Consider the following 209,192-nt stretch of genomic DNA (forward strand, 5'->3'; position numbering starts at 1 on the left):
TGAATTAAAAATAAAATGGGCAAGATCGGGCACTACAATCTCACACTGCTTTGGGATGTAAACTGAAAACCAAAACTGGCCAAAAATCTCTAGCCTGGAACTGGGCAACTTGGGATCGGGTGTGACCTTGTCCTCCAAACCACCATCCCCAAGTGCTACCAGAGCAGCTTCTGAGAGACGAGGTAAAAGACGCATGCGCCGAATTTCCCCAACGCGGTCCCAACTGGTAACCAAGGAAACCCCGAAAGATAATTTATCCGCAACAGAAAAGTCGTGCTGGGCGCAGGCGCGCTTTCCCGTCGACGCCCCCTTCGCAGGCCGCCTCCAAATTCTCGCGCCCTCTCGGGGGGACGCCGCGCGCGCGCGCTTTCTTTTCGGCGGCCTCCGATTGGTGGCGAGCGAGCGCCGGCGTCCGTCCCCGGATGTTGCCTCTGCGGGTGCATGCGCAGTCGAGGCGTACCGGACGGCGGCGCGGGTTGAAAGTGGCCGCTCAAAGTTAAGCGGGAGAAACGAGGAGAAACCAGCTCGGGGAAACGGGGAAGGGGCGCCGGACCGACCTACCTTCGAGCCGGGAAGCAGACCCACCGGGGCCGGCTTGTCGTTCCCCAGCCGCTGGCGGCGGACGCATCCTGCGCTGAAGGAGAGGGGACGCAGGCCTGAGGCGGCGCGCGCGAGAATGGCTAATAAAGAAAGTAAGCGCGCGAGGCGATCTGCGCCTGCTGCCACGGGCTGGGGGGGGGGGGGGGGGATGGCTGGGCGTGGCCAGGACCGCGCGCCCTCGCTCACCCGCCCGTCACTGTCATTGTGCTTATTTCCTAGTCCACCGCGCTCGTGGCAGGAGGGAGTGGGGGAAGGGGCGCTTGGGCCCTTTCCTGACCTGTCACGCGCGAAGAAAAGGTTAAATGTGTAAAAATCTGCTTTTTCCTCCTCTTTCCCTCCCCCACTCCGTTCTTTTAGTCTACAAAAGCTGTGAGAGGGAGATGCAGAGGTTGGCCTGACAGTGTAAAGCTTAAAGTTTCAACTTAAAATAAATACAAACGTGTGTTGTAATCTTAGTTAATTTTTTTAAACATGTATGTGTTGCCAAAATGCGAGCTGGGTACTTGGATGGTGATGGAGACAACCTATTCAGAAATGTCCACTTATCTTATTTGTTATCGAATTCACAATTTCTCCTGGAAATATCCAGCTTTCTTATCTCATTTGTAACAAAAAATTGTAACTATCCTGGAAATGTCCAGTTAGCTCTTTTGTAATCCACCTAGAATTGCAAGGTACAGGCGGAATAGAAGTCACTAATGTAATGTAAATAGTCCAATCCTGGCTACCTGTTCTCGGGCCCTTGGTAAATCAACAAGAACAATTTATTATTTCTATAACGCTGTACATTGTACATGCACGAGACGGTCCCTGCTCAGAAGAGCTTACAATCTAATTATGACAGACACACAGAGGGGGCTAAAAAGTGGTAGGGGACTATTATGAGACTGCAGGAGTGTTGATTGGGTCAGTGTTTTAAATGCAGCTTCAAATACAGTCGACTCCGCTTAAGTGCACGCCCGGGTCTCCACATGTGCTTAAAATGGAGTGTGCGCTTAATAGGAGGAGAGGGGGAGGCTGAAGTTAAGCTGGCTCAGTTTAAATATGGCGCGTGGGCTGCTGGAGCCTAAAGTACAAGAAAGCTATGCCCTACAGCTTGAGTGGAAGCGGAGCACTCGCTTTCCCAGCTGTCCCAGCACTTAAGCTGCTGTGTGAAGCCTAGCCATTCCCAGTCAGAACGTGATTGCATTTAACCGGACTGAACGTAATGTGAAAGAATAGAGGTTGGACCTATGACATCAGTGCATAAGTGGATTATGTTCTTATTCGAATTGCACGTATCCGGAGTTTAAGTCCATTGACTTTAATGTTAAAAAAACGAGACCATAGTGGTAAGCTGTGGATAACCGAAGCGTGTGCTTAACCGACATGCACAGGTGGAGTCGACTGTAAGTAAGTTATCAGTCCGGCTTTGAATACCGCCAGAGAGTGAGCTTGACATAGCGAGCCAGGCAGGTTGTTCCAAGCATGGGGCGCAGCAAGATAGAAGGGATGGAGACTGGAGTTGGCAGTAGAAGAGAAGGGTACAGAGAGAAGGGATTTGTCTTGACGAGCAGAGCTGCGTTACTGTGATCCAAGTTGAAGAAATCGTACAACATTTAGAATAAGACTTAATCTCCTAGGCACAAAATGAAGAAGACTTGTTAATGCTAGATCCTTATGGTTTTGTGATGTTGGTGTCTGGACTAGTGTCATTTTGATAGCAGTGACCAAAACAGCAAGAGCCAAATAACCACCAGTGAGGAGAAAGAGGAAGACTTGAGCTCTGGAAAGTTTAGGGAGACCAGGTGGCCTTGGTAAAAATTGTATGAGGTGGGATTGTGATTGTCTGGGAGAAGGGTAGGGGACAGAATTGGACTTGGGTTTCATTACGTACTTTTCCAAATCCAACTTAGATACAGTGAGTAATTCCCTGCCCAGAGGGCCTATAATCTTTCATCTGTGCCATTGGAAAGGATGTGATTTTAACCCAGGATTACAAGGGAACATCAGTGGGAGAAATGGGATTTGAACCCTGGCTTACCTGCTGCTCGCTCAAACCACTAGGCTTTTCCAAAATATTATACACAATATCAACCTTGGCAAAAATGCCAAATAATCATTTAAAAAACTAATTTGTTAAATATTGAAGAAAATGAGGCAAACATAAGTAAAGCTCTATGATGATCTTGTGTTGTTTTATTACACTTAAAAACATGAAATAATGAAATTATCCTAAAACTTAAGTCTAAAGTGCTTTCTTGACATGGTCTTTAATGCTCTGCAGTAGTTTCTGTCTTTCAGGTTTTCTTTCTCTAAGAATTCAGCAGGAGAAAAAAGTAGCAAAATAAGCTTAGCCCCCTTTCAGGAGGAGACAAGGGAGTTGTAGTTAGGGGGTTCACAGGAAAGAAAATGCTGGAGAAAAGGAGACAGGAGAAAGTTGAATGGAGAAGTGCTCTGGCTTCTGTGATGCTTCCTGTCTAGTGAATGCAGCTTGCAGAGGGAGAAAAAAGGAAACTGATCCTTAAAGCTAGAAGCCAAAACTTTTTTTTTTTTCATGCTTCCTTTCCAGGAGAAACTCAGTCTTACTCCTTAACTTGAGACCTCAGAATAGGGAAGAGCTGAGGAAATATCCCACTGTCCAAGGTCCTGTAAAAAGTATAGTAAAGCCAATCAAATTACTTAAAAAAAAATACACACACAAGCAAAACCACAATGAAAAGCAGTAGGGATGGGCTGTCATTAGAAACAAATGTCATTGATTATTGGGAAACAGTGTTCATTTTTTTCCTGATGCACACACATTTGATGGTTCACTTGTACATACAAGGGCTGATTGCCTCTGTTTTTCTTTCTAAGAAGTAGACGTGGTAACGCTGTGCTGGTTCTTGTGAAGCTTATACATCAATGTTTCTAAACCTGCAGTTGGACTGCCATAGGCTTCATTATTGGGTCACAGTGAGAGGAAGAACTTCGTACATTTTTGCCTTGGCAGACGAGGAAGACGTGTCTGTGAGCGTACGCCAGAGGTTTGCGATTGAGTTTTGTGTTAAACTTGGAAACTGCTAATGAAACTCTTGAAATGTTACGGCAAATATATGGTGGTGAAACAATTAGCCATGCTGCGTATTCTCACAGATATGTCTTCCTCATCTGTTATGACAAAACATATAAAGTTCTTCCTCTTGCTGTGACGCAGTCCAACTGCAGCTTCAAAAACGTCTATATATGAGCTTCACAAGAATCAGCACATCAATGCTACTTCTGCTTCTTGGAAAGAAAAACAGGCAGTCTCAATGCTTTTCAGTCAGTCCTCATACATTTTCAGAAAAGATTTAACACTATGACTTCTGTTTTAAAATGAGAAAAATTTCTGATTGCTCTTATCTAAAAAGCAGTACTTATAGATTTGAAATAGTTTGAACAACTGTACCATATGTAAAAATAAAGTACTGGAGATTTTTTTGAGTTTGTGGTTGTCAGAACTTGACAGCTTTAGTATGTATTGTACAAATTCTTTTCATGTGGTAGTTAGTGTCTATTCTCTAATCTAATCTGGTATTTGTGTGTCGTGCATATCTGTACAGGCTCAAGGCTACTTGAAATGAGAAAAAAAGGATACATAAGATGTGGGGGAATAGGGGAAGAAGGGGAGAAAACAAAGGAAGCAGAGAGGTAGAAGTTTGGTCAGTATCAAGAGAATACTGAGTATTCATGTAGATTTAATTTGTTGACGAGAATTAAGTTATCAAATAGAAGTGTCTTCAATTTCTTTTGAAATGAGGTGTGGTTGGGCTTCATTCTGATTGTCTCTGCGAGGTTATTCCAGGTTTTGACTTCTAGGAAGGTGAGCATAGAGTGGAATTATGCCGATATTTGAGGGTTTTTGTTGAGGGAAGGTTTAGTTGTATCTTGTTGAGAATTCTGCGAGAAGCAGACCATGCCTCAGAGAAGAACTGGATAAGAGGAGTGGCTGAGTTTCCGTAGAGTATATGGTGTGTGATACAAGATATTTTTAATTTTATCCGAGATGAGATGGGCAGCCAGTGAAGTTGCTTAAGGTAGGCGGAAATAGAGTCGTAATGACCCTGTTGCTTTGATTGGAGAGGTATTATCAAAATGACATCTGAGTTGTAGGTATTTTTAATTACCAAGGGATCCCTTTACTAATCTCAGCTAAAAATGGAGTACCACAGGATGCACTTAAGTGTTCTGAGGTAACATTGTAGACATTTCTGTGCTAACCGGTTAGTGTGTATCTATGTTACCTTGTTAGTTCTTAGAAGGAAATTCTATAAATGGAACCCTACTGGTGTCTAAATTATTAATTGGGTAATGCGAAGCAACATCAAATTTAAAGCGCCTACCAGTGGCTAACGCCGGAAGTTATATTAGGTGCCATAAAATGCCTACTTGGGCACGATTCATGGCAAATATAGGCACCGGAAATGTAGGCCTTGAAAACCCTGGACTACATTTCTAGCGCCTATCTTTCCCGGAGACGCATTTCTCTAAATGCATTGTCACAAAATTGACATGCGATTAGTGGCTGCTAATTGAACTTGAGAGGTTTTTGATTGATGAAAGAAGTTACAAATGGATGGTAGGGATAATTTAGTAAAGAGATCTAGGTTTTAGTAGCAGGCTAGGATGTGGATTTTGTATCTTGATTTCTTTGAATTTTTTTTATTTTTCTCTTAAATTCTCCATTGATGTGGTTTGTATTTTTTATATATATTCATTTGGAATGTTTGTTTTTAAGATGCTTTTCAAATTGTTTATTCTTATGTAGGTATCTCAATCAGTTTCCTGTACATATTTGGGAGCTATCAGTGTCTCTTTCCTTTGTAATTTTTCTTACTTCTGGGGGACTTTTGTGTTACTGTGCCAAACAGATTTCTTCACAGAGTATGTGGTGGAGGGAGGAGGTGAATGGCTATGCTTTACGCCGGGGTGCCCACACTTTTTTGACTCGCAAGCTACTTTTAAAATGACCAAGTCAAAATGATCTACCAACAATAAAATTTTTAAAAAACACAACGCACACTGTACGCATAGAATTGTTAATTATCATTCCTATTCCAGGGTTTTTTCAAAGAGGTCAAAGCAGATGACTCTATGCACTGTCACCTCAGTAACAACCATAAATAATAAAAATAGACAAATACCCACCCCCCTCCCTTTTTACTAAACCACAATAGCAGTTTTTAGCACAGGGAGCTGCACTGAATGCCCAGTGCTGCTCTCGACGCTCATAGGCTCCCTGCGCTAAAAATGACTATTGCGGTTTAGTAAAAGGGGATCATATTGTAAAATATAGACAGCAGATATAAATTCAGACACATTTTGATCACTAAATTTAAAATAAAATCATTTTTCCTACCTTGTCTGGTGATTTCATGAGTCTCTGGTTGCACTTTCTTCTTCTGACTGTGCATCCAATCTTTCTTTCCTGTATGCTTTCTCTCCTCCACACCTCATTCCCTCCCCCAACTTTTTCTTCCTCTCTCCCTGACCTTTCTTTCTTTCTCTCTTCATGCCCCCTTTCTTTTTTTCTGTTTTTCTTCTTTCCTTCTGTCTCCCTGCCTGCCCCCTTTCTTTCTTTCTCCCTGCCCTTCCCCAAGCCACTGCCGCTGCCATCGGGGAACAGGACCCAAACCGCCACCAATGAATAACAGGCCCCAAAGCCGCCGCCGCCGTCGCCCCATGCTCTCCCTGCTTCGGGCCGACCAGCATTCCTCTCCCCGACGTCAATTCTGCCGTCGGAGAGGAAGTTCTGCCCAGCCAGGCAGCAATTGGCTGGCCCGAACTTCCTCTCCGACGGCAGAATTGACGTCGGGGAGAGGAAGACTGATCGGCCCGATAGATCGCCAAGGCAAAGTGAGTCCTAGGTGATCGACTCACTTTGCCTTGGCAAGCTACCCGTCGATTGCGATCGACCTATTGGGCACCCCTGCTTTACGCCATGTCCTGCTTCTTTTTTTTGTCCTAGGCCCCCCCACTGTTCATTCGAATTAGGCTGCTGTATTGAGATAGTTTACTGTACCTATTTGATTTGTATTTCTTCAGTATGGTCAGCGAGTGCTTTTGTGGGATCTGGTGACTTGGCATGTTCTTCTGGATTCTGTCATTTTGTGTTCCTTTTCCCCATTGCAGTTAAACTAGTTTCCAAAGGTCCCAGTCAGTGACATAGCAGAAAACCACCATTTGCTACAAATGCCCAGTGAGCCATCATGTTGATGTTGCCTTCTGAATTATGCTTTTGTTTTAAGCCTGGTGGGATTATCAGTGCAGGACCCAGGAAGCAATTTTTATTTGATCTATACCATATGTCTATACATTTCCTGAAATTTAAAATAACTTTTCTGTGCTAAATTCTGTATCTAGTTCTTGATCCTCCTATGTAAAATAATAAACATGAATTCAGTTATAAATGGTCAAATTGTAATAGCAACGTGAATGGCACAATGGAGAGAACTTGTTCAGCTCCTTTCTGTCCACCAATCATCTTAAACTATTATAGTAGTTTTTCTTTGATATGAAAAAAAAGGACCAGTTTAAGTAAAATAAACTTTGAAAATCAAAACTGCTGCATTATTTGTTATGGATGGACTAGGATCCCAAGTAAGTGAAGGTGTAGCCTGGCTAGAGAATGTGCATAAATTATAAAATCTAAGTGAATGTGGTGTTTGTTTTCGCTCAGTGTTTGAAGATACTGTCGAAGAGCGTGTCATCAATGAGGAATATAAGATTTGGAAAAAGAACACTCCTTTCCTTTATGATCTGGTTATGACACATGCTCTTGAATGGCCCAGTCTTACTGTACAGTGGCTTCCTGATGTTACTAGGTAAGGAGGTGTATCAAATATTTGTTTTGTTTCAGTTAATGAAACAGAAAAATCTGAAAATTGACCTTGGTTTTGTTACATTTGACATGTTCAGTGCTAGAGATTTATTTTTCTGACATGTGATATCAGATTTAGCTTGTAAGTGGTATAGCAGTGCTGTTTTAGTTTTTCTTCATGGGCTGGGTCTGCCAAAGAACTTGAATATAATCCCTTCTCATTATCCACTGCTTTTTGCCTGTTGTTGCAAAGATGTGTGTTAATACATCAGCAACAGAACTGATGCTCTTGAGATGATCAGTAGCTCAAAGAATTACTGAATACATGGACTTGTTTAATGACTTGACATGTTTACACTTTTATGCATTGGGATTTATTAACTGTAATTCAGTAAAGCTGAGCACATGAATATAGAGTCCATATGGATGGAAAGAAGAGATTAATCTAACACCTGTTGACTTGATTTGATGCTCTGACCATTAGACCACTTGTCTTTTCTGACAACTGAGCCTCATACATTCATGTGGATGGACTTTACCATACTCTTTTCCCTTTATACTACTTCAGAGCTGATCACATAGGTGTGAACTGAGATGGTGTTAGTACATTAGCACACTTGTAATTTGCTCAAGGTTTGAGATCTGACTTTGTGTTTGTCTTGCAGGCCTGAAGGAAAGGATTATGCTCTTCACTGGCTGGTGCTAGGGACTCACACCTCTGATGAGCAGAACCATTTGGTGGTTGCTCGTGTCCAGATTCCTAATGATGATGCTCAGTTTGATGCGTCTCACTATGATAGTGAGAAAGGAGGTGAGTGCTTTGCGTAAATTCCTTCAACATTTGAGAGTCCCAAGTTGAAAGTTTATTTGCACTTTAATACTGGTTTAAAAAAAAAAATTTATACTGAAAATCCTAGATATGATTAGAAGGTTGATATACATCAGTGTTCTCCCCAGAAATTTTTTCCAGACGGATGGCATGAAAAAGTAGCCGGGTGGGGCAGGATGGTGAAATTTGGTGGTGGGGAAAATTAAGGGCTCCTTTTACGAAGCCGCGTTAGCGACTTTAGCGCGCACGACTTTTCATCACGCGCTAACCCCTGTGCTAGCCGAAAAACTACAGCCTGCTCAAGAGGAGGCGGTAGTGGCTAGCATGGCCGGCGGTTTAGCGCACGTTAAACTGCTAACGTGCCTTTGTAAATGGAGCCCTAAATGTGTACTATTTTTATTAGTTAATTATTATTGTTTTCCAGTGCTTTTTTTAAGGTTTGACACTTGTGCCAGAATATTTTTACTAAATTTAAGAAGTATCCAATTCTAGAAGCAAATAATTAGATATGTGCCCTCTTTCAAATGGTATAGAGGTTTACAAAGGGAAATGCATTATAGAAGTCATTAGGTTCAATCTAGCCATTTATTTCTGCATGAATTTAAACAACTAAAAAAAAAAAAAAAGATAAATATAGCTCATCCAGTCATACAAGAAACGGCTCTACAGCACCTATAATAATGTTTTGGTCACTAGGTTCCTTCTTGAGGTCTCACTGAAGATATGAAATAGATGCGATCCCCATTTCTAGATCTCTTCCGCATAATTTATGGAGAGGTGTTACTGAGCCTTGAAGGAGACCTGTGTGATTGCACTACAGCAAAGTAAAAAAATAGTAGCTAAAGATCAAAGTGAGAGCTAGGGAAAAACAGTTTAGGTTAAGATGCAGATAATTAGCAATGTATGAAAAATATTTTTATTTGCTCATAATGTCATTTGGAAAGCTGCTTGATGTTAATACAACTTTAATTCTTTAAAGTGTGTGTGTGTGTGGGGGGGGGGGAGACAACACCTACGTCAACAGTAAAGTTAGAATAGGTCATTAAATCCAGTGGCGTACCTAGTATATATGACAGCCAATGCTGATCATTTTTTAACAACCCCCTCTTCTATATAAAAAAGTTATTTTTAGTAATAATCCACGAGTCACACAACAAGGGTGCACCTAGGAAAAGGCAGCATCTTAAACACTGCAGTGGGCACTAGACAACCAACACACGCATTGTAAAACTAAACAAGCCAGATCCTGCACTGTCAGTTGAGTCAATTGATCCTGTGCAGTCGATTCTAACAGAAAACCATGTCCTTTTTCATGCACACAGAACAGATACATCCTCGCCCAATATGGAATAATCACAAACTAAAAATAGAAATATGTAGATGAAAGTTAAACTGAACCACCAAGAAACCAGACTCTGCATACAATGCAACACCACAGAAACAGTGACACATGTCCCCTAATACTGTGCAAAATATAAAGACAGTAGATGTAAATTTGAAAAACCTGATTATGACAACATATCATCAGTAATTGGAAAAATTACAATAATCTTAGCTATACATTCTGGTGGAATTCGTTGTGCCACATTTACAAAATGGAAAGAATAATTGCTATACAGAAAGGGAATTATAATAATTTTAAAAAGATTTGGGGGCCATTGACAAATTATTGTAATGATTAGACATCATTTTCCACGACAGTATATTTATACATAGGGGGAGGGGGGATGGTATAAAGTTCTATTTAAAGGTTTAATCAATAGATAAGAATACAATATTTATATGATATTTTTGATTGAAGTATTTGTGGGAAGGGTGGGTGGGGAGGGAATAAATTTATGTATTTACGATGACAATAGAAAGAATTTCAAGTGAGGTGTAAAAGTTTTAGATGATGTAATATTGTGTACTTGTAAGATGAAAAAATGAATAAAGAATTTGAAAAAAAAAAATTTTTTTTTTTCCCATTATTTTTTATTTTCAAATTTTACATAAAGTGTACAAAATATTAAAATACAATTGATAAATACATAGTATCACTTTTATATCTAATACATTATATATCTAAATTTAAAAATAAAAAAAAAATTAAAAAACTGATACATAACAATCACCACTTTACAAATTAACAAATAGAAATAAAACAAATAATGAGAAATAAGAAAATACCATTTTATTGGACTAATCCATTTTTCAGTTAACTTTCAGAGGCCAAATCTTTCTTCAAGACAGAACAGTATACCTTTGTTATGATATCCTGTCCTGACCTGAGAAAAGGGGTTTAGTTCAAAAAATTGCCTTATTTCCATTTCCTATTTATAAACTTTTATCAATACAGTTACAAAGCTACTTGATTCTACATAAAGCAACAAAAAAAATTTATTTCTACATTTTGTCATTTCTGCTTTAATCATCTTCTCTTCGCTCTCTTCTTTCTATTCAGCGTTTGTCCTCTTTCCCTTCTATGCCACATCTGCCCTCTCTCTTTGCCGTTCCACCCAGCCTCTGCCCTCTCTCTCTCCCCCCTTCTATCTACTGTCCACCCTCTCTGCCTTTTCCATCCAATGTCTGCCTTCTCTCTTCCATATGGCATCTTCCCTCTTTCTATGTTCCTTCAAATAAACTGTATATCCTGTGCAGTTTCTCTCCTTTGTACATATTCATTTCAGCTTCATTTTTTTGTCTCCACCCTCTCCCCTTTACTCTGGCATCTCTCTCTTCTCCTTTCCTTCCTTCCTTCCCACTCCATCCCATAGTATGGCATCTCTAGCGCCTTCCCTTCTCTCCCCCCATGCCATGGCATCTCTCTCCTCTCTCTCCCTCTCCCTCATTGCTCTGGTACCTCCTCTCCTTCCTTTTCCTCTAGTCTGGCATTTGTATCCTTAGTTTCCCTTCCCTCCCCCATGCCTTGGCATCTTTCTCCTCTCCTTCCATCGCCCCCTCCATTATCTGGCATCTCCTCTACTTACTTCCTTTTCCCAGGTCTGGCATCTGTCTCCTCCCCCTCATATTTCCTTACATCTCTCCCTCTCCCTCCATGGTCTGGTATCTCCTTTCCTTTCCCTCCCTTCCTCCCATGGTCTTGGCATCTCTTTCCTCTCCTCTCCCTTCCCTGGTCTTCCTTACCTCTCTCTCCCCAATTAGGGCAGCAGCATTTTTCTTCCCCCTTCCCAATTGGGTACATCATCTCTCTCTCCCCCCCATTGGGTACAGCAGCAGCAGCAGCATTCCCAGCATCCCCCCCCTGGCAGATTAGCTATAGGTTAAGGTGAGAGAAAGGGCAGCGACGGAGGGAAGCTTACAACTTGCTGTTCTTTCTTGCTTTGGGCTTTCCTCGCTGCCGGTTCCTGCCTTCGCGGAAACATAAAGTAGGCGGGACCCAGCAGTGAGAAAGGCCCGAAGCAAACAAGAACACCAAGTTGTAAACTTCCCTCCCTGCCCTATCTCCCACCTTAGCCTGTAGCAAATCAAACCCATGCTCTGGGGCTTCCCTTCCCTTCTCTTTCCTTCCCTCCCCCCCCCAGAACGTAACTTTCGGTTTCGGAGGAGAACTAAGGGAAGCTGGCACGCAGAGTGTTACCGTTAAAGCCCCAGAGCATGGGTTCAAGTCGCTTGCTAGCGCTTTAAAAAAACAAAAAAAAGGTCAGGCTGAGGCGAATTCGCAACCCTACCTATGCCCTTGTCCTGCATAGGCACTTCTGGCTAAATATTTTATAATGGCACATAAGTGGCCCTGGAAGCAGATGTTCATGCATAACTTTATACCTGTTCTGAGGTAAATGTAAACACCTCAGAACAGGTATAAAGTTATGCATGAACATCTGCTTCCAGGGTCACTTATGTGCCTTTATAAAATATTTAGCCAGAAGTACCTATGCAGGGCAAGTTCAAGGCTATTAGACTCTCTAAGTGACCTCTTGGTCTTGGACCTTTGCCCGTTTCCTCTGCCCTTGGCAGTCCAGCATTTTGGTGCTTTCTGTCTTCTTCTCATAGTTCAGTATCTCCTTGTTCTCCTCTGTTCTCATTCCTCTTCCTTGGCAGACCAGCATCTTGTCTCTCCCCTGCTTAGTGGTCCAGTATCTCCCCTTTCTCCTTGACCTGTTCCTTTCTGTTTGGCCAGATCTGAGCAGACAAATCTGCAGCTGAAAATTGAAGTGCAGGGCCTCCTATGTGTTCAAGACTATAACAGGAAGTCATGAAGTAGGAACACAGTGGGCGTCCAGCATACATATACTAAAGTGAAAGCCCCACTTTCTTGATTATCTGGCAGTCTGACTGCTAGCTCCATCTATTCTACTCATTGCTGACAGAAAGGGAGAAATGCCTAGGTTGCCATCTGCCATTTATCACTCCCGAATCTCAGCACTCTAGCTGACACCTAATGGAAATATCAATCTTATGCCTATATAAAATAAGCACGAATAACAGTTCACTGTTCACATATTTTTGGTGGCCAGATCAGCTGGCAGCCACATCAGCTACAAGTTTCTCGCTCTACAAATGAAAGCTTTTAAAACATAGGTGCCCAGAGTCCCCAAAGGACCTTAATCTATAACCGCTACAATCCCTTCCCCCTCTACTTCTTGGGCCTGCTTTATTCCTTTAACGCATCTTCTCCTTCCTTTTCCATGTGCCAACAGCAGTTACTTAAGTACGCAACTGCTAGCTTCTGCTTCTCGTTCCGATTGGTTCTCCTACACAAAGCGAAACCAATGTCCTGCAGAAACAGATCTGCAAGCAGCGGCCAGCCTGTCTTGCGGGATCAGCGGCAGAACAAAAGCAAACAGGACATCGGGGTTCTTCCGGTTTCGCGCACTCGGTCTTAATGAGCCTGCAGTCTCCGCCTCCAACTGCGACCGTAAAAACCGACCAGCAGTAGGAAAATAAAAAACCCGTTTCCTGGCGCTTTAAAAAAAAAAAAAAAAAGTCAGGTTGAGGCGAATCTGTGACTGAGATGACAGCCGGGCGCTCACCTAAATTAGCCAGGCGGAGCGCCCGGCTAAAAGGTGCTAGGGAGAACACTGTACATAATCTTATTTTGAAGCAGCATAACGCAATTGTTTACATGCAAATTCTTGTTAACTCCTTGCGTAAAAAGAATGTATACAGTTGCTTCTGAATTGGAAAAGGTGAGCTAGTGTGGGTCAGAAAGATGAGTAGAATTTATGAGGAATCCTACACAAAGCACATACTGACATAGTCAGTATTGAGGCTTATGAAATTAATTCAATCAAAAACAGGTTATAAAAGTTAGAGCATTGGCAATTTGGATTCTGTATGCTTTTCTTCCCTTGTTCTAAAATTGTATAATACTTATTTGGGAGCTGTCTGTGCTCCTTTCATTTGTACAGCTAGTGTAGTGGAGTTTTTTTCCTCATACCTGAGGATTTTGCACATTTTCTTGAAGCTTCTGACGGTAATATTACTATTATGATAGAACATTTAACATCGTATTTCATCTTACAACAAGTGCGTCAGAAAATAACATTTGAATACATACAATATCACTTGATTATCTATCAATCAATTTATATTAATAATATTTAAACCCTCCCATCCCTATTACTTCATATGTAATTCTATATATCATGTAATATATTATATATAGCCTGTTCTAAACTAACTAAACTAAACCTTAAGTTTATATACCGCATCATCTCCACGGATGTGGAGCTCGGCACGGTTTACAAGAATTTAAAATATAGGAAGAGAAGGAAAAAAAAAAGGTTTACATGAACTTATATATAGAAGAGAAGAGTAAGGGGGGATAAAATTACATTTTAGTGAAAAGCCAGGTTTTCAGTTGCTTGTGGAATAATTGGAGGGAGCCCAGGTTCCGCAGCGGGGTAGTAAGGTCGTTCCAAAGACCTGTGATTCTGAAGAGAAGGGATTTTCCCAGTTTGCCGGCATAGCGAATACTGTGTAGAGAGGGGAAGGATAGTTTATACCTTTTGGGCGGATCCGGTGGAGTCAGGACTCAAGGAGTTATAAGATAGTGGGATTAAGGGAGGAAGGATGCCGTGAATGATCTTAAAAGCCAGGCAGGAGCATTGGAAATGGATTCTGGAAATCACTGGGAGCCAGTGAAGTTTGGCTAGGAGTGGGGAGACATGGTCAGACTTGCGTTTTGCAAAGATCAACTTGGCTGCAGTATAATGGATTAGTTGGAGTCTTTGAAGACTTTTTTTTGATAGGCTTAAGTAGATGGCATTGCAGTAGTCTAGTTTGGAGAGGATGATGGATTGGACAAGGATGGCGAAATGTTGTTGGCGAAAATAGGATCTTACTTTCCTCAGCATGTGGAGGCTGAAAAAGCATGATTTAGCCAAGGAGTTGAGGTGGTTATTGAGGGAGAGAGAAGAATCGATAATGATGCCAAGGACCTTGCTTGAGAACTCAAGCTGCATTGCAGCTCCAGAGGGTAGTGCGAAGAGGGTGGGCAGGTGTTCTAATTTTGGGTCGAGCCAGAATAATTTTATTTTTAATTCATTCAATTTCATCTGTACCGAGAAGGACCAGGAATGGAGTCTCATTATGCAAGCTGTAATGTTCTCGTGGAGGTTGGTGAGGTTCTGGGCTGTCTCAAGGAGGACAAGGATGTCATCAGCTGTTCTATTAAACTAAACATTTAATATAAGATTTAAAAAAATCCCTCCCCCCACCCCACACTTTGTAATTATACCAATAAGGGAAAAATGAAATTTACTCATTACAATAAACTGTTAATGGTCCCCAAACCTCCTGAAATTTATTAAAATTTCCTTTCTGTATGGCTAACATTCTTTCCATCTTATATATATGACACAGAGAATTCCACCAGAAACTGTAATTTAATCTACTCCAGTTTTTCCAATTAAATGTAATCTGCTGAATAGTGACGCCTGTCATAATAAGTAAGAGCTTATTATTTTTTGATGAAATTTGACTTTTCTTACTCATTGACATTCCAAATAATATAGTATCATATGATAAAGCCACAGGATTTTCTAATAAACAATTTATTTGGCTCCATATCGATTTCCAAAAAGCCATAACAAAAGAACAATAAAATAATAAATGATCTAAAGTCCCTGCTTCAAGACTACAATGCCAACATCTATTAGACTTAGAGCTCTCTATCAGACTTTTAAAATAGCCATTCAGGTCCAGATTCTCTACATGCCTCTGATATCGGCAGCCGCCAATTGCATTTCAATCACCCGATAGTGCCATATGGAGAATTGTGCCTCCGGGAAAGATTAGCGGAGGAAACGTAGGCCAGGGTTTTCCAAGCCTACATTTCTGGCGCCTACATAGGCAGTTTATGGTGCCTAACGCCACTTCTGGTGTTAACCACGCCCATAGTGGTGTTATGTGCAATTCTGGTGCCTTTTCTTTGGGCACTGATAGGCGCTTTAAATTTAAAGTTATTTACTGTTTCAGATGGCACTTGCTAATTAACTTAAGGTTAGGCGCCAGTTAGAGAATTTCTCCCTCCCTATTACTACAGGGGTTCTTTTTGTTGCTTAATATTTAGAGTTCGGAGGCTTTGGATCTGTTACTGGCAAAATTGAAACTGAAATCAAAATCAACCATGAAGGAGAAGTAAACCGTGCTCGCTACATGCCACAGAACCCTTGTATCATTGCAACAAAAACGCCGTCTTCTGATGTGCTGGTGTTTGACTACACCAAACATCCATCCAAGCCAGGTGTGTAGTACTATTTCATTTCCTGTCACATTCTGATATATTTCTGGAAATTTGGTAAATATATACTGTATTAGCTTGTAAATTGAGAAATCTCCTTTTATTAGTTAAATTGCATGGCTCTGGCATAGCTTTTATGCTTCTATAATATTTGATTTTATGGACTTTTTAAGGTTTTGCTTCTGCTTAATCTTAGGTACATTTTGTTTTGCAATTATTACTGTAAGTCATATATGATTCAGTAGCTTTGTACAGGGCTAGAGCTGTGCTTTTGATATGACTCTTGATTGCTTGACCTGTACACTGGTTCAACATTTAACACCAGATAGATCTTGGATACTTTTTACAACCCCCTTGATTTTGGGCATAAGCTGCATTGGTATGGTAAGTAACTAAACCATTGGAATATGCTATAATCAAGCCCATGCACAAAGATGTCAAAGTTGCAGGTACAATCTGTTTGAAATCCTTTTTTTAATTACAGATTGCAATTATAGTTCTATAGTGTACATTCAAAAGAATACTAAAAGATTATGAATGACTGATCTTTGCTCTCTCTCCAGATCCAAGTGGAGAATGTAACCCTGATCTTAGGTTAAGAGGTCACCAGAAAGAAGGTTATGGTTTATCATGGAACTCCAATCTGAGTGGACATCTCCTCAGTGCATCCGATGACCATGTGAGACATTTTCCTTTTGAAAAGCCAAGTTGGAATAATTGCAGTTGAGGCCATGCTCCTTCAGAATTTTGCTGACTTAAGGACCTCTTGATGCTGTTCTTAGAATGTTAATCTAGAAAGCTAAAATGTTCACTTTTGAGATCGATACCTTTTATCTGACTACCTAGAGACCTGACTTACCGCATTTCACTTCCTGCTTGGGGGTTCAGAAACTCTGTAAATATTTGCCAATAAAAAGGCGAGTTAGGTCTCCAGACTAGATCTGTGTTTTTGAAGCTGCATTGATTTGGAATATGATTATACTCTTTCCTCCATATTCGCGGGGGTTAGGGACAAAGCCAACCAGCCAGCAAATAACTTTAGGGCCGACCCTGATCCACCTTTACCTCCCCCACCTCCCAGACCCCTCCACAACTTACTTTTTAAAGTCTGGTGGTCTAGCAATGAAGCGGGGCAGGAGCGATCTTCCTATGCTCCTGCCAGGTGCTTGAACATAAAAGGCTGCTGTACTTGGAGCAGTGGAGGGTTAAGTGACTTGCCCAGATCATAAGGAGCTGTAGTGGAAATTTAAACCAGTTCTCAAGCCACTGCACAAATCACCATACTATTCCTCTATAAGACAACAAAAAAGAGAGAGAAGCATGCTAAGGAATACTTGGGGGATTCTTTAAATCCCATTCCTCTAGCTCTTTTTCCTCTTGTGGATTTTTTTTCTTGAAGTTAAGATAAGCCTCAACACCTGGGACACCAGGCCGCTCAGTGGTATAAATTAATATCTGGATTTTTGATTAAAAAATCATTGACTGGTCTTCGTGACATTTGGAGCATTGAGATTAAGCATCAAATTACTGCATCTCAGTGGCCACGAATTTGGGCTTGGAGGATGAGATGTACAGTGTTGGCATCTATGAGACAAACTTGGTTTTTCTTGTTACATAGAGCATTTTGGACCGTATTTCATTTACAGAAGTTAGATAGCTCTAAGTCTAATAGATGTTGGCACTGTCATCTTGAAGCGGGGACATTAGATCATTTACTATTCTATTGTCCATTGATATTTGCTTTTTGGAAATCAGTTTGGGGTCAAATAAACAATTTATTGGAAAATCTGTGGCATTATCTTATGATACTGTGTTATTTGGTACATCAATGAGAGCTAAGAGACAAATATTTTTTAATAATAATAAACTTTTGCTCATTATGACAGGGGTTGCCATACAGCATATTATGAAAAACTGGAAAAATTGGGATCGGCTGAATTATAGTTTTTGGTGGAATTCTTTATGCCACATCTTTTTTTTTTTCCAAATTCTTTATTCATTTTTTCATCTTACATCAAGTACACAATATTACATCATTTAAAACTTTTACACATCACTTGAATTTCTTTCTATTGTCATCGTTTATTCATATAGATTGATTTGTTGATTTATTTATTGAGTTAGGTGTTAAATTACTAACATATCACAATGTTTTCCATGTATCCATCAATATTCTGTTTTCTTTATATTTCCTAGGCATCTTTAAAATGGAGAGGGTAATAGCCATACAGCAGGGAAATTTTAAGAAATTTCAAGATGTTTGGGACCCATTAACAAAATATTGTAATGAATGAATATTATTTTTTCCCTTTTAAACATACACATCCATCGTGGGGGAGGGGTTTTTATTGTTTTGTTTTCTTATGATTATGGGTAATTGTCGGGAGGGGATATTTTATGTTTTCTTATGTTTAATGACAGTGGATGGGTATTTGGGAGGGTGGGATATTTGATCTGAATTTGACTTTGATAGACTATTAAGTGATGTCAAAGTGTAAAATGATTTTATATTTTTGTTGCACTTATTGTAAGTTTTAAAAATGAATAAAGAATTTAAAAAAAGAGATAAGCCTCAACAAATTTTCATTAAATCTAGGAGCCAGCAGCTGAGACCTCTGTCACTTCTCTTTCCCCACCCTTCTAACTTTGTCCGCAGTGATATATATTTTTTTTCTTGGGAGGGGGGGGGGTAGGTGGAATCTTTCCCAGATTAGCAGCAGCTCTTGTTTTACAAGCTGATTTACTGAGGTTCATTTGCATCATCACTGCACTCTTCTTAAAGTATAATCATCAGACCAATAAGATTTAAAACAAAATAGAACCTCTTTTGTATAATTCTTTCTGATTTTCTTTTGGTTTGAAAAGGATAAAAAGCCTGTTTTTGGGTGACTGTGTGAGCTTTACAGAACACTGTTTACATGTAGAAGAATCTTGTGTGAGTAATTTCAGCTCTTGTATATTAGGGATGAGTTATGTTTTTTTGTCTTAGCCAGTTTTTATGGCTTTAAACAGTTCTGGTTCAATACTTGGCCACTTGCTTGGTAACTAGTTATGACAACATAAATGCAGATTTTCAAATACAAGAATGGAGGGAGTTTGCTTTGTTCGTTGGTAAATGTAAGACTTGAGATCCCCTTTTTTGTCTACAGACTGTTTGCTTATGGGACATAAGTGCTGGTCCAAAGGAAGGCAAGATCATTGATGCCAAAGCAATCTTCACTGGCCACTCTGCTGTTGTCGAGGATGTGGCCTGGCATTTGCTTCATGAATCGTTATTTGGATCTGTTGCTGATGATCAGAAACTTATGATGTAAGCTATTTTTAAATTTCTTAGGTAGCTTCTCATATTTCTAACTCTAAAGTTTTTGTGTTTAGCAATGATATACTAGGCAATGGCAGAACTGTAGATGAAATAATTGGCTTACACAGGTATCATAATTCTAGGCAATGGCAGAACTGTAGATGAAATAATTGGCTTACACAGGTATCATACCTAGATAAAGTATTTCTTCACAGAGAGAGTGGTTGATCATTGGAACAAGCTTTATCCCAGGACAAGCAGGCAGCATATTCTTAACGTATGGGTGACGTCACCGACGGAGCCCCGGTACGGACCTTTTTAACTAGAAAGTTCTAGTTGGCCGCACCGCGCATGCGCGAGTGCCTTCCCGCCCGACGGAGGAGTGCGTGGTCTCCAGTTTCTTCGTTTCCGCGGAGCGAAGAAGACGCATGTGGTATTCAACGGCTGTTGAACACTCCTTTTTTGCCTTCCCGCTCGCGTTATTCTGATTTTTTCTGCTTTTTTCCTTCGGGTTTTTCTGTTTTCTTTCTAATCTAAAAAAAAAAACAAAAAAAAAACTTTATTTTTTCCTTTATTTTTCAACAGGCCCCGGCGGGGCCTGTTGCCATCATACAAGCCTCCGGCTTTGATTTCGCTGAGGCCGTATTCCCCTTCATGCCCCCTCAGCCGGGTTTTAAGAAGTGCCAGCGGTGTGCACGCCCGATTTCCCTTTCGGACCCACACAACTGGTGCCTACAGTGCTTGGGTCCGGAACATCGGGCTGACACCTGCACCCGCTGCGCGACTCTTCAAAAACGCACACTTAAAAATAGACAAATTCAGCAGAATCTCCTCTTCGGCACCGGTTCTGCTATGGATCCGACCCCGACGTCGACGGCACCGCCGAAATCGGCACCGTCAACATCGACACCACCTGATCCTTCTGCGGGGTCGATGGCGCCAGGTAAGCCGGCTAAGAAGCCTTCCACTTCCCTCGAGCGCCCTCCAGCCACGGCGGTGACACCGGTCCTTCCGACGTCCCGCAAGTCCCGTAAGCGCTCCGCTCCGATAACGGTGAGTGCCTCTTCATCGGCCTCCTCATCACCGGAGCGTAGAGCGGCACCTATGGTACCGAAGAAAAGTAAAACGGTACCGGTGCCCCCATTGGAGGACCGTATCTCGGCCATCCTCCAAACTAAATTACAGGAACAACTCGAGCACCAGCTTCAGGAACTGCTTCCAACCCTGCTGGCACCACTCCTTCCGGTACCGGTCCGGCCCGAGCCTCGCACCACTACGCCAGTGGCCACCCCCTCGGTACCGATGAACACTTCGATGCCGGTCTTATCGGCACAGCCTACACTACAGACCTGCACGGCGGAGGACCCATCCCGAACCCAAGATCGACATCGATCGTCTCGGGACCGGGATCGACACCACTCCTCCCGGGACAGAGATCGGCACCGGTCTTCATCCCCCGGCACCGTATCCATGAGATCTGGCAAGTCCCTTTCTAAAACCCGCCATGCTGAGCCGGCCATCAGGGACCCTGACTTATGGGAGCAATCCCCACTCGGTACCGAGGAGGATGCCTCTTCCACTGATGAGGAACCCTCCATGGCTGAATCCACCTCCAAACCCGAGCAGTCCTCATTTACAAAATTCCTTCGGGAGATGTCTGGGGCTCTTTCCATCCCACTTGAGTCCGACTCCAAGAAGTCCCAGGCCTTTCTAGAAGCCTTGGATTTCGACCAACCCCCCAAGGAATTTCTCAAACTCCCCGTCCATGATATTCTGCGGGAGACGTTTTATAAAAACTTGGAGAACCCCCTTACTGTTCCAGGTGCCCCTAAGAAACTGGACAGTTTATACCGGGTCATCCCTATCCCGGGATTTGATAAACCCCAGTTGCCACATGAGAGCCTCCTGGTAGAATCCACTCTCAAAAAATCTCATGGTTCCAGTGTCTATGCCTCCACCCCTCCTGGCAGAGAGGGTAAAACAATGGATAAATTTGGAAAGCGCCTGTACCAGAATGCCATGCTGGCTAGCAAAGCCAACAATTACTCATTTCATTTTTCTTTTTATATGAAATATCTGGTACAACAACTTTCGGCTCTGCAAAAGTACATCCCTGAACGCAAGGTCCCATTGTTTCAGCAACAAATTTCCACCCTCCTTCAGCTTAGGAAGTTCATGGTACGCTCAATCTATGACTCCTTCGAGCTCTCCTCCCGTGCCTCTGCTCTGGCAATTGCCATGCGACGCCTTGCCTGGCTGAGAGTATCTGACCTGGATGTGAACCACCAAGACCGCCTTGCCAACGCGCCCTGTCTTGGTGATGAACTTTTTGGGGAGTCTCTAGATACCACCACACAAAAACTTTCGGCTCATGAGACGAGATGGGACACCCTCATTAAGCCTAAAAAGAAGACTCCGCCGACACGTCCATACAGACCTCAGTCTTCTTACCAGCGTCGCTTTTCTGCTAGGCCACTGAATCCTCCTCAACAGCAATCTCGTCGGCCTCGCCAACAACAACAACAACACTCTCAGGCTCGCTCGCAATCTCACCAGACAGCTAAGCCTCTCCCTCAAACTAAGCCTCCCCAGCCCTTTTGACTCCTTTCTCCAGGGCATAGCCAGTCTCCAACCCTCGCTGCCTCTGCCTCAACCTATCGGGGGCCGACTCACCATCTTTCTACGACGCTGGGAGGCCATCACATCAGACCTGTGGGTTCTAAACATCATCCGTCACGGATACTCACTAAGGTTTCAGACTCTTCCTCCAGACCATCCTCCCGTAGAGTCTGCTTCTCACTCCTCCCAAACTCCTCTCCTCCTCAGGGAGGTCCAATCCCTCCTCCTTCTCAATGCCATCGAAGAAGTTCCGCCAGACCAAAGAGGTCAGGGATTTTACTCCCGCTACTTCTTGGTACCCAAGAAAACAGGGGATCTTCGTCCTATCCTCGATCTCAGGAACCTCAACAAGTGTTTGGTCAGGGAAAAATTCAGGATGCTCTCCCTTGCCACACTTTATCCTCTTCTGTCTCAACACGACTGGCTATGTTCCCTGGACCTCAAGGAGGCCTACACTCACATCCCAATCCATCAGGCTTCACGTCGTTACCTCCGATTCCAGATACTGAATCACCACTATCAGTACAAAGTGCTACCCTTTGGTCTCGCATCATCACCCAGGGTGTTCACCAAGTGCCTGATTGTGGTAGCAGCCTGTCTCAGGTCCCACAACCTTCAAGTGTTCCCCTACTTGGACGATTGGTTGGTGAAAGCAACAACCTCACCACTTGTGCTGCAATCAACTCACCACACCATCTCTTTCCTCCATCTCTTGGGGTTCGAGATCAATTATCCCAAGTCGCATCTGCTTCCCACGCAGCGCCTCCAGTTCATCGGAGCACTTCTCGATACCAACCTCATGAGAGCGTTCCTTCCTGCCGACCGGCACCGGACCCTACTTCACCTCTGTCGACAGGTGCTCCTACAACCATCCATCCCTGCTCGCCAGATGATGATTCTTCTGGGTCACATGGCCTCGACAGTCCATGTAGTTCCTCTGGCGCGACTCCATCTGAGGATACCGCAATGGACCCTCGCCAACCAATGGTCACAGACCAGGGATCCTCTTTCTCATCCCATCTCTGTGACATCGTCTCTTCAGCGATCTCTTCAATGGTGGTTGAACTCCTCAAATCTTTCCAGGGGCCTCCTTTTGCATCCACCCCCTCATTCCATGATCATCACCACAGATGCCTCCCCCTATGCATGGGGAGCTCACATAGGGGATTTACGCACCCAGGGACTCTGGACCCCTCAGGAGCGTCAACATCATATCAATTTCCTGGAACTCAGAGCCATGTTTTATGCTCTCAAAGCCTTCCAGCACCTTCTCTATCCTCAGGTTCTTCTCCTGTGCACGGACAACCAGGTCGCCATGTACTACATCAACAAGCAGGGCGGCACCGGATCTCGTCCCCTTTGTCAGGAGGCCCTCCGAATTTGGACCTGGGCCACAGACCACAATCTTTACCTCAAAGCGGTCTATATCCAGGGCGAACAGAACTCCCTGGCCGACCATCTCAGCCGCATCCTTCAGCCTCACGAGTGGACCCTGGATCCTCCCACTCTCCACTCCATCTTTGCTCGCTGGGGCACCCCGCAGGTGGACCTCTTTGCAGCTCCTCACAACCATCAGCTGCCCCAGTTCTGCTCCAGACTCTTCTCTCCACATCGTCTGGCCCCGGATGCATTCCTACTCGACTGGACGGATCGGTTCCTCTATGCCTTCCCTCCACTTCCTCTGATGTTGCGGACCCTGTTCAAACTCCGCAAGGACAGAGCCACCATGATTCTCATCGCCCCTCGGTGGCCCAGGCAACACTGGTTCTCCCTCCTACTCCAACTCAGCTCCAGGGAGCCCATTCCTCTTCCTGTATTTCCATCTCTGCTTACGCAGCAACGTCAGTCTCTGCTACATCCCAATCTGTCTTCCCTCCACCTGACAGCTTGGTTTCTCTCGGGCTGACCTCTCCAGGAAACCTGTCTCAGCCTGTCCGTCGCATTTTGGAGGCCTCCAGGAAACCCTCCACACTCCAATGTTACCATCAGAAATGGACCCGATTCTCCTCTTGGTGCCTCCTACATCATCACAATCCCACCTCATTGGCCGTGGAGACTGTACTAGACTATTTGCTCTCTCTGTCTAACGCTGGTCTCAAGTCTACCTCGATCAGAGTCCACCTCAGCGCTATCACTGCTTTTCACGAGCCTATCCTTGGAAAACCCCTCACGGCTCATCCTCTGGTTTCCCGGTTCATGAGAGGCCTCTTCAATATCAAACCACCTCTTCAGCCTCCCCCGGTCGTCTGGGACCTCAATGTGGTTTTGTCAGCCCTCATGAAACCCCCCTTTGAGCCTCTGGCTACTACCTCGCTCAAACTTCTCACATGGAAGGTGCTTTTCCTCATTGCCATCACCTCTGCCAGGAGGGTTAGTGAGCTACATGCACTGGTCGCCGATCCACCGTTCACTGTCTTTCACCACGACAAGGTGGTTCTGCGTACCCATCCAAAATTCCTTCCTAAGGTGGTTTCAGCCTTTCACCTCAACCAGTCCATCGTGTTACCTGTCTTCTTCCCAAAACCACATTCTCATCCTGGGGAACAGGCTCTGCACACGCTGGATTGTAAGCGTGCCCTGGCGTACTACCTTGACCGTACCAGGGCTCACTGCTCCTCTCCTCAACTTTTTCTGACCTTCGATCCTAACCGTCGGGGTCACCCTGTATCTAAACGAACGCTGTCCAATTGGCTTGCTGCCTGTATTGCGTTCTGTTATGCTCGGGCCGGCCTGTCACTGGAAGGAGCTGTCACGGCCCATAAAGTCAGGGCTATGGCTGCCTCTGTGGCTTTCCTCCGTTCCACGCCCATTGAGGAAATCTGCAGGGCGGCCACTTGGTCTTCAGTTCACACATTCACTACTCACTACTGTCTGGATGCCTTCTCCAGACGGGATGGGCACTTTGGTCAATCTGTGTTACAAAATTTATTTTCCTAATGGCCAACCATCCCTCCTCCCTCTCTGTTAGCTTAGAGGTCACCCATACGTTAAGAATATGCTGCCTGCTTGTCCTGGGATAAAGCACAGTTACTTACCGTAACAGGTGTTATCCAGGGACAGCAGGCAGATATTCTTACGACCCACCCACCTCCCCGGGTTGGCTTCTTAGCTGGCTTATCCTAACTGGAGACCACGCACTCCTCCGTCGGGCGGGAAGGCACTCGCGCATGCGCGGTGCGGCCAACTAGAACTTTCTAGTTAAAAAGGTCCGTACCGGGGCTCCGTCGGTGACGTCACCCATACGTTAAGAATATCTGCCTGCTGTCCCTGGATAACACCTGTTACGGTAAGTAACTGTGCTTCCAGTGCAGGTGATCGAGGCAGACAGCGTACCAGACTTTAAGAATAAATGGGATACCCATGTGGGATCCCTACGAGGGTCAAGATAAGGAAATTGGGTCATTAGGGCATAGACAGGGGGTGGGTAAGCAGAGTGGGCAGACTTGATGGGCTGTAGCTCTTTTCTGCCATCATCTTCTATATTTCTATGTTTCTAGATGTAGCTCATTGAGGAACAAACTTGCTTTTGTTTGGTGGTGGGGGGGGGGGTGCGGGGTGCGGACAGGAGTTGGAGAAGTTTCTCCTGTCTATCTGCAGTGATATCCTTTGGCTGGGAACAATGGGCCCTAAATCCAACCAAGAAGTGTTGATTTTGTGCGAGTGCTGTCTTCATAGGACCTCCCATTCCTAGCCCCAGCTGGCTTGGGGATTAAACCACCTACTTTCCATTTAAATATGCACAAAAGAGATACCATTCTGGCTTTTGTTCTTAAAACTATACCTCTGAGTAATTAGGTGCCAAAAATCCAATATTTTTATGTAAAAGTAAAACCAATAATTTTATAGAATGTATAAGGAAAGCCCCGTCAATCTCCCCTTCCCTCCTCTGCATCCAATTAAGCTATTCATGAGGCTTTATTTCGGGAAGGGGAACAGCTGGACTTCATTTTTGAAGTGCTGGCTGAAGACTGAATCATCCTGCTGTTCTCTGAGATTCTGCCATGGCCCAGACAAGAACATAAAAATTGCTGCTGCTGGGTCAGACCGGTAGTCCATCATGCCTAGCAGTCTGCTCACATGGCGGCCTTTAGGTAATTGGAAGAATTATAGTAACCTAAATTATACATTTTGGTGGAATACAATATGTCATATATTCAAAATGGAAAGAGCAATAGCAATACAAAGAGGGACATATACTAAATTTATAAAAATATGGGGGCCATTGACAAAATATTGCAATGAATAAATAGTAGGATTTTTCTTCTTCTTTTCTTCTTTTCAATATCTTCTTTGTGATACACATAGAGGGGGGGTAGTGAAAATAATTTTTACATAATATGATATAATATAATATACAATATGTAATGTATGATTGAAAAGTAATAGAAGGGTGGGGGGAGGGAGAGGGGATAAAAATATATTTAGAATATGATGTATTAGATATAAAAGTGATATTGTGTATTCATCAATTGTATTTTAATATTTTGTACACTTTATGTAAAACTTGAAAATAAAAAAATAATAACCAAAGGTCAAAGACCATTGCCCTGAGACTAGCCTTACCTGTGTAAGTTCTGGTTCAGCAGGAACTTGTCTAACTTTGTCTTGAATCCCTGGAGGGTGTTTTCCCCTATAACAGTCTCCGGAAGAGCATTCCAGTTTTCTACCACTCTCTGGGTGAAGAACTTCCTTACATTTGTATGGAATCTATCCCCTTTTAAGTTTAGAGTGTGCCCTCTCGTTCTCTCTACCTTGGAGAGGGTGAACAACCTGTCTTTATCTACTAAGTCTATTCCCTTCATTATCTTGAATGTTTCGATCATGTCCCCTCTCAGTCTCTAATCTTTCACTGTATGGCAACTCCTCCAGTCCCTTAATCATTTTAGTCGCTCTTCTCTGGACCCTTTCTAGTAGTACTGTGTCCTTTATGTACGGCAGCGGTCTCCGCATGCGGCTCTCGAGGTGTTATTTTGTGGCTCGCGGTCTGGACGCGATGATCAACTGCTCCCTTGCTGCAGTTGATTGTTCCGGTCAAAGCTGCGGCCGGCGGCGGCTCCTGGCGCCATCCACACCAGCATTTCTCTTCCCCCTTCCCTTCCTTGTGGAGCAGCAGCGTGTCTGGCTGGCTCAGTCGATCGTTCCATTCAAAGCCGCGGGTGGCAGCTCCTCACGCTATCCACTCCTGCATCGGAAGCCTCTCTGACGTCACAACATCAGAGAGGCTTCAGATGCAGGCGCGGATCTCGCGAGGAGCCGCCACCCGCGGCTTTCAATGGAATGATCGACTGAGCAAGGGAGCCTGCCAGACACGCTGCTGCTCCACAAGGAAGGGAACGGAAGGGGAGGGGAAAGAGAAATGCTTCTGCTGCTTAGGAAAGGGGGACCCTAGGGAAATGCTGTTGCTGCTGCTGCTGCACAGGGAGAGGGAGGGAAGGGGGAAGGGAAATGCTGATGCTGCTGCTGCACAGGGAAAGGGAGGGGGGAGGGAAAGGGGAAGAGAAATGCTTCTGCTGCACAGGAAAGGGAGAAGGGACATGCTGCTTCTGTTGCTGCTGCACCCAACTGGGGAAAGAGAGGGAAGGAAGGAGAAGGAAGACAAGGGAGAGGAGATGAACAAGAGATGCTAAGTTCATGGGAGGGAGGAAAGAAAAGGAGATACCAGACCATGGAGGGGAGGGAGAGATGCCAGGGCATGGGGGGAGGGAAGGATACAGATACCAGACCAGGGGAAAGGAAGGAAAGAGATGTCAGACCATGGAAATAGGATGGAAGAAGAGAGATGGGAAGGGAAGACATGGAAACGTAGATTTTGAAAAGACAGCAGAAAAATTGAATATTAAGTTAATGCCAAAGATGGATGCAAGGCAGAAAGTGAAGACGGAGAGAAAAACAGTTAAAGGACAAGAAGGCCCTGGAAACATAGTTGAAAGTACAGAAAAATAAAGTCACCAGCCAACAAAGGTAGGGAAAATGATTTTATTTTCAATATAGTGATTGAAATGTGTCAGTTTTGAGAAAGAAAAGATATTAAACTTTAAATGTGAGGGCTGTAGAAAAAATAGAGTACTTGGAGGGCCGCAGAAAAAATAGTTAATGTCTTATTAAAGAAATGACAATTTTGCATAAGGTAAAACTCTTTATAGTTTATATATTTTTCCTTTTAACTGTTAAAGGAAAGTTTTATAAACTATAAAGAGTTTTTACCTCATGCAAAATTGTCATTTCTTTAATAAGACATTAACTATTTTTTCTGCGGCCCTCCCAAGTACCTACAAATCCAAAATGTGGCCCCGCAAAGGGTTTGAGTTTGAGACCACTGATGTACGGCGACCAGTGTTGGACGCAGTATTCCAGGTGAGGGCGTACCATGGCTTTGTACAGCGGCATGATAACCTCCGATCTATTCGTGATCCTCTTCTTAATCATTCCTAGCATTCTGTTCGCCCTTTTCGCCACCGCCGCACATTGCGTGGCCGGTTTCATTGACTTCTTGACCAGTACTCCCAAGTCTCTGAGAGGAGAAGCACATTGACCCTATCCCCAGCCAACTTCTTAACACTGATGGGCAACTGTTCCCTTTGAGAGAATGCAACCTCAGATCCCTACTACTTTCTTCACCCCCTTGGTCTATGAGGCAGGGTTGATTAAGGGAGGAGAAGCAAGTGTGGACTGATGTAATGTCATGCTATCCTTTAAGACAAATGCCTCATTGCTTGTATGTGAACTGATAGTTGTGAAATTTGTGTTTGTTTTTTTTGCTAATTTTCTAATTGGGAAAATTTTGTAGCTGCAGAATTGCAAAATTTTCTATTTATAAAATACAAACAGTAGGTTATGGGACTTTATTTCAAACTCTTGCTCTTATAGACCCCAACTGGGCTATCACTGCAGCTATAACTCAAGCTAGTTGTAAAACTGTTTTATCACTTTCATAGTGGTTCTGGGTGACTAACTGAATGTATTTATTTTTAGTTGGGACACCAGGTCTAATACAACATCCAAGCCTAGTCATTCTGTAGATGCCCACACTGCTGAAGTCAACTGTCTCTCATTTAATCCATACAGTGAATTTATATTAGCCACAGGCTCTGCTGATAAGGTAATTCCTGCTTGACAAACTTTTGAACTTTGAATGGTTAGTTTTTGGTATAATTTTGGCTATATTTTTAAGACTAAGTTATGACTACTTTTTCTATGATTGGCATGAAAATGATCACTGATGAGCATTAAACACTGTTCATTCCTCAGACTGTGGCTCTGTGGGATCTACGGAACTTGAAGCTGAAACTCCATTCCTTTGAGTCTCATAAGGATGAAATTTTCCAGGTGGGTCACTAGAAATCTGCTTCTGTGTTACTTCTCTTTGGCAGTGGCAGAATCCTAAGCAGAAGGCATCTTTTCTTTCCTGAAGCAGGGAAGACTTGTGGGTTCAGGTTTGATCCTCTCCTTATCCTTTAAATATTTTTTTTGCCAATATCTAGTTTAATTTTTTAAATGATCAGTGATACCTCAAGCTCCTCTCATAATAGAAATATGAATTTGAAGGTTTCACCAGCAGTATCCAGTGGGGCGAATACAAAGTTGTCAATATTTGGTACCTTTCGCAGGATCTTTTATAAAGCAAAGTGATCTAGTTTAACAAAAAGTTCCAAGTTGCTCTAAGCTGTAAACTTCGATCCAGAATCTGAGTATACAGCTATGAGTTTCTTAACGTTGCTTATGGATTACAAAAGGAATTTTGTTTTTCACTCAAAAATATGCATTCCGCCACATTATCTAGTGCCTTGTACACCAACCTCCCCCCCCCAAAAAAAATAAATTGCTGTAGACTGTATTTTCCATATTTAAGGGCTTCAAGGTGATTTAACCAGCCAGAAACGGCTCCTGGGTGATTAAATAGCTTCTAAAGAGCTATCTGCTAATATTCAGCAGCACTTACCAATGAATATAATAAATGAAATGACGGTAGATAAAGACCTGAACAGTCCATCCAGTTTGCCCATTAGTTATATCCATTAAAAATGCATGATTAAATTAATTTGTCTCTTCTTTGATATTTCTGGGTCATAGACTGTAAAGTCCACCTGGTCTTTTTTTTTTAAATTTTTATTTATAAATTTTCCATTCTTACAATATTTAATTCATACAATATATATTAATTATTACATATCTGAAATATTATCATTATTAATTCATAGTATTTAAAATATAATATGATAAAGATTATTCAATAACATATACAATATAATACCCTCTCCCTTTTTATATAAATACTTCCATTAATTATTCAAATCCCACCCCATTCATATACTCTTTTTATCATTGTGCTAAGAAACTAATCATTAGAATAATTTGTCAATGGTTTCCATATTTTCATGAAATTAAGAAGATTTCCCTGTTGTATCGCTATTATTTTTTCCATTTTATAAATATGACAAACAGAGTTCCACCAGAATGTATAATTCAATTTGGTATAGTCTTTCCAGTTTTGAGTAATTTGTTGCATGGCGACTCCTGTTAGTATTAATAATAGCTTATTATTGTTTGCTGATATCGGACTCTTAGTTCTCATTGCAGTTCCAAATAATATGGTGTCATATGAGAGTCCTACGTGATTTTTTAGTAATTTATTAATTTGGGGCCAAATTGAATTCCAAAATGCGTTTACACAGGGACAGAAAAAGATTAAATGATCTAACGTCCCTATTTCCAATTTACAATGCCAGCATCTATTAGATCTAGTACTATCTATTTTTTGCAGGCGCGTTGGGGTCCAGAACACTCTATGTAATAAAAACAACCATGTTTGATTCATAGATGCTGACCTTGTAGATCTTAATCTCCAGGACCAAAATCGTGGCCATTGAGATTCAGAAATTGTCTGACCAATCTCAATACTCCAAATATCCCTAAGACCTGTTTTCTTTTTTTTATTTAAAAATCCGTATATCAATTTGTACCATTTTGCGGCTTGGTGACCCAAAAAATCCGTCTGGAAACATAGAATCTGTAAACTATATTGATTATTTAGTTTTTTCCATTCAGGGAACCCTACCTGAATGGCCTGCTTCAATTGCATCCATTTAAAATATTGTGTTTTATTTAGTCCAAATTTATTTTGCAATTGTGAAAAACTAAGCAGTGATCCTTCTGATATGACATCTTTCAATGTTCTTATTCCTGCATTTATCCATTGTTTCCAGACGATTTTAAATCCGCCAATCTTGATCCTGGAGTTTATCCATATTGATTGATTTAGAGATTTAGCAATAGGTTCTGATGATAAATTACTGATATATCTCAATGTTTTCCAAGTGTCAAATAAAATTCTGTGATCTTTGTATCTTTTAGGCATTGTTATAGTTATTAACTGTTCTGGATATATAGGGAACAGGAGCCGCCATTCTAAATATAGCCAATCTGGTACATTTTCTAAAAGGTCTGGGAGGATCCAATACATACCCTGTCTTAAGATATAGGCTTGATGATACCTATAAAAATTTGGAAAATTTACCCCCCCTTCCACAATTGGTCTTTGTAATGATACTAAAGCGATTCTTGGTCTTTTCCCACACCAAACAAATTTTGTAAGAACATTGTTAAGTTTTTTATAAAATGACCCCTGAAAAAATATTGGAATCATACTCATTTGGTAACAAACCACAGGCAATATCATCATTTTAACTGTTTGAATTCTTCCCCACCAAGAAAGATGTAGTGGATTCCATTGCTCACACATTTCTGTTATTTTTTTTAATAAAAGTTTTTCATTCTCTTTGACTGTATCTTCAATTGTGTTTTTGATCATAATTCCTAAGTATTTTATTCCATCTTCTTTCCAAATAAATGAATATGGATCAAATAATCCCTTGGTACAATGAACATTTATTGGGAGAATTTCAGATTTGTTCCAATTAATTTTATATCCAGAAAAAGTACCATATTTTTCTATTAAATTAAGTATACATGGAATAGTAGTTTCCGGTTCTCTTAAATATAATAATATATCATCTGCATATGCTGATAATTTAAATTCAAAATCGGTAAATGATATTCCCCTTATCTCCTTAGTTTTGTTTATTGCAATTAATAAAGGTTCTAGGACAATATCAAAAAGTAAAGGAGACAAAGGGCATCCTTGTCTAACTCCCCTATGCAAGTTAAATCTGTTTGATAAATTATTATTAATATATAGTCTTGCACCAGGAGAGCTATACAATGTCTGAATCATTTTAATAAAACCGGATCCTATGCCAAACCATTGTAAAGCTTGGTATATAAAATTCCATTCCACTCTGTCAAAGGCTTTTTCTGCATCTAAAGATATTAAAAAAACTGGATCATTTATATTTTTTGCTAAATTTAATGAGTGGAATGCTAATCTAGTATTATTTGATGAATGTCTTTTAGCAATAAATCCTGTTTGATGTACATCAATAATGAAAGGGAGAGCTTTTGCCAATCTTAATGCTAATACTTTAGCCATTAATTTGTTATCCACATTTAATAATGAAATAGGCCTGTAATTTGAAACCAGAGTAGGATCTTTGTTTGGTTTTGGTAAGACTATAATTATCGATTCTGCCATAGTACCAGAAATATTTTCATTCTTTATTTGATATTGATATAAATTTAACAGATGTGGTAATATGATATTTTGGAAAAATTTATAAAATTCAACCGTATAACCATCTCCACCTGGAGCGGATCCAGCTCTAAGAGATTTCAATGCTGTTTCTAATTCTTTTAAAGATATAGGTTCTTCTAAACTTCCTTTTATATGATCTGGAATATTTGGTCCAATATATGAATTTAAAAAAGTTAATCCGTCTTGTTCTTTATTTTTATAAGAATTGGAAGTATATAATTCTTTATAAAAATCAAGAAATTGTGTTATAATATCTTTTGTGTTGGTATGTGTGTTACCTTGTGTATCTTTAATTGCAATAATCTTAGATTTTCTTTTCTTTGCTTTTAGAAAGTTTGCTAATAATTTCCCCGCTTTATTTGAATTTCCATAATATTGTACTTGTTTGTTGAAAATGTCTTTCCTCACAATTTGAGAAGAAATCTCATTATATTTAACTTTTAATTTTAATAATTCTTGTAGTGTATTATTTTCCCATTTTTCAATTAATTTATTTTCTAATAATTTAATTTGCTTTCCCATCTCAATAAATTGTTTTTTTTTTTGTTTATTAATAAATGTTGAATATGAAATAATATTTCCTCTCATAGTTGCTTTAAAAGCATCCCATAAGATCTCAGCATTAATATCATCTGATTCATTAAATTGAAAGAATTCTTGCATTTTTATTTTAAAGTCTTCAAGAAATTTTGAATCCGCTAATAAATCATTATTAAATCTCCAAATTAAATCAAAATTTTCAACATCATTATTTTGAAGATTAATCCACACACCAGCATGATCTGAAATTATAATAGAATCAATTGCTGCTTTTAAGACACGCTGCGCTATATTATTAGAAACAAATATATAATCAATTCGTGAAAAAGATTTATGAACCTGAGAACAAAAAGAAAATTCCTGATCATTAAAATGAAGAATTCGCCATATATCTACTAAATCACAAGATGTTATCAAATTATCTAAGCCTAATGATTTCATAACTTTACTTGGTTTTTTATCCAAAATCGGATCCATTACAGCATTGAAATCCCCTGCTACTATTAAATTAGATGTAGCCAGTGGTAAGAGCAATTGTTGAATTTGTTTAAAAAACTCCATTTGATTCGTATTAGGAGCATACAAATTGAATAAGTTCAGGGTTGTATTTCCCAGGACCATCTCGATATGTACCCATCTACCTAAGGGATCATAATTAATTAATTTAAAATCTGCATTACATTTTTTGTTTATTAGAACAGCCACTCCAGCTTTTTTCTTTAAAGCCGGTGCAAATAAACATTTAGAAATCCAACCTCCAGATAATTTTTTTGATTCAATTTCCGAAAGATGGGTTTCTTGAATGAAGTAAATGTCCGCATTTTGATTTTTAAGGAACGATAATAATTTCTTCTTCTTAATAGGATGATTTAAACCATTGACATTTAGCGAATACATTTTTATATCCATCTGATTAATAATTATATTTTAACCAATATTCTATAATAATTTACACGATTATCTCCTAGCACATTCATTAATAATTCATGTTCTATCCCACCCATTATTTTCCCTCCCCTCCCACCCATTATCATATTCTGATTTGGAACACGCATTGGTCATGCAAAACCTACATCTCCATCTCCAGGCAACTAATAATTCATTATATTATTACTAAAAAAAAAAAAACACATTTCTAAATTCAATATTTTCTTTATACTTCCACCCTTATATAATTGGAATTTATATCCATTTAATCTATAATATTTTATAAATTTACTAAGAATTATATATATCTAATTTATAAAATTAAAATCAATATCATGCATACATGTAATATTATACTCTTCATAAATAAACATATTACAATATAGCTCTATTTTTCAATATATATCTATATAGATCTTCATATAAATTATATATATTCATTTTTATATAAATATATATATATTAATTTTAATAAAATTTCAAATCAATCATTTTCATAGATCATCTTCATAATAAATTAATTTGAATAATTAGTTGAATAAAATATACATTCTATATCAATAGATAAGTTTTATAATAAATTCATATTTTATTAATTATCAAACAATCAGTTACTTATTTTCTTATTTTTCATTATCATTTAATATGTCTGAATAATTGATTCAAATAAAAATTTTATTTTCGATATCTATTTTATTAATTAATCTTGTCAATAATCAAATTATTTCCTTGTATATATTTCATAAACTTATAATTTTCTTATATAAATTTGAAATATTGTTTTTATAATAAATTAATATATTTCATTTTTTATTCTTATTTTCAATATATCAATAATAAAATTTTCCTATAAATATTTTTAATGATAATTTCTTTGTAAATCATTTCATTATTCCTTAATCATAATAAGTTAATATGCTATATGATTGAATAAATTTTCTATTTTGTTTAAAACATGTAATTTATATAAATTTTAAATTTTTTTAAAATTTTTTTTTTTTTTATATATATATATTTTTTTTTTATTTATTTATTTATTTATTATTTTTTTTTTTTTTTTTATTAATATTAATATTAATGATTGTGGATGCTAATATTTTATTAATAATTAATTTAATAAAATAATATTATATTATTGCATCCACTATATCAATAAATATGAATTATTTTTCCAGTTAATACCTTTTATTATATCTTAATTTTTATTTTTATTTATTTTATTTTTTTTTTTTTATTAATACTCTTCTTTATTTTCCCTTTTTTCCATCTTCTTTCTTCTTTCTTCTTTCTTCTTTCTTCTTTCTTCAACTGAATTGTTCTGTTTTTTATGTAAACTTAGGTTCTTTTTGTGTCAGAAATTCTTTCAGTTTTTCCGGGTCTTGAAAGTATATGGATTTGTTTCCACTGGATATTCTCATAGTGGATGGATAATATAATCCATATATGTATCCTTTTTCTTTCAGCTGCTGTCTGTATGTAAGGAATTGTTTTCTTATGTTTGCTGTATATTTAGCAAAATCTGGTACTAAAATCAGTTTTGATCCTTTATAATTCAAGTTTTTATTTGCTTTTGCCATTTTTAATATTTCTTGAGCTTGTTGATATCTTAATACCTTGAATATCAAAGGTCTTGGAGCAGTCTGATTTACTGGCTTTCTTGTTGGAATTCTGTGGGCTCTTTCAATTTCTAACGGCCATTTTGAATTGAGCTGAAGCAGTTTAGGTAAAAGATTTTCCAGGAATAACACAGGATCTTCCCCTTCAATATTTTCAGCCAGCCCCAAAATTCTGATGTTCTTTCTTTTTCCTCGGTTTTCCATGTCCACCATTTGATTTTTTAAAGCTGTTACTTCTTTTTTATCTTTGTTATATTCCTGTGTGAAGGAATCAAACCTCTCCATTTTTTCTTCCAGCACTGTCATTCTCAGTCTCTCAGTTTGGATCTCTTGTTTCATTATAAGAAGTTCTTCTTTGACTTCAGATATTTTGTTGGCGTTTTCAGTCAGCATTAATTTTATTTTGAACAATTCTGTCATAATGTCTGACTTTTCAGTGAGTTCTTCAGTCTCCATCGGGAACGGCACACTCGATGGTGACAGAGGAGTAACTTTTGTTCTTTTTGCAGAGATACCCGATGTCGAAGGTTTTTCAGCTTTCCCCTGCTTCATATTCGCTATCTCCGACTTTGTTTTATGTATTTTTAATCGCGATTCAAAAAATTAGAAGTTTTATTTTATTCCGTTTGTTGCCTGGATACGGGAGCGCTGCAGTTAGGCTGCCATATCGTGCGCGCTCCAAGCCACGCCCCCAAGTCCACCTGGTCTTGTCCTAGGTTCCAACTGCTGAAATTGCTCACTCCAGCCTATCCAACCATCCCTTTGTTTGCAGGATATCTACTGTAAATTCTGGCCAGTAACGTCCTCATGTTCCAAGTTAACGGAGTTCCCACTGATGCCCACTCCTAAACCAAATCACCACAAATGGGACACAGACAGTGCTAGTCTGTCCAGTACCGGCCTTAGCTCTTTAATTTACATTCTTTGTTTTCTAATTAGAGATCCTCTATGTTTATCCAACGCTTTTTTAAATTCCATCACCGTTTTCCCTCCCACCACTGACTGTTAAGCTCAAAGCTGGTGAATATTAACACTGGCGAATATTAACACTTAACAACCTAAATTATGTGGCCAAATAGGACTGACTTTATGCGGTCCAGTCTTTATGCGTTATTGCTTAGGTGGTTAAGAGCTGAATGTTGCACTTAGCCGCTCACATAAACCTGGATATTCGGTGCCAAGCTATGACCAGGCGCTGGCATTGAATATCTGGGAATAACGTTTGCTCCCTTGCTCACTGGCTGAATATCAACCCCTATGCTTCCCCTCCCCCCCGTCCTGTAAACAGAATGAGAGAAAAACAAACTGTAAATCGAGCCTTTAATCCAGGGCAAATAAAGAGATAGATACCTTGGGGATCTGTTTGTGGGTTCAATGTTGAAAGATTTAGAAGACAGAGGAGTGAAAAGGATCAGATTCGAATGGCACATTAGTCAATGTAAGTTAGTTAAAATCTGTCACTAGGAGACTGGGTATTTAAATGACCAACAAAGTTTCATGCGCAAAGTATTGCATTTAGGAAAATATGATTCTAACTCTCTGTGTGGTACAGGGAGCCACACTGAGGGTTTTTTCTAGCCAGGAAAAGAGCCTTGATGGACAACATGTTGGAATTCTGAGCTCTGCAGTAGTCCAAAAAACTAAATAAATAGAATTATTTGGAAAGAGGATAAAACTACTGTGTGAATTAGAGATGTGTGTTTTTTGGGGTTTTTTTTTAATTTTTATTTATTCATTTTTGAATTCTTACAACAAGTGAATTAAACATATTATAATCAATTATCATATGGCACTTGTATTTACAAACAAATCCTCTTATAATTTTTTGTTGTGCTGTTTTGTTTAGCATACACTTGATAGAGTAGTGCAAGCTAACAATGAAATAGCATATGTGAAAACAAATTGGGAGGGGGGGCAGACTTTCAGCCTCCTGCAACATAAACTGGAGCTTGCAAGGGTGCATTAAAGGCAGGGCTTAAGTTAGAAACATGATGGCAGATAAAGGCCAAATGGCCCATCCGCAGCAACCATTATCTCTGCGGATGGGAGAATGATCTGTAACACAGTTCCACCATTTATTTTCAGACTCCAGTGCAGCAGGGACATTCTATTATATTTTCTCTCTTCTAAGCAGTCTGCAGGAAAGAAGAAAGGAGGTGGTGAACCTGGAGCAGAGCAGACAATAGTTATTACTCCTAATCCTGGCCCACTCAAGGCTTTCCCAGTTTCATTTCCTTTTCATTTTCAAATTAAGCCCTGATTAAAGGGCAACCAGTGTCATAAAGGAAAGGAGATATGCAACATTCCTCTTAAAGGAGTTACAGATTAAGTTGGTTGGTTTGTATGGGGATGTGATGAAGATCTATTGAGTGGGGTGAATATAACAGTATGGAACAGTTGTTTACCCCTCCTTTCTTGGAGGGACTCCTAGTCTTATTACTAGTTTTAAACTAACCTGGTATTATAAGTTCAAACTTCTGAACACCCCCCCCCCCCACACACACACATATATAATTTACACTGTGGAATTGCCAGAAAATATGATCATCTGTAGTAGAGCTGAGCTTGAAGAGGATTTGGGCTGGTTTTCTGAGGCGATGCCTACTAAAAATTATAAGCTAGGTAGATAAGACCAGACCAGAAAATGACTCTTCCTATTAGGATCTGCCAGTACTCCAAGACTGGAACAGCTTGCTGTCTAAGCAGCCTTGGCACTTTGTTCTTAAGGTTATTAGATGTATGAATAAATATTTGCAATGTTTTTCAAAACAGGTTCACTGGTCTCCTCACAATGAAACCATTCTTGCTTCAAGTGGTACAGACCGTAGGCTTAACGTATGGGATTTAAGGTGAGAGCAAGTTTACATACTTCACAGGTGTCCTAAAGAGCTGGCTGCTCTTTAGGACTTTACCATGGTCTTTTCAGGCTGGAATATTTAAAACTGTTCGTGATAAAGTTGATAAGCTATGTAATCTTAATTTTTTTATTTGTGGTTAAATTCAAATAAATGTTAATTTTCACATTATGTATCCAGACTCAAAATGTTATTACCTTTTTCTTTACTGCTTCTAGTAAAATTGGGGAAGAACAGTCTGCAGAAGATGCTGAAGATGGGCCTCCAGAACTTCTGGTATGTTAGCGTACCACTAGCTTAGGCAGAGCTGTGTTTCTGTGTTATAAATTCCTGAGAAGTTCTGTGCAAAATCTTTTGAAAATTCTACACACACTATTCTAAAATTCAGCATGATTTTGTTATTTTTGCTATATCTCCCCCTATCAGAAAGCTTGGCTTCTCCTTGCATTTGACCTGAGCCAGCTTTCTTTCACCTCAATCTTGACCCTCCCAGCTTTCTCTACAACTTCGCATGACCTTTCCTCCCTACATTTGATCTCCCTTCCTCCTGACAATTCAATTCCAGTGCACTCCCATCCTCATTCTTTCTATTCCTTTACCCCCGCGTTTTCCCTCTCTGCTAGACTGTTCTCTTCCTGACTCCTTGCAACATCCCAGTTCTCTGTCCCAAAGCTCTTTCTCCAACCCTCTGACTCTCCCCAACCTGCTCCATTCTGCTCATTTTTACCACCTTCACCAACAAATCCCTTGATCCTGCCCTTCTCTTTCCTATCCACTCCAGTCTTTGTAGTCAGCGAAAAGAGCGGTGTTCATTGGCTGTGTCGTCTTCACTGGCTGCACATTCATCTTATTGACATAAGAATTGCCGCTGCTGTGTCAGACCAATGATTCATCCTGCCCAGCAGTCCGCTCATGCGGCGGCCTCAAGGTCAAAGACCCAGTGCTCCAAATGAGTCCAGTCTCGCCAGTTTAGCATGAACTTGTCCAACTTTGTCTTGAAACCCTGGATGGTGTTTTCCCCTATAACAGACTCCGGAAGAGCGTTCCAGTTTTCTACCACTCTTTGGGTGAAGAAGAATTTCCTTATGTTTGTATGGAATCTATCCCCTTTCAGCTTTAGAGAGTGCCATTTTATCCCTTCCATCCACCCAATAACTTACAAGAAAAACACAAATACATGGATTCTTTCAATAAACTTTTCCAATTTAAAATAGTAATGCATTCCCACCCTCCTCCCACCCACCCTGGATGTGTATACTCAATGGTTCCCAAACATCCATAAATTTTCTATAATATCTCTGTTGTATGGCCATCATACGTTCCAGTTTAAATAGTGTGGCATAGAGATTCCCACCAGAAATTATAATTTAACTGGTCCCAATTTTTCCAGTTCTTCAAAATAAGTTGTATGGCAACCCCTGTCATTATAAAGAGAAGTTTGTTATTATGAAAAGATATTGGGCTTTTAGCCCTCATTAACATGCCAAATAGCACGGTATTGTACGTCAATGCCACTGGATTTTCCAGTACTTCATTCACTTGACCCCAAATGGATCGCCAAAACTTAAGTATCAAGGGACAATAGTACAGTAGATGATCCAATGTCCCTATATCGAGATGACAGTGCCAGCATCTATTAGACTTGGAACTATCCAATTTCTGTAATCGAACAGGGGTTCAAAAAGATCTATGTAACAAGAAAAACCATGTTTGTCTCATAGATGCAGACGCCGTACATCTCATCCTCCAAGTCCAAATTTGTGGCCATTGAGACGCAGAAATCTGTTGGTTTATCTCAATGCTCTAAATGTTACAAAGACCAGTCTTTGGTTTCTTATTCAAAAATTCAGATATTAATTTGTACCACTGGGTGGCCTGATGCCCTAGGAAATCTGTCTGGAAGCATAGGATCGGCAAACTGTACTGATTTTTAAGATTTCGCCAATCAAGGAACTCCTTCTGAATGGCCTGCTTCAACTGCAACCACCTATAATTTTGAGACTTAGCAATATCAAATGTTTGTTGTAGTCGTGAAAAGTCAAGCAGCTTTCCATCTGATAACACATAATGTAATGTACGTATACTTGCCTGCATCCAATGCTTCCAGAGGATTTTAAACCCGCCAATTTGAATCTTGGAATTCAGCCAAAGGGACTGACAGGTGGATTTATGAATCGGAATAGGTGTTAAATTATTAATAAATTTTAATGTCTGCCAAGTGTCTAATAAAATTCTATTGTCCTTATACATCCTAGGTAACTTGATACTTAAAATGTGGCACAATCTTAATGGAGACAGGAGTTGCCATTCCAACCATAACCAATCTGGAAGATTTTCCATGAGCTCGGGGAGGATCCAATACATACCCTGACGCATTATATAGGCTTGATGGTACCTATAAAAATTGGGAACATTTACCCCTCTCCCCTGTCGCAATTGGTTTTTGTAAAGATACTAAAGCAATTCTCTCAGCTTTACCCAGCCTAATGTAGTGTTTACTATTTCTTAAGCATGAAGGAAATATTAAAAATTAAAATAAAAGTGTGCAACATGAAAATCTACTTATTTCATACCAAAAGCACAAGTTTCTGATACAAACTTTCCAGTCATTTGACACACAAGAAGTTCCTTTTGTAAGACTTCCGAGTGGGGGATCTGCCAGAACAATCCCGAATAAGATTCCAACAATAGTCTGTCATCATGTGTGCATCCCATCTTCCTTGGTATCTGGCTTCCATGTCTTGGTGAAATCTTTCACCTTGCTCTTCGCTTAAGTCACCGAGGTTCTCTGGAAAGCGATCTAAGTGACTGTGTGGATAATGGACTTTAACACTCATGTTACAGCCAAGCCTCTACTAATTGTGTGTAGTTGTCTGACTGAACTGGTCACTGGACAAAGAAAGAACTCAAAGCTGAAACTGTGGCAGATACAGCAGCAATAAAGATGGTGAAGGCAGCAAATATCTGTCTTATCATGAGAGGGAATAGATTGTGAATCCTTGGTAGCAGAGAAAGAGGATGCAGCCAGTGAGCAGCCTCCTTCTCGCTGTACTTTGCTAAATAGTTTGCTGAGGTCATGTAGAGCTAAACTTATCACAGAGTAAGGAATGAGATTTGGAGAGAGTATTCTAGGGGTTTGCCATGAAAAGGATGCTACAGAGAGCACTCTTGAGACAAGTTTACCATGAGGGGGAGGGGAAGAAGGAGAGAACCATGAGCTGGAGCTCATGCCTAGATTGCATTTTGCTATGGGCAGGAGAATTCTGTACAACCTCTGCATTGTACAGTTGTACAGAATTTCCTGAGGTGTAGTTATATTTTTAAACTTATTCCAGTGCATTTTACACAAGTGGCAAGACTTCTAGAAATACCATGTAGTCAATATTGAACCAACAGCAGTCAGCGTTTCTGTGAACAGTGACAACCTCTGGCCAACTTAGACCCTGTCTGGGCACTTTCACTGAATGTTCAGGTCTTTGGCAGTGCCCGGATGTTATGCAGATACAGCCGTTATTTAAGCAGTAACCAATGTAGCGGTCTTACAGTCCCGGATAGCAATGCAGGCAGTTGCACTGAGTATCGGCCAGGACCTGCTTAACTGCTGACTCCTCCCTCACTCTACCCCCCAGCCCGGATTATCCTGGCACTAACTGGTGAGCGTTGATGCAATTAGAATGGATGTTCAGTTAAAGTGCCCTCCCCCCTCCTCAAGTGTGACTGAATATGCTCCTGGGCCACCCAGAGTAATTCAACTGAGCAAGAACCTCTTTTGCTGGTTAAATTATTTTGAATATCAAATCCTTTATTTCTACTAGGAAGGCATATGTTGCAGTTTGCCAAATTGCTGGGTTTTTTTGAAGGGGGGAATGATCTGAATTTATAGATCTATCCTATTTGAGTTCCTGAATGTAAGTAAACCACTTAGGCTATAAGCAGGTAATAGATAAATTGTACCCAAACTACTGTATGTAGAAGAATTTCAATAGACAGCCCTTTAATAACTTTTTCTTTTTTTTCCCCTGTAAGCGACAGGGGCATTTCCTAGACTTGAACAGAACTGAGATTTTGATGGGCTTGTGTTCAGAATTAAGGACAGGGTTTGCAGTCCATAAACTTCTTGTATGTGATGAAAAAACAGTTCTAGGCAGGAACATTCACTTGACTTCTGTTGTTCATTGACAGTTTATTCATGGGGGACATACTGCCAAGATTTCCGATTTCAGTTGGAATCCTAATGAACCTTGGGTTATTTGCTCTGTGTCAGAAGACAATATTATGCAAATATGGCAGATGGTAAGTAACATTTAATTTCAAACCATACCTGACGAAATGATTCTGTCGTCCACCTTTTATTCTTTGGCTTTTCTTTCATGGAACAAGTTTTGGTTTTTATTGACTGAATATGTTGCATTACGTTGAACCAAGCACTGTAATGGAGTGTGACCCAGTTCTGATGGTCAGTAAATCTGCTTTACATTTGATTGCTTTCTACCCTCTGCTTCATGGTTTTTCTTTCAGTTTGCTTTAGGTCTTTTTATTTAAATTGCTTGCTTAGTTCATGTTGTAGAAATTGAGCTGGGTAGACCACTCAGTTTTGACACAAGAAAAATTTTGGGAATTCAGCTAACCAGTCAAACAAGAACACATCATTTCACTAGAATAAAACTGACTAGGTAGTTTTGGCTTTTGTTGGCTTATTATTTCCTGATTTTTATATAGATATGATCTTTGTTCAAGATAAACATTTTTGTCACAAAAAGAAGCTAGCATTTTTTTCTCAACCCATTTCAATATAACAGGTTTGTAACAAACTGGGTACTGTTTTTAGGAAAAAATGTAACTTTTATGTAATCTACTTTTTGAATCTTAAGGTGTAGAAAGCCTTTGAAAAGTCTTCACTCCTTACACATTGTCTCATTCTGCTCTATAAGATTGCAATTCAGAAGGCATTGATTGGTATGTTTGGATAATTTCCTAAAAGAAGTGTCTTGTTGCTAGTATTAACGTAGAATAAAATCTTTTCCAGAGAAAGGAAAATGGTAAAACCAGAGGACATAATTTGAGGTTGAGGGGTGGTAGATTCAGGGGCAATGTTAGGAAATTCTACTTTACGGAGAGGGTGGTGGATGCCTGGAATGCGCTCCCGGGAGAGGTGGTGGAGAGTAAAACTGTGACTGAGTTCAAAGAAGCGTGGGATGAACACAGAAGGTTTAGAATCAGAAAATAATATTAAAGATTGAACTAGGCCAGTTACTGGGCAGACTTGTACGGTCTGTGTCTGTGTATGGCCGTTTGGAGGAGGATGGGCAGGGGAGGGCTTCAATGGCTGGGAGGGTGTAGATGGGCTGGAGTAAGTCTTAACAGAGATTTCGGCAGTTGGAACCCAAGCACAGTACCGGGTAAAGCTTTGGATTCTCGCCCAGAAATAGCTAAGAAGAAAAAAAAAAAAAAAAATTTTTAAATTGAATCAGGTTGGGCAGACTGGATGGACCATTCGGGTCTTTATCTGCCGTCATCTACTATGTTACTATGTTACTATGTTACTATGTTGCTGTTATTAAGATGGACTTGGGCCAATCCAGTGCTTATTCCTAGGATAAGCAGCATAAAATCTGTTTTATTCTTTTGGGATACTGGGGATGATGGACCTTTGGTCTGTCTTGGTTTAGCTGTGCTTATGGTTTCACTGATCTTCAGAGTGTACATATACTCCATTGTGGGGAAACTAAACTGTGTGGTACCCTATTTTCGGTTCAGTATTTGATGGAAGCCTTTCTTGTAGCAATAAGTATCTGCCAGCTGTGCATTGTGGAATGGAGTGGTTTTGCCCGAATAGTTCAAACTTTTTGATGGCAGATGGATCTGCGCTCTTCAGGTCTCGCCACAGACTTTCTTTTGGATTCAGATCAGGGCTTTGACTTGCTGAGCATCTATCATTTTGTTGCTTTTGCTTTTGCATTCTGCTCTGCTGAAAGTAATTTTCTCTGCGCACACTGGAACATGTTTGTATCATTCATCTTTTCCCTTAATCTTTACAAGCCTCCTCAGCCCTTCTGTTGCTACTGTCTAAAGCACCCTCATAAAATAATGCTGCCATCACCTTGCTTTACTGTTAGGGCAGGGGTGCTCAAGCTAGCCAGTCAAGTTTTCAGGAATATTTGCATGCTGTACCTCCATTGTAAAGAGACCCGCAAAAAGGTCAAAGGTTCCCAAGAGTGGTAGTGCAACAGTGTCCCCAACAAAGGTTAAATCAATAACCAATAAAATAATATTAATAGGTGTCAGGATTTTACAAGACTTGGGTACCCTCAGTGCAAAGGGACAGCGACGGGAGCAAGACTCCAACGCTTCACGCATCAAGGTGGCGCCGGGAAGGCGTACACCTACACACCATCATAGGATACCAGAGTGTGTGTTTTTAAATCAAAATAGCACTATCACCAAAAAGCAGTGAAAAATAAACAACAACAACCAAACAGGGAACCCCTCAGCCAACTCCCAAAAAATAAAAGAGCAAAACTTAGCTTCAAAAGATTTTCATCCAATGTCCAAGGGAAGTGAGACAGGGCAGATGGAACGCCAGAAGACCAGGTTCAACCAGCCTGGTTTCGGGAACAAGTCCCTTCCTCAGGAACCCATAACTGAACAAATCAATCAATGACAGTCCTGCAGGAGAGCTGGGTTTCTTCCCAGCTCTCCTGGAGGATTGCCATTGTAAAATCCTGACACCTATTAATATTATTTTATTGGTTATTGATTTAACCTTTGTTGGGGACACTGTTGCACTACCACTCTTGGGAACATTTGGCCTTTTTGTGGGTCTCTTTGTAAGGTTCTCTGGCAATTTTTGTTTTAGGAATTTGTTGTACCTCCATTGTATGCAGATTAATCTCATGCATGTTAATTATGGCTATCCTGAAATCTTGACTGACATGTCCACTGGGTTTTATATACATAGAGAGGGGTTGCTTAAGATTTTTAAATGCCGGCTTTTCCTAATTATGACCGGGGTAGCCTTGCAAATGGTGACTCATAATTGGAAAAATTGTGATCGCCTTAGTTACACTTTTTGGTGGGAGAACTTAAGTTTATGTCACAAGTATGAGAAGATGAATGCTGACATGCTGGGGCATAATAAGTTATTTAAATTAGTTTGGGGTCCATTGACATCTTTTGTGGCTTTGTTATAGTTGTGTTTTTTATTTTCCGGTGTTTTAGTATACACACATCCAGGGGTGGGAGGGGGGTATTTCTTTTGTCTGGTTTTATTTCTTGATGGATGGGAGAGGGGTTTTATTTTTTCTGTATTACTATTGATTGTTTATAAGTGCTTATTATGATTATTAATATATGTATGTATATTGTTGTGCACTGTTAGTTTGGAAAACTTAAGATTTATTTTAATAAAAGCCCCAAAAACCAAACCCAAAACTCCAGTATCATCAAACTACAAATTTCTCCCACATGCTTAGCAGTGGTTTCCTTCTTCCATTCTCCCACATAGGTCATTTTTTAATGCAATAATCTTTTGAAATTGTTAAACAGTCAGTATTTGTTTCCTTAGTTCTATTAATCTTAGGCCTTAAGTGATGATCTCTTCAGTAGTTTCCTTAACCCATGGCTGCTAATTTGGAGGGACAGCCTGCTGCACTTTATACCTGACAGCACCCAAAGAGGTATTCAGATATGTTGAAATGTCTTAGCCTTTCCCCATTCTCTACCTATCAAATAACTTTTGCCTTTTAGTTCCTTTTAGATCTTTGATTCAAATTTATTTCATTGAGCTGAAAGCACTGACAACAGCTTTGTTCTTCACCCAGAAATATTCAGATTAGAGAATGACAACGGTGACAAAATTCATCACCGTTCCCGTCCCCGCGGATAACCGCGGAAAACCATCTTCATGTCATTCTTTAAGGAGAGAGGGAAGAATCAGAGTATGAATGGCCACAACCACTGACCCTCAAGCTTTGCTTTGAAGAATGCTGGTGTAGAAGGACTGAGGTTGAAATAGACACTAGAAAATGACATGGGATTATTTCCCGCGGTTATCCGCGGGGGCGGGGACGGTGATGAATTTTGTCACCATGTCATTCTCTAATTCAGATCATCTCAGCCACTGTTGTAAAACACAGGTGGGCTGTATTTAATTTAAGGGCCTTGTTAAGGAAAAGTTTTAGATAGCAGAATGTGAAGATTCTATATAAATCTATTTTTCAAGAAGCATTATGAGTTCAAGATTTGACCCCTGTTCAGCAGAAGCTTTAAAACAGGCATTTAATTCAGCTGTAGATAGCATTCAGTTGATATGTGCTATTTGTGTCAGATGGTCTTCTACATCATAAGGCATATTGGGACACAGTTAAAGATCTCAATATGTATACTTTGGAGGAAAGGTGGGAGAGGGTAGATATGATAGAGAAGTTTAAATACCTATGCGGCATAAATACACATGAGGCAAATCTCTTTCATTTGAAAGGAATCTCCAGAGTGGGAGGGCATAGAATGAGGTTAAGAGATGAATAATCTGAGGAAAGACTTTTTTACCGAAAGGGTGTTAGATGCGTGGATTAGTCTCCCAATGGAGATGATAGAGGAGATTTGTGTCTGAATTTTAAAAAAGCATAGGACAGGCATGGTTTTTTAGGGAGAGGAAGAGATAGTGGATGGTGCAGAAGGACAGACTGAATGGGCCATTTGACCTTTTTCTGCTGCCATGTTTCTCTGTTTACAGAGATACATTTCAGTGCACAAACTAGTGATGGTTGCTGTTTGTCTTCATTTTAAATATGGAAGTAAAGATCAACAACTTTTTTAAAGTATCAAATTTTTCACTCCATAATATGTACTTTTTTCCCACCCAAAAGTGGGTGGAAATCTCAGTGCGTCTTATGAAGTGAAGGTACAAATTTTATTACCCTCCACCACCACCCGTACCATTGTAACCCCCCACCCTTCCTGTCTGGTTGTCGTCGTTCCCCCTTTTTTACCTGGTGGTCCAGCACCCTTGTTTTATTTCCCAGCCAGCGGCGCAACAGATCAGTAGTGCGGACATTGGGAGCAAGCTTTACGCTCCCCCACTCGGCCCCGCGCTATTTTCCGAATGGCTGCTGCAATTTCTCACGAGAACCTACGGCAGCCATTCGGAAAGCAGCATGGGGCCAAGTGGGGGAATGTAATGCTTACTCCTGATGTCCACGCTGATGATTTGTTTCACCGCAGTGAGGGAGAGAAGCCAGCTGGAGCTGTTGGGCAGAATTAAAAAAGGTACGGGGGGAGGGGGGCTTGCCTGGGGCTGGCTACCAGCCTACCACTAGACCACCAGAGGGGGGACAGGGCACACCATTTGGTTCAGAATTCTTTTTTCTTGGTTTTTCCTCTAGAGGTGGGTGAGTCTTATGGCGCGAAAAATACAGTATGCATTCCTTTTGACTATCTTTTGGGAACTGCTAGCCTATTTTGAGACAAACCTGGTGTATCTGAAGCATTTCACATTAAAAACTTGGAAGGAAAGTGGAAATCTTGCCAATTGAATAAGGTGCAGGTTTGGAAATCTCTTGTATGCAAAAGCTACTTTTAAACCTTTCTATTAGTCATGTTAAGAAATTTTAAGGTGGCTTATTAATGTAAATCCTTTCAATTTTAGGCTGAAAACATATACAATGATGAAGAACCAGACATACCTCCATCGGAACTGGAAGCTCAAGGATCATAAACCTTTGTTTAATGTGTACAAGAGCAAAACCTACTGGGTATTGTGAATTGGTAAAACTGCTTTTAAATTATCTACATTCACATTCTTTTGTTGAATGTATTGCTTTGGGTGGATGCTTGGTTTCTCAAGCACAGACAGACAGAAACTTGTCTAGTTGTTGGAATGGTGATCTCAGCACTTTTAAGTAAGCTATTATATTGTACAGCATTTATCCATTTGAGGGAAATAAGAGTAAATTTGAGATGAGCAATGTCTAATGTGTTATCCCTGCAAATGGCTGTGAAATGTCCAAATGTTTTCCTAAAACCCAAGTGCTCATAAATGGTTTTCCATTGGGCTTAAGAGCTTTCACGTTTTTCAGAACACCTTGTTGACTGGCTTTGCAAAAATAAAACTTTTTTTTGGAAAGAAAGATTTGTTGGTTAGTTTTTTGTAGAATAGTGAAATGTTAATCGAAGGCAATGGGGTACAGTAAATATTTAGTGTGTGACACTCTTTGGAAGAGTAAGCATGTGCTGGATTTCCAACTCGAAAACAGAGTTGGACTCTGCACTATGCCATAGGGCAGGGGTGTCAAAGTCCCTCCTCGAGGGCCGCAATCCAGTCGGGCTTTCATTGTACACTAATAGATCTCATGCATATTCATTAGGGAAATCCTGAAAACCCAAGTGGATTGCGGCCCTTGAGGAGGGATTTTGACACCCCTGCCATAGGGGAAAGAAATTCACTTCTCGCTATACAGTTATTGGCTATAATATACAACATTATTCTTGATTCTGTTTGCTGGCTTATAGACTCCAAAAGCATCTAAGAATCGCTACCTGTATTTGAACATCTTAGCTTTGGTTACAGCAACTCTCAGCCACCTCAGACAGGGGCTCATTTTCAAAAAGGAAAGACTACCAAAAGATGGCATAAACCAGCACTTGAACACTCTAATTGCCAGGATGCCCATTTGTCGATTTTTTTTTTTTTTTTTTAAACTGAGTTTTGGAATGTTGGAAGCGTGTTATGGGTAGGCTTTGGGTGTGCTTAATACTTGGGCATCTTGTGGTGATAATTGAACATTTCCCGAGACATCTAGTATAGAACTTAGACATCCTGAAATATACCTGTTTTTTAAAAGCATATAAGTGCCAAAAAGGAACCCAAATTGACCAAACAACCACTGGAGGGATTAAGTAATGACCCCTCTGCACTCCTCCAGTGGTCATTGAACCCCTCCCACCCCATAACGATCGGAATGAAACAGTACATGCTTGTCTCTAGAACAACAGGAAGTCGATCAAAACTTATCGCTTTGATAAATTTCAATAACCCTGCTCCTGCCTTGATGTACTTTTAGACCACCTCCAGATAAATTTGACCAATGTTAACATACTAATGCATCTTAACGTACTAATGTAACTTTGAAAACTTTCTGTTATATGTTTGTATACAGTCTCTTCATCTGTAAACCGCTTTGAACTATTTGTAATATAGTGGTATATAAAAATAAAGTTATAATTATTATTAGCATGGGAAAGCATAGTAGAATAGAGCAGGACACAGGTGTCTGGTGATGTAGTGAACCATAGAGACAGACCCGAGCCCATATCCTACTCTAACCACTACATTTATGGTGGAAAATGAGAGGCCACTAAAACTCTACTATACTGCCTTATAGGTGTCGCCGGCAGGTGAATATAGTAGGTTTTGGTGGCATTGTATAGGTCTCACTATACATTATAAGGAAGTTGGTGAGATGTATATCTAGTGCCCTTTATGTGAAGATCACAGCAATGCCTTCTAAGGTGCCCCACTGCTCTGTTGGAATGACTGTGTGTGGCCAGTCCGTTACAAAGCTGGCTCCTCCCACATCCAAATGGTCTGGATTTGGACATTTTAAAGTTGAATGTTTTTGTGGTCAAAAATACCTAAAAAAGTTAGACATCTTGCCACTAGGATGTCCCTTAGGACATCTAAGTAGGTGACTTAAAAAAAAAAAATGGATATTTCTCCACCCTGACATTTGGATGTCTTGTGGGAAATGTCCAAAGTTGGACTTAAGACGTCCTATTGAAAATGGCCCTCATACTGTGTGATTGCATCATTTGTGCTTGAGCTCTGTAATTTAGGAAGTAGTGGCCTGGTGCTGGCTTTGGCTATATCAGGCAGCAGACTCAACCTCAAAGGTTCACCTCAGCAAGCTGCTCTTTAAGGCCCATCTGTTTGATGAGGACCTGGAAAAAGATGGTCAACTACATGTCAACTAAACTTTCTCCTTATGTAGCGAACAGTTTTTGTGAAACAGGGAGCTCCTGTCAGGAAAGTCAAACTCTGACCAGCTACATGAAAAATGAACATTGTTTGCTCGCCCAGATAAGTTGAATTGTAATTTATATGTATTTTTGTGCTAATTATTTAGAACATAGAAAAGGATGCAGAAAACTTACCCCCTCCTTTACTAACGCATAGCACAGGTTTTAGCGCCAGCAGCAGCGGTAACTGCTCCTACAGAGGAGATTTACAAGAAAGAAGATTAGCAGAGGTAAGAAACCTAATCTTTTGTTCTTGTACAATCCCGCTGTAGGGACGTATCAGAGCAGTCCCAGAACAGCAGGGGAGAGGGGGGCCCCGATGAGCCAGCCACCAGGACTGAAGCCTGAAAAGCCGCATCGTGCTTGGCCGCCATATCAAGCTGGTAGAACTTTGTGGAAGTATGGAGAGAGACCCAAGTGAAAGCCATTTCTTTAGTAGAATGAGCCTCCACCCCAAGAGGAGGCTTCTTTCCCACTGACACATAAGCAGCAGAAATTGCAGCACGGATCCATCTAGAGATGGTAGCCTTAGAAGCAGGCCTACCCCTCCGTGCAGGACCCGCTAGCACCAAAAAAATGGTCCGAACGTCATTCATGGCCTCTAGGTACCTCAGAAGGAGACGCCTCATGTCCAGGACTGCAAACTACAGTCCTTGGACTTGGAGCCCGATGGAACAAAGGCAGGTAGCCAAACTTCCTGATTTACATGGAATGCTGAAACCACCTTCGGAAGAAAGGAAGGCACGGTCCTCAAGAGGACTGTAGAATCTGTGATGCGGAGAAAAGGATCTCTGCATGAGAGAGCTTGAAGCTCCGATACCCTACGTGCAGAAGTGATTGCCACAAGGAAAACGGTCTTGATGGTGAGATCTTTCAGAGAGATCTGATCCAGGGGTTCATAGGGCGGACGAGCCAACGAGTGGAGAACCAGGTTCAATTTCCACATTGGACAAGGCAGTTGCAAAGAAAGCTGCAGCCTCCCCATCCCCCACAAGAAGTGGGCAACGTTCGGGTGAGACGCCAGAGAACCCTGCAATCTGAACACACAGTAAAGAAACCGCAAGTCCCTTCCTGATACCATCTTGCAAGAAGTCCAAGACCTCTGCCACGGAAGGGGCCGAAGGATGCACCTGAACCTTCTCACACCAAGCCTGAAAACACCTTCAAGCTTTTGCTTACTCGCCGAGCGTAGCGATGACTGCAGACAGAGCCCCTGGCTGTCAATGTCACGCAGTTAAGAGCAGGGCAAAGTGGTCCGGATCTTGGAGCACTATGGGACCCTGCGTGAGAAGTCACGGATGGCAGGGAAGGTTCAGACCCCTCTCTATGCTCAACCGCACCAGGTCTGCGTACCACAGCCTTGGCCAGTCGGGACCACCAGGATCACCTGGTCCACGTGAGAAGCCACCAGGCACAGAATGTGCTTTATCATGGGCCACAGGGTAAAGACAGAGAAGCTCCCCCTAAAGCCAAGGCTCTACCAGGGCATCCAACCCTTCACTGCCAACCTCTCTGCGGCAGCTGAAGAATCTGGCTGCCTTGTGGTTCCCGGTGGACGCCATCAGATCGAAGGTTGGACAACCCAACTGCCGGACTATGGACTCAAACGCTTTCTGGGACAGGGACCATTATCCCCAGTCCAGGGTCTGCCACCTTAGAAAGTCTGCATGAACGTTGTCTACGCCTGCCACCAGATGCTTTTCTGCCCAGGAAAAGAGCATCCGAGCTTCCAGCCTGAGCAGAGGACTCTTCGTGTCACCCTGTCGATTGACATAAGCTACTGCTGTCACATTGTCTGAGAACACTCGGACAGCTTGATGATGGAGACACCCCTGAAAGTGCAACAAGGCCAGCCGGATCACCTGCAGTTCCCCTGAATTTATTGACCACCTGCTCTCCAGGGTAGACCACCTGCCCTGTAGCTGTAAAGACTCGCGTCCGTAGTTAGTCACCGGATTCAACCACTTCAGCATGCAGCTGCCGTCCAAGGAAGTGGTACACTTGGAGAATCCCACTAGGGATCACATCTATGGATGCCACCATGAGGCCCAGGACATGCAGATATTGCCAGGCTGTAGGAGCGGAGCCTCTAACATGACCCAGATTGAAACTCTGCAACTTGATCTTCCTCGGTTCTGGAAGAAACATCTGGTTCATGGCCGTGTGAAACCGGACTCCCAGGTACTCCAATTCCTGTGTCAGCTTGAGGTGGCTCTTTTTCAGGTTGATCACTCAGCCAAGATGCTCCAGCAGTTGCACCATTTGACGAACTGCCCTGTGCCCCATCAGTGAGGGGGCTCTAATCAGCCAGTCGTCCAGGTATGGATGAACCAGGACACCCTGCGAGCAGAGATGCACAGAGGCCAGACTGAAAGGCAGTGCCGCCCCAGCACGTGGAACCGCAAAAACCTCCTGTATTCACAGGAGGTATGCTTCTGTGAGATCCAGGAAAGCCAAGAATTCACCAGGGGCTATTGCCATGACTAAGCGCACCGTTTCCATCCTGAAACATAGAACTCGCAAGAATGAATCACTGCCTTTAGATCTAGAATAGGTCTTCAGTCTTCTGAGCCTTTCTTTGGAACGATGAAGTATATTGAGTATCTCCCTAAACCAAGTAGTCCTATGGAACAGGTTCAATTGCTGCCAGATCTAGCAGCTTGCGAACAGTTGCCCGCATGTGCAGGGCTCTCTCTGGCTAGCCTGTGGGCGAAGCCAGGAAGAAATCCGACAGAGGTCAGTAAAAATCCAGTCTGCAGCCTTCTTTGAGGACTTCTAGGACCCACTGGTCCTAGGTCACCTTCTGCCACTCTGTCAAGAAGGCTGAGAGTCACCCCCTGACCCGAAGGAGAGGTGCCAGAGGCCTGGTGTCACTGCTTTATAGAGGGAACAGGAGGACATTTGTTGACAGATTGCTACTGGGTCAGACCCTCAAAGCGCGAGGTCTGGAGGATGCTCTGATGTAGGGATTGAACACAGCACACACACATACACACAGGATTAGAGTCAGGCAGAAGCGTCGCTGTGGCAAGCTCCGAGCTCTTTTATTAAGCTTCTATGCTAATGACATCTTAGTAACTCCCTCGATTACATGTCTAATGATTGGTGGATACAAAGTCACATGCATTTACATCGTGTCACCCTCAACTCAGCACTTAGGCAATGCCCGAATAACACGTAGATAAAACCTGAGTCTTTGCACGTATTCAATGCCTGTCAGCTGATGTCCTATTCCAAATAAGGACTGCTTAAATAAGATAAGGGTTAATTTGTGACAGGTAAGGGGGAAGAGAGAGAATGATTCAGCATTCGTTTATAGGGGGCTTAGAAATCAGTGTGCTGACTTCGCCCTGTTTTTAGAATGGCATCCCTTCATTCTGAATCTTTGGCCTGAAGCCAGGGGCCCAGCATACTGGTGAGGGTGCCGGTAGGGATGAAAATTCAGCTGCCCTGGGCAGGGCGAGGCTTGGAGCCTGGTAGGACCTTCAGCTTACGGTCCTGAACACTGGCCAAATACTAGCATACCTTTAAAGGGTAACCTGTTCATCATGGCCTTGGAAGAAGAATCACCAGACCACTGACAAATCTAAAGCACCAGTCTAGCTCACACTGAATAAGCACCTAGCTTAGCAAAGACCTTCATCATGTCATAGAGCAGTGATTCCCAACCCTGTCCTGGAGGAACACCAGGCCAATCGGGTTTTCAGGCTAGCCCTAATGAATATGCATGAGAGAGATTTGCATATGATGGAAGTCATAGGCATGCAAATTTGCTTCATGCATATTCATTAGGGCTAGCCTGAAAACCCAATTGGCCTGGTGTTCCTCCAGGACAGGGTTGGGAACCACTGCCATAGAGAATGTCCACCAAGTAGTTCACTCCGGAGACCAGGAAATCCAGGTCCCGGAGGACTACATCCTCAGGATCACGGCAGAGCTTAGAGTGACATGCATGGGCGACAAAGGAGGTGGATACTGTCGCCCTCTCCCCAGCCACTGCGGAATCAAAGAGGTGCTTGAGGATAAAATCCACTCACCTGTCCTGAAAATCTTTTAGGACTACCCCTCTATCAGAGGGTAAGGAAGTGGGCTTAGTGACCTGTGCCCCCTTAGTGACCTGTGCCCCGGCTGAATCCACTGTCGCCAGGGTCAGCCTTTTGGTGAACTCTGGGGCCTCCCAGACTTCTGAAAGAATCCTAGCCAAGTCCGGATTGTCTGGAAAGGAAGTGGACAGTAGGCGCTGATCACTCATTATGGAGCATTCTGCCTGTTTTGGTTAGTCTGAATTCAGGTTCAATGCTCTGAGGGATGCAAAAATAATATGTGTCAGGCGACTAGTCTTAAATAGCCTGTGCACTGCCGGGTCATCTCCAAGAGCCTGAGACCCACTCTTATGAGGATCACGAAGATCTGAGAGATTAGCCACATCGGCTGATGCTGCCAAGGAGACCAAAGCAGAAGCGATGGCAGGCACTGCCTGCCTGTTGTCCGGTATCCCTGAGAAAGAACATAGAGACATGCTGGAATCCAGAGAATGGGAATTCCCCATCTGCTTAGCTGGATTCTGAGGTGAAGAGACAGGCATGGCCTTTTTAACCAGAAAAGTCCGATACATCATATTCACAAATTCTGGGGGGAAGAAGTCACCTATGGCAAGAGCTACTCTGCACACACCTAACTCCCAAGAAAATGGCAATTTTTTATTTTACTGGTGGAGGGGGGGGGGGCATACAGGGAAACCACCCCCAAACCCCTTTCTAAGACCCCCTAAAATCACCAATCCAGTGTGCACCCAGATACAGTGGCATGTGCTGCATAGAAAAGAATGCCAGGCAAGCTTTACATGGAGCATGCAAGATTAGTACTTCAGGAGCTGAGAAAATTGGATTTCAGGTCTTTTGACTGCCTCACCTTCCCTATAACCCCAGTCATTGACTACCAGGACCTCTCAATACAATCAGGGAAGGTATGCAGTCTGCACTCTACTCCTTAGTGGATGAACCCGGGGTGAGTTGGCTCCTGATCCCTAATCTGACCTGCAGGCTGTCCAGGGGGTTTACTGCAGCAGCAGGGAACTCCCCCTAGATCAGGACTGTCCAAGTTTGGTCCTCAACATCTACTGCCAGGCCAGGTTTTCGGGATATCCACAATGAACATGCATGAGAGAGATTTGCAAGAAGGCAGTGGAGGCAAATCTCTCTCTTGCATATTCATTGCAGATATCCTGAAAACCTGGCCTACCAGATCTCGAAGACTAGACTTGGGCAGCCCTGTTCTAGATACAGACAATTTTATATACAAAAGTCTGCAATCTCCTGCCGAAGGATGTCCCCCACAGGGTAAATCTGCAGCACTAGAGCAAGACCTGTGCCAAATATCAAATTAATTTACTAGAAATTATAAAATAAAAACTAGCAGAAGAGAAGGGCCCCTAGAGCAAGGCTATAGGAAACAAAACTGATATTCTAGGGGAGTGTCACTGGAGGGGTTAAACTTTGGTTTTGAGTTCCCTACTGTTCAGTCTACAGGGGGGATTGTACAAGAACGCAGTTCCACCATTTCAGACTCTAAAGCCAGGGCAGCATGAAGGTTGTGCTCCTTGAAGACAGCCAGAAAAGATGTGCTTGGAATGGAGCAGATAACAGCCCCCCTTTGCCTGTTGCTTCCTTTTTGTCTGCAAATTAAACCCTGCTATTGCTTATACCAAAGCTCCACAGTTGTACAATTTCTTAGATGTTCTGACAGAAGTTATAGAAAACACAGAGCCTGAGGTTAAGCATATGACTTTACTTAATCGATAGATAACTGAGTAGATAAAATTTCAGATTCACATTTATGAAAAAATCTCTACAAAATGTTTCTGAAATGCAAAACAAGACAGCCCATTTACCAGTTCAGTTTGATTACTCATGAGAACAAAAGGTTGTAAAAATAAAGCCATGTTTAGCACAAACTAGATTTCTGCATCGCCTTTCTTTTATTTCACAGTTACTCATTTACAGGCTAGAGGTAGATTTTTCTGTAACACCTGAGAACCAAACTGTAACACAACCAGGTGTAAAAACATAGCAAGGAAAGACAGAACAGCTTAGCCCTATTTCAAAAGTCCTTGATGCATTCTGACATGGGCCAGAGGTCACCTAAAGGACCCGCTCAGACAGGAGAGCCGTGGGTCAAAAGTCAGACATTCCCATGCACAAAGCACCGAATGTCCCTTGATCTCACCCAACAGGTTTATGGAGAACATGTTGCTACCTCTTCATCTGTTTCAGAAAGTAACATGGTGGAAAGCAAAGTTGCTTACTTGTAACAGGTGTTCTCCGTAGACAGCAGGGGAATGCAGCCACACTTGATGGTGAAGTCTCCGACTGAACCTAATAACGTCAGCACGCTCTCCTAGCTATAGTAAGCTTTTGAGCTTTCTGAGCATGTGCAGGATTGTCCTACTACTCAAGCCCCTCCCCTCTGCCTGTCAGTTTTGTTCCTAGCAATAGATGAGGGGATGGAGGGTAGGCAGGCAAGTGTGGCTGCATTCCCCTGCTGTCTACGAAGAACACCTGTTACAGGTAAGCAACTTTACTTTCTTCGGAGACAGGCAGGGGATATGCAGCCCCACTTGATGGTGAGTCCCAAGCTGAAAACGCATATGGGAGGTAGAAAACAATCTATGTCAAAGAGATTATGTAAAACTGATTGTCAAAAGTGAATATCTGGAGCTAAAGTGTGGTCCAAGCAGCACTGCTTTGTAAAAATATGCACAGAAGATGAGGTTGCTGGTTTGGAAATATCCTAGATTGGGGCGGATTTCAAGTTGGCTATTGGAGCCACTGTAGCTTGTAGTTAATGCCCCGCCAGGGGGTTGAATATGAGCTCTTGCGCAGCAAAAATGGATGCACTGAGGACGTCGAGGCAGAAAGACTCAGTCGACGTCGAGGCACAAAACCTCAGACGACGTCGAGGCACAAAGCCTCAGACGACGTCGAGGCACAAAGCCTCAGACGATGTCGAGGCACAAAGCCTCAGTCGACGTCGAGGCACAAAACCTCAGCCGACGTTGAGGCAAAAAGCCTCAGCCGACGTCGAGGCACAAAGCCTCAGCCGACGTCGAGGCACATAGCCTCCGTCGACGTCCAGGCACAAAGCCTCCGTCGACGTCCAGGCACAAAGCCTCCGTCGACGTCCAGGCACAAAGCCTCCGTCGACGTCCAGGCACAAAGCCTCAGTCGACGTCCAGGCACAAAGCCTCAGTCGACGTCGAGGCACAAAGCCTCAGTCGACGTCGAGGCACAAAGCCTCAGTCGACGTCGAGACACAAAGCCTCAGTCGACGTCGAGGCACAAAACCTCCGTCGACGTCGAGGCACAAAGCCTCCGTCGACGTCGAGGCACAAAGCCTCCGTCGACGTCGAGGCACAAAGCCTCCGTCGACGTCGAGGCACAAAGCCTCCGTCGACGTCGAGGCACAAAGCCTCCGTCGACGTCGAGGCACAAAGCCTCCGTCGACGTACGCAGCCTCAGTCGACGTCGAGGCACGAAGCCCCAGTCGACGTCGAGGCACACCGAAGTCCGTCGAGGTTCAGAAGTCGGCACCGTACCAATGGAACTGGCAAGAAAGGTGCAGCAGTACGCTCCATAAGGGCAACCTCGTGAAGAGTATTCCCATGAAAGGAGGCACGCATCGAAGGTCTCGTAGAGGCGGGCACGATTGCACTCGTGCATGGAATGCCTGAGACTCAGCCGGTGGCGTTACCAAGGTAACGCACCTAGAAGAAAGAAAGAAAGAAAAACTTACCGGGGATCAAAGCTACACAGTCCGATGCCAACGAAGGAAAGAGGGTCCCGGCCATTCTGCTCACACGAGGTGAGCCCAGAGAGAGGCCAGGGAAGAAGAAAATACAGCTGCAGCCAAATGAGGCCTAGCCGCATGGCTGAGGCCCAAGAAGGGCCTGCCTGTGGAAAAACACAATAAAAAGTCCTTTTTTTTTTTTTTTTTTTTTTGAAACAAAGAAATACACGATCAATTAACAAACGCACAGCAACTCCCTAACAAAATAAAGAAGCCGCGGTGCCAGAAAGGCACTTAGAAGAACGCAGAGAAGAGAGACAAGGTCTTTCTGGCTCAGTGGAAAACTAAGAACTTAGGACCATGTGGAGGGTATGCGCCCTCTAGTGGATCAGGAAGGCACACGCATGCGTGGTGCAGCACTAGCAAACTTGAAATCTTCAATCAAGTTTGCTTGAAAAGCTGTCCGCGTCGGGGCTCCGTGGATGACGTCACCCACATGTGAGAATATGCTGCCTGCTTGTCCTGGGATAATGTAGCTTCAGAAACATCCTGAATAGGAATTAAGATGAAAATTCACCATGCAGAAGCTGTAGGTTGCTATGATCCACAATTGACACAGGAGGGAATCAGGTGTGCTCTGGGGTAGCACGAATTAATACAATGTGCTATCAGAGAGAAGAGAGAGTTCTTTCTCTGTTCTATCATATTGCATTTTATTGTTTTTCTCAGTAGCTGATGTAGAGGAAACGAGCTGATTTGGTTGGCAAACTGAGTAGTTGCCTAGAGGTAGAAACAATGTTCCTCTGCAGTGGATAGCATGGAGACCTTGGTCTGCTGGAGAGGAATGCAAAGGAAGAAACAACGATGATAAAGTAATAGATTGGTGTAGATGAAAATGCCTACGAAGTGTAGGAAAGAATCTGGGACGAGTTGGGAAAAAAATCAAAACACTCTAGTAGGAAAAAATGTTTGAGATAAATAGAATAAGTAAGGCATGCTTGAAGTTCACTACATCCTCAAGTGACGTCAAAAGCAGCGAGACAAAACTAATGTCCCAGAAAAGAACAGAATGGAAGCAGATTCCAATGGTTTAGACAGGAATTGGACTAAGAGATCTACCCCTAACGGTAGGTCCCACACTGGAGGAGAGTTGATTAGAGACCATTATCTGAGAGATGCAGAAGGCATAAGAGAATGAAGTCAAGTGGACAATGAAGATGAAAAACTGTTGGTGAACTTGCACCTGGATGGAATAAATGTACCCATGTAAACTGAGAGGACTTGTCAGTATGTTTAACAGACTGCGGAGATTGAAATGTAAGAAATGGCTGTTCTGAAAAAGAAGAAAGTATTGGTCATCTAAGGGAAATAGCGGAGCATCCTGAAGGTTCTGCAGGCAAATTTTTCTTTTTTTTAGCACTGGATGTTCTTAGAATATCAGATTAGATAGACAGCGTAGAAGAACTGGCTCTGTTACTAAAGTAGTTTACCAGCTAATCATCATGGAGATCTCCCCAATGAGATGAGAGAGAGAGCCAGTGCCACTCATGAATTAGAACTTTGTCTAATATGCCGCTACCGAAATGAAAAAAAAAAAAGCAATCCAGCAGCAGGAGCTTCTGGGAACTTAGTTAATAATTATCATGTTATAAGTATTAATAATATATAGATTTCCCCCTTTTTTTTTTCTACTTGCTGTGACAGCAGCAATAGGTTTCCCTCCCCTTACAGAGTCAAAATAGGGCCCTGAGGGAAGGGAACAAGTGAAGAAGAACACGGCCCAATAAAATCTTCTCAACGGTGCGGTCTGCAGAGTCTCTGCGCAGGAACCACCGTCCCAGTGCAACTTTCCTATTAGCCACTGAAAGCACCCACGGTGCCAACACTTACCTTGGCGCTCCTGGGAGATCCGGGAGCAGCCTCATATTATTGATTGCCGCCAATGCTGGGGTGCAGCCAGTTGAGGTGGAATGGTACTTCCCTCCCCCGCTGGACCGAATCAGAGCCCTAACGGGAGGGAGCCAAAGGAATCTTCTGCTGCCGCACCAGTGCTGAAACTTTTTTGTCAGCCTTTGCGGATGAATGCTTCCCTCCCCCGCCGGAACCGAAGCAGGGCCCTGAGGGGAGGGAGCCAAAGTACCTGCTGTTTTGTCTCTATTCACTCCCTGCAGGCGCAAAACTTTTTATTTTTTCCTTTTTGTAATAGATGAGTCGCCGCCAGTGCTAGGGTGTTGTTATCGGCCCAGTTAAGGCGGAACAGTACTTCCCTCCCCCGCCGGACCGAAGCAGAGCCCTGAGGAGAGGGAACCAAAAATACCTTTTGCTTTGCTGGTGTGCTCTCCATTCTGGCGCGAAGCTTCTTCTTCATGAGTTGCTACCAGTGCTGGGACCTTGTTATCAGCCCAGCTGAGGCGGAACGGCATTTCCCTCCCCCGCTGGACTAAGTCAGAGCCCTGAGGGGAGGGAGCCAAAGGAATCTTCTGCTGCCTCGCCGGTGCTAAAACTTTTTTTGTCAGCATTGGCGGATGTACGCTGCCCTCCCCTGCCTGACCAAAGCAGGGCCCAGGGGTGAGGGAGCAATAAAAATCAGCTGTTTCTTTGCCGGCATTTTCTCCGTGCCAGTTTGTAGCAACATCGGAGGCATAGGCATCTTAACTGCCAAAGTCTCCGCGGTCCTAGTGGCCGCTATGCGAGACAGTGGGGCTGGCAAGTCTGGAAGGGCAACAGGCCCGCGCTTGTTCTGAAGAACGGCTTGTTAGGTTTTCGTTCTTTTTTTTTTTTTGCGATTGGTGCTATAGCCAAAAATATTTGCGATTAGTTGTCACAGTCAAAAAACTGGCGGTTGAAGAAATCAGTTTCCTTGTCACTTCCGAACTGTGAGAAACAGGTCGGAATTTCACACTTTAAAAAAAAAAAAAATTAGTGCCCTAAAGGTTTGAAAGCCAAGGCTTTCCTGACTAAAAACTACTTTTTCTTTTTCCTATTAATATTTTTCTCTGAGAAAGGGGAGAGCGTGATTGTTCAAGAACAGGTCAGAAAAAAACCTGACAGGCAGAGGGGAGGGGCTTGAGTAGTAGGGCAATCCTGCACATGCTCAGTAAGCTCAAAAGCTTACTATAGCTAGGGGAAGAGTACCGAGGTCATTAGGCTCAGTCAGAGACTTCACCATCAAGTGGGGCTGCATATCCACTGCCTGTCTGTGGAGGAAAGTAGGTTCCCTTGGACTAAATTAAGATTTTAGCTGTATCCTAAATTGAAGCTTCTGGGTTTGAGTGTAAGCCCGAGCCATGCACACTAACTGTCCAATAATTTGAGCACTATGAAAATGGTCATGTGCAAACACTACAACTACATTGATGTCTTTTTTTAATGCAGTGGCTTGAAGACAGTCAAGAACTGTGCTTTCCAGTTTTCCTGCCAAATGGCTCTCTTATGTAAGCCTGCTGGGAACCCCTTTCCCCAGCTCTCTGAAATATGATTTTAATCAAATCAATGGTTGATTTTATTTACTCAGCTGAGAGAGACTAGCCGATTCTCCTCTGCAATAAAGTCAGTAATTAAATGAACCATGTTTACACATGCTGGAACTGAACACAAGAGGTACTGGAACATTTAATTTTATATAAACAGATGCAAAATGTTTTGAAATACTGAACCTAACCCTGGCTTGCTATTGCTCTAGCCCAGGGGTGTCCAACATGCGGCCCCCTGAAGTATTTTGTGTGGCCCCGATCGAGGGCGATGCAGTGTTTTCCTCTGCTGTCCCCTGGTGTTTGCCGTCTTGCCGGCTCCCTCCTCTGTCTTGCTTCAGCGTTTGCGCATTTGTGTGACCCCAGAAACATTTTTTCGGCTAATGCAGCCCAGGGAAGCCAAAAGGTTGGACACCCCTGCTCTAGCCTTTCTCTTGATGTAGCCGGGCCCTAGCGGCATTTACACAAACATCATACAGTTTTTAAAAAAAATCTGATTAGTGGCCAATATCCAGTTGGACTCACCTGGGTTGCAACACACCAAAAATATCAGTTTGATACATTCAATAGAACAAGAAGCCTCAGTACCTCCATGTGATTTAGGCCCAAATTTCTTTGTTGCAACATCTTCATTATATGAACATATATAGAAGCATGTACAGGGAATGGCAGTGATGAACCTTTTGCAGCCCAGCTGGAATATTCAAGTAATTTGGCAACTAACCTGTCTGCAGAGGAAAAATAAACCCTTTACGAAGAGTTAAAGCTTAATGTGCATGGATTGTATAAAGAACAGTTCTTTCTATAAAGTTGAACCTCAAGCTATGTCATAATTTCTGAATGCAAGTCACTCAAGTATGGAACAGTGCCATATTTCTGCTCTTGTTTGAATGCTGTGGAGAACTAATCTTAAAATTGGGAGGGGGGTACTCTTTACACCCTCACAGTAAATAATGAAGAAAGTGCAACTAAGTGAAAGTCCTAGCCTGATGCACATGAAGAAATTTGTTTATATACCGTATTTTTCGCTCAAGACACACTTTTTCCCCCTCAGAAGTGGGTGGAAATGTCTGTGCGTCTTATGGAGCGAATATAACAATTTTTTTGCACCCACCCCCAGCACCTTTTTAAATTATGGTGGTCCAACAGTGTTTTGGCAGGAGCAAGCTTTCCACGCTCCTGCCCCTCCCTCACTGGATGGCTGCCTCATACCTTGCGGCCAGCGGCACAGGCAGGAGCAAGCTTTTCGCGCTCCAGCCTAGCCGCCGTCAGTTCTCGTGAGTCCCATGAGAACTGACGGCAGCCATTCAGGGAGCGGCATGGGGCCAGGATGGAGTGGGAAAAGCTCGCTCCTGCCTTGTGTGCCGCTGACCGCAAGATATGATGAGGCAGCTGTCCAGCGAGAAAGGAGCAGGAGTGCAGAAAGTTTGCTCTTGCCGATACTTCTGGACCACCATAATTTTTAAAACAAGGTACCAAGGCAGTGTAAAAAATTGTTAGACGGCTGGGGCCGGATCTCTCCTGTCCCGGCCTACCATTAGAGGGGGGGGGGGGGGCTGGGTGCAGAGCCTGGTATATTTTATTAAATATATTAGTACACAATTTGGTTCAGAATGTTCTTTTTCTTGGTTTTTCTCCTCCAAACCTATGGTGCAAAAAATATGGTAGTTCATGCACTAGTTTGTAGCCATGCCCTTTGCTGCCCTCTCCTCGTTCTATGGCCAATTTGATGAAGTATTTGCTCTTGCTTGAAGGGATCTTTTCTCTACTGTTGTGTCCCCTAAGCCCTAACATACTTGCTATTGCTCAAGGAAGTCGATCAGTAATACCCTCTGATGGGCCTTTATAGTACTAGTCCCAATCCTTTGGAATTCTCCCAATAGTTTTTCCCCTCCCAGGACAATCTTCATTTCAGGAAACTGGCTTTTAAACTGCCTAGCAAGATCTGGGGGTGGGGGGGATTGGAAGATAAGATGTAGCGAAATTGAAAGTTTGAAGGAATATGATAGTTTTAATGATTGTATAGAAAGATGGGAGGGGGAAGGGTTTTTAATTAATTTACATATTAAGAATATAATGTATGATGTTCAAGTGTTATATGATAGTATTTCATGTTGTTCTTTTTGTGCACTTGATGTAAGTTTGAAAAAGAATAAAAAAAAAAAAAAAGATCTAATAGACCCCAACTCTTAACATATAAATCTAGATAAACCAATTTTGGAATTCAGATTACCATCGTTCTTTCCCCCCCTCCTAATGTACTTCCTTCTTATGAACTTTTCTGTAAAAAAATTGTATTTCTTCCCCCCTTTCCTAATGTTTCCCTTATTTAATTTACCTCTGTTGGTCTAATTATAAAGTTTATGTATTAGTGATTTTTTTTTTTTTTAAATTTTCATTTTATTTCTGTAAAACACTTTGTAATTAGAAAAACGTTTAATCAAATTATTTGAATAAACTTGATTACTTGTTTGGTCCAATTTCCCGTTACTGTGCTATGATTATTTAGCTCTGTATTATTTTATTCCTTGCGGATGTCGTTATCACACATGCTGGATGCTGCTGGGGAGGGATGCAAATTTCTTTTAATTAAGCTAGATACAATGCAATAATCAAAAGGCATTCAATTTCTTGGACACAAAGGGAAATTCTATAAATGGCGCCTAGGTTAGGCGCTGTAATTGGGGATGCCTAATCAAATTCTTTGCTCAACTCCAAATTAGTTAATTGATTTTAATTGGCATTTTAATTTAAAACACATTAAACATTAATTGAGGTTGCACGCAGCATTCAGTGTGGCACCTAACGATGCCTCCCCGAAAAGTGGGTGTGCTTCGGGGGCGGAGAATAGGCATCGGTGGTAGGTGCCAGTAGACACAGTTCTGTAAACGGTACCTAGCGGTTGATTGACCGTGCCGCGCGGCGCCGTTTATAAAAATCAGGCGTAAAAATGTCCCCCCTCCCCCCCGATATCACTGTTTTTCCCGTGTCATAAGTGTCTTTATTTGTACTTTGAAACTTTAGTTCTGGGCACAAAATTTGTTTTACAAATGTATGTTCATAAATTTGAAAACTACATTTTGCAAACCTGATCTTCTTGAACCAATCTGGAAGTATTGGTGATTAATACTAGGGGCAGGTACATGCATTGATATATAGAACATGGCTGAGGTAATCTGATCTTTTGAATTTCAACAGTACTTTGACGACTCACCCGTTTTTATTCTTTTTATCATCAGACCCATCCAAACTGCACCTGATTGAAGTTTATGTTCATATATACAGTAGTATATACAGTCATGTGAAAAAATTAGGACACCCCATGAAATATTCAGTTCTTTCTTAAGAAATGTTCACATAGCGATGTCAAAACTTTTTTTTATGTATCTCTGGAAAAGAAAGTGATGTAATTGCAGGTAATCCACAAATATTTTCCTTGATTTACTCATGAAACAAAAGATATCCACAAAAATATGTATTCTAACTGAGGAATAAATTAGGACACCCCCCACATATCCTTCCACTTAAAGTGGCTCAAATCACACACAGGTGTATCACATCAGGTGCACATGATTAGAACATCGTTACTCAGCATTTTGAAGGAGGTTTGCCCTACTTAAACCTCAGACATTTAGTTTGGTGTGCTCATGACTGCAGTGGTGAAAGTGAACACCATGGTGAGATCAAAAGAGCTGTCTGAGAGCTTCAGAAAGAAGATTGTAGTGGCTTATAAGTCTGGTAAGGGATTTAAAAAGATCTCAAAATAATTTAACAATAGCCATTCCACAGTCCGGAAAATAGTGTATAAGTGGAGGACATTCCAACCAACTACCTACATGTCCAGGTCTGGCCGTCCAAGCAAGTTGACCCCTAAAGCAGACCACAAGATGCTAAACCATAACAGGTTCATCCCCAATCTACCTGTCGCACCATTTTGAATGTCAAGGCACCACCTGCACACATAATGCCTATCTGTTTGCCTTCCCATCCTTGAAGGGTTGTATCTACAAAAGATTCCTTGATAGATCACTGTCATTCCAAGCAGGCAAATGGAATAAATGTCTACCCACCCTCATCTCAAATTCACCCTCCTACCAAACCTTCAGGAAATCAATTAAAATTTCTCAGACTCCTTTCTTGCCTTGTTGTATCTCTGAAATACTTCGGAATATACCTGACTACTCTTGGCTGCTAATGTAATTTGAAAGTCTCTTTCTGTAACATCGCTGTCTGTGTACAGTCTCTTCCTCTGTAAACTACTCTGAACTGTTTTTGGTATTGCGGTATACAAAAATATTATTATTATTAAAAAGAAGTCTCCAAAAACCCTAAAATGTCATCAAGGGACCTACAGCAGGCTCTTGCTACTGTTGATGTGAAAGTGAATGCCTCTACAATCAGAAAGAGATTGCACAAATTTAACTTGCACTTGAGGTGTGCTCTGTAAGAGAAATGTCAAGGTCAGACTGAAGTTTGCCAGAGAGAACGTAGACAAACACCAGGACAGATGAGTCCAAATTTGAATTATTTGGACACCAGAAACAAGGACACGTTTGGTGTACACCAAATACAGCATTCCAGAAAAAGAACCTCATGCCAACTGTGAAGCATGGAGGTGGAAGTGTCATAGTTTGGGGTTGCATTGCTGCAGCAGGTCCTGGTCAGTTCACCATCAGAATCCACCATGAATTCTTCCGTATATCAGAGGGTGCTTGAGGAATATGAGACCATCTGTAAGAAAATTAGTGGGATTAGGTGGGGGGAGGGGGTGGTGTGGCATCTTCGGGGCTCATAAGAGTCCAGTGCCTCGAAGTGCCTTTCCGCCCTCATTAATCTCGCTCGCCCTATGTAGAGTAGAATGGGGGGGGGGAGGGAGTTTGGTTGATGTTACTCTTTTGTACAAGCTTGTTATATTATTGTATATGATGCATCATTATTTGTACTGTGCACCCTTGGGGGTGCCCTGGCGTTTTATTTGCTGTTTGCATCAATAAAAAATTGAACCTAAAGCTGAAGCGGAACTGGACCCTGTAACACAGCAATGGCCCAAAACATACCACCAGTAAATCTACCAAGGACTGGCTGAAAACTAAGAAACGGAGAGTCCTGGAGTGGCCAAGTCAAAGCCCTGATCTTAATCCCATTGAGATGCTGTGGGGTGATTTGAAACAGGCTGTAGATTCAAGAAACCCCTCAAACATCTCACAACTGAAAGAATTCTGCACTGAGTGGGCCAAACTTTCCTCAGATCAATGTCAGACTGCTAGATGGCTACAAGAAGCGTCTCACTGCAGTTATTTCTACCAAAGGGGGGTAACACTAGCTATTAGGGTGTATACTATACTAGAAATTCCATTTTCTTAGTAGTTGCTCCCTCGCTTTGGAATGCAATGCCATATTATCTTCGCAATGAAAATTCATTAAGTAAATTTAAAACAAATCTCAAAACATTTCTCTTCAAGGATGCCTACCAATAAGTGTGTGTGTGTGTGTGGGGGGGGGGGAGAAACTTTTAAGAAGCGACATCCCTGTTTCCCTCTTGTTACTTCCCTCCCCCTCCCCTTCCTTTTATTTATCATTGTAATTAAAACTTCCTTATCCCCCAAAACCTCTCGTTTCCAATCAGTCCTAATTCGTCATAGTTTTAGGTTTACCCTCTTTTTATTTTACCCCACCTAAATCAAAAATTATATTAGACCTTTCTAATTTTTAATATTGTAAACCTGCCCTGATACATGTGATGGTCGGTAAATCAAGCCATGAATAAACTTGAAACTAGGATGTCCTAATTTATTCCTGTTAGAATACAGTTTTGTGGATATCTTTTGTTTCATGAGTAAATCAAGGAAAACCTTTTGTTGTTTTACATCATATTTGTGATGTTTGGCATGTGGTTCTTGAGGCAGCTGATATAGAAACATGGAAGTTGCAGCCTGGGTTGGGTCACAGCTGTGTGACTGGGCTCAAGGGCTTTCTGACCACTCCTAAATTCGGTGCTGCTTTGACCGACTGTGATGTCTTATTTTGAGAATTGATTACCCTCCCTTTCTACTCCCTCCCTGCAGAATATATACTGTGGGGCTTGGAATGCTATATGGATGCTGCTGTCTAGGTCCGTGCCTGCACATACTGTAGACAGGACTGATTTTTTTTTTTTCTTAGCTAATGGACACCAGATAACTGAGCAGCTTGCATTGAGAGGGCTTACAACCGCCATCCCATTCCTGCTCTAGTCTAAGGGTCCTTGCAGCTGCGACTTGCTCTCCAGTCTGAGGCTGCTGGAGCCAAGCGGTGCTTCTCCTTCTGTGCTCCAGTCCCTCCCTCTCAAAAGGTAGGCCTATGTCCTAACACGACTCAACCAGTACAGTGGTGCTAAGACTAAGGCCAGTTTGCATGTGAAACTTAGCAAGGGCTGCATTAAAGAGAAGGTAAACCATACTGCGAATACGCTCTGCACATTAAGCTTTCCCTCACTAACCATCCCAGTGAAAGAGGCGCAGACAGATTAAGTCTCTAAGCTTCCCCCCAATTCCTTCTTCTCACAATATGTTGGCGCTTCTGGTCCCATTATCTCATCCCAAAATAAAATCTGACCTCTTAGCCCCCAAAACCCTCTCACCGGGTTTAAATGTTGGTGTTTTGTGCGATAATTTTATAACAGGGCACCTGCATCCAATCGGTTATAAATTTAAACCTCCTCTAAAAGAAATGCAAATAGGTGCATGTTTTACAAATCTGCTCATATTATACCGCTGGAAATGCCTACATACAAGCAGACATGATCTTGGCGTGTCTGATTCTACAGGGCTATACCCACAAACAATGTTGTTAAGAGTCATTTGTCCATATGTAAAATAAGTTATACATATGGATGATGCCTTATAAAATCACTCTTTCAGAATACCTGCTTTACAGGTAGACAGCTAGGACACACTAAACCCCAGAGGCAAGAGCCTATTTCATACTCCCACCTTTAAAAATTGAAGATGAAGCGCACTACAGCTTAAAATTTGCTTTTTACAGTGTTAAGTGCTGTAACATGGATAAGACAATCTAACACACTCCATCAGACATAAAAAAAATAAGCTTTTCCAAGCTCGAGCAGAATGGAGTATGAATCCTGTCAGCTAGCCTCTCCCTCCAGTTACATTCATGGCACACTGCACCCCTACTCGTGATCACGGTAAGATGCATGGTGGAGGCACTGGTTTGTTGTGAAGAGGGCTACATCTGACAAGAACTCAAAATACAGTTGTAATTTTCACACACAATTACAACCCTGAGAAATATGCATGTCTCATTGTACACCCTGTTTTCCTTCTCCAAAATAAAATGCATGGATTTCAAAGCTGCAATTTTTTTTCAAACATCAAAAGACAAAAGACTTCAAACCCTGTTAAGTGTCCTTTTTGACAGGCTTCTGGACTTTTACCGAAGGTCAGTTTTAGTGGAGATTTTCAGCTTCCTACTGGCCATCAGCTGATATAATAAAGTACATTATTTCCGGAATCTTCAGGTAACTAAAACAAAAAAAGTTAATTCACAGAAACAAGTGACAGTATACTGAGCAAAACTGTCCTGGTTTACATTTGATTCCAGTCATGAGTCACTGAAACATTAAATGTGCATGACATGCCTTATCCGACATGGGAAAAAAAAATGCAGGGGGGGAGAGAGAGACGTAGTCTCTTCTGAAAAAAAAGACTGGTATAAGAACAGTTGGGGGGGAGGGAAAGAGAGAATATAGACCTGACTATCCCAAGCTACAAGGAAGCTTCCAGTACCACACTAGTCCAGTAGTTCTAAGAAAATACAGATATGGTAGAAAAAGTAAGAAATATTTCACCACAAAAATCAATAATTACCACCGACAGGGAGAAAATTTACACAAATATATATATCTCTATCTTTTCTCATACTGTTGCACTTCAGTGAAGAGAATCAGCGGCAGTGAGGATGGGCCCTGTCGAATTTGTCTCCGGGACGCTGCTGCCACGGCCCATAATAGCTTCAGTGTTACACGGCAGCTCCAGCTGTCTGTCTGCCACAGGGATCCCCAGCTCTTCCGGGCAATTGGGGCCAGCGAGCGACAACAGCACACCTGCTCCCGCCACGGGATCCTCCTCCCCTTCTCTTAACAATTTCTGATCCTTCAGCCCCTCCACTTTCTTGTTCAGCTCGTTCCTCTCGGTCTGAAGAGCCCGGCAAAGTTTCTCCAGACGCTCCAGTTTTACCTGTAGTGCTTTGTGTTCTTTATCACGGAGAGTTTTCTAGTTATGGGAGAAGAGGAGGAAGAAAACCAGACAACCAGAGAAGACATTGTTAACGTTCTAACAGAAATAACTTGCCATCTTCAGGAGCTGCATATTTAGTGGAGAGAATTTGAAAGGATTTCATTCCAAAATGTCTTAAAAGTGGACAAATTATCCCAGAGAGCCACCTGCATGGTTATTGTTCACCACTCTCCAGAGTATTCAAAACTGCTAAAATATTCTCCTTTTGACTATGTTTCCAATATATAGGGTGCCCACAAAAACACTCCTTGATTTTAAATGGTTACAAAATCAATTGGAATATGTTTATAAATAAGATAACAGCAAATACAAGTCCCAAAAAGCACAGTTAGCAAGATCTTACACAATTGCTTGCACTTTCACTCTTATAAGCTGCAATTGGTGCAGTTACAACCTTCAGACAATGCAATGCGACAAAATGACCAGGTGTTCCTCCAGTGGCCCCCGAGATCACCAGACATTATTGTTTGTGGCTTTTTCCTTTAGGGGTACATGAAAGACAAAGTATACATACCTCCACTACCTGCAACTATGGATGATCTGCAGGAACGAATCACTGAAGTTGTAAACGCGATCATGCCGAACTCGATTATCGCATCAATGTTTGCTGAGTAACAGGTGGGGTGCACATCGAGTGTATGTAATCAACAGATACCAAAGGCAGCGGAACAGCCCAAACTCCGCCCCTGACTCCACCCCCACAATAATAATACTAATTGTAATGCAATTTTTTTCCATCCATTTTTCATATACACACAATATAATCTTAGTAATACATAATGGTAATCACAAAATTTAAAAAACAAAAAGCACACTGTACACAGAGAAAATGTTAATTATCACTTATATTCGGGGGGTTTTCAGAGATGTCAAGGCAAAGGACTTTAAAATATGCAATGTCATCTCAGTAATAACTATAGAAAAATAGATAAATATAGTGCAAAATAGACAGCACATATAAATTCTCAAAACTGACACATTTTGATCACTAAACTGAACAAAAAATAATTTTTCCTACCTTTGTTCTCTGGTGATTTCATGAGTCTCCAGTTGCACTTCCTTCTGATTGTGCATCCAATATTTCTTTCTTTCTTTCAAATCCAACATTTCTTTCACAATCCAACCCCATCCCCTTTGGATCCAGGTCTTTCTCTCTTTTCCCTCTGCTTACCCTCCCCAGATCCAGTGTCAGTTCTCTTTTGTACCAGGTCTCCCTCTCACTCCCTCTTCTGTTATGATCTTCCATCTCTGTTCTTCCTCAGGGTCTCTCCCCCTCTGTCTGCACCTCCCATAGTCCAGCATCTACCTCCTGTCTTTCCTCTTTAGTCCAGGCCTCTCTCTCTTTCTTCTGCTTACAAGCATTCCTCCCCCACCCCCCGGTCTTTCTCTGCCTCTCTCTCCTTCCTTGCTCCCTCCCTCCTATGTCCCCCCTCACTGCCTTCCAGCCTTTGTCCCACCCTCCTCTCCCGAAGCCAGCCTGCCTGCCTCGCTGCCGTGCTGAAGCCTGGCCTACCCACCACCGCAAAGGCGGGGGGCTAGCCATAATCTTTCTTAAAAACCTAATTAAACTTCAGGACCAATCAGTTATCAATTCCACTATTGAATATCTTCACTTCAAAGCAAACTCTATAAACAACACTGACTTTCTTTTACTATATATCCCCCCTCCAATTGACTATGCAAAACTATCTCTACTTCATAATCTACTCTTTGATTTTTGTTCAACAGCTAACTGTCCAACCATTCTGGGCGACTTTAATATCCATTTTGACAATTATAATAACCCTCAAACCGTGGAAACCATCAATTTGTTCAAAGACCTTGACTTGCAAATACTGATACATGAACCCACTCATCAAGCCAAACACACATTAGATATGATCCTTATCCCTGCTTCTCAATCCTTATCCCACTCGATTCCGAATATTCTTGCCATCCCCTGGTCTGATCATTACTTAATCTCTTTAAATCTTTATTTCCCCAATCAAAAATCATTAAACCACTCTTTTCAAACTAAAACAGCCTCATATAGGGATTTTTCCCATTTAGAAAGCTCTGACATATCTTCTATATTCAGTCCCTCTATCACTATTCCATCATTTGAAACTATTGAAGATCAACTCCATTATTGGAACTCTAACCTAGAATCTATATTAAATATTAAAACACCAATAATAACGAAAACAATAGTCAATAGAAAAATAAAAAATCCATGGTACTCTAAAAAGCTATCTTTAATAAAAAAACAACTTCGGGCTGCAGAAAGGAAATGGCGTTCTGCCAAAACTTCTTTCAATCTTCAAAAATTTAGGGACACCTCTCTGTATTATAAAAGCGAAATCAATCAAGAAAAAAAGTCTTACTATAATAATAAAATTCAAAAGGCTAAAAATTCTTCTGTCCTCTTTAACATTCTAAAATCTGTTAATCCGGAACAAAGAAATAAAAAAACATCAATGCAAAAATCAATACTAACATCACAAGAACTTGCAGACCATTTCTGCCAAAAGATATTGAAAATAAGACAAACATTCTCGACTAACATATCATCCTTTGCTAATTGTGAAAACTTATCTACAGAAAATCTCATTCCAACATCCAAATGCTTAAATTTCAGAACTCCAACCATAAACGATATAGAAAGACATCTTAAGTCAATTAACCTAAAAGGTTCTCCTATGGAATTAATCCCTCCATTTTACTTAAAAAAATTTTTTTCTAATTTTGGTCCATTTATCCTATCACTTATACTAAAAAGTTTTTCTACTGCAACTGTACCCAGTACTTGGAAATCCTCTACTGTTTCACCAATTGTTAAGGACTTTAAATCTAGTCTAGATGACCCATCGAACTACCGTCCCATATCAAATCTACCATTTCTAATGAAATTGACGGAAAAACTAGTTTTTGAACAGCTTTCAGAATTCATCGAATCCACTAACGCATTACACCCCAACCAAACAGGTTTTCGAAAATATCATAACACCGAATATTCCATGATTGGCCTTGTTACAAATATTCACTACTTTCTGGACCATCACAAATCCGTAACACTCTTTTCCTTGGACTTATCTGCAGCATTCGACACCATTGATCACGAAATTCTTCTCTACCGTCTGCATTCATTAGGGATTGACGGCCAAATCTTACAATGGCTAACATCCTTCCTTTCAAACCGAACCATGAGAGTTAAATTTAATGAGTCCTACTCCGATAATTTTTCCTTATCTTCTGGTGTTCCACAAGGATCTATATTATCCCCTCTGCTATTTAATATCTTCTTATCCCCATTTATCACCATGTCTCAGTCATTAGGATTTACAACCTTTTCATATGCAGACGATATTCAACTACTGCATCCTCTTAACCCAGAAAACATTGAAGAAATAAATACGATTACTAACAAATTAGAAAAAATGAAAACATGGTTAAACAATAACAAATTAGCTTTAAACACTCAAAAAACAAAAACCATGCTTTTTTCTTGGAAGGGAGACATACTCCAAAGAATACCATTCAAACTTGACAATATTCCATTAGAATCAGTATCCAAATTGAAAATCCTCGGTGTAATAATCGATGTTGATTTATCCTTTCATGACCATATCAGCGCAATAGTTAAAACCTGTTTTTACAGATTACGGCTTCTACGCTCGATCTCTACTTTCTTGGAAACTAAATCTCTCAATATCTTAATTCACTCTCTCATCATTTCTAAACTGGACTATTGTAACGCGCTTCTTATTAACATAACCCAAAAAGAAAATAGACGTCTCCAAATTATCCAAAATACAGCAGTTAAATTAATATTTAATGCAAAGAAATTTGACCACGTTTCACCTTTACTAATTAAATTACACTGGCTGCCCATAACCCATCGAATTACCTTTAAAATATTATTTTTAGTCTATAAAACATTAAGCACCAATGAACCTCAATTTATCTCAAAAATGATTGTCCCACATAATTCTGCTCGTTCGCTAAGATCTTCTTCATCTAATTTGCTTTCAGTCCCATCGCTAAGAATCATAGGTACTAGACGCAATGACATTTTTTCAGTAAAAGCTCCCACACTATGGAATGCCCTCCCAAATTTTATTAAAAATGAAACCGACCTTGTAGTATTTAAGAAAAACTTGAAAACATATTTATTCCAGGACGCTTTTGACCTATAAAACACTGTCCTTCTAGATTTCTGTATTTTTCTTTCTTCTTTCTCTTAACCCATTATTACCTAATTTGTTTTTATCCTTTGATGTCAAACTATAACAAATAATAAGATTGTAATTTCTCCCCTCCCTTCCCACCCTTTCTTGTTTGTCAATCTTCGTTTGTCCTAAAAATGAATTTAGTAAATTAAATGTATGTCTGTCTTTTAAGTGACCTTGTAACCTAAATTGTATTACCATACTCTGATGGTTTTTTAACTGTACATCGCTTAGATATCTTGATAAGCGATTCATCAAATAAAGGTAAACTTGAAACTTGAAACTTGATTCTTCCTCCCCCCCATGGTCTGCCGCTACTCGCTGCCCGCTGCTGTAGCAAATCCAAGAAGGGAAGAGCCAGGCGCATTCAGTGGTGCTGCTCGCCACCATAACTGAAGAAAGGGAAGGGCCAGGCGCATGCAGCAAATGCATGCTGCCGGCCCATAAGCCTTCACCCAATTTTTGGGGAGGCTCAAAGGTGAAAGAATATTCTAATACATTTTGGTTTTGTAACCATTTAAAATCAAGGAGTGTTTTTGTGGGCACCCTGTATATAAGCACTTAGAAAATTACTTATGCTCAGAAGAGGTAGTGGAGACAGAGACTGTGTCTGAATTCAAAAGGGCCTGGGAAAGGCACGTGGGATCTCTCAAAGAGAGAAAGACATAATGGTTACTGCGGATGGGCAGACAAGATGGGCCATTTGGCCTTTATCTGCCATCATGTTTCTATGCTGAAACAATCCTAGAGTCAATATGCTACACTGGGCCAGTTCCAGGTATCACCCACTAAGAGCTCTCCAGTGCTAAAGCACACAATTTTTGCTGAAATGATCCAAACTAAAACTGTGCATGGGGATATAATCTGGTCCAGACTAACTAAGGATAGGGACAAAAACAATCACCATTTACCTCAAAAGACGCCCTAAATTGAACATTCAAGGGTCTTATGGGACACTGCAAGGTCACCCACACATCATACACCCACAGTCTGCCAGTATTGCATTGATTGTAAAATCTGTGAAGGATTTGCATGGAGGGTCGTGGTGGATTGCCTTTGATGCAGGAAGTTTTTCACCCCTGACGCAGCAAGAGTGAAACGGAGATTTCCCCGTCGGGTGGGCTGTTCACCCACGAGGCCCGGGTAGTAGGCTTGGGAGTAAGCCTGATTGGAGATAGCTGGAACTTCATGGACAGTTCAAGTTGCAATATTTCTGACTGTGCCCCTGGACTGCAATCTTTTTTCACACAATGTTTGTATGTGAGATTTTGGTGTGCTGGATGTGAGGTGTTTTTTGGGGGGCTGCTACTGTGTCTCATTTTTTCACCACTGTTTTTGATATAGTGAAGACACATAAGTGGAGTTTTTTTAGCCATATGAAGCTTAACTGAGGCTTTTTCTCTACTTTTTTTCTGTGTCTTCTTTTTTTCAGACTGTGAGTGGCCTTGCAGTGTCCCATAAGACCCTTGAATGTTCAATTTAGGGCGCATTTTGAGGTAAATGGTGATATAATCTGGTCCCCAGTCAATTCTTTTCCATACCTAACCTGTTCTCACAGTTTTCTTTCCCATCCACATTTAAAAGATCTTGTAAAGTCAAACCAAACCAAAAATGCATCTTACAACATGTTAAATTTTAAACACAATAGGCATTATTTTGTTAAATATGCAAAGTTATTTTTAGCTGATGAGTTGGTGTTTCAAGTTTTTGGTAGATGGTGAAATGGCTGTAACTTGATGCTGAACGAGAGCAACAGAGATTAGAGATGCAGATTAGAGAATGACACGGGGAAAAAAATCTGTCCCTGTCACTGCCCCATCACTGGACCACCGTCCCCTTCACCGCCACATCCCCACAGCATCCACTCTTCCCTCTCGGCACCTCACTGCCCTTTGGCACCCCTCACGCGATCCATGCATCTCCCTCCCTCTCCCTTACCTTCGGGGCGCATTTTAAGGTTTCAGTCTTGTTGAAAGCCACCGGAGTGTTCGTGCAGTCGCGTGCGTGTGTGGGCGGAAGCTTCTCCTCTGATGCAACCAGATGTTGCATCAGAGGAGAAGCTTCCGCCCACACACGCGCAACTTCATGTACGCTCCAGCGGCTTTCAACAAGACTAAAACCTTAAAACGCACCACGAAGGTAAGGGGGAGGGAGGGAGATAGATTCGGTTGGGTAGGTAGGAAGGAGGGAGGGGGCTGTGTGCAATCAGTGATTGCGTGCGTTCCCTCCCTTAACTGCGGGGACAAGGCCATTCACCACTCCACGGGGCGGTGGATGGCCTTATCCCCGTACCTGCGGTGAGCACCTTTCCCCCCTCCACCGTTTTGGCGGGTTACCTGCGGCTACTCGCGGGTAAAATCCGCCGTGTCATTCTCTAATGCAGATCTCCCATAAGAGCCACAGACGACACATGTTGCTTTTAAGTTACAATGCCAAATAAAAGGTTAAGATGAGGTGTGCACAGGGACATAATCTGATCCCCACTCACTTTGGATCTCTTCCCCCCCATTCCTGTATTAATGACTGTTTTGATACCCACGGATTTCTCTATCTGTACCTCTAGTCCAAATGGCAAATGGGATAGACAGGGATCCATGAGTTCTTGTTGCAATTGAACCTCAAATTATGGATTGCAAAGAACTTTTAAAAACTGTTTTTTAAAAGCTGGACGAGTGCATACATACTGTATTTTACCAACATCCACCTTTGGGAAGCATCTCAGCATAGTTACCATTAAAGCTAGTTACACCGAGGTTTGGCTTTAGCTGCCTAATAGTAACACTCTCAGAATTCCTGTTCCTTATATACAGATATATTGTTCATGGGGTTCCCCTTTTTTACACTCTTGGAGAGGTCAACTTCTGAGCTCAGAGACAGGAATCACCTTCAGGTTACCCGATAAACACATTCATGTGCTTACCTTAAATTAGGACTGTAATGACACTTGTGCAAACCAAAAATCATTGCAAAATTCTCAACATGATATTTTATTTATTTATAACTTGCTTTTATGCAAGGTGGGGAACAAATCAGCACACATAATTAAAACATGCACATCAAAAAAGAACAGCTACAGTATCCATCCAAGCAATAATAAAGTCAAAGCGAGTCACAGGCTTGACCAAGTAGAAAGATGCTGAGCAAATGAATTTAGAATATTGTGTGCAATTCTGGAGACTGCACCTTCAAAATGATATAAAAAGGATGGAGTCGGTCCAGAGGAAGGCTACTAAAATGGTGCGTGGTCTTTGTCACATGGTGTATGGGGACAGACTTAAAGATCTCAATATGTATACTTTAGAGGAAAGACAGTAGAGATGTTTAAATACCTACGTGGTGTAAATGTGCATGAGTTGAGTCTCTTTCATTTGAAAAGAAGCTCTGGAATGAGAGGGCTACGGAGTAATTTAAAGGAAATACTTTTTTACAGAAAGGGTGGTAGATGTGTGGCACAGTCTCCTGGAAGAGGTGGTAGAGACAGAGACTGCGTCTGATTTCAAGAAAGCAAGGGATAGGCACATGGGATCTCTTAGAGAGAGGAAGAGATAATGGTTACTGCAGATGGGCAGACTGGATGGGCCATGTGGCCTTTAACTGTCATCATGTTACTATGAATAACATTAACCATCCAAGCAGATTATTTGAGTTTTTGTGGATTGATTTGACGGTGGTTGCCCAATGGACTCTTCAGAAGTAGAGACATCCTGGATTCCCTGCAGGCAAAATCATTCTGGCAACTAGTAATGGAACCCACCACATAGGGGAACGATACTGGACCCGGTTCTTACAATCAGGAGTGTTTCTGGCATTGTACTGGGTGATCATCAAGGATTCAGTTATCACAGGATGGTGTGGTTTGGTATCAGAGTACAAGCAAGGGCTGTAGATGTCAGGAAATCTGCAAGATGGGGCAGTACCTCTAGGGGTTATTTACTGGATGGGAACTAGTCGGGGTGAGCAGAAGAGCAGGAAACAAAACTGAAAGGATTACAGCTTTATTTACTAACAAAAAACAAGGTTGGGGTCATTATGGTTTGTTATCATAGAAAGGGGAAGACAGGTAATATCTAGAAAATTTATGAGAACTGGGAAAGTAGTAAAGCAAAGATGCAAACAGTAGGACAAAATATCTGAAATGGTAAAATGAAGGGCTAAAACAACTTTTTTTTTTAAAGATTTTTGACGATGGCAAAAGTGAAAAAGCTGTAGTCCTAGGCTAAAAGGTTGAGGGGAGGAATATGCAGAGGCTGCTGAAGAAAAAGCAGACAGCTCAACAAATATATTTGCTCAGCATTCAGAGGAAGGATCAGAAGCAGAACAGGAAGTGGACATAAATAGCAATGGAAGTGAGGAAGACCTCAAATGTGTTCAGGTAAACAAAGGGAAATTCTAACTACCTCATGGACTTTTTCAACACATCTTTAGAATCAGAAGAGGTCCTAGAGGCCTGGAGAAATAGGCAAATGTTGTTCCCTCTTCAAAAGGAAGAGGGGATGGGCACAGTTTCTGGAATCCAAGGAATTTATAGGATCTACAGGAATCCAATGGATTACAGGGTCTGCAGGACCTATTAGAATTAGGTTTAATATAGTCAATTTTCATAACTCTGTGACCAGAGATTTCAATCAGAGAAATACACTACATGTAGTGTACTTGGACACAGATGGCTTATAAATAAGCTGAGCGCACTTGGTATGAGTCTTAAAGAGTCTGACAAACTGGTTCATTGAAAGGCACTGAATGGAGCTCGCGTTGAGGAAAGGGGTGTTACGGTTCATAGACAACGGTGCGAAAGACAAAGGCGTGCCCAGACAATTGAGCGCAGCGCGGAGGTGCGCGCCGCTCAAAATGACTGTTTTTAGGGCTCCGACGCGGGGTTTTGCTGGGGAATCCCCCCCACTTTACTTAATAGACATCGCGCCGGCGTTATGGGGGGTTGTAACCCTCCACATTTTACTGTAAACTTAACTTTTTCCCTAAAAACAGGGAAAAAGTTAAGTTTTCAGTAAAATGTGGAAGGTTAGAACCCCCCACAACGTGGCGCGATGTCTATTAAGTAAAGTGGGGGGGGGTTCCCCCCACACACCCCCGTCGGAGCCCTAAAAACAGTAATTTTGAGCGGTGCGCGCCTCCATGCTGCGCTCAATTGTCTGGGCGCGCCTTTGTCCTGGCGCGCTTTTGACCTGACACCGGGTGTTACAGATGGTGTAGATCTGGTTCTTTACCATTTCTGGAAGCCTCTTTCAACAGGAAAGCAGTTTTGGAATGAAGGTCGCAGGAAGAGGATTAAAGAGGGCAGAAACTCAGGAGTAATGTAAGGAAGTACTTATTTATGGAAACCATGGTGAATGTGTGGAAGAGTATCCCAGTTGAATGTCTGAATTGAGGAAAGGGACAGAACAAGCACAGATGATTTTTGAGGAAGAAGGAACTGGAGAGGTCTTTTCTCTGCTTCTATGTGTTCTAATGTGTAAGTATGACTGTGACCTACCTCTTCAGCCATCTGTAGAAGGGCTTTGTTGTTGTTTTCCCACTTTGTACGCCAGACTATAGTCTCTTTTTCCAGTTTCTTTATTTTCTTGGTCATCTGAAAAGAATTTCAAGATGGAGTCATATTGCGCTGAGGATTAGAATTTAGTGCAAAGCCAACCTTGCCAATGTATGTGCAAAAATAAAGGAGCTCATCGTCAAAGCACTTAGACTTAGGTGCTTTGAAAATGAGCCCCAAAAGGTCAGAAGTGCCAGTGTACTTAAATAATCCCCAAACCCACTGCCTTACAAAAGCTGAAATGATTTTAAGTGCGTAGAAAGTGTGCGCGGGGGAGAAAGGAGGGAGGTGTGGATTTAGGATTTCTTAGGAAACATTCTACAATGTGGTGGTTCTCAAAACCATTTGTTAGCCCCCACTGTCAATCGGCCAGCCTGATTTTCAGAATATTGCTAAATATGCAAATTTCTCATGTACACATTTGTGGATATCAGTGGGGTTAGAGCAACTCCGGTCCTCGAGGGTTTGAATCCAATCAGGTTTTCAGGATTTCCCCAATGGATATGCAAGTGCATGCAAATAGATCTCGTACACATTCATTGGGGGAATCCTGAAAACCCGATTGGATTCCGGCCCTTGAGGCAGGAGATGCCCATGTCTGGGTTAGGGTAAGACCCTTAAGACAGGTTTAAAAAGTAACTGCTCTCACTTTGGTGCAGTTCTAGTGTCGGTAGCTTGCCTCTGTGGGAGGTGATAATTCTTGGACAGAGCAAGTGAGATCCATAAGCTTTTGAGACCTCTTTTGCCCATCTGTCTAATATAAAGGTATTGAAATCTGGAAAGAACCCATTCTGAAATATTAAAACATTCTTAGTACAGAAAAGCATATTTGATCAGTGTTTGACAATATTTCCAGAACTTGTATGAAACATAGGAGAACCCACTAAGTTTTTCTCAAAATTTTTAAAAATAACTTCTATAATTATGTGACAGACTAGTAATACATTACATTACATTAGTGATTTCTATTCCGCCATTACCTTGCGGTTCAAGGCGGATTACATCCAAACTAAAACAAGAATTACATTTCAACTTTGAAGTAATAGATTAAACGATGAGATAAAATACCTTTTCCATTTCTTGTCTGAAAGTTGTAAAAAGTTCATTGCTCTTTGCCATCGTGGTCTGAAATTCTTCAAACTTATCCATGTACAGGGAGAGCTTAAGGGAAATAAATAACAGGTTCTGTAAGATTACTGCAATTCACATTCTCAGAAATTGGTTTCTGCCCCTGGCAACAATGCCTTTCATACAAGACATGTACGTGAACCTTGAGATGCATCAAATATGCCTTAGGGACACACATGGTGATACCGTCATAAACAGAACAACCACCTATTCTTGTACTAAAAGATTTTTTAGCTTCAGTTCAATTTCTTGGGGGAGAAGGGTGAAGAGAAAGATGTCTAATTTGTAAAGGCAGACATTTTTTCCTATGTGCACAAGTTCCCTTGTTGGAGGTGAGGATTGTAATTATGGCCCTTTTGGGGTGATTACCAATAAGTGCACACTCCAGGTTTTTAGTCCATAACACTGGACAGCAAATTTTTCCAAATTTGCATTTGTATTTATTTATACCCCACCTTTCCTAAGGCGGATCACAATAGAGTACATAAACAAACAGAATCACATACAGTACAATAAATAAAACATGAAAAAAAACATAATAGTGATAATGTAAAGCCTCCTAAAATTACAAAGAGGCTACCAGCGCCTCGCATCAAAAAACTATAAATCAAGTCCCATATTTCATCTTACAGAAGAGGTATTTCTTCAACATTTTCTAAAAACTACTCAAACACGTTTGCTGTCGTAAATATCCCGGAAGCTTATTCCACTCCCGTGGATCCACACAGCCGTTTCCCTGTCGGAATATGTAGGTCATCATGAGTCACCGAGCGCAACATGCGCTGTGGTTCGTATGACAGAATGCTAACCATCAAGTGCTTCAGTGCCTTATTGTGAATACAAAGATGCACCATGACCAGTAATTTATAAAGGACTCAATGTTCTAATTTTAACCAATACAAAGATATATAGCATTCTGTCACATGATCACTCTTTCTTAATTGAAACAGATCAAACAATCGCGTTCTTTAAAAAAAACCTGGTGATTATGATAGACCCCTTCAAAATATACACAAATATAATTTCCCACTCAGTTTCAATGCCAAAAAATGCAAAGTCATGCACCTGGGGAGCCGAAATCCATGCAAGGTTTATACCCTAAATGGCGAGATCCTGACAAGAACTGAAGCGGAAAGAGACTTAGGGGTGATTGTCAGGGAAGACATGAAGTCTGCAAACCAAGTGGAGCAAGCTTCATCCAAAGCAAGGCAAATCATAGGTTGCATACGCAGGAGTTTCGTCAGCCACAAACCGGAAGTCATTATGCCACTGTATAGATCCATGGTGAGACCGCACCTGGAGTACTGTGTGCAATTCTGGAGGCCGCATTACCGCAAGGATGTGCTGAGACTGGAATCGGTCCAGAGAATGGCCACCAGGATGGTCTCGGGACTCAAGGAGCTCCCGTACGAGGAGCGGTTAGGGAAGTTGCAGCTCTACTCACTCGAGGAACGTAGAGAGAGGGGAGATATGATCGAGACATTCAAGTATCTCACGGGCCGCATCGAGGTAGAAGAAGATATCTTCTTTTTCAAGGGTCCCGCGGCAACAAGGGGGCATCCGTGGAAAATCAGGGGCGGGAAACTGCACGGGGACACTAGGAAGTTCTTCTTCACTGAAAGGGTGGTTGATCGCTGGAATAGTCTTCCACTCCAGGTTATTGAGGCCAGCAGCGTGCCAGATAGGATAGACATGTGGGATCTATCCGCAAAGATAAATAGGGAGGGTCATTAGAGTGGGCAGACTTGATGGGCCGTGGCCCTTATCTGCCGTTTATTTCTAGGTTTCTATGTTTATATCATGTAGGAATTTTGAGAAATACGATAGTATCTTTAATTGACTATAACATGTTTTAATGCACAAAGGGCTCCTTTTACAAAGGTGCGTTAGGGCCTTAACGCGCGGAATAGTGCATGCTAAAATGCCGCACGCGCTAGCCGCTCCTCTTGAGCAGGCGGTAGTTTTTCAGGTGGTGCGTGCGCTAAAAACGCTAGCGCACCTTTGTAAAAGGAGCCCAAAGTTTCTGATAACGCTGCGATTGTTCGCCGTGGCTGCTGATTTTAATTTCTACTCAATGTCCGGTGCATCTCGTTGCAGTGTCCAACAATAGTCAGCCAGCACTGATGGATTCCAGTTGCCCTGATATCTTTTTCCCATAGTGGCAATGTCCTGGTGAAACCTTTCGCCATGTTCATTGCTGACTGCACCAAGATTTGCGGAGAAGAAGTCCAAGTGTGACTGCAGAAAGTGCATCTTCAGTGACATGTTGCACTTCATGGTTTTGTATGCTCTAAGACAGGGGTAGGCAATTCCGGTCCTCGAGAGCCGGAGCCAGGTCAGGTTTTCAGGATATCCACAATGAATATGCATGAGATAGATTTGCATCTCAAGGAGGCAGTGCATGCAAATCCATCTAACACAATACAAAAAAGGAGATTAGACGACTACAGATCGTCCAAAATACCGCTATTAAGATCATTAGCGGGGCAAAGAAATACGATCACGTCTCCCCTCTCTTAATCAACGCTCATTGGCTGCCAATTGAACACAGGATTAGTTATAAAATTTTACTTTTAACATTTACAACCAGAATGAATAACCAACCCGATTTTATTAGTCTTTTAATCCCGTATGGCACATCAAAATCCCTTCGCTCAACCTCCCAAAATCTTTTAGTCATACCTTCATTAAAATCAATCAATACTCTACGCTCCAACAACTTTGCTGTTACTGCCCCTTCTCTGTGGAACTCATTGCCCACTTATCTCCGTTACGAATCTGATATAAAACAATTTAAAACAAAATTAAAAACATTTCTATTCCAAGATGCTTTTGGTTAAAATGCCCTTTTAAGGACTAAGTTTATAATCAATTTTTAACCTTTTGTTATTTTTTATCCAACCTATCGTTTTACCCATCTATGTTTTACCTATTCTATATCAATTGTAGTTCTTCCCTATCATCCCATAATGTTGCTGTATGTCTGTGTAAGTCACCTGTTTTCCTTGTTTTTCACACGTCTCAATGTAATTTTATAATTTGTTTTTATGTAATTTTATTTTGTTAACCGCTTAGAAATTAGAATAAGCGGTCAAAAATTTTTTTTAATAAACTTGAAACTTGATACTGAAAACCTGACCTGGCTCCGGCTCTCAAGGACCGGAATTGCCTACCCCTGCTCTAAGAAGTTTGTCAACCAGTTTAATATAGTGTGGTGCTCTGTAACTTCCAAGAAAATTCTCAACGACATCCTTGAATGCTTTCCAGGTGATTTTCTCTGACTTGACTCGAGTTCTCATGCAAGGTCCTTGGTATCACTATCGATTCCTCTCTCTCCCTCAATGACCACCTCAACTCCTTGGCAAAATCATGCTTTTTCAGCCTTTTTCAGCTAGATCCTACTTCAGCCAACAACACTTTGCCATCCTTGTCCAATCCATCATCCTCTCCAAACTAGATTACTGCAACGCCATCTACTTAAATCTATCAAAAAAAAGTATTCTAAGACTCCAGCTAATCCAGAATACTGCAGCCAAACTGATCTTCTCAAAACGCAAGTCTGACCATGCCTCCCCACTCCTTGCCAAACTTCATTGGCTCCCAATAATCTCCAGAATCCATTTCAAATGTTCCTGCCTGGCTTTCAAGATCATTCACGGAATCCTGCCTCCTCTTATCCCACTGTCTTTCAACTCCTCCAGTCCCGACTCCTCCAGAACTGCCCAAAGGCTTAAACTAGCCTTCCCCTCTCCACGCGGCATCCACTATTCAGGCAAACTGGGAAAATCCCTTCTCTTCAAAATCACAGGTCTTTGGAACGACCTCACCACCCCGCTGCGGAACCTGAGCTCCCTTCAGTTATTCCGCAAACAACTGAAAACCTGGCTTTTCAGCAAATTGTAGCTCTATCCTTCCCCCCTTTCTCTCCCCCCTTCTACACATAAGTTCATGTAATCCTTTTTCTTCTTCTCTACCCACTATTTTAAGTTCTTGTAAACTGTGTCGAGCTCCATTCTCATGGAGATGATGCGGTATATAAACTTAAGGTTTAGATTAGATTAGATTAGATTGACTAACAGATCTTCAAATCTCTCGTCATTGATAACGTGTCTGATCTGTGGACCGACAAGAATGCCTTCCTTAATCTTGGCGTCAGTTACTAATGACATTAGCCTGAAAGTATAACAAGAAATTGTAAAAATTTTTTGTTAAAACGGTATGTGATAAGTAATTTTAAATGCGATGCCTTATTTAAAAACTGGGACTCTCCACTCTCTGTCCCAGTGGCTCCATGCAAACTGGTCACTCTTTACAGAATACAATCTTGTTCAGGGTTTGACAGACCATAATTACAACACCAATCTTTGGTCACAGAGTCTGCCTTAAAAAAAGCAAACAGTACCAGAACTTACACCAGTACTCCACAGGACAAAGAAGACCGAACCTTAGATAAGATTTGGAAAGAGCATTCCAAAGTTCCATGCTTGCTAATAGAATCTTGAATTACAATTTCTACATGACATTCTATATGAAATCACTTTTACAAACAATTTCATCTTTTGAGCAATATATTCCATCAGAGCATCTTAATTCTTACCAACATTTGATCAGTGATCTCCTAGAAGCCAGAAAATACACGACACTGTCTACATGTGAAGCCTTTGACATCATCCTTCGCACTTCAGCAGTGTCCACTGTGATGCGGAGGTAGGCATGGCTGGGAATTTCTGTCTTAGATGCCAATGCTCAGGACTGACTCTCCAACATTCCATGTATAGGAGATGATCTTTTTGGAGATTGTATAGAAGAGGCAACACAAAAGATCAAAACACATAACTGCATGACAACTTTGTCAACTTCCAAATCTGTGCAATCTCAAACCTCGACGAGATATCCCCGTACTTCCAAATGCTCCTCTTATTACTCTAAGCAAAAGTATAATCAACCTTCTACATCCTCCCGAACAAAAAAAAAAATCAGAGGCAGCAGAAGATTCAGTCTCAGCCTCAATCCAAATACCAGCAGTCTTTTCATTCCTTTATAGAGAACACTCAGTGTATCTCTCTCTATCTTAGACTCTTACTGTAAAATTATCATCCAATAGCTAATATTCCATTATTAACAAAGATGATCGAGACTATTATTTCCAAACAACTATCCAACTATTTAGATAAATTCTCTATTCTTTTACCATCTCAACATGGTTTTTGTCCCAATTTCAGTACTAAAACTCTATTAGTTTATCTGATTCCTAAGGTACAAAGCTTACCATCTCAGAATCAATATACCATTTTACTTCAATTTGACCTTTCCACTGCTTTTGATGTAATTAGCCATGATATCTTGATTCAATTACTCTCAGATATAGGTTTAGAGGAAAACGTTCTAAGCTAGTTTAAAGGATTTCTCACATTACACTCTTATGTGGTAAACTTTGAAGATAAGACATCTGCTGTATGGATGCCAGATTGTGGTGTCCCGCAGGGCTCTTCGTTTTCTCCACCAAGCCACCGAAATTAAAGAAGATCATATTTTAACATAATACATTGTCGTTAATTCCTCACTCTCCAGTCGCAGTGTCCCTACTGATCGCAGATGACGATTTGGTTGATATATTCTTAACAGCTGACTCAAATACCAGGGAATACCAAGGGGTAATGCTTTCAAAATCAGTATAAGAATTTTATAGACAATCCTATATTTTACTGGCAACCTGTGAAGCCATCTCAGCAATGGTGTCACATGATCAAACTTGCTTCCTCCACAAATCAATCACACTGTTGATCCTTCGGTTTCCAGATTCATGGTGGAGACTGCCAGATTCATGAAAGGTCTTTACCATACCAAGCCTCTTGTTGTCATCTGGGACCTTAAATGTTATACTTTTCACTCTGATGAAGCCTTCATCTGAACCACTCTTGATTTCATCTCTTAAGCATCTCATTTGAAAACGTGTCTTCCTTATTGCTATTACATCTGCATGACGAGTTAGTGGGCTTCAAGCACTCATTTCAGATACACCCTACACAATTTTCTTTCACACACATCTGAAGTTCCTCCCAAACGTCGTCTCGGAATTTCATCTGAACGAGTCCAAAGTTCAACTTTTCTTCTATCCAAGACCACATTCTCACCCTGGTGAAACAGCACTCCATACATTGAACTGTAAACATGTTTTGTTTACTATTTGGATCAGACCAAACCTCACATGATAAAAGGACAAGAACAATTAAGTGGTAGTTCGAATAGACTTGGAGCTCCTGTAACCAAGAAAACCATCTCTTGGCTGAGAGACTATCTCCTTTGCCTTTGCTCGGGCTGTGCTGACGCTTGAAGGGCGTCACTGCACACAAATTTTGAGCAATGGTGACTTAGAGAATGACATGGGGACAGAATTTGTCCCTGTCCCCACAGATAAGCATGGGAAAACCATCCTGTGTCATTCTTTAGTGTCTATCTCAACCTCAGTCCTTGTACACCAGCATTCTTCAATGAAAGGCTTGAGGGTCAGTGGCTGTGCCTATTCATACTCTGATTCTTCCCTCTCTCCTTAAAAAATGACACCGGGATGGTTTCCCATGGTTAACCACGGGGACAAGGACAAATTCTGTCCCTGTGTCTTTCTCTATAATCAGGAGCCTATCTACATTCCACTCTCATACAGGACATCTGAAAAGCAGCCACCTGATCCTCAATTCACACCTTCATATCCCACTACTGTCTGGATAATCATTCTAGACAGATTAGTCAGTTCGGCCAAGCAGTTCTACAAAATTTATTCTCTACTTAAATGCCAACTTCCCTCCAACCCTTTCAGTTTTGCCAGGTTCATGGTAGTTGTCAATAACCTCTTCTCATGACCGTGGCAGCTTGGGAGTCCCACATGTGAGAATATAATGCCTGCTTTTTCTTGGAGAAAGCAGGGTTGTTCACCTGTAGCAGGTATTCTCCGAGGACATCAGGCATATATTATCACAACCCTCCCACCTCCCCTGAACTGATGGTTCTGTGAACTGTCTGGCAAAAAGGCATCAGCACACGCATGGTATGGGCAGTCTTAAAGTGACAGTACACTTTTTTAACTGTCTGTGCTGGGTTCCGTGGATGTCACCCACATGTAAAAATATATGCCTGCTGTACTTGGAGAACACCTAAGAACATAAGAATTGCCGCTGCTGGGTCAGACCAGTGGTACATCATGCCCAGCAGTCTGCTCACGCGGTGGCCCTCTGGTCTAAGACCAGCGCCATAGCTGAGACTAGCCCTATCAGCGTATGAGCTTGTTCAGCAGGAACTTGTCTAACTTTGTCTTGAATCCCTGGAGGGTGTTTTCCCCTATGACAGACTCCAGAAGATTGTTCCAGTTTTCTACCACTCTCTGGGTGAAGAACTTCCTTACGTTTGTACGAAATCTATCCCCTTTCAACTTTAGAGTGTCCTCTCATTCTCCCTACCTTGGAGAGGGTGAACAACCTGTCCTTATCTACCAAGTCTATTCCTTGAATGTCTCAATCATGTCCCCTCTCAATCTCCTCTGTTCGAGGGAGAAGAGGCTCAGTTTCTCTAATCTTTCGCTGTACGGCAGTTCCTCCAACCCCTTAACCATCCTAGTCGCTCTTCTCTGGACCCTTTTGAGAAGTACCGTATCTTTTTTCATGTACGGCGACCAGTGCTACAGGTGAGCAACCATGCAAGGCAAATCTCCCTTTTACATATATAATTTTCTAAATCCCAGAGGGAAGAAATTAAAAAATATTTTCATTCTTCTTTTGTATATCAAACTGCAAACTCTTGGAATGGGTGCCAGATGAGCTCAGATCTGTCTCACATTATAGATTATATAGAATAAAAAAAAACACAAAAATTTTCTTTTCCAGAAATATGTATTGTGTAAAACTAAATTTTTCTTAGAAGCTCCTAATGATAAAATCAAGGAAACTACGATACATGTGAATGGAAGGGATTATTTTATTGAACAATCCTTAAAAATACTAGGAGTTACTTTAGATAAACATCTTATTCTGATTTAGTATTTAAGAAGAGTATCTCAGTGCTTTGGAAACTTTGCACCATAAAAAAGTACTTTGATGATGCCTCTTTTCATTTGTTAGTACATTCTTCCATTCTGAGTATTCTTGATTATTGCAACATCATAAATCTGGGCGCCTTTAAGAAAATTACCAGGAAACTGAGGATGGTTCAGAATACGGCCATCCGTCTCATCTTTGGTTTGAAGAAATGGGAACATGTTACCCCATCCTATCAAAAATTACACTGGTTGCCATTTGAATCCAGAGCTCTGTTTAAGTTTTCATGTATCTATTACAAAACAGTATTTGGTATGTCACCAGGTTATCTTAACCCGTACTTCACTTTGAGTTATAACAATAAGAGCTCTCGTAGAATACATCTGTTTGCTTTTCCCTCATTAAAATTATGCCATTACAATAGGTTCTTCGAAAGAACCTTTTCTTTCCAGGCAGCTAAACTAAGCTCATGGTGCTTGATGCCTCTTCCTATCTTGACTTTAGAAAGCAGATTAAAACTCAATTATTTAACAGGCTGAGTTCTTAATATTTTATTATAATTAATCTTTTATTTCTTTAAGATTGTTGCACCCTCCTTTTATGGAATGTATGTATTTTTCTTATATTTATATGCATATAACTTGTTGATTTCAATGATTTGCATTGTTTGTATTTCACTTAATTGTTGTGAACTGCCTAGAACTTCCTGGGTATGGCGGTATACAAAATAAAATTATTATTATTATTTGGTTCTGTTTTATTTTCCTTGCAACTTGGTTTATTGTAATTCCTGGAAGAATGTCCTGCTTCTTGCTTGTGAACCGTGTTGAACTTGTTAAGGTATGTATGCTACGCAACGATGCCAAGGATTCCTATTGCATTGGTGAAGATCTCTCTCCTGATGCACCATAAATCAACACTGGTGTGGCTGATAGTGACGCCAAGCCTCTCTTGCAGACATCTTCTAATCTCAACATCAACAGTGTTGAAACCACAGCATTGTGACGGGGAAAGAAGTGCTCCATTCTTTCCTTGAACTTCATGAACTGCTCCTTGAAGGCTGCCATCGACAAAGACATGGACCTTGCACTAGGAAAGTCCATATCCTCCTGTGTCACCTGGGTCGTAATGGAACTGGGGTTTTGAAAGTGTGGGCTCTCACAATGAGCACTTGGAGGACGCCGGTGATTTCCATGCCATTCTTCAACGAGGATCAATGTTGAGACGTCTCAGCCTCTGCCATGTGACTGGCATTGCACTTCCCTCAGCACCGATGAAGCAGAAGATGAATTATTCTCATGCAGTAATCAGGTGATGACCTCTATTGATGCTTGATGTGGAGGATGACTGTGATACACTCAATGTCAATACACTCCCAAGCATGGAAATTGGTGCTTCTGATGCAGACTTTGTGTACCAATCTGTTGAGTGTCTTCTTAGACATGCTGTCATCTAGAACGTAAATGCAGTGAATCAAGTGATTTGATGGAAACCCCCCCACACCAAAATAAGAACTCAAGGTGTATACACCCAAATTGAGTTGATAAGAAAAGAAAAATCTGTAGGAAAAACACCGCATGACAGTGACAGGAGTTATACAGGGGAAGCCCCCCCCCAAACGTCTAAAGTAAAAAAGTAAGGTCGAGACAACCACACACTGTAATACATTTGCTCAGCTCCATGGAAAACTAAGGACTGAGGGTCCTATATACCAGCAGCAAGTAAGAACAGGTGCGCATGCGTATTGAGACACCTTCAAAAACTCTGAGAAAGTACTGGAGAAAAGTTCTTGGTGTCAGGTCAAAAGCGCGCCGGGACAAAGGCGCGCCCAGACAATTGAGCGCAGTGCGGAGGTGCGCGCTGCTCAAAATTACTGTTTTTAGGGCTCCGACGGAGGGGGCGTGGGGGGGAACCCCCCCACTTTACTTAATAGACATCGCGCCGCGTTGTGGGGGCGTTGTGGGGGGTTGTAACCTCCCACATTTTACTGAAAACTTCACTTTTTCCCTGTTTTTAGGGAAAAAGTTAAGTTTACAGTAAAATGTGGAGGGTTACAACCCCCCAAACCCCCCATAACGCCGGCGCGATGTCTATTAAGTAAAGTGGGGGGGGGTTCCCCAACAAAATCCCCCGTCGGAGACCCTAAAAACTGTAATTTTGAGCGGCGCGCGCCTCCGTCTTGCGCTCAGTTGTCGGCGCGCGCCTTTGTCTTTCGCGCCGTTGTCTATGAACCAAAGTTCTTATATGGACTGTGTTGGATGACGATTTCTCTCTTCTGTTTTGGAATGCTCATACCTTTTTTTTTTTCTTATTTCTTCATGGTAGAGACTAATAGAAAAACTGAACCATCATTACCGACCAATCCAGCACTGATAATGGAATAAAAACCAAACTATGTACGAAGAAAGCAATTTTCAGAAGGATCTTCAAAAATGACTAAGCTGTCTGCAAACTGCCTCACCCCCTCCAGTGTGGGAGAAGTATGCATGCTGTCTACAGTGCACACACTTTTCCCCATAAGGTAAAGGCATGATGCTGGGAACAGAGCAGTGCTGTGGCTGTCCTAGTAAATATGGGCAGTTTATTTTTGGCTCTTGCTGTGTACTTCTGACAGGGAATTGATGTCTGCAAACACTCCGGGTACTCACATCCCCTGGGGGCCCCACTGGGCCAGAAAGATTCAGAATGCTATTATAGACCTATGTGCATACAGAAACGGTGGACTTGCAGGCTTCATGGGCAAGCTGAAAATTGCCTTATACTCCATCTAGTTTATAATAATAATAATAACAGCTTATATACCGCAATACCGTGAAGTTCTATGCGGTTTACAAAGATTAAGCAAAGGTACAAATTGATTGACTTTAAGAGGGGAGGAAGAAAGAGGGTTAATAGGACAGGAAATCCATTTATATCTGCTACACAAAACAGTGTGAAAGGAAGCATCATCATAAAATATTTTCCAACGTTGCTCCTGAAGTCATTCCCTTAGGGTGTCTAATATTATTCACCTCTTGTCTGGGAGAATGTTTTTCTCTGAAATAGCGTGATTTATACTGCCAAAGTATTGGAATTTCTCAAATCACTTCTCTTCTCCTCTCCCAAATCACATTCTCCGTTGGCTTTTGGAATATAGCTTCCCCTAAATTGGCTCCAGCCTTAATACTTCTTTGGTCTATTACCCAGAAATATTAACAAAAAAAAAAAAGACAATTTAACTATGAATATACTGTATAATGATTGTGACTATTGGGCAGACTGGATAGACCATTCACAGTTTTTATCTGCTGTCATTTACTATGTTACTATGTTTATACACTTCTCCCTCGGTATTCGCGGGGGATAGGGACAGAGCCGGACTGCAAAATGTGAAAAATCGCGAATAACTTTGTGCCGGCTCTGACCCACCCCCGGACCTTACCTGGTACCTGGTGGTCTCCGCCTCCGATCGCCTCCTTCCGTGCGTGTTGTGTGTTTGCAGGGGCCAGTGCGGGTGCTTTGGTCTCCTCTTTCCCCGCTTCGGTGTCGGGCCGGGCAGAGCGAAGATCATTTCTCTCTGGGCTGGGCAGCCTGTGCCGGCCTTACCTGGTGGTCTAGTGGGCTTTTGGGGCAGGAGCAATCTTCCTACGCTCTTGCCCCGTGCAGATCGCCAATAGGAAATGGCTGCCGTGAGCTCCTGTAGTCTCTCGAGACTATGACAGGAGCTCAAAGCAGCCATTTCCTATTGGCGATCTGCATGGGGCAGGAACGTAGGAAGATCGCTCCTGCCCTGAAAGCCCGCTAGACCACCAGGTTAGGCCGGGATGCCGGGGAGAAGGCGGAAGGGAGGCGGGGAAGGTCCAAAATGAAGCTTTTTTTCTTTTCCCCAAAAAATTGCGAATAACCGAATCCGCGGATTCGGAGGGGGAAGTGTATTGTGTTCAATTCTTAACAATGACCTCATACTTCTCTTTCCAATGGGTTGTGCCTTCTTCATGTCTTATTAACATATTCATGGTTAATCTCTGCATTCATGCCCACCTGGGCCCCAGCCAGTCGGGTTTTCAAGATATCTCTAATGAATATGCATGAATAGGTATGAGTAGGCATGCAAATTTCTCTCATGCATATTCATTAACTAATATATAACAGGACGGTTACAAAAAACTTCCCCACCCCACAGATCTAAATCACAACACAATTAAAGAAGAAGCGTTACTTAGCATAAATACATAATTTATTATACCACATCCAACTTTGTTTATTACCACAACATTTATCCAGAATGAATCCACGCTCTTATCCCAGTAATAAAACTTAGTTGCCGAGAGCTACCCACAGCTCTCTTGAAAACCTGGAACCTGTTGCCAGTCCAATGTACTAGTTGTTCAAATGTGTTTCATATGTTCTTGGTTTTAATTGTACTCCTTGAATCAAGACAAATTAGGCTTAACTTCCTATAGCTATGCAGAAGACATCACCATCCTCCTTCCTTTCGATCAACCTACACACTCCATGACAGACAACCTACACAGAACGCTAGAATCGGTGGCTACATGGAAGAAAGAACAGAAACTAAAACTGAACCCAGACAAAACAAAATTTATACGTCTTGAAATAAACAAAACCCCAACCATAACAAACTTAGTAATAAACTCAATCACATACCTCACTCAACCCACCCCAAGACTTCTGGGAGTGATGATAGACAGAAGCTGTACCATGCAACCACAAATCAACAAAACAATACAGAAGTCATTCATGGTCATGAGAAACTTAAGGCAAATCTGAAAATTCTTTGACCGAAAACAGTTCCAGCTCGTGGTCCAGTCCCTAGTCCTAGGACTTCTAGACTACTGCAACATCCTCTATCTCCCCTGCCCCGCAGTCATGATAAAACAACTATAAACAGTACAAAACACAGTCCTGAGACTGATTTATTCACTGAAGAAATACGACCACATCACTGCCGCATACCTCAACTCACATTGGCTCCCAATACAAGCAAGAATACAATTCAAATTTTACTGTCTACTATTTAAAGCAGTCAATGGAGACAGCCCAGCCTACTTCAACAACCGCCTTACCCAAACTGACACAACCAGACAAAGGAGAACCCAAACACCATTCACGCACCCCCCAATCAGAGGCGTCAAACGCAAAAAAATGTACGATGGCCTACTGGCCACGCAGCAGCGAAACTTGACCACCAATTATCCAATCTACTGATGACGACACCAGTCTACAAAACCTTCAGAAAAGAAATTAAAATCCTGCTATTCAAGAAATCCATCAAGACAAACTAACTCCACAGGAAGTATCTTAAGCCCCCAAAGTAAACTGCTCAAACTATGTAATCTCTTCTGGAATTGTCCAGATAACTTCTAATGTAATCCGCCTTGAACCGCACGGTAATGGCGGAATAAAAGTCACTAATGTAATGTAAAATATATTGAAGCAATGCTGAAAATTAGCTTTCAAATGTATCATCCAGCCAGCCCAACACAGAGCATTGCGTTTCGCACATTGGCGTCGTCAGGAGCTGAAGCTGCATCAGATTTTCAAATCCCAAGTACCTAGTATCCTTTCATTTTGTCGTGGAGCTGCATCTGCACGGCCTCAAAAGCCTTCGCACCCGCTCGAAAGGATCAACAGCACAACATATCTATAAACAAAGTTGAATGTGATGTAATAAATTATGTATTTATGCTAAGTAACGCTTTTTTACTGTATTATTGTATTTCGCTGATTTTCCAGCTCTTTTTAGTGCAAACCGCCTAGAACTTTTGGTTATGGCGGTATAAAAGAATAAAGTTCTTCTTCTTCTTTAATTGTGCTGTGATGCATATTCATTAGGGATATCTTGAAAACCCGACCAGGACAGGTTTAAGAAATCCACGGTGTGAATGTAGAGACTAACCACCATGCTCTCAGACTGCATTTGCACTGTCCAATTCTGTTACCTGCTGCTTTAGCTGGGCTTCCTGCTGCTTCATCTGCTCACATTTATGTTGCGACTCTGACGCTTCATTCAGCAGCTAGTGAACGAGAAGGGTGTGGAAAAAAGGTTATAAGCTTTACACCACATTCTTTCTGTATATAGGGAGGCTTTATGAAAAGGAATGATCCTAGTGAGGCAGATTTGCCATATAAGCTAACATTTGCACAGAAAATGCACCATAAACACAGAGGATCTCTAATTAGAAAACAAATGGTATAAATTAAAGAACTAAGGCCGGTATTGGACAGACTTGCACTGTCTGTGTCCCATATGTGGTGATTTGGTGTAGGATGGGCATCAGAGGGAACTCCACTAATATGGAACATGAGGACATTCCTGGCCAGACTTTACGGTAGATATCCTGCAAACAACGGGATGGTTGGATAGGCTGGATATGCATTAAACTAAGGGGTCCTTTAACTAAGGCGCACTAGTGCATCTTAGCGCACGCTAAATGCTAACGCGTCCATTATATCCCATGGACACGTTAGCACACTTTAGCATAGAAACATAGAAACATAGAAATAGACGGCAGATAAGGGCCACGGCCCATCTAGTCTGCCCACCCTAATGACCCTCCCCCACTTGCGCGCCTTAGTAAAAGGACCCCTAAGAGGGAAAACAGGATAACTCCAAACTTTGAAGAGAATAAAGGAGGCGTGCATCTATAGCACAACATATCTATAACAAAAATAAAGACTGCATGGCACAGTAATAGCTGCAAATGTTTCTATCCTGCTGATGAGACAACATAGCTCCGAAGACTAACTTTACGTGCATTTGCCTTGAAAACTCATTGTGTGATCACCGGTACTACCACGGCACACCACAACAGCAGCTAGAACCAGAGGTGTCATGAACCATCAGCTAGGCAGGGAAAATGCAGAGGGAGCTTTTCAACAATATATTAAAGCAGGGGTGGGAAATCAGGGTCCTTGAGGGCCACAGCCCAGTTGGGGTTTCAAAATGTTCACCAAGAATATGCCCGAGATCTATTTGCATACAAAGGAAGTAGCACATGCAAATCAATCCCATGCACATTCGTCTTGGAAATCTCGAAAACTCAACTGCGGTTGCACAACCCTCTAACAGAACATCCATAGCATCAAGGAAAAAAAATAGCGCCATATTTCTTCACCGAGAGAGTGGTTGATCCTTGGAACGAGCTCCCGGTGCAGGTGATCGAGGCAAACAGCGTGCAAGAATTTAAGAACAAATGGGATGCCCATGTGGGATCCCTTAGAGCAGTGGTCTCAAACTCAAACCCTTTGCAGGGCCACATTTTGAATTTGTAGGTACTTAGATTGTAGATACTTAGGATTCGGAAAAAGCCCAACTATTAAATGAATACTTCTGCTCAGTCTTCACCCGAGAAGCGCCAGGGCTCGGCCCTCAGCTACAGACAAGGGTTGGCTCAGTTGACCCGTTTAGTAACTTTGAGTTTACGCCCAGCAGTGTCTACGGTGAGCTGTCAAAGCTCAAGGTTAACAAAGCAATGGGGCCGGACAACCTGCACCCCAGGGTGCTTAGGGAGCTGAATGATGTCTTGGCGGAGCCACTGTCCGCGCTCTTCAACCTCTCCCTTAGTACAGGCAGCGTCCCGTTGGACTGGAGGACGGCTAACGTCATTCCACTCCACAAGAAAGGCTCAAAGATGGAGACAGCAAACTACAGACCAGTGAGTCTAACATCGATAGTGAGCAAACTAATGGAAACTCTAATCAAACACCAATTAGATAAGATCCTGGATGAGGAGAATCTACGGGATCCCCGACAACATGGATTTACTAAGGGGAGATCCTGCCAATCCAACCTGATCAGCTTCTTTGACTGGGTAACGGGGAAGCTGGATATAGGGGAGTCCCTGGACATCGTGTACCTGGACTTTAGCAAAGCATTCGATAGCGTACCACACCGCAGGTTACTGAGCAAGATGAGTTCTATAGGATTAGGTAACACATTGACAAAATGGGTTGGGAGCTGGCTTGGAGGTAGGCTCCAAAGGGTGGTGGTGAACGGCACCCCCTCCGAAATGACGGAGGTGATTAGTGGAGTACCACAGGGCTCAGTCTTGGGCCCAATCCTATTCAACATCTTTATAAGAGACTTGGCAGAAGGGCTTCGAGGTAAAATAACATTATTCGCCGATGACACCAAACTGAGTAATGTAGTGGGCAAATGCACAACAGACGAAGATTCAGTGCCCGACAACATGATGCACGACCTACTCCTACTGGAGCGATGGTCTAGGACATGGCAACTCAACTTCAATGCCAAAAAATGCAAAGTTATGCACCTGGGCAGCCAGAATCCATGCAAGTCTTATACCCTTAATGGCGAGATCCTAGCAAAAACGGTAGCAGAACGAGACTTGGGGGTAATCGTCAGTGAGGACATGAAGTCTGCCAATCAAGTGGAGCAGGCTTCATCCAAGGCAAGACAAATCATGGGCTGCATACGAAGGGGTTTCGTCAGTCGTAAGGCGGAAGTCATTATGCCATTGTATAGATCCATGGTGAGGCCCCACCTGGAATACTGTGTGCAATTCTGGAGGCCGCATTATCGCAAGGATGTGCTGAGACTGGAGTCGGTGCAAAGAATGGCCACCCGGATGGTCTCGGGACTCAAGGATCTACCATACGAAAAACGGCTTGACAAATTACAGCTATACTCGCTCGAGGAGCGCAGAGAGAGGGGGGACATGATCGAGATGTTCAAGTATCTTACGGGCCGCATCGAGGCGGAGGAAGATATCTTCTTTTTCAAGGGTCCCACGACAACAAGAGGGCATCCGTTGAAAATCAGGGGCGGGAAACTACGAGGTGACACCAGGAAATTCTTTTTCACTGAAAGAGTGGTTGATCGCTGGAATAGTCTTCCACTACAGGTGATTGAGGCCAGCAGCGTGCCTGATTTTAAGGCCAAATGGGATCGGCACATGGGATCTATTCACAGGGCAAAGGTAGGGGAGGGACATTAAGGTGGGCAGACTAGATGGGCCGTGGGCCCTTATCTGCCGTCTATTTCTATGTTTCTATGTTAGAGGGCCGCAAAAAAAATAGTTAATGTCTTATTAAAGAAATGACAATTTTGCATGAGGTAAAACTCTTTATAGTTTATAAATCTTCTTCCCCCCCCCCCCCCCGAAGGCCTGCATGTTTCCCACTTCTTTGCAGTATCCTCCAGCTTTCCCCCTGGCCTCCTGATCTTAGTTTCAACTAATTATCGCAGCCTGAAGAGAGGCTGCCATCGGCCTCCGCAGCACATTCCTTCTGCCGTGGTCCTGCCCCTCCTCTGACGTCAGGGGCAGGATCACGGCAGAGGGAATATGCTGCTGAGGATGACGGCAGCCTGCCAGGATTGCTACAGCACCGACAATCCTCTCTGCAGGCTGCGGTAATTATTTGAAGGTAAGAGCAGGAGACCAGGGGGGAACTGGAGGACACTGCAAAGAGTGGGCAGCACTAGTAAAGACCGCGGGCCACAAAATAGTACCAGGTGGGCCGCATGTGGCCCCCGGGCTGCGAGTTTGAGACCACTGCCTTAGAGGGTTAAGCCAAGGGAACCTGTCACCGGGAGTGGGTCAGTAGAGTGGGCAGACCTGATGGGCTATGGCCCTTATCTGCCGTCATCTTCTATGTTTCTATCTTAAAATAGAATCTGAGATTCTCTTCTTGCGTGTTGTAAGTTACTTTTGGCAGTCTTTTTAGACAGAAAGAGTACATTGAAATATTAGTTTCTTAAGCAGACATCCCTCGTGTTAGCGAGTGCATTTTCCTCCTTTTTTTTCTTACCATATTCCAGTTGTAGCGCTATCTCACCAAGATTTGGTATAGATTTTAGTCAATGGGATTACCGTATGAAGCAAAACCTGAGTAGGTAAAACTTAAAATTGTGAGCTCTCTATCCAGGGCAGTGTATCGTAAACTGTGGGCTGCGGCACCAGCGTGGAGGAGGGGCATGTCCTGTAGGCAGGCAGCCGGTGCCTCTCCTCCTCCAGCACCCTCCCTCTCCCCCCCCCCAGCGGTGGTAATAGGAGGCTCAGGGCCACAGTTGGAAGGCATCCGCACATGCGTGGCCGTGATGTCACACATGCTCGCGATGTCATTGCGTCGACGTCTGCACATTTCTGGATGCCCCCCAGCCGCAGCCCTGCGTTTGGTTCGCCGCAGCTTCAAAAAGTTTGCGGCACACTGATCTAGGGACACAAATATACTCAATGTACCTGAATGCGCAGTGCTTCAATAGCTTTCAGGCTTCGCAGGCAGTATAAAAGAAACGAAGGGGGTGGACAGTCAGCGGCTGGTGACGAGTGGAGATTTTTTTTAGCTGTTGCTGCTGTTACTCCGAGACATGTCTAAGCACTGGCATTGAACATGGAGGAGTGTGTGGTGCGGTGGTTGAATGGAGGAGTGTGTAGTGCGGTGGTTGAAGCTACAGCCTCAGCCCCCTGAGGTTGTGGGTTCAAATCCCGCGATGCTCCTTGTGACCCTGGGCAAGTCACTTAATCCTCCATAGCCCCAGGTACGTTAGATAGATTGTGAGCCCACCGGGACAGAGAGGGAAAATGCTTGAGTACCTGATTGTAAAACCGCTTAGATAACCTTGATAGGCGGTATATAGAAAAATCCTAATAAACTTGAAACTTGAACATCTGGGTTTATGTGGTGGCCATGTAAGATATTCAGCACATAAATTACATAAGTGACACTACATAAAGACAGGACTGACTTTTATGTGGTCTGATTTCACCACTAAACGTAGGTGGTTAAGTGCTGAATATAAGCCCTTAACCGCCTAAGAGCCTATTTTGCCCCCAGGCTGCTCCCCAAAATAGTCCGCTTTGAATTTATTAGTCTGTGGCGATATTAAGTGGCACTAACCAGTTGAATGCTACTGGAATATCAGCGGATAGCCCTAAACAAGCAGTTTAAGGCGGTCAGAAGCCATTCCAAGCTGGTTAAATCCGCTAAGAAGATCGACTGTCGGCTCCGGGCGGTTTTCCCGCAGAGAAGAGAATCCTGCATTCACCGTGGGCCTCATCTGGGGCAGCCTCCTTGGAGCGGCTGGGGCACGGGCAGTGTGTCTGGGAGGGAATGCATGGATGGGAGAACATCGCAGGGGAGGAGACATAGACATCCTGGGACTGTCGGCCAAGTCTCTTCCCTGAAGAAGCCCTTTCTGGAAACGTCAATCGCTCCTCCTAAACTTACTTGCTCCACTTCATCACTGACGCTGAAACCGTGGATTGAAGACAAAGTTTTATTTTATTTTTCTTTCCAGCTTATGATTTATCTTTAATCTTATCTATTGTTTTGCCTTTTGTCTTTGTTTTGTTCTATTTCTATCATTTAAATTTCCCCCTTCTGCTTCTATTCCTTTCTCTCCTCTCTTCTACCTTCCAAAGTATTTAGATCAATGCTGTCTTGTTAAAATGTTTATTTTATTTTTATTTTTCCTCTAACTCTACTTTTCACTTCTCTATTACCCTCCAGGTACTTTAGTTAGATTGTGAGCCTTCGGGACAGTAAGGGAATTTTTCAAGTACCTTTCCTATTTCTAATCTTAATGTATATTTTCTGTAAACCGCTTAGAACCTAACAGATGTAGCGGTATATAAGAAATAAATTACATTACATTACATTAAATCACTTTGAATATCGACCCCAGTACTTATGCGTGTTCAGAGCTCTTACTCGTCCACCAATCGTTGCGCAGTAGCAACTTGCTTGCAAATACTACACATAAGCAGGCCTAGCACTTACAAACTCTCTCTCGCGCTGGTGTTTTTCCTCCGCTTCTTTCATCAGCTGCGTAGTTTGCTGAAGTTTGGCGTCGACCAGCTGTTGCTGCAGCTCCTTGTGTTTGAACGCCTTGTCGATGTGCTGAGAACAGAGTGACAGCTATTGTCAAGAAGACGTCAAAAGGGGAGCATATTTCAGCAGATCACAGGTGTGTGCACGATGCAGGATAAAGTTACAAAAGGTATTTGAGAGGAGTCCCTTACATTTCCCTCCCCCCCCCCAAAAAAAAAAAAAAGCAGGTACGTAGAGCAGAAAAACAGAATGATTGGATGCACCTTTAAGAAAGCTATAAGCAAGAGCTCCAGCTTTTTTCACTTAAGGCCCATGAAAGAGGTCAGAGGAAATCTGATGACTTATCTGTTCCTGATGCATTAAAAGAGCTCAGTTTTGGGACAGAATAGCTGCTTTTTATGTTAAAAGGGGGAGGGGGCAAGAGAGTGCGAGATGTCTAAGTTCCACTGAAAATGGAACTCACGCATGCCCTCCAGGTGGTGTGGTTTTATGTGCACAGATATATGGGCATGGAGGAAGCATTCTGGAACTACGGCCACTATATGCCAACTAGGTGCCTGTGTGTGTCTAGTACCGGGATTCTCAACTCAGACCCTGAGACACACTTAGCAGGTCAGGTTTTCCAGATGGCAGTGCTCAAATCCAAGCTAAAGGCCCACTTTTTTGAAACTGCTTTCCACTCTTAGCTCCCCCTCAGATACCTAGACCGACTAGTGCTGCTCGATTCAGGGAAAAAAAATTTAGATTTGATTCAGCCTATTGAATCTATTTTTCGATTCGATTTTCCTGCCCAATTGGGTGTTTCTTTTCAAACATCCTGGTGGGTTTATTTTATAGCCTCTTCACCCCCTTTGCCTTCTCTTAACCACACTGGCGCTGTGGTGTAAACAAAATAAACAAACAAAAAAGATTTTTCCTCTCTCTGTTAAATCCTAGCTCACGTTTGCGGTCTAACACCAGCTGGCAGGATACACGTTTCAAATCTGACATATTGTAATCACAAAACAGAAAATAAAATTAGTTTTTCTACTTTTCGTTGTCTGGTCATTAGTCAAATCTTGTTGGTCCCAGGCTCTGGTTGTCTTCTGATAACTTGCTTGCCAGGGTCTCCTCCTTTCTTCTTTCTCTGTGCTAACCATCCATCTTCCATCTCTGTCCTCCCCTTCCATTTCCCTGGAGGTCTGGCATCTTTCCTTTTTTTTGTCTTCATCCACAGATCCACCTTTTCTCAACTACCCTTTCATCCAGCATCTCTCCCACCTTCCCCACCACCCCAGGGTCCACCATCTCTCCCTTTATTTTCCCAACTACCCTCCTATCCAGTATCTCTATCCCCCCCTCCACACCATCCCTTGTGTCCATCTTCTCTCCCTTTCTGTTCCTTCCCTTCCTAAATCCCATTGTCCACCATCTTTCTCCCTCTCCTCTGTTTTTAGACCCATTATTTCTTCCTCCCAGAGTCAGGCATATGCACGTCTCTTTGAACCCCCCCTTCCCTCCCTCCCTCCATGTACTTCTACACCAGGGCCCCCCTCCCCTGAAGGCCTGCACCCCACCCCTGAAGGCCTGCGCCCCACCTCTGAAGGCCTGTGCCACCACCTCTGAAGGCTTGCCTGTCCCCCCTGAAGGCCTGTTCCACCACCCCTAAAAGACTGCACCCCCCCCGGAAGGCCTGCGTGTTCCCCCTGACCTCCTGCGCATCCATTTACCTAATTTCAGCAGCCTGCAGAAAGGATCGCCGGTGCTAGCGATCTTTGCAAGCTGCCATAGGTCTTCGGAGCTGTCTTCCTCTGCCGCGGTCCCTCCACTCCTCTGACATCAAAGGCAGGATCGCAGCAGAGGGAAGACAGCTCCAAAAACCTTTGGCAGCTTGCAAAGATCATTAGCACTGGCAAACCTCTCTGCAGGCTGCTGAAATCAGGTGAATGGATGTGTGGGAGACCAGCGGGGAAGCTGAACACCAGCACTTCCAACTGACCCTCACCCTCTAAAGCAGGAGCGGCAGTGGCCGGCCAACAAGAGGCAGTGCTGCCGCTCCTGCTTTAGGGGGCAAGGATCAGTCAACGAATTGGGAGGCCAATTTTTTTTTTGTTTTCAAATTGATTTGACTCGGGCAGCACTAATACCCACTATAACCTCCCAATCCAGAAATGTCCTGTCTAAATTAGATTGTAAGCTCTTCTGAGCAGGGACTGTCTACTGAATGTTAAAATGTACAGCACTGCATATGCCTTTTATTTATCAGATTAACAATGGACTATCATTTAGAATATTGTATACAATTCTGGAGGCCGCACCTTCAAAAAGATATAAACGTGATAAGAGTCGGTTCAGAGGAAGGCTACTAAAATGGGCAATGGTCTTCGCCATAAAACATAGGGGGACAGACTTAAAGATCTTAATATGTTTACTTTGGAAGAAAGGCGGGAGAGGGGAGATATAACAGAAACATTTAAATAACATTTAAATAGAGACGTTGAAATGCACACGAGTCGAATCTCTTTCATTTGAAAGGAAGCTCTGGAATGAGAGGGCATAGGATGAAGTTAAGAGGCGATAGGCTCCAGAGTAATCTAAGGACATACTTTTTTACAGAAAGGGTGGTAGATGCGTGGAACAGTCTCCCTGGAGAGGTGATGGAAACAGACACTGTGTCTGAATTCAAGAGGGCCTGGGATAGGCAGGTGGGATCTCTTAGAGAGAGGAAGAGATAATGGTTACTGCGGATGGGCAGCTCTATGACCTCACAATGCAGGTGTAAAGAGCCTTAGCCTATAGGAAGAAGAGATGCAAATGATAAGAGCCTTATCCAATAGGGAGAGGAGGAGATAGTGGATGCTCTGGATGGGCCACCTGGCCTTTATCTGCCATCATGTGTCTATGTTTCTATAACCATAAAGTTCTATGACATCACAATGCAGGTGTAAAGATCCCTAGCCTATAGGAAGTGGAAATGCAAATGTTAAGAGCCTTAGCCAATAGGGAGAGGAGGAGATAGTGGATGCTGCAAATGGGACTTTGGACTTTTATCTGCCGTCATGTTTCTATGAGATTCTGACATCTAGTAAAAACTTGGTTGTTTCAAAAATATTTTATTTATTTAAAAATTTATAGACCGCATATTGACTATGCGGTTTACAAATTACATACAAATCAATTTAAGCTCCATAAATAAATAAAATATACAAACCATAGTAAAACAGATAACAACAGTTGCAGCCCAGGAAGGCATTCCAACATGGTTTCTATCTTTCGGTTTGTGCACTTTGAATATGTATTGATTTTATAGTAACTGTACTTTTGGACAATGTATCGATCTTTTAAAGATGGTTTTGCCTTATTGTACGAAAAACAAAAGGGAAATCCAACACAATTTGCAGTGAGGAAGAGCACAAGGGAAGACAAAGATAAACTGCAGACAAGCGGACAAGATGCAGGCTATGTTTATTATATCAATTATTGATTGCGGTTAACAAACCAAGGGACCCGACACGGTCCGTGTTTCAGTTAACACGTCTTCATCAGGGGCCCCAGGTTGACAAGGTATCAAACTAAACCGCAAACAAAAATAAACATGAGCCTGTTTAAATCGGAGGTCATCGCTGACCAAAGGTCTCTGTATAAACTTTCTACGAAGCCTGCATCTTGGACGCTTGTCTGCAGTTTTTCTTTGTTTTCCTTTGCTTTATTGTACTCCACCTAGAACTTGATAGTCAACATCTTTTTTAAAAATAATCTCTTTATTGAGCAAAAACTGAATATCATACAAAACAGCAGTTACAAGAGAAAAGGGCAAACATCAGAACCCCATAAAAACAAAACAGGCAAAAACGAGTGCAACACAGAAACCTAGTGCAGTATACCAATTGCCCAACACCAAAGTTTTCAAATTTTATAACCCCCCACCACCCCCAACCCATCCCATCCCAGCCCCCCCACCCCCGAATGGATAGCATGCAATGAAGAAACAAACATGCACAAGAAAAGGTGAGTGTGCGGAGTACTCTAAAAGCAAATGGGAGAGAAAAGAAAGAGGAAAAGAGGGGGATGGTCAACATTTAAGAGTACACTTCTCCCTCCGTATTCGCGGTTTCGATTATTCCTGGTTTTTAGATTGCTGGCTCCTCCCCCCAAATTACATCAGCTTGCATAGAGAAATCACCGATTCCATGCATTTACAAAGAAAATCACTGATTCCCAGTACCTTCTTCACGTGTTTCGCCTCTAAGAACATAAGAATCGCCTCTGCCGAGTCAGACTATAGGTCCATCGTGCTCAGGCCCCCCCAGGTCCGTGACCTGTAGTGATCCTTTACTTAAGACATTTTATCCTTTATAGTACCCCTCTAACTATACCCCTCAATCCCCTTCTCTACTTCAGGAACAGGCCAGGTCTCCCACCATGTTATTCACAGTTTCACCCTATTCACGATGGTTTTTAATAGAAAACAGCGAATAACATATGAAAAAGTTATTTGCGGTTTTTCTGTATTTGTGGTTCTGTTAATCCCTTATCGCAGCGAATACGGAGGGAGAAGTATATATGGGGTGATCTCCAAGGCTCATGCACAAAATCTCTCTGTACTTTCCCATTCCTACCACCTTACGGTCTCTTTTCCAGCAGGCATTTACCTCTTCCCGAAATGCATACTGCTCAATGAGCTTTTTCAATTTGTCCCCCAGTTCCATGTTTTCTTGCCGTAGTTTAGCGTTGTACACGTCATGCTGCTCCATCTGGGCTTGGATTTCGTTCAGCGTCATTTGGAAATGTGTGCTCGCCTCCTTACGCCTCTCCTCATCATCACGTGCTTGCTGGAGATTTTCCTCCTTCGGGGCCAAAATACTTTTTATTAATGGCAGAAGTCTCAGCTCTTGCTGGAAATGCAGAGGACACTTGTGCGTATCACAGAGAAATTATGCTTATTCTCAACAAGATTACCAGATTTAAAGGGGAAACAAAAGCTTTCATACATAAACATTCGCACCGAATATTAGGTTTACCAGTACATAACACTGATTTCAAATTTCAACCCTTCGTCCCAGTACTCTCTTATCAGACCCGTATGTCTGCCATCAGCCAGAAGAAATGACTGTACCAGAGGCAGTTTGTAAAGAAAAGGATACTAAGTACCAGACTTTAGGGCAAAATTTGTTCTTGCCTGCTAATTGTCTTACTTTGAGTCCAACCAGACTAGTCCAGAACCAATGGGTTGTGTCTACTAACTAGCAAATGGAGACTAAACTGTGGGATTAGTTTTGGGAGGGGTCAGGACAGCTTGCAGTACGGTGGGGGAGGTGGGGCAGTGTGTGGGTTCTATTTTTTGGGAGGGGCAGCTTGCAGGATGGTGGGGGAGCAGTGGGGTAGTTTTTAAGGGTGGGGAACTTTGCAGGTAGTGGTACAATTATGGGGCAAGGGCAGTTGAGAGGTAGTTTTGAGAGATGGGAACAGTTAGCAGGATAGTGGGGAAATTCTGGGGTTAGAGTAGTCTGAAGTTGCATCGTCGGAGGCAGGCCAGCCTAGCATAGGCCCCGAGACTGCCTGATGGAACAGCGGTTAAATTAACTCTAGGGCAGCTGTGTGGGGAAGTTAAAAAACACACAGTGAGCTGCTGCTAGGGGGAGGAGAGGTACTGTTGGACATGGAGAAGGGAGAGGGAGAGGTGCTGCTGGACAGGGGAGGAGGGAAAGGCAAGGGAGAGAGGTACTGCTGAACATTGCTATTTCTTGGGTTTTGGCCAGGTACTAGTGACCTGGATTGGCCACTGGGAGAACAGGCTATTGGGCTTGATGGACCATTGGTCTGACCCAGTAAGGCTATTCTTATGTTCTATAATGGGGAAGGGAGAGATGCAGCTGGACAAGGGAGGAGGTTAAGGGAAGGGAGAAGAGGTGCTGCTGGACCTGGCAGAAGGGTAAGGGAAGGGTAAGGTGATGCTAGACTTGAAGGAGAAGGGGAATGAAAAGGAGGGTTAAATGGTGCATGGGGAGAGAGCATATTAGTTGTGAGTGGGGTTGGAGGGAGGGAGGGAAGGAAGGAGAATTGTTGCAGGAGGCATGAGAGTGGTGAGAGGGGGAGAAATGGACATGGGGTGGAAGGGAGGGAGAAATAGTGCATGAGCAGAGAGCATGTTAATTGTGATTGGGTTGGGGAGGAGGGAAGGAAGGAAAATTGTTGCAGGAAGGATGAGAGTGGTGAGAGAGGGAGAAAAAGACATGGGGTGGAGGGGAGGTAGAAATGATGCATGGGGAATATTAGTTGGGACTGAAGGCCGGGAAGGAAGAGAGGGAGAAATGTTACACTAGGGGGGAGATGACTCAAGGAAGGGAGAAATATCAGATCTGGAGAAGGGTGAAGGAAGGAGGGACAGAGAGATGTCAGACCACTGAAGAGAAAGGGGGAGGAAAGAAGAGAAAGATGCTAGATCAGGGAATGGAAGGGAAGGAGGAGAGTAAGATATGATGGAGAGAGAGGTATGATGGAGAGGAGAGAGATGCCAGACTGTGGGAAGATAGGAAAGGAAGGAGAGAGATGTCAAACCACTGGGAGGAGGGAGTGAAGGAGAGAGAGATGCCAGACTATGAAAATGGGGAGGGAAGGAGAGAGAGATGCCAGACTATGAAAATGGGGAGGGAAGGAGAGAGAGATGCCAGATCATGGGAGAGGATAGGAAAGAAAGGTAAGACATGGAAAAGTAGATTTTGAGTATGTCAGCTTTGAGAATTTATATCTGCTGTGCATATTGTGTGTACATGAAAAATGAATGGAAGAAATTGCTTTACAATTAGTAATGGAGGCGAGGTCTGGGATGGAGCTTGAGTGATTGGTGGTTGGGGTACTCTGTTGATATTTGTTAGACTTAGGGGGGTACTTGGCTTGAAGAAGTTGAGAAACACTGCTGTAGGTGATACTGGGTCTTCCATAGACATCCCTTTGTAAGCCTGCTGTACCCAGTGGAGAAGACCTTTAGAAACACAGACATTAAAGACAGCTACCTCAAATCCAAGCCCTGAAACTTCAAAAGTGTCTCCAGTTTACAATCCCGAATATCTTTCAGAGCCGTACCCCCCTTTCACTAGAATAGTGATCTTCTTCATATCAAAATTTACCAAGGCATCTCTCTTAGGTTTGTTTAAACTTTTCCTTCTACTCCAAAGCCAGAGGCTAAAGCTTAGCCACAGCTCTACCAACCCTGAGACCTGCCCAAGGAGCGCTCCACTCCATCAATATCAACACTCGGACAGCCTAACAAACCTGGAACGCTTTAGGAGGCTCTCTTAACCCCTCCAAAATTTCCAGAGTCTTAATGATAACCGCCACCAACTCTTCTCTACAAAAGAGAGAAATTGCAGGAGGAGTATCGACTTCTACCACTGGAAGCTTCTCCTCCACAAGGAGTTCTACAGAACATAAACATAAAGCAAGGGGGAGTTCTGGAAAGTTTAAAAACTGAACTAGGCACTGACAGGTCATTGACCCAATGGAGCGAGAGGCCCAATCATCCAATCTCATCATTTAGGTGTGCCAAGAGCTGCACTAACTAAAGTGTTCTGATCTTTAGGGATGATCCGGTACATAAATCTAAAATTTAGATTAGATTAGCTGTTTTTCGGCAGCTACTGCATCAGAAGCAATACTTGGTGCACTCTGCCAGGGCTGCCATGCTTTGCCACACTACCACTACACTCACTGATCTGAGAGAAATGGAAAACCGATCCAGTTAGCTGAATCTGCATTGCTCCCGACATGACCTGGTCCCTACTTTTAAAGCACTGCTATGGGAGCCACAGAGCAAAGCCAAAGAAAGACAAAGCAGGAACTTACTACTCCCAGTAACACTGCCTCAGTTGTAAAGGAAAAGAGTGCTTTAAGGGCTGGATTCACTTAGCTCACCGATCCTATCTGATCTGTGGGCGATCCGTGGCAGGCCGACTGATCCACAACGCGTCCTTATGCAAATGGGGGTGATCGGAGGCACGCCCCGCACCGACCACACGGATCGCTGCAGAGCGATCCTGACGCATGCACAGACCATCTTCTTTGCCTGTAGATGGTCTGCGCATGCTCTCCGAACAAGGAAGGAAGGGGGAGGGAGGGAAGCAATCAGAAAAAAATGTAAAGCTCTTCGTTTATGCTGAGTTAATGTTTTCGCAGTCCCAGCGGCGGTGTTAGGAGAATTTTGGGCCCTGGCTTCCAAGCTTTAATTTGCAGTTAGCTGTGAGTTGCCCGGGTCTCTCCCCTGCTTCCCCTAATAAAAGTCTCTCTCCATTCTTCCTCGTTTGCTCCTTCTTATGGACTCATCGTGCAAATCTAGCTGGAGCTGCTTTTACTTGCGAGCCCGCGAGTTTAAAGCGGGGCTGCACTGCGGCGTGTTCTGCAGCCCCACTTTAAACCCACAGGTTAAAACCACGGGCTCGCACTGCAGGGAAGGGCGGCAATTGCAGGAGAGTCGGGGTGGCAAGAGCAGGAGATGTGCCTCATTAAGAGGGGCAGGAGAGTTGGCAGGGACGTGAGCGACTGGTCCTCAGCAGTCGCTTCTTTTTTGATCGGGCAGCCCTGGTCGGTGTTGCTGAAATTGTTTTGTGAATCGCTGCCTTTCCCTCACTTGCATGCATGGATCGGATCGGGAGGAAGGTTAGTGAATTCAGGTCGGGGTCGCAAAGTGGTCGCAAACTGCTCGGGACACGATCGTTAAGGTTAGTGACTCTAGCCCTAAGTCTATTAAGCTTACCGCTTATCTTTTCTTAAAGAGATAGCATTCAGGAAAAATTAAATACTGCCTAATGCAGGGAAGGCAACAGAGCCAGCACTGGGGGGGGTGACTAAGCCCTTTAAGAGCCGCCAGTTCAGTGCAGCCTTTCCATCGCCGCAAATTAACCCTTTCAGGACCATAAGGATCGTAGGCCAATTTTTGTGGTTTTGACGACATTTTTATGGTAAAAAGGGCTTGCAGATGCCAAAAAATTGATTTTTTTTGTGAAATATCATTATTTTTATTTAAAAAAATCACACTTCTGGCTTATGGACAGTGTGGCAAGTGAATCTTCTCGTCAATCTGGCAACGACGCTAATGAATGAATTTCGGAACCAGTTTGTTTACATAAAGGCAGTATCCTATGGAATCCGTACATATCAAATTTAGAACTGTAGACTATCCCAATCAAAATTTATAGTATTTTAAAGTTATGGGACAAATATGTCCCTTGGTCCTGAAAGGGTTAAGAGCCGCCAGTCCAGCATGGCTCATTCATTGTGGGAGTAGTCAGTGCGGCTCTTTCATCATAGGACAAGTTCAGCGCAGCCCTTCGCAACATGCACCCTTTTGCTATTTAGAACAATTAAACTTTTGTTTTCACCCCGATCAGCACTCCACCTCGAACCAGCATGTCATGTTGCGCATGTGATGGTGGTGGGGATCCAAAAGTGTCCGATCATCACTCCACTTCGATCCACACCCCCACCTCAATCAATATGATCCAGCATGTCATGCGGTTGCAGGTACCTCGATCCAGCATGTCAAAGTGCTGCGCTGAACTTGTCCTGTGACGAAAGGACCGCACTGAACTGGCAGCTCTCAATTGGCGGCGATGGAAGGGCCGCGATGAAGTGCCCCGTTCTGCTCTGTGGTGCTTGAGCACCCCCCCCAATGTTGAGCAAACTCCTAGACTATGGCCAGGGATGGAGCCATTTTCATTGGGTTTAGCACCCCTAATCATTTTGAAAAGTTGGCTCCTACGAGGGGAGGGACTCATAAGAACATAAGAATTGCCACTGCTGAGTCAGAGCAGTGGTCCTTCATGCCCAGCAGTCCGCTGGAGGGTGTTTTCCCCTATAACAGCCTCTGGAAGGGCGTTCCAGCTTTTTACCACTCTCTGGGTAAAGAAGAACTTCCTTACGTTTGTACGGAATCGATCCCCTTTCAACTTTAGAGAGTGCCCTCTCGTTCTCCCTACCTTGGAGAGGGTGAGCAAACCTGTCTTTATCTACTTTGACTTGAATCCCTGGAGGGTGTTTCCCCCTATGACAGACTTCGGAAGAGCATTCCAGTTTTCTACCACTCTCTGGGTGAAAAAGAACTTCCTTACATTTGTACGGAATCTATCCCCTTTTAAGTTTAGAATGTGCCCTCTCGTTCTCCCTACCTTGGAGAGGGTGAACAACCTGTCTTTATCTACTAAGTCTATTCCCTTCATTATCTTGAATGTTTTGATCATGTCCCCTCTCAATCTCCTCTGTTCGAGAGAGAAGAGGTCCAGTTTCTCACTCCCCTTGTGGATCTCTTTCAAAATTTGAGCTTTGTTTTCTTAAATTCTAATTGGACACTGACTTGCCAACTAGCCTAGGACCAAACCATACCCGATCAGGCCAACTACACAGCCAGCCCATCATCATCTTCTAGAGGGAGAGAAACGCTGATGAGCTTGAACTGCATGGTGCCTTTTATAGGGCAGAGATTGAGACAGAGACCAATTGCTTGCCTTCTGCTGGTTCCATCGATTCTGGACTGGTCTGGTGGGTGGATGAGAAATGCTAAATGTTTAGTTCACCCAATCATCATATACACAACAAAGGATGTTGCACAGGGTCTTTGTAATAGAATACTTTTTACTACCTGAATTCTGCTAAGGATTTTGCACCTGGTTCGGGTGTGTCCAGTTTTCAAAACAATTCAGCTCTGCAAGACAGTTTTAAATAAACCAGGTTCCCTGAACAAGCCTGTGCTAGACCGAGATGATCCTCAAAAGCCATAATAATTCAGGGTTTCAGGTTATAGAAGATATGTAAATTTAAGCAAATTTTTACAGCAGGTGCATCATTCATGTCTCAAACTCCTCAGGACTAGCACTGTCTATTGGTGAACACGAGTCGTGAGGCTATTCTCTGCTGTGCTATATTGCTATCAAGCTCCTCCCAGAGTACTGTTCATAATTTAAAGCTGTAAATCAGTGGTTCCCAAACCTGTCCTGGGGGACCCCCAGCCAGTCAGGTTTTCAAGATATCCCTAATGAATATGCATGAGAGAGATTTGCATACCTGTCACTTCCATTATATGCAAATCTCTCTCATGCATATTCATTAGGGATATCTTGAAAACCTGACTGGCTGGGGGTCCCCCAGGACAGGTTTGGGAACCACTGCTGTAAATGAACAGAAATGTCCTTCAAAAGTTAAATCCCAGGTACTGTACTGACCTTTAGCGTCTTGTTATGACGCTGGAGCTCCCGGCAAAGTGATTCGAGTTTGCTGCGGGCCAGGATGGCCTTGCTGTGTTCGCTCTGCAGATGCACCTTCTCTTTCATTACCTGGGCTTGTTTTTTCTGCATCACTTTCATCTGCTTCTGCACGTTCCTGCTCTCCTCCAGCTGAAGGAAGAGAGAAAAGAAAGAAATGAGGAGACACGACTGGAAATCTTCAAGTTTATTAGGATTTTATATACCGCCAATCAAGGTTATCTAAGCGGTTTTACAATCAGACACTAAAGCATTTGCCAAGGGTGACAAGGAGCAGCGCAGGGTTTGAACCCTAACTGTTGACTGAGATAAGGAAGGACTTACAGTGCTGAAAAAACATTTGTGAAGCCCCTAGCATGATAAATATATAATTTGGTGAAGGTCCAAACGTGCTACTGGGCTTGATGTACCATTGGTCTGACCCAGTAAGGATGTTCTTTTGACAATCAGTCAGGAAAGCTTTATTCAACACAGTTTAGAGCAGTGGTCTCAAACTCGCGGCCCGCCAAGTACTATTTTGAGGCCCTCGGTATGTTTATCATAATCACAAAAGTAAAACAAAACAGTTTCTTGATCATATGTCTCTTTAGCTATAAATGACAATATTATTATTAAGACTTAGCCCAACGGAAAGATTTATCAACTATAAAGCGTTTTACCTCATGCAAAATTGTTATTTCTTTAATAAGACATTAACTATTTTTTTCTGAGGCTTCCAAGTACCTACAAATCCAAAATGTGGCCCTGCAAAGGGTTTGAGTTTGAGACCACTGGTTTAGAGTCAGACAAGAATGGAATTTGAATAATTGTTTAACAAAAAAGTTAAGTCCCCTGGGTTGCTCCTTTCCTCAGTGGCTGAATGCATGTGTGCTGTGACACAGCATTAGTACTTTCATTTGCTAAGTCAGTGCACGAACTTCTCCCACGAACCATCAGAAAATATTCTGACGCAGTATCATTCCGCTTATTGGTTCAATCTTCCATTTTAAGCATGCTTGATTACTGTAACATCATTTATTTGGGAACCTTCAAAAAAAAAAAAAAAAAAAAAAACCTTCAAAAACTCCAAGTTATTCAAAATTTGGTAGTTCGACTGATTTTTGGGTTGAAAAAATGGGAACACATAAGTCCCTATTATCAAAAACTTCACTGGCTGCCCCTGGAAGCACAAGTTTTGTTTAATTTTTTTTGTCTTTGTTATAAATCAATATTTGGTTTCTCAATTTAATCTGGATAGTTCTATTAGGCCCACACGTAGAATTCATATGTTCACCTATCCTACAATAAAGGCCGGCCGCTATAAAAAATTCCTGGACAGAACTCTCGCCTTCCAGGCAGATAAATGGAATGATTGACTGGGTAACATTATCATGCATTCCTCATCCTACTTCAGTTTTAGAAAATCAGTAAAAACGAAATTGTTTAATCGATTTGTAACCTAAGAATTTTATAGTTTTTCACTTCTTCCATTCTGTAAGCTTGTAGTCGATGACTTTGTATTTTGACCACTTCGCTGATTGTCCAGCACCTCTTGTTGTAAACCGCCTCGAACTATCATGGCTTTGGCGGTATATAAGAATAAAATTATTATTATCAGGTAAAAATGAGGACCCGCAGGATTCAAGATGGTGACGGAGCTAGTCGCTTAGCTGGAGGCTCTCTCTGCACTGGCAAATTGAACCTTTTTTATTACCTTTCTTCTTGCTCTTTAATATGCCTAAGCGCAGAGGGAAACAGAGGGGTGGTCTTCCTGCCTCCTCCGCCAACTCGCTAATGCGCCAGACAGCAATAACATCGTTTGCTGTGCCGGTTGTTCAGGGCGCTCCGGCTCATCGAGAGGGGTCGATCTCAACTTTGGAAGGCGAAGTTTTGCTTAGCCCAGCTGGTCTGGGAGTTCCCCCAAGCCCAGGGAGAATGTCGGGGATGCCAATGGCGTTGCGGGAAGTGGCAGATACGTCAACAACCCCGCCTGCGCTGTTCGGCCTACCCTTGACCCCGGAAGCAGTTCCAGTCTCGCTGGATTTTTCACATCAATCGTCAGTGGCTGGGGGACTTGGAGTTCAGGGTGGCTCGGGAAGTGGAACTTTAAATCCTGACTCAATGACTTTACTTTCTTTGACGTTTCCTGCTTCCCTCCTGAGCCCGCTGAAGAAACCACCGGTGATAGACTTGGAAGCACTTTGGGAGGCTATCGAAAGCCTTCATAAAGGTATGCTCCTATTCTATTTCAGTCTCACAAACTTCCTCATTACAGTTGAAAAATATTGAAAGGAAAATTCAACATCAAGACCAGAGACTAGACAAAATTGAAAAACAGATCTCTGATTTACAGAATTCTTCTAATCTTCATGCTAAAGACAAAGCAATGTTGTCTAGGAAGATTGAAAATTATAACAACTTTATAAAGATCTGGGGGCCATTAGAGAATTATTGTAATGAATGAACATCGTTTTCCTTTCTGATGGATACATGTATTTTATTGGGGGGAGGGGGGAAATTGGATGATTAATATTTTTATTTAATGATTGGATTTCTGTAAGTATTATGAAAATTTTCATTGAAGAATTGTTGGGTGGGGGAAGGGTTATAATTTCTACTTTAATGGATTATATGTATAAGAATGTCAAGTGATGTATATTTTATTAGTAATGTAATGTTTTAATATTAATCACTTGTTTGTCAGTTTTAAAATGAATAAAGAATTAAAAAAAAAAAAAAAGAAAATCTGGAGAATGCAAATAGGAACTTAAACTTAAGATTAATTAATTTTCCAGTCACCAGATTACAATCATCCACAGAACTTTTTCACCAGTTTCTAACTTCGGTCTTAAAGTATCCAGAGACCTTAATACCTCCTTTACAGAAATTATACTATGTAAATATTTCTAAGGCAACAAATCAGGACTTGGAAAATCAATTGACTGAATTCGATATAACATATATACTTGAGTCCTCACAACCTAAAACTTCTGTAAGGGCTACTTTGCTAGAGACCTTTGTTTTTTTACAAGACAAAGAGGCAGTTCTTCATCTATTCTTTAGGACTGAGAATGTTGAATTTTATGGGTTAAAAATAGCTATATTTCCTGATGTTTCCAAATGGACGCAATTGCGTTGTAAAAAATTTCTAATGTTACGTCAATCAGTATTGGGTTTAGGAGCTACTTTTCAGCTGCGCTTTCCATGTAAATGTTGCATCAATTATCAAGCAAATAGATATGTTTTTTATGAACCCGATCAATTACAATTTTTTCTGGAGGGTAAAGCGGCTTCCGTAACCCCTCAGATGCCCACTGAAGTCACCGTCCAGACTGTATAACCAATCCCAACCCAATATCCAACACTGTATTTACCTTTAGATCTCTCTAATATTCTTTTATCTACCAAACGTTATCTAAAACCCATAATTTCACCCTATTCTTATCTCCTAACTCTTTACCCAACGTATATTACCTTAAAAATTTTATCTCATCGCTTATTCTATTCCTTCAAATTTTTAATGTAATTTTTGTTTTAGTTTGGATGTAATCCGCCTTGAAGGTAATGGCGGAATAGAAATCACTAATGTAATGTAATGTATAGTAAAGATACAACCGATGTGCTCTGTACTTATGATATATTGCTATATTTCTTTGAAAATCAGCTACCCTTGATTTGTGCTTGATTCTCTCTCCTTGGTGGTGGGCTACTATCATGGTATTGTATATGCAATTAATGTTTTATTTCCTATTGGATATTGTTATGTTTCTTTATCAAATGATTGCCTCATTTTTGCCCAGCCTATCAATAAATACCCTGAAAAGATGCCACAAATGATTTTCAACCATGAGCGACAGTCATCAATACACAAACTCTATAAGGTATAGATACGTAATTCACTGATATGCTTCAGCACAGCTGGCTTCTGACGCTTTTCCGCGTACGTGTACAGCTGTTGCTTTAAACCAAGCTTGTCTAACATTTTCTATCGGGGGCTAATATTTTATAACATTCGGAGAGCCAACGTACACTGAGGCTTCTCTTAAGCACACACTCATACTCTGAAAACACCCCGTCTCTCTCTTTCTCATCACTCTGTCTTTCTTTCCCTCTTTCAAATACGCCCAAGTCTTTACCCAGCATGTAGTGTCCATTGTTCTGCTCTAATCTCCGACAGTGATAAAAAATAAAAACCCAGAGTAAATGGAGTCGGGGAAACTCAAATTGAAACTGAAGAAATCAGTTTAGTCCAGGCATAGCCAACCTTTTGCTGCTCAGGGGGATGGGAGGCAGGCAGGCTGGCATCGGGGGTAGGGGTGGGGGGTTTCAATGGAAGGCAGGCAGGCTGGCATTGGGGGGGTGGGGTCATTTCCAGGGGGATGGGAGGCAGGCAGGCAGGCATGGGGGTCGGAGGTTCAATGGAAGGGGGATGGAAGGCAGGCAGGCATCAGAGGTGGTTGGAGGGGTTTCAATGCAAACATGCTGCTCAGGGGGATGGGAGGAAGGCAGGCAGGTAGGTATCGTGGGGGGGTGGGGGGGGTTTCAATGGAAAAATGCTGCTCAGGGGGATGGGAGGCAGGCAGGCAGGCATCGGGAAGGGGGTTAATGGAAACATGCTGCTCAGGGGGATGGGAGGCAGGCAGGCTGGCATCGGGGTGGGACAAAGTCTGGAAGATAATGATGAGGACATAAGGAGGCACTGGGGGCACTAAGGACATAGAAATGGGCACTGAGGGCACTAAGGACATAGGATGCACTGAGGGCACTAAGCAGGACAGAGGCACTGGGGGCACTAGGGACATAGGAAGGAGGCACTGGGGGCATTAAGGACACAGTACGCTGGCACTGGGGCACTAAGGACACAGTACGCAGGCACTGGGGGCACTAAGGACATGGGAAGAAGGCACTGGGGGCATGATGGACACAGGAAGGAGGTAATGGGGCACTAATGACATAGGAAGAAGTACTAAGGACATGAGAAGGAGGCACTAGGGACACTATGGACATAGGAAGGGGCACTAGGGACATAGGAAGGAGGCACTGGGGGCATTAAGGACACAGTACGCTGGCACTGGGGCACTAAGGACACAGTATGCAGGCACTGGGGGCACTAAGGACATGGGAAGAAGGCACTGGGGGCATGATGGACACAGGAAGGAGGAAATGGGGCACTAAGGACATAGGAAGAGGTACTAAGGACAAGGGAAGGAGGCACTAGGGACATAGGAAGGGGCACTAAGGACATAGGAAGGAGGCACTGAGGGCACTAAGGACATAGGGAGAGACACAGTCAGAAAAAAATGACAGACAGGCAACGTGCAAGGAGAGAGAGACAAAGAAGAAAAAAAAAAACCCAGACAGACATCTATTCTAGCACCCGTTAATGTAACGGGTTTAAAGACTAGTACTGTATAACTGGATAAGACTTCTCAGTATACAAATAAGCAAAATATATATCTGGCTTATAAAGTAAGTAAAGTGTTCACATACACTCGGAATTGTGAAATTTGACCAAGAGCGTCAGCTCCTATAGCCAAACCCACCGCCCCATCACTGTGTATGACTTATTTTGAAAAAGAGCTTGAAATGAACATACTGTTTAAATGCTCAACTAATTTTCAATGGCAAAAGAGAGAAAGAAGTTCCCACTTAGCTTTCAACTGTGTCAGCAGGTCCCAACATGGACCATGTTTCGAAATTCTTTCTCAAGGGACCCAGAGGGTGATGTAAACTGCTCAAAATGCCAAGGAAATAAGAGTAGTGTGATACGGGCAAAACACCTTGTAATCATATACATAACGTAACTTTGCTTCACTGCTTCATTCATATGACGGCTGTAGGTTTGGCTATATGAGCTAACGCTCTTGGCCAAATTTCACAATTCTGAGTGTATGTGAACACTTTACTTACTTTATAAGCCAGATATATAAGTTGTATTTTAACCATGATGTATAATTCTGCCCATAGAAATGTGTATACGATTATATTTATCTACTGTTGTGAACCACCTAGAACTAATGGCAGGGCGGTATACAAGAAATAAAATTATTATTATTATTAAATTGTAAGCTATACTAGAAACATGACGGCAGATAAAAGTCCAAAGTTCCATCCGCAGCATCCACTATCTCCTCCTCTCCCTATTGGCTAAGGCTCTTAACATTTGCATCTCTTCTTCCTATAGGCTAAGGCTCTTTACACCTGCATTGTGAGGTCATAGAACTTTATGGTTATAGAAACATAGATACAATTACTATGTAAGGTACAAACAGTAGCTCATATTGAAAAATAATCCCCTGATGTAGCCGTAGGGCGAAACAGGGCCTGTTGGGATATTTCTAAATTGATCAAATTTGAAACTGTTCAAAAGCGGCATATGGATACCGCTAAAACTGCAGCTGCGGTGATTTTGAGCTATCAGAAGGCAACAAGATAAGTGCTTACTTCTCTATAAAAATATAAAAGTTAGTAAAAAGTATAAAAGCTAATCAAACGTTAAAAAGCTGAAAATAAGAGCTAAGTGTAACGGTAAAATATAAGACCAAGGATGTATTTCTCTATGTCAATATTATTATTGGCATAGTTTGTTTTACAGGTTTTATCCTGGGAAACACTGAGGTCTTTACCGTTTTCACAAATGAAAAAGGTGTAGCACTTGATTTCTGATAGCATTAGTATATGAATATCATTTAGTGTGGCTATAAATATAGAAACATAGACACATGATGGCAGATAAAGGCCAGGTGGACCATTCAGAGCATCCACTATCTCCTCCTCTCCCTATTGGATAAGGCTCTTATCATTTGCATCTCTTCTTCCTATAGGCTAAGGCTCTTTACACCTGCATTGTGAGGTCATAGAGCTGCCCATCCGCAGTAACCATTATCTCTTCCTCTCTCTAAGAGATCCCACGTGCCTATCCCAGGCCCTCTTGAATTCAGACACAGTGTCTGCTTCCATCACCTCTTCCGGGAGACTGTACCACACATCTACCACCCTTTCTGTAAAAAAGTATATCCTTAGATTACTTCGGAGCCTATCGCCTCTTAACTTCATCCTATGTTCTCTCATAGCAGTTACCTTTCAAATGAAAGAGACTCGACTCATGCGCATTTACATTACGTAGGTATTTGAATGTCTCTATCATATCTCCCCTCTCCCGCCTTTCCTCCAAAGTATACAGATTGAGATCTTTAAGTCTGTCCCCATACGCCTTATGACAAAGACGACGCACCATTTTAGTAGCCTTCCTCTGGACTAACGTCATCTTTTTTATATCTTTTTGAAGGTACGGCCTCCAGAATTGTACACAATATCCTACATGAGATCGCATCAGTCTTATACAGGGGCATCAAATAGCTCCTTTATCTCCCTATGCACCCTAGCATCCTTCTAGCTTTCACTGTCACCATGTCAACCTGTTTGGTCACCTTAAGATCATACTGAGCAGGGATTCTCTCTCATATATTTAAAGTACAGTGCTGCATATGTCTAGCAGCACTATAGAAATGATAAGTATTGTATTTATTGAATTTGATATACCACTAGCACATAAATATTAAGCAGTTTACAAAGCTAATAATATAATGGGCATATTAAAACTACCTTCTCTGTCCCAAACAGGACTACAGTAGTAGTAAGACTGAAATATAAACCAAGACCCCAAGTTTTGGGCCATCTCTTTGGCCCAAAAATCTAGGTTTAAATTTGAGTACATACAGTACTTTCCCTTTTAAAACAGATGCATTTTAAGTTCCTGGCCCTCTAAGTGCTAGTCACCCTGTTACAAAATAATGTGTTCACTAAAGAATCACAACAGAAAGGCAACGGAAGGATTTGTGGTCTTGGCGATTGTATATCTGCTATTGGGTTTCTGCCAGGTACTTGTGACCTGGATTGGTCACTGTTAGAAAATAGGATACTGGGCTAAATGAACCTTTGGTCTGACCCAGTATGGCTATTCTTATGTTCTTATTACTGATTTCACTGCTACTTGAAACCCAACCTTCCCCATTCTGCAATGACGCCAGGGTGTGGGAGATTGAGAGGGGACATGATCGAAACATTCAAGATATTGAAGGGGATAGACTTAGTAGATAAAGACAGGTTGTTCACCCTCTCCAAGGAAGGAAGAACGAGAAGGCACTCTCTAAAGTTGAAAGGGATAGATTCCATATGAACGTAAAGAAGTTCTTCTTCACCCAGAGAGTGGTAGAAAACTGGAACGCTCTTCCGGAATCTGTCATAAGGGGAAAACACCCTCCAGGGATTCAAGACAAAGTTAGACAAGTTCCTGCTGAACCAGAACGTACGCAGGTAAGGCTAGACCCAGATAGGGCGCTGGTCTTTGACAAAGGGCTGCCGCGTAAGCAGACTGCTGGGCACAATGGACCACTGGTCTGACCCAGCAGCGGTAATTTCTTATGTTCAGTAAAACTACTCCATATATTTACCCAGGATATAGAAAGCCAGAAAGGAGGCCTACATGGCTAACTGGTGAAAATTTCAACCAATAATAAAGTCTTTATTAGAAACAAAAGGTCCCAACAAGGATCCCCGTTTCAACAGAGTCAAAAAAGGTTGTCAACGGGAAGAAGCGTCCCCTGAAGGAGGCGCCTTCTAATCGCTGAAACCGGGATCCTTGTTGGGACATTTTGTTTATAATAAAGACTTTATTATTGGTTGAAAAGACATCCCCTTGCCTTTTCTTGTTGTTCTGCTTGCATCTCAAGGCGAGGGGCTCTTCAGCCTGTTTGGTTAACTGGTGAAAAATACTGTTACTGAAATAAGTCCTAATTTGAATGATGAAGTAGAACACATTTGTTTAAACACATAATGAGAAGAACCATCTTGAGCGAGTGCTCATTCAATCAGAGGTCTTAGAAAACCTCTCAAAAGTATTTCTAAATATTTAAAGTACTACCATCATGAGAAACTTTGTTATTTGACTCAGGTGCTGAAAGTGTATCAACCATGTAGACCATTAGGGTTGGAGGGGATGTTAAGATTGGTTAGAGATGGGCTCGTCAATGTTTGCTATGCAAAAATGAGAGCCTCAATAATCTCTATGGCAGGAGTGTTTTTATGGAATAATTTGACTAGACCACTTAGATTGCTTTCTGATATTCAGAAATAAGAGCGTGTTGCAGACAATCTTATTTACAGAAGCTTTTTCCTGAAAATTATTTTGTTTTTAAAGAGTTTTAAAGATTACATTACATTACATTTGTGATTTCTATTCCGCCTGTGCCTTGCGGTTCTAAGCGGATTACAGTTAAAAGAGATCAGGACATTACCGAGAGAATTACATAACAATGATTCAAGTAAATTACATGTTGTGGTATAGAAATACAAGTATAAGATATCTGGATTTATCGATAGAATAACTTGACAGGGTTCAAGTAGTTACAAGGATCAGTGGGGAAAACAATATAGGCAACTGAAGAGAGATACCTAACTTTGAAGGAATCGGTTAAATGGATACCTAAGGGAGATGCTTATTTAGGAATAGGTTAAATGGATACCTATGGGAGATGCTTATTTAGGAGTCTGGATATATTTGGTATATGAGGTTCGAGGGGTTGACTAATGTGTTATTTACTGGGGAGAGTGCAAGTGCGATTAGGTAGGGGAATATTAAGTAAGGACGTGTTTTTTGAAAAGAAATGTTTTGATTTCTTTCCGAAACACTTTGATGTCTGTTGTTTTGATCATCAGTTTGGTGATGGTGGGGTCAATTTTCGTTGCCTGTGTTGCTAGAAGGCTGCCGTAAAATTTTTTACGTCGGGTGCCATTATGAGGGGGGAAGGTGAAAAGGTTCTGAGTTCTTCTTGATCTGGGTAATCGGTAGCAGTAAAGGCGGTTGTTCAGGTAACTGGGGGCCATACCATGGGTTACTTTGAAAAGTAGGCAATAGAGTTTGAATTGAATGTAAGTTATTTAATGTTGTATTGTCATTTGACTATGTATGTACTATGTGAACCGCTTAGGTTTAAGCGGGGTACAAGTTTTTAAATAAATAAATATATGTGGAGAAGTGGCCTAGTGGTTACAACTGCTGACTCAGCACCCTGAGGTTGCGGGTTCAATCCCAGCACTGCTTCTTGTGACTTGGCAAGTCACTTAAACCTCTGTGCCCCAAGTACCATAGATAGATTGTAAGCCCACCGGGACAAATAGGGAAAATACTTGAGTACCTGAAAGAAAAAAAATTGTACAAGGCCTTGAACTTCTCCAAAGATAGGGCGGTATATCAAATACAGTGGTATATCAAATATGGTATATCAAATAATCCGTTCCAGGAGCATGCTCGTAATCCAAAATGCTCGTTTATCAAAGCGAGTTTCCCCATAGAAAATAATGGAAACTCGCTTTGATACGTTCCCCCCCACCCCCGATAACCGGCATCACTCCCCTCCGCCCGCAAAGGCCCCCTCGCTCCAATCGGCACCCCCCCCACCGCGCAAACCGCCCCCCCCCCCCGCCCAAACAACTTAAACTTACTCCCCCCCCCCCTGTCTAGCACCGGCACCGGCACGCAGGCACAGATCGTGTGCCTAGAAGATCTTCCGGCTTCTGCCTGCCTGCCTTGAGCGAGAGGGAGAATTAGAAGTCCTTGAGCATGCGCAGATGCATGCTCAAGGCAGGCAGGCAGAAACCGGAAGATCTTCTAGGCACACAATCTGTGCCTGTGTGCCGGTGCTAGACAGGGGGGGGTAAGTTTAAGTTGTTCGGGAGGGGTGCCGGTTGGAGCGAGGGGGCCTTTGCGAGCGGGGGGATCGATGCCGGTTATCCAAACACTCGCAAACCGGGTTACTCGCAAACCAAGGTTTGACTGTACCAATAAGCATAAACAAATTACAAAGTTAATTTGATTAAATCTTTGCTGGAGTTGACATTAACCTTACTGAAAACTTTTATAATTCATGACGACTGTTTTGGTGGTAGTTATAATTCTCGTTCTGGTCAAAATTTAGTAATTCATCTCACTTGCTGCCCTCAAGCAATCCACGCTTCAGCTGACCCATAGGGAAAGTCATAGGTTCACAGCTTAAAGGCTAGTGAACTAAAGAAAACGATCACAGCCCATATCTGGGCCAGCTTAAACATATTTCTACAGCAGCAAAGCAAGTGTCTTCAAGTCTTTGGGAGGAGAGTGTGGCGTAGTAGTTAGGGCCTTCTTGAAAACAAACGACACTATGGGATGGTCAACGCCTCAAGGACGGTCCTAACTCCCACAGCAACGGACCTTGGTACCACAAAAACACAGATATCCACAACCAAACTATGTGGAACCAATTCCTGGATTTCCAAGAGTTAAAACGGTGTAGTTTAGCAATATACAATTAAAATATAAAAGTCACAGTATGACAAAAGCCACTTTGCTGAAAATAAAGTCATTTGCTGTATCAGGTCTCGTCATCTGATACAGCAATGACTTTGGGCTCCTTAACGCGTGGAATAGCGCACGGTAAAATGCTGCGCGGGCTAATCCGGTGCGTGCGCTAAAAATGCTAGCGTACCTTTGTAAAAGGAGCCCTTTATTTTCCAGCAAAGTGAAAGTACTGCCTTGAGTGTGGTCTTAAAACTACAAAAGGCGGTATACAAGTCCCAATCCCTTTCCCCTCGCTCTGATTCAGCACACACCTCCTCTCCTCCTTTCAGCAGATATCTTCAAGAGAAACCCATGCATTCAACAACTCCTGGCTTACTTCAACTGTACGATGTTTGAATAGCTTCTGACCAGAAACAGTATGACCCTGATCTGGGCTTCTAATATTCTTCCATACATCAGCCAGGAACAAATAACACAAAGTTGTCTTCTGATTCATGTCTTAATTACCACTTCTTTGCAGAGATGGAAAAACAGCATAGAATACAAACGGACGCACCAAAATCTCTTTTCTATAATCTGGAAACAATTTACTGGTTAATTCTAAACCTTTCACTGACACAATGTAGCTGTTTGCAGGGCGTGTGGTATTCATACATTACAATCTTAGCAAGACCAGCAGCAAGACAGCACAGGAGCACAGAAAGATGAAGCTGCTAGGCATTTTCAGAAGCCATCAGTCCAAATCTTATATTACACCCTGCAAATATATATTTCTACATATGAACATAATAGCAGCCTTACTGGGTCAAACCAACAGTCCATCAAGCCCAGTAGTCCGTTCTCACGGTGGCCAATCCAGGTCACTAGTACCTGGCCAAAACCCAAGGAGTAGCAACATTCCATACAGAATAAAAAGAATAGCAAAATTCTGGAATCCCAAAGAGTAACAAAAGATTCCGGAACCCCAAGGAGTAGCAATATTCCATACATAATTCAAAGAATAGCAAGATTCTGGAATCCCAAAGAGTATCAAAAGATTCCGGAACCTCAAGGAGTAGCAACATTCCATATAGAATCCAAAGAAGAGCAAGATCCTGGAATAATAAGAATAATAATAACTTTATTTTTGTATACCGCAGTACCATAACAGTTCAAAGTGGTTTACAGAGGAAGAGACTGTACACAGACAGCAATGTTACAAACAAGACATTCAGATTAGCTTAGCAAGTCGGGATTAGTCAGGTATATCCAGAGGCATATCAGAGATACAAGGCAGGAGTCAGAGAATTTATCAAAGAGATAGGTTTTAATTGATTTCCTGAAAGTTTGATAGGAGGGTGAATTTGAAATGAGGGTGGTTAGACATTTGTTCTATTTGCCTGCGTAGAATGACAGAGATCTATCAAGGAATCTCTTGTAGATACAGCTCTTTAAAGACGGGAAGGCGAACAGGTAGGCATTACGTGTGAGGGTGGGGCCTGAAAATTCAAAATGTTCCGACAGGTAGATTGGGGAAGAGCCTGTTAAGGTTTTGAAGCAGAGGCAAGCAAATTTGAAGATGATCCTTTCCTCCATCGGCAGCCAGTGAGTTTTCTGTAATAAGGGCTTACATGATCTGATTTTTTGAGATTGTAGATGAGGCGAACGGCAGCATTCTGTACGATTCTCAAGCGTTTGATGGTTTTCTTAAAGGATCCCAGGTATATAATGTTACAGTAATCTAAGATGCATAAAATTAGTGATTGGACCAGCAGTTGAAAGAAGAGGAAGTCGAAATAGTGTTTGATGGTGCGAAGTTTCCAGACGGTACAAAAGCATTTTTTAACCTGAGCGTTAGTATGGGCTTCGAAAGTCAGGCATCGGTCCAGGATGACTCCAAGGATTTTGATATTAGGGTTAATTGGGTAGTTTAACCCGTTTAATTTCAAGGAGGTATTTGTTATCTTGTATGTAGGACTTGCCAAGAAAATCTTGGTTTTTTCTGGGTTCAGTTTTAATTTGAATAATGTGGTCCATTGTTCTATCTTGGTGAGGATGGATGCGGTGAATTGTTCTGTCTCTTGTGTCATAGAGGTTATGGGAATGATAATTGTGATGTCATCTGCGTATATATATGATTTTAGTTTTAAGTCAGATAACAAAAGTCCCAATGAAGCCATGTAGATGTTGAATAGAGAGGGGGGATAGAAGGGAGCCCTGTGGAACTCCACAGGGATTGCACCAGGATTGGGAAAAGGTTCCGTTACAGTGGACCTGGTAAGTACGGTTTTTTAAGAAGCCTGTGAACCAGTTTAATACCTGTCCAGTGATGCTAATGGAGTCGAGTCATCTGAGCAAAATGTCATGGTCAACCAGGTCAAAGGCACTGCTCAAGTCGAACTGAAGTACCAGGGCATTTTTTCCCAGTGAGAACAGATGGAAAAAGTAATTAGTCAGTGAAGCTAAGACAGTTTCTGTGCTATGATTTGTACGAAAACCAGACTGGGAGTCGTGAAGAATGTTGAACTTCTCTAGGTATAACATGAGGTCATGATTAACTATACCTTCCATACGTTTTTGGAAGAGTGGTATATTGGCAATGGGTCTGTAGTTGGTGGCCGAAGAGATTGGTTCCTTGGAGTTTTTAATAATAGGAGATACAAGGATATGGCCAAGTTCCACCGGAAAGTGGCCAGTGGACAAGCATAGTGAAACCCAGTTGAAAAGTTCGGCTTTAAATGGGGAGGGGGCAGATTTCATGATAGGTGGGCAGTTGTCTAGTAGGCAATTGGATTTCGCATATTTAGAGTAGAGCTTGAGAAATAGGTTCCAGTCTGGGTTTTTGAAATGATTCCAAGTCATGTCTGCTATTGAACCTTCCTTTCCTAAGGCAGGTTGGCTGATTATTGGTTCTATGCTGGAAACTATGAGAGACAATTTCAGATTATTAATTTTGCTGCCTAAGTAGTCGGCTAGGGTTGCAGCAGAGGGTGGGAGGTCTGAGTTAGAGCGTTTATGTAAATCAATATCGAATAAGAGTAACAAAAGATTCTGGATCCCCAAGGAGTAGCAACATTCCATACATAATCCAAAGAATAGCAAGATTCTGGAATCCCAAAGAGTAACAAAAGATTCCGGAACCCCAAGGAGTAGCAACATTCCATACAGAATCCAAAGAATAGCAAGATTCTGGAATCCCAAAGAGTAACAAAAGATTTCGGAACCCCAAGGAGTAGCAACATTCTGTGCTACCGATCCAGGGCAAGCAGTGGCTTCCCCCATGTCTTTCTCAATAACAGACAGTGGACTTTTCCTCCAGGAAATTGTCCAAACCTTTCTTACAACCAGCTTCGCCATCCGCTTTTACCACAACCTCTGGCAAGGCGTTCCAGAGATTAACTTTTATCTAAGTAAAAAAGAATTTCACTCCTATTGGTTTTAAAAGTATTTCCCTGTAACTTCATCAAATGTCCCTAGTCTTTGTCATTTTAGACAGAGTGAAAAATTGATCCACTTGTACCCGTTCAACTCCACTCAGAATTTTGTAGACTTCAATCATATCTCCCCTCAGCCATCTCTTTTCCAAGCTGAAGAGCCCTAATCTTTTTAGTCTTTCCTCAAACGAGAGGAGTTCTTTCCCCTTTATCATCTTGGTCACTCTTCTTTGAAACTTTTCTAGTGCCGCTATATCTTTCTTGAGATAAGGAGACCAGAACTGAAAACAATACTCCAGGTGAGGTTGCACCATGGAGCGATATAGGGGCATTATAATATCTTTAGTCTTGTTAACCATCCCTTTTTTAATAATTCCTAGCATCCTCTTTGCTTTTTTGGCCGCCGCCACACATTGAGTGGAAGGTTTCATTGTATCGTCTACGATGACACCCAGATCCTTTTCTTGGGCGCTAATCCCCCCCCAAAAAAAAAACTATTCAGAGATCCTCCCACTCCCTCTAAGTAACCTGTTCTGTTGCTGAACTGCTCCAGTGTTATGTTTCTTCCTCAAATCTAGATTGACTTTCCCCTGAGGTTATAAGTAGGGTTACCATGTTTAGCGACATAAAAACCCGGACACATGGCTTTGCCCTGTTCTGCTACAGCCCTGCCTTGTTCTGCCTCAAGCCCCACCCTATCCTGGCTCCAGCTCCGTCCCCACAAAGTCTCGTCTCTTCTTCTCCGACCTCTGGGCCATTTCTCGAATGCCAAGACCTCCCAGCATGCACGTAACGTCATCTGTGCATGCTCGGAGGCCCTCCAGACGCAGCCGGAGTTTTCCAAAATCCGGACAAACTGCCGGGTTTTGGAAAGTCCATTGAGGCACCCAGAAAGAGAGGATATGTCCGGGTTTTCCCGGACATCTGGTAACCCTAGCTATAAGGCTAAGTAAAAGATTCACGTTGGATGTTGTCTATGTATGGACTTGAGTCAGACGAGCAGTTTCATTTCTGCTTTTATACACAAAGAGGTCATTCAAATTGCATACATTAAATTACATATTATACACTTTGAAAATGTAGATATGAGCTGTCTCAGCAAGTTAGGATTCTTTACTAGACACATACGAGATCTGCGTATTTCTTGCAGAGGGCCGCCAGCTTTTCTTCTGGAGTAGAAAGAGTGTTCAACGCCTGCATCAACAGAAGCACTTCCTTTCCTGAAACACAACCACACACACATCTGGTAACCATTTCACATTCCCCAACAGTCATAAGCATTACATTACATTAGTGATTTCTATTCCGCCATTACCTTGCAGTTCAAGGCGGATTACATAAGAATTGTCATGATGTTACGACATATATAGGCGGATTACAGAAGAATTGTCATGAAATTAGGTAATACATATTGGGTAATTTGAACATTTTAGATCTGATAAGGAGTAGATAGTATAGTAGGTGAAGCTTGGGATCTGGTCGTGTTAAATAGGTTTTATGTATTTTTTAAAGAGTAGGGTGTTTGTTTCTTTTTTGAAGGTTTTGTAGTCTGTGGTCGAAGACAGCAGATTGGTAACTTATCTGTCTAGTTTTGCTGCTCTGGTGGCCATTAGGTTGTCATATAGTTTTCTTTGTTTGACATTTTTGGTTGGCGGGTGCGTGAATAGTGAGTAGGTTCTCCTCTGTCTGGTTGAGGTGAAATATTTTCCAGAAACAGTAGTTCGTAAGCTTGTTTTTCATTTTTATTTTTAAATCATGAACGGCATCGGAGGTGCTCTTGAATCCCTGTGACTGGCATAACACTGAACTAATTTTACAAAGATCTTCCTATAAGTACGCTTTAACCTTTCCCAAGGCCTCTCTCTTTAGGGTGGAGTTTGTGGCTTAAACTCAAGATGCTCATCCGGTAAATATCAATTCTGAAAACTGCCACTGGGGGAAGCATAGTCATTAATTTTGAACAGAAGTCATGAGGCAGACACATCTTCCTCCATCTCCCATATTTTAACAAGGAAGAGACAGAGGAAGTCTATATTATCTCCAATGGTAGCGAGGTATGTTAGAACAGTAGTTCCCAACCCTGTCCTGGAGGATCAGCAGGCCAATCGGGTTTTCAGGATAGCCCTAATGAATATGCATGAGAGAGATTTGCATATAGTGGAAGTGACAGGCATGCAAATCTGCTCCATGCATATTCATTATGGCTATCCTGAAAACCCAAATAGCCTGGTGGTCCTCCAGGACAGGGTTGGGAACCACTGTGCTAGAATACACGAGTGCTTTTTCCTAAATAGCTCCCAACATTGTGGAACACTCTTCCTGAATTAATTCGAGCAGAATTTGATCGTAAAGTTCCGAACACTTGAGAAAACTCATCTTTTCACATTGGCCTTTGGTCAAACATCCCATTAGGAAAGGTGATAAAGCGTACCACACAGTATAAGTATGTCTTTTGAAAGAATGTCATATCAGAATGATATTTGACTGCAATTAACGTACAGTCAAATTTCGGTTTGCGAGTAACGCGGTTTGCGAGTGTTTTGCAAGATGAGCAAAACACTCGAGCAAATTGTGCCTTGCAAACCGAACGTTGACTCGATCTGCGAGCCCCCCCCCCCCCGAGAACCGGCATCGCCCCTTGGCCGCGAGCCCCCCTGGAGAAACAACATCGCCCCCCACGGCTGTGAGCCCCCACCTTCCCAGAACCGGCATTGCCTGCGCAAACCCTTACCCCGATCTGGCACTGGCACGCAGCACCAACTCACAGGACGTGCCGGTGCCTGAAAATCCTGCCTCTTGCTGCTGGCCTGGGCCTTGAGCATCTGCGCATGCTCAAGGCCTTCTGGCTCCGATAATCTCGGAGAAAGCATGAGCCAGAAGGCCTTGAGCCTGCGCAGATGCTCAAAGGCCAGTCCAGCGGCAAGAGGCAGGATCTTCAGGCATTGGCTTGTCCTGCGGGTTGGTGCTGCATGCCAGTGCCAGATCGGGGTAAGGGTTTGAACGGCCGAGTGATGCCGGTTTGTTGGGGGGGGGGGGGCTTGCGGCCAGGCGGGCGATGCCGGTTCTCAGGGGTGGGGTGGAAGTGCGCCAGTGGCCTCAAGGGAGGGGGGTATTTTGGGGGTGGGGTGGATGTAAGCAGCGCCGGTGGCCTCATGGGGGGTGGGGAACCAATCAAACGAGTTTTCCTTACTTCCTATGGGGAAACTCGCTTTGCTATACAAGCATTTTGGTTTTACGAGCATTCTTCTGGAATGAATTATGCTTGCAAACCAAGGTTCCACTGTATTTGCAAAACTCTGGTCGATTTGCAGCATGCACAGTTTGATTTGATTGTATCATAAAAGTATATCATAATCTTTAAATGTAACACTGTCAGCTGCCCCAGATTTGCTGCTAATCATAGCCTCATGAGCACATGGCATTACAGAAGCTGATTATTCTTTTTTCAAATCCCATGTAGCATAATGAAGTTCTCTTTGTCATGTGAATACAATTGGGCTGAACGTGGACATGAAAGTGAACAGGGTGGGGAGGGGAACAGAGCATGGATGTGTAGGGGGAGGGACCGAGCTATGCATTACCTCTACATCATAGCTCTCCTTCAGTGAATTTCTTTCATATAGAAAAATTATGTTCTTACCTGTTAATTTTCTTTCCTTTAGACGCAGCAGATGAATCCAGAAACCAATGGGATAGCACACAACTACCAACAGGTGGAGATAGAGAAACTGATTAACAGGTGGTCCTATTGGCTGGCACGCCTCCTGCATCTTCAGTATTGCTCCTTGCCCAAGCATCCGTAACCATCAATATGCTTAGAATGTAAAAAACCTCTTTTCCATAACAAATTTCAACAGGTAATAATACAAAATACAACTATCAATAATAACAGACTTTGAAAGTTGCAAAAGAAAAAACAGACAGTCAATATCCAGAAAGGGTGGGGCTCTGGATTCATCTGCTGCGTCTAAAGGAAAGAAAATTAACAGGTAAGAACATTATTTTTCCTTCCTTAGCAACAGCAGCAGATGAATACAGGATGTAGCAAAGCAATCCTCAATCTGGGTGGGAAGCAAACGCCACCTCCACAACAACCGAAGCACTAAACGCAGCCTCCGCATGCGCCTCCACATCCAACCGGTAATGCTTAGATAAAGTATTCTTGGAAGACCAAGTAGCCACATGACAAAATCTAATCTAATCTTCTATTTCAGCGTCGCTCATACCTAGGTAGGCTCAAGGCGACTTATAGAGAGGGATGAGGATGGAGGGGGGGAGGGGAGGGATACGAGAAGAGGAGGGTAGGAGGGAGAGAGGGGAGGGGGAAAGGGAGGATACAAGTGATTAAGTGTCAAATAGCTGAGTTTTCAATTTCTTTTGGAATATGGTGTGGTTAGGTTCCGTTCTGATCGCTTCATTATGGTCATTCCAAGTTTTTACTCCAAGAAAGGTGAGCATGGAGTGGAAAACTTGTTTGTATTGAAGATTTTTTGTAGAGGGGAGATTTAGAAGTATTCTGCTGAGGGTCCTGCGGGAGGTAGACTGTACTTTGGAGAAAAGTTGAACGAGAGGAGCTGCGGAGTTTCCATAAAGTATACGATGCATGAAGTTTTGAAGGTTATTCGTGATGAGATGGGTAGCCAGTGCAGTTGCCTGGTGAAGGCTGTAATCGAGTCATATTTTCTCAGGTTGAAGATTAATCTGACAGCTGTGTTTTGGATGAGTTGCATTTTGTGGATTAAAGCGGTGTTGAGTTCTATGTAGATGGAGTTGCAGTAGTCCAGTTGTGGTAATATCATCAGTTGTACAATTAGGGCAAAGTGGTGCTGGTGAAAATATGGTCTGATTAATCTTAGTTGTTTCAAGGTGTAGAGGGATTTCTTTTGGAGACTGGAGACTTGTGGTTCCATGGTAATTGTGGAGTCAAGTATGCAACCTAGGATTTTAGAGGATTCTTCTACAGGGAGGGTCTTGCCCGATCGAAGAGAATTGCTTGTTGGTGCCATCTGTTGGGGAGTATGGAAGTATAGAACTTTGTTTTTAATTGTGTTTAATTTTAGTTTGTTGGTGGTTACCCAGATTTGGATTCTTTCAATGTTGTGTGAGACTTTGTTGGTGATATCCGAGTGATTGTTGGCTATGAGAATAAGGAGAAAGATGTCATCTGCGTAGGACAGTATGCTTTCATCTTCGAATCTGATGTTACCAAGAGAGCTCATGAAGATGTTGAATATGATGGGGGAGAGTGGGGAGCCCTGTGGCCCTCCAGGGATTGGAGATCTCTCCATTCATTTTGACAATGTATTCCCTGTTTTGTAGGAAATCTGAGAACCATCTTAGAACAGTGCCAGTTATGCCGATTTCTGACAGTTTTGTTAGTAGTAGGTGGTAATCTACTGAGTCGAAGCCTGATGAAATGTAGAATTAAAGGAGTATTGCTTGACATCCTGTACTGGGTAGTTGTTTGGTTTTTGTGATCAAAGTCAGGAGGAGAAGTTCTGTGCTGTGTTGTTGATGGAATCCGAATTGGGATGGGTGGAGGCATGAGTGTTGCTCAATGTAGGTTGTGAGCTGTTTGCACACGTGGGTCTCGATGATTTTTGTCAGGTGGGTATGCCTGCGATGGGTCTATAGTTAGAGGCTGTAGAGAGATCTGCCTTTGGAGATTTTGGTATACGGGTGAGTACTATTTTACCCATTATTTCTGGCAAGTAGCCTTGGTTTATGGAGTTATTTAGAAGGTTGGTAATCCAGATGATGATCATCTGTTCAGGAGCGGCAGTGAGGAGATAAGAGGGGCAATTGTCTAGGAGGCTACAGCGCATGGACAGTTTGGATAGTAGTTTTTTTGTGTCAGGGATGGACAGGTTGGAGAATGAAGCCTAGAAAAATACCTCTGGACTGAGTCCAAGAAGTAGCCATTGCTCTGACTGAATGGTGGTCTAGTGGTAGGCTAGGACAGGGCTGACAGGGCAGGCAGGCCAAGTGGCAGGCAGGCAGGTAGGGACAGGGCATGCAGACAGGCCTCCCCCTCCCAGGTATCCCCCCAGGCAGGCAGGCAGGCAATAATCCCCCCTTCAAGACAGCCCTCCCAGGCAGGCAGGCAGGCATCCCCCTCCCAGGCATGCAGGCAGTACTCTCCCCTCCAAGGCAGCCCCCCAGGCAGGCAGGCATCCCATTCCCAGGCAGTCCCCCCTAAGCAAGCAGGCCTTCCTCTCCCAGGCAGCCCCCCCACAAGCAAGCAGGCTTCCCCCCTCCCGGGCAAGCAAGCAGGCCTCACCACAGGCAGGCAGGCCCAGCTTCTCCCTGCTCCCTATTTTTAATTTGGCAGGGCAGGCAGGCAGGTCCCAGCCTCTCCCTCCTCCCTCCCTACCCTCCTTGAGGGCCGCAATCCAGTCGGGTTTTCAGGATTTCCCCAATGAATGTGCATGAGATCTATATGCATGCACTGCTTTCAATGCATATTCATTGGGGAAATCCTGAAAACCCGACTGGATTGCGGCCCTCAAGGAGGGACTTTGAGACCCCTGCTCTAGGTCTAATAGATGCTGGCATTGTAATTTAGATACTGGGACTTTAGATCATTTACTTTTTTCTGTCCCTATATAAATGCCTTTTGGAGGTTAATTTGGTCCCAAATTATTTCATTGTTAGAAAATCATGTTGCCCTATCTTATGATACTATTTTATTTGGTACATCTATGAGATTAAAGAGTCAAATTTCAGCAAATAACAATAAACTTTTGTTAATACTGACGGGGATTGCCATTCAACATATTACTGGAAATTGGAAGGATTATATTAAACTTAATTATACCTTTTGGTGGAATTCAGTGTGTCATATTTATAAAATGGAGAGAGTGCTTGCTATATAGCAAGGAAATTATAACACTTTTAAAAAGATTTGGGGGCCATTGATTACATATTCTAATGACTAGACACTTTAAACACCTTTTTATTATATAGGAATATGATTAGTGTGGGATTGGGATGTATGATATATGTTTTAATTGGTTGATTCCTAATGGAAGGGATGGGGAGGGAGGGTTTCTTTTTTATGTTTTTGAGTATAATATATAAGAATATCAAGTGATTTGTAAGAATTTTCTGATTAAATATTGTACACTTGTTGTAAGATTTGAAAATGAATAAAGATTTAAAAAAAAAAAAACCAAACAAACAAAAAAAAACTTTTGGACACGGCACCTTGTTGAGAGTGGCGCACCAGGCTGGCTGCCTGATTCCCGCCACTTCCTCCAACTGCCACTGACTCCTCTTTCATTCTCTAGCATAGCGGCATACCAGGTTGCCTGCCTGGTCCCGTACCGCTTCCCTGTAAAATGATGCACTAACAGAAGAGGAAGATGAGATTCCACCCATTCAGGTAGAACCATTACTTTACTCGCCAACTAAGTACATCACGTACTTTCCTGGCTGTAGAGAAATACCACCGTCATAACACTGTCCTAAAAGACCTTTATCGTCATTCTGGAAGAATGGGCTGAAACTCCTGAAACGGTAGCCTGACCATGCTTCAGTCCAGGAGAATGAACGAGTACCGAGTCTCCTCTTAATACCAGACTCCTTGCGCTGAGGATTGAAGGCACTGAGCCCCCCAACCTGACAGCCTGGGCATGTTTATTGACTATGAGCCAGTCCAGCAAAGACCGAAGCATGCCTTTGAAAAGATTAATCTCGCTGAGCTACCAAATTATATTGAGCGATGCTTGAGGAGCCTACTAGATACTACAATTGGAGCCTTGAGATATTGGGAACCACTGGAACAAAAGCAACTGCTGTAGTGTTCTCACGTGAAAGCAAGTTGAAGTTCCCAGTGGAGTGTTCACCATAGATCCTAGAATCTGTGCAGAATCCCATAGTCTTGTTCTTGGTGACTGAAGAAGGCAAACCTGAGACTGTAACCTGTCGCCCCAGTCTCTGGGAAGAAACACATTCTTCTCCTACTTGAACAACATCCCCCAATATTCCAATAATTAGTACAGGAGAAAAGAGCTCTTTGGAATTTTGAAGATTCACATCCAAAGAATTGAAGAAAAGAATTTTAAATAAAAGAAATCACCCGTTTGTGTCTGACAAATTGACCTGGCTGGAAGACATCTGAATCAAGCAGTCATCTAAGAAAAAGTACCTGAATCTCCTGTTTGCGCCAAAATACCACTACTGCTCTCATTTTCTACAATGTTCATGGAGCCGTGGCTAGGCCAAATGGCATCTGCCAAAACTGATAGCGCTGCTCGATGAGAGCCAAGCGAAGATAGTGCTAATTCAGTGTCCATAGGAAAATTGTAAATATTAAGAACATAAGCAGTGCCTCTGCTGGGTCAGACCAGAGGTCCATCTTGCCCAGCAGTCCGCTTATGTGGCGGCCCATTAGGTCCAGGACCTGTATAGTGATCCTCTATCTATACCCTTCTATCCCTTTTTTCTTTAGGAATTCATCCAATCCCTTCTTGAACCCCGATATCGTACCCTGTTCTATCACAACCTCTGGAAGCGCATTCCAGGCATCCACCACCCTTTGGGTGAAGAAGAAATTCCTAGCATTGGTTCTGAATCTGTCCCCTTTAATTTTTCCGAATGCTCTCTTGTTCTTGTAGTTTTCGAAGGTTTGAAGAACCTGTCCCTCTCCACTTTCTCTATGCCCTTCATGATCTTGTAAGTCTCTATAATGTCCCCTCTAAGCCTCCGTTTTTCCAGGGAAAATAGCCCCAGTTTCTCTAATCTTTCATCATATGAAAGGTTTTCCATACCTTTTATCAGTTGCGTCGCTCTTTTCTGAACCCTCTTGAATATCTCCATATCCTTCTTAAGGTATGGCGACCAATATTGGACGCAGTACTCTCACAGTTTTTCGCCAAAGCATGTCTAACTCTGAGAAACTAATTTACTAGAATCAGATCCAGCCCCCGTCTGACCAATTCCCCCGTCTTAGGCACTATGAAGTAAATGGAATAACTTCCCTTAATTCCGGAAGAACTAAAACTACTGCCCCGAGTACCAGTAACACTTAAAAGAGGTCTTGCACGAACGTAACCTTTGGAAGCTCAATACATGGTCACTCCAAGAAAGAATCTGAAATGGGAGGAGGATTCAAAGTTGCAAGCATCTTGAAAAATGCCCAAAGCCTCCTGACCTGACATCATAGTGTCTCCCCCCTCACGAGAAAGCATAAAGAGTTACCAGAGGAAGTGAATGAAGAGCAGACAGTCGGGGAACAGCTGGATGAGAGCGGTAAATTCTGGAAGAAGAAAGGAATTTTGTTGATAGTGCCCGCAGATGCCGGTTGTTCAGCACTATGAGAGCAAAAATGTTTAATAGTCAATGTGGCCTTATTTTTTTTTTTTTTTTACAGTGAAGGGAAAGAAGTAAAATCGAGACCCAGTCAGACCCTTTATCATTGAAGGGAGGGAGGGTGAGGCAGGGACCTAGGGGAGGAGGGGGGCAGGTGTAACCCCTAAAGCCGGCACCGTTCAGCTGGACACCCCTGTCTCACTGAAGAGAAACCTCAACAGGAGAAAATAATTTTCCAGTCACAGCCAGAATTCAGGAGCTAGTTGAATAGCGACCATCACCTGCTGGGAGATAGAGCATACTGAAGATGCAGGAGGAGTGGCAGCCAATAGGACCACCAGTTAATCAATTTCTCTATCTCCACCTACTGGTAGATGTGTGCTATCCTATTGGTCTCTGGATTCATCTGCTGCTGTTGCGAAGGAAAGTTCTGTTTTTGCCTGGGGCCTTTTCTTATTTTGTTTGGAAGCACAGGTTGATCCTTCTCAATAGGAACACCACCTAAACAGAGCAGCTTATCCTGAAAACAATATAGCTCGAAGGTAACCCTCATTTGAAGGGCTAATTAAAAAGGACATGGGCAATCTGAAGAGCATACCTAGAGCTTTTTCTTTGCTTTTGTCACTCTCTGGATCCTGCTGACCATCAGCCAAATCACTGCGGTGCTCCTCGCTCCCTATATTCTCTTCCCGTGACTCCTGTGGGCGGTAGCCGGACACCAGCAGCTCCCTGTGCTTTGTGGTGTAGCTGTCATCTTCTTCCTGCAGAATGAGTGGATTTTCCATGCTATCGCAGTTGGCTTCCTGCTGCAGGATGGTCTCTGGTTCCAAGTGCTTGTTGTTCACCAGAAGGTCTGGGACTTCCAGACCAAGTCCACACACTTTGCTGTTCTCCATCATGCCAATCACAAACTGAAACAAGAGACAAAAACAAAAATGAGACTGCATTTCAATATTCAGTTACCTATCAGTAAGTAGAGTAGCTCTTTATTTGACAGAAAAGGCATTATTCCTGGGAAAAGTCATAAATAATAAGCATTGCCATACTGGAACGGATTGAAGAACCATTAAACCCAGTATCCTCATTCCAAAAGTAGATAATCCGGGTCACAATCAGAGCCTTAGACTCCTCCCAGTGCATTCTAGGTTGCACTGGGAAGGAGCCAAAGGCTCTGATTGGCCCAGGTGTCAAATGCCCCTCCTATGGGAGGGGTCTTAGGCACCTGAATCAGAGTCTTAGGTCCTACCCAGTGCATCCTAAGATGCACCGGGAAGCCCTGTCATTTTGAAGAGGCGGGTATCCCTCCTGTCGATCTTCAATTTAGAAGTACAATGGCTGGCAGGGGGCCCCCGGTGTCATGGGTGTCTCTCCTGCCGATCTTTAATTTAAAGTTGGGGCATTTCACAGGGGGAGCTCTGGCAGCCAAAGGAAGTGGGCATCCTTCCTGCTGATCTTTAATTTAAAGTTAGGGGTTTCATGGGGAGGGGTGGCAGGAGGGTGTGGGCATCCCTCCTGATCTGCAATATAAAGATTGGAGGGTGGGTAAGGGTGTGTGTGGGGAGGGGGGGGTTCCTGGCACAATTTATTTTTAATAGGCACATGGTGTGTGTGTCTCATGCACATACCTGTGCTCATTAAAAAGAAAAAAACACACAACCCTATTCTTCCTATCCTGAACAGCAGAGCAGCAGAAGGCTGCTTCAGGGCTTCTCCTCCTGGCTTTGTGCATGTGTCAGTTGCTTTCTCCAATGACTGATCAGATAGGATTACTGCAGACCTACGCAAAAAATCATTTGCATATGAAATTGTTTCAACACTGATTGCCGTTTTCAAATCGGATAATTTATCAGCAGTACAGTGACCCACAGGATTTTAACATCAATTTTCGAACATCCGGCCCTCAGTATTTTATAAACCTCTTATTATATGTCTCCTTAGCCGTCTTTATGCTGATGAGCCTAGCCTTTTTAGCTGTTTATCCCATCCCTTTTATCATTTTTGTTGCCCTTCTCTGGTCTGTGTCACTCAAGGCTGGATTTTCAAAACTTCGTGTCACAGCTGTTATTGTAGCGATTTCAAAAAGGCGAGTCATTCTCCAAAAAGCACACATGCAAATGGGATTGATGGAGAGTAGCGAAGGTTCACTAAATTTGCATGCGACCATCGCTGGTCAGAGATTGGCACATAAGCAGAATAAAAGCACACAAAACAAACAACCAAAAACCCCAAATAAACCCAAATCGAAGATTGGCAGGAGGGATGCCCACTCCCTCCCGCCATCAAAATCAAGCAACCCCCCTTCAACCATGGCAGTGTGAGAGATGCCCACTACCTCCCACTGCCAATTAACACTTCCCCGACACCGGGAGAGATGCACAATCCCTCCCAGCCGTCGTGCAATATCCCCCCTCCCCTGACAACCCCCTTCACCTCTCCTTGATTATGATGGCTGGCTGGAAGGATGCCAGCAGGCCCATCTTTTCAAAATGGCTGCCTTCCCCTCCCCACTGCAGATTTTAGTTTTGAGAATCTGCCCCTCAGTTTTCTTTGCACTTATCACTTTGACCCACACCTGTTTGCTCCAGCCTTTCTGAGAGTAATCCATAGCTCTAGCAAGCTTTCTAATCTCTCTTCCATTCTCGGACTATCTTCACACCCTCTTCCTTTCTCTCCACTTAGTCTGCGTTTCCTACTCAGAACCAACAGTCTTAAAAAAAGGAATCTTTGCTCCCCGGTGCAACTGAAATTTTAGATGCAAGATATGGGAGGGCAAACTCCACAATCTTAACTGCCTACCACAGATCACCTATGATAGAAAATGTTCACTGTACACTGCCTGACAACTTCCATCGATCTCAATGAGAACTTGCTTGGAACGTTCAAGTACTAGCAGAGCCTTAATTGACAAAAAATAATTCCTGAATAGAGAGATAGACGAGGGGGACCAAAGGCAGCTATGGCTAGGATGTCTGAATTTTACTTTACCCAAGAAACAATAAGAAACACCAGAAAAACAACAACAAAAAGTCTCATTAAATGTCATTTGAAGCTGACAAAGGCACAGAAACTCCAGAAAAAACAAAGAAAAAATCTCATTAAATGTCATTTGAAGCAGAACATGGCAAAGAAACTCCAGAAACCTCCCCAAAAATTCTCATTAAATGTCATTTGAAGCTCAACACGACAAAGAAACTCTGGAAAAAAAATCAAGAGTCTCATTAAATGTCATTTGAAGCTCAACACGGCAAAGAAACTCCAGAAAACCCCCCTAAAAGACTCATTAAATGTCATTTGAAGCTCAACACGGTAAAGAAACTCTAGAAAAAAACCCAAGTCTCATTAAATGTTATTTGAAGCTGAACACGGCAAAGAAACTCCAGAAAACACCCCAAGTCTCTTAAATGTCATTTGAAGCTGAACACGGCAAAGAAACTCCAGAAAAAACCCCCAAGTCTCATTAAATGTTATTTGAAGCTGAACACGGCAAAGAAACTCCAGAAAAAACCCCCAAGTTTCATTAAATGTTATTTGAAGCTGAACACGGCAAAGAAACTCCAGAAAAAAAACCCAAGTCTCATTAAATGTTATTTGAAGCTGAACACGGCAAAGAAACTCTAGAAAAAACCCAAGTCTCATTAAATGTCATTTGAAGATGAACACGGCAAAGAAAGTTCAGAAAAAAAACCCAAGTCTAATTAAATGTCATTTGAAGCTGAACATGGCAAAGAAACTCTAGAAAAAACCCCAAAAGTCTCATTAAATGTCATTTGAAGCTGAACATGGCAAAGAAACTCTAGAAAACCCCCCAAAAGTCTCATTAAATGTCATTTGAAGCTGAACATGGCAAAGAAACTCTAGAAACCCCCCCAAAAGTCTCATTAAATGTCATTTGAAGCTGAACATGGCAAAGAAATTCTAGAAAAACCCCCAAAAGTCTCATTAAATGTCATTTGAAGCTGAACATGGCAAAGAAACTCTAGAAAACCCCCCAAAAGGCTCATTAAATGTCATTTGAAGCTCAACACGGCAAAGAAAGTCCAGAAAAAAAACCAAGTCTCATTAAATGTCATTTGAAGCTGAACATGGCAAAGAAAGTCCAGAAAAAAAACCCAAGTCTCATTAAATGTTATTTGAAGCTGAACACGGCAAAGAAACTCCAGAAAAAACCCCAAGTCTCATTAAATGTCATTTGAAGCTGAACACGGCAAAGAAACTCCAGAAAAAACCCCAAGTCTCATTAAATGTCATTTGAAGCTGAACACGGCAAAGAAACTCCAGAAAAAAAATCCAAGTCTCATTAAATGTTATTTGAAGCTGAACACGGAAAAGAAACTCCAGAAAAAAAACCCAAGTCTCATTAAATGTTATTTGAAGCTGAACACGGCAAAGAAACTCCAGAAAAAAAACCCGTCTCATTAAATGTTATTTGAAGCTGAACACGGCAAAGAAACTCCAGAAAAAAACCCCAAGTCTAATTAAATGTTATTTGAAGCTGAACACGGCAAAGAAACTCCAGAAAAAACCCCCAAGTCTAATTAAATGTTATTTGAAGCTGAACACGGCAAAGAAACTCCAGAAAAAAAACCCAAGTCTCATTAAATGTCATTTGAAGCTGAACACGGCAAAGAAACTCCAGAAAAATACCCAAGTTTCATTAAATGTCATTTGTAGCTGAACACGGCAAAGAAACTCCAGAAAAAAAATCCAAGTCTCGTTAAATGTTATTTGAAGCTGAACACGGAAAAGAAACTCCAGAAAAAAACCCCAAGTCTCATTAAATGTTATTTGAAGCTGAACACGGCAAAGAAACTCCAGAAAAAACCCCAAGTCTCATTAAATGTCATTTGAAGCTGAACACGGCAAAGAAACTCCAGAAAAAACCCCAAGTCTCATTAAATGTTATTTGAAGCTGAACATGGCAAAGAAACTCTAGAAAACACCCCAAAAGTCTCATTAAATGTCATTTGAAGCTGAACATGGCAAAGAAACTCTAGAAAACACCCCAAAAGTCTCATTAAATGTCATTTGAAGCTGAACATGTCAAAGAAACTCTAGAAAACCCCCCAAAAGGCTCATTAAATGTCATTTGAAGCTCAACACGGCAAAGAAACTCCAGAAAAAAAATTGTCTCATTAAATGTCATTTGAAGCTGAACACGGCAAGGAAACTCCAGAAAACACCCCAAGTCTTTTAAATGTAATTTGAAGCTGAACACGGCAAAGAAACTCTAGAAAAACCCCCCAAAGTCTCATTAAATGTCATTTGAAGCTCAACACGGCAAAGAATCTCCAGAAAAAACCCCAAGTCTCATTAAATGTCATTTGAAGCTGAACACGGCAAAGAAACTCCAGAAAAAAACCCCAAGTCTCATTAAATGTCATTTGAAGCTGAACACGGCAAAGAAACTCCAGAAAAAAACCCCAAGTCTCATTAAATGTTATTTGAAGCTGAACACGGCAAAGAAACTCCAGAAAAAAACCCCAAGTCTCATTAAATGTCATCTGAAGCGGAACACGGCAAAGAAATTCCAGAAAAAAAACCAAGTCTCATTAAATGTCATTTAAAGTGGAACATGGTAAAGAAACTCCAGAAACCCCCCAAAAAAGTCTCATTAAGGGCTCCTATTACTAAGGTGTGCTAGCATTTTCAACACATGCAGGAAATTACCTCGCGCTACGCTTCTAGAACTAACGGCAGCTCAATGCTGGCGTTAAGGTCTAGCGCGTGGGACAATTCAGCTTGCGCTATTCCGTGCGTTAAAGCCCTAAAGTGGCTTAGTAAAAGGAGCCCTAAATGTCATATGAAGCTGAACATGGCAAAGAAACTCCAGAACCCCCCCCCCCAAAGTTTCATTAAATGTCAGATGAAGCTGAACACGGCAAAGAAACTCCAGAAAAAAAAAAGTTTCATTAAATGTCAGTTAAGAAACTCCAGAAACCCCCCCCCCAAAAAAAAATCTCACTAAATGTCAGTTGAAGCTGAACACGGCAAAGAAACTCCTGTTTCCAATCCAAATCTTTCCAGACAAGCTGTATAATTTCTTGGAATGACACAGCATGAAATCACCAATGTACATAGAAATTAAACAGGGGACATAACACCTGGAAGAGAAATACCTGCCTTCACTCTTGTTTGTTCACAAAAAACACACAATAATTGATCACTGAACGTCAGGATATGTTCTCATATGTGAAGAGAAGGCACAGCAGTATTGGAGAGTGAGGTGTGGTGGGGGGAAGAGAGAAGAGTTTATAGAAGTTATACATGATGAGGAGTGAACTATATCCACCAAGGGTGTAATGGTATAATGACCATCAAATAGACCCTTGGGAGGGTGAGAAGCACCTGGGGCGGTGGTGCCCCTCCCCCATCCCCCCTCCTTTCTCCCATACTTCTAGTTGTTCACCGCCGTGAGCAACTTTAATGTGCTCCTTATGACCTCAGCTCTCCCTCTGATGTCACTTCCTTTGCGCAGCACCCGGAAGTGACGTCAGCATGAGCTGATGCGGTCACGAGGAGCACGTTGACATTGTTGCTCATGGCAGTGAGCAACTACAGGTACAGGGGAAGGGAATGGGGTGCAATGGGAGAAATGGGAAGAAGGGGATGGAGAAGGGGAGGAGTGCCACAACTTGAACGTGTTCCTCGCGACCGCTTTGACTCTTCCTACGTGCGGCACCTGGAAGTGACGTCGGTGGGCGCCGACGCAGTCGTGAGGAGCACGTTGAAGTTGTTGCTCGCGGCAGTGAGCAACTAGAGGTACGGGGGAAGGGAAGGGGGCATGCACACAGAAGGGGGAGGAGTGCCGCAACTTCAACGTGTTCCTCGCGACCGCGTCGTCTCTCCCTCCGACATCACTTCCTATGCACGGCACCTGGAATTGATGTTGGTGGTTGTAGATGCGGTCACAAGGAGCACGTTGAAGTTGTTGTTCACGGTGATGAATTATTATTATTATTATTAGGATTTTATATACCGCCTATCAAGGTTATCTAAGCGTTTTTTACAATCAGGTACTCAAGCATTTTCCCTCTCTGTCCCGGTGGGCTCACAATCTATCTAATGTAACTAGAGGTATGGGGGAGGGGAAGGGGCAGAGAGGAGGAGGTGTGCTGGCATTCCCACCATGATTGCGCCTGGGGTAGACCACCTCTCCCCACCCCACTGCCCATGTGGTGCATGTGTATAAACAGTGGTGCTTGGAAAATACCATAGAAACATAGAAGATGACGGCAGATAAGGGCCATAGCCCATCAGGTCTGCCCACTCTACTGACTCCCCCCAAGTCTACTATCCTAGGGATCCCACTCCTGGTGGCAGGTTCCCTTGGCTTAACCCTCTAAGGGATCCCACATGGGCATCTCATTTGCTCTTAAATTCTTGCACGCTGTTTGCCTCGATCACCTGCACTGGGAGCTTGTTCCAAGGATCAACCACTCTCTCGGTGAAGAAATATTTCCTGTTGTCGCCATGAAATTTCCCGCCCCTGAGTTTGAGCGGATGCCCTCTTGTGGCTGAGGGTCCTTTGAGAAAGAGAATCTCTTCTTCCATCTCGATACGGCCGGTAATATACTTAAACGTCTCGATCACGTCTCCTCTCTCCCTACGTTCCTCGAATGAGTACAGCCGCAAAATTTTCAGCCTTTCCTCGTACGATAGATCCTTGAGCCCCGAGACCATCCTGGTGGCCATCCGTTGCACCGACTCTACTCTCAGCACATCTTTTCGGTAGTGTGGCCTCCAGAATTGCACACAGTATTCCAAATGAGGCCTCACCATGGTTCTGTATAATGGCATTATGACTTCAGGCTTCCGGCTGACGAAACTCCTGCGGATGCAACCTAACAACTGTCTTGCCTTAGATGAAGCCTTCTCCACATGATCAGCAGCATACCCTCTTATGTAATATACAAAGCAGTGTTCAGGCAGAATGAGGGTGAAATCGGCCCTTGTGTACATATGCCGATTCCTACTGGCATATAACATGCACAAAATCACATAGGCACACAGGTGTGCAATGCTGTTAAAAAGGGTGCAATATGTACCTCAGTGTTTTGACCATCCAGATGTCTATTTATAAAACTACCCTTATACAAATTCAAGGTTTATTAAAAATGTGATTAATCGCCTACTTTGTTTCCCCGAAAACAAGCCCTAGTTGTAGACAGCGCTGACCCTCCATCCTTCCCTCCCGACCACAACCATAAATACCTTGCTGCACAGGAGCGTCGGGCCAGCAGCACTCAAAGGCTGCTTCGCGGCCTTCTCGCTGGGGCCCTCTGTGTACTGAAGTGGGGGAAAGCAAAGAGGAAGAATTGGGGTGAAGGAGAGGAAGGGAGAGATGATGATGCACATGAAATAAAAAATAAGCCCTACCCGAAAATCTGACCTAGTGCCTTTTTTGGGCCCCAAATGAATATAAGACACTTAGTTTTGGGGACACACGGTATCAACATTCTAGGTGATGTACAATACAATTAAAAAGGAGGGAATACAGATTTAAAATGTTTAACAGAAGCCAAGACATAGACAAAATCAAGTGTACAAACAGGAAACAAAAGGGCAGGGGGGAGAACTACAATATAATCAGAAAAGATCACAAGCAGGATAGCACAAAAGGGAGGGGAAAAAGCTATTCATAGCTGCCTTTACAGAATCTGTGGAGAAGCCTCAAGTCTGAGACCAAGAAAAATGTGGCAAAAAGATACAGAAATATTTCTCATTGTTTTGGGTGCCACAGGCTTGATTAAAAAGAACTTCCAAGCACACCAGGATAAGCTGCCTATACAGAACATGCTATATATCTGATGAGCTTTAGAAAGAAACTTTCTTTGCCACATAGAACAGTTGCTTACCGTAACAGGTGTCAATCCAGGCCCAGCAGGCAGATATTCTCACTTGTAGGCGATGTCATCCACGGTAGAGAATGGCATGGGGAAAAAAAATCTGTCCCCCGTCACTGCCCCGTCAACAGACCACTGTCCCCGTCCCCGCCGTCCCCTTCACTGCCCCGTCCCCGCAGCATCCACCCTTCCCTCGCGCCACCTCACCGCCCTTCAGCGGCCCGAGAATCTCCCTCCCTCCCTCTTACCTTCGCGGCATAAAGAAACTTAAGGGAGGGAAGGCGCGTGGTCACCTTTCACGCACGCGCGGCCTCTTCTCTCCCTCCCCCTTACCTTCGCGGCGCTTTAGAAAAGAAACTGATGCCGGTGAAGCTTACCTGTGCCGTCCTGCAGTTGCGTGTGTGTGGGCAGAAGCTTCTCCTCTGACAATTGTTATTTTATAAACATAAATAAAACAGAGCAAGGTTCAACAAAACCCATCTTCCCTCCCTTTCACAAATATCCCCTTCACTATTCTGAAAACTGAACAAACCAAATTACTACAGAATGCTACATAGAAAAATCAAGCTAACAGAATACTTTAGTTACACATGGCAAGAATAATGTTAGGGGAGAGCAACTAGAGCAACTAGGGCAACTGCCCCCTGGTCAAAGAGAGAGCACTAAGCCAGCTGGAAGCTAAAGAAGCACAGCCTGGACTTTGCGGACCCCAATTATGTCTAATACCAGCTCTAGCAGGATACATATTTCAAATCTGAAATATTCTAATCACAAAATATAAAATAAATTTATTTATTTTTTTTCTTTTTGTTTGGTAATTTTATTCTTCAAATCACATTGGTCTCAGGCTGTGTTTTTGGGTTCCTTCTGTCTTAACATAGTAACATAGTAGATGACGGCAGATAAAGACCCGAATGGTCCATCCAGTCTGCCCAATCTGATTCAATTTAAATTATTATTTTTTTTTTCTTCTTAGCTATTTCTGGGCGAGAATCCAAAGCTTTACCCGGTACTGTGCTTGGGTTCCAACTGCCGAAATCTCTTAAGACTTACTCCATCCCATCTACACCCTCCCAGCCATTGAAGCCCTCCCCTGCCCATCCTCCTCCAAACGGCCATGCATAGACACAGACCGTACAAGTCTGCCCAGTAACTGGCCTAGTTCAATCTTTAATATTATTTTCTGATTCTAAATCTTCTGTGTTCATCCCACGCTTCTTTGAACTCAGTCACAGTTTTACTCTCCACCACCTCTCTCGGGAGCGCATTCCAGGCATCCACCACCCTCTCCGTAAAGTAGAATTTCCTAACATTGCCCCTGAATCTACCACCCCTCAACCTCAAATTATGTCCTCTGGTTTTACCATTTTCCTTTCTCTGGAAAAGATTTTGTTCTACGTTAATACCCTTTAAGTATTTGAACGTCTGAATCATATCTCCCCTGTCTCTCCTTTCCTCTAGGGTATACATATTCAGGGCTTCCAGTCTCTCCTCATACGTCTTCTGGTGCAAGCCTCCTATCATTTTTGTCGCCCTCCTCTGGACCGCCTCAAGTCTTCTTACGTCTTTCGCCAGATACGGTCTCCAAAACTGAACACAATACTCCAGGTGGGGCCTCACCAATGACCTGTACAGGGGCATCAACACCTTCTTCCTTCTACTGACTACGCCTCTCTTTATACAGCCCAGAATCCTTCTGGCAGCAGCCACTGCCTTGTCACACTGTTTTTTCGCCTTTAGATCTTCGGACACTATCACCCCAAGGTCCCTCTCCCCGTCCGTGCATATCAGCTTCTCTCCTCCCAGCATATACGGTTCCTTCCTATTATTAATCCCCAAATGCATTACTCTGCATTTCTTTGCATTGAATTTTAGTTGCCAGGCATTAGACCATTCCTCTAACTTTTGCAGATCCTTTTTCATATTTTCCACTCCCTCTTCGGTGTCTACTCTGTTACAAATCTTGGTATCATCTGCAAAAAGGCACACTTTTCCTTCTAACCCTTCAGCAATGTCACTTACATACATATTGAACAGGATTGGCCCCAGCACCGAATCCTGAGGGACTCCACTAGTCACCTTTCCTTCCTTCGAGCGACTTCCATTAACCACCACCCTCTGGCGTCTGTCCGACAGCCAGTTTCTGACCCAGTTCACCACTTTGGGTCCTAACTTCAGCCCTTCAAGTTTGTTCAACAGCCTCTTATGAGGAACTGTATCAAAGGCTTTGCTGAAATCCAAGTAAATTACATCTAGCATATGTCCTCGATCCAGCTCTCTGGTCACCCAATCAAAAAATTCAATCAGGTTCGTTTGGCACGATTTACCTTTTGTAAAGCCATGTTGCCTCGGATCCTGTAACCCATTAGATTCAAGGAAATACACTATCCTTTCTTTCAGCAACACTTCCATTATTTTTCCAACAACTGAAGTGAGGCTCACCGGCCTGTAGTTTCCTGCTTCATCCCTGTGACCACTTTTATGAATAGGGACCACATCCGCTCTCCTCCAATCCCCAGGAATCACTCCCGTCTCCAGAGATTTGTTGAACAAGTCTTTAATAGGACTCGCCAGAACCTCTCTGAGCTCCCTTAGTATCCTGGGATGGATCCCGTCTGGTCCCATCGCTTTGTCCACCTTCAGTTTTTCAAGTTGCTCATAAACACCCTCCTCCGTGAACGGCAGAGAATCTACTCCATTTTCTCGTGTAACTTTGCCAGACAATCTCGGTCCTTCTCCAGGATTTTCTTCTGTGAACTCAGAACAGAAGTATTTGTTTAGCACATTTGCTTTCTCCTCATCACTCTCCACATATTTGTTCCCAGCATCTTTCAGCTTAGCAATTCCATTTTTTATCTTCCTCCTTTCACTAATATATCTGAAAAAAATTTTATCTCCCTTTTTTACATTTTTAGCCATTTGTTCTTCCGCCTGTGCCTTCGCCAAACGTATCTCTCTCTTGGCTTCTTTCAGTTTCACCCTGTAGTCCTTTCTGCTCTCCTCTTCTTGGGTTTTTTTATATTTCATGAACGCCAACTCTTTCGCCTTTATTTTCTCAGCCACTAGGTTGGAAAACCATATCGGCTTCCTTTTTCTCTTGTTTTTATTGATTTTCTTCACATAAAGGTCCGTAGCCATTTTTATCGCTCCTTTCAGCTTAGACCACTGTCTTTCCACTTCTCTTATGTCCTCCCATCCTAAAAGCTCTTTCTTCAGGTACTTACCCATTGCATTAAAGTCCGTACGTTTGAAATCTAGGACTTTAAGTATCGTGCGGCCGTTCTCCACTTTAGCCGTTATATCAAACCAAACCGTTTGATGATCGCTACTACCCAGGTGAGCACCCACTCGAACATTAGAGATACTCTCTCCATTTGTGAGGACCAGATCCAATATCGCTTTTTCCCTTGTGGGTTCCGTCACCATTTGTCTGAGCAGAGCCTCTTGAAAGGCATCCACAATCTCCCTACTTCTTTCCGATTCCGCAGATGGAACATTCCAGTCCGCATCCGGCAGGTTGAAATCTCCCAACAGCAGAACCTCCTCTTTCCTTTCAAACTTTTGGATATCCACAATCAGATCCTTATCAATTTGCTGCGATTGAGTCGGAGGTCTGTAGACTACACCCACGTAGATAGAAGTTCCATCTTCTCTTTTCAGAGCAATCCATATCGCTTCTTCCTCTCCCCAGGTCCCTTGCATTTCGGTCGCTTGGATATTGATCTTTACATAGAGAGCTACTCCTCCTCCTTTATGACCATCTCTGTCCTTCCTAAAAAGATTATATCCCGGTATGTTTGCATCCCATCCATGTGATTCACTGAACCATGTCTCTGTGATAGCAACAATATCTAGATCTGCCTCTAATATCAGGGCTTGCAGATCATGAACTTTGTTGCTTAGACTGCGAGCATTTGTGGTCATCGCTTTCCAGCTATTTTTCAGCGATAATCTCCTTTTTCGTATGGAATTTTTGTGTCGTTTCACTTTCTGTTGCAATACTAAGAAATGAGTTGCTAATATTGCTTATGTTGCAGCCTTTACTACTATCACATCTTTTATTTTGCCGGGGGTGGTCTCTATAATTGTCCTTCGTACATACACCACCCCCACCTTCTAGTTTAAATGCCTAGAAAAATATTGTCTAAATTTCTCTGCAAGGTTTCTTTTTCCTGCTGTAGTAATATGTAGCCCATCAGTGCAATATAGCTTCTTGTCCTTCCATGTATTTCCCCATCCTCCTATGTACCTGAAGCCTTCTTGATGACACCAGGCTCTGAGCCATCTATTAAAGTCCTCTGTGTTTTTCACTCTTTGCTCTCCTTTTCCATATGCAGGCAGTATTTCAGAAAAAGCTAGTCTTTACAAAAGGTTTCACGCCCTCACCAAGCTCCCGAAAAGCTTTCTGTGCTGCAAGTGTGGAGTTGTTGGCCAGGTCATTTGTTCCCAGATGGATAACAACATCAGTGTTAAAATCCTTAGTTTCTTCCTTAATTATAGTCAGTATTTGCCTGGAACTCCTGGTAGCTGAGGATCCTGGAAGACATTTCACTATTTTGGTCTCCTCGCCCTGTGTTCCAAGGTTAATGCCTCTGATGATGGAATCCCCCAACAGTAATTAGTTTTCTGTTTTTGGCTTTTTTATTTGTACTTAGGGTGCTCTTGTTCTCTTGAGTTTCCTTCATTGGTTCAAGTCCCACCTCCCTTCTGTTTTCCTGAGTATCGCAGTACACTAGTGGAGCGAAGGAATTCTGTAGAGGTAATATTAGTGAAGGTGGATGTTTCTGTGTTACATGTCGCAGTCTTCCTGAGCCTACTGTGACCCATTTATTCCTGGGCTGTTTTATTCTTTGAGGTAGAGGTGGTAAGTTGGTATGATTTTGTGGAGTGATGGAAGCTGCTTTAATTGTATTCAATTCCTGTTTAAGTTTGCAGTGCTCCTCCTTAATACTGGCAAGTTGAAGACAGATGGGGCAAGCCTTAAGCCTCCAAATAGTATGTCTTGGAATTAAAGCACCACAGTGATTGCATAGAATAAAGGTCATCTTGATTGGTTGTGAAGTGACCAGAAATATAGGCTCTATACCACCTGAAACACAGTATTTTAAACAAAAATGCAGGTTCTATCAGTGCTACCCTAAAACACAGGATTTATAACAGGATTTTCCCTACTTTAGTCACCCTGAGCCACAGGCACCAGAAATATAGGCTCTATACCACCTAAAACACAGTATTTTAAACAAAAATGCAGGAAGAGGAAATAAGATTTAACAGAGGAAAGAGAAGGATTTATTTTTTTGTGCTTTTTTATATCGTGGCATGGCTGGCTCCTGAAGGTAAAATAGGCGCAAGAGGAGCTGGGGAGAAGATCTGAATCTGACACGGGTGCAATTTTTTTACCACAGGAGTATGACTTTTCACCGCTCCCACGGGGTGGTAATAGGTCTTGTCCCCATTCCCGAGGGACGGTGAAAGGTCTTGTCCCCATTCCTGCCGTAAACCAGTTGCAAATGTCTCCATTCCTGCGGATTTATTGCGGTGACCCACGGTTTACCGTGGTAAACGGTCCCCGTGTCATTCTCTAATCTACGGAGCCCCGGTACGGACAGTTGCTAAAGTGTACGTGCACTTTAAGAACTTTAGAAAGTTCACAACTGACTGCACCACGCATGCGCCTTCCCGACTTAGGCGCGCGGCTTCTCAGTGTTAGTTTTCCGTGGAGCTAAGAAGCATACAATTCAAGTACTGTAGAATGCTATAGAACTGACCATGAAGATACAAGCATATATACTATAATACTGTAACACGTACTGATGCTGCCGTTTGACGCGCCAAGCTGAAGCAAGTGCTAAAATGTTTTTTCTGTACACTTTTCTCCGACGCTGCGTTTGCATGACCACGCTGGGGAAAAAAAAAGCGTTGAGCTTACTTGGTACTCCAGGATGATGTCATTTGGGGGGCGGAGCCATCAAGACAAAACCCCCACAAATAAGCAACGTTGCGAATATGGAGGGTGAAGTGTATATCTTATCTGATTAAACAATAAAAGGTTCTGAACTAAAAAAACCAAACCCCCACACAACACGCATCCAATCTCTGCCCTCTGCCGTGTACCTTGCTCATATGCGGCTGTCATTTTTCCTGGTAAATTTTATAGCACCAAGTATCATATGAATTATGATTATCCCTTTTTGATTTACACTGCATTTCAAATTTAAACTTAAGCTTTATCCGTAAAAAAATAAGTTGTTTCTTGCTAGTCCAAATGATAGGATTACGGATAAAACACTTCAAATTAAAGTTCAGAACTTTGCCATAGCTACTTCCATTAAGTTCTTAGGGGGGACATTGGATCGTTATTTATCCTTAGAAGATCATACCAATCAAATGATAAAAAATGCTTTGTGGTGCTTTGGAAACTTCGAACCATTAAAAAATATATTGATTTAGCATCTTTTAGGTTGATGGTTCAGTCTTCAATTCTATCTGTCCTTGATTACTGCAATATCATTTACCTGGCATCTTATAAGAAAACCTTAAATCGAATACAAGTAATACAAAACATGGTGGTGCGTTTGATTTCTGGGTAAAAAAAGGTGACCATGTAAGTCCTTTTTATCAACGGCTTCACTGGTTGCCATTTGAGGCAAGAACTTTGCTTAAATTTGGTTGCATTTGCTTTAAAGCACTGTTTGGTCTGGCTCCAGGATACCTATCCTCCCAATTTAAGTTACGTAAGTCGAATAAAAATACTCAAAATAATTACATGTTTATGTATCCATCTTTAAAAGCATGTCGCTATACAAGATTTTTGGCAAGATTTTTGCATTTCAGTTGGGAAAAATGAATTCATGTTTAAGTATTCTTATTCCACAAGCACAATCATATTATGCTGTTAAAAATCTATCTGTTTGATAAGTTTGTAACTTGAATATTGTTGTATCTCTGCCTATATGTATATTTCACTGATTGTACAGTCCTTCTTTGATATGAACCGCCTGAATTCATGGTTGGGTGGTATACAAGAATAAAGATTATTATTATTAATAATGCTTGGCTGCGAACAGTTCAGTAATTTTTATTTAAAAGATTTAAATATAAATCTTTGCAGAAATTAGAAAATATACCATTTTCACAAACAGAAAACACAAGGGCCTCTCCCCTTCACAGCTTCAGGCGACCTCTCTCTTCACTCACCAGCCTTCAGAACCTTGAACCACATGGCCTACGGCTCAGCCTCAAGATTCAATTTATCTGATGTACTGCAAATCGTATAAAAATGAAAGTGGCTGCTGACAGGGAATGGATGCTTAAAATGTTTTTTAAGTTTAAAGATGTACCATTCATGACTAAAACACTAAAAATGTATCCAGATGTGTCACGAATGACCCAAAAGAGAAGAAAACAATTTCTTATTTTGAGACCAAGGGTTCTGCAGTTAGGTGCGACGTTTGTACTCAGATTCCCCTGTAAATGTGTAATGACCTATCAAGGGAACAGATTTATTTTCTTTGAACCTCAGCAGTTGACAAAATTTATTTCTGCTAAAGAGCAAATTTAATATTCTTGAGAGAATTTCTGTTTCAAGTCAGCTCATTAATAAGGTTCTTGTTCTCCCTCGCTACCATCTTTTATTTTCTCTGTATTATTTGATAAAGATTTCAGCCATTGTAAAGCTTACTCCCCTCTCGATTGAGGTCTAATGATACAAACCAGTAAAATTTATATTTGGGTCTAATGTTTTTGATGTATGAGAAGGGAATTTTTGCTTTGTTTTTGTATTTCTAATGTATATTTTCTTTATTGATTATGGTCTCTTTAAAGTTTGAACTGGAGTTGTATTACTTTCTTTGTTTTGACTAATATTATGTCAATACTATAAAATGAAAATAAAGAATTATTAAAAAAAAAAAAAATGAAAGTGGTTTACAAAATTTTAAATAGGAGGAATGATCTACAAAATGGACTACAGTAGACAAAGCACACTCTTGGCAAAAGGTAAAAGCCGTGTCTGGCAGGCATTTGCTTTTTCATTCTCTTTGACAACCGTTAGGTGAAATTTAGATAATTATTACTTTTTAGCACAGTCTAGATTTCTGTTTAGTTAAGACTCGTGGCCTAGCCTCATTCTCCTAATGGACCATCCAAGTGGAAAGGCCTGAGTGAAAAAGTAAAGTTTAAGGACACTTTTACATTTCTGATAAGTTTAACATGTTTAACATGGAGAGAGGGAGTGGATTCCAGAGGGATGCGTCGATGACACTGAAGCAGGAACATAAGAATAGCCTTACTAGGTCAGACCAATAGTCCATCAAGCCCAGTAGCCCATTCTCACGGTGGCCAATCCAGGTCGCTAGTACCTGGCCAAAACCCAAAGACTAGCAACATTCCATAGAGAATCCAAAGAACAGCAAGATTCTGGAACCCCAAGGAGTAGCAACATTCCATGCTACCGATCCAGGGCAAGCAGTGGCCTCCCCCGTGTCTTTCTCAATAACAGACTATGGACTTTCCCTCCAGGAAGTTGTCCAAACCTTTCTTAAAACCAGCTACGCTATCTGCTCTTACCACATCCTCTGGCAACACGTTCCAGAGCTTAACTATTCTCTGAGTGAAAAAAAATTTCCTCCTATCGGCTTTAAAAGTATTTCCGTGTAACTTTGAGTGTCCCCTAGTCTTTGTAATTTTTGAAGAAGCGAAAAATCGATCCACTTGTACCCGTTCTACTCCACTGAGGATTTTGTAGACATCAATCATATCTCCCCTCAGCTGTCTCTTTTCCAAGCTGAAGAGCCCTAACCGTTTTAGTCTTTCCTCATACGAGAGGAGTTCCAACCCCTTCATCATCTTGGTCGCTCTTCTTTGAACCTTTTCTAGCACCGCTATATCTTTCTTGAGAGAAGTTATGGTAAAATGAGAAAACACCGACTAAACCAGTGTCTCAAACTTTTTCAGCTCCGGCACACTAAATGGAGCAAATGCTTTTTCACAGCACATTATAATTGAAATTATAAAATTGTAAAACCAACAAAAAATTAAATTTGAGAATTGCTTATTTAAAGTTATTTGAGCTATGCATGGGTAATAGTAACAACGGTGAAACTAAAGTAGATAGAATAGAATTGCTAATCAATGCAGTGGATGTGTTTGTTTTTGTGAGTGCAAATTAACTCAAAATGCAGCTCGATAGTCGACAAGCAATTATGCATTTCAGCATCCACCATCTGAAGTCATTCTCTTTTTTTCAATTTCATTTCTGCAAGAACAAAGTGGAAATGTCCAATCAGATTGGTGCACAAAAAAGTGTCTTTTAACTTATCTGATAAATCCAAATGACTTTATTCATCCAAAAAAACTCATGCATCCAAAGTAACTCAATGACTCGACATTATCATGTTTCAGCCACCCAGCCTGCATCAGGAGTCTTAGGAGTCTTTGGGTATCAAATGGATAAATATGATCTTTAAAAAAACGATCAAACCGTTGCTCCGAATCTTGTGACGCTACAAAACAACACGGCCTTCAGCATCCACCATCTGAAGTCATTCTCTTTTTTTTCAATTTCATTTCTGTCCGAGCTGAAAAGTTAAGAAGATCCAAACGGTAACAAAGCCTTGATTGCTTTGTTGCTCAAGTTCGGATAACTACTGCATTAAAAATAAAACTAAAATTACTTGCCGTTAGTTTTCAAGGACCAATCACGTCAAAGAATGATGCTTGTCAGGTTAGCTGTATCCTTACACACAAAGACTCTCATAACACTGACAGGCTCTTGCATATGCAATATATATGTCATCTATTCTAATGTATACTCATGAAGGGAACTCATGAAATCTCTCGGGACACACAGTTTGAGAGACACTGGACTAAAGGAACAAAGAGAACATGAGAATGCATAAGGAATGAGAAGATTAGGGAGAAAAGACGATATTTAAGAGCGCAAGGCCTGATGTGTGTTAGTCATTTATTTAAAGGGGATATGCAAATAGTATTTAGAAATGAGGAAAGGGGAGACATGGACATATGTCTTTTCAAATAGCAATCTGATGGCTCTGTTTTGGATGAACTAAGTCTTCCAATTTGAGTTATTTGCAAGCCATGATACAGTGAATTACAATAATCAATCTCTGATATTATCAGATCTAGTAGAAAGATTCTGCGGCTTCTGTTCCAAGAATGATGTATAGGAGGGATGTCAAACTCAGTCATATAAGGGGCCAAAATCTAAAACAGGCTAAGTTGTGGGCTAAATTTTTTATTAAGATACTTCTAGGGGGTCCTATTATTAAGGTACGCTAACTGCGCACCTTAATTAAAGGACCCCTTAGTCTTAGTAGAAGTATAGGGTTACAACCTCTCCAACCCCACCCCGGCTCTGTGATGTAAACAAAATAAATAAAGAAGACATGTCTATACTAGGATTAACCAATGTACATGGCTAACACAATTTATAAGAAGCTTGTATCTCTGGAAATCTTTTGAACAACCCCCCCCCCCCCCAAACAACAAAAACCTGTGAAACTGATCTTTTATTTGGGAAAAACAATAAAGGCCTACTTATAAGAATGAGGACCATGCGCATGCATACAAAGCCAATAGAAACATAGAAGATGACGGCAGAAAAGGGCTACAGCCCATCAAGTCTGCCCACTCTGCTTACCCACCCCCTGTCTATGCCCTAATGACCCAATTTCCTTATCTTGACCCTCGTAGGGATCCCACACGGGTATCCCATTTATTCTTAGTCTGGCACACTGTCTGCCTCGATCACCTGCACTGGAAGCTTGTTCCAATGATCAACTACTCTCTCTGTGAAGAAATACTTTCTGATGTCGCCATGAAATTTTCCGCCCCTGAGTTTGAGCGTTTCAAACTCGTAGCACATCAATTACTCATACAAATATTTTAAGAACTGCTTGAACAGTTAGTTATACAGCTTTGAATTGAAAGGTCTAACCGATAAAAAAAAAAAAAATTACCAGAGAAGTCAAGAAAGCAGTGATAGCGTGGACGCTGCCTCAAAACTTAACCCCCAATACACCCCCACCCCAAAACCAATAAGCGCCGCGCTTACACATACCACTGTGAAGCACTTGTGCCTTCAAATGCCTCGTGCACGTTCCCACGCTTCTTAGCTCATCTTCTGAAGCAGCCGAAACTTTGGAAGGCGGCGATGCCAGCCTAGCATATCGGCACCTCTCCTGCATTAGGAAGCGGAAGTCACGGTCCGTTGCTCACCCTATCACCACTAGCAATGTCAGGCCAGTGAACTATAGTTCCGCCGCCCGGCGCTTGTACCTGTCTGCCAGCGGCCAGCTTAAATGAAATTTTGTAATTGTCTGGCGGGCCAAATTTTATTACACCGCGGACCCAGTTTAGCATGTCTGATGTATAGGGACAGCAAGTAAAAATAAAAACAACTTTCTTTGAGGTGTACTTGTGGTGTTTTTATTGTTTCTTTTTTTTTTTTTAATATATTTTTATTGTAGGAACAAATCACAAGAGACACAATCAGCAACCAAGCCAAAAGGGAATAAAAACTGTAGAAACAATAATACAGATAAGCAATACAGCTAGGCAAGAGATCAAACAATCAAACAAAGCTCTCTCATAAAAGTCCATATTTTTCATTTTTTAGACAGAACAGCAAGAAAACAGACCTCCCACCCTCCCACCTCCCCAAACCCGCCCACCCCCACCCCCCCCCTGCATCCTTAGAAACCGACCCAGCTTAGAACGAGTTCCAGCACTCCAGATAAGCCACTGATTGCCAGCTAGTGGCACCCTTCTTGCGTTGCCTTTCCCAGACCGCCATCTGGGACATATTAGCTCTCCATTGTTGGAAAGTAGGACACACACTCTCTACCCAGTGTTGCAAGATAAGCTTCTTAGCGAGCCCCAGAGCCACTAACACAAAGCGTTGCAAAGGCGCACTAATACCAGCCTCAGCCAAGGGACCCGTGACACCAAGCAGCAGAGTCTTGTACGACCACTCCAAGGAGCGCCCCAAAACATCCTCCACCTCTCGAAGCACACGCACCCACAACGACCCCACTAAAGAGCATTCCAAAAAGTGATGCACCAGTGTCCCCTTAAGAGCAGGGCACCGGGTACAAAAGGCATCAGGCCACAGGCCCATAGCGTGTCCGACGCTACGGGTTATATACGCCCTATGCAAGATCTTAAGATGAATTTCATGTAAAGCAACGTTAGGAGTCGCCCCAGCACCGTCCACAAAACACTGAGACAACTCATCGACCGTGACCTCCTCTCCCAACTCAGAGCTCCATCCCTCTGCCATCCGGGACAAAAAAACCTCAGCAGGTTTCCAATCTCTCCCTAGCTTGTACCAAGCCGATAGCGAATTAAATTCAAGCGAGAGGGAAAGGAAAGCCCTGTCCAACGGGGAAAAAGTGGGCAACTGTCCGGACGGCAACCGAAGCGAAGAACAATAACTACGTAGTTGTAGATAGAACAGTACGGACCCTGCACTCCATGCCCAGTGATCTTGACAGGCAGGAAAACCTGGCAGTCGCCCTGATCCCAACTCCATAAGCTGGCCAACAAATCGACACCCGGACTGACTAGCCCGAGCAAAGAAAGCATGCTTACCCGCAGGGAAGGCAGGGTTAGCCACGAACTCCAAGAATGGAGAGTGGCCCGACGAGCCCCCCCCCAGTTCCCTGCGCCACCAACCCCAAGCGTTGCGCAAAGGTCGTAACAGGGAAGCACAAGAGCCAGCCCCGGGTCTCAGGATATTAAACACCGACACCGGAGCCGCCAACAAGGACCAAAACCCCGGCGGGGCAAACTTGGTCTCACCCGTGTAAGCTTCATGCACCCAGCGAAGCAGAGCCGCCACGTTATAAAGACGAAGATCTGGGAGATTTACACCTCTCTGCGACCGCTCTCTAACAAGCTTAAGGTAACCAATTCGCGCCCGTCTAGATCGCCATATGAAAGAAGAAACAATACCTTTATAAATCTTAATATCTCTACATGTGACCCACATAGGCACCATTTGCAGAGGATAGAGCAACTTTGGCAAGAGGACCATCTTAATAAGAGCTATACGACCGAGAAAAGAAATCGGAAAGTCCATCCACCTCTTACAGAGCGCTTTAACCGCATCCAGTTTTTCCAGCACATTTTTCCTATAGACCACCCGAGGGTCCGCATGTAAAAACACTCCCAGGTATTTAAGCGTACCCCCAGACCATTTTAGTGGAAAGGAAGGATCATGGTGTGCCGCACACTGTGAGTGGACCGCTAAAGCTTCCGACTTATCAAAATTAATACTCAGACCTGAGAACGCACCAAATTGTTGGATAAGCCTAATTAGCACAGGCACTCCCGTAGTTGCATCCCCCAAAATATAAGCATATCATCAGCAAAGAGATTAATTTTAAACTCTTGCGCCCCCATTTGTATACCCCGAAGTTCCTTAATATGCCTGATCTTAGCTGCTAGAGGTTCAAGGGCCAGCACGAACAGCATGGGAGAGAGCGGACATCCCTGCCGCGTACCCCGAGCCAGGGAAAAGGAGGAGGTGAGCGTCCCATTCACCAAGATCTGTGCAGTCGGCTGCTCGTAAAGCGAACGGATTCCGGCCAGAAAGCTCCCCATAATACCCATCTGAGGTAGAATCCAAAACAAATAATCCCAGAGAACCTTACGAATGCCTTTTCCGCATCCAGACTGACAATAAGGGCATTCTCCTGACCCGGTTGTTCCCGTATCAGTGCAGGGTTCTGCAACACAGAAAGTGCTCGTAAGACATTAGCAGAAGAATACCGACCTGGGACAAAACCGGCCTGGTCCGGGTGAACCAGAATGGGCAAAACCTAGACAAGACGCGCAGCCATAAGGGCCGCAAAAAGCTTGATATCTTGATTCAACAAAGATATAGGCCGATAAGACCCCAGTTGGTCCTCCGCTCTCCCCGGCTTCGGTAACACAACAATATGAGCATGAGTAAGTCGATGCGGAGGCAAACCCCCCTCACATAATGCCTGACATAGAGCCTGAAAGGGACCAACAACCCGATCCCCAAGCAGTTTGTAGTATTCAGGGCCCAGGCCATCGGGGCCCGGTGCTTTCGCAAGCTTTAAAGCCCATATAGCTCTCTGAATCTCAATTCCCTGCACCGGAGCGTTAAACGCATCTCTCTGGGCCTGGGTCAAAGCAGAAAGAGGAAGGCCACGAAAAAACTCTGCTCTCTGCTCAGTGTCACAGCTCCCCCGATCATAGAGAGCCTGATAAAACTCTACAAAGCTCTGTTGAATAGCCGCGGGCGAAGTCGCCTCAGAGCCATCAGGAGCCCAAACTTTGGGAATATGACGCCTGCGGGCCTTGTGATTAACCAAGGAGGCCAACAGTTTCCCTGCCTTATTTCCCCACCTATGTAAATGGTATTTATACATCTGAATATCCCGTAGGGCCCTCTGCGCCAGTAAATCATTAATTTGACGTCGCAGCTCCATGTATTGGCTCTTGAGGGCTGTGGATCCCTTTCTATGCAACTCCCCCCGCACCAGGCCCAGCTGATGGGCCAAATCCAGTAGTGCCTTATCTTGTACCTTCCGCTTATGGGAGGTGTAAGCTATAATTTTACCCCGTAAAACAGCTTTACTGGCCTCCCAAAACACTACCTCGGAAACATCAGAAGAGGAGTTATCGGCTAGATAAGAATCCCATTGTTCTACCAAGAAAGTGCGGAAGTCATTATCCTCATACAATGTGGGATTCATTCTCCAGCCAGACAAGGTCCTCTGGGGCGCCTGATGATCAAGGAGCTCCATCCAGACCACATGATGATCGGAAAGTACTCCATCCTCAATCATCACTCTCCGGACTCCAGACAAAAGGGGTGGGGCAACTAACAAGTAGTCTAATCTACTGTGTACATTATGCACCGGAGAATAATAAGTAAAATCAGATTCGTCTGGATGGAGCATGCGCCACAGATCCACAAGGCCCAACTGCGAATTAACAAAGTTGACCCCCTTGTGTTCCCCCTGATGTAAACGAGGCTTAGGAGGCTTACAGTCAATAAGGGGATCAGCAGTAATATTGAAATCCCCACCGAGCACCAGTTGGTACTCAGAGAAGGGAGCAAGAGCAGCAACCAGAACAGAAAAGAAACGATGAGAATACACATTAGGGGCGTATATAGAGCAAAAAACATATTTCTTTCCCAGAAACACCCCTGCCCAGATTACATACCGGCCCTCAGAGTCCGAAATCACTTTATGCACAGTACAAGTATGCCTCTTATGGAAAAGCACTGCTACACCTCTCTGTCTACTATTAAAGGAAGCAAAGACAAGCTCACCCACCCAGTCCCTGCGGAGCTTAGCATGCTCAGAAGCATTGAGGTGTGTCTCTTGAAGGAGCAAAACATCCACCTGCAGTTTCTTACAGTACTGAAGTACCTTACTACGCTTAACAGAAGAGTGCAATCCATCTACATTAAAGCTAGCAACCTTGACCCCAGACATAATTACCGGATATATCCAAAAAGCACAAAGAAGACCAAAGATCATACGAGACGGTAGCACCAGCCTCCCAGCCGAGCCAGCGCTCCGTCCTCTCAGACAAAGAATCAAACTGAACCAGATTCCCAGGATGCAACCCAGTCCCCCAACTACCCATCAACTCAACTGCCAACTCCTTCAAACAAGCCCCCCCGCCCAATCATAGTGGCCCGCCCCCCTCCCTCCCAGCATCCCCTCCACCCCTTCCCTCATCCATACTGGCGACCACACCCCCATATCACCAACACCTACTACAAACAAACACAGATACTCACACTCACCCCTCACCCTCCCCCAATCTCCCCCCCCCAGTAAGCAAGTTTAACATCAAGTGCCATTCTTGTCCATGACCGAAATGAAACAGAACATTAGAGAACTGAGGACAAGAAGACGTCCAAACCTCCAGCCAAAAGGTCCAAAAATAAAAGGTCAAAAAGTAGCAAAAGAGAAACCAAGGTAGCCAGACCCTCACATCAAAGGAAGGCATCCAGCTCTCTTGGTCAGGCCAAAGAGAGAGTCTGAAAATATCTATCAGGTGTCCAAGCCTGCTCTAAAGCCGGCTGGGAGAGGCAGCCCCTCTACAAATATCTTTCCTGCAAGCCGCCAAAGTTCCCCCACCACGCATCTGGAGGCAGTGTAACTATGTCCAAACAAAGAAGCTCCGTCCAAAGGGCAGCAAAGTGATCCAGACAGGCAATAATGGCCCTTGTACTAGATGAAACCACTGGAAAGCACTGGAGGCCCCAAGGCTCACCCCCAAACCAGAACTCTCCTCGTCCTCCGGCAGGAATGCCCCCTGATAAGCAGGCTCTTTACTGAGCAGGGAGGCTCTCCATGAAGCGCTTCAGCTCTTCTGCCTTGGATACCGTAAAGGTGCGGTTCTCATAGGTCAAGCGCACCTTAGCCGGGTAGAGAAAGGCAAATCGAATTCCTCTAGAAACCAGTTGAGAGCAGTAAGGCGTGAAGGTTCTTCTTAGCTCCGCCACTTTAGTAGAGAAATCCTGAAAAATCAATAGCTTAGCGCCCCCATAGAGCAGATGTCACGCCTTCTTAAACAGGTCAAGCAAGCGAGCCTTAACAGCATAGTTGTGGAAACGGGCCAGCACAGCTCGAGGTCTGCCGTTGCCTTCAGAATCCCGTCGCTGCCCCACACGATGAACACGCTCCACTACCACAGGGCCCTCAGTGTCTGGCAAACCAAGCTCCTTGGGCAGCCATTGTTCAATCAAGTGTCGGAGCTCAGAATCTTTTACAGTCTCCGGTATTCCAATGATTCTAAGGTTCTTTCGACGAGCCCGGTTTTCCTGGTCTTCCACCTTCTCCTCCAGCTGGGAAACACGGGCCTCCAGAGAAGCAAGCCTGCCAGCTCTATCTTCCTGGGCTGATAGCCTCTCCTCAACTTGTTGCAGTTGTGCAGCCTGCCCCACCAGGGAATCTTTAAGGTCGTCCATAGAGGCATGCAGCTTGGCCAGTTTTTCATCAAGCAGCTGCGAGAGGTGCCTCATGGAGACCTGCAGCACCTCATCCGGGGAGTGGGCCGCCGCAGCGTTTGTCTGGGTCTCCGCCATCTTGCGCGCCGGGCTCCCACAAGGTTTCGTCGGCCGCAAAACTTTTGGCAGCATGCTCCGCCGCTATTGAGTGCAAGCCGCGTTTCCCCAGCACACCACCGGTTCCCAGTGCCTAGGAACGGCTGCGCCTCGAAGTTTATTTCATGTGCCGGTCAGGAGCGCGCTAGTAGGGGAGGAAATCGGGGGAAGCAGAGCGGAGCTCAGTGCTCAGACGTCCGATCAGGAACCAGCCATCACGTGACCCCCGTTTCTGTTTTCAATTATAAAATTCTAATAAAAACTGGGGAAAAAAAAAACAAAACCTTTTTTTTTAAAAAAAACAACCTTTATTTAGTTTTTAATGCCAACAAAAAGTGCAATACAATTTACATACAAATAATAATAATCAAATAAGCACTTATACACAATCAAAATCTATACAAAAGATAAAAATTTCCTCCCCCACCCAAAGAAATGGAAGAGAAAGGAATAAGGAGTGGAAATATATAGAAATGTGGTTAAAAATAAAAATGGAAACACACAGTTGATGTAGGAAAATAAATAAAAATCCCAGAGGAAGGTACTCCCTCCCCCCCCTCCCCCCGACATCAAGACCCACTGTTTGAGAAAGAAAACTGCATTTGTTCAGGTGGCGTGGCCTATGGACCCCACATGTTGGAGAAGAAAAGTTCTCAACACTTGATTACTGATGTGTTCAATGACGAGATGGGACACGGACTGTCACTATTACCAAGCTTATTTACCATTCAGTTGTACAAGGCTCCCCCAGTCAGTAATCAGGGTGAACAGCAAAGAGAAAATGGAGAATGAGGACAGGTCATGAGTGCAACTCTGAACAGAAATCTAGACTGAAAACCCGTCTTGAACAGCCTGTGCATATCAGTGGCTTTCTGGATGACATGAACTTTGTGGTCTCTATTTAGACTTTGAATTTTCTACTTTGACAGAGTTCAAGCTTAGTTCACAGAGTCCTGTACAATAAGGAAGTACACAGCAGGAAATGTCTGGAAACAGCTAGCATGCCACTGCAGAGAGGCGTAGCTGGAGGAGGAGGGTGGGGAAACTGAATGAAAACAGACACAGGGTTTAAAAAGAAGGATTCCTGAACAGGCAGCAAATAGAGAATAGCAATCCAAATGTAGGAGTTGTGAGGACTCAGCAGTGGATAATCTAAAAGATGCTTTATTGATAAACAGCACAAAATGAATGGGTCGACTCGACACTGACAGTGTTTTGGCGATTCTGCCTTTGTCAAGAGTCTCCACAAGTAAGGCAATGGTCATATAGTGCCAACAGACTAGGCCAGACATGCTGCTGGTGCTGGCCTGCGTTAGCGGCCAGCGAGGAACATAACAGGGTGGATCGGCAGCCCAGTAGGTGACGGCTCCTGGGTCAGCGTTCGGAGCTGCGCATCGAGCGACGGCGGGGAGCTGGAGTTCAAGGGAGGATCCCTGGAGTCGGTGATTGGGTGGAGAGTGTTGGACACAGTCCGGCTCATGGGGTATGGTTCCTGCCGTTTCCTGACCGCTGGTGCTGTAGAGGTGCGGCACGTGGCTTTCGCGGGATCTAACTGTGGTCCTCACACCTGCTGTTGGGGTTGGCGCCTCTTCCAGGGGGCCTACCTTAATTGGAGGCAAGGTGGAAGATCACCAAAAAGACTGTCTTGAGGCTCGAATGTGTGGAGCCAAACTGCTCTAAAAGGATGCTGGCTATTAAGAGATGCAAGCATTTTGATATAGGAGGTGACAAGAAAAGAAAGGGCCAGGTCATTCAGTTCTAATCTTCTCCTTCCATTGCTTTGTTGCATATTGGAATAAAGATATTTGAAACTTTCCTCTAAAAAAACCCCAGGTACGTGGGCCCCTGCCTCCCGCCCTACCACTAGACCACCAGAGGGGGGACAGGGTGCAGAGCCTGGCAGGAAGGGGGTCAGGGTGCAAAGCTTGGCAAGGAGTCTGGGGTTGGGTGTAGAGCCTGGCAGGGAGAATTTGGTTCAGAATGGGTATGGGTAATTGTAATAACAGTGAAACTAAAGTAGATAGAATAGAATTGCTAATCAATGCGATGGATGTGCTTGTTTTTGAGTGCAAATTAACTCAAAACGCAGCTCGATAGTCGAAAAGCAGATGCGCATTTTATCATCCACCATCTGCAGTCGTTCTCTTTTTTTCATGATATTATAGTCCAAAAATTATCTTTAGATAAAATGCTTTTTTAAGGAAAACTCTTTTTAAAATAAATCCAATTTAAATTTTAAAAATTTCCATCAGAGCTGAAAATCTAAGTTTGCAGAGATAAGAAGATCCAAACGGTAACAAAGCCTCGATTGCTCTGTTGCTCATTAGGATAATTACTATATAAAAAAATAAAAATAAAATTATTTGCTGTTAGGTTTTCAAGGATCAATCATGTCAAAGAATGATGCTTGTCTGGGCAGTTATATCCTTACACACACAGACACTCATAACAATGACAGACTCTTGCACATGTGATGTACATTAGAGAATGACACGGTGAAAAAATTGGTCCCCGTCACCACCCCGTCCCCGTCTCACCGTCCTCTGCACCGCCCCGTCACCGCCATTCCCTTCACCGCCCCGTCACCGCCACTGCCACCCCATTCACCGCCCCGTCACCGCCACTACAACCCCATTCACCGCCCCGTCACCGTCACCGCTGCATACATAAAAGCCTCAAACGGGTACGATTTTATATACTTTTCTTTATTTACGTATAAAGGAAACATTCTTTAAAACTTTAAAACTTAGTTAAATATTAGTTAATAACTATACAAAAACAAAACACGCAGAGAAAAAATTAATTAATATAAATTCTCAAAACTGACACATTTTGATCACTAAATTTAAAATAGTTATTTTTCATACAGTTTTTCAATCACTAATCTTCCACCACCCCTGGGGCTAGCAATGCAAAAACAAACACGACATGTACTTTAAATGCTTACAATGTTAGCCTACATGGTAAGTAGACGCGGCCGCTGTACCTAATCGCGGCAAAGATCTCCCTGCCGTGATTAGCATAGTGACCGCGGCTACGGCTGCAAGTCTCCCCTCCCCCCAGCGATCACGGCAGGAGGGCACCCAACCCCTCCTGTAGACCCCCCCAACGGCCCTCCCGACAATCGCAGCAGAAGGGTACCCAACCCCTCCTGCCGGTCCTCCCAATGGCCTCCCCTAAGATCGCCGGCAGGAGGGTACCCAACCCCTCCTGCTGGACCCCCCCCAACGAACCCTCCCACCCCGGAACCCCCTTAGTCTTACTTTCCAAGTTGGACCGGACGGCTCCTCACACGTATGGCCAGCAGGCTTGCCTCCGTCCAAATGAGGCGGGCCCGCCCCTACCCTGCCCAACCCACAGGATCCTAGGGCCTGATTGGTCTAGGCACCTAAAGCCACTCCCACTATAGGAGGGGCCTTAGGTGCTTGGGCCAATCAGGCCCTAGGATCCTGTGGGTTAGGCAGGGGAGGGGAGGGGCGGGCCCGCCTCATTTGGACGGAGGCAGGCCTGCTGGCCAGACAAGCGAGGAGCTGTCCGGTCCAACTTGGAAAGTAAGACTAAGGGTGGTGTTTCGGGATGGCGGGGTTTGTTGGGGGAGGGTCCGGCAGGAGGGGTTGGGCACCCTCCTATTGGCGATATAGGGGGCCGTTGGGGGTGCCGGCAGGAGGGGTTGGGCACCCTCCTACCAGTGATCATAGGGGGGCTGTTGGGGAGCTGGCAGGAGGGGTTGGATATCCTCCTGCTGCGATTGTCGGGGGGGCTGTTGGGGTAGGCAGGAGGGGATGGGTACCCTCCTGCCGCGATCGTTGGGGAGGGCTGGTTCTGTCGGCATGAAGGGCTGAGGGCGATCGTCGGGGGGGGGGGGGGCGGGTTCTATTGGCAGGAAGGGTTGATCTGACAAATGAGGAGCACGGTGAAACACAGGTAAATAGCGGTTCCTAGAAGGGGGGACATTGGCCTGCGGGGACAAATCTATTCACCATTTTTGCGGGCGGTGAAAGGATTTGTCCCCGCGTCTGCGGCGATTTGCTAATGAGGTCACCATAACCCGCAGCCACGCAGCGGTTCGCTGCGGGGATCACTCCCCGTGTCATTCTCTAATGTACATGTCATCTATTCTAGTGAATACTTACGAAAGGAATTTCTAAAAATAAAGTCAAATTCTGGAATCTCTTCAGGCACACCATTTTGTCATGGCACACAGTTTGAGAGAAACTGAATTACAGACTATCTGGATGGACACAAGTGAACAGCCTTCCAAGGCACTCCAAAAACAGGCCAACACCACCAGGTCCTGGCATAAGTCTGGGAGGTGGACCACTTCCATACCAGCAAGACAGTAGTAATCACTAACTCTGTATAACCTTGGTGCCTCAAATACATCCTCTCAACAACCAAGCCATAAAAGATAAAGGAGACGGATTGTCAATGACCAGTGAACCTTGATGGAGCAAACCCGTGTCCTGTTTCTGAAGATACACCAGATCTGTATTCCAGAGAAACGCAGCTAATCTGGCATCAGCAGCATCATGAAACCCATGTACACTGCTATTCTCTGCAGCACTCAGTCTAATATCGCCCATGTAGTAAAACACATACAAAAGCAGAGATACCACAGAGGGAGGAGTTAAGATGGCGGCAGCTTGAAGCAAGTGGCGGTAACAGCGGTCTGGGGGAATTTTTCCTTTTTGATTACCTTGCAATGCCTCATTCCAAATGGAAGGGTAACATCCGAGCTGAGCCCGCTGTTGTCCGGACGTCTACGGTCTACCCCCGTTCAGAGATCAATCCTAGACTTCGCCACAGCTCCCTTTAACCCCGATGCTCCAGGAGGTAGGTCTGGGCTCTCTCCGGCCGGAGGAGCGGCTGGTGACTTTGGGCAGGAGGTTTCACTCTCCCCTCTGGAGCCTGTTCCACCCCCGCACCCTGCTCAACTCACGGCACGAATGGAGGTTTCTGCGGTGGAAGTGAGTGCTAGGGAGACCCCGTATCAGGGGCTCGGACTCGCGAGAATGGAAGGAGAGCAGGGAGAAGAGAGAGTCAGTAGTTTTACTGGCTCTGAATCAGCAAAGTCGGAGGTGATTACCCTAGAGAAGATCTGGGACTCTCTTTAGAGGCTTAACATCCAAGTGGCTAGATCTTCAAGAGATTTGACAACACTTGTAAGTACTGTGAGCGCTTTGGGGAAATCCTTGGAGAAAACTAAAGGAGAATTTTCAATGGAGATAAAAGAAGTTAAGGACAATGTGGTAAATATTCAAGCTATAACTAATAATTTGATAAAGGAACAAATTGAATAAATTGAAAATTACAACCGAAGATTAAATGTGCATCTGTTGAATTTTCCGAAAGCCCTGGGAGTTACACCTATTGATATGTGGAAAAGATACTTAATTGAAATATTTAACGTTTTCCCCTGAGCATTTACTTCCACTTAATAGAATTTATTATTTGCCAAAGAAGAAAATTGAATGTATTAACCCAGGAGCAGAAGAATGTTTGACAACAGACGCTCTTAATGTCACTGATTTATTAGAAACTACTGTTTCCGAATCTACAGAGAGGGCCACATTGTTCATATCTTTTGTCTTCGAACAAGATATGAATGCAATTATGAGATTGTATTTCCGAAATCCTCAACAAATGTTTCTGGGAAAGAAAGTATTGATTTTCCCAGACGTCATGAGAACAACGCAGGAGCGAAGAAAACTATTCCTGGCAATGAGAGTAGAGACTTTGACCCTTGGAGCAACATTCTTCTTAGCATACCCATAAGACAGTTGTAACTTCATCATTTGGGCTTCGAGTGATATAGGTGGTTTGATCTCTTCCAGAATTGATTTGTTAGTTCTCCTGGCAGTCCACGGTATGCCTAAAATCCTTCTTCAGCACCAAAGCTCAAATGCTAGGAAATTTTTCTTCACTCAGAGAGTGGTGGACACCTGGAATGTGCTACCAAAGGATGTGATAGGACAGAGTACATTAAGGGGATTTAAAGAAGGATTGGACAAGTTCCTGAAGGATACAGGGATATAGACAGAGGTAGAGATAGGATCATGAAAGAGTATAGATAGAAGAAAGATGGGGATTAAAGGGTTTTAGACAAAGAATCACTTACAGGTCATGGACCTGATGGGCCGCCGCGGGAGCGGACTGCTGTGCGAGATGGACCCGTGGTCTGACCCGGCAGAGGCAACTTCTTATGTTCTATGCACCAGAACAGTTACGTGCTTTCTTGGATATAAAAAGTCTAGCTACTCGGAATGTTTAAGAGCAGGAAGAAAAAAGTGGGGGTTAAAGATTGTTAAGCCTTTCAAATTAGAATTAGTTATTTCTTATCTTTGTTATCTCCTCAATATATTCATTTCTCCTCCCTCCTGTGAGTTAGTGGTCTAAGAAAGAAGGACTAAATGTGAGTTTGTTTAAATTTTTTTTTTTTTTAATCTTCTGTTTTACTTGTGCAAGTGGAATATTCTTGTGATTAATGTAAAAAAATTCAATAAATATTAAAATGAAAAAGAAAAAAAAAAGCAGAGATACCAAGAGTGGCCCATCCCAAAGAGAAAGTTTTACTGGTACACTGAGTGAGACTGAAGGCCAATGAGTGAGATTTTTCTAGTAGGCCCCAGCCACGTCTAACTCTAGTTCTGGCAGATGTAGTCCAAAACTGCCATATTATAAAGAGAATACATTACATAAACACGTTTTTCAAAAGCACTTTGTTATTGGATTAAAAGCCAATCAACAATTCAACTATAACAATTGTCTAATTAGGTAGAGGGTTATTCTCAGAGACATGGAGGAAAAAGGGGAACTTGTTCAGCGCAAGAAAATGTTTGACAACCTCCTTGCCACGCAAGCAGCGAAAATCGACCACTCCATCTCCAACCTGCTGACAACTACGAGCGACCTCAAAACATTTCGAAAAGAAATCAAAACACTGTTATTCAAAAAATTTATCCAGATACCTTAACTTTCCCCCTCTTTCCTCTCCTCCCTGGTAAAATTCCCCTCTCAAAGCCTCCACTCCTTTGGTAATCTTTTCCTCCTCAAATTATCAACCAAGAATACAGTTCCCTAAAATGTAATGCTCCTAGAAATGTACAGCTATCTTAACTGTTATCTTATTTGTAATTGCCTAGAAATGTCCAATCATCTTACTATCTAATTCGCAAGTGCTACGGAAATAATCCAGCTACCCTATCTCATTTGTAACCAACAAAATTGTAACGTTCCTGGAAATGTCCAGTCAGCTTTTTTGTAATCCGTCTAGAACTGCAAGGTACAGGCAGAATAGAAGTCACTAATGTAATGTAATGTAATGTTCCCCACAAAACCTCACCACCTAATCATTGCTGAGCTTATGTGAGGAAGAAATTTTCCTTATGAAGTTTTTGAGTTTAGAAACATAGAAATAGACGGCAGATAAGGGCCTCGGCCCATCAAGTCTGCCCACTCCAGTGACCCTCCCTATCTATCTTTGCGGATAGATCCCACATGTCTATCCCATCTGGCCTTAAAATCCGGCACACTGCTGGCCTCAATAACCTGAAGTGGAAGACTATTCCAGCGATCAACCACCCTTTTAAACAGAGACTGACACCCTTATGAAAGACGTTGTCTTTTTGAACTCACTATTTGGCTTCCTGATGAAATATTGAAACATGGCACGTCGAGGCCAAAGAACATTGCTCAACAGATAAGTTTCAGTTTAGATATTTTGATGCTTTGCACAATAGTATTTCAGTAAATTTTGAGGGTAAAGCAATGATTGGGTGGTGAGGTTTTTTGGGGAACAAGTTCCCCTTTTTCCTCCATGTCTCTGAGCATTACCCTCTAATTAGACAATTGTTATAGTTGAATTGTTGATTGACTTCTATTCCAAGAACAAAGTGCTTTTGAAAAATGTTTATATAATGCATTCAGTGTGATCTTTTCACGTTTTTTCTTTTTTGAAGTCTTTCCTCCATATTTTGGTTTTTGACTTAGTCTGCATATTATAAATAGAGGCTACTGAAACCAAAAGAAAACAAAATCTGTAGCTGAAATTTGCCACTTGGTTTTGGCTCAAGAAAGTTGACACCATCAAGTCCCCCAGCCCCTCCTGCACAATATGGGTCTCCTAGAAGACAGCCACTCACAAAATATAGATTGTGAACCTAGTGGGACAGATATGGGGAAATGCTTGAGTACCTGAATAAATTCATGTAAACCATTCATGTAAACCATTAAAGGCCCCTCTGCCACAAGAGGCCATCCGCTGAAAATCAGGGGTGGGAAATTTCATGGCGACACCAGGAAGTTCTTCTTCACCGAAAGGGTGGTCGATCGTTGGAATGAACTTCCACCTCAGGTGATTCAGGCCAGCAGCGTGAAGGATTTTAAAAGGAAATGGGATACACATGTGGGATCTCTAGGGGGGTAAATTCAAGGGGGTAGGGTTGTTGGAGTGGGCAGACTTGATGGGCTGAGGCCCTTTTCTGCCGTCATCTTCTATGTTTCTATGTATTCTGAACTCTCCTGGGAGAACAGTATAGAAAACTCAATAAATAAATAAATAAATAAATAAAGTGCCACCCTCTACCACCAATAGGCCCTTCCCAATCCCAGTTTAGAAGCCCTGGTGATCTAGAGGCCTCTTTGGGGCCGGAATGATTCCCTGTTGCTCTTGCCCTTGATAGCTCCACAGTCAAAATGGCTGCCACAACTTTCCAGGGAAGCCATTTTGAGATGCCTGTTAACTAGAAGAAAAATAGACTGTTTATTGGATTTCAAAGTTATCTTTCTAATTATGTTGGTTCTAGTCCCTAGTTTCTGCTTTCTTCTGTCTTCTCTTAAATCTCTTGCTAGGGTTTCCTTGTCCATTTGGCATTTCATTTCTCTCAAATCCACCATATATCTTTCATCTGTGTCCCTATCCCTCTTCCCCACATGTCCAGCATCTCCCCTCTCCTTCATCTCGGACTATCCTCCCTTGGGGCCAGCATATTTCATTTCTCTTCCTTCTATCCTGTCTTTTTGAGCAAGAACATTTCCATCTCTCTTCCTACCCTCTGTGCTTATCCCCCCCCCCCCAAGGGCCAGCATTTCTCCCTCTTTCCTATTCCCTCCTTCGCTTGAAACCAACATTTCTTCATTTTCCTCTTTCCCCTGCAGATCCCAGTATCTTTTCCTCTCCACCCCACAAACAGGTCTAGTATCTCTCCATCATCCTCCTTTCCCCATCTCTTCTTCCAACCCCCCCCCAGTGGCCCTCTAAACTTTGAGGCTGGTAGCAGCAGCACTGAAAAAATGTTACCTCCAGCTGGCTCAAGGCCTTCCCTCTTTTATATCCTTCCCGACCTAAACGGGAAGTTTCATTAGAGAAGATGACACATGGCAAAGGAAGCCCGTCTTTTGCACAGCTGATGCCAGCCATAAGAACAAGTTTGGAGGGTCACGTGGTATGGGGGTGGGAGGGAGAGAAATATGCCAGAATGTAGGGACAGGAAGCAGAAAACCAATGCATGAGTGTACCTAGATATGCGAGATGGAGAAGGGGCCCTAATACAGTGATGTGCAAAAGTCCTGCATCACTTGACTTGGTTGAAGCGTTTTAAGCTATGTATTATCTTATTTAATTTTCCATTCTTTCATATGTTCAATTACTGCACATGTATATTTGATAAAGGTGTGCCTTTAAATAAATTTGCAGTCCAGAGAAATTTTGTTGAACATTGGCAACGATAATAATGTATTGCGCTCGTAAGGCTGCATATTAAATTGTAGTAACAGATTCTGTTATATTACTACAGTATTAGTTTTACTTTTATAGTTAGCCCTGAACAGGGCTGTTTTGTCCTGCCTACTGCTTTCAATATTTGATTGGCCAGCCTTTGCTCTTGTGGACAAGCCGACACCTTTTGGGCATAGAGTGGACCAGCTTCACCAGATGTTTGTGGGTGATAATCCTATTCCAAGCTTCAATCAGTGACACAATCAGCTCCCAGCTGCACTCCTTTTCACAAAGCTGCAACCGCAGTTCCTACACACGGTTCGCATCTGACCCAGTAGCCTTCCCTACGATGTCAGAGCTGCTGCTCACAGCTTCATGAAGAGGAGTGTGGCTGGGTGGAGGGAGCTGGCCACAGTAATAATAATAATAACTTTACTTTTCTATACCGCCACAATCTTGCGACTTCTAGGCGGTTTACATTCAAGAGAGCTGGACATTTCAGCGAGTTACAATATGCAGATAGTTTTCATCAACTTTAAGAATGCGAAAGTATAAAGTGTACAGTATGCTAAGACATTTTTGAGAGGACCTGTTAGGAAAAGGTCGCAAATTACAAAAATACATGGAAAAATTACAATATACAGTTTAGGAATTTTCAGAGGGGCATATTAGAAGATATGTCCTGAATTGCAAAATACAGTTTGATTAGGATTTCAGAGGGGGTGGGGGGGTATATTGGGAACGAGAAAAGAGAGAAGTGTTCAGTGAGGAAATTATTTAGGTGATATATTTGTCGAATAAGGCAGTTTTTATGAGTTTTCTAAAAGCGTTGGTAAACACCTGTGGGTAGGAGGAAAGGACAATGAGGGGTGTGTTGGGACATGGAAGGGAAGAAGGGAGCACAAAGGATGGAAGGGAGGGAGCATGAACTTGAGACCTAGGGTGGAAGAATGGCGGGAGTGAGAGAAAGAGATGCTGAGGTGGGGGAGGGAATAGAAAGGGAGAATTATTGGGCATGGGTGTCAGAGGGAAAGAAAGATGGTGCATATACGGAAATGAAGAAAGAAGAGAATTGTGGGGCAAAGGGTGGGAGAGAGATATATTGTACACTGTGGGAGAGGTGTGAGGTACAGATGCATAAGGAAGAAAGATGAGAGGGAGAAATGTTGGATGGGGTGGTGGAGAGGGAATAGTTGGACGGATGAAGAAAAAGTATAAACCTGACTTTATTTTGAGGACTGTTTATTTAATATTCTTTAATGATTTTATAGACTGTGTACTTACTGTACAGGATCCAAGTTACATACAAATTCAACTTAAGAACGGTAAAAAAACCCAACAACAAAACCAGACCACGTTCTTAACCCGAGGATTACCTGAATTCCACTTTCATACTGTTTTGAAGTTCCTGTGGGAATAAAATGCTGATTTTGACTAAACCCCTGAGGGGGTGAAACATTTTTCTGGTGCTCCATTTGTGTTGGAAGTTGCTGCTTATAATGGATTTGGAACTTTTTTTTAGTATATGCAGGATGTATGTATTAACATTTCACTGATGCCAGCCTTCTTGTTATGAATTTTGTAATTTTATTTGGTTATATAATATGTATCATGAATGTTAGAATCCTGTGTGTGTTCTAGTCAGTTATTTGGTTTGTATAAAATAAAGGTGAGGTTCCACAATTGTTTTAATGTCCTGCTTTCCTGTTAATACAAATACTACTACTACTCTCCATTCAGTTGTGTCCAACCCTTGGATACTCTGTAGGCCAGTCCTCACCTTGCTTCCCTGTTTTCCATGGCTTCTTTCAATTGCTTGATGATCATTCCGGTGTCATTCTTGATGGCATCCAACCAACGGGCCTTTGGTCTCCTCTGCTTCCTTTTACCACTGACCATTCCAAGTAGCACCTCCTTTTCTAGTGAATTCACCCTCATTACATAAGAACATAAGAAGTTGCCTCCGCTGAGGCAGACCATAGGTCCATCCTGCCCAGCGGTCCGCTCCCGCGGCGGCCCATCAGGCCCATTGCCTGAGCAATAGTCTATACCTATCTATACCCCTCAATCCCTTTTTCTTCTAGGAATCTATCCAAACCTTCTTTGAAACCATTTAAGGTTTTCTTGTCTACAACAGCCTCTGGAAGCGCGTTCCATGTATCCACCACCCTCTGAGTGAAAAAGAACTTCTTAGCGTTTGTTCTAAACCTGTCCCCTTTCAATTTCTCCGAGTGCCCCCTTGTGCTCGTGGTGCCCCTTAATTTGAAAAATCTGTCCCTGTCTACTTTTTCTATGCCCTTCAGGATCTTGAAGGTTTCTATCATGTCTCCTCTAAGTCTTCGCTTCTCCAGGGAGAAAAGTCCCAACTGCTTCAATCTGTCGGTATATGGGAGATTTTCCATTCCCTTTATCAGTTTAGTTGCTCTTCTTTGTACTCCCTCATGTACCGCCATGTCTTTCTTGAGGTACGGTGACCAGTACTGGACACAGTACTCCAGATGCGGCCGTACCATTGCACGATACAACGGCATGATGACTTCCTTCGTCCTGGTCGTAATACCCTTCTTAATGATACCCAACATTCTGTTTGCTTTCCTAGAGGTTGTGGCGCATTGCGCCGATGCCTTCAGTGATGCGTCTACCATCACTCCCAGGTCTCTCTCCAGGTTACTGACCCCTAGTGGTGTTCCCCCCATTTTGTATGTGAACATCGGGTTCTTTTTCCCCACGTGCATGACCTTGCATTTCTCCACGTTGAAGCTCATCTGCCATTTTTCGGCCCACTTTTCCAGCTGCGTTAGATCCTTTTGGAGATCTTCGCAGTCTTCCCTGGTTTGGGCCCTGCTGTATAGTTTGGTGTCATCTGCAAATTTAATGACTTCACACTTGGTTCCCGCCTCTAGGTCGTTTATGTAGATATTGAACAGGAGCGGTCCCAGCACCGACCCCTGCGGAACTCCGCTCGTGACCCCTTTCCAGTCTGAGTAGTGGCCCTTCACGCCAACCCTCTGCTTCCTGTTTGCCAGCCAGTTTTTGATCCATCGATGGACCTCCCCTTGTACCCCGTAGTTCCATATCTTTTTAAGCAGTCTCTCGTGTGGCACCTTGTCGAAGGCTTTTTGGAAGTCAAGGTAAATGATGTCTATAGATTCCCCTTTATCCACCTGGCTGTTTACTCCCTCAAAGAAGTACAATAAGTTTGTGAGGCATGACCTACCCTTACAGAAGCCATGTTGACTCGGTTTTAGTTGCCCATTTTTTTCGATGTGCTCACAGATGCTATCTTTAATCAGTGCCTCCATCATCTTTCCCGGGACTGAGGTCAGGCTCACCGGCCTGTAGTTTCCCGGGTCCCCCCTTGCGCCCTTCTTGAAGATGGGCGTGACATTTGCTATTTTCCAATCCTCCGGGATCTCTCCGGTTTTTAAGGATAGGTTGCATATCTGTCGAAGTGGCTCCGCTATTTCGTCTTTTAGTTCCTTGAGTACCCTTGGGTGAATGCCGTCCGGACCTGGCGATTTGTCGCTCTTTAGTCTGTCAATCTGCTTGAGTACATCCTCTTGGCTCACCTCTAAATCTACCAGCTTATCGTCTTGGTCTCCTATTACGATCTCCTCGGGTTCCGGAATGTTGGTTATATTCTCCATCGTGAAGACTGACGTGAAGAACTCATTTAACCTGTCAGCTATCACTTTCTCTTCTTTTACATGTCCAAAATAGGTCAGTTTCTGTCAGGTAATCTTGCCTTCCAGGGAGAACTCTAGGTTTATATGATCAAGAACATCTTTGTTGGTGATCCTAATTGTCCATGGAATTCGTAGAAGTCTTCTCCAGCACCACAGCTCGAAGCTCCAGTATATAGCAAAATAAACAAAATACCAGCTAGTTCTGGATTACTGGCACTGTATCTAGAAGCACAGTCAAAAGAATTCATGTGCAGTTATGGAACTTAAGAATATAAGAGTTGCCATTACTGGGACAAACCAAAGGTCCATCAAGCCCTGAGGTCTCCAACAATGGCCAACTCAGATCCCAAGTACCTAGCTAGATCCCAAGTAGTAAAACAGATTTTATGCTGCTTATCCTAGGATGAAGCAGTGGATTTTCCCAAGCCATCTAATAATGGCCTATGGATTTCTCTTTTAGGAAATTATTCAAACCATTTTTAAACCCCACTAAGCAAACTGATTTCACCACATTCTCTGGCAATGAATTCTAGAGTTTAATTACACATTGTAAGAAGAAATATTTTCTATGATTTGTTTTAAACCTACTACTTAGTAGCTTCATTGCATGCCCCTTAGTCCTAGTATTTTTGGAAAGAGTGAACAAGCAATTCACACCTACCCTTTCTAGTCCACTCATTATTTTATAAACCTCTATCATTTCACCCCTGAGCCGTTTCTTCTCCAAGCTGAAGAGCCCTAGCCGCGTTAGCCTTTCCTCATAGGGAAGTCATCCCATCCCTTTTATCACTTTTGTCGCCCTTTGTACCTTTTCTAATTCTGCTATATATTTTTGGAGATACGGCAACCAGAACTGCACACAATATTCAAGGTGCGGCTGTACTATAGAGCAATACAAGAGCATTATAATATTTTCATCCCTGTTTTCCATTCCATCCCTGATACTTCCTAACATTCTATTTGCTTTCTCAGACGCCGACGCACATTGAGCTGAGGGTTTCAACGTATCCTCAACAATGACCGCTAGAACCTTTTCCTGGGCAGCGACTCCTAAATAGAATACAGAATCTCACAGCTATAGTTCAGGTTCCTCTTTCCCACGTGCATCACTTTAGCTCACCTTGGGCCATATCAGCTTCTATAATCTTGTTTTAAAATTGTCATAATGCTGGAAACAGTCTGTTAACTCCTTAAGGAGAAGTGTTTGAACAAGGCCATTAGCTGTCAGTGTGATGCGGTGTCAGGTCAAAAGCGCACCGGGACAAAGGTGCGCCCAGACAATTGAGTGCAGCGCACGCCGCCGCGCCGCTCTAAATTACTGTTTTTAGCGCTCTGAAGGGGGGCGTGGGGGGAACCCCCCCACTTTACTTAATAGACATCGCGCCACGTTGTGGGGGATTGTAACCCCCCACATTTTACTGAAAACTTAACTTTTTCCCTGTTTTTAGGGAAAAAGTTCAGTTTACAGTAAAATGTGGAGGGTTACAACCCCCCAAACCCCCCATAACGCCGGCGCGATGTCTATTAAGTAAACTGGAGGGGTTCCCCAACAAAACCCCCCGTCGGAGCCCCTAAAAACTGTAATTTAGAGTGGCACGGCGGCACACGCTGCGCTCAATTGTCGGCGCGCGCTTTTGTCTTTCACGCCTTTGTCTATGAACCGTGTGATGCTATTACAAGCTGATAAAGGGATTGATTTCCCCCGAAATGAGATATCACTTTTTCTGTGTGGTTTACACAATCAAAACAGTTTACATATTTTACCACCAACTTTTACAAAACCGTAGCACGATTTTTAGCGCTGGCCACGGCGGTAACAGCTCTGACACTCATAGAATTCCTATGAATGATGGAGCTGTTGTTGCCACGGCTGGAGCAAATACTGGTTTTGTAAAAAGGGTGGGGTGGGGTAAAGAGGTACTTCTTATGTACCTGGGGCAATGAAGTGTTCAGTGACTTGCCAAGAGTTACAAGGAACTGCAGTGGGAATTGAACTCACAACCTCAGGGCGTTGAGGCAGCTGCTCTAACCACAAGGCGAATGTGATGTTCAAAGAGCAGCAATTCAAGAAACTCAATGTCTAAAGAGGAAAGATGCTTTGATTAAACTTGATATTGAAAAAGCTTTCAATTCGGTACCCTGAAAGTATCTGTGGCGCGTGTTCATGTTTTTTGGTTTTCAGGGCCAGATATTACAGTAGGTTCAGATGCTTTATCGTCATTTTGAGCAAGTCCTAACAAATAGAGCGAGATCTGATCTTTTGCCTTGGAACGTGCCACAAGGCAGGGACCACCCCTTTCCCCACTTTTTTTGTTTTATGCATGGAACAGCACTTTTTACAAGATATGACAGTTCAAGGTTTGTGGGAGAGCCTGTATGAATTGAAAAGTCAGCATTATTTGCAGATAATTTTTTTTTAGCGTCTCTATCCTGGGGTTTCTGTACACTTCCTGTAGCTCTTGGCTCACATGATTTTGGCACGTTCACTGGCTCACGTATTAATAAGAATAAATCTATGATTTTGCAATATTTAATGCCATTGTTACTTCCTGGGTAACTGATGAAACTGCTTGTAATATAACCCAACCTTGAACTGAATAGGTGAACGCAGAATAGAAAATCTGACTAACATAACATAGGCAGGGTCTCTCTTTCCTTTCCACTGGGCTAAAAAGAAGATTACGATTAGTTATTTGGGCCTATAAATTCTGTGCAATTTCTACAACCGTTCTGAGCTCTTTGGGATAGAAACCAAATTAAATAAATAAACAAACAAACAAACCTTTACCAGTTAAATGATATGTTTCACCTTCTGACTTTATGGCACAACCATCTATTAAACATTATTTGGATGGGTACAGGTGGTGAAAATGACTTTCCTACCTAAATGGCTTTATATTTTAAAACACCTCCTCTCTCATTATGAAGAAAAGGGATATACAGAGGTGGAATAGGATACTGAGTAGGTTTCTTCGGAGGGGGCAAGAAACCCCACATGCAATTTCTTTTGTTACATGCTCCAAACAAAAAAAGTAGATTAGGGTCTCCAGATAAGCAAGAGTATAAGAACATAAGGATTGCCGCTGCTGGGCCAGACCAGTGGTCCATCTTGCCCAGCAGTCCGCTCACGCGGCGGCCCTCTAGTCAAAGACCAGTGCCCTAACTGAGACTAGCCCTACCAGCGTACGTCCTTGTTCAGTAGGAACTTGTCTAACTTTGTCTTGAATCCTTGGAGGGTGTTTTCCCCTATGACAGACTCCAGAAGAGCTTTCCAGTTTTCTACCACTCTCTGGGTGAAGAAGAACTTCCTTACGTTTGTACGGAATTTATCCCCTTTCAACTTTAGAGAGTGCCCACTCGTTCTTCCTACCTTGGAGAGGGTGAACAACCTGTCTTTATCTACTTTGACTTGAATCCCTGGAGGGTGTTTTCCCCTATGACAGACTCCGGAAGAGCGTTCCAGTTTTCTACCACTCTCCGGGTGAAGAAGAACTTCCTTATGTTCGTGCAGAATCTATCCCCTTTCAATTTTAGAGAGTGCCCTCTCGTTCTCCCTATCTTGGAGAGGGTGAATAACCTGCCCTTATCATACAGCCTGCCTTTTCCACAAGGCTGAGAGTGGATAAATATTTTTATAATCTTGATACGAGAAATAATTAAGTAGGCCTGCAATTTGAATCACGTCTTCCTTGCTCAGTGTCAGCTGTTGCTGGCTTCTACACGACATGATTTGCATCTTCAAATCGGTACAGTTGGGGTGGAAGAAGTTATGCGAGGGAATGGATCGTTTCTCTCAGGATCAGAGGGTACAAGATTCCGATCGCACGTGCTAAAGGAATCTGGCAGGTGAAGCATTTGATTGATGGGGAGGTGACCAAGATATTATCATTTCAAATACTATAGGAGCATTAGGAGTTGGAGGAATCTTATATTTGACATATTTATAAACGATCTGGTAATCGGAACGACAAACGAGGCGATCGAATAGTTTGTCATCTGCAAATTTAAAGCTGTTAAAATTAGGGTTACCAGATGCCCGGATTTTCCTGGACATGTCCTCCTTTTCGAGGACATGTCTGGGGGTCCGGACGGCTTTTCAAAACTCAGCACTTTGTCTGGGTTTTGAAAAGCCTCCTCTAAATCGTGTCAGGCAGGAGGAAATCCGCACATGCGCGGATGTCACGCGATGACATCACATGGAGTCAAGTGGCATCCGCATTTCCTCCTGCCCAAAAAGAGCAGGCAGCGAGGGCAGGGCGGAACTGGATGGGTCTAGGGGGTCCGGATTTTAAAATCTGGCAACCCTAGTTAAAATACATGAGGACTGAAAACTTGCAGTTAGACCTTAGGAAATTCAAAAACTAGGCATCCAAATGGCAGATGAAATTTAATGTGAGTAAATGCAAAGTGATGCACATTGGGAAGAATAATCAAAATCATAGTTACCAGATGCTACCCACACCACCCAAGAAAAATATCTAGGCATCATTGTAGACAATACATAGAAGTCTTCCGCCAGTGTGTGGCAACAGCTAAAAATGCAAACAGGAAGTCAGGAATTATTTTTTTTTTACTGTTTTAAATTTTTTTATTGATTTTTTCTTCATATAACAACAAGTGTGTCATAAAGATTCATACAATTACCTTAAGTATACAATTGATATCTCCATAACATATTGTACATACAACATATCTTATATAATCCTTACTATAATTTTAGACATCATATAAAAATTTTAATAATTTTATCAACTATTATTCAATTATGAATCCCTTTCCCTCCCCTTATTTTGTTAGTTGTACACAATATCACAACTATTATAATAATTTATTTATAATTTATGATAAAGAGAATAAACCAACACCCCCACTCCTTTATCAAGTATTTTATTATGGGAAAAATTATATCAATCATTACAAAAATCTGTTAATGGTCCCCAAATCTTCTTAAACTTATCTATATACCCTTTTTGTGTTGCAAATGTACGCTCCATCTTATATATATGACAAACTGAATTCCACCAAAAGTTGTAATTTAATCTGTCATAATTTTTCCAATTATATGTTATTTGTTGTACTGCTACTCCAGTCAATATAAATAAAAGTTTGTTATTATTTGACGAGATTTGACTCCGAGCTCTCATTGCAGTACCAAACAAAATCGTATCATATGTCAAGGCTACCGGATTTTCCAACATCCTATTTATTTGAGGCCAAATTGATTTCCAAAACAGCTAAAAATGCAAACAGGAAGTCAGGAATTATTAGGAAAGTGATGGCACATAAGACCGAGAATATTTTGTCTCTGTATCGTTTCATGGTTCGACCTCACCTTCAGTTAATTCTGGTCGCCGTATCAAAAAAAGATATAACGAATAAGAATCGGTTGAAAGAAAAGTGACCAAAAAGATAAAGGGGAGGAAAAGCCAAAGAGGTAAGGCCTCTTCTGCTTGGAAGAGAGATAGCTGAAGGGGGATATGAATGAGGTCTACAAAATTCTGAGTGGTGTAGAATAAAAGTGAATTGACTTTTTACTTTTTCAAAATTACAAAGTCTGGGGAACACTCAATGAAGTTACAGTAAGACTTTGGTTTGCAATCATAATTCGTTCCGGAAACATGATTGTAATCCAAAGCACTCATATATCAAAGCAAATTTCCCCATAAGAAATAATGGAAACTCAGATGAAAAACAATGTCTCAGTTGTGATGATGTGATGCACGTATAGAGTGTGTACTTGTATTACAAGACCTTGCAGCGTCAAAGAGAAGAACCATCAGCTCCAGTTGTCATGCATGTATATTGTACATACTCGTATTGCAAGACAATGCTCGTTTATCAAGTTAAAATTTAATAAAACGTTTTGCTCGTCTTGCAAAACACTCGCACACCAAGTTACTCGCAATCCAAGGTTTTACTGTATCTGGAAATGCTTTGAGATGACGAGTGGCCTAGTAACAGAGCTGCTGCCCCAGGCACAAAATAAGTACCACTTTGAATGTGTAACCACAAAAAGGTGGTATACAAGTGTCATCCTCTTTCCCCCTTTAAAACTAATAGGAGAAAATATTTTTTTCACTCTGGAACTGGCTGCCAGAGGAAGTGGTAAGAATAGTGGGTTTATAAAAAGTTTGGAAGAGTTCCTAAAGGAAAAGTACATGGTCTGTTATTGAGACAAACATAGGGAAGTCGTCGTTTGTCCTGCAATTGGTAGCATAAACTACCGACCGATTTCTAATTTGCCATTCCTAATGAAATTATCCGAAAAATTAGTCTTCGATCAGCTTTCCGACTTTATCGAATCCTCGAACGCCCTTCACCCCAACCAAACAGGTTTTCGAAAACACCATAGTACAGAATATTCAATGATCGGTCTTATAACAAATATCCATTATTACCTCGACCACCATAAATCAGTCGCCCTTTTTTCATTAGACCTATCTGCCGCCTTTGATACAATCGATCATGAACTTTTATTAAACCGGATGCAATCACTAGGCATAGGCGGTCAAGTTTTACAATGGCTAACTTCATTTTTATCTGACCGTACTTCCCGAGTTAAATTTAATGATGTTTTTTCATCAGATTACTCTTCTACCTACGGGGTACCGCAAGGATCAATATTGTCTCCTCTCCTATTTAACATTTTCTTATCACCTCTTCTTACTATTTCTCAATCACTTGGCTTTACAACCTTCTCCTATGCAGATGATATACAACTCATACATCCCATTGACCCAGAAAAAGATGAAGAAATACAAGCCATTAACAAAAAACTAGAAATAATAAAAAACTGGTTAAATTGTAACAAACTGGCACTAAACATACAGAAATCCAAGACTATGCTTTTCACCTGGAAAGCAAATCTAAAACCAATATCTCCATTTATTCTAAACAACATCCCTATAGAATCTGTATTTAAACTGAAAATTCTCGGAGTAATAATTGACGTAGACCTATCTTTTCACAATCATATAAGCGAAATAGTTAGATCATGCTTCTATAGACTACGTCTTATTCGATCAATTTCCACCTTTCTTGACTCCAAATCCATCAACACTCTGATTCATTCCCTTATCATATCTAAAATAGATTATTGTAATTCCCTTTTTATTAACATAACCCAGAAAGAAAAAAAGACGACTTCAGATAATTCAAAACACTGCAATAAAATTAATCCACAAAGCTAAAAAATATGATCACTTCACTCCACTATTGATTAAATCACATTGGCTACCCATTTCCCACCGTATTACATTCAAAATTATACTGTTAGTACATAAAACTCTGACTTTCAATGAACCGCAATTTATTTCTAAAATGATCATCCCACACAATTCCGTACGTTCCTTACGATCATCGGCTTCGAACTTATTATCTATCCCCTCCTTGAAAATTATTGGTATAAGAAGAAACGACATTTTTTCAGTTATGGCACCCACGTTGTGGAACTCATTACCAAATTACATAAGAATAGAAAAAGATTTACAAACATTTAAAAGATTTTTAAAAACTTTTTTATTTCAAGATGCATTTGAACACACGATATAACACAAATAACTTTTATACATTTTATTACAAACATTGGACTTTTTTCCCCTCACCCCATAATGTGTTTTCCTATTTATGTAAATTTTAATAGATAAACGATGTAACTTTTCCCTCCTTTCCTACCCAGTCATGTTATTTTTTGACTTTAAATGTATTGTATTGACTGTTTCTTAAAATTTTGACTATGCTTTGTATTGTCTGTAATAAGTCTAATCTGTCAAAATTATATGTGAAACCACTATCTGTGGCTTTTAGAGTGTACATTGCCTAGATATTACGATAGGCGATTCATAAAATGCTAATAAACTTGAAACTTGAAACTGCTACTATTTAATTTTTTTATCGTTTAGAATTAGTCACAAATGTACTTTAAAATTTTTATTTTATCTTTTATAATCAAATTCAATTACTATGTATATATCATTTTTACAGAAGCCTCTAGTTAATCACAAACCCTCAAATCATAAGCTAGGAGGATGGTATATCATATAATGTAAACAGGTTTCAGTGCATAGGACCTCCCATAGCACGTTATCTCAGGTCCGTATTCGGTCCAAATTTAAATATTTATACCAAAACCTCCTTCCCTTAGTTGATTGACTACTATCTTTATTTGATTTTATTATATTTCTTTAAAAAAATAAAATAAAATTAATTAATAGAACTTCTCAATTAATCTAGTGCAGAGGTCTGCGCTTCTTAAAAAAAAAAAAGATTTTCCTTTTCAGGGCAGCTCCACTTGGATCAGGCCACTTGGATCAGGCAGCAGCTGCAAGGGGAGGAGTTGGCCGGATGCGAGAGACCAGCTCCACTCCCCAACGGTCCTTGCAACGCTGATCACACACACAATCACACATAAACCCTAACCACCCGCCACCAACAACTTCCAAGAGAAAAATCAACCTCTCCACCCTAAAAGACCATCTATAACCGCACTCCCACCAACTCTACACCACAAAAACAAATGCAAACTATCCTACTGATCATCCTGCTCCTAACCAACTGGAAGGCAGCAGCAAACAACATCTCCCCAATTTCAATTATTTCAACTACTGACAGAATTCACCACCCAACCAGGTGAATCACAGTGGACAGAAACATACACACCACGCCAACATGGGGAAGAAGACCAACAAACCCCTTTAAGACCAAACCACACCCTCACCCAAGACCACTCATCTACCCAAAAACAATAAACAGTGCACAAACAGAATACACCACACTTACATGTTCCTACATAAACATCAGAGCTCCAGGCCCAAAGACAGAACACATAAAAGACTGGATAGAAAACGAGAATCTTGATTGACTGCCTCTTCCTCACAGAAACCTGGCTTACATCAGTCTCAGATAATAATAATAATAATAATAATTTATTTTCTTATATACCGCCCTACCAGTAGTTCTGGGCGGTTCACAACAGGAAAAAGCTGAGACATTTCAGCACATGAGACAATTTCAAAACACACAAACTGCATACATCAATCTAGTATTACATAATAAAATATTACAAAAGATTAAAACATGATTAAAAAGAATAAGAACCAAAACACCTCATTATAATATCAAAAACAGCATTCTTGTTTGTCAAATAAATGGGTTTTTAATGTTTTCCTAAAGGTAAGGTAAGAGTAGGATTGAACAATCATTGGACTTAACCAGGAGTTCATCCCAGGATAACGGAAGTCTGCCCTAAGGGATACAAAATAACAGTGGTCTGCAGGGAAAAAAAAAAAAAGAGGAGGAGGTCTAGCCATCTTTAGTCAGAAACTCCCTAAACCTGAATATACCAGACAAAATGTCCACCCCTTACATGGATCTACTAGCCTGCCAACTTTCATGCACCACACTAAAAGGATCCATAACTTGCATGTTCTGCTACATAACACCAGGGAATTGGAACATAGCAAGACCCGAATTTGAAGATTTTATATACCGAAACTCACTAACGGCAACTTACAACCTAATCCTAGGAGACCTAAACCTCCATCTCGAAGACCAATCCTCTAAACAAGTAGAAAACCTACTGTCATTCCTCGAAGCCCTAACATACAAGATTTTAGACCCACAAACCACACATGAGAAAGGTCACCAACTAGACATCGCGGATTTCATGACCCAACAGCCCTTATGCCAGAGATTCAAACATCAAATGGAAAGTGGTCTCGATCCCTCTGGTCAGACCACTACACATACTCCTTCAACATCAACTGGTCCAAAGACAAAACCAAACCAAAACCCCAAAGATCAACCTACAACTCACGTAAATACATTGACCCCCTCCAAATTCTGGATTAAAACAGATGCAACAATCCAAGAATGCAACCCGAAGGACTTCATCTCACAATGGTGCAGGCTAAGCACAGCTACCCTAGACGAGCTAGCCCCAAAACAAACAAAAACCAGAATTAGCAGATGATCAGACAAAAGGTTCAATAACGAACTACTCCTACTCAAAAGACAATGCATACGACTAGAAAGAAAATGGAGAAAGAATAACCAAAAATCCACGAAAACAGCATGGAGAAAACTAAACCAACAATACAAGCTAAAACTAAAAGAAAAAAGAAAGACACACTACACCAACCTAATAGGCAAAGAAACAAAAAAACTATTCCAAATACTAGAAGAACTCACAGACAACAAACCCTATCTAGCCAATAACTTCACCCCTTCCCCCCAGCCACCCTTTTAGCTGAATACTTTAAAAACAAAATCACAACTGCCAGGACTACCCTCACCAGAACCTCAACCCACCTACAAGAGATCACAATGCCCCCCACAGAAAAAGAATCAGCTGCGGCAGACAAAACTTGGTCCCACTTCCCCACTATACAATGGTCCGACCTTAACAAACAATACAAAAAATACAGCCACGCAGCCTGCGACCTCAACCACTGCCCTCCATGCCAATTAAAATCCTCCAGTACCAAATTTCACGCTCTCCTCTTACAATGGATACAAACCATGCTTGCAGATGGCGTTACAAGCCCCCTTGGTACAACATTGGATTCAAAATAAGCATACTGTTGACGACATCCAATTTGACAGGTATGAGGGAGGGTGGGAATAAAGAGGAAAAACTAAATTTTCTGGAGAAAAAATGGATTTAATAGATTAAATACAGTTACACCTTTTGGGTTAAACTTAGAGTTAGAATGGTTAACTTTGATTTGAGGTCGCAGGTGTGGGGGGGGGAACCCTTGATAAATATAAAGAAACATCTGTGGAGTGTCCAAAAGTTTAACAGAATATAGCGTAGTGAAATATGTAAGAGCTTCCCCCTTCCATTTTAGCCTGGTGGTTTCGCCGTATCTGACATCACCCCCAATGGCGTAGGGAGGTGTATAAGAATAAGCAGTAGGACGCCATCTTTGTTTACAACACTGGGTGGTTGGCTAATCATGGCTAAAAGCTAAACTAAGGTAAGATTCTCTGTTATGGGATGTTAGTGTAGGATATTTTACTGCCACTGATTTAATGCATTTGTAGATTTTAAACTAATTTATCCTTTTTCGTTTGGTTTTAGGGATATTAGCCTTGAAAAAACCCCGATGGGTGAAACAAGTCGGCACAATATTCCCTGAATACTAGACCACGGAAATTTATCAAGCTAAGTACTTTAATGAGCATCTGAGATATATATTTTTTGATAAATCCATAAATTTAATATTTAAAAAAGGAAGACCCGGTGAGGAATGGGTACGTTAAGCCAGATACAATGAAATTGGTTTGAGTATCTGGTAGTATTGCATAGAAATCACGAAGAACTTGGTTGGGAGTGTGAGAACATTGGAGGAGACTGAGAGCGAGTCTCCTTCTACCAACTATATAACATATATTATTTTCTCATACACAAGGCTGGCTATATATTATCAATATAGTACTGTATAGAAGCTGATATACATCAAACATTTTTAAGCTATACAACCAATTGATGATCACTATAGCAATGAATTATGATATTGCACTAGATTAATTGAGAAGTTCCATTAATTTATTATTTTTTTTTAAAAAGAAATATAATAAAATCAAATAAAGATAGTAGTCAATCAATGAAGGGAAGGAGGTTCTGGTATAAATGATTATTTAAATTTGGACAGAATACGTACCTGGGATAACATGTGTTATGGGAGGTCCTATGCACTGAAACCTATTTACATTACATGATATACCATCCTCCTAGATTATGATTTGAGGGTTTTGTAATTAATTAGAAACTTCTGTAAAAATGATATATACAAAGTAGTTGAATTTGATTATAAAAAGATAAAATAAAAATTTTAAAGTACATTTGTGGCTAATTCTAAAAAATATATTAAATGATTTCCTATAACCCTACACAATAAGGACTACAGTATTTGGGTTTCTGCCAGGTATTTGTGACCTGGATTGGCCAGAGCTGGAAACAGGATCCTGGGCTAAAGGGACCACTGGTCTGACTCAATATGACTATTCCTATATGTTTAGATTTTGCCAAGCATGACATTATGGCCCCGGTTCTACAAACCGCGCCTACACTGTATGCGTGTAGCTCCATTGTTATAGAATCAGGCCTATAATTTTGTACACACGCCTTAAATATAGGGCATCATTTTAAAGGCCTACATTTAAGGCGAGGCACATAGCAACATTTACGGACACGCAAGGCAACTTCTAGTGCAAATCACATCTCTGCCTGCCTTACGTGTCCATATGCATCACTATGCACCTCCATAGGCGTGAGACCAGCACCTTAGAATGGAGCGTCCAATTTTTCAGAAAACATGCGCTGTGATTGGTCAGTTAGGTGGCAACAGTGCGCATGCCACCACCTAACTTTGGCACACCCTATACAGAATTACATTACATTACATTGATGTCTTCTATCCCGCCAAAAACTTTCAGTTCTAGGCGGTTTACAACAAGAAATTAGCCTGGGCATTCCCAGGGAGATTACAAGGTTGATAGCTATAGTATGCGTTGGGATCTGAGAATGGTCGATATGGTTTAGTTAGATCATTTGACAAATTTCTTGAATAGTATGGTTTTCAGTTCTTTCCTGAATGTTTTGTAGTTGGGTGTCGTGGTCAGCAGATTTGAGAGGCGGTGGTGTAGGGACGCCATTCTACCATTCTGAAACAGGGCGAAATTGGCACACTGATTTCACCGCCCCTGTGAAAGAATTATGAGCCCCTGGGAAAGAATTATCCCCATTCCCTTTCCCTTCTTGCCATGCAGCCATTCTAAGGAAAATGCTAGCATCTTGTCACAAGACCTATCACATATTAACCTGACACAGGTTTACCCTTATCCCTTATATGGGCAGCAATCAGACTCTGCCTACGTGCAGGCCCTGAGCTTAAGACTATTTAAGATAGCTTAAGGAATATGCATTATAACCTTTGGGCTATCACATGCTTATCTTATTTGAGCAGTCCTTATTAGGAAAGGACATCAGCTGACAGGCCTTGAGGATGTGCAAAGACTCAGGCCCTGTCCACGTGTTAATCAGGCCCTTGTCTAAGTGCTGAGTTGGAGGATGATCACGAGGTAAAAGCGTGTACCTATCTTTGTATCCACCAATGTAAAACCATGTACCTTTGTATCCACCAATCATGAGATGTGTAAACGAGGGAGTTACTATGATATCATTAGCTTAGAAGCATAATAAATAGGGACTCGGAGCTAGCCCTTGCTAGCGCCTCCTCCCGATTCTAAGACTGCGTGTGTGTGTTTCCATTGTGGGGCATTCCTACATAGGATGTCGTAATCTACTAGGTCGAATGCCGCTGTGAGATCGAGTTGTGTGAGTAGCATTTTTTTGCCTTTACTTAGGTGTTGTTTGGTTGTGTCTAGGAGAGACTAGTAGTGTTTCTGTACTGTAGCCTCTGAAGCCCGATTGTGAGGGGTGAAGAATGTTGTGGGTTTCTAAGTATTCGGTGAAAAGTTTTGCTACGAGGCCTTCCATTAGTTTGACATATAGCAGTATTGAGGCTATAGGTCTGTAATTGGATGGCTGATCTGTTGCTCCCTTTGGGTCTTTCAGAATAGGGGTTATGATAATTTTGGCGACTTCTTGTGGAAATTGACCCTCTGTGAGCATGTAACTAATTCACCGCATGAATTAGTGGGTGCGGAATCTAGTGCTGGCGGCTTTTAACAGGTATGGGTGACAGTGGTTGAGGTCGCAGGCTACATGACTGTATTTTTTGTAGAGTTTGTCTAGGTTGTACCATTGTGTATCTGGGAAATCTGACCAGTTTCTATCTGCTGCGTAGGCCTCGTTTTCTTTAGGTGGTATTGAGATTTTGTTGAAGTGGTTTGGGGTCCCGGTGAAGGTGTTTCTGGCTGTTGATATTTTGTTTCCGAAGAATTCAGACAATTGATTGGCTGTGGGGGGCAGGGTGGTTTTGGTGGCCAGGTAGGGTTTGGTGTCTGCAAGTTCATTTAGTAGTTTGAAAAGTTTTTTGGTGTATTGGATTTCTATGCCTATCTGATTTGTGTAGTATGCCTTTCTTTTTTCTTTTGTTTGTATTGTTTATTCAGTGTTCCCCAGGTTGTTTATGTGTGTTCTCGGTTGTTTTTTCTCCATTCTCTTTCAAGACGTCAGCATTGTCGTTTGAGTTGCAGTAATTCGTTGTCAAACCATTTATCTGAGCGTCTACAGATTCTGGTCTTTTTCTGCGGTTGTGTCATGTCTTTCGAGGATGGATGTGCTTAGGGTGCACCAGTGGTTAATGAAGTCCTTGGGGTTTCCATCTTGTATCATGGTGTCTACTTTGTTCCAGAATTTAGGTGAATCAATCTTTTTGTGCGCTTCGTATGTTAAGCTTTGGTTAATTTGTTTGGTTTTGCCCTGTGTCCAGTTGATTTTGAAGGCGTATATGTAGTGGTCTGACCAGAGGGTGCATGACCATGTTCCGTTTGTGGTGTGAATTTCTGGTGTGGTGGGTTGTTGGGGCATGTAGGCTACTATGTGGCCAACTTGCTCAGACAGGGCAGTAGATAATGGGGAATTTCTTGGGACCCCTTTTAAGAGCCGGCTAAAGTACAGAATGGAATGATCACAAGGTTCAATAAATATCAGGAAGCTCCTTTTCAAGTTACAGTAAATATAAAGTTAAAACCTTTTAAAGCTGTCTTTCGAGAGGGTCCTTATTGGTGGAATTAGCATTTAGTACAATAGAATCATATTAATTAAATGTATCTGACCTGAGTAGCTAAAGTATGACTGCGGAGGTCGGCAATTTGTGTTGTCACCTTAGCTAGGGTAGAGCTAACCTGTTTGTGAATTTTAAGTGGATTAAGGTTGGGGGGTCTGGGGGTTGAGAGGGTGCGGGGATATAGGGAAAGATGAATACTGCACTTGAACAAGGGGTGGTGGGAAGGGGTTTATTGCTGGTTGGGAATATTTGGGGGAACGGGGATATGTGGTTAGTAGTGAGCTCATTTTTTTGGATATTGTTCAGTAGATTGAGGTTGTGGAGCAGGCACTCCTGAGCTGTTGTGGGCTGGATGACTCGTGATTGTGACTAGCTTGGTTGCTTTGGGTAATGCTCTGCGAGTTCTGTATTTCGTGGATTGATTCTTTGTTGTTGTATGCCAATCTCTTTTCTGTATGTAACTTGTTGTGTGTTATGGTTTGTACTTTAGAAACATAGAAACATGATGGCAAAGGCCAAATGGCCCATCTAGCCTGCCCATCTGCAGTAACCATTATCTCTTCCTCTCTCTAAGAGATCCCACGTGCCTATCCCAGGCCCTTTTGAATTCAGGCAGTCTGTCTCCACCACCTCTTCCGGGAGACTGTTCCATGCATCTACCACTCTTTCTGTATAAAAGTATTTCCTTAAATTACTTCGGCGCCCATCACCTCTTAACTTCATCCTATGCCCTCTCATTGCAGAGTTTCCTTTCAAATTAGAGACTCAACTCATGTGCATTTACATTATGTAGATATTTAAACTATCATAGAAAAATTTCAATGAAAACAGATGCAATCAAAAGCGGCTGGTTAACCTCAATAAACATGATTTAAAAAAAAAAAAAAAAATTTCAATACTTTGGGGGAAAAAAATGTACCATTAGTGATACTTATATACTGTACATTGCGTTTGGGAGTGTGACCAGATTAGACATTTTTGGAAGGAGCTATAGACCTATTTAGAACATTTAATAGGCACAGCCCAGAACTATGGAGGTGTGTCTTTTGGATAATCATCAAAATGTTTCTCTGCATGGCTTGTTTGATAGGTAAGAAGTATATTCTGCTTCATTGAATATATCCAGATCAACCAGAAGTGTCACTGTGATGAAACCAAATGCATGAGCTGCTAAGAATAAAAATAACTCTTCATTGTCTCAAGCTAGAGAGAAGGTAATTAATAAATTGTTTAAATTCTAGGACTTATTTTTGAGTTCTCTGATAAAAGAACTGCGTAGCAAGCTTCTAAATTCTCTTCAAGTGGGACAATGCTGAAGTTGTGTACAGAAGTAGGAAGGTTGGGATTCCCAATGAAACTCCTTGTGACCCTGGAGAAGTCACTTAACCCTCTATTGCCCTAGGTACAAACCTCCCCAAGACTTAGATTATGAGCTCACTAGGAACAGAGAAAGTGCCTGTATATAATGTGTACAGTGTTCAGTAGTGCTACAGAAATGATCAGTAGTAGTAGTAGTGGGATAGTGGGTTGGGATGGTTTGCAGGGGAATTGATTTTCACACAAAAATGGCAGTTGATGGCTTTGACTGCGGTATCCAACTGAGTATTTAATACTACTGCTGCAAGTTCTGTAATTTCAATAAAGATGATCTTCCAATTAAAAATAAAAATAAAGAGGACTGGAGAGTCGCCAACAGGGTTAATATTAAGTCCCTCGGATTTTGCCATGTCTTGTATTTTCAAAGCACTTAAGACTATGGAACTTTGTAAATCTAAGGGGAAGATTCTCAAAACTTTAGCAGTGGATTATCAAAACAGCTTACTGTGGTCTTTTTCGAGCTTTCTAGCAGTCTCCGGCTTTGCCATGCAAATGTTAATACGACGAGGTCATTAATATTTAAACGAGCACTCTGGGTGATTCCCTAACCTTGCTGTCCTACATTTGCGAGCAAAACTTTCTACCATGTCTGAGCTGTCCTAGCCTTACTTTCTGGTCAGTGCCTGGAGCCATCAAGCAACTCTCCCTCCCAGGAGGGATGCTCACTCCCTCCTGCCGCTGAGCAACCCCCCCCGGGCAGCGGGAGGGACGCTCTTTCCCTCCTGCCGCTACTGTTATGTCCCCTACAATCCCCACCCCCTTACCTTGTTTACGAAGGCCAGCCAGAGGGATGCCTACTCCCTCTGGCCTACCTCTTCAAAATGGCTGGCCTTCCCCTTTCCATTGCATCCTGGGATGTGCCAGGGAGGGGCGTAAGGCTCCGATTGGCCCAGGATGCTTAAGGTCCCTCCTATGGAGCCCCATTCACAACAGGGATCACCGCATAGTCATTTTGGAAACACATCTGGTTCGTTTGGATGGTGAGTTGCTCCACGGTCGTGTGCCGATTGGCCCACACCAATCTACACAGCAGACGCTCACCTCTTGCATCAATGGCCTGTGCTGCCCCCCTCCCCAGTTACCACGTTGGGTCATCAAAAAGGTTCCATTTGTCCATTCTTGGTAGACTTTAACCACAGCAGCCCATGAACAGTTCACAAACTCCACTGTTTCCGAAATGCTGCCATCCTTGGCCTAGTGATCATGCCTTTTTCAATGTTTTATAAATCATGGGTTTTTCCCCCCCTTGACATCCCACCTTATATACCCATTCGTTCACTGGATGTGGATCCCTATCATCAGAGGAAGGCGATGATCATAATAATGTGACTCGACTGTCAATTAATTAATGTGCCAATTCATCACCAAAGGTCTTATAGAATTCCTCAGGGAAGCTACGCAGTCGTACCAAATGGCAAAGCTGTTATAGCCAAAGAACCTCAGTTAACTCAAGTAGAAACATAGAAAAAAAGCGGCAGAAAAGGGCTATAGCCCACCAAGTCTGCCCATTCCAAGTATCCCCCCCCCTGAATTTACTCCCTTAAAGATCCCACGTGAGTATCCCATTTTTTCTTAAAATCCGTCACGCTGCTGGCCGTTATCACCTGGAATGGGAGTCTGTTTCAATGATGTTCTTTCGGTGAAGAAGTACTTCCTAGAGTCGCCATGAAACTTCCCTCCCCTGATTTTCAGCAGATGCCCTCTGGTGGTTGAGGGTCCCATGAGCCAGAAGATATCATCTTCTGACTCGATGTGTCCTGTGATGTACTTATACGTTTCAATCATATCTCCCCGTTCTCTTCTTTCCTCAAGTGAGTACAGCCGCAATTTCTTTAGTCTTTCTTCATACGTGAGATCCTTGAGCCCCATGACCATCCTGGAGGCCATTCGCTGAACCGACTCGATCCTCAGCACGTCCTTTCGGTAGTGTGGTCTCCAAAACTGAACACAGTACTCCAAGTGAGGCCTCACCATGGCTCTGTACAACAGCATCATAACTTCAGGTCTCCTGCCGACGAAACTTCTGCGGATACACCCCATCATTTGTCTTGCCCTGGAGGAAGCCTTCTCCACTTGATTGGCAACCTTCATGTCCTCGCTAATGATCACCCCTAGATCGCGTTCCGCCGTGGTCCTAACCAAGGTCTCACCATTTAGTACATAAGTTCTACGCGGGTTTCTCTTGCCCAGGTGCATTATCTTGCATTTTTTAGCATTGAAGCCTAGCTGCCAAGTATTTGACCATTGTTCCAGTAGCAGTAGGTCGTGTGTCATATTATCAGGTAATAAGCATCTGCCTACTATGTTGCAAAGTTTGGCGGCGTCGGCGAACAGTGATACCCTTCCTCTAAGTCCTTGCGTCATATCTCTTATGAATAAGTTGAATAGAATCGGGCCCAGGACCGATCCCTGTGGCACTCCACTGATCACGTCCGATGCTTTGGATGGGGTACCGTTCACCACCGCCTTCTGAAGTCTACCGCTCAGCCAATCCCCAACCCATGTAGTTAGAGTGTCTCCTAATCCTATCGATTTCAGCTTGTTCAGTAATCTTCGATGAGGGACGCTATCAAATGCTTTACTGAAGTCCAAATATACCACATCCAGTGACTCTCCGGCGTCCAGTTGTCTAGTAACCCAGTCAAAAAAGCTAATCAGATTAGATTGGCAGGATCTACCCCGTGTTGGTGTGGATCACGCAGTTTTTCTTCGTCTAGGATTGTGTCAATATTTTGTTTGATCAGTGTTTCCATGAGTTTACACACTATAGACATGAGACTCACTGGTCTGTAGTTTGCTGTCTCTGTCCTGCAGCCATTTTTGTGGAGTGGGATTACGTTGGCGGTACCACAACTGAGTCCAGATGTGTCAATACAGATGGTTTTATTTGAGTGCCACATGCATAGAGGTCCCTACAGAATTGTCTAAACCTGTTGCCAATTTGTGAGGAAGAAGGAAGGAGCCCTATTCCCCTTTAATTTTCAAACATCATCTAAAGCCCAGGACCCACCGCCACTGTTAGCTTCTTTGTGGTTAGTGCAATTGCAGCCCCTTACTACTACTACTATTTATTATTTATATAGAACTACCAGATGCGAGGCTGTACTTTGAGCACACAAGAGGTAGTCCCTACGTGAAAGAGCTTACAATCTAATTATGACAAACGGAACAAAAGGTTGAAGCTATATACACGCTACTCGGGTAGGGAATTACAAGGGGAATGATGAAGCAGATAGGGTAGGGGACTATAGAAGGAATGATACACAGATATGCGTGCTTTACAAGTAGCTTCAAAAAAGAGGGCTTTTTGAATGAATTTGAATATTGCCAGTTTGTTCCAGGCATACGGTGCAGCAAAGCAGAAGGGACAGTCGGTTAATAGTAGAGGAGAAAGGTACATATAAGAGACAAGAGATACACTTCTAGGTCAGTAAGATATGTTTAAACTGTATGCAGAAACAGACAGGGAGCCAGTGAACTGACTTGAGAAGAGGGGTAACGTGGGCATAACGACACTGGCAGAATATAAGGCATGAGGCAGAATTCTAAACAGATTGAAAGGGAGATAGATGGCTTAGTGGAAGACCTGTGAGCTGCAAGTTGCAGTAGTCTAGGTCAGGGGTAGGCAATTCTGGTCCTCGAGAGCCGGAGCCAGGTCAAGTTTTCTGGATCTCCACAATGAATATGTACAAGATGGATTTGCATACACTGTCTCCTTGAGATGCAAATCTATCTCATGCATATTTATTGTGGATAGCCTGAAAACCTGACCTGGCTCCGGCTCTCGAGGACCGGAATTGCCTACCCCTGCTCTAGGTGATGAGAATGGATGAGGGTCTTGGAATGCTCAGAAAGGAAAGAAAAGAAAGTGGGACAGTTGAGATGTTTCTGCCAAGGATCAAACTCGGTGAAGCCTTCTGCAACAGTGAGCCAGAGAATTTCATTACACTGGTTTATTGAGAGCCAATCTTAATCTTCTTTATCTTTAAAACACAACCGTTTGGTTCTTAAACAACAAATTTCAAGACTCCTGAGGAAAGTACCTTGAGTGCCGAAACGCATGCAGCAGTGAGTCGCTGAACGTTTTTATGTTACTGACAATAAAGCCCCCTATTGGAACATCTTGACCTTCCCACTTTGTTTTGTTTATTTGATTGCTTCTGTGGGGATATCCTGACGCTTCTAGTGGCTTAGAGAGGAAAGGTCAGATTTTAGCGACATTGTTGAGAAAACCAACAGGTTTTGGCAGTCTTGTTTGATATACGACAAGAAAGAAAGAGAGGAGTCAAAGATGACCCTGAAGTTGCGAGTTGAGACTGTTATCCACTGAAACAGAGAACGGAAGAAGAGGAAAGAAGATTTAGTTCAATTTTCAATGTTTAATTTTAGATGGCAGTACCAAAAATCCTTTAATAATAATAATAATAACTTTATTTTTCTATACCGCCATAATCTTGCAACTTCTAGGCGGTTCACAATGAAGAATAGCTGTACAATCAGCGAATTACAGTAAATAAATAGATAAGAGGTCACTGAGCGGTCAGTGATTACAGGTGCAAGGTGGTTAGAAGAAAAACTAAACCTAGGTTGCAGTATAAGAATTAATTATTATACATATTACATTGAAAATGGTCGGACACCAGCGAGTAGCTGGATAACAATTGTGGAGAGGAAATTTTTTTAAACAAACAAAGATATAGGATACCTAACATAAAGAAGAAATTTGGGGTAAGATGTGGTAGTTTTGTTCGCGGAGAGAAAGTCTGGCTAGGACATGAATTTCTTAAACAAAGTGGTCTTTAATTCTTTCCGGAAGACGCTGTAGGTCAGCCTAGCTACATCCATGAAATAACCTAGCCAAGATTGCTGTCTGGCAGCTTGGAACTTGAAGGTTCTGTCCAGGAAGGTTCGATATCTGCAGCCTGCGATTTTTGGGTATGCAAAAAGGTTGCGGTTTCTGGTAGACCTAGTGGAGGAGTAGAATTCGAAGTGGGGTAGAAGGTAGTTGGGGGCCATTCCCCAGATTAGTTTGTAGCAAAAGCAGGAGAATTTGAATAGAATTCTTTCCTCAATTGGTAACCAGCACAGTATTCTGTAGAAGGGACTAATGTGATCACTTTTCTTTAGTCTGGATATTAAGCGGACGGCCGTGTTTTGAACTAATCTCAATTTTCTTAGTTTTTTTAGGTGTCCCCAAATGTGCTTCCTCAGCAGTTTTAACTCTCTAGGAATGCCTGCAGTCACAAAGTACAGAAAGGCCCAGCAGTGTTTTACTCTCTCTTTAATAAGCACGTCAGTGCCAAGACATCTTGAAAATGCCTGGACAGGGTGATCCTGGTAGGTCAGCTGTTATCTCCCTTCTAGCCTGTAGCAAAAGCTTCCCTCTATAAGTCATGTCTTATTACTCAGTGGATTCTCACCCAATGTGTGTACCAATTTCACTGGTGCGCCTCCTGCTTCCAAGTTAAGCAACTGTTGGCAAAGGTGCTGCACAATAGTCGGCACCTCCTCCTGATCTTGACTCTTGGTGAAAAACCTTACATTTTCAGGGAGTTCCCAACCCAATTTTCCTAGTCTTCCTTATGTTTCTATGCCAAAGAATCAGACTGTGCACATGCCCCTATTAACATGCTCATCTGTACGTGCTTCCAAGTAGTTTCAAGTTTCTTTATTTTTGATATACCGTTTATCATACAGATATCTAAATGCTTTTTACAATAATATGTAATAAAAATTAAAAGAAGAATAAAAACTTATCTAAACTAAAAAAAAAAAAAAAAGGAGGAGACATTTATGCATGAACATACATGATACATTAGGAGAGGATGCGCTCCTGGCTTTAAAATCGCCATGCATCATTTCAATTTTTGTGACAATTCTCAGATCACATCTCTTCAGTTTCCAACTGGGGATCCTCAAGGCACATTTTAAGAATCTAATTTAGGCCACGGGATGCCATTGTTGCAGCAGTGTTATTACTGGATGTGTTGGTCTTGGAAGCCTGCCCCCTTCAAGGCCTACCAAGCAGTTACCTTAACGGACTCGGCAGTGCCCTACATGGCTTTAGCAAGGGTTGCATACAGGCCAATTCTATAAAAGACTCCTACAGTTAGGTACCTAGTAGAGAATGACACGGTGACAAAATTCATCACTGTTCCCTTCCATGCGGATAACCGCGGGAAACCATCTCCATGTCATTCTTTAAGAAGAGAGGGAAGAATCAGAGTATGAATGGCACAGCCACTGACCCTCAAGCTTTGCATTGAAGAATGCTGATGTAGAAGGACTGAGGTTGAGATAGACACTATAGAATGACAGTCTCTGGTAAAGAAGGGAATTACGAGTAGATCAGAGAAAGTCCACCTTCTAGGATTTAAGGGTAAACTAGATGCACATCTCCTTAAGAGGGCATAGAGTGGTACAGGTAAGGGTAAATTAGATGCACATCTCCCTTAAGAAGCATACAGTGATATGGGGACTAAAACTATGCCAGGGTGCACTTGGCGGGGCCTCCGCATGTGTGGATCACCGGACTTGATAGACCCAGGGTCTGATCCGGAGATGGCAATTCTTATGGTATCCAGAGCAGAAATTGTGATAATGCCTCATTCCTCCAATGCCTAAGAGCCAACCTCATCAGTGATGTCACAATGGCTTGGCTGTCCTATACTTGACTCACATAAGAATCAGAGTATGAATGGGCTCAGCTACTGCCCTCAAGCCTTGCATTGGAGAATGCTGGTGTAGAAGGACTGAGGTTGAGACAGACACTAAAGAATGACAGTCTCTGGTATCCAGAGCAGAAATTGTGATGTCATAATGCTTTATTCCTCCAATGCCTAAGAGCCAACCTCATCAGTGATATCACAATGGTTTCATTATTCTATACTTGGCTCACATAAGAATCAGAGTATGAATGGGCCCAACCACTGACCCTCAAGCCTTGCATTGAAAAATGCTGTTGTAGAAGGACTAAGGTCGAGACAGACACTAAAGAATGACATGTGATTGTTTCCCCTGGTTATCTGTAGGGATGGGAACGGTGATGAATTTTGTTACACTGCCATTCTCTAATGCCTAGATTGACTTGACTAACCGGTCTAGGTGCCTAACTTAAAAAAAAAAAAAATTGGCTTAATCAGCACCGATAAGTGAAAGTGTCATTGAAAGGCGATTAAAGAATGGAAAAAAAACTTAATTAGCCGGTAGGCGCCTACACTGAGGTGCCTACCAGCAAGTAGGCATAATTAAGGGCAGATATATGGTGGAGTTTGGTGTGGATTCACTTAGGAACTGGTCAGTGCATAACTTAGCGTACTCAGGGGGTCTTTTACTAAGGCATGCTAAATGCTAACGCATCCATTACATTCTATGCACGTTAGCATTTAGCGCGCGCTAAATCGGCTAGCGTGCCTTAGTAAAAGACCCCCCCTCATTTTGGACATGAAACCCCTACCCTAAATGGCAGTGTGCTTCAGGTTTTACCTTCACTAGGCACGATTCTATAAATGGTGCCTAGCAAGTGACTGAGTTAGGACTCAGACATGGGCAACTCCGGTTCTCGAGGGCCGGAATCCAATCAGGTTTTCAGTGAGAGATTAGAGAAACTGGGCCTCTTCTCCCTTGAAAAGAGGAGACTGAGAGGGGACTTGATCGAAACATTCAAGGTACTGAAGGGGATAGACTTAGTAGATAAGGACAGGTTGTTCACCCTCTCCAAGGTAGAGAGAGCGAGAGGGCACTCTCTAAAGTTAAAAGGGGATAGATTCCGTACAAACGGAAGCAAGTTCTTCTTCATCCAGAGAGTTGTGGAAAACAGGAACGCTCTTCCGGAGGCTGTTACAGGGGAAAACACCCTCCAGGGATTTAAGACAAAGTTGGACGGGTTCCTGTTGAACTGGAACGTACAAAGGTAGGGCTGGTCTCAGGGCACTGGTCTTTGACCTGGCAGCTGCTGCAGGAACGGACTGTTGGGCTCAATGGACCACTGGTCTGACCTAGCAGCGGAAAATTCTTATGTTCTTATTTCCCCAATGAATATGCATTGCAAGCAGTGCATGCAAATAGTTCTCATGCATATTCATTGGGGAAATCCTGAAAACCCAATTGGATTCCGGCCCTTGCGGGCCGAAGTTGCCCATGTCTGATTGTTAGGTGCTGCTTAAAGAATAAGGGCCACATTGACTACAAATAAGAAGGATCAAGAACTGCACACAAATATAGCCTGATAAAGAGATACACGGTACACTTTGTTAACCGGAACTCAAGCAACCAGCAAAAAAAAAAACCCAAAAAAATTTAATACTTTAAATAAAAATAAAATACCTGAGTACACTCACGCTTTGCCTACCACATGTCTGGTAGTTTGTCTGGAACAGTTTATGGTGTGACATAGCATGGGGTATAGTATTAGTTAGGCCTATTCTTAATAGTAACTCTCAAGTAACCAGAAAATACATTTATCCAGCAACTATCAAGCCCAATGGGTGCTGGTTAACTGAGAGTCTACTGCAGGGCTGCCCAAATCCGGACCTCGAGATCTACTGGCAGGTTAGGTTTTCAGGATATCCACAATGAATATGCATGAGAGGAATTTGCATACCAAGAAGGCAGTGCAGGCAAATCTCTCTCATGCATATTCATTGTGGATATCCTCAAAACCTAGCCTGCCAATAGATCTCGAGGACCGGACTTGGGCAGCCCTGGTCTACTGTATAACTTATTAAGGTTTACAAATGTGAGGAGCTATCTTGTCTATATAGGGTGAGGACATCACTTCTTCCTAGTGTTCCCATTTTAATGTGAATTGATTTTTATTTATTTGTTTAATTATTTATATACCACATATCTTAAGTGGTTTATATTCAGGTACTTTATCAAATTTTCCTATCTGTCCTGGTGGGCTCAAACTATCTAGTGTACCTGGGGCAATGAGGGGATTAAGTGACTTGCCCAGGGTCACAAGGAGCAGTGAGGGATTTGAACCCACAACCTCAGGGTGCTGAGGCTGTAGCTCTATTCCCTGTGCCACAGTATTGTTATCTGTCTTCTTCCAAGTTTACCTCACTGTTCTGATTGTACAACATGTTGTCTTTTGGTCATTTTATTATTTTAATACTCTTTAATATACTGTATTTCCCCACAAGTAGGCTGCCTCTTTGTATAAGCCACTCCATGTATAGGCCGCAGAAAATGCCTATGCAAGTTTTAAAACTGGTAGCTAAGCCGCCCTATTTTATTAGCCGCGGCTTATCTACTAGTACAGGTAACTGGGATGGCCTATACTGTTTATAAAAATCATCCCCACTCCCTCCTCCCTTACCTCCCTTGCTGGACGGCTGCCTCCTTGAATCTCGCGGCCAGCGGTGCAGGACAGGAGCAATCTTTTCGATCTCCAGCCCGGCCCCACGCTGCTTCCTGCATGGCTTTGCCATCAATTCTCGCGGGACCTCGAGTCCCACCAGTCCCACGAGAACTGACAGCAAAGCCATGCAGGAAGCAGTGTAGGGCTGGGCTGGAAATTGAAAAGATCGCTCCTGCCCTGCAGTGCTGGCCGCGCAATTTGAGGAGGCAGCTGTCCAACGAGTGAGGTAAGGGGGAAAAGTATGATTTTACAAAAACAGTATAGGCCGCCCCAGTTATGCAAGCCGCACCCACTGGGCAGGCTTGCAAAACCCATATATAAGCTGTGGCTTATATATGAGGAAATATAGTAACGTAAGTTATCTCTAAGTCACGACAAGCCTATTGAATATCAACTTGGGTGAATCTCTTCATAAAGGTTAGTGTGTGTGTGTGTGCTCCTTGCCAGCATTCCCTGGAAAGGGTGATGAGGCATATATGGAATGAATTCCTGGTGGGGGATACAAACAGCAAGACACACACAACCAATGACTCTCAAGAGCTCAGATAACATAAGAGTTAAAAGGGACAAAAGTGTAGAAAACAGAAGTGCAAACAAGTAATACTGCAAGGATTGAGGTAGTTAGGTTAGTACGAACATGTTTCAAGCCCTCATAAATCAACTGACTTTATACGTAACAAATTACTAGTGGAAATATTATCATCAAATGAGGAGGGGGAGAGCAAATATTTGGGCAACAGATTCACTGGGTTTTATGTCACAAAGCCTTCAGGTAGACATTACAGGCATGGAAGCAAAACTACCGTGTTTCCCCAAAAATAAGTCCTAGCATGATTTTTTAAAGATGCTCCTAATATAAGCCCTTCCCCAAAAAGAAGCCCTAGTTAAGATTGACCCCCGAAAACCCTCCCCCCCCCAACTCCATCCCTGACACTAGTGCTGCTTGATTCGCTGAAAAATTGAACACATCAATTCAGTGAACCTCACCCTGGTGTGACCTGACACACCTCCGGTCCGAGGCCTCCTAAAGCAGCAGCAGCAGCACTCTGAACAGGCTGCTTCATAGCCTATCCTCTGCTGCGAAGCGGCACGTTCAGAGTGCTGCCACCGCTGCTGTTTCTGGAGGCCTCGGAGGTACAGTATGTCAAGTCTCACGGTGGGAGGGTCGGTGGGGTTCTGCTGCACAATGGGATTGGCGAAAGGGGAGGAAAGATCCTGCACATGGGGGGAGGGGGGAGAAAGGAAAGAGGAAGAATGGAAGCAAGAGATGATTGTTGTACATCAGGGGTTTCAAAGTCCCTCCTTTAGGGCCGCAATCAAGTCGGGTTTTCAGTTTTTCCCCAATGAAAATGCATGAGATCTATGTGCATGCACTGCTTTCAATGCATATTCATTGGGGGAAATCCTGAAAACCCGACTGGATTGCAGCCCTCAAGGAGGGACTTTGAGATCCCTGCACTAAATCAATTAGAACACCTTAGTTAAAGGACCCCTTAGAGCAGAGGTGTCAAAGTCCATCCTTGAGGGTGCAATCCAGTCGGGTTTTCAGGATTTCCCCAATGAATACGCATGAGATCTATGTGCATGCACTGCTTTCAATGCATATTCATTGGGGAAATCCTGAAAACCCGACTGTGCGGCCCTCAAGGAGGGACTTTGAGATCCCTGTTGTACATGAAAGAAAATAAGATATCTCCCCAAAATAAGCCCTAATGCTTTTTTGGACCCAATGAATACGAGTGTCTTATTTCGAGGGAAACCCAGTAGTTAATGGGATCCTGCAGTAAAGAAACACTTTGGTAACCAGTGCATGGGTGTTCAAAGAAAGTTGGCAGCTCTCCACTCATGCTCTCCGGCATCAGTCCCTCATTCTGAATCGCCCCCCTCCCCCAACAGTCCAGGATCTCTTCCCTAACACCCCAGCCCAGCACGCCTCCCCCTCCGCTCGCACTGAAAAGACTCCCTTCTTGCCCAGGTCTAGCACCTCTTCCAAGGACAGCATCAGACCCTCATTCTGAAGACTGGCATTGGCGACCTCTGCCGAGGTCTGGCATTGCAGCCCAGCATGCATCCCCCCTCTCTCTCCTCCCCCAGAGGTCCGGCGTCTTTACCCGCCCTTCCGAGCATGCCACCCCCCCCCCCAACCTCCTTCCCGCCCGCAGTCTGACATCAGCCCCTCCCCCACCCACCCCCTCGCCCCCATTCTCGGCCCTCCCCCGCGGCCCACCTGCCCCCCCCCACTTGCTTTTCCTCAAGATCTGGCATCCCCCAATTCTCCAGCGTAGCCCCTCCCCCAGCCGCGGTCCGGCTTCTCCCCCGTCCTCTGCCCTCCTCCCCCCCCCGGTCCTACCTTCAGGCGCGTCTCTGAGGTTACCGCCAAGAGTCCACCCAAGTCGCTCGCAGCGGCCCCGGAGCTTTCCCTCTGCCGCGTACCGTCCCGCCGGAAACAGGAAGTTGCGTCAGAAGGGGGCGGGACATCGCAGAGAGAGCGAGAGACCGAAGTTGCGTCAGAGAGGGGAAGCTCCGGGGTGCCGCGGAATCTCTGCCGGCGCTTGAAGGGGGGTGGGGGTGGGGGTGGGGGCGGGGGGAGAGACGCCGAACCGTGGGTGGTGGTGGTGGTGGTGGTGGAGGAGGAGGGCGGGGTTTTGAGCTTTGCCCTTTCTCCGCCCGTGAACGCAGCCCGCGAGCTGCTCTGGACAAACCGCGCAGGACCAGTCAGTAGGAAAAGAAGAAGAAAAAAAACCACCCCGTCGCGCGGGCTCCAGGGCCGCAGTTTGCGATGGGCCTTGCGCATGTGCGGTGGGGGGCGGCGCGAGCCGGCGAAGTCGGTCTGCCGGGGCGCCCGAGCTGCGCTCAAAGCTTCACGCACGTGCGCTGCGGGTCCCCTTTAGCTGCTCTGGAGACGTGGAAATGCAGAGAAGAGCTTCTGTGCTTTTAAGCGGTTTTTACCCTTGCAATGTTTATTTTAGAAAATTAAAAGACTAGTTGCCCCTTTCTTGAATTAGGTGTAGATTTGTGTGATGCTAGGGATTGTTGTCGGCTGAGTTAAATTTTTTTTTTAATTACCACTCTTGTAAAATTATCTTCCTATGTATGTTCTTGCTCTTTAGCAGAGTGGATTTTGGGTGGGCCTAAGGGAAAAACTGGTGTGTACTACATCTGCTCTCCCATCCGACTCAAGCTTTAAAAGAAATTATAAGCACCTTGGTGGGGAGCCCCCAAACCCCGCCAGCTGAAGATCTCCCTGATGGTGCCAAAAACACCTGTATTTTGTCAGCTCCTTCCAAAGCTGCTGACACTGGCACCAGCTCAGGAAGCAGCTACCAGTTTTTAAACTTGACACAGGTGTTTCTGGTGCCTTTTGGAAGATCTTCAGCTGGTAGGGCATGGGGGATGGGATCCCTGCCAGATACCGAAACAGTGCTGATGGGTGTGCCTGAGCTTAAGCTTGGGCTCACCCAGACCTACCCTTGACTACATTGCAGTTGGCCTAATATGCTTTGCCAAAGTATTTGGATCTGTAAAGGCTTTGCTTCCCTTCTGGATAGAGAGGAGATCCATGGATGCAAAACAAGTGGCCACTGACTAGTAGCTGATGTGCCAAAGTGAACTAGAAAACACTCCCTAAATTGTGCACTTATTATGTAATAAAACACCTTTGAACCTTAAACTACTGAACTTGGGCCCTGATGCACTAAAATCTAATGGGTCGCTATGGGGCTGACAAATTGCCCAAGTTTAAAATGGCAATCAATGTTCAACCGACTGCATGCAAATTAGTTTTGCGGAGGTGGGCCATAATCTCACCTCATCAGTTGTTGGAAAAGCGACTTTCACACATGTGCAGAGAAGGTAGGCAAATCCCAAAAACTGAGCAGGGGAAGCTCCAAAGCAGCACTGAGCTGTTCGTGACGGGAGGGAAATGTAGGTTTGCTTTTTAATGGTCACAGATGTTGTGTCTTGAATTACACATGCATGACAACTGTGCCCATTAAAAAAAGAAGGGTTTGCCAGCTTCCCCCCCAAACTTAAAGAAACAAAATTGGTAGAGAGATGCTCACTTCCCCCCTCCCCCCCAACAACTTAAAAAATCTTCAGGAGAGATGCCCACTCCCTCCTGCCCTGGCCACCCCCACACCCCTGACTGCCTTAAACCTGGACCCCCCTTCACACTCCCCTGATACCAAGTCCCCCCCCCCCTTTCTGACCCTTTTCACCACTCCAAGTCCTCAGGAGAGGATCCTGGTGGGCTGGAGGGAGTCAGGTCAGAACCCTCCCAGCTCAAGCATCCCCCTCATACCTTGTTGCACAAATCCAGCAAGAGATGCCCACTCCCTGCTGCGGCAGACCCACATCTTCAAAATGGCAGGCCTTCACCTTCCTGGTGCATCCTAAGACTCTGGCCTACATACATAAGGCTTCTCCCAGAGGAGGGGCCTTAGGCTCCCTTCCGATGCATCCTGGGATGCACCAGGAAGGGGGTCTTAGACTGATTGGTTTAGATACTGAAGGCCCCTCACATAAGAGGAGCTTAAAGTATCAACCAATCAGAGTCTTAGGCCTCACCCAGTGCATTTTGAAGAGGCAAGCCTGCTGGCAGGAGGGAGTGGACATTCCACTTAATGGATTTCTAACCTGACTCCCCCAGGTCACCGGGACCTTCTCTTGAGCCATTGTAAACATCGGTTGGTAAATTACATCTACTGCTAAATGGTTTAGTGACAATTGTTAAGACACATTTTGAGTATAGTGCATCTCGGCCTCAGAAGTTTTTTCCCTTGGGTGAATACAGAACCTAATAATTCTTTGTTTAGTTGACTAAAGTATCTTTTTTAATGATAAGGTTTAAATCTCTCTTGTCTGATTTACCTCATTCTGTTCATAAAGTTACTGGTACTCTATCTCTTTGCAGATAGCGAGACACTTTTTTTTTGTTTTGGACCAGTCTAAGAATTCCCCAAGGTTCTTTTAAGTATCTTGGTTGCCTTTCTAGGTACCTGTTTTTAATCCTTACTCCTAAAAAGCAACTGAATTTCATTTTATTTTAATATTGTTTGACTTTCTTACTCCAAACTTTGTTTGCACAGGTTTGTCAAGAGGGAAGGATCAGTTTTCTTACAGTACATGATATCAAGATGAATTCTCAGTCAAGAGTTCTGGAGGGTCGCCAGATTGAGGAAACAATGCTTATTTTTACTACAAACCATCCGCTTCCATCAGGGCACTGCGAAATTCTTCAACAAGGAGGAAGGGACCTAATCCATCGGAAAGTGAGAACACAAGACATGCATAATGATTTCGAGTTTACATATGTGAGAGTGTCATCTGATGAACTTGACACTATTTTAAAGAAAGGATGGGAGATTAAGATAGTTTCCCATGTCTGCAAACAGGTCATGAGCCCCTTACAATACAGTGGAACCTTGGTTTACGAGCATAATTCGTTCCAGAAGCATGCTCGTAAACCAAATTGCTCGTATATCAAAGCAAGTTTCCCCATAGGAAGAAAGGGAAACTGCTTTGATTGGTTCCACCTCCTCCCCCCCTCCACGAGGCTACCGGCGCTGCTCCATTCTCCCCCCCCTTGAGGAATCCGACTCTGTTCCAAACCCCTCCCCGCGATCCAGCTTCCCCCCCCTGCGAATCAGCATCCCCCCCGCTCGCGTTGTCCCCCCTCCATCGTGATCCTACTTTCCCCCTCCCGAGCAGTCAATGACACCCTTTACCCAACTTGGCACCAGTGCCGGTGCCCGAAGATACTCCCTCTTCTGGCGCGGCTGGGCGGTGTGTCGGAGATCCTCCTTCTTCTGGCTGGGCTGGACTGGCTTTGAGCATTTGCGCATGCTCATAGTCTTCTGGTCTCGCTCTCTCCGAGATTGAGAGCGAGACCAGAAGGCTTTGAGCATGCGCAAATGCTCAAAGCCAGTCCAGCCCAGCCCAGAAGGAGGATCTCCAACGCACCGCCCAGCCCAAGCCGCACCAGAAGAGGGAGGATCTTCGGGGACCGGCACTGGTGCTAAGTCGGGTAAAGGGTGTCATTGACTGCTCGGGGGGAGGGGGGGAGTAGGATCGCGGTGGAGGGGGGGCAATGCGAGCAGGGAGGGATGCCGGATCGCCGGGGGAGGCGCTCGTACAGCGAGGCAAGCTCGGTTTACGAGGCACCAAGTTTGCGAATGTTTTGCTCATTTTGCAAAACACTCACAAACTGGTGCACTCGTAAACCGAGGTACCACTGTACTTCATATGAAAACAGTGCTCACAAAGTAACCCCAAAATAGAATGTAAATTAATAGGATTAGAAAGGGCCATGGAAGCTCTTCACTAAATGGAGCAAATGTTTTTCGCGGTACATTATAATTACCAACAAAATATTACCCCCCCCCCCCCCGACCGCAGTGGTAACAGCTCAGATGCTATGAGCAGCGGAGCTGTTACTGCCGTGGCCGGCGTTAAAAACCGCAATATGGTTTTGTAAAAAGAGAGGGGGGTAAATTTGAGTTATTTATTTTAAAATTCTTTAAGCTATTTACGGGTAATTGTAACATTAGAGGAGAGTGTGGCACAGTGGTTAAAAGCTACAGCCTCAGCACTCTGAGGTTGTGGGTTCAAACTCACGATGCTCCTTGTGACCCTGGGCAAGTCACTTAATCCTCCCACTGCCCTCAGATACATTAGATAGATTGTGAGCCCACCAGGACAGACAGGGAAAAGTGCTTCAATACCTGGATAAACTCATGTAAACTGTTCTGAGCTCTTCTGGGAGAACAGTATAGAAAATTGAATGAATGAATAAAGTAGAATGGAATTGCTAATCAATGCGATAGATGTGTTTGTTTTTGAGTGCCAATAAACTCGAACCCCGGCTCGATGGTCAACAAGCAAACATGAATTTCATCATCCACCATCTGCAATCATTCTCTTTTTTTTCAATTTTAATTTCTGTCGGAGCTGAAAATCCAAGTTCGCAAAGATAAGAAGATCCAAAGCCTTGATTGCTTTGTTGTTCAAGTTAGGATAACTACTGCATAAAAAATAAAACTAAAATTACTTGTTAGTTTTCAAGGACCAATCACATCAAAGATTGATGCTTGACTGAGCGGTTGTATCCTTACGCACACAGACGCTCATAACATTGACAGACTCTTGCGTACATAACGTACATGTCATCTAGTGTATACTTATGAAGGAAATTTTTTAAAATAAAGTAAAATTCTGAAATATGGCACATCCAGAATCTCTTTGGGGCACTTCACTGACTTAGATGATGAGTTCTTTTCATGCAACACATCATAGAAACATGACAGCAGATAAAAGGCCAAATGGCCCATCTAGGAAAAAGGAGGTATTGATGCCTCTGTATAAGACTCTGATGAGACCTCATTTAGAATATTGTGCACAATTCTGGAGGCTGCACCTTCAAAAAGATATAAAAAGGATGGAGTCGGTCCAGAGGAAGGCTACTAAAATGGTGTGGTCTTCATCATAAGGTGTACAGGAACAGACTTAAAGATCTCAATATGTATACATTGGAGAGAAGGCAGGTGAGGGGAGATATGATAGTGATGTTTAAATACCTATGTGATGTAAATGCACATGAGTAGAGTCTCTTTCACTTGAAAGGAAGGTCTGGAATGAGGGCATAGGATGAAGTTAAGAGGTGATAAGCTCAGGAGTAATCTAAGGAAATACTTTTTTACAGAAAGGGTGGTAGATGCTACTTCATAGGCTGTTCAAGTCTGCTGCTCTGACGGATCTGCTCATTGATTCTCCTCAGCTTACTTCCCAATGTTCTCTCTTGAGTGGGGTCCACCCTCAGCTTACCACCTTTCCATGGCATCTGGATATGAAAGTCTTTAGCACTGGGAGACCCAAGAGGCCTCCCATAGGGTGGCAAAAGCAATGTCAAGTTCTATCATATGGAGTTCCAGCAAATGTTTGCTATGCCTAAAGTGGACTCTGGTGGCCCAAGTGACTAAGCACACATCTCTTCCCAGTGAGGGGAGGGTGTTTTGCTTAAGGATCAACAGGATTGCAGACTAGACCTGTTGCTCAAGAGGCAGTTTAAGGCCTTGTCTCTTGCAGTGAGGGCCGCTGCATCAGCCTCCTTTGTGGCTTGAGCGTGCCACTCTAGATTGCATGACCCAGGCTGTGTGTCTTCTGATCCTCCTTCCCAGATGTTGCTGGTGGGAGTGGACTATGATGCCTTATATAATCTACTGAGAGTCAGCTTATTCTGTGGATCGGACATTGGGCTGGGGTTCCACATCCAAAGCCATACTCAGCAAGCTTCTTTCAGAGGCAATGTGCTGTTTGGCCAGGGGCTAGATGACTTCATGGCTGCCATCCAAAGTCACTCTTGGACAGCAGACCCAGGAATTCTAAAGGGCAGGCCCATAGGTCCTTTCA

At 42.9% G+C, this 209,192-nt stretch overlaps 2 protein-coding genes across 4 annotated transcripts; one reads left to right on the forward strand and one right to left on the reverse strand.

Moving 5' to 3' along the window:
* Window positions 1-299: 299 nt before the first annotated feature.
* Window positions 300-48,572, forward strand: RBBP7 (RB binding protein 7, chromatin remodeling factor). The gene is made up of 12 exons (XM_033949654.1): window positions 300-692; window positions 7,283-7,427; window positions 8,089-8,234; window positions 15,769-15,942; window positions 16,503-16,618; window positions 19,089-19,249; window positions 28,832-28,958; window positions 29,108-29,185; window positions 38,363-38,439; window positions 38,664-38,721; window positions 42,628-42,738; window positions 48,092-48,572. The coding sequence occupies exons 1-12, from the start codon at window positions 677-679 to the stop codon at window positions 48,158-48,160; spliced, it is 1,278 nt and encodes a 425-aa protein (XP_033805545.1). The 5' UTR covers window positions 300-676; the 3' UTR covers window positions 48,161-48,572.
* A 20,097-nt stretch (window positions 48,573-68,669) lies between these two features.
* On the reverse strand, window positions 68,670-205,179 carry TXLNG (taxilin gamma). 3 transcript variants are annotated; one of them, XM_033949412.1, is made up of 10 exons: window positions 205,087-205,179; window positions 136,582-136,894; window positions 127,800-127,891; window positions 111,906-112,076; window positions 105,348-105,542; window positions 100,666-100,785; window positions 94,863-94,937; window positions 80,834-80,926; window positions 79,709-79,804; window positions 68,670-69,985 (listed from the first exon to the last, which is right to left on the reverse strand). In XM_033949412.1, exons 2-10 carry the CDS (start codon window positions 136,880-136,882, stop codon window positions 69,644-69,646), a joined length of 1,485 nt encoding a protein of 494 aa, XP_033805303.1. In that variant the 5' UTR covers window positions 136,883-136,894; window positions 205,087-205,179; the 3' UTR covers window positions 68,670-69,643. The 3 variants fall into 3 exon arrangements, with proteins under 3 accessions (XP_033805303.1, XP_033805302.1, XP_033805304.1); XM_033949411.1 differs by lacking the exon at window positions 205,087-205,179 and adding an exon at window positions 203,137-203,341; XM_033949413.1 differs by lacking the exon at window positions 205,087-205,179 and adding an exon at window positions 144,839-144,857.
* Between the last annotated feature and the right edge of the window lie 4,013 nt (window positions 205,180-209,192).

Source organism: Geotrypetes seraphini, chromosome 6 (assembly GCF_902459505.1).
Source record: "Geotrypetes seraphini chromosome 6, aGeoSer1.1, whole genome shotgun sequence".
Taxonomy (NCBI): domain Eukaryota; kingdom Metazoa; phylum Chordata; class Amphibia; order Gymnophiona; family Dermophiidae; genus Geotrypetes; species Geotrypetes seraphini.

Coding starts and splice junctions, on each gene's coding strand:
- RBBP7 (XM_033949654.1), top strand. Junction 38,440..38,663: donor CTTAACGTATGGGATTTAAG/GTGAGAGCAAGT, acceptor TACTGCTTCTAG/TAAAATTGGGGAAGAACAGT. Junction 42,739..48,091: donor TTATGCAAATATGGCAGATG/GTAAGTAACATT, acceptor TTTCAATTTTAG/GCTGAAAACATATACAATGA.
- TXLNG (XM_033949412.1), bottom strand. CDS start 136,882: ATGATGGAGAACAGCAAAGTGTGTGGACTTGGTCTGGAAGTCCCAGAC. Junction 112,077..127,799: donor GCAAGAAATACGCAGATCTC/GTATGTGTCTAG, acceptor CTCTTCCTTCAG/CTGGAGGAGAGCAGGAACGT. Junction 79,805..80,833: donor TCAGACAAGAAATGGAAAAG/GTATTTTATCTC, acceptor AATTCTTTTCAG/ATGACCAAGAAAATAAAGAA.